Raw genomic sequence first — 287,176 nt, 5'->3', positions numbered from 1 at the left:
CAGATAGTTGTCGACGTAGAAGCTTGTTCTTACGCTGGCTTCTGCGTCTGGAAATTTCCGTTTGTTGTCTTCAGCTGATTTGCTTAAGGAAAACAAACAAGTTGACGGCGACGAAACGGCTCCAAAGACATGGACTGTCATTCTGTAGGTGAGCGGTGGCGACGTGCTGTTCGGAGACCGGTACAAAAAACGAAAGGCATCTTGATCCTCTTCTGGAACCAAAACCTGATGATACATCTTCTCTATGTCACGACTGATGGGAGTTTGGTGCTTGCGGAAGCACAAGATTATTCCAAGTAGGCTTAGGAGGTAGTTCGGACCACGAAGAAGATTTTTGTTCAGGGAAGTACCTTCACACTCTGCTGAACAGTCGAAGACCACTCGTGTCTTTGTCGTCAAACTCGTCGAACTTTGAACGCCATGATGAGGCATGTAGTTCGTTTTTGGTGTTCTCCTTTTAGCTTCTTCAGTGGACAAGAGACGAGCATGGCCAACGTCAATGTATTCTTGAATGACGTCATCATATCGTTTGGCGTAGCTAGGGTCTCTCTTGAAGCGACGTTCAATTTGGAAAAGGCGGCTGAGCGCCATACTACGGTTGTCTGGTAACTCTCGATTGTCGACCTTCTACATCAGCCAACATGATGATGGTTCCCGATGTATCTGGTGGTCCTCTCCGGAATCTCCTCTCCCCGGCGATCGTCTGCTGACATGAGTGGGGGAGGCTGTACAGCGTCCTTCGCCTTCAGCCTCCAAAAACGCTCGATAAGTTCGTAAAGGCTCCTTTCATCTTCTCTCGATGTGATGTGGGCTACATAATGGCTTGTTTGCTCCTGTTCGCTTTGCGGGCCCACTTTGCCTCCCAGGCACCATCCAAACGGCGTGTTGAAAGCCACCGGTCCAGTCGACCCATCCATTGGTTTACGCGATTCGCTGTGGTCGTGAGCATCTGCTACATCGAGACCAATTAGAGTCGTAACTTGATCGGACTGGACTTCTGAGATGAGGGAATGCCTTTGCTTGTAAGCCCGAAAAGGCTGGATTTTGAGCGATTTGTAGATTTTCTACTGCATACGCTCTTCTTGCTTTAAACGAAGTCGAACCGTCTCGCGAACTGATGAAGAAGTCCACTATGTGAGCATTTACTGGATTAACTCCCCCGTCGTAAGAAGTCACGTTGATCTTCGTTGTCGGCCCAGATAAACCTAGTTGAGTTCTGGCCACATCACTTCGGATTAAGGTGGAGTCGCTTCCGCTGTCTAAAAATACAAAAGTATCGAAGACCTTCTTTCCATGTTGTAGACTAACAGGAACAATTTTGAAAAGCACTTGACGTGGTGTGTTCAAACCAGTGCGTGATACGGCACCAAGGAAGGATTCGTCAACTTTTTTGTCGAAAGTTACTCGACGCGGTGGTGTCGATTCTGGTGTGGTCTTGTAGTCACTGGAGGTGCTTGCATTTTTTCTTGTGGAAAACTCGGAACCATGAAGCAACGTCGAGTGCCCCGGATACTTGCATCCTTCGACCGAACATCGAATCGATTTCTGTCTGCAGAGTCGGCTGGTGTGTTTTCCTGTGAGACAACGGAGACATCGCCCTGCATTGAAGACCGTCTCCGCTCCTTTTGTTTGAGACATCTTCCTAAAGGTGCTACACTCCTCGATTTTGTGTATTGGATCTCTGCAGACAAAGCACGTTGGGCTGCCTCTTGTTTGGCTAAACGAGGTTGTATTGGATGGGTTCACCCGCAGACCTCCCTCTTTTGTTTGCAGAAAGTTTCTTTCAGGCGTCGAGGTGGTGACGTGGTTGATGGTAGACATACAGTACCCGCCCTTAGTATCCGAACACCGAGGGTTTTTGGGGCTTTTTTACAGGGTGTCTTATGGCGGTAGGGTCCCTTGCACAAGCGTAAAAAAGGGCCATTAAAAATGAAGATAAAAAAATAAAATTTTGCCCTGATATTAATTAAATAATGGGCTATTTAGCACTATTTTTTTAAATTTTTTATCTATAAGACTTTTTGACTTACATGCTAGTCATGTATTATCCGAACACCGCGTTGATCTTATAGGGTGCCTAATGACACTACCTCATTTTTTAGAATTTTTTTTTTAATATAAGGAAATGTTTTCTAGATGTCGCAATTACATTAATCGATAGGATATTCATTAAACTATATCCTATTTTAGTAATATAACTTAATATCAATTATTTTAGGAACGGGAATATAACTTAATATCAATTATTTTAGGAACGGGAATTTTTTAAAGTGAAGACTGTGCTAAGTTTTTCCCGTCAAAAATAGTTTATCTTGTTTCCACTTGAGGCGCTGAACTCATTACGTAAAAGCAAACAGAAATACGTCTGCTTTTACAGTAAACTGTGTTAGCTGTCTGAAAAAGCGTAATGGTGACGACATGCATGAGGTGGCCAGTGACTCTAATTCGCTTGCGAGTCCAGATGTTGACAGAGCGGAGACAGACCCATGAAGCTTGTTGGAGAAGGTTTTCAGACTGGCGCTGTCATTTGGCTGCACGGACTGAAGTCGAAGGAGGTTGTTCAGATCTTCCTGAGCCATGATAGTGGTGTGACCATATTCTTGATCGAGTCGATGCCAAACCACTTCGTATTTGCTTGGGTCGTGCACACAATCAGCTACAGAGTTGAGAACATGCGTAGCAAGCAGCTCTCGCAGATGCGCTAGTCGAATTCCTTTGTCGCTGCACCGTTTGTGATACAGCGTCGTAAACTTAGAATTAAACATCTGGTAGTTCAACGGGTTCCCGTCGAACTTGGTGATGGTGAGAGGTGGAAATGCTGACATTTTCAAAGAGTTGACAAGTTGGCAGATGAGACTAGAATCAGATTTTGGATCGCTCTTTGACTGTTGCTGGCAACTAAACGATGGATCGTTGGAAATATCGATAGTTGCCCCTATGCTGTCTATTTGCTCGCCCGTTGTCCCGGCTCTTCTGCATTGTTCCAAAAGATTGACTGCCTGTGGCGGTGAGGATGGGGTAATGCCTTGCGGTCATCCTATAGCTTCGCGACGCTGAGCATCAACATGCCTTGTATCGACGTGTCCAGCCGACCTTGGGATGATACATTTTCACCCTCGGGGCACTGTCTAGACATTTTTGTGCACGTCTGTTGTACAAGGTATTTTAGCCTGTCAAGTTCTTTGTACTGCGACTCACTGTGTTTCTGAATAGCTTCTAGTTTCTCTTCAACTTTATTTGCATTTGACTCGTTCTCTTCCATCATTTGGCCCGTCGCAGACTTAAATCGAATGTCCATCTTCTTTTCGGCAGTTGCTAAAGATTTTTCATTAACCTCCTGGATCGATTGTAGAATTCTTCGATCGCGTGTAACGATTCACTTTGCCGTTTGGCTTGCAGAGATGACTTCTTAATGTCTTTGACGATGTCTGGCAAAAGCTCCCCATGTCTGGTTAAGACGTCTTGCGTGTGGCGAGCTTGGGTTTCGAGCTGTTGAATCTTTGTAGATACAGCCGAATTTTCTTTTACGCTTGCTTTTGTCACTGTTGAGTTGATAGTGACTGACGATGCAAGTGATGATACAGTCGACCGCGATGCTAGATGTTAATGAGGCGTACGAGTTCAATGCGCCAGATGCTCAATTGACCCTTGCTGAGACGAATGCCTTGACGATGTTGACGGATACAGTCGTGGATCCTGGTCGACAGCGTGGTGTGCTCTCTCTTCCGGAGACCTCGTGAATGAGTGAGACTGGGAATTGTTGGGTCGTAACTCGTGTTTCCACCATGGTGATCGTGCCCCGTCTCTGCGATTTTTAAGGCCATTTCAGATTCTTCCTTGGTGGGTTTTGAGATGACTCCAGTACTTCCTCCATGGTGAACCGGCGCCGACTCGGCGATTTTTAAGGCGACTGCGGATTCTTCCTTGGTAGGATCTGTGATAATTTCTTGGGTCTCACTCATCTCGCAATTGAAGTAGGGTAGCACAAATGCTTAACAGACACAGGATGTAGACAATATCAACGGATACAGTTCGACCGGTTGGTCGACCAGCGTGAGCACGGAACGTGAACAACACGAGGTCGCAACAGTACAAAATTGGACAGCTGGAAATGGAGATTTACGCTATTCGATTTCCAGAGTCCCGGGTTTCGGCACCATTTGTTGCGTATCTCGAGAGAGAGAAATAGCAATAGCTTTGAATGTCGGTCTTTCAGCCCTTAGTTCCCTGTCTTGTACTAAGTTTCCGACCCAGACAGTCGTCCCAACAAGTTGTCTTTGTTGTCTGGTTTTTTTGTGTCCCACACAGACAGTTAAGTATTGCGTCACCGTCTCAGTTCCCATTTCTAAATCAAGCATTTTCCTTTGTTTTTTTCCACACGTCTGGAAATAAAGTCTTTTTTTGTTAAATCTTCATCCTCATCTTCATTCACCCTCATCTAAAATCCTTCATCCATCTTCGTTCTGTCTCTGTTGTCAACTCTTGCACGGAGTTGGCAACAAATGGTGCCGAAACCCGGGATTTGACTATCACGTGCATTTCCCGTCCTCGTTAGTAAAACCCTCGCCTGATTTGTAAATTATCGGGTATTCTCCCTGTAAACTTTTGGCAGACATCCACGCCAGCCTGAAGGCACCCACCTGTCCACCACGCGTTTGCCACCTGACTTCGAAGATCGGTGTATCTACGTGAATCATCGACATCCGTTGACGTTTGACTTTATCAGCCTAAAATAACGTTGCTACGTCATGAGTGAAGCCGTACCCAAAGCCGAAAATATGGAAATTGGCCACATTTGGGAACACGGCCCGAACCCAATGGTAGACGCATCGAAACCTGAACGGCAGAAGAGTGAACGGCCCTTACTTCCCGAAAACGATCTCAAGAAGAAACGTGGGAAGAGAAAGGCGACCCACACGAAGTTAACGACACAACTCAGAAAGGCTGTGGAAGACCACAAGATGGGAGCCATCAGATTGAAGAAATTGCAAGTAGCAGCATGGCGTAACGAATTGATTCGTATTTACGACGAAGTCAAAGCAATTCACTACCAATATAGAGAAAGTAAATCCGACCTCACTGAGCAGCAACGTCAAGCATGTGATAAGTGGGAAATAGACTTCGAAACAGACCACGTTGAAGTTATCAAATTCGCAAGTCGCCACGCCACTTCCTCAAATCAGTCCGTCAGCTCGATCGGGACATCAGCTTCGGACATCACATGTAGTACCACGTTATCTGGAAAGAGGCGTACCAACGTTAAACCAGCCAGCCTTCTCCAACAATCAACCCAAGGGGAGTTGGAGACTGAAGCACAGATACTGAAGCTGGAATTGAAGTTGGAAACGGCAAGGGCTCAGATGGAAGCAAACACAACTTCTATCACAGAAACCCTCAACAAGGCGTTAAGGAACATGAGCGAACAACTAAGTAAGCTCATTGATTGTTCAAGAGTCACGTCCCAAGACAAAACGACCAACAACACGCTAGTCAGAGAAGCACACCACACGTTGGACGGGTTAGACCAGAAAATTGATGCAGTTAAGGTGGAATTAAATGCCAAAATCGAAGACCTTCGAACGGAAGTACACGTCATGAAAGTTCAACCACGCACGATTCAAGATCGACGACCTCCCGGGCGATCACCAGTCTTACCAACTCGTCAAGACGTTTCTACCCTGTCACCCCTCTGAACGATGGAAGATGCAGTACGACATCGCAGAAGATTGGTCGCCGCCGTTGCATCTCTACGAGACCCACGGCAAGGGGCGATGGCCACGATGACGTCCAGTTGCAACCGTACGGATCACGACGAAGATGAGCACTCAGAACGTTCTCATACCCATAGTAATCGTCCTCGCAGCAGCTGTTGCAGCCGTCTACAACCTCCAAACTTCAAGATCCAGCCGTTCGACGGTAACCTGAAAGCTACGCGCGATTCAAGGTCAAATTCCAGTCCTTGTATGAAGAGTATGAAGATTCTCGGGTACTTCTTTTCATGTTGGAGGAGCTGCTAGCCGAAGATGTACAAAACGAAATTGTTGAATGTCTTACCGATGGAACGAAGTACTCCGTGGTGTGGGAACGTTTGGATGCAGTGTACCGTCGTACGGAAATTATGGATCAGACGTACCTCGACGACCTTTTGCAGGCCCCGCCATTGAAAAGCCTAGATGCCGCCAGCCTTAAGACCTTTGCAAATCGTCTACACGGAGGTGTAGCTACGCTCTCAAAATCGAAGTACACCCATGAGCTATACAGCCGTACAACGTTGATGGCCCTCGAAGCAAAATTGTCGCCCTACCTCAAGGATAAGTAGAACGAGAAACGTAAAAAGACAGGAGTAAAACTGAACGTTCTAGACTTAGACGACTGGGTAACGTTAAAATCCATTAGCAAGCAACATGGGAAAAATGTATTCGAGTCATTACCTACGTCGACGTCCAAAGGTGTAAAGTTTGACGAAAGGAAGCCCGTCACGAGACCCAGCTTCCCACATATGTCGACCATTGGACACGTCGACGATGGAAGGTTCGAAAGTAGCGGCGTCAACATGTCGTGCCTCCAAGGAGCCGATCAACATCGGGGAAGATGCAAGCCGGGAAGACGGAACGACGGAAATGCTTTGTATGCAACGGCAGGATCATCATCTCTCAACCTGCACCGTCTTAATGTCTCTCACGCCCACGAAAAGGGCTGAGAAAGTATTCAAGTCCGGAAGATGTTTGTTTGTCTTACGGGAAAACACGATCGCAAGGAATGTCCCAGGGATGTCAGCTGCTCTATTGCTGATTGTACTGGAACACGTCACCACACCTTGCTTCATGGATCTGAATTCACCCCATTGAGGAGGCTAGCGGATCCAACTGCTCCATCAGCGCCACCTTCGACAGCATTTCTGGGTACCTTGACCCACTTGGAAACCGTAAAACGACGTGTACATTTCAAGATTGTACCGGTTCGTGTCGGGGCTGGCGACACGAAACACTTTCGGTTTCCTGGATACCGGAAGCGACACCACGCTGATTAGGAGCGACTTAGTGAGAAAGCTGGGACTCGTTGGGCCATCCAAACGCATCAACGTCGTCTCGTATGACGGAGCCACGTCTAACGTTACGGCTTCCGTAGTAAACTTCGCCTTAACATCTCGTGATGGTAAAAGCCAGTTTGACGTCAAGCACGCTTACGCCGTCGACAATTTGAAAATGACGCCGAATTCGCCGATCGACCCTCGACAGTTGGAGTCATGGAAACACCTACGTGGCATTGACGTCCCAACCGTGCAACAAGAGGACGTGACCGTGCTGATAGGAATCGACGTCGCAGAGGCCCATGATCATGTAGCTTCCATCAAGCCGCCGGCTGGAACGACTGGGCCCATCGCCTTCAAGACGCCGTTTGGCTGGTGTTTGGGTGGACAAACAGGTCCATCACAAGACGGACGCCCGTTCATCGCTCTTCTGGCCACCGTGAAACGTCCCGAAGACCTAAACGAGCTGGTGAAGAAGTTTTGGCAATTTGTGGGAAACGAAGTAGAAATAGAACTACCTGTTCTATCGGAGGATGACCTACGTGGAAAACGCATCCTCGAGTCTACAATAAAACGTATTAGTAACCAGTACCAAGTCGGCTTAATGTGGAAAGCCGACGAAGTAAATCTCCCGAAGAATCGGGCATCTGCATTGAAGAGGCTCTACGCCCTCGAGCGACATTTTCATCGAGACGCGGAGTTTGCCCAAAGGTACGATGCAGTGGTCAAGGAGTACATCAGCTTAAAACAGGTCCGACTCCTAACGACCCAAGAAGCCCAGACGGAGACAAACAAGAGGTTGTATCTACCACACCACGGGGTCGTGAGCACTTCCAGTCATCGACCAAAGTTCGTGTCGTATTCGATGAAGCTGCTGAGTTTGGTGGCACATCGATAAATCAAAACCTGCTCCGGGGCCCTAACTTACTCGTTAACCTGCTTGGGGTGCTCATCCGCTTCCGCCGTAACCTCGTACCAGTCGGAGCGGACATTGAGAAAATGTTCCACCAAGTGAAGGTCCCGGAAGAAGACCAGGCAGCATTCCGATTTCTATACCGGACGCCTGGCAGTATTTCACCTCCGTTAACGTACCAGATGACGGTGCACGTATTTGGAGCCATCTCCTCCCCAATGAGCTGTATCTTTGCCCTCAACAAGACGGCAGATGGCCACCGCAGCCAGTTTCCAGACGTAGCTGATAGCGTTCGGCGGAATTTCTACGTCGACAATTATCTCGACTCCTTCGACTCCGAAGACGAAGTCATCAAACGGTTCCGGCAAATGAAATCCCTTCTTCAGCCAGGAGGATTCAACTTGACCAAATGGACGTCGTCATCCAGAACGGTGATAGCAGCGCTACGAGAATTCGGCCTCTCATCACCAACTCTGGATTTTGACTTGGAGAAACTTCCCGTGGAAAGAACGCTGGGAGTATTGTGGGACAGCGAGAGAGATATGCTGACTTTCAAGATTCGGAAGCCGCCAAACAACGTGACACTCACGAAGCGAGCCTGCCTAAGCATCATCTCTAGCGTCTATGACCCGTTGGGACTGGTCGCACCTGTTATATTCGTAATGAAGTCACTACTCCAAGACATCTGGACCAATGAAGAACGGGTCGGTTGGGACGAAGTCGTACCAGAAACATAGAATCAACTTTTCTATTGCTGGTACGGTCTCTGTCGGTGCCGAGATGCTTCCGTTTCAAACCAGGACGTTGGACTCAACAGCATCTCCACGTCTTCAGGGATGCAAGCTCCAAAGGGTACGGAGCAGTAGCCTACTTCCACACTGTATTCGAAGACTAGTCCGTCAACGTGTCATTCGTCATGTCGAAAACGCACGCCACGCCGGTGAAAGGTCTCACGATACCACGCTTAGAGCTACAAGCGGCAGTCGAAGGTCTCAACATCGCCCTCACGATTTGCCGTGAACTATAAATCGATCTGCGCCAAGTAACCTTCCACTCAGATTCACAAATTGTGTTGCGGTGGATCCATTCCAAAACTTGCCAGTTTGAAGTCTTCGTCAACAACCGCATTGGAAAAATACTTCGAAATACAGCTCGTCGACAATGGCGTCATGTTGCCGGAGATTCAAACTTAGCGGACCTCTGCAGTAGGGGTATCGACCCAAAGGACGTCAACGAATTGGTCTACTTTCATCGCGGGCCATCGTTCCTGAACCTAGACCCAGCAGAATGGTACACCTGGGAAGAAATAACGGAGCCAGAAGTACGGGATGTAAACGTGTTCCACGTCTTAGCAGTCAAAATGGAAGATGAGAATCATATCATCGACCGATGCGTCACACGTTTTTCCAGTCTTTGAGACTTCAACGAGTGCTGGCCTGGAGCAAAAGATTTGCCAACAACGCTAGAGCAAAACTACGTGATGAAAAACCAATTGTCGGAGAGTTGACTGTAGAAGAAATGGTAACATCGCTGACGAAATGCATCGTACGCGCGCAAAAATTAGCCTTTTCTGAAGAAGTCTACGCCCTTCGCAAGAATCTGGAATTACCACTCAGATCAAAACTTCGCACTTTCCAACCCTTCTTGGATGAAGTTGGACAGATGCGAATTGGCGGACGTATACTTCAAGCGCCGATCGACTATGCAGCCAAACACCCCATACTTCTACCAGCATCTCAACTTTTAACGAAAAGAATAATTTGGGATCACCACGTTAGAAACATGCACGTCAAGACAGAAAGATTGCTGACGGACCTCCGTTCTCGCTACTGGATACTTTCTGAACGCAAGGTGGTAAAATCTGTACTCAACAACTGCTGGCCTTGCAAGCGCACGTCGGCGAAGCCCAGCCCGCCGTTGATGGCTTCCCTTCCAATTCATCGTTTAACGCCTCATCTACCCGCGTCCACGTACACAGGGATCGATTACTTTGGCCCCTTGACGGTAAGAGTTGGTGGACGGGGAAGAAGACATGAAAAACGTTGGGTCAGTCTGTTTACGTGTTTGACGACCCGAGCAGTTCACCTCGAGGTAGCTAACGGTTTCAGTATGGATGAGTTCCTATTATGCTTCTCCCGTTTTACAAGCCTACGCGGAAAAGCGAAGGTCGTCTACAGTGACAATGGGACTAACTTTGTCACCGCCGAGCAGGAGTTACGGCAAGCCTTGGAAGAACTCATCAGTAAACACGAAGAGCTCCAAACAGTAATGGCTTGTCAACAGATTGAGTGGCATTTTTCTCCACCCCATTTCGGTGGTGTTTGGGAAAGGATTCTACAATCCTGCAAACGGGCAATGAAGACCCGCATCGGAAATTGCCTAGTCACGGATCAAGTGCTACGAACTGTAATTGCTGAAGTAGCAGCTTTATTGAACGCTCAGCCGTTAACCCACCTTAGTATGGACCCAGAAGACCCGGATCCGTTAATGCCAAATCACTTTTTATACGGTGGAGCTCGGCCATACTTGCCCCTACAATTGGCCGACGTGAAAGACTTGAACGTAACCAACAAGCAGTTTCAGCAAAGTCAAGCCATCCTTCAGCACTTTTGGAACAGATGGCTACGTGAATACGTTCCCCACTTAACCGAGAGAAGAAAATGGCAAGAAAAATAGGCCTAACGTCACCGTGGGAGATCGTGCCAGCGGGCCATGCTAGAGATCGACAAAGAAATCGCCAAATACTCCGAGGATCTAGACAATGTACGCGTCCACATCCGAACTGAGCAAAAGACCTCGATGAGTAAATTCATCGGGTCTCTTTTACGTAAAGTTCGGGAGATCGAACTCGATGCTCCGCCAGCCACGCCGGTCGCCACTCCAACACGTCCTACGTTCGTGGTCCCTCTACACACGCCCATCATCCTGTGCTTTTTGAAGTCACACGTGTAGGGACCGACATCCTGCAGACAGAAGATCACGGAGTGTGAGGAGTTCATGCTCCTCACAAACCAGGATAAACTGGAACTTTTCTTTGCCCAGCGACGGTGTTTTGCTTGCTTTGTTCCAACCGCCGTCGCCGAGCACACAAAGACCGCGGACTGTACCCATCCCCGACGTTGTACATTGTGCAACACACAAGATCATCATCAGATCTTGTGTGCGCCAAAAAGGGCGTACAACAACCTGCCCACTCACTAGGGTGGCCCATCAGCTGCTGGGAGAACTTCAAATCCATTTTTTTGTTTTTTTGTTGTGTGTTGCCCCACTAAGTGTGTCTCTTTGTTGTTTTCTTTATTTCTTTTCTTAATTTGCACCTGTGGTAACGGTGGGTCCCGCTGTCACCTACAGTTCTGCCCACGCGGGCAGTGCTGTAGGGGGCACGGCCTAGACATGTATTGTGTACCCCTTTAGTTTGCCTTTTACCCCTTTCTATGGGAAGGGGTAGTATTCTTCGGTGTTTCAGCCCTTAGTTCCCTGTCTTGTACTAAGTTTCCGACCTAGACAGTCCTCCCAACAAGTTGTCTTCGTTGTCTCGTTTTTTTGTGTCCCACACAGACAGTAAAGTATTGCGTCATAGTCTCAGTTCCCCATTTCTAAATCAAGCATTCCAAGGAAATTTGCGCTATCTTCCCATCCCGCATAGTTGCCGGTGTTCCTACTTATCTACTTTTTAAATCGCAGCGGAAAATATTCAAGGTCGCTACGGTGGCAGCAGCAGCCGCTAAAGGCTCTAAAAATATTTTCCGCTCCGATTTTTTATGTAGAGGAATAGGAAAATCGGCAACTATGCGGGATGGGAAGATAGCGCAAATTTCCTAGGAATAAAAATTTGCCGTTTTTAACTCAAAATTAGAGAGTGATTCTGCATATGGCATGATAAGCAAAATCCCATATTAGATTATAGTTTAAATGATGCTTTTTTTTAAGCCCAAAAAACGCCCTCGTAGCCCCATTTATCGTCGCGTACATGAGAGCCAAAACTGCCCCATTTACTATTGGGCCTCTCGACTGTCCGGAAACTTTTGCCAGCTATTTTAAACGGCCTTTCCCGTGAAAGAAAAATTCACAAAACAAATCATGTATAAAACTAATCTTAAGGAACAACTTCATTTTCAGAATCATCTATGTCCGATGATAGTATATTTTTAAGAGTTTAAAGAAAAACCGGTTTTTCCATAAGCCGCTCTCGGCTGTCCGGAAACTTTCGGCAGGTACTGTACGTGTATTCAATGTGAATGTAGTGTTCTAGAATCAGTTTCAATATCTACATTCAAACAGCATCAAATATACGTGTATTTAATGTGAATATAGTGTCATAGAATCATTTTAATGATCTACACTCAAACAGTATCAAATATACGTGTATTAAATATGAATATAGTGTGATACATTGAGTTTCAATATCTACATTCCAACAGCATCAAATATACGTGTATTCAATGTGAATATAGTGTTATAGAATCAGTTTTATGATCTACATTCAAACAGTATCAAATATAGGTGTATTCAATGTGAATATAGTGTGATACAGTGAGTTTCAAGATCTACATTCAAACATCATCAAATATACGTGTATTCAATGTGAATATAGTTTTATTGTTGCCTCTCCACGCGGTTGTAAGGGAAAAAAGAAGGAAAAATTAAACAACCAAAACACAAGTTGAAATTAATTGAAGTTAAGACGATGTATTCGGATACCGGAGCGTTGGTTGCCTGCCAACGAACGTTACGAATACAGATACACGCGAAAGGGGGTGGGGGGTCTACACGAGAGTCACACGCAATGGGTGCCAAACCACGCGCCTAGTGTAGAAAAAGAAAGGAAGTTAGAGTCGGGCGTCGTCACGGACCACTGAGGTCGAGTGAGGTCGGAACCCCTAAGCGCCACCCTTCGTTACCGACTCTCTTCCTCCGGTTGTGGCGTTGCCAGATGGTTTTAAAGGAGACGGTTTTGGCGAGCTCTAACTTGCCAACATCGACGGCCCTGCGCTTTGCCGTGCTAAGCGCATTTTCCAGCACCAATACGGATTCAAGTAGAAATAGGGCATGAGCTGGTCGATGGCGTTTGGTCCCGTTGGTTTGTATGTTCGCAGAACGGACGACTCCGTCGTCGCCGGGAAAGGTTTGAATAATCCTTCCGATAGGCCACGTTCCCCGAGGCGTTGCAGGGTCGATGATAACGACAATATCTCCGACCTGGAGGTTAGGATGCTCTTCGTACCATTTCTCTCGTTCAGTTAGGCTTGGTAGTACCTCTTTCATCCAGCGATGCCAGAACTGATCTGCAACTGCTTGCGCGATCCGCCACCTCTGCTTGGCGGTTAAATCATCCTCGGTGAAGACGTCGGGCGGTAGATTTGTGAGTTGCGCGGCCAAGCAATAGATGGTTAGGGGTCAGACATTCTGGATCGTCCGGGTCGTCGCTTATCGGAGTAAGCTTTCGGCTGTTCAGAATGTTGTCAATTAAAGTGAGGGCAGTCAATAAGATTTCATCGGTGAGGCGCTGGTTTCCCAGAACGGCCCGTAATGCGATCTTGGCGGCCCTTACCATTCGCTCCCACACACCTCCGAAATGGGGAGCAGCTGGCGAATTAAACACCCATCTGGAGGGTTGTCGGTTTAGATGTCGTAGGATGGCGTCGTGGTTCAAGTTCTAGAGACATTCGGCCAATTCTCTTTGCGCGCCAACAAAGTTTGTCCCATTATCGATCGAGGGCCGAAATGAAGGAACTGGTATCCATAGAGTACGCTATTTCGAGGTGCACACACCTTGACGTTAGGCATGTAAGCAAGCAACCCCAACGTTTAATCGTTCGGCGGAAAATAGTAACGTTGTTAGGCCCGAAATAATCCACTCCTGTATGGGTAAACGCGGGATACCCAACTTTCAAACGGGAAGTGGGAAGAGCAGCCATGATCGGTGTAGTCCCTTTTGCGCCTCGTTTCCTGCAGAGATAGCAAAGGTTGCGAACTCGTTGATCCGTGATGAGACCTTTGGGAATCCAAAACTGACGACGCGCCTCATGATGAAGCTCGCTGACCGAAAGATGACCCGATCGCGGTGTAACTTGAAAAGGATGAGCTGCGTCATCCTTTCAGAGCGGGGAAGAATGATTGGATGGCGGCTATCGATTGGTAGGGGCGCTTTGTCGATTCGTCCACCGACGCACATGAAGCCTCGGTGGTCGAGAAATGGAGCCAATTTAATCAACTTTGAATCCTTTTCGATTGGGCGGCCGGCCCGTAAATAGTTCATCTCTTGCTGATAGGCGTTCGCTTGTATCCGCTGGAGGATGAAGGATTTTCCCATTTGGACCTCATCGGCTGAGAGTCCATCCGTTCTTCGTTGATTGTGATCCCTCTGACTCGCGTTCCAAATAAAACGAAAGAGGTAGGCGACGGTGTTAAAGATGATCTGCGGTCTTGATTTCCTTTCGATAAGGAGGCCAATCCCATCAACTTCCCGCTGAACTACCCCGATCCAAGTCGTTTCTCTTATCTCCGGGTCGGTTTCGTCAATTACTGGAAGGGATTACAAAAATCGCTCAATTACATCCCTCGAGAACGAGCTTGGACAGTGACGGCAATGTTTTGGTCCAGCGGACCCAGTGGTCGATAAGATCCTGGGATAGTTCATCGTCCCTGTGAAATTTACGGCGCTAATTGTCTTACATTAGAACCTTTGCTTGGAAAACTATAGGGGCCAGGAAGCCGAGGGGGTCGAAGATGCTGAAGATGGATTTCAACAGATCCCTTTTAGTTCTTCCTCCTGGTTATGCTTTAGCACCAAGCACGAAGACGTCACGTCGAAAGTCCAAAACTAACCCAAGGGTTCGTTCAATAGGGTACTCATCCAAATCCATGTTGACAGAGGCTCCTTCCTTTCGTTGGCCGGGAATTGCCTGCCGTACAACGACGTTTGAAGTGGCCCATTGAGTTAAGGGAAAACCACCAGCCCTCAACGCCCTAGCCAGTTGATGTGCGGTCGAAATAGCTTCGCTTGTGGAAGGAAATGACGTTAACCAATTGTCTACGTAAAAGTGTCGGGAGATTTGACGTAGCAAGGGCTTTGGGTCTTCACTGTCCTTCACTGCTTGTTGCAGGGCGTAGGCACATATGGCTGGTGATGAGACGGCACCGAATAGGTGAATTTCCATCTGGTAAACTTCCGCAGGGTTTGCGCTACCCGGTTCACGCCAAATGAAGCGGAAGGCCGGCCCATCGGGAGATCAATTACTATGGTACTCGTACCTGGTGGAACATCTTTTCGATGTCAGCAACGAGTGGGACAGCGTGTTAGTGGAAACGGAGAAGCACGCCGATCAGGTTTTTCATGAGGTCAGATCCCTTCAGAAGAGCGTCGTTCAAACATGTTCCGTTGTGTTTGGCCAATAAATCAAACACAACTGTACACTTTCCCGGCTTGTTCGGGTTGAAGACTGGGTGATGAGGACAATACCACGTTCGACCGAGGGGTCCGGCGTTGATCTCCTCTCGGGATAGCTTGCGCGCGTGTTTCAAGCTGACGTAGGTATTGATGACCGACCCATAAACCTTGCCGAGTTCCTTGTCTTTAATAAGTTTTCTTTCCAGATTAAAGAAGCGACGTTGGGCGAGGAAAAGGTTATTTGGGAGGTCCGGATTGTCCATCTTCCAGAGTAGATTGACCTAGTAGCGTGCACCGTTATGTCTTGTAGTGTTATTCATAATCTCTCACGCTCTCCTTTCTTCTCGACGAATAGGCTTAGTGTCGTTCGGTTTCTTGCCGAATGTATCAGCCTCGACGAATTGTTGTAAAAGAACGTCACATTCCCTTTCTCCGCACCTCTCACATTCCCTGACAGGTAGGCACGAGGTGCTCGTTGGTCAAAAGGATCTTTGCGGGTTTCGAAGATTTCAATTGCGGACGGGTGGTCATGACCGATTAAAATTGCGACGTCCTCCTTTTTCGGTCGACAGATTTAGTTTCATCGTTAACCGTTCTCGTAGCAACTCGTTCGACTTTGCCTCGTAGATTGATGAGAATCGCGGTTTTCCCCCTTATTACGGATATTTCGCTTCCAAGGTCTAGGGGAGCATAGAGTGGATACTCTTTGCCGTTGGCCTTCAGGATCACAGGAACAATCGGTGGTAGACTGCTGCTACCTGCTAATTTAGTTGCGACGGAACCGAAGAATTTCGCAATCGTTGATCCTGGACCCGTCCTTTGAGGGTAGAGCCGTGGAGCGCAGTGCAGAAGTGGGTGATGGATGCCATCGCAGTCGGGCTTGGAGCAACGCTCGGTACGGGTGCATGCTCTGCTAAGGTGGTCGCTGCCTAAGCAACGAAGGCACAAGTTGGTTTCCTTCACAATTTGTGCTCGTTCTCCACGGGAATGTCTCTAAATTTTCTACAGTCCCTCAGACGGCGTGGATGCTTGCTGTTGCATCCCGGACATCTCGAAGCTGCGTCGTCGTTGTTCGATTTCGGGAGGGTTACGGACGTGGTGTTGAATACTTTAGGTTTATGTGGAGTACGACGTTTCTCCTCCGATGGTTTAATGTGCTGTCTATGAGGAGTTTCGATCGAACTCGCTCGAATAGATTGTTCAGCCATTGCAACTCCGTCGAGCCATTGATCGGAGTCTTCAATGGATGCGAGAGTGAGTTGCATTGCCCAACTCTTCTCGCCCCATCGACTCTTCAATGCTGGAGGAAGTTTAGAAATCAGCTGCGAAAGCGTGGTGTGGCTGTAAAGTTCCATTCCGTATCCTCCTAATTTTTGAGTTGCTACCACGGAGTGGGGATCGGCGGAGAAAGCCCGAAGGGCACTAAAATCGTTGTCTCTAAACATCCGCAGCTTGAGAAGGGATGAAGTGCAGGCTTGGGAGACAATCTGTGGGTTTCCAATCTCCGTTGAAGTTCGTTTAGCGCATGTTTTTAAAGCCCTGGGTTGAGAAGAGCTCCTCCGATGTCCTTCCTAATGGCCGGAGTTAGCGCGTCATACAGATGAGCGATGCGTTCTGCGTCAGAACTTACGGCATCGTGGACGAAAACCTTGAACATCTGTATGAACATCGGCCAGTTGCGAGGATCTCCATCGAAGGTAGGTGCCTTAATCCGGTATGGCTTAATACCAGGTCGATTCGTGACGGCGGGCGGAGTATTGATAGTGCGAATCCAAGCGTCCAGTGTGTAAACGGTAGGCGGATGTTGCATTGTCGGCGGATGAGCGGGTGTTCCTGGTTAGCCTGGAAAGGGGGTCGACGCTGGTTGTTCGTTATTCATAGACGGGTATATAGTATATAGTAGTATATAGTGTGAATAACGGCAAGCTGTATGTAGTGGCAGCAGTGGCCGGCCCGTGTGATGAACCGGAGCCACTTGGGAGCGTAGTTACGGTGGAATTCGCGTGGACAAACCGGACCGTGTGACGGACCTAGGTTGGCCGGCCCAACGTTTGCGCTTTTCGGAAGCGCTGAACCCAAGGAACTCGGTTGGTTGGTGTTTCCCCGAGAGAAACCGGTGGTAACATTCCCAAGTGGAAGCGTGGTCGGAGGTTGAGCAGGAATCGTAGGAATGTGTGGCATAGAGCTCGAGCGTGGTAAAGAGCTGCCAGGCGTGAAGACTTTGCTAGCGAGATTGCGCATCTTTCCCAAGAAGCCCACCGTTGGTGTGGGTGGTGTTGTCGTCATCGATTGGGCAAAGAGCCTCGTCGGTGTAGGTATCCTAAACGTGGATCCTACTAACGGTGTGATCACTGTAGGGGCTTGAGTAGTGGCAATATTCGGTAGGCTTACAGCTGCAGTAGCTGAACGTGACGACGAACCGCTTACCCTGGACATGTTGCTTGTAACGGAGGAAGCTCGTGTTGGCCCAGGCTGCTAATCTGCATTAAGTTCGGCTAGTTGTCGTCGCATGATGGCACCGCTTAATCGTTGTCGGTCCATCTCGTTTCGTAGCTCTCGCAGTTTCCTTTCGCTTTCGACGCGACGCTTATATTCGTCAAGCTCTCTTATCTTTGCATCCTCCTCTTCTCTGCGCGTTGTCTCTTCCAGGTTTTGTTGAAGCATCAGTTCGGCTTCCTTCTGCCTTTGTTCGGCTTCGTGAATTTTAGCTTGTCGGGACGAAACACTGGAATGTCGTGAATATGTTCTTGGATGTGCGGAAGAGTTCGATTTTGGCTTCGTCCACGCTACGTAATCGTCACAATCGGCCAAGGTAGATTGGTGGTCATAAATAACAGCCTGTATCCACTGTTTCTCGCCCTCTAGGTCATCTGCGCTGCAATTGGGAGTGTTGTATTGGACGTATCGATCGTGGCACTTCTCTAGGCTGTCGAACTCACGAACGTAGTTAGCGCGGAGTGCTCGTACAGTGTCACGATCTACACCGACTCTTATAGATTGCGAAAGTTTCTTGACCGCTTTGGTATGGGTCATCTTTCCATTGGTTCTTAGCCTCTTGAAGCGGATAGGATCAACAATGGTTTCCACATCTGACAATGCTTCTTCTTCTTCATCGATGGAAGTGAGAATAGTAGGTACAATAGCTTGAGTCATGATGCAATGTATTTACCGGACGGAAGAACCAAAAACAGCAGATATCAAGGGGCGGAGTCGAATTGACCTCCTACAAAGGAGACGACAAACAAGATCACGGAATAAGTTAATTCAAACAAAGATGGACGATTCGGTCTTGAGGACCCGGACAGAAGAGTTGATTTAAGTCGATGTAACGCGTTTCGTTCGTCTTGGTGTTCCGTATCCGAACTAATCTAGGGGGTGGCGACGATGGTATCGGTTCCGGTGCTTCGTCCTCTGAAGAGGGTCCAACTTTGCTGATGACTTCACAATCAGAGAGGTTCGGTATAAAATCGTCCTCTTCGGATTCCGATTGTGCAGGAGGTGTAGGTGGGTCAACAACAGGTGGGACGTGCCACGGATCGTATGGATGAAAGAAGACTTGTCTAGGATTCGATGGCGGTATGAAATCAGCTAGACGTGGTCACGATTCACTAATTTGTTCTTCAGAAGCACTAGCAGCAGTAGCTGTACTAACGTTGGAGGCGGTCGCTTGCTGGACCTGTATCCGATGAAGGGCCTCCGCAATCCTTTTCTTGCTACGCAGTAACTTTTCCGCCTTCTTCCTCTTCGCGCTGTTGAACATGCGTGGAATGGTGCTGGTTGCCGGCTGGCCAGACCTTAACACTGGGCAACTGGTGATAAATATCACTTGACGGAGGACGGAAAGGTAAGAGAGACTAGACGGGCAGTAATGGAAGATCCAGCTGACGATCAGTAAGTCTGGTAAGGCTGGACGGGCAATGACGGAAGATCCGGCTGACCATCAGTGAGTCTGGTCAGACTGGACGGGCAGTGACGGAAGATCCAGCTGACGATCAGTGAGTCTGGGTAAACTGGACAGCTGGTGTAGGGTACAGCTGACAAGCCAGTAAGGCTGGACAGGCTGGACACCTAGTTGCGGAAGGTACAGCTGACGGGCATTGAGGCTGAGCAACTGGACAGCTGACGTGTAGGGTACAGCTGACGGGCCACTAAAGCTGGACAGACTGTACACCTGTTGACGAAAAAAGCGCAGCTAACACGCGGACGCTCTATCGAGAGCAGACCGACGTATTTCAAACGGAAGCAAGAGACTCGTGGACGCTATATAGATACTATACAGACGCTATACGTTTCGATATCCCGGTCGACGCACCAAAACGTTGCCTCTTCACGCAGTTGTAAGGGAAAAAGGAAGGGAAAATTAAACAACCAAAACACAAGTTCAAATTAAATGAAGTTAAGCCGATGTATTAAGATACGAGAGCGTTGGTTGCCTGCCAACGAACGTTACGAATACAGATACACGCGAAAGGGGGGGGGGGGTCTGCACGAGAGCCACACGCAATGGGTGCCAAACCACGCACCTCGTGTAGAAAAAGAAAAGAAGTTAGAGTCGGGCGTCGTCAAGGACGACTGAAACACACCGCCAGAAAGGCCACACAAAACTTTAGAGGAAGGGACGAGCATGCAATTTCGAGAACGCGACGATTTGTTCTGCAATTCGGTAAGAAACGGCGAAGAAAAACGAAACGGAACAGTTAGAGATGTTGTGCACTTGCTGGCGAGGTCGAGACTGAGGTCGAGTGAGGTCGGAACCCCAAAGCTCCGCCCTTCGTTACCGACTCTCTTCCTCCGGGTGGGGCGTTGACAGATCGCTTTTAAAGGAGACGGTTTTGGCGAGCTCTAGCTCGCCAACAGTTATAGATTCAGTTTCATGATCTACATTCAAACAGTTTCAAATATACGTGTATTCAATGTGAATATAGTGTGCTACAGTGAGTTTTAATATCTATATTCAAACAGTATAAAATATAAGTGTATTGAATGTGAATATAGTATTATAGAATCAGTTTCATGATCTACATTCAAACAGTATTCAATATACGTATATTCAATGAGAATATAGTGTAATACAGTGAGTTTCAATATCTATATTGAAACAGTATCAAATATAAGTGTATTGAATGTGAATATAGTATTATACAATCAGTTTCATGATCTACTTTCAAACAGTATTAAATATACGTATATTTAATATGAATATAGGGTAATACAGTGAGTTTCAATATCTACATACAAGTAGTATCAAATATACGTGTATTCTATTTGAATATAGTGGTATAAAATCAGTTTCATGCTCTACATTTGAACAGTATCAAATATATGTGTATTCAATGTGAATATAGTGTTATGGAATCATTTTTAATATCTACATTCAAACAGTTTCAAATATTCGTGTATTTTATGTGAATATAGTGTTATAGAATCAGTTTTATGATTTTTTTCAATATGAATATAGTGTAATACAGTGAGTTTCAATATCTACATTCAAACAGCACCAAATATACGTGGATTCAATGTGAATATACTGTTATAGAATCAGTTTCATGAACTACATTCAAACAGTATCAAATATACGTGTATTCAATGTGAATATAGTGTGATACAGTCAGTTTCAATATCTATATTCAATCAGCATCAAATATACGTGTTTTTAATCTGATTATAGTGTTATAGAATCAGTTTTATGATCTACATTCAAACAGTATCAAATATACGTGTATTCAATGTGACTATCGTATGATACAGTAGTACAGCATATACTATGAACTCGCAGTAGTTATAGTAGGAGGATACCGCCCATTATTGCCGCCTATCCTTTAGCAGTGGCCCGTATGGCTTTCACGGTCGATGGCTAACATATACAAAGCCATCGAACTCTCAGCAGTTAATTGATTCCGGAGAGAACTATCTTGAGTGGTCCTTCAGCATTCCTTTCGAGCCGCTACCTCATCCTCGCCAGCTAAAGCGTAAGTTTTGCCTCTTAATAATATTTCGGTGCTTGTCTTGAGCATATGCCCAAGTAACTTATGAGCAGCTGTAGGCTCTTTATCTTCCGATCTGTTCATTCGGTTGACTACTTGTGGTATATTAATACACGATTATTCTATCAAACACGTATCGTCTTGTGCTTACCTATACACGGCATTGTGAGTAGCAGCGCCGCATTTATTATTATTTTTCAGTATTGGAGGGCAACATGATAACGTCGTGTCCTCCTTTACACTTGCAGTTAAAGCGAATTCAGCTAAATGCCGGTTCGACGATATGGTAGAGCCTCTTATCTGCTCGTGTTCCCACTAGCTTTTCTTCGCCGTTTTTGGTTGTGCTTACGTTAATGGCAGTGAACAGGGTGTCAAAACCAATGTCTGCCGTTGCCCCGATAGAGATCAAATTTGTTCCGAGCCCAGGAATGAACAGGATATCTCTGATTATTCTCTTTTTTAAATTGATTGTTCGAACGAATTTTAATTGGTATGTACCTTACGCCAACGGCGTGCAGCGGCTGGCTGTCACAACCGTTTCCTTTGATTGACCGATTGGTTGGATTGGTTTGCTTAAAGGAAATAAAGAAACAGCGTTGGTCGTTCATGTGGGACGTGTGGCATGAGTTTGCATATCATTCAGTCTTCCTGTGATGTCAAAGAAAAGCGAAAGACATAAAACAGATATTATCATCCAAATCCGACTATCCGTGTTAGTTAGTCGATTGAGCTACATAAGGTGACGGTGTTGCTTTTCACGCTATAGTGCAGACGCGGCTGGTGCAATTTCTTCATCTCGACACCTTTTACGATAGATTTTTTTGCCATGGCCCACTTTCTTGCAATATCACAGATATGATTGACCCATTTGTCCTTCTTTGGGACTGGATTATTGAGGCGTCCTGATGTGGATTGACGAACAAAAAAGGCTTCATTTATTTCTTCCGAACCACCATGAATTTTGCTTATGGTTTTTTCTTTTAAAACTCGATCCGTGAGTATAGCAAGTGTTTGGTTTTCAATAGGAACGCTGTCCCAGATGGACAAGAAGTGGCGATAGCTCGGTGGTAAAATTTTTAGGATTTTATCAATAATTTGGTTGTCCACCGGAGCTCCCATGTCCTTCAATTAGGCGGCCACTGCCTTAATGGCTGCAATGTGTCCCATGATGCTATAATCTTTATGTATTTGCAGTTGAAAAACTGTTGCTGTGCTAGAAGATTTTCTGCTGAATTCTTGTCATGCTGCGCTAGCAGCCAAACCGACATTTCGTGAGACGTCTTACAATTTATTAGCATCTCGTTAAACGAATCTTCTACAGTCGCTAAAATGTAATTCCGAGCAACAATGTTTTTTTTATACCATGTAGCAATGTCTTCTGTGTTGGTGACACCAGCTGTTTTATTTTTGACCTCCTGTGGAATCCTAGTTTTCCCGAGGACAACGTTCCTTAATTTTTGGCTCAAGTACGAAGCTAAGGCGATACTTCCACATTGTGAAGATGCTTCCATTAAGTTTGGTAATGTAGCTGACATCTTTAAAGAAATTTTGGCATTTTTTGCGTCTTGTTATTGAAATTGACTGATGAGCGTTTACCCCTGGACCCGTTACATGCTAAAAAAACACGTCGATCACAAGAAAAATTCAGTTTACCATACCTGGAACAATTACTCGTATATCTTTTCTACGCTGTCTTTGTAAGAAAATCAACTAACAAAGGAGTATTAGCGACACAAATGTGCTTTAAAACAACAGTAACACCTAATGGAAATGAGTTGAGCCTGGCGAAATGTGGTCAACTATTAGACTACTTCAGGAAAACCTTCCACTTCATCATTAAATTTCGGTTCTGGTCCCATGCGCTCATTACATTAGATTGTATTAATGGGGATCTGTTGGAGTTTGAACATCCATACAGTGAATGGCTATTAGATGGCGTGGTCTACCACTCGTATGTTGGAGTTTAAACATTCATACAATAATGACCATTAGAAGAAGCTATCTGCCACTCCCTGGTGGCAGGCCGTTTTTTATGCTATGAGCTCTTTTACCTTGCAGTTAAGCAATATTGTTCTGTTGTCTGCTAGCATCCCCACGCTAAGTGACACTTCGTACTACTTTTCATCTCAAGATATATTAATATGTACATTTAAATTGTATGCCTGAATAGTATTGCTGAACTGTAAGAATTACTTTCAATTCAGTATTGTGTGATAATACAGAACCCTGTTATACTAAAGAAACCTGTGATAACACAGAAGCCTCTAACTAACTGTGTACCTTTGAATTCTAGCAGGATCCACAACACTGGAAACCATTCATCAGTACCCAAATCATCACCATTTCCCAACTCACCAACCACTTCCGTTGGGCACGTTGTCCTAGACTGAACAACCTTGCTGATCTAGCTTCCAAAGGAGCAACCTTAGATATTCATAACAAGTATTATGTGTTACATTAGACAAAATGGCTACAAAAGGAAAAAAGCCACCAGCCAATTAATTCCACACCTGAATTTGATATCAGCCCAGTAAGGAAGAGCTGAGCGCAGAAGAAAAGAAAATACTTATTGCGTCTATGAAATTTTGACAAACGCAATCCTTCTTGTTCTCTCGTTACAGCACATTCGCCAAAATAAAAAGAACCCGAGCTTAGATCAATGGCTTAGGCAAGCCGAGAAATTAAGCTTATAGCAACCTGTTTCCCTTACCCTCAAAAAACGACTTTTTGCCAGCCATCTGCCGTTCGGCTTTGCAGTGACATAGGTTCGTAGAGACACCAGCTAGTTAGCGTTCAGCGAAATCGTGTGAGCTGAGGTTTCAGATGCTACGTGGCCGGATACCTCCTTTTGAAGGTATACTTTTTACAGTTAGGATAAACTCACACACACAGCAGCATGTAATAGTTCAAGTTGGATAAACTTGTAGCTATTGTCTGTAAATTTTTTCATATTAACTGAGCGTTGACCTTCGGTTTTATTAGCTATTTTGAAGCAGGGGTAACAAAATAATTTTCAACAAGGGTCCAAATGTCAACCAAAAGAATCGTTGGCATTCAGCCCATTTGTGGGACCGTATTTTACACTGTATTGTTAGGTACACAAATTTTTTATTTTTAATATTCTCATTCTTTTATTTTCCAACGGGCTTGCAAACGCTGTCAGAGAAACTTATACAAGCTTCTGGCTGAACAGGGAATAAGTTTCGGGACAAGTACTCTGATGTAACTGCTGATGAGATTTTTGAAATGGTCAGTGATTACTTACAGGATAGACCTAATTTGGGAATAGATAAGTATTCTGTGTAGTTTCAATGAAACGGATGTCTATGTCGAAAGGCGTAAAATATTTGAAGTGTCGAGAATTTCTATGAGCTTGCATAATATACTTAAGAGAAGATATTCAGAGAAGAAAATACAGTGTAAGAGCTCTCCTTTCCCTTTTTGACTTAGATGGGTACTGACTAAACATTAAATGTAACTCATGTATTTTATATACCTTAGACTGTAGTCGATAACATGAATAACAGACGCTCCCTTAAACGAAAACGTTTATGCTAAAAGTAGGCCCTATACAAAATGTCCAGTCCTGAGCTACGACACTGAACTGTATAGCCAAAAAATTATACACTTATTGGTACTGAAACATAGTTATACAGGGTGTATAGGATTAGTTTTCTTAAGTTATTTGATAATTCTTTTCCTCTTCCTCATATGAATTTATGACGCTAAGCCTATTACAAGGGAAAAGCAAATACTTTGCCCGGGAAAGTGATGATACAACCCATCTATAACAACTAATCAAAAAATCGAATACTTAAAATAGCTTATCACGGGCATACTGTTAGAAATGGAGAACCATGTTTCGTGTTGTTCAATAGATGTCAACACAAGTCCTTTTTCTATTGCTCTCATCCAACTCAGTTGCTGTTTAACTCTTCCTTCTCTCTCTGGCTTTTCTACGACGAAGGTGTCAGGTTCTTAACTCTGTCCTTTCAACTACTTATCATTCCATTACAATCTAGTCGGACGAACGTGTATTGTATTCAATTCAAGTGAATTCACTCAGGTAATACCTATTCGTATCATTGCACAAAATCACTGTGTTGAATCCGCCAATACAATATACCCGCAAAGCATAAGCCTCATGTGGTTGCCATTCTTATATCTAACACATACGACGTGGAAACAGACACGATAGTGGGCGATTGAATAAGATTTAGAAAATATCAATACGAATTCAGAACAAATGAAGGACCAATATACTATTCAGCAGTTTGGAAACAGAAGTTGCGACATTTTATGGGAGTGCATCTGCTAACGTCTTTTGACCAGCATTCAACAAAATAGCCGAATTCTTAGTTGGATTTCGCCAACAAACTTCAAAGGTTCTCTTTAATATTGTAATATAATAGGCACTAGCGGCGACGTCCATATGTTCAAGAGATGTAGTAGTTATCTGTGATTAATCGCGTAACACAGATAGTTTTCCACTAACGTTTCGGAACTGTCTACACCAACTTTGACGTTGGAATGAATGTCCATGACAATCCTGAAACTATAAACTAGTGATCTGTGTTACTAATTAAAGCTGAAGGGACAATAAGCGTCCATAAACGGTACGCGTTTCCGCTAAATCAACGCTAAAAAATAGACATGTCCGCAGTTTTTTCAGAAATAAGTAGCTTATTCATCTTGATTAAAACATGATGTTTTATCTAAACCGACATTTTTTTGTAAAATATAGCGTAATGCTATTTTTTAATGTAACAAGTAATAAGGCAAGCGACACATTAAAAAATCTCAGCACAAATTCAACACAATTATTTCATACAGAGAAACTTAGTTTGAATAAAAACAGTGTCTGTGACCTGAAAGCTTTCTTGTAGCATAGCTTTACAAGTGACAATCATGAAACAAAAAGGAGGAAGATACTATTAAATTAAACTATTCGACATGAATTTGTTGGCATAAGTTACTTCACTTGTTGCACTGAGAACCTTGATTTCCATATGTCATTTGCGATTGCGTCGCTCACGCTAGCCAATTCCATTCTCGCATTCAATTCAAACTTTCAGGGACAAACACTTGTTGGACGTCATTCCTCCTCGTTTTCTTCCCACCTACGAAAATAAAATCTAATCTTCGTTCAATGAAAGTAGCAACTGCTTCTCAGTGTACACGAAAATGTACAGATTCGCATATTGCGCTTGTTGGCTTCAAAATGCTTGTTGCTATTGAAAGCCTTGGTTGTTGCCACTCCTATCATAAGCTTGGGTAATTTTTGTGCCTGGACGAGACAGTGCAGGGAGTTAACAAATATCAATAACTTGGAACTTGAATAATCACTTCCTCTGGATGCATTATTTTCACTGTTTCTTCTGCAAAGGCATCATCGATTTGTTTTTGGGATTCAGCCAAATACCGGTCTGAATTCTCTGAAATTTCTCTTTAGACCTAAGTAGGAATCACACCGTTTACGTTTGTGAATATGTGGAGGCTCTTTACGTTTTCACTGGCAATCGCCTCTAATGATTTGGGCATCGCACTTTCAAAATCTGTCTTAAGGGGGGTAATCTGTTTCGAAGCGATGTAATAAATATTTCCGATGTTAATTCAGACCGTCTCCTTGCACTATGTTCCTTAATTTTGTTTGCTACTTGAAGGAACTTTTTCAAGTTTGCTTGATTACTACAGCGATTTGGACGAAATCTTCTTCATGGAGTCAAAGTTTTTGATTAGCTTTTCCTAAAATGTTTAGATTTTTAAAACGACTTATACGAAATCCTGAACGAAATCGACTACTTGAGGAGCGAAGATTTGAGTTGGCTCGGCTGCTAGAACAATTTCACGAACTCTTTTTTAATGGAATTCAGTTCTTGATGAGCGCTTATTCCAGTTGTGCCGACTTGCATAATGAGCTCTTTGACAACGTGAATTTTCGACCGATGAGACCGAGATCAATAAAAGGCGTATTTGATAGTCAATTTTTCCCTTATTTGACGGCTAATAAGTCCTAAATACTATACCGTACCACCAATTTGTGAAATATACCCTAAATAAGCATATTTTTGTCATTTATTTTTGGTAGATATGATTTATTTTCAACTTATTATTTCAATTACTTTAATAGATTTGCCTCTGGTATGGTACTTTGTACGTGTTTCAAAAGTTTTCCACTCTACATTCACAAGCAATAACTCCCACACGCTTCCAGTCTTTGAAAAACTTTAAAAATAGGAAGTTTATATTATTTACTTCAATGAGGGATTATGTTTCAATCAAAGGAATACTTCTCACGTTTACATAGCATTTTCTTACCGGTCCAGTCTCTCTAGTAACTGATGCATCGTATTCCTAGTAATATTCTGGATACCTCTTCCGAATCCTCTTCCTTAGAACTGATATAGTTACTGTGGCACTTATATGATACAGAAAAGAGGTGGTGTGGAATATTCTCCACCGTCGGAGACTGCCGACTCAGTGTGGTAAGTATTCGGGGAAGCAGAGAGGCCTAGCCCGGTCTAGGGGCCAGCGTGTTTTTTGGACGGCGCCTCGGTTGAGAGTTGACGGGTGGTAGAGCGGACGTCGGGTCTGCCAAAGCATTACAAGCGTTGGACGTCTATTTAAAGGAAGACATCGTTGACATGGAAGTTCCATTGAATCCAATGGATCCCAACAGTCAGCTGTGCGCAACGAAGCCAATTGAATATTGGAAATTTAATCAATATCACTATCCGATCCATAGTGAAATCGGCAGAGATATTGTAAGCATTGCAGCCAGAGTTGGATTACCGCGGTAATGCGGTATTACCGCTACCGCTACCGCGATATTTTTTTCAATGGTTACCGCTACCGTTACCGCTAGTAATAAATACCAAAAATCGGTAACGTTACTTTTAGGCCATCTAGGGATGCGGCTATTAATCTTTTCCTTTTTTTAGCAGACTGCATTTCAAGAAAAAATTTCAAAACGTTTTATATTCATGTTTCCAAAGTCTCCTAGTTTCCTCAGTGTAACAGTAAAAATTGTAAGGCTAGAATTCATTATGATACCAGCATTTTTTCCAACAACATATCTTTTCCTTGTTCAGGCAAGTAATATGATCTTGTATCATGTGATTTTTAAGAAATCTAAATGTTAGTCGATTAATAAGCTTAAGAGGCAACATCACAAAACTTCAATTAAAAATAACGAAGAAAATATTGATAATTTCAATTTTCTATGCAAAGAAACTGGCTTTACCAAGTGAAACGAAGTAGTTCTTTACTGAAAACACAAGGAACTGTAGCAACATTAAAACAAACTCAAACAAAACTATCGTAAAGTGGCAACCTACGAATTTTAGGTCTTAATTACATTAAGTGACCGAAATTTAGATTTTAGACCGTGGGTTTTTCAAAACGTTTCTCCCAAGCATTTTTAGCAAATCTTCGACTCCTAGCAACAGACTGGAAAAACGGGTGACACATTGATCGATGACGTGGTATTCATCTTCCGTTTTGACCACCGGGATACGAATCACAAAACCCGTTCTTCTGGCTCTTTAATTTCTTCCCAAGTGTACCACTCTGCTGGGTCCAGATTCAGAGGAACGGAGGCCCTTTGTGATAGTTGACGAGTTGCCGATTTTCCTATTCCTCTACATAATAAATCGGAGCGGAAAATTTTTTTAGAGCCTATAGCGGCTGCTGCTGCCGCCGTAGCGTCCTTGAATATTTTCCGCTCCGTTTTAAAAAGTAGATAAGTAGGAAAATCGGCAACTATGCGGGATGGGAAGATAGCGCAAAATTCCTTGGAATAAAAATTTGCCGTTTTTAACTCAAAATTATAGTGATTCTGCATATGGCATGATATGCAAAATCCCATATTAGATTATAGTTTAAATGATGCTTTTTTTTAAAGCCCAAAAACGCCCTCGTAGCCCTATTTATCGTCGCGTACATGAGAGCCAAAGTAGCCCCATTTACTACTGGCCTTCTCGAGTGTCCGGAAACTTCTGTCAGCTATTTTAAAGGGCCTTTCCCGTGAAAGAAAAATTCCCCCAAAAAAATCATGTATGAAACTAATCTTAAGGAAAAATTTCATTTTCAGAATCATCTATGTCCGATGATTAGTATATTTTTAAGAGTTTAAATAAAAACCGGTTTTTCCATAAGCCGCTCTCGGCTGTCCGGAAACTTTCGGCAGGTACTGTATATACGCAACACGGGTGACCTAGATGAACACCTGCTAGCTAACTGACGCATCCATGTGTCATCAGCATCACGCCACTTATAAAACATCTTTGATTGGCGGCACGGGCGACGCCTATCATCGCACCATTATCACGCCATTTTAAACATCTTTGATTGGTGGCAAATACTCGCACAGCAACTCACCAATTTGCCAATATGCGAAGAGTAATCGTGAACCCAAAATATGAGAAAAATCAGACAAGAACTTGCAAGAGGTAGTCGCCTGAGTTTATTCTTGTTGCTCTTATCCTTTGGTCAGTAGTATTGCACAGTAAACTGTACTTTTACTGTGAATCTTATTTGCTTAACTTGCCTTAATTTGCATCTGTTCAAACTTAGTTATTCTTGGACAGTGCATTCGTCCTCTTCTTGACACTTGTTCAATCTCTTTGATTGTGAATTGACTTCGTGGGCGTGAGGTTATCTCGTTCGCTTCCGTGTCGATTTCTTTCCGCTACCTACTCGTGTTATCACGGTAAGACTTGGTCATAATTGTCTCTCTTTCTCTCTTTAGTTTCACTACTGTATCTTTATTTTCTTTCTATGTCTTGCTTCTTGTAGTATGCTTCACTTAGAATAATAAATCGATCATTGTGGGAAATACGCCTCCGAGCTCGTTATTAGTTCCTATTTGTCTTAATACAGTAAAGTCAGTCTTTCCACAAGGGAAGATGCTTTACATATGTCTGATTCATAATCTCCGTGCGAGCGTAAACTGCGTCCAGACGCCATGGAGTGCATTGTTCCGTCGGTCAGACATTCGCCAATCTCTTTGCGTACCTCTTCGGCTAGCAGGTACTCCAACATGAAAAGGAGTACCGGGGAGTCCTCATACTCTTCTCGCTCTCCTCTTCTCTTATCGCCACGGTTCTCGTGGAGATACATCGGCGGCGACCAATCTTTTACGATGTCGGGCTGCATCCACTATTGCCCTAAAGGGGAACAGAGTAGAAACGTTTTGGCAAATTGGTAAGGCCTGTGATTGCTCGGGAAGTTGTTGATCTTGTAGCGTTCGGAGTTGAACTTTCATCACCTCTACTTACGTGCGAAAGTTTTAGATTTTTGCGTTCAAGCCCATTTTAACTGCATTAATCTTCTGATCCAAACCGCCCAACGTTCGATGCGCTTCCCTGACTAGCGTGTTGTTGGAAGCATAATCGTTGGACGTAACTCTTGAACTGTCAATGAGTTTTCTTACTGTAGTTGTGCACGCATACTTCTTAACGCAATATTAAGGGTTTCTGTGGCGGAAGTTGTATTTGCCTCTATCTGAGCCCTTGGGGTTTCCAACTTCAATTCCAGCTTCAACATCGAAACTTGATCAGTTTCGAAACCTACTTTCCACTTGTCACATGCTTGACTTTGTTGATCAGTCAGGCCAATATACTTTCTGTATATTTGTTTTGTATTTCTTTGACTTCGTCGTATATACGAGTCAATACGTCACGCCATGCTGTTACTTGCAATTTCTTCAATCTGACGGCTTCCATCTTGTGGTCTTCCACTGCCTCTCTGAACTGTGTCACTAACTTCGTGTGGGCCGCCTTTCTCTTCCCTCGTTTCTTCTTGTGATCGTCTTCAGGGACTAGTGGCCTCCCACTCTTCTTCCGTTCAGGTTTCGATGCGTCTATCGTTGGGTTGCCGCCGTCCGGAGGTCGGAGAAAAAGGCCCAGACGAAAAAGGCCCAGACGAAAAAGGCCCGCAAAAAAGGCCCAGACGAAAAAGGCCCAGACGAAAAAGGCCCACTTTTTTCCAAATTTAAAAGTGGGCCTTTTTCTCCATTGGACTGGTCCTTTTTCTCCGTTTAATTTCCATGTTCCTACAAACTTTATATTTGTTTCCAAAATATATTTCCAACCTCCTATTCCGTGGAAAGTGGAATGTACATAGGTTGCCGTTACCTTCTATAAGGTTTGCCGAAATCAAACAATGTTAGCGTATGTACGCTAGTTAACCTTTGATTATTTATTCGTTAGCAATCTGATTTCGGATTATGTTAGTATTTATATATTGCTAATATCCCGTTTAATATAGTTCATTTTTCACAATTTTGGTTTATTGAACTACTATCGCCTTTTTAAATATAATACAAGAAATAAATGTTTTTTGCACTTAGCCTTGTTCTGTCCACCCTCCTTCATTATTCCCCCAACCCCCAGTCCATTTCCCTTATAACTTCTTTTTGTCGATACTTATGACATAGGTAAAGACCACTGATTCGTTGTTAATACCGAAACTGAATGAGTTCCGCGGGGCTTTTGTGGTTGCTGGGAAAAAAAGATATGTTAACACGAAGACCTGTTTATTATTATTAACATTTTATAAATAATCTTTATAGGAATAATGTAACAAACTTAAACTATCGTCCGAGGCAAGGACAAAAGAAAGAATATTGTAATTGAAAATTGATTCTCATACCTTTTATTTCCTTATCAGATTTTCAATTCTTTTCACAATTACAAAGAGCCAAATAAATATATTAAAATCATAACCTACTGCTATAACTATGCCAGGCAGTGACTGCCAACTGTTATCTTGGAGCGCTTTTCACCAAAGCAATAAATAGTTCGAGCAAAACTGGAATATTCAATTTGCGTAGGAACGTCTATAAGTCAAATTTAAAAAGTTAATGCGTGGCTTTTGTTAAACAGCAATCTTTTGTTAAAGAATAACCTCACCTTTAGCCCGAGAGAGCCATCTACGTCTCTGGTAAGAACTCGCGTTTTTCCAGCAATGATAAATGATTTTTTACGTTCTTCGTGTCTTGTTTTCCCCTTATGGACATTTTCAAGCGGCTTTTGGTTACCTTATTCACATCACATACTACAGTGAAATATAAGGAAGCTTTGCACTTGACGTTAACAAAGCTACTAACAATTACAAACCAATTTAGTTTATTTTCTACCATGAAGGGCTTTTTTTATGTCTTTATTAGTGGAGACACTAATAAACCTTTTACAATGAATCTACGATTTTTCTTCTTCAAAATTTCCAAGATCATGAAGCATGCCACTGTATTTTTTATAAAAATGTATTACGACATGGCTTGCACATGAAAGAACATAGGTTTAGCTCATCAATGAGTCGGTATCAGTACTTCATACGATGAATTTTCCTTTTTTTGATTTGGTTTAATCACTTTATGTTCTTTCTTTTCAGTTTTCTTTTTCTTTATGTTGGCTTTTTTCTTTTTCTGTTGTCATTCTTTTCTCTTTACCTTTTCTTCGATGCGATCAGCCCAATTGTTTTTGCTTTCTGATCTGTTTGTATCTCGTTTCTTTATTTATTTGTCAAGCAATTCCACACAGTCTTCTACCTATTGCAATACAGATAGGTTAAAAGTTTTGATGATCTTACAAATGTGTTTGTCAAATTGATAGTTTACCTGAAAACCTTCAGCTATTTGCAGATCACCATTTCATGCCTGTTTCTCTTCAATGCTTCTTGCATTCTCAACTTCAGCTTTGCCTACCAAGATTTTCACTTTTGGGTTTCAATTTTTTTTTTCATTTTAATCGTTGCCACTTATGGATCTAAATTGGTCTTTTTCAGAATGGGTGAGGGATTTAATAGTTCTCCAAAATCAAATTTGCTGAAAACTAGGCAGCCTTCACTGTTGAAAATTGGTGTTGGCATTTTGCAGTTTACTTGCTAGTCTTGGTTCAGGAATTTTTGTTTAGGCAAACTCTGAAAGACCAGAGGTTGATGACACAGATGCTGCCATGGCGGCTTGTGCAAGTTTGGCAATCAGGACCTCTTCTTCTTATTTTTCCTTTTTAATTTCTTCTTCATTCCCTCTAACTTCCGTTTAAGTTTGATTTTCGTTGTCTTATCAGACAATTCCAACTTTTTCCCTGAAAACCAATGGAATAAACTGGCCGGTCTTCCTTAAATGTAAATGTTAACACATACTTGTTAGGTGTGAGGTGTTCATTCAGTTTATGTTCTTTCTTTTCAGTTTTCTTTTTCTTAATGTTGGCTTTTCTCGTTTTCTGTTGTTATTCCTTTCTCTTTTCCTATTCATCGATGGGTTCCGCCAACTTCTTTTTACTATCTGATTTGATTTCATCTTGTTTCTTAATAGATTTAGCAAGCAATTCCACATTGTTTTTTACCTATTGCAATACAGAAAGGTTTAAATTATTTAAGATCTTACAAATATGTTTGTCAAATTGAAAGTATACCTGAAAACCTTCAGCTCTTTGCAGAGCACCATTTCATGACTGTTTCTCTTCAATACTTCTCGCATTCCAACTTCAGCTTAGCCATCCAAGATTTTCACTTTGGCTTTGAGTTTTTTTTGTTATCATTGCCACTTTTGAATCTAAAGTGGTCTTGTTCAGAATGGGTGAGGGATTAGATAGTTCTCCTAAATCAAATTTGCTGAATACTAGGCAGCCTTCACTGTTGAAAATAGGTGTTAGCGGTGTACTTATTGGTCTTGGTTCAGGAATACCTGTTTTGACAAACTCTGTGGGATCAGAGGTTGATGACACTGATGCTGCCTCGGTGGCTTGTGCAAGTTTGGCAATTCAGGACCGCTTCTTGTTATTTTTCTTTTTTAATTTCTTCTTCTTCAATTTTTCTAACTCCTTTTAAGTTTTGTTTTTATTGTCCTATCAGACAAATCCTTCCTTTTCCCTGAAAATAGATGGAATAAGCTGGCCCGCCTTCCTTAAACGTAAAGATTAATACATACCTATTAAGTGTGAGGTGTTAGCTGCTAGACATTCTTCCAGTTCAACACCAACCTTCTTGCTATTGAGATCGTCAACTGTAGATACACTTTCAGTTGGAAGTTGGTCAATAAGCTAGAAATGAAAAAGTCTTCAGGAGAGAGTTGCTTTTTAAGAGCGACGATGTCAATGGACCCTCGCGTTTTATAAGGCTCTTGATTTTATGACGCCTCCACCTGAGGGCAGTATAAGCAGATAGAAACCATGAACAATAAAAAAGTAACTAAATTTTGTTGAATTTGTAATACAAGAATTACATTCTTTTTTAAATTTCAATTGGCAATTTTAAGAGTTTATTTTACTACGTTTGTTTTTGATTGGCGGAGAAAAAGGCCCAGACGAAAAAGGCCCAGACGAAAAAGGCCCGCGAAAAAGGCCCAGACGAAAAAGGCCCATACGAAAAAGGCCCACTTTTTTCCAAATTCAAAAGTGGGCCTTTTTCTCCATTGGACTGGGCCTTTTTCTCCGCTCAATTTCCATTTTCTTACAAACTTTATGTTTGTTTCGAAAATTGTATTTCCCACCTTCTATTCCGTGGAATTTGGAATGTACAAATGTTGCTGAAACCGTGATCTTCTTTAAGGATTGCAGAGATCAAACAATGTTAGCGTATGTACGTTAGTTAATCTTTGATTATTTATTCGTTAGCAATCTGATTTCGGATTACGTTAGTATTTATATATTGCTAATATCCCGTTAAATAAAGTTCATTTTTCACAATTTTTGTTTGTTGAACTACTATCGGCTTTTTTTAATATAATACAAGAAATTAATGTTTTTCGCACTTAGCCTTGTTCTGTCCACCCTCTTTGATTATTCCCCCAACCCCCAGTCCATCTCCCTTATAACTTCCCTTTGTCGATACTTATGCCATAGGTAAAGACCACTGATTCGTTGTGAATAAGGAAACTGAATGAGTTCCGCGGGGCTTTTGTGGTTGCTGGGAACAAAAATATATGTTACCACGAAGACTAGTTTATTATTATTAACATTTGATAAATAATGTTTATAGGAATAATAGTACAAACTTGAACTATCGTCTGAAGCAAGGACCAAAACAAAGACTATTGTAATCCAATATTGATTCTAATACCATTTATTCCTTATACATTTTCAATTCTTTTAACAATTACAAAGAGCCCAATAAATATATTAAAATCATAACCTACTGCTATAAATGATTTTGTTCGTTCTTCGTGTCCTGTTTTCACCTTTTGTACATTTTCAAGCAGCTATTGATTACCTAATTACACATGAGATACTACATTGAGATATAAGGAAGCTTTACACTTTACGTTAGCAAAGCTACTAATAATGACAAATCAATTTTCTACTACGACGGATTTTTTTTTATGAGAGTCTCTTATTAGTGAAGACACTAAACCTTTTAAATTGAATCTAAGATTTTTTTTCTTCAAATTTTCCACGATCATGGAAGGCATATCAGTGTATTTTTCTAAAAAACTATCACGACATGGCTGCACATGAAAGAACACAAGTTTAGCTGATCCATCAGTCAGTATCAGTTTTTCATGCGATAAATTTGCCTTTTTTCTTTAGTTTATTCACTTTATGTTCTTTCTTTTCAGTTTTCTTTTTCTTAATGTTGGCTTTTCTCCTTTTCTGTTGTTATTCCCTTCTCTTTTCCTTTTCTTCGATTCGTTCAGCGCAATTTTTGTTACTCTCTGATTTGATTTGATCTCGTTCATTATTCGGTTTGGCAAGCAATTCCACATAGTCTTTTACCTATTGCAATACAGAAAGGTTAAAAGTTTTCAAGATCTTACAAATATTTTTGTCAAATTGAAAGTTTACCTGAAAACCTTCAGCTATTTGCAGAGCACCATTTCGTGCCTGTTTCTCTTCAATACTTCTTGCATTTTCAACTTCAGCTTGGCCTACCAAGATTTTCATTTTTGGTTTAAGTTTTATTTTCTTTCATTTTAATCGTTGCCACTTCTGGATCTAAAGTGGTCTTATTCAGAATGGGTGAGGAATTAGATAGTTCTCCAAAGTCAAATTTGCCGGAAACTAGGCAGCCTCCACTGTTAAAAATTGGTGTTGCCAGTGTACTTGCTAGTCTTGCTTCAGGAATTTCTGTTTTAACAAACTCTGAAAGACCAGAGGTTGATGACACAGATGCTGCCTTGGTGGCTCGAGCATGTTTGGCAATTCAGGACCTCTTCTTCTTACTTTTCCTTTTTAATTTCTTGTTCATTCCCTCTAACTTCCGTTTAAGTTTGATTTTCGTTGTCTTATCAGACAATTCCAGCTTTTTCCCTGAAAATCAATGGAATAAACTGGCCGGTCTTCATTAAATGTAAATGTTAACACATACCTGTTAAGTGTGAGGTGTTCATTCGGTTTATGTTCTTTATTTTCAGTTTTCTTTTTCTTAGTGTTTGCTTTTCTCGTTTTCTGTTGTTATTCCTTTCTCTTTTCCTATTCTTCGATGCGTTCAGCCAACTTCTTTTACAATTTGATTTGATTTCATCTTGTTTCTTAATAGATTTAGCAAGCAATTCCACATTGTTTTTCACCTATTGCAATACAGAAAGGTTAAATTATTTAAAATCTTAAAAATATGTTTGTCAAATTGAAAGTTTACCTAAAAACCTTCTGCTCTTTGCAGAGCACCTTTTCACGCCTGTTTCTCTTCAATACTTCTCGCATTCAACTTCAGTTTGGCCATCCAAGATTTTCACTTTGGCTTTGAGTTTTTTTTTTTATCGTTGCCACTTTTGAATCTAAAGTGGTCTTGTTCAGAATGGGTGAGGGATAAGATAGTTCTCCTAAATCAAATTTGTTGAATACTAGGCAGCCTTCACTGTTGAAAATTTGTGTTAGCAGTGTACTTGTTGGTCTTGGTTCAGGAATACCTGTTTTGACAAACTCTGTCGGATCAGAGGTTGATGACACTGATGCTGCCTCGGTGGCTTGTGCAAGTTTGGCAATTTAGGACCACTTCTTGTTATTTTTCTTTTTTAATTTCTTCTTCTGCAATTTTTCTAACTCCTTTTAAGTTTGGTTTTCATTGTCCTATCAGACAAATCCAGCCTTTTCCCTGAAAATGGATGGAATAAGCTGGTCAGTCTTCCTTGAACGTAAAGATCAACACATACCTGTTAAGTGTGAGGTGTTAGCTGCTAGACATTCTTCTTGTTCAACACCAACCTTATTGCTATTGAGATCGTCAACTGTAGATACACTTTCAGTTGGAATGTTGGTCAATTGCCTTGCCTGAAACTGCCTGAAACAAGAAGAAATCAAATCAGATAGTAAAAAGAAGTTGGCTGAACGCATCGAAGAATAGGAAAAGAGAAAGGAATAACAACAGAAAACGAGAAAAGCCAACATTAAGAAAAAGAAAACTGAGAAGAAAGAACATAAACTGAATGAACGCCTCACACTTAACAGGTATGTGTTAACATTTACATTTAAGGAAGACCGGCCAGTTTATTCCATTGATTTTCAGAGGAAAAGCTGGAATTGTCTGATAAGGCAACGAAAATCCAATTTAAACGGAAGTTAGAGGGAATGAAGAAGAAATTAAAAAGAAAAAGTAAGAAGAAGAGGTCCTGAATTGCCAAACATGCTCGAGCCACCAAGGCAGTATCTGTGTCATCAACCTCTGGTCTTTCAGAGTTTGTTAAAACAGAAATTCCTCAACCAAGACTAGCAAGTACACTGGCAACACCAATTTTTAACAGTGAAGGCTGCCTAGTTTCCAGCAAATTTGATTTTGGAGAACTATCTAATTCCTCACCCATTCTGAAAAAGACCACTTTATATCCAGAAGTGGCAACGATTAAAATGAAAGAAAATAAAACTTAAACCAAAAATGAATATCTTGGTAGGCCAAGCTGAAGCTGAGAATGCAAGAAGCATTGAATAGAAACAGGCATGAAATGGTGCTCTGCAAATAGCTGAAGGTTTTCAGGTAAACTTTCAATTTGACAAAAATATTTGTAAGATCTTCAAAACTTTTAACCTTTCTTTATTGCAATAGGTAAAAGACTATGTGGAATTGCTTGCCAAATCAATTAATGAACGAGATCAAATCAGAAAGTAACATAAATTGCGCTGAACGAATCGAAGAAAAGGAAAAGAGAAAGGAATAACAACAGAAAAAGAGAAAAGCCAACATTAAGAAAAATAAAACTGAAAAGAAAGAACATAAAGTGAATAAACTAAAGAAAAAAGGCAAATTTACCGTATGAAAGACTGATACTGACTCATGGATGAGCTAAACTCTTGTTCTTTCATGTGCAGCCATGTCGTGATAGTTTTATAGAAAAATACACTGGCATGCCTTCCATGATCGTGGAAAATTTGAAGAAAAAATATCTTAGATTCATTTAAAAAGGTTTAGTGTCTTCACTAATAACAGACTCTCATTTTAAAAAAAGTCCGTCATGGTAGAAAATTGATTTGTCATTATTAGTAGCTTTGTTAACGTAAAGTGTAAAGCTTCCTTATATCTCAATGTATTATGTGATGTGTAATTAGGTAATCAATAGCTGCTTGAAAATGTGCAAAAGGTGAAAACAGGACACGAAGAACGAACAGAATCATTTATAGCAGTAGGTTATGATTTTAATATATTTATTGGGCTCTTTGTAAGTGTTAAAAGAATTGAAAATGTATAAGGAATAAATGGTATTAGAATCAATATTGAATTACATAATCTTTGTTTTGGTCCTTGCCTCAGACGATAATTTAAGTTTGTAATATTATTCCTATAAACATTATTTATCAAATGTTAATGATAATAAACTAGTCTTCGTGGTAACATATATTTTTGTTCCCAGCAACCACAAAAGCCCCGCGGAACTCATTCAGTTTCCGTATTCCCAACGAATCAGTGGTCTTTACCTATGGCATAAGTATCGACAAAAAGAAGCTATATGGGAGATGGACTGGGGATTGGGGGAATAATGAAAGAGGGTGGACAGAACAAGGCAGGTGCGGTGCGAAAAACATTTATTTTTTGTATTATATTTAAAAAAGCGATGGTAGTTCAATAAACAAAAATTGTGAAAAATGAACTTTATTAAACGGGATATTAGCAATATATAAATACTAATATAATCCGAAATTAGATTGCAACCGAATAAATAATCAAAGATTTACTAGCGCACAAACGCTAACATTGTTTGATCTCTGCAATCCTTAAAGAAGATCACGGTTTCAGCAACTTTTGTACATTCCAAATTCCACGGAATAGAAGGTGGGAAATACAATTTTCGAAACAAACATAAAGTTTGTAAGAAAATGGAAAATTGAGCGGAGAAAAAGGCCCAGTCCAATGGAGAAAAAGGCCCACTTTTGAATTTGGAAAAAAGTGGGCCTTTTTCGTATGGGCCTTTTTCGTCTGGGCCTTTTTCGCGGGCCTTTTTCGTCTGGGCCTTTTTCGTCTGGGCCTTTTTCTCCGACCTCCTTGTTTTTTGTACTACCCTTCATACGATTTTTTGGATACTTACTCTGCTTATACTGCCCTCAAGTGGAGGCGTTCTGAAGCTACATTTGGCTTGAAAATGTCGTTCTCTAAAGAAAATAACAATATGCTAGATTCGTCGACAAAATGTTTCCGTGCAATAGATTCTACCAAAAACTCCTTTTACCCTAAAGGACGGATAGCTGCTTTAAAGAGGTAAATTGAGTAAGCTCTTCTACAGAGACTTAGGTGCAGCTTGCACTTAAATTGTTGACGTGGAACATATTATGCATTCTCATTCACATTCAATGTTTATTTTGTTTTCTAGAAAACATTAAAAATTTGTGTCAAAGATATTTTGTTATACGGGATTTTTGATTATTACTAGGATCCAAGCATAAACCAAAGCCAAACATAGGACTTGCTTAATCACTCAACAATTTTACTGTGAAAGGATGCCAAATTATGAAAGCGGTATAACATTTTACTAACCAATACATCTTAGAATATCTTTACTTTGTTTTTGCATGATACCAGAGGATCATCCAAACCATCCACCTTTCTGATTCGAGGTCTTCAATGGATGCATGTAATTGAAACAAGTTTTCAGATTGAGTCTGAAAAAGAAAGGTATGTGAAGGGTCAAAACCTAATTTTAAAAATATTCACACGTTGTGGTTTTCTCGTGTGTGAAATAACAAAAATTGTGAGCATAACTTCGTTATTGGATTCTAGGGAAGAATGGATGACTGCTATTGATTATGTTGCTGAACAGCTTCATACAGATCCTGATAGCAACGATGTGGATATACAAGCCGTTTCTGAAAAAACACCAGGAACCATGCTGCCAGTCCTGAAGAAATGGAAGACCGTCTAATAGCTAAGCTCTCACACTTCACAGGTATGTGTTGATCTTTACATTTAAGGAAGACCGGCCAGTTTATTCCATCGATTTTCAGGGAAAAAGCTGGATTTGTCTGATAAGACAACAAAAGCCAAACTAAACGGAAGTTAGATGAAATGAAGAAGAAATTAAAAAGGAAAAATAAGACGAAGAGGTCCTGAATTGCCAATCTTGCACAAGCCACAGAGGCAGCATCAGTGTCATCAACCTCTGATCTCACAGAGTTTGTCAAAACAGGTATTCCTGAACCAAGAACAACAAGTACACTGCTAACAACAATTTTCAACAGTGAAGGCTGCCTAGTTTTCAGAAAATTTGATTGAGGAGAACTACCTAATCCCTCACTCATTCTGAACAAGACCACTTTAAAGCCAGAAGCGGCAATGATTAAAGCTAAAAAAAACTCAAAGACAAAGTGAAAATCTTCTATGGCCAAGCTGAAGTTGAGAATGCAAGAAGTATTGAAGAGAAACAGGCATGAAAAGGTGCTCTGCAAAGAGCTGAAGGTTTTCAGGTAAACTTTCAATTTGACAAACATATTTGTAAGATGTTCAAAACTTTTAACCTTTCTGTATTGCAATAGGTAAAAAACAATGTGGAATTGCTTGCTAAATCAATTAAGAAACGAGATGAAATCAAATCAGAAAGTAAAAAGAAGTTGGCTGAACACATCGAAGAATAGGAAAAGAGAATGGAATAACAACAGAAAACAAGAAAAGCCAACATTAAGAAAAAGGAAACTGAAAAGAAAGAGCATAAACTGAGAAAACCAAAGATAAAAGGCAAGTTTATCGTATGAAAGACCGATACTGTCTCATGGATGAGATAGCTCCGTGTTCTTTCATGTGCAAGCCATGTCGTGATAGTTTTTTACAAAAATGCACTGGAATGCCTTCCATGATCGTGGAAAATTTGAAGAAAAAAAATCTTAGATTCATTTTAAAAGGTTTCATATCTTCATTAATCATAGACTTATAAAAAAAGACTTTCATGGTAGAAATTACAATTGATTTGTCATTATTAGTAGCTTTGTTAACGTCAAGTACAAAGCTTCCTTATATTTCAGTGCAGTATGTGATGTAATTAGGTAACCAATAGCTCCTTGAAAATGTGCGTAAGGGGAAAACTAGATACGAACAACCTAAAAAATCATTTATAAAAATGCTGGAAAAATGCAAGTTCTTGCCAGAGACGTAGATGGTTTTCTCGGAGTAAATGTGAGGTTATTCTTTAACAAACGGTTGCTCTTTAACAATAGCCATGCATTTACTTTCGAATTTTGACTCATCGATGTTCCTACGCAAATTGTATATTCCAGTTTTGCTTGAACTATTTATTGCTTTGGTGAAAAGCACTCCTAGCCTAGATAACAGTCAGCAGTCACACCGCCTGGCATAGTTATAGCAGTAGGTTATGATTTTAATATATATATTGGGCTCTTTGTAACTTTGAAAAGAATTGAAAATATGATAAGGAAATAAAAGATATAAAATCAATATTGAATTATAACAGTCTTTTTTTTGTTCCTTACTTCAGATGATACTTTAAGTTTATAATATTATTCCTATAAACATTGTTTATCAAATTTTAATAAGAACGAACTAGTCTTCATGTTAACATATCTTTGTTCCCAGCACCCACAAAAGCCCCGCAAAACTCATTCAATTTTCGTATTCAAAATGAACAAACGGTCTTTATCTATGGCATACGCATCGGCAATGGGAAGTGATAAGGGAGGTGGAAGGGGAGTTGGGGGGGAATGAGCAAAGAGGTTGGACAGAACAAGGCGAATTGCGAAAAACATAGATTTCTTATATTCTGTTCAAAGAAGCCATAGTTGTTCAATAAACAAAAATTGTAAAAAATGAACTTTATATAACGGGATATTAGCAATGGATAAATACTAACATAATCGGAAATCAGATTACTACCGAATCAATAATCAAAAATTAACTAGCGCACATACGCTAACATTGTTTGATCTCGGCAAACCTTATAGCAGGTGACGGTTTCAGCAACCTTCGTACATTCCAAATTCCACGGAATAGTAGGTGGGAAATATATTTTGAAACAAAAATGAGGTTCTTACGAACTTGGAAATTGAGCGGAGAAAAAGGCCCACTTTTGAATTTGGAAAAAAAAGTGGGCCTTTTTCGTATGGGCCTTTTTCGTCTGGGCCTTTTTTTCAGGATTTTTTCGTCTGGGCCTTTTTCGTCTGGGCCTTTTTCTCCGCCAATCCTCTTCATTTCCCCAAGTAAAAGGTTTTCTGCTAAGATCTTTATGAGTTAATCGGGTTAACGGTTTTGCAATTGATCCAAAATCTATAATAAATCTTCTGTAATACCCAGCTAATCCAAGAAATGATCTGACTTCATCTACTGGAGTGGGCGTTTGATAATTAACTATTTTCTCAATTCTACTCAGAAGAGGTTTAATACCATCAGTCGGGATGGCATGGCCTAAGTAATTTACTGAACGCTTAATGAACTGACATTTTTCAAGTTTTAATTGTAAATTGGTATTTTCACATAAATCAAAAATTTCTCTAATGTCGTTGAAGTGGTCGTCAAAAGTGTCCGAAAAGATGATTTACGTCATCCAAGTAAACTAATGCTTTACTTCCCAAAACGTCTTTCAGTAGATAATTCATTAGTCATGGAAATGTGACAGGTGCATTGCAAAAATCAAATGCCATTCGTTTAAATTCATAAAGGTTGTTCTCTATTAAAAATGTGTCTTTTCAATAACTAGCTCTACTGGAATTTGCCAGTAGCCAGAGGCAAAATGAAAAGTCGTGAAAAATTTCTTTCCGGATAATTTGTCTAATGTTTCATCTATTCTTGGCATAAGAAGGGAATCTTTTTTTGTAATACTATTCAATTTACGGTAGTCGAAGGAAAATTATACCTCTATTTATTTCCTCTACTAAAACCACGAGTGAAGCCCATGGAGAATGCAAATATAGAATGACATTATCATCTAGTATTTCCTGTACTTTATCTTCCAATATTTTCCTTTGATTATTTGTAACTCTATAAAGGCGTTGTCGAATAGGACGTTATCGACATCTGAAATTAAAACTGGCTTATATTCCATGTTAGGCTTTTCTTCTCATTTATTTAATGCAATTTTCCCCATTACGTTTTTAATTATTTTAATAACGCCAAATGTAGTATTCCCACGAATTATGACATGATTTCGTGAATGATTTTCGACCATAATTTATACTTTCCATCTGCCGAACCCTTTCCAACAAATTATTCAATAAAAATGCAGTCCGACAAATCCTCAGCTGGGGTAAAAAAATGCGGTATTAGAGGGAACATACGGAAATAAACCTTTCATTAGCGCTGCAATTACTAGCTAAGTCTGACGAAATAAAGTCGTATTTTTGACCGTCGTAACTGCTATATCCGGTACCCTAGAGATAGCTGATATTGCTCGTTCCTTGATAAATAATTACTCTTTGCTTCACCATAAAGCCGGAATCCGTGCGTTGATTGCGCCCCATACAAGGATACAGTCCTAGGAAACAACATTTGTAATAATAAACTCCTGTCTTCAAACTGACTCTTCGTAATGTACGGGCAATGTAACTCTTCCCAGCGTAACTTCTTTTCCTCTACATCATATAAAACGAAATCAAGCTGACTGCAGATCACTTGACCTCCCAGAGTAAACTTCTTGAACAATCTCTCATGAATAATACTTTTAGACGCGCCTGTATCAAATAATGCTTGTAAGGGGATCTTAAAAATTTGCAATGAAATTCTAGGAGACGTATCATTTGTTATGTTTGTTAATTTTGCGACTTGTCCGGAGTTCAACTGAGGCTCCCTATCAACTGAACCGAAGTTACAGTTCATACCCATTGGTTTCCCTGATGTTAAGGGGGATCTGGATTTTTAGGCCTATTGGGCTCCTGTACATGAGACAGTTATTCGATTTGTGTCCAATTTCACAAGAATAACAAATTGGAGGCTTTGCGTGCTACAAATTATGCCGTTAGAATTTACGGCAATCCGATTGTGTATGTCCGTGATAACCGCAGAAATTGGAAATTATTACAGTTTGAGTACGCCTATTGCTTGAATCATTTAACTGGTCTCGAAAAATAGGGTGTGAACTGTGTAGTTCTATTGGGAAATCTAGCAGATTGGTAAGAATTGCCGTTAGTATCGGGGCGATGAGAAGGGGGTTTACGATTTCTGTCTTGATTGCCGCTATTAATTTTCAACGAAACTTGTTTCCTATAGGGGGTGCCCGTTGGAGAAGGAGAACAATCATTTTTGCCCGTTTGAAGTTGTTTTACTGTCTGCGTGAATTCATGAAGAACATCACCAATTTCATCTCTTTCTGCTTTTGGGCTCTTCGCGTTTTTATATCCCTGACTTATATTAGCAACAGCATCATTGTCTCCTTTACAGCATTATTTCTTTCTGGTCAATTTTTCATTGGCTTGAGTTCTTTTAATTCCAGATTTTTTGTGTCACAAGACCCGTCGATTGTCCTAAAAAATTCATGTTTTTCCCGATCTTTCTCTAAAGCTTCCAAACGAGCAGCATAAACACGCATCGATAAAAAAGACTCGCTGAAATCGCGAAATGCCATATATCTACTTTGGCCTGCAATTTGGAATCCAATCCCTCGATAAACTTTTGCATAAAAATGCTTGTGAAGGATTTCTCCGCATAATCTACTGGGTACGCACTCTTAAATCGTTATTTTAGCCAGTAGCATCTGAATAGTCTTCTCCTCCGACCATGCATACCCGTAAATTTTACTTTAAAAGATTCAAGCCAAGCACTTTCCGAAAAAGGATGTTTTGTCATGTTTGGATTGAATATGGGAAAGTTCAACGTTCCTAAGGTGGATTCTGAGAGTCACCTGAAATGCAGTTCGTAATCACCTGAGGCTCACTAGCAGATCTCCCGGTTGGTTGAATCGCTGAGCTCGAGGAGAGTGTTGAGTGCGTGACTGACTGGAACGTCGGGTTTCTTCGGCGTGTCTGTATTGTCTTCGGAATATGTTCCAACAGCGGCGATACTTGCTGAGTTGGCGTGGTTTGCTGCTCTTCCTGGTTCCTCTGAATGGATGACAGTAATGGTTTCAATTTGCTGGTAGCCTGGGTGAAGGCTTCTGTGATATCCTTTGTTATCTGCCTGCCGCTCGGCATCAATGTTCAGCAATGTTCGGAAGTTGATGAATTTAATTCGAAGCGATCTGAATTCCGGCTGTAGTGGCACTAAACTGGTTATGGACTGCGATTTTCTTAGGTAAGGAGCAAGGTGTAGGGTGCCGTGGTACTCCCGCAAGGTGTCCTCCAAATGGGTTGAGAACTCTGAGTTCTCGGTCCACTGGCTCACACTTCCAGATTGCTACCAAGGATTTCAGGAGTGTCTTTGGTTTTGTCAAGTCCGCTGGCACTTTGGCTTGGTAGTTATCCCGCAGCCTGATTGTTTGCATCAACGGGAATAGCTTTCCCCAAATTTTCGGATCGTCCAACTGGAAATCCAACTCCCTCTCCATGAGGTAGGAGGTCTTACAGCCTTGAAACGTATGCGGGACGGACGTGGTAGGGACTGACCACTTTTCGAAACTAATTAACTTAGCGACTGTTTTGTTATTGATTTTCATTACGGGTAGGAATTATGCCAGCCTGAAATAACATTGTCCATCATTGTGCTAGAGCTCTGAATAGTGCTGCAACCATAATGTAAAGCATCTTCCCCGTAGAGAAGTGATTTTACGAATTAAGGCAATAAAACAAGAGCGAGCTCGGGGCGTATTGCCCACAATGATGAATCTATTATTCTAAATCAAGCGTAACTACAAAAGGCCAGAGAACAAAGAATGAAATAAATTACAGTAGGGAAACTCAACTTAGAAGGAGAGAGAAAATCGAAACCAAGTATTACCGTGAAAACACGAGTGAATAGGGGAAAGGAAACTGACACGGAAGCGAACGTCAAAACCTCAGGTTCACAAACGCAACAAAGCAACAAATGGATCGAATAAGTATTTAGAGAGGACAAGTGCACTGTCCAAGAATTAATTAAGTCCAAACAGATACAATTAAGTCAACTTAATCAATAAAACTTCACAATAAAATGTACAGAATACTACTAACCTAAAGCAAGCGCAACAAAGGCATCTTCAAGCGACTACTTCATTCAGATAACATAATACAGTAAGTTCTTCTCTGATCTTTCTCATTTTTTGGGTTCACCAAGGAACTTTGCATATTGGTAAATTGGCATGATCGAGAGGTGATGCAGCCAATCAGTAGATGTGCCCAACGTGGCGTGATGTTGATGACCTACCGTCTGCGTCAGTCAGCTAGCAGGAGTTCATCTGAGTCAACCATGCTGTTTCCATGGTGTTGCAATTAACATGTTTACTCTTACTAATTAATAAAGAAACGACAGAAAGGGAATATGACTTGAAGGCGTATATTTGCTTCGTTACACTATTCATTTCCAATGTTGAAACACTTCTCTTCCCATAGCTTTTTGGAAACAAAGTGGAAAACTTTTTAATTGTGGTATGAAGTCATTAAAACTTTTCTGAAATATTTCATATAAAAGATATTTTCTTTCAGAAATAACCATTCCTGTTTTTTTGCGCCCTTTCTTGCTCGAACTGTTTGCAAACTGAACATATTTTCTGATTCCGGGTTTGTCCAACCATGCATCATTTTACAAAGAATGGTGCATTCACTAAATTTTTTAATGCATTTTTGCATTAATATTCTAATTTTTTCCATAGGAAGGGGCGATTCATTTGTAGGAATTACTGCTCAAATGCCAAAATTGTGCCATAAGGTGGCTGTGAAAGACTATGTTGCATCAGGCTATTTTCCGTGAACGCCTAATTGGCTAAGTTTTTTTTGTCTGCTGACTTTTGGTTCGACGCCGAGTTTGGTTCAACTTTAGGTATCTCATACTTGGCACCTCTACGCAGAAATTTGTAGAGCATCTGTACAAGGAGGAAGGATAAACTAAATTTTGCATTAACATTAATTGCCAGTAAAAGCCCTACTTTTCCTGAAGAAGTTAGAACAAAAAATACCTCGGTATTTAATAAGTCCATAAAACCACATGATTACGCGAATCACTTAATTGACACTAAAGTGAGGCGTCTACAAAACAAAAACGTGCAGATGCTGCATTCCATTTCAACTATGCTTTCATTTGTATAGAAATCATAACCCTATCAAACGAAAACTAAATAACCAGTTCTAAGACAAGAGGACAAGAAAACAACATAACAAGTTCAAGCCTTTTTTTTATAATCAATACTAACGTGCAGTTGCGTCTTTCACACCGCCTTACTTGGTGAATTTCTGTTTATGATAGGCCTTGCCAGTGATAGTGGTTTGATGACGTCATTATTTTGTAAGATAATGAATTTAGCAGAATAAACACCACTCCAAAATAAGATCCACTCCTTTAATTCACACGTATTTTTGCATTCCAGGCTTACGTTGCTAATCGTGAAATTTTCTTTATTTAGAGCAGAAAAACTGTAGGAGGCCAATAATGCGGAAACTCAGTTTAAAGCAGCCAAAGAAGTTTCAAACCACTACAAGAAGTTGGAAATGAAAGAAAATGTTTTGTCTTCGAGTGGTCATGAAGTCATTAAATGTTCGGTTAATATGCTCGAGGGCGTAATATTTCGATATACCTTCGCATCACATTTATATTTGGCATAGCTATTTGCCAGAAAAATGAGATCGCAACGGCATAATCAGCAATTTTAATTCTGGTTCTAAATTTTCGTCAACGACGTTGTTTGTCAATACCAGCCCTTTTGGCATCATATGATCACATCAGCGCCTTTTTTTAGAAATGTTCTCTGCTGCATGGCTAGTACCATAGCTGGCCACGCGACCAAGTCAAGCAAACCGAAATGTTTATAGGCGTTTTATAGTTTGATAATAATAATTTAATGTTGTTTATTTAAATTTTGCTTAGTTCTGCATAGCTGCTTACCTTTTACCATTAGAGGGGCGGTACAGCTGGAATAATGGGAGAAAAACAAAAGTTTCTTCTACATTTCCGATGCGTTTTACGTATATTACAATAATGAGAAAAACACTTTCAATACACGATACGACCCATCGTTTCCTACCAAAGGGTTGTTGGATTAAGCCCGTACAAAAATTCGGGAATATTTGCTTACTTGAATATTAAAGTTTACCTTAGTGGGTTCTCTGGCGGTCGGCTGGTTCGGTCTCGAATCGTCTTGATCCCGTTCCTGCCTGCTGGGGCCATTCCTAGCGTTGTGCCCCGGTTTCTCGCACTGGTAACAGATGGGACGTCCGTCCGACGTCCGGCCGCTGGGGCGATTTTTTGCATAACTGATTTCTTCCCGCGAAATTGCTGTTGTATGGTGAGCTTAGCCACCTGCCCTTGAAGATCGCGGATGGCTTGTAGAAGCTAACGGTTTGCATCTTCGGCAGGAGGCAAGGCGGCAACCGGAACGCTACGATCCACCGCCCGCAAGGGGGAAGCTGCTCGATCGCTACGATAGGTGCGTACCTTGGCTTCCTCCTGCCGTCGTAAGCATTCCAAAAATTCTGCGCTGGTTCTAGGATTAAAAGGACAAATTCTTTCTACTATTATCTTTATTCAAACCGCGATACAAGTGTTCGACTTTTGCCGCTTCGGTCATATCAGGGTCTACCGTCCGGCATAACTTCAGGACGTCATAGAAGTAATCGATAGACGATTCATCGAACTGCTCGACTCGCTTCCGCAACCTGTTTTTTTTGGAAGATGTCCTGGCTGCCATTCAGGAACGCTCTTAAGAAAAGGTCCTTAACTCCGGGACGGTCTGTCCAGCATTCCCAGCCCGTGGTGCTTCGTCACGCCAGGTTGTAGGCCTTCCGTGGAGGCAAAGATACCAGTTCCTGGCTGTGTCCTCCAAGTACATCTCCAGATTGATACTTAAGTCGTCAACAGTCCAGCGGTTGATGTTTCCCGCGGCCTCATAGCGTGAAAGCCAGTCAATCACATCATCACCCTCCCTGCCCGTGAAGATGGGTGGGGCACTGAATTGTAGCTGCGGTCTTACCACCGCCATCCCGTGAGCGCGTGGGAGCAACTCCTTTGGAATGTTGGGCGCCGGCTGTCCCGATGAATGAAGAGCGCCGTCGGTCGATCTCCCAAGGTCACCGTCTTCGTCCCCTGTTCTGTCTTCCTGTCCCGGCGATCCGAAAGCCGAGACCTCCAAAGCACTATTTGTGTCACGCACTTCTCCCGCGACGTGCGAAACTTCAGCACCGAACCCGCTGTCTTGTAAGCGACCGCGCCGAAGACCCACCGGTCGATTTTCCACTTCTGTCTGTGAGTCTTCCCAATCACAGATGTCTATCGACACACCAACTACATTCTCCGCGAGTGGCGGCAGCCCTCGCAAACGCCGACTGCCTAAACGACACCGCACTGTAGTCTGCCCACCCCTTCACTGGACATCAACCCACCAAAAAAAAGTCTGAGCTCAAATGAAAAAGTCACGATCGGTACCCTTTAAAAAATTCTAAAGAGCCTGCATCTCTACCATTTGTCGCGCTATTTGACCAAATTCGAAGTGGAGGAGTGTATTCGACGACTATGTACTACAGCAATGTTCACGCGACTGACTAAAGTTGGAACCGCCAGTCTCCCACAACACAGTCCATGGGCCGAGTCCAACCGGATGGGATCTGGTCAAAATCCGTTCACACCGATTTCGTGTGACGGTGACCCATTCTGGCGGATGTGGCGTGATCGACAGGAAGAATTGGAGAGACGTCCGGTTTGATGGTCGCGACAATATGAAAACCAAAGGATTTTTTAAAACCTTAGAGAAAATTTCTTCCATTCCTTTTGTCCAATAACTAGCACAAGCAACAATCTACAACGGATAAGTTTAGCACAAGTATAGGTAATATACATTCACTGTCATGCTTACCTGTCGTGGGATAAAATTCTTTTCCTTCTGTTACCCATTTAATAGACTATTGATAAAATTACACAGTTTCTTTGCTGCTCCAGCGTGTTCTTTGAGCACAAAGTCTGTATCGTCTAAGCTAATTCTACCTTTTCCTTCTGATAGCAACAAACTGAGTTCAGGAGCTGTGGCAGCAAGCAAAGTCACTCCGTTGATTAGGTAGGGCAGAGCCACTTTCAAGAACCGTTCTGTACCATCGGTGAAGACGGTAGAGCGAAAGTTCTAAAACATAAAATCTAGATTATTATACTGTACCTAGACATTTGTGAAATACTACAAGATATTACTGGATTTTCTTCATTATGCGTCAGCAATAGTAGTGAATCAATTCTGCGTTCTCCCACGATGAGCAAATAACAATGGCCAAAGGGGAACAATCTACTGGCACTTCTCTGTACTCGCTTGGACCAAGCCTATTGTCACACGGGGCTTTGCTTTGTAAATGATTTGTATTGATTTTTAACAGAAAATACAAAGCACATCAGAAATGAAGAATAACCACGCGTTTTTCTTAACTTTAAACGTGAAGAGAATTGTGGTATAACTTGACGAGTACGGGAAAACTTAAGAACTAACTTAGGGCTAAAAATGTATGGGCTTTTATACCCTCGTGAAGGATATACGCCCCATCTCTAGGGTTACATGAATTCTAAGAATAACTAACTTTTACCAAATTATCTGCGTGTTGCAGCATCTTTTCAAGGGAAACTGTATTGTACGCAATTTAATCGTTGGTTGTCACGTCAGAAATGACAAAAATAACAGAAATTGTTTCAGAAATGACAACCACGTCACTATGTTCCCCTCGCGATAGGTCCCCCTTCTTCAAGACCGGCGACCCGACTGTACGAACAATCATTAAAAGGAAATCAAGGGCATAACAAAATATTGGGGAGAAAACCCGTGATTTTTAAAAATTCATCCAAAGCTAGTAGAGAATGAATAACTATAGTAAAGAGAAAGCATACGAGAGCGCGGGGTCGCTTTAGAGAGGTAAAGGAGCAACTATAGTAAAAGTCAAGCTTACGATAAAGCGCGGTCGCTTTAAAGAGGTAAATGCGCTTTTATCGGAAAGGCTAGCGCTACTGAAGGGATAGAAGAATAATAAAGACGGCTATAATTAGCAATTTACTTGTAGGTGTGAAAAAAGACAAACTACAACGTTATGATGTGTAAGAAATTCAACTGCTGCGTTTCAGCTTCAATTTGTTTCTTGCCCCCAAACAAAAATGTTCACTTTCGATTTGATTCTTCAAATTTTCGCCTTTTTGAGTGTGCTATCTTGTGTCTTGTTGCGGCTACCTTTACCAGTAATAGGAGCCGTTTTAGTCGCCTAACCCCATCTGACCGTGCGGAGTTTTTGGAGATCTTAACGAAAGTGTACAACACCAACGTTCATTTTGATTTTCCACTATTCTTCCGTGCTCCATGGGTTGACTACGTTTACTACAGGTAAGTAATCTCTTCATAATTTTTTTCTATTTCGTTCATGTTTCTTTCTTCTTTTCAGCACATATCCTGGTATGCGCGTCTTCTTTGGTGGTTTGAGTCCGATGAGGAAATTTACCACCCAACTCCTCGCCGCTCTGACTTCTACAGGGAATTCACCCAAGCCGAAATGCAAGCACGGGAAGATGCTCGGCTCGTTTGGCTTGATGTTTTGAATGCTGAGGCTGAAGAACACGACACTGAAAACGACGATCTTTTAGATTTTAACAATAACCGTGAAGAATAGTTGTAACTCTTTTGTTTTTTTTTCAATAAACTTTTTTCACTTTTTCACAGAGAGTTTCTTTTCTTTATCACTATCAATTTTCTTTTTAGAGATTTTCAGTCTCTACTCATCCCTCCCGCGGTCTCCGGGTGGAGCGCTTTCACACTGTTCATGAGCGATAAGACGCTTGTGTAACATGTAAATTTTAACCACTAAAAACACTATTCCACACATTAGAAGGATGTTGAAAGCCAACAACTCGTAAGGATAACGAGTAAGGTAAAAATATTTTTGTTTTTCTTTTTCCATAATTAAATTATGAATTTGCTCTCCAGTCATTTCAGATGACAACGTTGCTTGTGCGTTGCGATGAAGCAGCTGACTGATGATGTCTACAGACGACATATTTTCTCGCGGAAGCTCGACGAAAGTGTGCTTTGTGCCATTGGCTTCTTGGACACCTTGTGCAAAGATTTTCACTGTTGGTAGCACAATTGCTTGTAGCTTTGGCGCCATTATACTTCCTACCATGCTGGCGGGGAATACCCATTCTTCGGTTCGAGCGGTGCATCCCAAAGGTATTTCAAACATTCCTACGGCTGGTAATGTTGTTGTTCTTAAAGGTGGCTGCTCTCCTCCTGCTGGACACGGAAACACAATCTCGTGCGGTTTTGTTGCTGAGTAGATCCATTGACTGGATCCCATGTAAACTATTTCAGGTCCGCTCCAGTCTGTGAAGTTTTTTTTGCATTGTGTATTGATTCAGACCGAATCATTTAAAAGGACAGCTATTGTGCAGGATTTTCGGGCTGTTCTCTTGCTGATGCCGGTATGACATTTACACAGTGGTAGTCCTATCTTACTGCAATCCTTTACATCTTCTTTGGACAATTCTAGATAGGTTTCGAGGTCGGCAGACACAGCAAGGTAGTCTGGTAGATTTCCCAACAGGACACCATGTGTTCCATTATCCGAAGCTGCCGGCAAGTTAATAATTTCGAAAAGCTTGTACTGCTGGCTGTGATCGAAAATGGGAACATTTATGAAGAGGCGAAACGAGTTTTCCATGGCCGCCACAGTGACAGTTGATTCTCGGTAGGCGATCCAAAGCACATCACTGGAGACAGACCATCCTCTTGGTAATTTCTCGTTTATCATACATATAAATTTATTGAATCTTGCTGGAGAGACGATTTGTGGTGCCAAATGCCCGTTGGCCAACATACTGAAGCCGACGTCGAGACTATAGGCAAATTGTTGCAGCCACAGCAAGATCTGATTCATCGCTTCAAATGTGTCGTCCAGTTGGATGTAATACTCGAAGTGATTGAGCTCTAGTTCTTCTATGTTCACCATCCTTTCCATGAGGTTGGTTGTAACATTTCTTAGTATGGAATACTGGCCTCGCAGCTCTCCGATGAGTTTTTCGTTCGTTCTGGATTCCCAAAGTGATTCATTCACTATTGTTGCTTGTTTATCAATGATGTGAATTACTTCTTTTTGATCTCGAGCAACAAGTTTTACTTGATTGTTTAATTTTTCTAAATCTTTTTGTGGTGATAATCCAAATAGCCATTTCAGGATTGATCCTTCACCGTCAACGAGACTTCGACGATTTCTCTGGTTAGGATTTAAGGCTTTTTTGATGTTTATTAATCGATCAACTACATTCTCCATTCCTTTCAGGATTGTTTGCGTTCTACTAGCGATTCTTCTGGCTGCTATTCGTTGTGGTCGTGAACCTGTATTCTTCCACTTTTCTGCCTCTTGCTGTTGTTGGGATATTCTCTGCTTCAAGTATGCTGCTGCTGTATCGGCTACTCCCAAGTCAAGGTTTGTTACGATGGTCCACGATGATTCACTGAACGCCACGTCAGTTTGTTGTTTGAATATTGCATTTTCCCTTAGGATCAGTGAGTTGTTTGACAGCGGCCCAATCAGAAAGATGAGGAACGGCACCAATAGAGTTAAATATCGGGCTGGAGGTCTTCTGCTACAAGTGGGTCTTCTAGTTGAAGTGGGTGTCATTACTTCCGGAGTGGGCATGACAACATCGTTTTCTTCGATGTCCGGCGATGCACCGTTTTGTTTAACTAGTGTTTCTTCTGGATCAGCCTGAGATTGTGGATCATTTGAAGGAGGTATCACTTTTATTTCTTCTTCTTGCTGATTTTCATCTTCTTTCTCTGAGGCTTCTTTGGTGATGCTAGGACCTGACACAGCTTCATGGAATGACTTCATTCGCACTACGTGAACGGTATTCGTTTTATCTCGGCCGGTTGCCGATATCACTTCATAGTTAACTGGTGTGGTTTGTCGTAACACTTTGAATGGTCCTAGCCAACGATGAAGAAGTTTTTCTGATTTTCCCACTTTACGCACAGGCTTGTAGATCAACATTAAATCTCCTTCGTTGAATGACAATTACCTATGGCGTGCGTCGTAAGTTTCTTTTTGCTTTTGCTGTACACGCTCCATTCTAATTTTCACTTTTTCTCTAGCCGCAGCCAAATTAGCAATTAAACAATCTGCGTATCCTACTGCTGCTTCTTCTTCTTCCAGCAATGGGTTTGGATCTGCTTCCATCTCCAGTTCGATGGGAAGTCTTGTCTCACGTCCATAGAGGAGAAAAAATTGTGAGTATCCTGTAGACTCTTGTCTGGCTGTGTTGTATGCGAAGCACACGTACTGCAAGGTTTCAACCCAATCTCGTTGATCACTGCTGACGTACATTGACAGCATTGCAGCCAATGTATGGTTCATCCTTTCCACTGCTCCATTTGCCTGAGGGTGGTAACTAGAAGTCGTCTTGTGGCTGTTAAGTAGTTTTTTCACAACAGCTTGAGTTAGATCGGCGATAAAACACTTCCCTCGATCGGTGATTATTTGTTCTGGAGCCCTATGGCGTAGGAAAATTTGGTGAACAAAAACTTCTGTAACATCGTCTGCCTCTCTAGTGGGCATAACTTTTACTTGACCCATTTGGTTAGGTAATCAACTGCGACTATAATGATTCTGTTTCCTTTTGTGGAGAGCGGGAATGGCCCTAAGAGGTCCTTTCCTACTCTTTGAAATGGTCTTTCCACTTTGATGCATTGTAGAAGTCCTGGGGGCTTATCTGGAACTCCTTTTTCTGCTCCGACAGTGTAGGCAACTCTGCACATGACGAACTATGTCCAGTGTCATCTTCAGCCAGTAGAAGCAATCACAAATTTTTTGTAGAGTGCGACTGATTCCAAGGTGACCGGAGACGATGCCGTCATGGTATGCGTATAGGATTCTTTCACGATAGTCAACAGGTACGCATAATCTTCTGTAACTTTTTCCATTCTTTATGGTTTCTTTGTTGAGTTTTCCATTATTCATCACGGAATTTTTTACTCTTGCTTTTCCACTCTCAAGTTTCTGAATTAGCTGGTTCCAATTGCTGTACGTTTTTTGCTTGTCTGCTAGGGACTCGTTTGCTTCCTCGGAGAGTGTTAGGTCATCCGTTAGGGCCCCAATGACGATACAACGGTCGTCTTCTTGCTCTTCTGTTTTTGGTAATGGATTTCTTGAAAGACAATCTGCGTTGTCATGCGATAGCGATAAGCTCCAACGTGCTAGACGACCTGCTAGGTCTTTTTTGCTCATCAACCAACATAGAGCTTGATGATCTGTGACGACTTTCACTTTGCAGCCCCACACAAAACATCTGAACTTGGTGAAACATCATACTAGTGCAAGACACTCTTTTTCAGTTATCGAATAGTTCACTTGCGATTTAGTCAGTAAGCGGCTGGCGTATGCGATGGGACGTTCTGCTTCATCTATACGTCGGCCTAGTACACCTCCTATCTCGTATCCGCAGGCGTCAGGGAAAATTTCCATCGGCAAGTCGCAGTTGGGAGGGGCTAAAACTGAAGCTGAAGTAAGCGCTTTTTTCAGGGTATTGAAACTGTTAGCCTGATCTTCTCCCCACAGAAACGGAGTTTCTTTTTTCGTGGGTGACGTGAGTGGGCGAGCAATTGAAGCAGAACCTTGGATATGACGTCGATAGTACGAACATAGGCCCAAAAAACTTTGCACTCGTTTGACTTTGTTTGCTGTTGATTGGCCTTCGCTAGGTGGTGGGAAATTCGAGACTGCCTCGACCTTTTCAGGATCTGGTGCTACACCGTCTTTTGAAATCAGATGTCCCAACACTTTTAGAGTGTGCTCTAAGAATGAGCATCTTGACCACTTTAGTTTCAAACCAGCTTTAACAAGGCAACTCAGCACTAAGCGAAGACGTTCCAAATGTTGTTGGAAAGTTGCTGAATAGATTATGACGTCATCCAGGTATATCAGGCATGTTGTCCAGCGACGTCCAGCTAAAATAATGTCCATGGTTCTCTGAAAAGTGCCAGGGGCATTTGTTAGACCAAACGGAAGAGTGCGAAACTGGTACAATCCATTTGCAGTGATGAAGGCTGTCTTCGGTCTATCACTGCTAACCACTGGAACTTCAAGTGTGACCGCGTTGAGCTTGTGATAATCTGCACAAAAACGCCAAATGCCGTCTTTTTTCTTTACCAGAACCACGGGGGAAGACCAAGGGCTGTCAGGCGGTTCAATTACCCCTCGACGTAACATTCCTTCAACTTGATTTTGAATCGCAGCTCTTTCCTTCCAAGCACTTTTGTAAGGGAGTTGATGTATTTGGGAAGCTGTTCCAGTATTAATGTCATATTTGAATACTGCACAGTATCCCAAATCATCTTCATTTAGTGCAAAGCAATGGATAAATTGTTAGAGAATTTTTTGTGTTTCTTCTTTTTCTTCCTTTGTTAGACCCTTTCCAATTCTTCCCTCTAGGTGTTCTAACAATTGCTTTTCATCTTGTTTAAATCTTGTTCCTCAAATGAGGTGTCCATCGCTAGGACTTCTTGGCTTGTTTGTATCTCTTTTGCTTCAGGATGTTCTTCTAACGTCCCTAAGGTCACTCCTTTTTCTGGCCAGATCAATTTCGGAGACAAGTTAGCAACAGGGATTTTTTCTAAATCTTTTTGTACTAGTGCATGACCAGTCGATAGACTACTTGTCGCTAGCAATGACTCCGAGGGTGTCACAATGCAGCAACCTTCCATTTTGCTGGAAACGGTTGTTGAAATTTGCTTGGTTGAGTAGGCTGGCATCTCTTGACGATCTCTTGTAACCAGCCGGCTATCCTTGACTTCTTCTGCTTGAATAAGCGAAATTTCTGAGAGTGGTGACTTCCCTGTCGTAAACAACAATTCTTGTGATTCATAATCTACGTGAATAGCTCGAAATTGCTGTAGGAAATCATTTCCCAGTAGTAGTTCAAAACCTGCCATTGGCATGACTATCGCGTTTCCTTTGATAGTTTTGCCCTTGTGGGTAACTACAATGTCAGTTGTACTCTGTGGGGACAGATTATGGCCGTTTACAAGACGAACCTTCGGGCCATTCCGGGGATTTTCCACGAACCCTGTCTTTTTCAACAATTCAGGAGAAATCACTGTAACTGCAGTTCCTGTATCAATCAAGGCCATTGCAGTTTCTGTGCCGCACTCACTTTTTCTTTAATCATTCTAGCAGGGTTTAAATTTTGTTTTTTTTTCAGTTAGTTTAGTTAATTAGTTTTCTTTTCTCAGTTTTTTGCAAAAAACTAAACTACGAACTAAAGAACAGATTACCGGTGACGCTTGGGTTCTTCAGACGGTATCAAAGGGTTTTAAAATTGATTTCGTGTCGGAACCGATTCAACGGTGACCATTCATTACTTATGCAATATGATGAAGAGAGAACGACGCGAAAACCTAGCTTTTATTTTCTGAGTCCAACACATGGAGGAGGAATGGTATGGGGAAAGAAACAAAATGGCGCTAAAAAGGGGACAAGACATATGACGAACAAGAAGAAGCGGCTCGCGCGAGACAAGAGGAATTTGTTTCAGACACAAGGGGTTGGAGTAGAATAGGCGTTTTTCTAGCGGGAAAATAAAATCTGGGGAGCTTATGCCTTCGGTTTGTCATATGCGCGAAGGACCAAAAGGAGAGAGAAAACGAACTGAATGAAATGAGAGAATCGAAAAGCTAAAAGGGGAAAAAGGAGAAGAAGAAGGGAGAAAAAAAAACTTAGAGGGGAGTTTCAGAAAAGTCTGATTCTTATAATAAAACCTAACACAGGGAATATCTTTTCCCATGCGCCGCTATAGGGAGAGCCCTTTCCCTTTTATTTTCATTTGTTTTGTTTTTTTCTTATCACGAGATGGAACGCGCAGTAGATACTAAAAATAAGAGCGGGGCAAATATCATTGTTAGCTGGGTGTATTGTTGGGCAGGAAACGTATGAAAACACATGGAGATACTTGGGATTACAAGGGAAGACAATATTTAGAATTTTTCCGGCGGCGGGTTGGGGCGGCGGGTTTCCGGATCCAAATCAAGAATCGAAGTGAACACTTCGGTTGCTCGGTGCCATTCTTCTCGCTCGAGGAGCTGGACGAGTTCTTCTGTCCGAGCTCTTGTTAACCTGGCTATTGTCCAGCGATTTTGGAGATGGTGCTGGAGATTTCTCAAACTTGGTCCGGATGGGCGCCGGTTGTCGAGGGCTTCCCGTACGGCCCGGTCCTTTTCCTCCACTGTCGAAGAGGTGTTGGTAGTTTCCACCATTATAACGTAATTCCCAGTCTTGTTGTCACGGCGAAATCGCTTAAAAAGGGGTAATGACGGTCTCCGCGAGTTATCTTCGGCCATCTTGTGAAGTCGTTGGGTCACCGTTTACAGACGGAGTAGCGCTGACGATCGGCAGCGTTGATGAATCGAAAGTGAAGGTCCAGCGTTCAAGACGCGTTGACTTATATCGTCAAACCTCCCATTTGTAGTTCTTCGGCTTCTCTTATTGCTTTTCTTTTTAAAAAGTCTGAGCTTAACACTAAGTCTTTTGAGGCGTCACTCGATTGTTTTAACAGGTGTCACTTGCTTGACGTGGTTTTGAGGGGAATTATTTATTGCTGTGAAGGGTCGGATAGCGTTCCTCCAAGGGCTCATCACGGCTCGTTTTTCTTCCCTTCCTTTTTACAGTTAGTTTACTGCCATTTATTAATTAGGGAAAGGGAAAGAAGAAAAGTGAAGGAAGAGTGACGAAGTGTTGTGCTTCTATAAGCAAGTGTGGTTAATTATGCGTGATGAAGATATCAACTGATGAGAGATTCGGAATAAGGGCATATGCTGCACGGCGTAATGTTATAGCTTCTGACTGCGACTTGGGAGTCTTAGTTTCGAATCACGCCGTGACCTTGACTACAAATTTACTGGTAGATTCCTCGAGAACTGGCGAAGCTAATTAATTCATAATTATTCAACTGTGATTGGATTATTATTGAATATGTCAAGTTTTATTTCTGGTTTGGTTTGAAATGGCTTTGGTATTTAAGATAAATTGAACATATGTATAGACGCCATAGTAATATAGCCCTCTACCACCTCTCGGGAGTCTCGGGTTCGAGCCTCCGCTCAGCCGCCGTCTACCCAATACAAGGTATGTTTTTTTTTCTTGGTTTTTCTTTAATAGAAGATTATTGTTTTGAAACGGCGGTAAGTGCCGATCGTAATTCCTTTTATTCTCATTTATATTTCCTATATCAGCATTTATTTTCGTATTTGACGACGCTCTCCTCACTCGAATTTGAAATCCATTTTTTCATAAAGAGAACTAGCGAAATACTGCGTTCTACTCTGTTTATTCATAGCGTAAAGATAGGGAGTATAACGTGAAGGGGGGGGGGAATTCTAAGATAGCGCTCTATACCAAGGATAATAAGCATATTGCTACTTGGGGTGGGTGTAAATAAAAAGGGTTTTCGTAGTCGTCGGTGGTCCTTTTCGTTCCTTTTCTTTTATGGTGCTTTTCACTGGGGGGGTGTAAGGGCCGTCGCGCCTCTGACGTTTTCGACCTGTGTCCTACAGGTCAGGCGACCAGTTGAAAAGAGGGGGATGACGCTTCGCGGGATCCATGTCCAGAATGAGTTTGAGGGTGTTGACAGCTCCTCCCCAATCCTCGGCGTAAAGATCCGTGTTCAATTTACGGGTGAGCGAGGCCGTACGTTCTTCGACCCGGCGCTCGTAACGTTGACGTTAGATCTCCCATGATTCCATGTCGTCAGGCTCCGGGGACCATGGCGTCTCGCTAACCTCGACCTTCTTCTCCGGGAGCTGCGTCCAATCGTACACCGGGACGGTAACCATCGGTGTCATCACTTTGGCGGCCTGGTCATCGGCGCTTAGCCATTCTGGAACGGCCTGGTCTTGCGGATTGGTAGAATTGGCGCACGGGTCCATACTTGATTTTCTAGCAGAATTGAAATTCGGAGCACTGACTGTTCGGACTAAACTCAACAAGTGTTGGTTGCGTTATGAAGCCACTTTGAAATTTCATGCTGTTAAATACATGCCGGTTCGTTATGTGATCGTTGACTTTGTTTCTTAGTAAGGGCCTCTAATTTCTGTAACGTATTGGTAGTCTTCGATTTCTTTGCGGGCGTCCGGTAGCATTTTGCGATGGCAATTTTTCTGGTTGATTGATGGCAGGCGCCACCTGTCGAGCCTCGGATTCGAGATTATTGCAACTGCGTTGTTTTCGGGAAATGGTGTGGTATCATGTTGATTACTAAACGCGTCATCAGAAATTGAGCTATCACCGTCTGAATTGTGTATTTCTTGGATTTCGCTGTCGATATGCGAATGTTGTTTATTGGTTTGGTTGTCGGCCATTTGCAATACCGATGATTCCAATACCGCCGTTTCCAATTTCGCACTTTTCACATCCACATTTTCCACGGCCTCTGCTTCCGTATCCACATCTTCTGCTTCCAAGGGATCCAATTCCACGTTGTCCAATTCACTCGTGTTTGGCTCCACATCTTTCGCAATTTCCATTGTTTGGGTCGAAATCGATTCTCGAACTTCGAAGGCGTCTCGACAGGGGGGCAATGTTACTCTTTCCATAAAATTGTTTCGTACAGTGGTTTTAGACGGTTAACGTGAGTTCGTTCACAAATATACGAATTATCCGCAATATCAACTGTATTATTGGAATAAACTTTTACTACTCTATAAGGACCTTCATATTTAGAGGTAAATTTCCTACTATCGCCCTCTTTAACTACCCTAATGTAAAACATCTCCTCTGTGAGAGGGCGTACTTTACGGAATTGAGACAAATTGAAATGAATCGAACTCGGAGGCGATTTACCCACACGATGATTTATATTTATCCAAGTAGGGCCCAGCGGTACAGAAGTCAGTTTGGGATAGGACAAAAGGAGTCAGACTAAAAGAAGAGAAGTCGGAGTGTAATATGATACTGTAGTATAAGCTTACCGCGGTGGCTTGAGCGGAGCACGGGCGAGGATATAAGAGGAGACGGCGTTAACAGGAGTTCGTCGGCACGTGGGTAAACAATATGGGTGAACTGAACACTCAGGCAAGCACGTGACACAGCTCAATTCACTTGCACAGATTTATCAATGGGGGAGCACTAGCTGAACTTGAACTCCACCTGTAAGAGTCAGAGGCTCATCGACAACTGAACTTACTCAGATCTTAGTTCACCACGAAACCTCGCATATTGCACAACAATTAACAACTGCGCAATTACATGTCGCAAGTAATGAAATTTGATACATTAAGTTGATGGTGCAATACAGATCAACGCATGAGCAGCCAATCACAATTGTTGCTAAGCGGCAAGGTGCCGATGTAATATAATACTCTACTGCGCAGTTTATATGGCGTAACACATGAGTCATACATAAAGAATAAACGGGAAAGCATATCGAATAAAAACATTTATTTGCTTCTTTACACTGATATCTAATAATACTCTATCTCCTACCATATACTGTTTTACATTCGCTCTTTTATTATATTGTTCCTTTTGACGTTTTCTTGCCTTTTCACTCTCCTCATGGACGCGTTGGAAACTATAACGCAAGCGTTCAGTTAAGTTACCCACGTAATCCGATGCGGAGGTAAATGTTTCTGGGGAAGCGTTAAGGAATAAATTAATAGGTATATTGGGACCTCTACCGTGCAGGAAATAATATGGGGATTCGCAAGTCGAAGAATGGACAGAACTACGGTAAGCGAATAAAACATCATCCAGCATATCCACCCAATTTTCATGCTCTCCACCTTTTAATTCCTTTCTCAACATTGTTGTTAACGTTCGATTAAATCGTTCAGTCTCTCCGTTGCTAGCTGGATTATAAGCAGTTGTTAATTTTTGATTAATTTTCAGTTTCTTACAGAAATAGCGAAATAGCTTCGACGTGAAATTGGTTCCACGATCGGAAAGAATAGCTTTAGGCATACCATGTCTAACTATAATTGTCTTATATACACAATCTGCTGTCGTCTGCGCGGTTTGATCTTTTAACGCAACGGCTTCTACCCATCGGCTGAAATAATCGGTAATAACTAAAATATAACTATTTCCATTAGGTGAAATTGGCGTAATAGACCCAAAATGTCCATCCCGATAATATGGTAAGGAACCTTCGCTATTTCATGAGGATGCAACAAGGCTCTATACGTTGAAGAAGTTTTGGCGGTGCATACCTCACAAGCTTGACAGTACTCTTTAATTTCCTTCCTCATATTTGGCTAATAATAATGATTCTTTATTTTCAAATAGGTTTTATAAAACGCTAAGTGTCCACCCATCGGCGCGTCATGTAGTTCCTTGAACACTAGATGGCGTAGCGATGCAGGCAAGACTAGCTGGTGGTTAGTTTGGTTTCTTTTGCTATCGGCAGATGGCAGCACGTGCCAGCCGGTAAAGTGTACCGTCAATAACTTCAAAATAATCAATTTCCTTTACCCAATCTGGTTTAGATTGAAGAAAAGATTCCTCAATCTCTCCGTTACCCAAATAATTACGAATGGCTATGCAAAGGTCGTCTTCCAATTGTTTCTCGCAAATTAAGGTAATATTGCTTCCTGTTTGGATACTAGCTACTTTTAACCGTGACAGGTAATCCGCCTTTTGATGAACACGTCCCGGTCTATATTTTAATTCATAATTCGTTGCGGCCAATAGAATAGCCCATCTTCCTATTCTACCATTGATTATCCTTTTGTTCTTTAAGCCATTGAAAGGAACGATGGTCACTGATAATTTCAAAAGGTTTATCCAATAGGTAATGCCTAAAATGCTTGATGGCATCCACGACCACTAAGGCTTCCTTCTCTGCCGTACTATAATTCGATTCTGCTTTGGTTAACTGTCTACTGGAGTAGGCTATGGGATGTTCCTGGCCATGTTGAATTTGGGATAGCACTGCTCCAATGCCGTAATCGCAGGCATGCGTGAAAAGTATAAATTTTTCATTGAAATTGGGATAAGCAAGAACCGGTGGCGTTACTAGAGAATGGCGCAATTTCCCGAAAGCAACTTGTTCTTCGGGTTCCCAATTAAAAGGTTTTCTGCTAAGATCTTTATGGATTAATCTAGTTAACGGTTTGGCAATTGATCCAAAATCCTTTAATAATAATAAATTTTATCTTCTGTAGTATCCGGCTAATCCGAGAAATGATCTGACTTCATCGACTGAAGTCGGTGTTTTATAATTCACTAATCTATCGATTTTTACTCGGATCAGGTTTAATGCCATCAGTTGATATTACGTGACCTAGATAATTAACTGAGCGTTTGATAAACTGGCATTTCTTGAGTTTTACTTTTAGATTGGCATCCCGCAATAATTCAAAAATTTCACGGATATCACCTAAATGACCTTCGAAGGTATCCGGAAAGATTATAACATCATCCAAATAAACAAATGCTTTACGTCCTAAGACGTCTCTCAGTACATAATTCATTAGTCGTTGGAATGTGGCGGGTACATTGCACAACCCAAATGGCATTCGTTTAAATTCGTAGAGGCTGTTTTCCACTACAAACGCTGTTTTTTCGATAGCTGGATTTTCAATTTGAATTTGGCAATAGCCTGAAGGTAAATCGAGGGTTGTGAAAAATTTCTTTCCGTATAGCTTATCTAAAGTTTCGTCTATCCTAGGCATAGGAAATGAATCTTTTTTAGTAATACTATTTCATTTGCGATGATCGACACAAAACTTCTCCACACTTCTTTTCTACTAAAACCACGGGTGAAGCCCATGGAGAATGCGAGTATTGGATTACATTTGCATCGAGCATTTCTTGTATTTTGTCATCTAATAATTCCCTTTGGTTATTCGTTACTCTGTATGGGCGTTGTCTAATGGGGCCTCGTCCTTGTGTATCGATCGTATGTTTTATAACGTTGGTGTTTCCTAATTCTGAATCTTTGGACGCGAACAAGTCGTGAAAGTCGGTTAATAATTTTGAAAGCGGTGCTTGAAATTCAAGATCTACTTCTGCAATCAAAACTGGCTCAGCTTCTGCTTTAGGATTATCGTCCAATTTCGCTAAAGAAATTTTCCCGATAACATTATCAATTATTTCAATTACGCCTAATTTAGCGTTCCTAGGAATTAGGATTTGATGTAGTGAATGATTCTCGACCAAAATTTTATAAGTTTCATCTCCGATACATTCCCGATAAAGTCTTTGATATAAATGCCTGCTGGCAAATTTTTTGCTGGGGTAAATATAAATGCTGTATTAGGTGGGACATACGGAAATGAACCTTTCATTTGCGCTGCAACTACTATCGACGTCTGACGAAATAGCGTCGTCTTTTTGACCGTAGTAACTGCCATGTCGGGTACCCTAGAGGGCGCATTATGGCGTCTACTTTTAGTTCAACTTTTTTAGTGAACTTGTATTTTTGCGTCAACTGCCCGGTAGATGGTTCAACTAGGCGACTGTTTTAGCGACAACGCCAGTGGGAGGTTTAATTGAAACAGTTGAGCTTTTTCAACGGCGGTCCAGACCACCGTTGACCTTCAACTGAACTGCAACTCCTCCCTTTTCTCAACTTTTGCTCAACTCTTCCCTTTTGGCGTCAACCTTGACGAAAAGTTGAACTAAAAAGGTTCAACAAAAGTGTAACAAGCCCAAAGGCTAACCAAAAGGAGCCACACCTATTACATCCCTCGAGCGTTTCAGAAGTGAAAGTGAACGTATCTCCTCCCACTTTACCTTCAATATTTGTGTTCTGTAGTAATACTGTAGTAAATACTGCATATTTTGTAGCTTGTAAGGCGGAGTTGTTACGGCAACTCACTGCAAATACACGAGATTTAGGAACTTTACGATTGGAGGTCCCAACGAGACTAACACTTGTTGTCCAGTACAAAGTTTCTTACCCGTAACTTATTTCAGTAATTGTGCTCTACATTTCCCCGACGAGTCTCCAACAGCTCTACCAGACCAAGGAACACCATCAAAAGGTAAGCGAATGCCGCTTGATCATATCGTACCAGAGACTACTCGTAAAGAGAATACTTTGTACCCAAACGTTGTCGACGAATTATCCTCATCTTTGTACCCCGTACTCCCTAAATCAGACACAACCAGCCAAAATCCTAACCGTGTCCGAGAAAATTTTTTGGACCACTGGAAAACTCTTGTGGACTTAGAATTTGAACAAGAATCAGAACAAAACAAAACCTATAAGACCCTTACAACAAAAGCACATATACAACAAATAGAATCTAAGAAACAAGAAGTTAGCAAAGAGGCACACAACGCATTACAATTATATTCGTATTCATTGTTAGAACAAACGTTGCAAACACCAAGTGGTATAACAGCAGAAACTATTACAAACACCACAAAGACATTTAAAAATCACGTAGAATCCTTCGGTGGCAACACTGAAAACCTTGACAGTATATTGCAACAGATTAGCATTGTTCATGGTAAAGAAAAAGAATTCCTATTCGGTACAATCAGAGTCCTCCAAAAAGAAGTAATACTTGCGCAGATAGCTGAGAACATATATTCATCTGACTTAAACTACGAGTTAAAAAGCATACGAAAACAGCTAGATAGCAACATGAAAAGGCAAAAAGTTCCAAATACACCCTAAGTAGTTCCCTTGAGCAACTCCAAGAAAGAAACGAATCACTCAAAAACGCCCTTGAAAAGTCTGCCAATCGAATCAGCGAATTAGAAACCAGCCTTGAAACTGCCACAGCAACAGAGAACCAATTGCAAAACCTTTTACGAAAAAAGTACGAAAACAATATAGCTGTCGAGAGAGAAGTGCAAGAAATAATTAGCAAACTTGAACGTGAAAGAAAACAACTGGTTACGAGGTTAGGAGACGCTGAACAACGGATAAAAGCAGCTTTAGAAGCAAACAAACAACACCAGACAGAAACAAAAGAGACAAAAGAGATCCTTGAAAAAACCTTAGCAGAAAAAGCCGGTTTACGAAGAAGTCTGATAGATAGTACTACAAAGATTAAAAATCTCGAAATGGAATTACAAAAAACCAACATACAGGCAGGAAACCGAGAAGAAAAAATTTGGTATCTGGAGAATAGAATAAAAGAATATAGAAAGCAACAGGTAACATTCGCTGAAACCGAAGACTTAGACAACTCCAACGAACCAGAAGAAATAACGAAACTAGTGAGTGAGATAAACGAACTAACCTCAATAACAGAAGGAGACAAATCCCTTCACTTCGAGCTAGAATCAGAACAAGTCGAAAAGTTACAACAACTTAACGACGACCTAATAAACCAAATCGAGATCCAAAACTATAACCTCCTTCAACTAAAACAAAAGTATCAGACTCTCAAAGAAAAAATCAAAATGGGACTTTCACACAAAGAAACTTCGAGAATTGACCACGACACAACGGATAGCGATAGCATCGATACATCCGCAACCCAGCCGATTGTGAAAGTATTAGGAGAATTATTTTCGAGAGAAGACAAAAAGTCAATTCCAATTTTCAAAGGGCAAAGTACTGATAAATTAATAACAGAATGGCTAAAGGACACAGAACATGTAGCACGCAACAACAACTGGGGCGATAACCAAAAAATAAGATTCTTCTCCGACAGACTAAAAAGTGATGCCCTAGAGTGGCATGGAAATTTACGTAGAGGAGCAGGGTGATGAATTAAGTTATGATGAGTGGAAAACCGCCCTCATTGCAAGATTCCAGGATGCATACGACTTAGCAGCACAAAGAAAAAAGTTATCCACACTAAAACAAAAACCCGAAGAAAAATGCAAAGCCTTTATCTCAAGAATCAACAGTCTCTACGAGTCCATTGAAGGCAAGGAAGAAAAATCGGACCAAAACCAAACCATCGTCGAAGGTCGACTCATCAACACAGTCAAGAGGATGAGAGATCATACCAAAATCAAAATTTTAATGCAAGGCATACTACCAAAATTCCGAGCTGAACTCTATTTTAGAATGCCCGAAGACCCTGAAGATTTTGACCAGCTATGTAGACAACTAATCATATCCGAAGGCATCCTGTATAGCAAGGAGACTGTAGAAGACAAAGAAATAAACGCGGTAATCGCAGGCATAACGCATCACGAGAAACAACAAGACAACGAACTTTCACAACAAAAGACAGAAATTGAATTCTTAAAACAAAAAATTCGGGAACTGGAAAAAACTAATAAGAATCGTGGATTGTCACAGGGTACCGATACAACCATAGCAGCAGCAGATCGATACCAACCAAGATCCCCACGATCGAGTGATCGATACTCCAGATCACAAAATCCGCGAGTTTGATTCATCGAGAGACCGAATAGCAGAGGTCCCAGTAGTGACCGAAACTTCAATCGTAGCAGAGAGAACAGCCCATACCGCAACAACTATACTTCAACAAGAAGAGAAGGTATCTCTCCGGGGTATAGGCAACCCAATTACCCTTCCTATCAACAAACGCAGAGACCCCCGTACAGCAACGGGCAGATACATTACAATCAACCAAACTTTCAACCACACAACAATCAACAAGTGTATTATCAAAACCCGGGTTATATTCAACAATACCCACAGCAACGACAAAACCAACCAAACACCCCCAACACCTTTGGGAATCAGATTATTATCTGTTACAAGTGCAATAAAAGAGGACACATTGCACGAGAATGTTGGACAGATATGGCTCGTATCAACAATCCGAACCGCCGTCCAATGCAGTAAACAAGATATCCTTACCAAATAATTCCACAACAGATAATTTAGAATTGGCGATACCCAAACTAATACGTATACCCGTTAGTATTTTTGGAAAAGAAATTTACGCTTTAGTAGATACAGGAGCCGCAGCCAGTTTAATTTCAGACAGCATATTTTTTACCCTAAAGAAGAGGGAAGAACTTATAGAAATTAAAAACACCCCCGCCCCGCCGATACATTGTTTCGAAAAAAGGAATAACACCGAGTACGAAAAAATTAGAAGCAATCATCGAATACCCCGCTCCCAAAAACGTGAAGGAATTTAGCTCATTTTTAGGTCTGGCAAAATTCATCCAGGCTTTTGCTGATAAAGCCCACTCACTGACAGCGCTAACGAGAAAATCAGCCGAGTGGAAATGGGGAGAGGAACAAAAGAACGCTTTCGACTGCATCAAGAACTGTGTCATAACTAGACCTATCCTTGGGTATCCAGATTTCACGCGCGAATTTATCATCTACACAAATGCTTCAGGATATGGAATAGGAGCAGTCTTGGCTCAGATGCAGACTCTACCCCAATCAGCGGATTCAGCGGAGTCCGACGTACAGGAACCCCGTGAATCAGACGGCGCGGAATTCGTCATCGCGTATAGCTCTAAACATCTGAACGATCGCAAGGCCAAGTGGTCAACCACAGAGAAAGAGAGTTACGCAATCATCCACGCAATTGACGTATTTAGGACATATCTATACGGACGTAGATTTACCGTATTTACCGATCATAGACCTTTAGAATGGTTAATGAGCAAGACAGAACCCGCAGGAAGATTAGCTAGATGGGCACTCAAACTACAAGAATTTGACATCGTCATCGGATACCGGCCTGGGAAATCGCACCAAAATGCTGACACCCTAAGCCGTATTCCTATAGTGCCACTAGCAAGAGTAGAAACAAGGGCAAGAGGAAAAAGAAATTGTCATAAAAGAGCATGAAAGAGATCGAAAAGCAATTGAAAGATTAAAAATCAAACTACAAATGGAAAGCTTAAGGAAACTGGAGAGAGAAAGCGAAAGTAGTCAGACCGAAAGCGAAAGTTTCGAAAAGGAAAATCATCAAACAGAAAACGAAGGTTTTGAAAGAGAAATTGGAAGTGACAGTAAAAGGTCTTGGCGAGAAGACAAATGGCTAGAAGGGCAGCAAGCAGATCAATATTGCCAAAAACTAAGGATAAAGATACAAGAAGATCAGAAAAGTAACAGTTCTAGAAGCAGCTTTATAATCAACGAGAAAGGTTTATTAACAGATAGGCAAGGAAAGTTAGTAGTCCCAAGGGAGTCAGTCGGAAGGATCTTACGAGCAAATCATGACCACATGTTAGCAGGGCATTTAGGAATAGAAAAAACAATAGCCAGACTACGAGAGCAATACTTCTTCCCACACATGCGACAAAACGTAACAGAACACATCAAAAATTGCCTTAAATGCGCAAAACGCAAGGCTGCGGGAGGAAGTAAAGCACCATTGCAACCTATGCCCCCAGCCGAAAGGGTGTGGGAAAGACTTACGATGGATATTGTGGGTCCCGTTCAAGAAAGCACAAAGGGACATAAGTATATTTTAGTCCTATCAGATTACGCCAGTCGTTTTGCTTTTACAGTACCAATGAGAGATCAGACTGCCCAAACAATTGCTAACATCTTGGTTAAGGATATTTACACAAAATATGGATACCCCGAAGTCGTACTAACAGATCAAGGGACTAACTTCCTGTCGAGCTTAATCCAAGATATTTGCAAATTATTCAAAATCAAACAAATCAGAACAACAGCATAACACCCCCAAACAGACGGATTAGTAGAACGATTTAACAGAACCCTATGTGACATGCTAGCTTGCTACGTAACGGACGAACCAGAAAATTGGGACAAATATCTACCATTTGTCACTTTTGCTTACAACACAGCGAAGCAATCAACACTGCAGCAAAACCCATTCTTTCTATTCTTCGGGAGACAACCGGTGATCCCAAACGACATTAAAATAGATAGACGGTACGAAAAATACGAAGACACCAGTGTAATGTACTCACATCAATGGAAGAAGACTCAGCAACTAGCGAAGGAACACCTATTTCGGGCGCAGACCAAACAAAAAAGATATTACGACAAAGGAACAAAAGCAATCAAATACAACATCGGTGACTTTGTGCTACTGAAAGCCCCACCAACTGCCGGAAAATTCATCAACAGTTGGAATGGGCCATTCAAAATCATCAGAAATTTCTCAGATCTCACTTACGAGATTGAGAACACAGACAATGCAAGACTGAAATCGATAGTACACGTCAACTAACTATACCTAAAAAACTATACGTCCCCGGAAACCAAGGATCAGAAAGAATATGTTGTGCACCACACCAACCGAGGAATGAAACAGTAAGACGAAGACCAGGAAGGCCAAGAAAAAACTTATATAACAACGTAAGAAGGCCTGTCCCTAGAGCGCGTATACGTCAAACAGCAGAGACGGAGAATTGTGTTATCATCGCACCAAATATCCCCGGTCCCATACCAGATAATCCTGCACGCACTAGAATGACGAATCCACGATACAACTTACGGCAACGCCACGAAGTATCGAGATTCTAAACATACAAATTTTCTTTTCGCAGATGGAACTGATACTATTACTCATCCAATTGCTCACCATCATTCCATTCACATATCCCATCTATTCAACCGTATGCGACTGCAAGAACGTAAAGACCAGACGAATTTTAGATATAGAGGCACCATATTACTGCAACAACAAAAAATCAGATACAGCTCACTTACCCAGAATACCCACGTTGTACACTTTAAAAACGACACAGAAACCAGCAGCTTCTTGGAAAGGCTGGACCAGCAGGCAATGGATAAAAACGAAGAAAATAACTGGATCATTTTGGATCGGATCTTTCGACACAATATATTCACAAGAAACTAAACTAATGACCCCACTGGAATGCTGTAGAATGGTGGCGACAAGAAGTGTGGCGATAACAACATGCAGACCGAACCAGCAGGACTGAGTTTCACAGCCACTCCGACAGGCGAAGGGCTATGGTATGCCATAAAACAATACCATACCCTCAACTGTGTAGCAGAACGAATCACGCTACGGCAGGAAAAACCAGACGATCCAATTGAAAGCCCTTTCGGACCTTTGAACACAACACAACAAGAAGAACACTTCATCCAGAATCAGAATACAATTGTGTGGGGAGATAGAACAACAAACAATTCGTACACACAAACACTGCTTAAAGGAGATGGATACTTAGAACTTCCTAGAATGCCAGAACACGAAAACACCAGCCGTCTCTACCACACCAATCGACAGATCGAGATTACATTCCTCAACAAACCAGATCGGGACATAACACCACAAGGATACAAAGTTGTGGGTATACCGCTCACATACCTAATCTAACCAACCGAAACTACGAGAAAACTGTATGAGATGTTCAAAACAACTATAAATACATGCATGCAGAATACTCACCTGGATACATCGGTGTGCAAGGACTACAGGGAACTCCAGTTAACCAAACGGAAACGATCCATTCAACAGGAGGTTACATTCTTGCTCAACACTCCTCTCGGCGAGTCAGGCAAACGTCTTTACAGCATTTCGTACGCCTGGGGATCAATAAGAATGGGATATCAACAATATCAGAATCGGAGAGAAAGACCGGGCTGTTAATTACAACGCTACGATATACATAGTATACAAACCTGACGAAAGCAACCAGTTAACTGCTCACTTTCGTCTCAAAAACGATGATCCAGTTCCACTAGGATCAGAGTTCGAATACATCGTTGACCAAACAATACGAGTCCAGAACAGCAATATCTGTATCACGGAAGGAGAAGCAGGTCGACTGATTGCTGCCAAATGTTCGGAAGTCCCAACACGATGGATCCTAAATCAACAAAAAATATCAATTAATTTCACAAGAATCGTATCTCTGTATCACACTAGGATCATACCAAACTATCATACTAACAGAATGCAGAGATGACAAAACAAGCGTAACACAAAAATGGATCTTTGAAACTGTAAACTGAACACAAATCCTGACATCATAGAAAATTTCCCGGAAACAACGTTAGCTTAAATGCAGGAAATTCAGCAAGAACAACGAAATGCAATCACAACCACGATTAATTCGCCGATATTCGGAGAAATTTTAAAAACTAATCACGGCAGCGGAAATATAATCTGGGACATGACTGCCTGGGGATTGTTGAAAAATGGGAAAGCACCGAGTGAAAAGTGTCTGACTCATCACGGAATAAACAAACAGATGACACTAGAAGAATGCGACACGGATTGGACCAAACGTCAAGAAGAACTAAGAACACTGGTAACCAGTAACGACCCATTGGTGCGATCACAAACTACAGTTGCTAACTGCAGCAGAACAACAGAACGAGGACAAGCTTTCGAATATACCTCTGATTTCACCACCAGACGTTTCAACAAGAACAACTGTATAAAAGCCGACAAAACAATGCTCGTCCTCCAGGAATGCGCCAACACAAGCTCAATCTGGGGCACATACGAACACACAGGACAACTCATGTCAACAGAGCCTGGGGCATTGTCACAGCTCCAATAAAAAACAACACTTTAGCTTTGAATATCGCAACCCACATCAAATAAGGACACTTTCAGCGGCAGCCATTATAGCGCTACATACTCAACAGTCATTGGTCGGGAAAACACTCCCATCTATACCGCCACTAATGCAAAGGGGGATCAAAAACCAATCAGAAAAGAACAAAATTTTGACCACTCCACCTGCCACGCCAACAGAAAAATCCTCAACAACGACAAGCACTACGACGACTACAAAGCCCACAATAAAAACAACCTTGGGAACAACTACAAAAACAACGGTAAAAACCACGACAACAACTAAGCCAACTACAAGCACAGCAGCCAACAAACCGACAATAACACATAAAAGAACAGCGAAACCCAGTATAACAACAACATCAACAAAACCATCCACAACTACAAAACCAATAATCACGTCAACAAGCCCTAAACCTACCACTAATACTAGGCCTACGACAACTATTAAATATCTTCAACTTCAACAACCACTACAACCCCCAAGGTCATGGAAAGTGAAAGTCCATTAACAATCATCCGTTTACAAGTTAGGCAATTCCATAATAAAGTAGCACCTTCCAAGTAAATATCGCACTTACCAGAATTTAAAAACTTTAACAATTTAGTTGATTATCATTTTAAATCTAAAAAAAAAAAAAAAAAAAAAAAAATTCCCATCACGTACAACTATCCAATACTTCAAAAACTTTATAGTAAAACAAACAAACACACAAACTCGAATAACAATTTTGTATTTCCTCCTAACAACTAAACTACAAACAAAAACAAATAATAACACAAACAAAGGAAAATATAATCATCCGTCCGCGGAATCACGTTCGGGAAGAGGATCGCCATAGAGTAGATAATTGTAAATCTGCGCAACATGTGTTATCGCCAACCGATCTTCATGTTCTTCTTGGAGATGCTCCCGCATCAACCGAGAAGACGTTGGAGTAGGGTGAGAAATATCATCCTCAGGCTCCAGCCACCAAAGAAACTGGGCGAACCTCAAAGGATAGACATCGCGGTAACGTGCGTACCCAAGATGGTTGCTGAAAGAAATCAGATTATTACTACAACGAACAAACAAAATAAAAAAAAATAAAAAAAAAAACTTACAGATAATAATAATCATTAATCCAAGGGCGCTTATACCCGAAATCACGTGGTGGAGCATCCGGCATATCAAAGGCCATTCGAAAAATGTTGAGGAAAAAGCTCTGATCTTCCGAACGGAACCTCCGGAAAAGGCTTTCGGGAGAAGAAAAAATGGAATGATCAACACACCACACTGCTATATCAACCAGAGAGAGATACTGAAAAACATATTTATATTCGAATGGCTCCATCGAAAAAAAAAATAAAACTCAAAACCAGAGCAACAGAAATAAGCAGTAATCTCCACGAAAGAACGAAGAAAACTAACTCAAGAAGTACAATGAAATCTCTATAAGAAACGACAACGACTAAAAAAGGAATAAAGAAAGTTCAAATACAAACAGGATTGTCATTGACTCGCACTACGATAAATCCAAATGTCAACGCAACACAAGACGTATAACCAAACTTACCCAAAAAAGGGGATAAAACAGAAAAGAGAACATAATTAAATGCACGAAAACTTGTTATTAAATTAAGAACATAGAATAAAGAACTTAAGGGAAAAGAAAAAGCAACGCGACAAACTTTGAAAGGTTTGCAAATATGCGAAACTCTTCCCAGTGTTTCAACGGCATAAATTCAACAAAGTTTTACAATTCAGAGTGTGCATCACATTAACTCATCTCAAAATGGCAAACAATTTCACCACAAAAATTTACGACTGTAAAGGTACCATCATCCCCAGGAAAATGGAACTGATCACCATCGAGGACACCAAAAGTGAAGATAGCCAATCAGAATGCAGAGCAAAAGAAAGTCCGAAAAGTACGGATGAAAACAAGCAACTAGTACAATACATGGGATGGAATGGAATAGAAACGGAAAAGAACGAATTTTACGGAAATAAAGAGGTAGTAAATGACAACAGTGAATCAACTGATGATGAAAACGAAGGATTAACGGCGTATAGTGGAATAGAACCTGATATGGAAAGCCAACACAGTGTTGATTTTATATTAGGATATGACAGTGATACCTACCTTCAATGTGAGCCTCCCCAAAAAAGGAACAAGCCGGACGACCAACAGAGGGAAAAGGAATCATGCAAAAACTGTCGGATGAAAACAATGGCATCCATATCAGCGGAGCGAGCAGAAAAAATCCAACTACGAAGACAAGCCATGATAGACTTAGAAAACGGAAAACTTTCATTAACAATGATGGGAGCTCCAATGCAGGTAGTAAGAAGGTGCATCCAAAACAAATTCAAAACACAACAGGGTTGGCCAAGACAGAAGATGGCCACATTCCTCAATGAAAGATTCCAAGAGGAACAGACACTACTCCACACCAGCGTACGAAGATGTAGATACGACAACACCTATCTTCTACTATCCTTCGGAGCAGACCCGGAGATACTCTATCACGGCAAAACAATTGGCCATATCACAGCGGCCGAAAATGATCTACTGTTTCTGAGAATCCTACATAACAACTGCGTATTTACAGCTCGCAACTATAACGGATAAACCCCCTTAATGTTGGTAATCTCACACAAAAACCAAGAATGTGCAAAGTTAATATGAACACCAACTAACGTCAACATTGCAACACCTGACTGCAGAACCGTTCTGCATTATTTAGCCATGTATGGCCTAGAAGATCTGGCCACCCAAATTTACGCAAAGAGAATCATCAATATTGTAACGCACAGCAGACGTAGGGTTATGCAACCTATAGAATTTATCTCGTGGTTAACTCCCGAGAGATAGATAAACTAATGATTATTAAATGTCACAGGAAGGTTATCACCCAATTACTTAAATCCCTAGAACAAGAGAAAACGCCCAACGATGGTATAAAAGAAGACCACTCGACTGAATCGGGGGCCTTCCGTCTTAGTTACTCTTACGTATCAAAGTTGTTTAAAACCTTTGTTTCCCTTATTCCTAGTTATTCTGTAGTCAATTCTCTTTGATTTCCAAATAAACGGCTCTGACGTCGATCGTCCGTTAAATGGTGGAGATGCAAGGTAGGCCATTTTGGTAAAGCAAGGTAAGACCAAGTTATCTGTGAATCTAGCGTTAAGAAAGAGACTCGGATGCAGGTACTGTTGAGAGGTCCTTGGAAAGTGTGACCAGCTGATATAACTACCTTAAATTGCTTGGGCATAGGACCACAGATCTAACCAAGTTTCTTGTCTATTTTTGAGATTCACGAGTAAGTGGTCTTTTGCTTTTCCTTGTTAATTAGAGCCTACCGTAGGGCCCGTAAATTTTGGAAATTGTTAGGGATAGATGAATCCTAGTGAGACTAGGAAAAGTAAGCGAATTAAGGGATTAGAAGCGTCGCCCGTCAGTGAACTGAAGGGACGCAGTAAGAAAAGTGAAACAGGAGCGAGACCGAAGGAGTCAACGAAGGAAAGCGTCGAGAAGGAGAGTAGAAGGGCCAAGAGATCGGTCATTCCGTCTCAAGTTATGGAGCGGAATCTTTGAACCCGATCGGAAGGTCAAGTGCAAAATCAACACCACGGTGTGGATTTCGAAAACTTGTGCTTCAAAAGAGAACAAGGGATAGTGGTTTTGGGGAAGAGTCGATTGTCGAACAAGACGAATCGTGTGAGGAAGTGACGGTAAAAAGACGTACTTCCATCTACCCACCTGAACAAGACAGGTTCGAATCATTCGATGAAGGGATAGAAAAAGCCCCAACAGTCTCATCAAGTGAGTCATCGGTTGCAGAATCAGGAGACGAAGGTGAAAATTTTGAAGTTTCACGAGACCAGCCATGGCTCAACGACAGCTTATTCTGAAAATGAAGTATAGGGAGCCACCGATCTTCTACAGGAAGAAAAATGAAGACGCTACAGATTGGTTGGAGCGTTACGAAAGTGTTGCCGCGCACAACCGGTGGGGAGACGAAGAGAAGCGAGAAAACTTCGGAATGTCCCTAGAAGAAACTAGAAAATGGTTCCTCTCTGCTGGGGAATATACCCAATGGGAGGATACGCCAGCAGTTGACGCAGCGGCAGGAGTCCAAGCTGCTCCCGCTGTGGTAGGCTTGCGAACGAGATTCCTTCATGAATTTTAACCGCAGCACTACACCCGTTATCAAGAAGAAAAACTACGACAGCGTAAGCAAGGAATTGAAGAGCCAGGAGAAGACTATTTCTATGACATCATCGATTTGTGCCGCAAGGTAGATCCAAGAATGTCAGAAGAGGCGAAAGTAGATTACCTATTCAAAGGATTGAAACCTACTTTGTTGGAAAAAATGTGGGTCGTCAACCCGGCGACGACCCAAGAATTCTTGGCAGCGCTAAAACTTCACACCGAAGCTTTGGAAGTTGCTGCTCGATCAGATTGGGTAGTGAGCATGCTTGACCCTGATGGAAAAAGACCGCCACCCAAAGAGGAAAGAAAAGATGATTTTCGAGATCTGGTATTAGAATTGAAGGCAGAAATAGAAGAGATGAGACGAATTTCTAAGCCTAGCAAGCCTTGGGCTGGAAGGGATAAGTCTAAGCGATCACGAACGACGGATGGAAAACCGATTTGCCATCGTTGTGGAAAGGCAGGACACATCGCACGCATTTGTCGAACAGATCTAAAGCAAGAGAATAAAAAGCCAGATGTTCCTAAAGGAGACGAGAGAAGACCAGCCAAAAGGGATGAAAGAAAGGTTCCACGAAATGAAGAACAAGATGAACCAGCTTCGGGCGGAATAGTGTCGACAGATGCAGAGGAAGACAAAGAATCTACCGTACCCTTGTGTGGGTACGGTAGTATTTCCTAGTGAAAAGTATCTTGTTAAGACATAGAGCACCACGTCAATTAACAACAGATCAAGGCCGCTGTTTTACTGCTGAAGGGACACAAAAAGTAGTGCAAGCGTTGGAGACGAATCATCGCACCACGACCACTTATCGTGCGCAAGCCAACGGACTAGTGGAACGTTTAAACCATACATTGACAGACATGTTGTCCATGTACGTGAGTTTTGACCATCGTGATTGGGACGAGTCGTTACCATTCGTAACAGTCGCCTACAACACAACCCGGCACGAAACTACGGGGAAAACTCCATTCTACTTGGTCTACGGAAGAGAAGCTATACTTCCGATAGACGTAACGTTGAACGCAGACCCAAATCCGACACCACCTGAAAATCGTGATTCATCGGAATGGGCGATTCAACGTCTGCAGCAGGCTCGACTAGAAGTACAAACCAGAGCCGCCTCAGTGCAGCAAAAGCAAAAAGAAATGTACGATGAAAATCGTAGAGAAGCAACAGTGTACCTACCAAATGAAGAGGTACTGGTCTACAAACCCATTAGAAGAGTGGGCAAATCAGAGAAGCTTCTACATCGTTGGTTTGGACCCTATACAGTGGTGAGACAAACAACGCAAAGCAACTACGAGCTTCGATTAGGCAAATCGCCAAAAACGGAAATTGTGCATGTCGAACGAATGAAACCATTCATTGACATGACTAGTGTTGCGCAGTGTACCAAAAATCAAGTGCCTTCTGAAGAATTTCAGGAAAACCAAAATATGGGGCCAGAAAAAGAAGCATCTGCCAATGCTCCAGATCAAGAACAATCAGAGGAAGCAGATACAAGGCCCTTAGAGGAAAGAGGTTCGTAGCAGTTGAAGACAATTTAAGAATTTTCATTCACTTACCCGTGTTCGAGTTCCCATTTGGATTCACACTATACGAGGTAATAAGATTGCCAAGACCAACGAAAAACGCCACCCAAGGGGCACAATTTCATCCGTTACCGGCCTTCTTAGCTGTGGCAAACGATAGACAAGCGCTTACCGAATTGTCAACACACGAAGCACATCGCTGCATGATAACAACTACATCAATTTGCCCTATTAGCAGAGCAGTTAACAAAAGGCATAGGGAACCAAGCTGCGCAATGGCAATGTTTCTAAAAGTTGTAAAAAGAAGCCGCGTACAATGCTCAACAAAATTATCTCCATGGACAGGACAACAAACTGTGTACCTGGGACACCGAAAATGGGGATACACCTCAGCACAAGAAATGACAATAACAATAACTTGTCCAAATAGCAGAGGAAAAACTAACACAGTGATTAAACGTGAACCTTTCGATGTGTTTGAAGTACCAGCAACATGTACGGCGTACACAGAACATTGGATTTTTCAAGCAAGCTTCAAAAAGATCGTTAAGCATTCGTTGAACAACGTTACACTACCGCCGCTATCCGAATTCGAAAATGCAGACCTTATTCCACAAGAGTATGAAACGCGGGATATGGAAACGGCAGAGCCAGAGACAAGAAAATGGAAAATAGGCCTCAGACAATAAGCAAGGCCTCAATACAAAGCCGCGTTACCCTTATGGGGGAACATTCACGGATAATAGAAGAAGAAGAAAAAGAAAGAAAGAACGCCAAACGTACAATCAACGTCCGATATCCCTTCGAATGCAGCGATAATTTCGAAGGGATGGCCACACTGTTTCTCAGCTTGGCAATAGCACTATTCCTTAGTAGACGACAAAACAAAGTCGTTCTGTCAAACCTGAATAAACGAGTGAACGAACTCGAAAGTCAACTGAAAAAACACGAAGAGGAAGTTGAAGAGCAGCTGTAAAACGTTCTTCATACGTCATAAAATTTTTTTTTCCCTCTTCTTGATTCTTAAACTTTATTTTCCTATTTTAAATTTGAGTGTTCCTATAATATAAGCATAGAGAAATAGAAAGAAAAATATTTCTTTTGATATAGAATTAGAAATTCTACTATTAAAATGTTCTTTTTGAAAACTTTTTCACAAAAACGTATATTTAGACTAAATATTGAAAATGTTCCAAATGTTATCAATAGAAATAGGAAATTGCATAGAGTAACCCCAACATGAATGTTTCTTTCAAATAATTAGAAAATAACATAGTTATTTTGGGTTGTGCTAAAATTGTATTGCAATCGGGACGATTTGCAGTCTGAGAGGGGGGATGTAACGCACAGCAGTCGTAGGGTTATGCAACCTATAGAATTTATCTCGTGGTTAACTCCCGAAAGTTAGATAAACTAATGATTATTAAATGTCACAGGAAGGTTATCATCCAATTACTTAAATCCCTAGAACAGGAGAAAACGCCCAACTATGGCATAAAAGAAGACCACTCGGCTGAATCGGGGGCCTTCCGTCTTAGTTACTCTTACGTATAAAACCTTTGTTTCCCTTATTCCTAGTTATTCTGTAGTCAATTCTCTTTGATTTCCAAATAAACGGCTCTGACGTCGATCGTTCGTTACAATATCAACCAACAAGACGACGCAGGCGAAACCGCCTTACACATAATGTAAAGCATCTTCCCGTGTGGGAAGATGGACTTTACGGATTAAGACAATAAAATGTAAATTGAACTCGAGGCGTTTACCCACAATGATGTATGTGTTTATTATAAGCAAAGACATAAGAGTTAGAAAAGACAAAGAACAAAGAAGAAGAAGAAACATTCAAGAAACAAGTTAAAAGAAACAAATATAATTGGAGGTTACCGTGATCACACGTATAGGGAACGAGAAGAAAAACGACACGAAGCGAACGTGATACGCAACTTCCACGAGAGCGATACACAAACAATAGTTCAAAATAAATGGAACTAGACAATCGAATCGCCGCGAGTAAGTCTAAACAATTTTACTGGACTGACTCTGCGAATAAATGTTAAGTAAAAGGCACAACTTCAAGCACAATAACATTAAGAAAGTAAGAGAAATGCTTTCGTTCAACTACTTGAATCGGCTACAAGTTCCAGTCTGATCTTCCTCAGATGCTGGGTTAACCAAGAAACTTTGCATCTTGTAAAGTGGCGTGATTGGGAGGAGCTTGTAGGCTTCACGCGGTTAACCAATCAAAAGACGCGTTCAATATGGCGTGATATTGGTGACGTATCGTCTGCGTGAATTAGCTTGCAGGTGTTCATCTAGGTCAGCCGCGCTGCGTATGTTGTGGTGCAATTAATATGTTCACCCTTGATGATTAATAAAGATGTGAAGAAGAAGTATATGTTGAAGATGTCTACTTGGCTTCGTTACAATAGCAACCGGATTCAACCGAATCGACATTATCGAGATTTTACTGTTACACGGAGCAGATGCAGGGATAAAAGACTCCCATGGACACCCGGCTGGATCAGAAACATGCAGCACAAGAGCGCAAACCATATTCCAAAAATGGGAACTAAAACATAACAGTAAATCCCTGACTAAAACCAAAAGAAAGGAACACCAACAATACAGCCGTGAGGAAAATGAACAAGCCATAATCAACATAGCCGCTATACCGAGCAGAAAGAAAAGCAAGAATAAAAGAAGAAAAGAAAAAAGACAATACGCCAACAATCTTTTTAAAATCACATTCAACGCTTTTTCTTAAATTTTAGGTGAAGGAACAAGTTTTATTATTCAACCATAGCAACAACTGTAGTCGGTGACGGAAAATGCAAATTGGAGGACCAATTCTTATTATCGAAGAGGGGAAGGAATGTAACAAGCCCAAAGGCTAACCAAAAGGAGCCACACCTATTACATCCCTCGAGCGTTTCACAAGTGAAAGTGAACGTATCTCCTCCCACTTTACCTTCAATATTTGTGTTCTGTAGTAGTATAAATACTGCATATTTTGTAGCTTGTAAGGCGGAGTTGTTTCGGCAACTCACTGCAAATACACGGGATCTGGAAACTTTACAAAAGGTTGACGCTAAAATGCACCCAGAGATGGCTGATCCCTGCTCATCCCTCGCTAGGTAAATGCTCCTGGCTTCTCCGTCAAGCCGAAATCCGTGCTTCTGGATTGCATCTCATCCAAGGATACAGTCTTCAGAAACACCATTAGTAACAATAAATTCTTGCTTAAAAACTGCTTCTCCGTATCGTACGGGTAAAATAACTCTTCCCAGCGTATGTAATTTCTTCTCCCCTACATCATATAAATCGAAATCAAGCTGACTGCAGATCACCTGACCTCTAGGGGGTAACTTATTAAATAATCTCTCATGAATAATACGATTCATTCGTAATAGTGGTTAATTTGGCGACTTGTCGGGTTTTAATATGAGGCTCGTTATCAACTGACCCGAAGCTACAGTATATAGCTACTGGTTTCCCTGACGCCGAGGGGGACCTGGAATGTTAGGTGTTTGGGAGCTTTTAAATTTTGGACAATTATTAGATCTATGACCAATCTCACGACAAGAGTAGCAGATGGGAGGCTGTGGCTGTTCAAGACTCTGACGCTGAAATTGACGACAATTGGACTGCGTGTGGCCACGGTAACCGCAAAAATTACAAGTTATTACTTGCTTATCGGATCTGTTATAATTATTATTATTAGGTGGCCCCGAGTAGGAGGTTGTGGCTGGCGCAGGTCTACCTGGAAATCAAGCAGGTTGGTATTGGTAAGAACTAGAATTATTATTGGGGCGATGCTGTGGAGGCCTCCAGTTCCTATTTTGATTAGCGTCATTCGATTGGAATGAAACTTGTTTCTTATAGGGAGCGCCTGGTGGAGCAGGAGAATAATCTTTCCTAACTTGCTGGAGTTGCTTTACAGCTTGTGTGAGTTCGTGAAGAACATCCTTAATCTCGTCTTTATCCAACTTTGGATTATCCTCTTGCTAATGGCTATGGCGAATATTGGCAACGACGCTGCTTACAATTTCTTTCTGGTCAATTAACATTTGTTTAGGTTCTTTTAATTCCGAATCTTTCGTGCTAAATGACTCGTCAATTGCCCTAACAAATTCATGCTTCTCATGGTCTGTTTCCAAGGCCTCCAGCCGAACGGCATAAACGCGAGTTGCTGCTACGAGCTCGTGAAAATCTCTGAATTCCTTATATCTGACCTTAGCTTGCAATGTTGAATCTAATCCTTCAATAAATTTCTGCATGAGAATAATTGCGAAAGATTTTTCCATATAACCATCAGGATATGCCTTTTTAAAGATTTCCTGCAAACGATGAGCATAATCTACAATTTTTTCTCCAGGTTTACGTTTGGCTTTATTGAATTTCCTAATGTAAACATCAACATTTTCATCTCCGTGGAAGTGATCGAGCAAGGCTTCTTTAATGGAATTATAATTGTATGGATGTTTCCTGATTATGTGTTGTATGACTGAAAAAGCTTTATCCGTATTTTGCACCTAGTATCTGAATAATTTTTCCTTCAGACCATCCTGCCCCATCAACTATGCTCTCAAAAGATTCTAACCAAGAGTCAAAGCGAGAAATTGGACTACCGGAAAAGGGAGGAAGTAATTGCAATCGCGAAAAGGTATGCTGGTTGTTTTGCAAATCGTTTAAATCATGAACTGTAGCTGCTCTGGTAGGGAATAAGAGTAAGCCATATTGTTGGTAAAAAAAGTTATAGAGGAGTTTGGGGCTTTACGGTGCTGAGTTTGTGCGGTGCCTGGGACGCGGTTCGTAATTGGTCGGGACTCGTCAAGGTTTTGATCAGCTAGTTGTATCGATGGTTTCGGAATCGTAGTCGTCCTGTCTGGCGCTTGTTTGTCGGTTCCTGTGATGACTGATGCTCTAGAGTGGACTGCAGTTCTTCCTGGTTCTCCTGAATGGATGATAGCAATTGTTTCAAATGTTTGGCGGTCTGGGTGACGACTTCTTTGATGATGATCGATAGTTGCTTGTGGCACAGCCGTTTCAATCTTCGGAATTGGCTCAATTTGTTGCCCAGCGATATCAGTTCCGGTAACAGTGGTTCCAGGCTTGTTATGGATTGTAGCTTTCTCAGGAACGAGACTAAGTTTAGTAAGTCCGTTAGGAGTTTCAGTTGAAAGTCCAACAAAGTTTCCTCCAGATGGGTCTAAAATTCCGATATTTCCAGGATGAGAAACTCGTATTGTCCCTCCTCCTTGCTGTTGAGTGTCGCCTGCCTGGGAACGAAGTTGAATAGGTTCTTGTCCTTCGCTGGCACGAGTGTCTGCAATTCGGTTATGCTCTACGTCTGTCCCAACAGGAACGTTGTAAACTGCCTCGCGTACGTCGTAAAGGACGTCGTCAGCTCGGATGCTTGTTGATCTGCCTTCCGCGTTGTCTTCCTAATCTGCCCACCGGCTCTCACTTCCTGTATCACAGTTAAGTATTTCAGGAATATCGTTGGTGTTTCCACGTCCGTCACCAGCTGCGGTTTGTCCTGTGGTCGGCGCCTCAGCCCGAAATCGTTTAGGAGCCGGAACAGCTGGTCCCAGACTTTCGGATCGGACGACTGGAAATCTAGCTCCCTCTCCTTGAGGCACTTGAGTGCTAGTATCAGCGATGGAATTGGACTCGACGGTGTCGGAAATACTCTGGCCGGGTTGCTCTGAATTTCGTGGTATAGGTGATGGAGACTCAAGTTGAGGTGATCGTCCATTCGCTGGGCTCTTCTTCCGGAAAAAGCTCAGAAGTGTGCTCGAGAGAAAACTGGTCTTTGATTCACTTTTCACAGGTGTTTTTGCAGGAGAAAAGCGTGAAGCCAATCTAGCATAAACAGACGGTGGCTTTTGTGTGGTTGCAGCTGTAGTTTTACCACGTGCCCAAATTTTCCTAATAGCGGTCTTATCAAATGGAGCTACTTCTTCGTAAGCGGGATTCGATCTTAATTTACGTAACTGAGTATTGTCCTTCGGTATTTTATGTTTCAAAACGGGAAAAGCTGACTTCTTAATGGCCTCGGTTTCTACCTCTGACGTTTTGCAACTCTGAAACTTATCTGATGTAGGCAAGGCACGAGCTGATAATTTCTCAAAATCAATTATCTTGGAAATTGTGTCGTTGTTAATCTGTACCTCTGGCGTTAGGGAAACAAGTGGGGTGCTTACAGGAGTATGAGGAATCTTATCTCCGCCAGTAATAACATCATCCATCATTGTGATCGAGTTCGAAAAACCGCTGCCACCATAATGTAAAGCATCTTCCCGTGTGGGAAGATGGACTTTACGAATTTAAGACAATAAATTGAAATCGAACTCGAGAGGCCTTTTACCCACAATGACGTATATGTTTATTATAAGCTAAGATAATAGAATTAAAAAGACGAGAGAACAAAAGATGAGAAGAAACATTTGAGAAACAAGTTAAAGAAGAAACAATTAGAACAGGGTCTTAACGTGATTACCCGAGTATAGAAAAGAAGAATAACGATACGAAACGAACGATTCACCGTCTTCCTCACGAGCAATACGAAAAAGGGGAGCACGAAATAAGGGGAAACTAATCAAACGAGTCTCGCGGATAAAGTTAAATCGGAGCAAGTTTGACTTTACAGACTAAGTCACAAAACATTAACTACTACACAATACTACTCATAAGGGCGAGGGAAAACTGCTTTAAGGCAACTAGTCGGCACGGCTGCAACAACTTGTCTGATTTCCGTCGAAATGCTGGGTTCATCACGGAACTTTGCATATTGCAAAAAGTGGCGTGATTGGGCGAAGCTTGTGCACTCACGCGGCAGCCAATTAAAAGGTGCCGTTCGACGTGGCGTGATGTTGATGACGTATCGTCTGCTTGAGTCAGCTGCAGGTGTTTATCTGGGTCAGCTGAACTGCGCATATGGTGTTGCATTTGCCATGTCCAGACTTGTGTTTTCTACTGAAGCAAAAGCGAGAAAAGTTAAAGTAATATAGTCGGCTTATTTACACTATGATGCCATAGTAGATTTCGTTGCGGATTAGTGAATTGAATAGTGTTGTCAGTGTCTGGGTATTCGGTCCGAATGTATGTTTAATGAGTATATTATAGACATTCGTTTCTTCAGGCAGCTATTGACCAGAGAGTCGACGTGCGCTGACCATGATAGCTCCCGCTCAAAGATGACACCAAGAAATTTAGCCTCTTAATCAGTGTAATGCGACGCCCGTGTATGAATATTAGCGGGTACTGAGGTGTTTTACGAGCTAGTGAGAGTGTCAGTAAGGCTGATTTTTCAGCTTGGAACTCGAAGCCCCATTTGTAGAGCTTATCGAGGTAGCGTTGTAGCAAGTACTCTGCGTCGATGGGGTTTTTTCCTTGAATGAGTACTGCGACGTCGTTCGCTTAATGGAGGGTGTGTGCGCCTAGTGGGGGGCGGGGGAGTCATTATTACATTGAAAAGTAGCGGGCTTAGTACCGCTCCTTGTGGTACATCTCTGTAGATAGGTCGTGTGTCTGATATGTAGCTACCTATTTTGATACAGACGGATCCGCTGGTGAGGAACGATTGGACCCACTTAAGGGTTTGACTCCTCATGCCTAAGTTTGCCAGCTTATAGAGAATGCTGGCTTTATGGGAGAGATGTTTGTATGGATGTTCAACAGAAAGATCACTGCCCAGGTACGGGTCTAAGGTGACTGTGGAGTCGCTTGCTATAGGGGCCGATGCGAATGTTAGGTCAAGTGTAGATGTTCTTCCGGTAAGTTCCCAGTTGGGGTGGGGTGACGAGAGCGATATTTGGGGTTTCTAGGAGCGCACTGTATATCAACTTTCCAGATTTGTTCGTTCTTTAGTTGGAGCCCCATAGCATATGGTGGCGGTTGAGGTTTCCGCCTGTTGGGGCGTTGGACTCCCTAGAACTAATGTTAGTCACTGGGTAATGGAATTACAGTTTATTGCATGTGGCAATAAGAGTTAATGGGAAAATCGAGGCGACGACTCTTGGGGGACGTAACTAATATGTTGCCTCCAGAATCTATAAAAAAACCCCAAAGTCCAAGCCCGAAATGAGTTAGTAACTAAGATCTTCTTGAAGTGTTTGTAAGTCTAATTATTCATGTGTCAGTGAAATAAAGTCCTTCAACTACGGTCACAACATTTGGCAACGAGGTTTACTCAACAAGTGTAGTTACATGTGAAACTGGCGAGGTAAGAAATTAGTGATGGCGCTTTCAAAAGAGGATTTATCGCAGTTGTTACTAGCTCAGCAGCAACTCTTTGCTGAACAACAACAGAAGTTGTTGGAAGAAGCAAGAGTAGATTCGGCTAGGAGAGAAGAGCTTCTATTGAGAAGTCTGAGCCAGCTTCATACGACGATGGAGGATGAGACCGAAACGGCATCGGAATTGATTTTATCGGCGTTATCAAAGCGAATTCCAGAATTCACGTATGAACCCGAAAATGGTTACACATTCGATGTGTGGTACCAGCGCTTCGAAGACGTGATGTCGCAAGAGGGATCGAAACTGAAGCAGGAAGCCCAGTCTAGATTTTTTATAACAAAGCTTGATGCAGCCTGTTCCGCGATTGGTAGATAAAATCTTACCAAAAAAGCCAGCAGAATTGAATTTGAAAGAGGCAGTCGAGATCCTGGAGAAGATGTTTGGACAGAAAATGACCACGTTCAGAAAAAGGGACGACTGTTTCAAAGTAATCAAACCGCTCACGCAAGATTACGCTACATTTTCTACACTGGTGAATCGCAAGTGCGAAAGGGCCCAACTGAATCAGATGTCAGACGATGACTTTAAGTGTTTAGTCTTTGTTTCGGGTCTCCAATCTCCAGAAGACTCAGTGATGAGAACACGTCTTTTAAGGAACTGGAACAAACAGATACTGTGACACTAGATGAATTAGTGGCGGAGTGTGAACTGGTTTTGGCGTTAAAAAAAGACGCGAAGCTGATCGAACAATCAACATCGCAGGTCCAAGCCATAAAGAAAAACCAAAAACCAAAAACGTCGTTCCATGGGCATTGATCCTGATGACGTCACCATTAAATATCAGAAGACAACCGACTTTGGTCAAGTAGCCGCACTCTCACGTCTTATGGATAAGGAAAGGGCCCAGCCTGAAGATATGGTTATCGCAAAAATTGAACGGGATGTTAATGCGGTATGGGCCGAAGCACTACGAGCATTACCCGTCACGGCATGGGAAATCGCAAAAGCTTCACATAATGATCCAGTGTTACCCCAAATTATAAAGGGAGTGAACACAGGAAGTTGGCAGGAGGGTCAACCAGGATCTGCGCTAGCTGCATTCCGTAACCGAAAGGAGTAGCTTTCGGCAATAAAGAATTGTTTATTCTTTGGTCACAGAATCGTGATTCCTCAAGTTTTGCAACATCGAGTGTTGACCATGTTACACGAAGGTCATCCTGGATCCACTCGCATGAAAGTGTTAGCGCGCAGCTATGTGTACTGGCACAACATCGATCAAGACATTGTAGACTTGGTGGGAAGATGCACAAGGTGTCAGGAGTCAGCTAAAAATTCTGTTAAAAACGAGTTAAGTTCGTGGCCTAAAACTACGAGCCCCTGGCAACGAATTCATATAGATTTTGCTGGCCCATTGAAGGGGAAAATGTTCCTAGTGGTAGTTGATGCTTTTTCTAAGTGGCCAGAGATCATCGAGATGACCTCAGCAACTACAGAAGCCACGATCCTCCAACTACGCAAGATCTTCGCACAATTTGGATACCCAAATCCGCTCATTTCGGATAACGGAACCCAATTCACGGCTGCAGTGTTCCAAGAATTTTGTGAAAAACACAACATCCAACATGTCAGATCACCGCCGTTTCACTCGCAATCGAATGGACAGGCAGAGCGATTTGTCGACACATTTAAAAGAGCATTGAAGAAAATGAGAGTAGAGGGAGCTGTAGGCGAAACTTTACAGACATTCTTGTTTACCTACCGCAGGACGCCATGTCCATTCGCACCTAATCAGCTGTCCCCAGCAGAAAACTTCATTGGCCGACCTTTAAGATCGACATTAGCAAGCCTGAACACCTTTGAAGATAACACAACGGGAGAAAAAGATGTGAACATGGAAGAACAATGCAGAAAAAAGCATTGCGCGCGTGAGAAAAGTTTTGAAGTAGACCAGCTAGTTTACGCCCGTGATTATCGTCCGCAAAGACCTAGATGGATATCGGGAAAAATCATTGAAAACGGGGACGCACGATCTACGTAGTGGAAGTGATTGACGGTACATGGATTCGTCACGCAAACCAGCTTCGCCTTAGGGCACAGTCAGAGGAGGCAGGGAACGTTACGGCAGAGACAGACTTGTGGCAGATGTTCGATCTACCAAAAGATACGAACACCAAAGAGAAATCAACACCGCAACATCACGAAACTCAACCGGTCATGTCTGCCGAAGAGGAGCAGGTGACAACTCCCGTACAAGGGGACGAATACTTTGCAGTCCCAGCGGAGCGGGAGAAGAATAACAATCCTACACCCATCATCACGGAAGAGACCAGGGAGGAACAGCAATTGATTCCAGGAAATCAACCTGTAGCCTCTCCCAGTACAACGTGCCTCCGCTCCAGTAGAATTCCCAGACCAACACCAAGACTAATAATCGACCCTCGAAAGCAAACATACGTTTAAAACTTAGAAGGGAGGTGTTGGGGCGTTGGACTCCCTAGAACTAATGTTAGTCACTGGGGAAAGGAATTACAGTTTATTGCATGTGACAATAAGAGTTAATGGGAAAATCGAGGCGACGACTCTGGGGGGAGGTAACTAATAGTTGCCTTGTACTTCTTGGCGTTGATTGTGATACCTGCAGCCTCGATCTTGGGGGGTATTAATTAAGATGAGCTAGGTGAATGGAATAGATTGGTGGACTAGGATGGCTACCCAGACAGCACACTTCCGTCTTTAAGACGTCTTTTGTCCTAGTCAACGGGACTGTGCCTACCGTATTAAAAACGTCCCAGAATGGTCTGAAAGGCGACCAATTCTGGTATTTATGACCACCAAAGGTAGGTTTTTTGTATCGTGACGCGGGCCCAAAGACGTCTCTTGGTCGGGCCTAAAGACGTTTTTTATTGGGACAATAAAAGTTTTTTTCCCGCCCGTACATTAAAGGCAAAGTGAAAAAAGATTTGCATGGATGGAATCGAACACGAGTCTCCCGCACCTCTATCAGATGCTCTTTCCACTAGGCCATTTTACACATGATTAAACTAGTATTCCCGAGCAAGACAAGAGAAATGTAGGAAAATACTTAAGTTTTTTCGACAAGAGATCCCAAACAGGATTTTAAAAACATAAAGATGTAGTCGAAATTAAGGAAACCCTAGTTTCCTTAAATGTAATTAAACCAATTGTGCTAAATTTTTTTAAGACTCCAAACTTAAGTATGATTTTAAAATTTTTTAAGGAAATGAATTATTTGATATTGAAGTCCTATGATAACTAATGCTTGTTTTGAGCATTTCTTATGCTAAATTAATATATATGTTTTCCTGACTCTCTTTATTCTAGCTTACACTTATTTCAATAGCTTGATCCTCGTAAACTATTTGATAAGGCATAAATACGTCTTTTTCACAGGGTTTCGAACCGCGTAAAGTCGTGAAATGTTCCTAGTTTGAGACCGATAAAATCTTTCTTTTTCCGGTCCTATATAAGGTTTTTAGGACGGCTTTTATCCCGGAAAAAACCAGGCGTGGTTTCAGACCATGTGTATTTTGGTTAAAAAGCCTGATTTCGGCCCAGTAAAAGCCGCCTTTTTCACAGCGTTTCGAACCGCGTAAGGTCGTAGAATATGCCTAGTTTAGACCCGATAAAAAACGTATCTTTTATTGCTCTTCGGACCGTACGTTTTGGCAAAAAAGAACCAGTCTGGGCCTGATAAAAGCTGTCTTTTTCCGGTCTTACATTACGGTTTCGAAAAGACATCTCTTATCCCGGAAAAAAACCAGACGTGTTGTCTGGGTACTCCGCCAGCTGGTCTGTCGGGGCGTTTGTTAATGACGTTATATGATCTGAACTTAACATTGAATTTATTGTTTCAAAAGGTTTCACATAGGAGACAATGGAGGGTTAAGCTAAGCTTAAGTGATTGCGGAATTCGTGAGGCGGGCTTTCGTGAGGCCGCGCGCATTCCATTGGAGTATTCTAAGTTCGGTCATTTTAGTTTATTTTTTTTCTTACGATCCTTCTTCGATATTGCTTCTGTGTGCAGTGAATGTGTGGGGTTGTAGTCCATCCTTGCATAAATTTGTGAGACGGGGTTTTTGTGGCAAGAATAGGAATCGCTAGATTCGGATTCGGAGTTAGAGGAGTTATGGGCGGCCTTGTTTTGGGGTGGAAGTCGTTTGAGAAGGATCGTCAGTTTGTCAAATCTGCCATAAAATTTTTCTTCGAACGAGTCAATTCTTTTATTGGCTTTAGCGGCATCCGTGGCGGCGTGGTCAGCTTTAGTCTGTAGATTCCGGATTGTGGTGTTTTGCAGTGATTGGATGTCTTCTTTTAACTGATTGATATTTTCCTTGTGGATCTCGACTTCAGAAGAGTAGTTTCGTTGAGCGGGAAGCGTCGCAGGTCTCTATACGGCTGAGCTATAATTCGTGAGCCTTTTAGCACGTGCCTCAGGGATAGATATATTGTTATCCGTGACATATTTGATCAACGAGTGTATTTCAGTGTAGGCGGGGCATTCCTTTGAGTCGGAAGGATGGCTGAGGCTGTTGCTGTTGATGCATTTTTGTGAACAGAAGTAGGTGGCAGCATGGGTTTCTCCGCAGTTTTTGCATTTATCATCCTTACTTGAACAGTGGTTCCTGGTGTGGCCAAATCTCCAGCATTTGTTGCATTTGAAAGGACTCGGGTAGTAAGTATGCACCTGGAAGCTTAAGGCTATCAGGGTTACCCTGGAAGGAAGGGCCCGTTCGAATGTTAGGACGGTACCTGAAGGTTCTCTAAATCCGGCTACTGTTCTTGTGAATCGCTCGAGGCCAAGAAGCTCGAGTAAGCCTGCTTCTGTTTCCGATGTGGGGACCCTGTGGATTATGCCTTTACTTCCGTTTATAGAGTTGGGTAGAGCAGCGCTTATGGACCGGTTGGCCACCTGAGACAGATTTAATAGGGCCTGTTGCTGAGCGGCGTCAATGGGATAGACGAACAGATCGCCCCGTCTTGGACAGTAAGAGAGTTTCGGTTGGCCTACTTGAGCGGCAATTTCTTGGGTGATGGCTTTAAGCTCGGCCATGTCCATCTGTCTAAAATTTGCTTTTCTGTCCGTCAGTTTGAGTAGTACAGGAGGGAAAGCTTATCGCTGAACGATTGCCATTTAGGTTGTTGTTTGGCGGCCATTCTTCATCGCTGTCGAGTAGAAGGCTTCTTTTAGTGGGATGGTGGTGCATCTTTGGGCAGGAAGCGTGACCCGCACACGGTAGTTATGGGGTGTTGGCGGACCCTGCTGGGCTCTGCATAGGGTCGTTGTAGGGTTAGAGTGAGAAAAAGAAACGGAGGTAGGCGTTTTATGTATATATATTTATATATATATCCTGGTAACACTATACACCTTTCTTTGTTTCACTAGAGCGCCAGAGAGGAGAAAAGGGAACACAACCCGTCACTTGAAAAGTTCCATTGAGACTCCATATCATATTCGGGACTAGTTTTTCCCAAACAATCTAAACATTAAGTTTCTACACGGTGGCAGATCGAAAGCTCAAAACAAAGAGCAAGTAAACAACAGGAGACGAAACTATATCTGTAGCTAACAAGGGAAAGGTATAGCAAATTGGCCACCTGGTGGCCAAAAGATGAAGCTCTCCCAAACTTTTTCGTCAATACAGGACTGCTTCTCCTATATTAGGAGGACCGAAGATCTCGATATCATCCCATGGTGGCGCTGGCCGAAAACATCAAGCGGGAAGAAGCGCGATTTGAACCGACGACAGCGCAATTACAACCGACATTATAACGGGAAGTAGTAGCCGTGCTATTTAAGTAAATTGCATTGAGCCATTTAAAATAACTTCTAACGGCAATGGGGCTAGTCTCGAGACGAACCTGTGCGCTTCAGGTGAGACTGGCTGCAGTATGCCCAACTCAGGCTTTGCTTGGTCTGCAATACGTCCTTGAGTGTAAATCGCCAAAATGGTGGCCTGCTTGCTCCCGCAGGCCATCCCACCCCCTATTGACGGGGAGGCGAGTGGCGGGAGTGCCGAGCCATGGCGGACTATGAGCAATTTAAATTAAAGTCGCCGGATTGTGTACAGACTGCACGGGCAAGGGCTTATTGGCCTTTTCAAGGATGAACAGTCGCGTATGGCCTGTGCGCCATGCGGAATGCATTACCTACAATCGTCTATCCGAGTTTTTAAAGCAGCGAAGATTAATTGCTGAACTTTCTAACAAATAGCTAGGCAGACCTCTCCTACTCCCAATATTCAATACTCACATTCTAAACTATTCACAAGCTAACAAGAAAATGCCAATCTTTCAACCATATCTCGCAGTGTCGGTTGCTTTAAATCGGCTGCCAGGGATATGGATACCTATGCTGCCGTAACCAGAATCTGATAGGATGCGCCAGTTACCACCGGGAAAACTGCTTCCTGTGGAGGAAACATACAGGGACGTAAATCCTATACGCATACGGATGGCAGGGGTACAATCGCAAGAAGGGAGAAACGTGTTGGAGGCTACGCAAAAGCGGGTTCAGCAAACACTATTGGCCGAGGCTAAGGCTGAGGCTGATGCTAAGGCTGCGGCTGAGGCTGCGGCTGAGCAAAAGGTAAGTATCCATACAAATTTGGCTAACACTAAAGCTCCTATTCTTTCACAGGCGCCTGTCAGTTCTACTATGGTAGCGTCCGAACGAGTGGCTAAGGCTAAAGCTCCTAGTATTTCCTAAACACCTGCCAATCATACGGTGGTACTGGCCAAATCAGTGGCTAAGCGTAAGCGGGCAGATGATGGCCCAGCAACTCTTCCTGTCGAGAAGCGTATCAAGGATGGAAAGTCTAAATATTTGGTGCGCTAGTTACCATCTCGAGAAAAATCAAATTATCTGGCGGCCAAGCGTAAGTGGAATGCGCCAGCTACCCTTCCTGCGGAGAAACGTTTCCAGCATCTAAGTGGGAAACACTACAAAGTCCCTGATCCTCCATTTAAGAACCTGACCAACCAACCATGACCAATATCTGAACGTCCGGTTTGACCCCATCCTGCCGGTGGCTGAACGTGAGCAAGACTTCCCCCAAGGTGCCGGCGGAGCTTCTACGAGTTTAATTACCAATTTTCCTTGATAAGCCTAAGTTATTACTAGCGTGCATTCATTAAATTAGTGTGTGTGTGTGTGTGGGTGCGTGCAAATGTGTATACCTTTGGTGTAAATAATAACTTAGTCAAAATTATGTCTTGTAAGGGAGAGCAGACCCAAACTGGACACGTACCAGATTGGTAATTCGGAAAGTAGGAAATTCCATTCCATAGTTAGGGCAAAAATTTCAAAAAGATAATACAAATATTCGTGTAGTTATCTCTAAAATAGAAAATACAGCTATTTATTTTATCTTTTTGGTTTGTACATTTTTTTATACAAGTAGAAAACCACTTAATGAAAAACGGCCTTGTTAATAAAGAAAAATAACTAATCTTTCCCTATCCAATTCCCCGGTTTGTTTTAATTTTTAGGATAAGTAGTTTAAGATTTATAAGCGTTTTAAAAAATGTCTTTCTGGTGGGAGATACTGGGCATAGTTTTGCAGTGTTATGTCGAATAAGACTTTCGAATAAAATTTCGAATAGAATAACGCAAAAACTCGAATATTTTATTCGTTATTCGTCAAATAAAAAAGTCCTTATTCGTATTCGTTATTCTTATTCGTTGTAAATTCGTATTTTATGATTTCGAATACAATTTCGAATAAGTAATTTTCTTGTACGGCAGGCAGTATTGTTTTGATTGCTGTCCTGTTTTTTTTTCTGAAGGTAGGCTAAATGCCATTTTTATTCGATATTTGATTCGAAAATTTATTTGTTATTCGTTATTCGAAAATTATTCGTATTCGCGAATAAAACGCTCATTTTATTCGTTATTCGTTATTCGTATTCGTTTACTTGGCTTATTCGTATTCGTTTACAAGCGAAGCAAGTTTTTTCTTATTCGACAGAACACTGTTGTTTTGGGGGTGATATCGGACGCAAACGATATTTCTGGGGCGGGGCCTAGGCTGCTTATTTACGGAAAAGAATCATAAACAAAGGCTGAAACCTGAGAGTTCCAAAGTATTGTCTGCTATCTCCTTCTGATAATGGCAATCGATAATAAATAAATAATTAATACTTAACAAGCCCCTTCTATTTTCATTTTTTTCAAGCTATATTGTCCATTAATGCCGGTAGAGGCCTGTGTTAAAAACGTGTCACAGGCCCATTAGATTCAATGCGACCAAAGATGTTGCAGCTCTTGTCGCCTAACGGCTCGTAAGCGGCTCATGGCAGAACGTTCCCAAGCGTAAGGCCAGAAGAGTTTCACATTCGATACCTTTAGTATCCACCAGAGGTCAGGCGGCGCGGAGAGGGCTAAAGGGGTGAAGACTCTGGAAGGGGAAAAAATGTGTGTGTATGCTGAAAGCAATAGATGAGTGAACAAGCATTTTAGTGTCTCGTGTTTTATTGTCCACCATCACCCAAAATACAAGTCATCCAACATCACAAGCCCTATACATTTGGCGACGAGGATCAAACGGCGTACAATTGGGTAACAACAAATCAAAATCTTATCTGCTATATTTTAGAAATTGATCAACAAGAAGAATGAGTGAAACGGTCTCGATGGAGTCCCCTGAACTCAACACCACGTGAGGCTAACGTTGAGGCAAATCAAGCCGCAGAAGATAACTACGTGGCAGCAAAGAGAGCCTTCAACGATCATTTCAACCCGAAAATCAACGTAACATATAATCGACACATCTTCAAGTCAACAAGGCAAGCAAGTGAGAAGACACTGGACCACTTTCACACAAGATTATCGGAGCTAGCAGCAGGTTGTGATTTTTACAACAAAGACGATGAGGTGAAATCTCAGATCATCCTAACATGCAAATCCCGGAAGTTAAGAGCGGAAGCTCTAACAAATCCAACATGGGATCTGAGAACATTGCTCGAAAAAGGAACAACCTACGAGTTAACGAAAATTTAATCAAAACAAATAGAAGAAGGAGGTGGTTCGAACTCATTGTTGGTGAACAAAATCAAATTCAAAAAGTCGAAAGGAGGTAACAAGCCCCAGCAACACAGCAAATCATCGGAAAAAAATGAGTTGAAATCCTGTAATTTCTGTGGTGGCAGCAGGCACAAAAAGATTCAAGATTGCCCGGCCAAGAAAGAGGGGATGACTTGCAACAAATGTAAAAGAGCAGGCCATTTTGCTCGTGCATGTCTGAACCCCGAATCAAAAAAATTGAAAGGACAAGAAGCAATTCCGAAAGGTGAGATTTCATGACACTTCTGATGAAGACTCAAGTGAATTAGAGGAGTGTATGAACAAGACTGTAGCCAATAACAAGTTTCAACCAACAATCAAGTTGGAGGTCATGAAGCAATCGGTCAAATTTCTGGTCGATAGTGGCGCTTCTGTGACTCTTATTAATAAAACCACCTATCGGGTCACAAAAGTTGTTGCAATCTATAAAGAAGAGTTTTGCTTATCAATCATCAACACCACTGCCTTTATTTGGAAAATTCAGATCCGAAATAAAGATCAAAGGAACTACGAAAAGTTTATGTGTCACGCTTCATGTGATTGCTGGCAACAAGGAAGACTGCTTACTTAGCTTAGGCAGTTGAGTTGGGTTGCATTAAAATGTGCGCACAGGTGAAGAACATAAGAATAAAGATGGTGCAACAGAAAAAGCAAACTGAAGCTCAAGAATCGGAGCAGATTATCGGCGAATTTGACGGACTGAAAGTAAAATAGCACGTTGATCCGGAGCTTAGGCCTTGGCTTTGCAACACCGCCCCTGCATGAGGACAGTGGTACCCTCCGTCACAAGTACCTAGAGGTCTCGACAGACGTACCCCAAAAACGACAAACCTACCCCTACATATTTACCCAATAAAAAATTAAAAACGCGCCCGTCACATCTACCCCATTATAAATATACTACAATTACAGCCGTCATATGTATCCTTTGTTTTATTAAGACAGACATACCTACCAGTTCGTTTATAACTGATCTGCACATCTACCTCTTTGATTAACAAAGTCCGACATAGCTACCACTTCGATGGAAATTGAACAACACACCAACCCCTTCAATTAAAGCAGCCCGACATACTTACGTCTTCGTTGGAAACCGGACGATACACGTACCCCATCGATTAGAACAGACCGACACACCTACCCTTTCGTTTAGTTGAGTCCGACAAACCTACCCCTTCGTTTTTTTAAATCCGACTTACCCACCCATACGTTCAATTTAGCCCGACACACCTACCCATTTGTTACAGACTTTTTTATTTATGTATTTAGACTGGCTTAACTGTGCCTCTGATAAGAAGCCAAAGTCCTTAATCATCTTTTGTTCTGTAAGAAGATAAGGTAATGAAACAAAATATTATTTCCATATAAGATACCGTACTGTTTGTATTATCTGATCAGTTTTAACAATATTTTCTGATGCTACCAAGGATGTTACAAAGACAGACTGGAAAGTATTCAATGAAGAAAGTTCCTAGAAAATTCCTGTTCAGGTTAGCGTCTCCATACTGTTATTCGTTACCTTGAAATGAGGAACGTGACTACTTATGCCTTTTGGTTCGTTTGGAAATTGTGGGCAGGAGAAAAGATAGCCGACTAATGGGAGAAACGCTGGATAGGTTTTTCTGTCGCAGAACGTCAATAACTGTGTTGCCGCAACTACCCTACGTATAATACTATAAATGATAACTCACGATTCTAACTTGTACAACCCTTAGAAAAACGAGCCGAAAGACCAGCCCTGTCTTCTACACCTATACCTTCCTGCCAACAATTCTGCTGTATTGTCTTCTGTTGTTTACCAATTTGCATTAAATCCGAAACTTTTTACTTTTAATTATCATTCCATCACTTATTATCATATCATCTATGATACTTATTACAACTGTAACATTTTTTCTTATGAAATATTTATACTTTTTGGCTGTAAAATATTATTTTACCGATTGCGATATTTACAAATTCATCTAACATATTCTTTGTGAAAATTATTTTATTCGTAAGAGCCAAAATGAACGTATTTACTTATGAAACTTGTTCTTATTTCAATATTCAGCACCAAGCACATGTTGTTTTCAAATCAACTGTGAGAAGTTATTGAACGAAAATCTTTAAAATTTGTTGAATGAGCGCCCAGCACAAAAAGGGCCGACACGCTCTAAAAATGTTGCACATAGGGTGTGCCCACACGAAATTAAAGCAGTACCTATGGTGTTGATTAGGCACACACCACAAAGATTATGTGCAGCAGTGTAAGCAGCAGTGTCTTTTTGTTGTGGATTCCAAAAAAGAAAACAACTACGGGGTTTCCAGATTTGGAAGACCCGTCAGAAGACCTGCTATTCTTGACATTTAGTTTTGTGATTTCTATTTATTGTTTGTGTGTGCCACTAGGGGCGCTGTTTAACAGAGCCTTCTTGGTGGCCGATCTCTCTGAATTTCCAATTGTCGCGAGCAGACGTCTTTTTTGAAAGGTTCAGTCAATTTAAAATAAAGTGCTAGTGAAACAGTTATTGAGTGTCTTTCTCCCTAACAAACGTGTTTTCTAAGGTACTAAGTTTAAGTTAATCTAATTTAAAGCTTTCCCCTCAGATAAGAAATTGTTACACTTTTAGATGGTTTTTCTGCAAGTTGAAATGGATAGTAAAATTTTCTTTAGTAATACAAGTTAGAATTGTGGGTGACACATCTATTCTATTGTTGAATGTATAATCCAGCTTGATATTACTGGCACTCAATTTCAAACAGCATAACTGAGTATAACATTTGTTGCTATTTTAGTACGGCTTAAGCGTCAACAGATGAATCTTTGATAACTGCCATAATTACTAACTGTTATTATAGGGCTTACCATGACATGGTATTATGGATGATTGTGTCTGTTCCTTTGCCTCATGTATTTGCATGAGACAGCTTGCCTTCACATTTGGCTCGTTCTGGTCTGTGTCCTGAAGGTTAGCCAACAAGAGTAGACAAACCTTTTATCTGTTTCTTTCCTTTTAATCAATGATTAACCAAAATTAATTAACAGAATGAGAATTGTAAGGAGTTGTTGTACTATGATGCAGCGTCATGTGCATTTATAAGTTCATGTTGCTCACAGGGATTGTTCATTGTACTTTAACTCGGTATTAAGACACCTACTCATCCACACTATAATCCAACCATTGTTAACTTTAAATTAAACAGTAAATGATTAAGATATTTGAAATAAGTATACTTTTTTATTTCAGCAAGCATGATCTGTAAGGCATATATTATGTTGATTCTTGTTTTTGGCTTTAAAACTTTTTCTTTCTTATTTAAACAGTCCGTGAAAATATAGTTCTCGTCAGACTTGCCGTCCATAAGAAAATAATTTGCCATTGTTTAAATTGAAAAAATTGAAACAAGTTAACATTTCAAAAAATCGTCTGCTACAAAAGTGCAACATGGTCTCCGCGAGTTGACTCGACCGTTCGGGTCAACTCCGTAGAGTCTTTTGGACTACTTGGCAAAAGGACTCTAGGGTTTCCGACACTAGGACTTCTGTACTGCGACACTTGGACAACTGGTCCACGACGAAAGGACATCTGCCAATCGACGTTCAGACTACTGATCCCCGACGTTTGGGCGGAACAGTAAATTGTTGCTGAACCCAACGAGCGCTACACTTTCCGACAAGAGGACTCCCGTGCCAGGACTTCTGACTTTTCAAGTATTGATTTTTTTTTCTTGTCAATATTAGCAGACGAAGTTATATTTTTTTATCATTTTTATTTTTTGTTTTTCGTTTAACATTCGGTATCGTAATGGCAAACGAAGACTTACTGTAGTTCTCATACAGGTTCCTAATTCCAAATTTCGACAACAGGCAATCTGATACCAATATTAAATAATTTGCTTGATCTGAGCAAGCACGGCGAAGGGACAGTAGGTTGTTCCCGTTTGGCCATTGGTATTTGCTCATAGTGGGAGAACGCGGAAATGATGCACTACTATTGCTGTCGCATTATGAAGAAAAATCCAGTAATATCTTGTAGTATTTCATAAATGTCTACATATAATAATCTAGGTTTTCTGTTTTAGAACCTTCACTGTGCGGTCTTCACCGATGGTACAGAACGGTCCTTAAAAGTAGCTCTGCCCTACATGATCAAGGGAGTGACTTTGATTGCTGCTACAGCTCCTGCACTCAGTTTGTTGCTATCATTACTAAAAGAATTTTTGAAAGATGAATTAGCCGAAAGCAACGACGAACATTTGGTAAAGCCACACCACCAATGTGAAACAGGTGGACTTGTTTTACCAGATTGCAGTGTTGGATTTGCAAGCCGAAGCTCCAAACTAATCGAAGTGGTTCATGCTGTTGGGAATATATTAGATTCCCAACAGCAGACGACGCGGTCTGGACGCCGCCCGAGGCTGCCCAGCCATTTTAATGCTTTTGAATTGGGTGGTCCTTGATAGAGGGCCACCATTGTACATTTTTCTTGTATGTAAGCCCCGCCCTAGGCCTATTGGCCGTCTCGCAAGAGAGGGCAAGGGGCAGTCAGTCACAAAATACATCTCCTTCGGTTCACAACAAGTTTCACCAGTGCCTCCCGTGTGTTTCAATTCTTCAACTTCAATTTGTTAAAGATAAAGTCAGAGCACGGGCTGACTATTCCCTTCATGGTCCTTTGTAACCGTTTAAGTATTCTTAATCTAAGTTAAATATTTCTTACTTTAAGTATTTACTTGTTGTGTTCTGTGGGGGAGTTTTTCTGGGCTCATCCCTTTTAGTCCCTAGACACCGCGTGGGAATTTTCCTTTTTTGAACACGTGTTAGCTTAAGCGTGTGAAACCTCGCGATTAGTTAAGCTTGTGAATTTTTTTCTTCTTCGCCTTTCACCACTCGTTGAATTACCGTGTGAATTTTTTTTTCTTTTCACCACGTGTGGAGTGTGTAGGCACCTAAGAAAACCCTTTTTTCCCTTTTGCCTTTCAACTGTTAGGGCAAACACGTGGTCGGCGGCCATTAATTTGGTCGTCCCTTTTTCAAATTTTGAATTTTTTTGGAAAATTTTTTTTTTCTTTCTCCCTTTGAGAAACGTTTTGCTCTTTTTCCTTGTTCATCTCCCTTTCCATTTACTTCAAGTAGGGTTAGGGTTGAGTAGGTTGGAAAATTTTTCTTTTTTTTTTCTTTTTGCAATTTCGGTCGCGTGGTCGGCGGTCATTGATAACTCCACCTCCAATTTTTTTTCTTTTTCAATTTTCTTTTTTTTCAAATACACTGCTTCGCCTTGCTGCGTGTAGCGGCCATCTTCGTTGATTCACATTTAGGGTACCAATTTTCTCTTTTTTTACTTTTTTGGAATACCCTCTTTTTGGAGGATATTTATATCCTCCACTACTACTCTTTTCTTCTCCGCTTTAGCGGAGCACCTGTAAGGTCTCCAACACCACTTCAAGAATTCGTGACGCCGAAAAGATAAAAAGGGCCAAGAGGAGGGCCGAGGGATTGGAGAGGCCGTGGACGGGTCCACAACAGCCAAGGCAATTTAGGAACACCCCAGAAGGAAGGCGGCAAATAAGTCTCTTCAACCGTCTTGCAGCAGCCACACCTGAAGCCGATCTAACCCCTTCACCACTCAACTCTTTACTTCCGATTGCCATCCGTCACATGCCCTTAGCAGCCATCAAAGAAGCTCTCGAACCGAAATACTGCGGAGACATCAGGTACCGCCCGGTCAACTAGGTGGTGGAGAGAGAAGAGGAGGGAGCCATCGCTTTACCAACTCCAAGTGGGTTGAGTAATCCCCCAACAACAACATCGAAGCCAGAGTTTTCACGTGGGCGTGGTCAACGATTCCCAATATCTTTTGTCCAGACGGAAGTGCCCCAAATTGCAGCACGTGGTCGTAGTCAGCGATTCCCCACATTTTCTAGCCAGAGTGAGGAGCCCCAGGTCGGAGCAGGAGCGTCAGGAGGTAATCTGCAAATCTCTCCAACTGATAGCCAGTGTGAAGTGCCCCAGATTGCAGCACGGTGAGCACGCGGACGTGGTTGGCGTCTCCTCTCCACATCTACTAGCCAGAGCGAGGAGCCCCAAGTCGGAGCAATAGCCGCAAGTGGAGTTGATCGACCAATCTCTCCAGTCGCCAGTGTTCCTGAGCAGCCCAAAATCGAACTTGGTAGAGCACGCCGTCGTGGTGGACAAATTTTCACTGTTTTCAACCACCTCGAGCCATTTGATCAGCTGTTACCCACCCCAGACGCGGGGCGTAGCAACGCGTTGCTGACTAAACTTGCACCTTACGAGTCAGGGCCAGGTAGCACACGTGGACGCGGTCGGCCATTACTCAAGGAAAACCCTCTGGATGCTCCAATTCAAGACCCAACCCCGGCGTTGGCACCAACCAGAGTAGTGGAGCGCGCAGCTAGAGAAGAGGAAGAAGAAGACATCCTGCAAATTGATGCCGATCCAAGGGATCTTATTGATCTTTATAAAAAGTTATAATTCCCCATGTTACAATAAATAATTGATCACTAACCCTTTTTTCACTCACCTTAAAGCAGCAGGAAACGGTTCAACCGTGCTAAACCCAAAAGAAAAAACTTTCTTACATTTTTTGGAGTTGGGCTCAAAACCTAAACTCCCACTAATTAATTTCTCCTTTTTTTTTCTTTTTCTTCCTTTAGAAAACTAGCGCCATCTAGCGCTCAAAATTTCAAACCTTAATTCTCTATTTTTTCAAGAAACTTAGAACTGCAAGCTTACGCCATCTAGCGGTCAAATTAAGAGACTTTTCTGTTACTTTCAATTTTCTTGATTTTCGTTCAGAAACTGCCCGCTCCATCTAGCGGTCAGAAAAACCGACTTCTCTATTATTCTCATTTTTCTCGATTTTTGTTCAGAAACTGAACACAAACACCACCTGGCGGTCAAAAACCAAAGGATGGTAAAACTTTTTCTAATTTTTCTGATTTCTTCTAAAACTGAAAGCTTATGCAGCCTAACGGCCAAATAAGCAACTTTATTTTCCAACTCATCGAAAAATAGTCCTTTCCCATTCCTACCCATTGAGCATCGTGCTAGCAACTTAACAAATCTTGACATTTTTCTTATTTTTACTGACAACAAGGTCGGGTTTTTTTCGCTCGAAAGCTACCGAAAGCTAACCAAGAGCAACAAACTTAAGCTTCCACTTTTCAAAAAATTGTCTGACATAGCAAGGAGGAGAAACCTTAACCAGTGGAGTTCAAAAAATACGCCCATTGATTGGAGCACTGCGTCAGCGCTGCTCCCTTTCCATTCACTCACAATTTAGTGGAAGCACTAAAAGTAAAACTTTTTTTCCAAGTTTTCTTTTTTCTCTTTTTCACTCCTTGAAGGGAAATCCAGGAGTGAACCCCGCCGAGTATTGCAAAGAATTCTAACTTTCTAATTCCAGCAAAACAAAAAATGTCACGATCGGTTGCAGCAACACGAGCGGGCCTGAAAGTCCACCTTACTAGGACAATGGAGAAGATCAAGGGCTACAAGGATCTCACGATGACCGCGGAACTGGATAACGATATTGCAACGGATACAGAACTCCTCAAGCAACGTTACTAGAAATTTATTAAAGCAAGCGACCAAGTACGTTGGGCCTTGCAAACTACGAACGCTACCGAGGAGCAAATCGAGCAAGATTACTCCACAGTAGCAGAAGAAGAAGAAGAGCAGCATACTCGCCTTCGTTAAAAACAAACGAGACGAGTATAAAAGACAACAAGACTTGAAATTTCAAGAGCTGCAGAGAAAAGAACAGCGCCAGATTGAGGAGGACAGAAACAGATTGCTCCAAGACCTGCTTACTCAACAGCAACAACTCTTCGCAAATCAGATCCTCCAACAGCAGCAAGCCTATGCCGTACAGATACAACAACTTATGGCGCAAAACCAGGCACCTATTCAAGTAGCAGCAGCAGCAGCTCCAGTTCAACAAGCAACACGTCTTCCCCAAAGACAAATCAAACATTTTAAAGGAGATATTCTTGAGTGGACATCATTCTGGGAGAGCTTTAATGCCTCCATTCACTCGTCTTCAATGTCGGATGTTCAAAAATTCGACTACTTAAAAGAATACTTGAAAGGGGAAGCGTACTTGTGCGTGGAAAATCTGGAACTTACCGCAGCAAACTACAATGTTGCCATAGCAGAGCTGAAAAGAGTCTACGCAAAAACAAAGGCTCTTATTCAAACCCATTTATGCAAGTTTGACAACCTCGCTCCTGTTAAGACAATGGCAGATGTATCGGCGCTGAGAAAACTGCAGCTCACAGTCCAGTCGCATATTAACGCCTTAGAAACCCTCGGGGTTCGAAAAGAAACGTTTGGAGGACTCCTAGGCACAAAATTAATGAAATTGCTTCCTGCAGAATTGCAGAAAGAGTGGTCGAGCTCTGAAGAAAACGACATTACAGACATCTCATCCCTACTGAATTTCATCAGGGATGAAGTTGACGCAGCGGAGAGGTATAGCTGATGCAAATCGGAAACTACAAAAACGCCACAGCAGTCAACACCGCCAAGTCCAGCGAAACAACTACACGCTGCCACAGCATCACAGCTGGCGACTGGAGCCAGATCACAACCAGCTCCACACACCAGCAAAAATTCCAGACAATTTGTGCCCCCGTCGAACACCCCTTTTAGGAGACAGGACAATTTTATCATGCGAGAATGCACAAGACCATGCATTTTTTGCGGGGAGGTTCCCTACCCTACGGTTTGTCCAGTGAACCTAAAAGAAAAAAAAAGCCATCATTGCTAAGCAGAAAAGGTGCGTCAGATGCTTCAGTGCAAATCACGAAACTCTGAACTGCACTACTACTAACTAACTACACCTGCAAAAATTGCCAAGCTATCCACCACACGGCTCTCTGCGATAAAAAGCAGACACGCTTCGCGCACCAAACTGTTGATGCCAACAGTGCCATCACAAATGTTACGGCGTCTGCTGCAAGCGCAACCGCCCCCGGCGATCTCGTGGTGAAGACAGCTACAGTAAATGTAATAGGCCTAAATGGCAAACAAACAAGAGCCATTTTATTTATCGACGACGGCAGCCATATATCTTGGGTTACAAGATCTATCTCAAAATTGTTGGACCTCAAGGTGGTAGCAGTGGAAAATATTGGTACCAGAGTTTTCAAGCAACGAAAACCCAATCCAGTGGAGAAGACCAATTCAGTCGAGTTGACATTTAGGGGCACTTGGCATGGTGCCCCACTCGTCAAAATTACAGCACTGGAGACGGACTACATTGGAGACACTGGTCCATATGCCCACACAGCATTTGCACGAAAATTGTGGCTGAACAATGAAAAAATGGCTGACGACAGGTTCGAAACAAACAGCCAGGAAAAGGATGTCGGAATGTTGATATGATTCGACCAGATGTTTGAAATCATCCCTAATGAAGCAGCTATCCAAAGCCCGTGTGCCCTAAGGGCCTACAACACAAAGCTTGGGCGGATGATAGTTGGACCTTCAAAGGAAAAAAATTCGAAAAAAGGCAAAGCATTCATCCAGCAAATGCTGCAATGCAGTAGTTTCTCAGCCCAAACAGTAGCATCATATGCAGCCGGCTGCCTCAATTCAAACTACACCTTTACAACTCTTCCAGAAGAAAAGGAGAAAACGCCGGAAGCAAAGGAGAAAAGGGAATCTTCATCTCCCCACCCGACGTCTATGGAAGAAATTTCCATAGACCAGAGAGGTCCAGCATTAAAAAAGAAAAAACTGTAAAAGAAGAATTAAAACGGCAGACGGACTTTGACCTATCCTTGTTTTGGAAGCTGGAACACTTCGCCATTTTAGACGATTGCGATGCAGTGGAGCCAGACGACCCTCTAGGCTCCTTTGGAGACAAAATCACCCTTCAAGAAGATGGGCGATACTGCACCCCAATCCCATGGAAAACGGATAAGTGGAGGTTGGAGAAAAATTTCCTGATGGCTAAAGGAAGAATGGAGAGTCTTTTAAATAGACTCAAAAGAACGCCAGCGCTTCTATCCGCCTACCACCAGGAAATCGAGCAACTAAGAGTTCAAAACTTCGTAGAAAAGACAGAACTAAACTAAGATGGACTCCACACTTATCTGCCACATCATCCTGTCATTCGACAGGATAAAACAACCACAAAGATCCGACCGGTCTTTGACGGAGCGGCTAAGTCCAAATTTGGACCAAGTTTCAACGACGTCCTAGAAACCGGTCCAAACCTGAATCCTGACCTGCTAGCCGTTCTAATGCGATTCCGATTAAATCGGATCGCATGGATAGCAGATATTGAAAAAGCATTTTTGAATATCGCCCTGCATCCTGAAGACTTAGACGCAGTACGATTTCTGTGGGTAACGGAGCCAGAAACACCTGGCTCCCCTTTAGTTGCTTACAAATGGAAACGAGTTCCATTTGGACTCAGTTGCAACCCATTATTGCTTAGAGTTACCCTCAACAAGCATTTAGATGGAATGGAGCCACTGTATTCCACTACAGTGAAGCAATTAAAAGAACAAATTTACGTCGACGACTATCTAGGTGGCGCCGACAGCATCCCCACAGCCAAAAACAGGATTCAATAAACAAAGGCCATCTTCCAGGAGGCTTAACTCAACATGCGAAGCTGGGTGACAAACGACAAAACACTTCGCAAATTTCTCAGTGAGAAGGGGCTTATCAACCCCATTGTTAAGATCTTCACTCAGAAACTGGAAGAGGGCCAACCAATGGTCCTAGGCATTCGGTGGGACACCGAATCCGACACATTCCAATTCGACCCTGCGCCTATCATGGAAGCCGCTACAGAATTGGGGGACCTTGTCACCAAAAGAAATATCCTACGGATATCTGCAAGAGTGTTTGATCCCATGGGGTTCTTAGCACCCACTACACTCCTGCTAAAAATCATCTACCAGAAGCTTTCGGAAGCAGAAATTGACTGGGGACGTCGAAGCGCCGCCGGAAATTACACAAACATGGATAGCTGCTATGACTGGGTTGAACGAGTTCGCCAAATTGAAAATCCCTCGCTGGATAGGCCACTCGAAAAGAGTCATAAAATCAGCAGAAATTCACGTTTTCGGTGATGCATCTGAGGCGGCATACGGAGCCGTTGCTTACGCAAGGCTCCAAACCAAAAACAATGAAACCACTATCCACTTTCTCGCCAGTAAAACGAAAGTGGCACCTCTCCCAAAGAAAAAAGTCACCCTACCACGACTGGAGTTATTGAGCTCGCTATTAGCCGCACGGCTATGAGAAAAAAAGAAAAATTTTCTCCACATAGAGTCATGGCGAACCATATTTTGGGCAGACTCTTTGGTAGCACTTGGATGGATCAGAGGCGATCCTAACAGATGGAAACCATTTGTTAGGAACCAAGTGGAAGCCATCAGAAAGCTGTCTGGAGTAATTTGGTGGCGGCACTGCCCGGGCATACAAAATCCTGCGGATCTTGCCTCGCGGGGAGTGCCAGCGTCAGCGCTGGTACACTCCGAGCTATGGTGGAATGATCCACCATGGCTAAAGGACAAAACAGAATGGCCGGATCCAACACCCGATGCAGGAGAGAAGAGCATCTACGAAGAGATCGAAGCGGAAGCCAAATCAAGAACCGTCATCATGTCGGTGGCTACCGTGGAACCAGCGACACCAATGGAATGGCAGCTGGAACGAATTCCATCATGGAATCGCCTACTTCGACGAACCGCCTGGATGCTTAGGTTCATCTCCAAGAATCGCCCCACCAACAGGACGCAAATACAAACTCCAATCAAGATAGGAGAAGAAAAGGAAATACTGGTAGACCATCTGACAGTAGAGGAACTGACGAAGGCGGAGCTACTTATCTACAGGCAGCTCCAAAAAGAAGCATTTCCTAAAACGTTCCAAGACCTACAAGATGGAGGGCAACCACACCACAAGGAAAAAATAGCCAAACTCCGACCCGTGTGGGATGAAAGAGACAAGCTGATCAGAGTGACCGGAAGGGTCGAGTTGGCACTAAGAGACAGGGACATTGAACCTGCCATACTGCTGCCCACTCACCATCCAGTTGTTAAATTGCTCATCGCGGACAGGCACGTCTCACTTAAACACGCCGGAGTGAAAACTACCCTCTCCGATTTAAGAGAACGTTTTTGGATTATTAAAGGACATCAGCAGACTAAGTCAGTTTGGCGTGCTTGCGTCAAGTGCCAACGGCTAACTTCACCGCCATTCACAGAAGTAGCTGCACCTCTACCATTGAATCGCTTAAAACAAGCGAAAGCCTTGGAAATCACGGGTGTGGATTTCGCAGGGCCTTTGTATTACAAACACCGAATATCGCGTAAGAAACGCAAGCAAGCGGAATTTACGACCTTCGTGGATCCCCCACAAACGGATGATCCAAGTATGGAGACCCCAGCAGAGCCTCCAGCCATGGAACAAACGGAGGAAAAAGAAAACCTCCAACCGGACGACTCAGGCAAGAAGAAAAAGGGTACAATCAAGCAATACAAAAGTTATGCCTGCTTATTCACCTGTGCGATGACTAGGGCCGTCCACCTGGAGTTAACTAAAACCATGTCAGCACGTGACTTTCTCCTAGCTTTCCGAAGATTTTCGGCTAGGAGAGGTAACGTGTCTGTCATGTATTCGGACAACGCACAAACATTTAGGTGCGTTTCCAAACACTTAAAGGTCTTGAGATCCGATTCAGCGATCCACGACCTTCTAGCCATGCAAAAAACCGAGTGGATCTTCTCCGCCAGCCTAGCCCCATGGTGGGGAGGCTTTTGGGAACGCATGGTTAGGACAATGAAAGACCTACTACGGCGTTCCAATGGCCGTGCGTGTCTAGAATACGACGAGTTGGAAGTCAGTTTGATCGAGACAGAAAGCGTAGTGAACGCAAGGCCACTCACTTATGTGGCAGAGGGGAGTGATGATCCACTTCCCATCACTCCAAATCAATTTCTAAACAACAGAAGATCTAATTGCACTCCGCCGGAGCCAGCAATTAACCTACTGACTCCCGACCCAACCAACGCAAGACTCATCGAGATGGACCGTCTACGCGGAGACTACGTTAAGGACACTTGCGAGCGATTCGTGAATGACTACTTGCTCCAAGTAGACAATTTTCACTGCAAAGGAGGGCCTGGACGCAAGATCCGAGTAAACGAGGTTGTCATCATCCACGATGACAACACGAAACGACTTATGTGGACAGTCGGTGTAGTGAAGGAGCTGATTTCCAGCCGAGACGGGCTGATTCGATCGGTAACGGTCAAGACCCCTAACGGGAACTTGATTAACGGAGCGATTCAGTCCCTACAACCCCTGGAATTACGCGAGGACCAGCCCGACGACGTTGAAGCACTACCCGCGCCGGAGATGGAGCCGGAAGAAGACACAACTCCATCCGTGTCAGCCGCCAGCCCTGTCGAAGAGAGCGAGCCGTGGAGCACGGGCTCGGGTGGGGAGTGTGTTGGGAATATATTAGATTCCCAACAGCAGACGACGCGGTCTGGACGCCGCACGAGGCTGCCCAGCCGTTTTAATGCTTTTGAATTGGGTGGTCCTCGATAGAGGGCCACCATTGTACATTTTTCTTGTATGTAAGCCCCGCCCTAGGCCTATTGGCCGTCTCGCAAGAGAGGGCAAGGGGCAGTCAGTCACAAAATACATCTCCTATGGTTCACAACAAGTTTCACCAGTGCCTCCCGTGTGTTTCAATTCTTCAACTTCAATTTGTTAAAGGTAAAGTCAGAGCACGGGCTGACTATTCCCTTCACATGCATTTCTTCCAATGAATGAAGAAACACGAGTTGAGTTAGTGGCTAGCGATTCTCCGCACCAGGTTTGGATCTCATTTACTCTCTCTCTAATCGTATGTGATAATTTAACATGGCATTATCTACTGCATTTTTACGTCACAATCGTCAAGTTTCAGAAAACCTTGTTGTCATTGGAAGAAGATATTAAAAACAAGTGACATTACTCGGTCTTTTCTATTATCAAGTTAAAACACTAATGATGCTTTACAAAAGCATACATTTAGTTATCCAAGTGTAAAACTTTGACGTAAGAAGAAGCTCGTGTAGGAAGTTTCTGCCTCGCGGAATCATCTACAGAACGTGGATCGTGGTGTCGCTGCTGCATAAAGAAAAAGATAATTGGACATGACGTATCCGAGTTCCAAGTGTTTTTCGTGGATTACGGAGACTACACAACGGTTCCGATACACGCTTTGAAAACACTTCTAGCTAAATTCATCAGTCGTCTACCATCTCAAGCCATCGTTTGTTCATTGTATGGCGTGGGGCCGAAAAATGACAGTGGCTGATGGACCGAAGAAGATGTCGATTTTTTCTCATCACTCACCACTGGATCTGATGGGTTCATGCACGTGTGGCATGTCCAGACGAAGTTTAAAGAAACAGTTCCTGATGAAGTGACGAATGGGCCGCCCTATCATGTTACACTGATAAACCGCGAAGAGTGCGAGCCCCAAAATTTAGCTCAACAATTGATAGACCAAAATTATGCCATTTCGCTAGAAAACGATGAAGATTTTCGTGCAATCGAACGCCACTCGGCTGCAATCAAGAAGGAGACTGAAGAAAAAGAGCTAAGAGACAAAATGTGCAAAGCGCAACAACTGGACGATGCAGAAGATGACCTGAAATTTGATGTTTCGCCTGGTTGGATTGACCTCTTTCCGAAATCTCAAGAAAGTGGCGATACTAAGTCGAATGCCGATTCTCGTCGATCTGACGAGGCATCTGGCGAAAGTGTCCCATCATCAGAAGAGCAGCTGGTGGTGCAGCAAATTGTACATGGAAATCAGAATTTAGCGCTAATCGATCACACGATGCCTTTGAAGGATAGTTTGAGTCGCTTCCCTACAACGAAATGGGCACAAAGTGAACAGGTAACTTAGCGTTTTAGATTGATGTGATTATAAATTGTCATAACATAAACATTTTTTTATTTCAATAGGATGTTTGTGTAACTTTCGTTGTGGGTCACCTGAGTGACTATACTATTGAACTTTCGGAGAACCATTTGAGCTTCGTGGCCGATGTTAATGGACCGAGGTAGTAATCTTTTCCTATGTTCGATACAATGTTGAAGTGTATTACCTTAACCATTGTATCGTTTTACAACTCGACGTAGATATGAATTGAACGCGAGCACGTATGGCTACATAGTTCCTGAAAAAAGCTCCCATTGCATCGTTAGTTGTGGAGTAAAAGCCACGCTCCGGAAGCAAGAAATAGGTTCAACATGGACCCGTTTCATTCAATCCCCCTTAAAGCAACCTTGGCTGACTCGTGATTTTGACTATTGGGTGATTAACAATTCGTCAGACGATGAGGAACAATTGGAGCAAATAGTAGACCCAAGTAGGAAGTTTTTTTTACTAACAAAAATCAGGTGTATTACTGAAATATTTTGAATTCGATTTATTCAGAATACGCATTCGACGAAGAGCAACCCGAATCGTCATCAAGTGATTCGGATGAAGAATGCATCGATGAAAAGTGGCTTCGTGACGCAACTAGACCATGGACTATTTTGAACTATGTAATGAAGCAAGGAAAACTAATATTGAAGACATACCTTATCATCTTATTTCTGTCAAATCCACTTCGTGATCTCTTTACTATTCCTGTTTTATAGTCATGGGTGTAAGTATCTTTCAATTTGTGTTTTTTGTTTTCAACCGTTCTCATACCGTGCGTGGTCTATTGTTACGAATGCGGCCGGCGTTGTATCCAGAAGCGTGACAGCGAGCAGGAATAGACGGAAATATAGATGAATAATTCCAAAAGTCACACAGGATGAAGTGTATTAGTCATGGGAAACACTTAACACAATTTCACACAAGTTCGCGAAGGGAAGCCAGCGATAACGCAAAGCTCCTTCTTTCAACCACACAGTAGACGGCGAGATCACAGACAGCCATGCGTAACTGCGAGCAGACGACTCGTCGCCTACGTTCCGGTTGGCCATCTATTGAGGGGAAATGCAATTAGAAAACAAGATGGGGGTACATGACAGGATACTGTTATGGGGTATGAAACTTGTAGCACTCGGCCCTTCCTGACTCGAAGTTACACACTAACAATACAAATAAAACAGAGGGTTTTCTGGAACTTCGAAATGAACCGGGAATGGAAAAACAAAAAAAAAGAAAAACATTACCGACTACTGGAGGAGAAAAAAAAGTACGAGAGAAAAGAAAGAAAAAAAAATTCCTCCCTGAGGCTCACGGCTCTTCACACCCACCCAAATGACGGCGATTTATCAAAGCAAAAAAAAAACAATTAACAAATAACACCCGCAGCTAAAAGAAGAATGAGAAGAAGAAAGAGAAAACAAACGACGATTTATAAAAACAAAAAGAAAACAAAATATCAAATGACATCACCATCCAAAGAGAAAAAAAAAACGACAGAAAAAAAATGGAAAAAAAAACACCATAACAAAACCAATAACTCCCCCCTCCCAAAAAAAACACGATAGAGAAAGAAGAACGTGTACGTGTTATGCGTGGTAATCTTTCATCCACGCAGGCCTTTTTGTCCGTCTCCCAGCTCTAGTAGTTGTTGTTGGCCTGTCTTCCTGTGGATGCTCTTCCGACTCGGACGAAGATGCGTCGCTCGACGAAGACGAAGATGAAGACTCGTCGACTTCCACATCTTCCGATGCGTCCCACTCCACATCCGACCGACCATGGAAGCGACGAATTTGGCAGACGTGGACATTAAAACGCCTGTATGATGACTTCTTCCGTTGCGCGGGCAAGTCTTCGACTAGGTAGGTTGTTTGCGACAGCTTCCGTACTACCTGGAATGGCCCTACAAATTTAGGAAGAAATTTCTTGGTGAAATTTTTATTTCTTGGCTTCCGTCGAACTAGAACAAGGTCACCATGGAAAAACTCGGGTTCCGGCTTCCGCACTCGATCCGTTCTTTCCTTACTTTTTCTTTATTTTTCCACAATGCGCAAACGAGCTGACGACCTCCATTCCGAGACGCGTGATAAAAAAGTGACTTGTGGTTCTTCTTAGTTCTTTGGCCAAGGAAAGAGATTTTCTATGGCTAGGACTGGTGGACGACCATTCACTAGTTCAAACGGCGTTACCTCGGTTGTGGCTTGGCGGGCAGTATTGATAGCGTACGTTGCGGCTGCTAAATGTAAGTCCCAATCCGTATGTTCGGGGTTGACAAAGGCGCACAATGCAAGTGTTAGCGTACGGTTAACTCGTTCAACTAGTCCGTTGGTCCCCGGATGCTCTGCAGTGGCCAAAATGTGTTTTATATTCCAGCGAGTTACCCACTCGGCAAATGTCTGGGACGTGAAGGCTGATCCCTGGTCGCTAATAAGACGTTGTGGTGTACCATGGCGAAAAATAATGTTTGTCTCGAGGAACGACGTAACAAATTTTGTCGACGCGTCAGGAACAGCAGCAACCTCGACCCACTTCGACAAATAGTCTATCGAGACAATTATGTGACGATGGCCAGAAGCAGTGACCTTAAACGGGCCCAAGTGATCAATTCCGATAAGCTGGAACGGAGAAGACGGTGGTTCGATGGGCTGGAGGCCAACCACCTGACCAATTGCGGTTTGTGTGTATGGCAAAAAGAACAAAATTGAACAAAAATTTTTACGCTCCTACCCAGCCGTGGCCACCAAAATCGACTTTTAATTTTAAAAAGAGTTCTCTCCACACCCTGATGTCCAGATGAAGGAGAATCATGACATGCTTCCAAGATTTTTCTACGAAGGATAGAGGGAATAACGAGTAGCAACTTCCTGCCAGAATGTTTGTTCTTTCTATATAGAATTTTACTACGGATGACAAAATTTTGGGAGATTTTACAAGGGGAAAGGGTGTCTAATGCTACGAATATTTTCCGTAGCTGGCCGTCTTGTTGTTGCAAGAGGGCAAGCTCTTTTGAGGCATAACCCACTTCGGGTTCTTTTACAGCGACTAGTAGACAATAACCTGGCCGGGAATCCATGCCATCGGCAGGGTTCCTGGACAGTGTGTCCGCAACAATATTATCCGTACCTTTCACGTGCTCTATCGTGAAGGTAAACTCCTGTAAATCAAGCACCCACCTCGCAAACTTTCCCTTTAAGTCCCTTTTCCCCATCATCCACTTGACGGCTGAACTATCCGTCTTAACAAAAAAATGCCTCCCATAAACGTAGGTACGCAATTTCTTGAGTGCCCACACCACTGCCAAACATTCCAGTTCATTGGCGTGATATCTTGTTTCGGTGTCCGACAGCCTTCTGCCGATGAAAGTCACAGGTCGATGTCCTTCACCAGCATCTTGCGTCAACACTGCTCCAAGACCAGTTTGACTTGCGTCAGTCTGAATAGCAACTTCCAGAGCGTCATCGAAATGAGCCAGAACAGGAGCAGTTGTAAGACGCGCTACAATACTGCTCTTTTCGCCTTCGTGACGTTCCGTCCATCGCCAAACAGCATTCTTTTTGAGGAGAGCGTGCAAAGGGTGAGCCAATGACGCAAAATCAGGGACAAAACGCCTATAGAATGACGCAAGTCCAAGAAACCCTCGTAATGATTTTAGATTCGTAACAGGCAGGGAAGTTAAAGCGCACACTTTCTCGCCTTCCGGGTGAATGCCTTCCGCATCGATTACGTGTCCTAGGTGGGACACCTTGGTGGCGCCGAAAACGCATTTATCAATATTCAGAGTCAAATTTGCTCGCTCTAGAGCTGTTAACACCAACTCCAGGCGTGCCAAATGCTCGTCAAAAGACCGACCAAAAACCAAGAAATCATCTAAATAAACTAGGCACATATGCCACTTGAACCCAGCCAAAACTCTATCCATTAAACGTTGAAACGTCGCCGGAGCATTGCTCAACCCGAACGGCAGACGTGTGAACTGATAAAGACCGTCTGGAGTGACAAACGCTGTCTTCTCCCGATCTTCCAACGCTACAGGCACCTGCCAATATCCACTGGCCAAATCCAAACAAGAAACAAATTGCGCACCTGCTAGCCTGTTCAAAACATCGTCAATGCGAGGTAACGGATAAACATCACGTTTCGTTACCGCATTTAAACGTCTAAAATCAATACAAAAACGATAGTCACCAGATTTTGCTTTACGAACCAAAACGACGGGCGAACTCCACGGACTAAAAGATTCCTCGACCACACCGTCTTCTAACATTTCTTCAATCTTTCCCGCAATTATCTGTCGTTCGAATGCTGATACCCGGTATGGCGCAGATTTCACCGGACAAGCATCCCCCGTGTCAATACGATGCTCAACTTCAGTGGTTTGCCCAATTTCCCTTTTTGACTTCGGAAAGCATTTTCGTCGACGTTCAAGCATACCCATAAGTTTTTCACGTTGACCAGAGTCTAGTCCCTCCCCAATATTAACTTGAGTGATGAATTTGGCTTCATCACCTACTGGAAGAACGGTGGCACAAATTTCAGAATCCCCGTCTATCACAGTAGACAACACGGCGTCATCGTTCAGTTCAACAGTACAAAAGAAATGCCGTCGCCTCAGTCTCAACTCTGCTAATAATTCACAAGGGGTATCTCCGTTAGTCCTCTATTTACCGTCACGACACTGGCTGGTATCACCCACTCCTTTCCCGGCTTCGAACAACAATTAAACTTGACGAAAGCCGTACCAGAGACATCTGACGACAATCTTCCCTTCACAAAGACTAGCGAGTTTGGGGGAACCACCTGGTGTCCATCTGCCTTAACTGGCATCCATCCACGTCGTTTCGAAGGCGATTCCTCCGCAAAAGACTCGATCAGACCGTCGCTTAAGTCAAAATCTTCTTCATTACTCCCTTCTTCTTCCAAAAATATTCCCTTCCTGCTGCTTTCCTCGTTAATTATATGCACCTCTTCCGCCCATCGCACTCTCTTTTTCTCCTTCGTCAAAACCTCTACCCCCTTTCCTTCGCCGTCTTCGATTTCCCTGTTTCCCTTATTTAAATTTTCCTCAATTAACCCTATTTCCTCCCCCCTTACACCTTTCCCCGTTACGTTACTCTCTCCCCTTACTAGATCTAACTCCCTACTTTCCTTCGCCACTACACCCTTATTTTTCTCCTCAACTAACCCTTCCCCGACTAATTCAATTCTCCCTTCCCTTACTACAATGCTGGTTTTACTTTCCACTATCCAGTCAACACCCAAGATTAGCGCAAACGGAGCGGTCCTTAGCACGGTGACGGACTTGAGTTTAACAAAATTGTGCTTCCACTTAACGTTCAACGGTAGAGCTCCCTCTACTCGCACTAGCTTGTTGTCGACGCCTCTCAATTTAGTTTTCGTAGAATTCCGATGAAGGTCCATAAATTTCCGCACGACGCTTAGCCGTACCGCACTAACGCTAGCCCCCGAGTCGACGAGTGCCGTAACTTCCCCAACTTTTTCTATCCAGACCTTGATAAGCGGCAGAGCTGGACGACTTTCTGACAAAAAAAATCCTTTTAAGGGCGCCATTGTCCTCGCCGAGCTACCCCGTCGTTTTTTGTCGGACAGTCCCTAGCAATATGGCCATGTCGATTGCACGAATAGCACAACCTTTGCGCTGGGCCCCTGGGTGTAAACCCTCCACCTCCTACTCGCGGAACGTTAGGGCTGGAATTAACCGCAAGCCGAGATAACGAAGCCGAAATTTGATTCACCAACCGATCTCCCAAGTTTTGAAAAAGTGCGGTCAAATCTGGAGTCCATGGAGCAACATTCGTCGGAGGCACTGTTAAGACGGGTTCCTTCGTTAACATTGGGGCGGGTACGTTTGGTATTGCGGAAGTTAAACCAAGTTGTTCAAGGTCCCTGAGTCGCGCTAGGAAAGCCGTAAAGTCCACTGGTACCGGTGACCTTAGAACTGCGACGTAGATGGGATTTGCGAGACCTCGTAACAACAACTTGATGACATCCGCTTCAGGTAGGGCAATGGGACAACGAAGGCACAATCGTCGCGTCGTTGTCCAACGCGTATTCAAGGCAAGATTCCCCTAGTTTTTGTACCCTAGACTCTACGAGCGAACTCCACTCCAAAAACGAAAGGCTCGAGCAAAGTTTGTCACTAGTGCGACTGACCAAATAGCCCAGGTAGCGTGATGGTGTCCCGTTTGCGCGTGCCATTGGGAGGCAGTGCCCTCGAGACGTGTCACAGCAACCAAAAGTCGATTCTCCTCTGTCCAACCCTCTAACCCACCAACGCGTTCCACATGGTCAATAAACCCTTGCGCATCTTCGCCAACAGCACCTGAGAAGCGTGGGATAGAACTGACAGCAATCGTCGACGGACGGACTGCCTGGGTAGCTGGCAAAGCGGCAGCAAGTGCTTGGATAGCTTCGTTGTTCTGTTGTTGTTGCACGTTGATAATTTCGACGAGTTGGGCAACCTGATTTTGCCTCGCCGCACCGTCAGCCGCTGCTACTTCAGCAAACCTATTCAAAGCCACGATTAGCTCGTTATTGTCTGCCATGTCTGTTGATGGAGATGCTTCTGCCGCCAGTACAAACTCTAACTTCGGACAGGCTGTGTTTGACGAGCTTTCCCAACAAAAGAACCACTCAAAAGGTATTGCAATCCCGCTGATATGGTCGCTCAAAAAAGAAAAAGAGAGAGAGAGAAAAAAAAATATCTCTCTCGACCAAAAAGCGTGGGCCGTCCCAAAAAAGAAAAAAAAAAGACGTAACGCACCACACAAAGCGGCAAGAGGTATGCCGAAAAGAAAAAAAAATACACTTCCAACTACACACAGTAAAAAAAAATCATGAACTGGAATTGCTTATTTTAATAGCCCGTGGCTATAGGTAACAGGGGTTGAAATACTTACCTGTCCCGTTCCTCCACTCTTCAACAAAGACGTCGCGGCGGGATGGGATCCACTCCCCTTCGGCGCCGGTAAGGACAATCCACAATGGCGGCGACCACGTCTGCGAAAATCTCCTTCAAGCGTGGGCGGCACGCGGGTCCGTTGCAGGCAACTTTTAAAGAAAAGTTGTTCGATGGCCTAGCGGAGATGAATATCCTCGATCTTCAATCCTCCTCGATCCCTCTTCTGACACCAATTGTTACGGATGCGGCCGGCGTTGTATCCAGATGCGTGACAGCGAGCACGAATAGACGGAAATATAGATGAATAATTCCAAACGTCACACAAGACGAAGTGTATTAGTCATGGGAAACACTTAACACAATTTCACACAAGTTCGCGAAGGGAAGCCAGCGATAACGCAAAGCTCCTTCTTTCAACCACACAGTAGACGGCGAGATCACAGACAGCCATGCGTAACTGCGAGCAGACGACTCGTCGCCTACGTTCCGGTTGGCCATCTATTGAGGGGAAATGCAATCAGGAAACAAGATGGGGGTACATGACAGGATACTGTTATGGGGTATGAAACTTGTAGCAAATTTCACAACACAATTTCACACAAGTTCGCGAAGAGAAGCCAGCGATAACAGCGATTTCAAATTCCTGTATGAGGATAGAAACCCTATAATGCACGTTCTTACATACTGTTTTTTACATTTCTTTTTTGCCTTGATAGGACGTGAGAGGAGATAAATTTCTAGGGTACGAATTTTGCCAAAACGGACCAAAACGGCTAAGCTTAGTGACAGGCAACCACTCTTTCTCTCCTTCCTTTCCACGTCCACGATCACCGAAACCTCCGCGTCCACGAACACCGACAGGAGCTACATCCACCATTGCTAAAATAGTGAAATTCAAGATATCGTTGTTTACGCTGAGTCGATATCGAGAAACGTTTGGCAAAACTACAACAACGAGGGGGTTAGTCAATATTAATAGCACGATAAATACAGTACAGATTGGCATGAATGCATTCATGCCAATCTGATACTTTACATCTAAATCACGAAGTGGTATTCGTTCAGCAAATAAAGATTATCTTAGAAAAGGACCCTATGAATTACACAAATTGATTATGATACCTTTTTCACAAAAGGAGCAGATTTTCCGCGGCTAACAATTCGAGACAAATTTCAGCTGCCGAACAAATGAATTTCAGCAGGAAAGTCGCCAATAGCATCGACGGTATGGGAAACTCGACGAATATCCATTTCAACGATTCACTGTTGTTATCCAACACTAATGAGAATGCGTTCTAGAGCAAGGAGCAGTTGGTGTTTTTGAACCAGGTTCCTCGAAAAGCCTTCGTCATTGTGGGCTTAATTGTCTCAACTATAGGAATCATGGGGGTAGTGGCCTACAGACACTCCTCTTCATCTTTTCGAGGTGCTTTTTCAATTTGCAGTTGTATCTCAAAACACTTAAGTGTTCGGTACACAATGAATAATCAATGGATTCTAACTTGTTGATTTTTAATTGCAGATTCAAAAGGTTATTAAGATCTCATCCAGCAAATACGTTTATCACTAATTTATCTTTTACCGACATGGCAGCATCAGCTCTTCATTCGATGGCTTCCTATTCAAATTTTCAACAGATATATTGTCACGTGGAATCCAAGGACACACACGTGTTAATGGATTTCACGTGAAACTCTTCTCCCGTCCTGGACTGTAAGGTCAAGTAGAGTTATCTACTTGACCATCTTAACTACTCCTTCCGTATAAGCTTTCTCCTTTACCCTATAAAAGGGTTAGAACGTTCGTAGCGGTCATTTAGGTATTATCTAGATGAAACGCTTTCCCTAGATTCTTCCGGCGTCACCCGGTAACAGGGTGACCCTTGCCTTTAAATACCCCGAGCCTAAGTAGGTTCGGGGTTCAGTCTTCTCCAGAAAGTGCCTTAGATTGTTCCTTCCAAATACACTCCGTTCTCCTCTAAACACTGTCTCAAGTGATCTTACTTCCAAACCTCGGCTTCCCCCCGCAATTCCCCTTCACAATTGGTGGAGATGCAGGTCGCATTTTGTTTTCGTTCGGTTTTCTTGTTTATCGTTCTTCTTCTATTGATTTTTTCCCCAGGGGGGGAATTTCACATTTCCTTTCGCTTCCTTCATCCGGCTCGCTCGTTCTGATTCTTGTTTCGTAGATTCTTCCTTACAGTCCGTTTACTCCTTATAGCAAATTATTGTTTTACCCCGTTTAAATCGTCTTTCGTTGAGCCCCGTTCGTATTTTGTACTCAAAGCGTATTCCGTTCGACCCCTAGGACGATGGCACGGACCGGCCATCGTCCTAGCAAATGGAACTCGTGCTGTGCCATTAGGGGGGCACAGATTTCCATCACATATCGCAATAAAACGGTTTCAGGAACAGCAGTAGTGTGACCAATAAATGAGATTGAGTTTTTTAATGGGAAACGACTTTTTGCGACAATTTGGACACCTTCATGTGGATTACACTGGCGAACAGGCACACGTTATTTTGGGGGACCTGCCATTTTTTGCGTTGAATTTCCCGGAACCACCCGTTCGACACACTAAACTTTGGTCGCTGGAAGGGTGTATAATTCCGGCATTTTTAGTCGTATCGGTTCTTACGACTTTGGACACTCAGTTTCCCGGGGTTTTTTCTGTTTACCCCGTCGGAAAAGTAGCTATCAACTAAATCACTGTCAGTGGGTCATGCAGTGCTGTCTAACACAACACGATCGCTCCCAGTGACCAATCTGTCCGCCATTCCGGTCTGGTTAAACAAACATTCTACTCTAGGGACTCTCCAACCTTATACGGACGACGTGGTAGTTTGTGATCTCCCTGACTCGTTCGATGGAGCGAACCAAGTCGTTTCAAATGATACCCTACCGTTGGAAAAAAACATGTCAGAGACCAGTCTCGAAACCAACCTTAATCCTGACTTGAGCCCGCAACAAAAACTCTCTCTGATGGCTCTGCTACAAAGTTATCGGCAAACGTTTGCATTATCAGATACGGATATCGGTTACTGTTTTGTGGCAGAACATCCAATAAATCTGAAAGAAGGTACAACTCCAGTGTGTCAACGTCCATATCCTAGTGCGTGGAAAGCTCGAAAAATAGTTCAAACTTTATCCGAAGATATGTTAAAAGCAGGCATTATCGAACGATCCGATAGCCCATGGGGTGCTCCGGTGGTGCTCATTAAAAAAAAAAGATGGGTCATGGCGATTTTGTGTGGACTACCGCGGTTTAAATGAGGTCACAATTAGGGATGTTTACCCGTTACCACGCATTTCGGATATTTTAAGCAAGCTGGAAGGCGCCGAATATTTTTCAATAATGGATCTCCAGTCGCGGTACCATCAGCTTCCTTTGCGTAAAGAGGATCGAGAAAAAACAGCCTTCATTACAGCGGATGGACTATATCACTTCAAGGTACTGCCCTTTGGTCTCTCAAATGGTCCTAGTTCCTTTCAACGAGCGATGGACATTATATTGGGCGGTCTTCGATGGTCGTCATGTTTGGTATATTTGGATGATGTGGTTGTTTCCACAGAGGCGAATATTTATGGGTTATCTATCGCGAAGCCCGAGTGTCAGTTGCAGTCGTTAATAATCATTTTCGCCTGTTCATTGATATTCCTATCTATGACCATGCTCAACACTTCAATCTGTTTCAGACCATTTCTCTTCCCAAACCAACAAAAAACGGTTCACACGGAGTGCGTTTTACCAACATTCCGGATTTTTTGGCTGTTGCGCCAGATCTTGATACATTCATCGAACTTTCCAGTATAGAAATTTGAAATTGCCGTCAACTTGACAAACAACTTTGCGCTTTCCATACTGGATTCTCCAAACGGGGGGCCCGTACATCCTGTGCTGTTGCCTTATTTACGAATGACGTGTCACAAATTGGTTCTTACTGTCAAACTCAATTTGTACATTGGATTGGCCTGGAAGTGGCATATTTAGGCCAAAACCAATGGGCCTTTTCGGCCGTAAACCCTCATAGTGTGGTGTTCTCCTGCCCACCGGATTACAAACGACCTCCCCCGCAAAGATTACAGTTACCTCCTATTGGATACTTCGAGATTCCCTCGGGTTGCACGGCCAGAACCGATCACTGGATTTTTCCAGCCAGTTTGGAAGGTTCCACGGTGTCCACAGCTATCGCACTCCAAATTCCGAACTTACCAGACTTTCGTCCCAATATCACGTATAATAAAGCCGCAATCGTAATCCCATTCCCGGTTACCAACACCTCTCATTTAACTCGCATGAGTGAATTATTGTTACAACAGGCAGCTGTAGAAGGGAAAGCATCGATGACGCATGACCAAATTGTGCGTTTGCTGAAATCTTCCAGTCCAACGGCCACCCATCAATGTGCTTACCCTTATGAATGGGTGGTAGCGTTTACTCTCTTTGTGGGTTTATTATCTTTTTTTGCTGGAGCTATAAAGGAAATGATGAGCTACAATTTTTTAAAGAACTAATGTATAATTTATAAAGACCTCCACAACTTTTACTACCCTACTAAACATTATAAAGAAACTAGTCTTACTTTAAAAACTGTCGGACATCAACTGTAAGCATTCCAGCACTTCTAGATTTCTTAACCCTCGGTTTAGGTGGGCTTACTGTCTTCACGCTGCTCCTGTCCCGCCGGATGATGAATCATCTTGGCCAAAGGAACGGAGTTTACGAAATCGCCGATTATCATCCCGTGCGGCCCACTGGACCGCCGAAGCTGGAGGAAGACAACTGATTCTTTCGTGTTGAATTGGCCCATCGGGTCGATGGCCTCTTCGTGGGGGGGATCTGTCACGTGGAATCCAAGGACACACACGTGTTAATGGATTTCACGTGAAACTCTTCTCCCGTCCTGGACTGTAAGGTCAAGTAGAGTTATCTACTTGACCATCTTAACTACTCCTTTCGTATAAACTTTCTATTTTACCCTAGAAAAGGGTTAGAACGTTCGTAGCGGTCATTTAGGTGTTATCTAATGACCATCTTTCCCTAGATTCTTCCGGCGTCACCCGGTAACAGGGTGACCCTTGCCTTTAAATACCCCGAGCCTAAGTAGGTTCGGGGTTCAGTCTTCTCCAGAAAGTGCCTTAGATTGTTCCTTCCAAATACACTCCGTTCTCCTCTAAACACTGTCTCAAGTGATCTTACTTCCTAACCTCGGCTTCCCCCCGCAATTCCCCGTCACAATATTCCTAAAAAATATTCCAAAAACAGGAGAACAAAAATGGCTTTCTCTACTGAACAAAACGATAACAAAGACTGAGAACAAAGAGTGACGCTTTGCTTAAACGTTGCCTGTTCGCAAAATTCGCGTAGTTGCCATTTTTTTAATTTTTCTCCACCCCTTTTTTCGAAATATTATTAAAATAATATCACCCAAAATTTAAAAAAAGGAGCTTCAATGTTGCACGTATATCGACAGTTTCTCTTGTTAGCTACAGCTATAGTTACGTCTGCTGTTGTTTACTTGCGTGCATTGCTACTGTTGTTTTACAAGTGTTTAAATAACCATCGTTTTGATTGTTTTCGACATGTCACCGTGTAGACATTTTATGTTTTGTAAAGTTTTCTCTGTTCTACTGAAAAGGTTCATCAAGTTGAACTGAAATGGAATATGAGTCCATATTCCTTACACACAATACTTTCTTAATTCTTTTGTTTGTATTGCAATTACAGGATATTTTTTTCAAAATGGGACAGAGTAGTGGGGTGCAGGAATACTGCTTAAGATGGAACAACCATCACAGCACGCTAGTGTCTGTGATGGATGTGCTTCTTCAAAAGGGTAGCCTGGTTGATGTTACCTTGGCTGCCGAAGGGAAGTCTATTCAAGTGCATCGTTTGGTTTTATGTCCCTGTTCTAATTACTTTCAGGTACTTAATAGTTTTATTAATAGCCTGCTCATCATTTGTGATATTTCATTTGACCATACTAATAAATGTTTTCATTAACAGGAACTACTCTCATTACATTGGGATAAACAAGCTGTTGTATTCCTAAAAGATGTCAAGTTTGATCACTTACAAGCACTGGTAGACTACATGTACAGGGGAGAAGTAAATGTATCCCAGGATCAACTAACTGCATTTTTAAATACAGCAGAGGCCTTAAAGATCAAAGGGTTAGCTGATGGTGATCGGGACAGAAAGAATAAAAAGAGAATTTTGGATAAAGCCATGCATTCCTCTTCTCCATCATCATCATCAGTCACCGAGTCACCCAAACGAGTTCGCAAACAATCCAAAGAAGATACACCTCCCACAGACAAAACCTAGCTATCTCAACACCATTTGCCTTCTCTTGTTCGCATTCCACCTACAGCCGCAACTCCTGTCGCAGCGCCCAATGATCGAAATGAAGCCCCGTCCCATCTCCCACAGATAACCGCCCTGATGACGATTTGCACTCTAATTCGGCAACCGATAACCTAAACATTGAAATTGAAGACGGAGAGGAATATTCAATGGTAGAACCCAAGATTGAAACTGAGCTTGAAGCTGATTACAGTGGTGGTAGTGGTGATGAAGAGGATTGGAGCGATTCAGAATATCCATCTAGGATCGACGCATCGCGTAGCATGAAAGATTGTGTTTTTCAGTTTATCCCGTGACTTTGTTCATATTTGTTTTTATTACGTGTCGAACAGAAGAACAAGGCTGGAACGATGACGCCGATGGACATATGAGCGGAGAAGGACAAGCACATCTGGACCATGTTGACCTAAATAATTCTGCAAGAGGTAGGCAAATTTGAATTTTCATCTAGATTTTTTTCAATTTTATCCCTTAGAAAGAGAAAAGAAACCATGTATGGGGTATTTTTTCCCGTTTCTGAGTGTCTGCAGTTGGGGTTGGATTTATTTATATTTCCGTACCAGTACATTTCTCGACACATTGGTTGACCCAACCATTGCTTTCCTCGCTTTTCATTTCTCGATAATTTCCCCAACAACCTTGCCTCCGACGTGCTCTTTGGATATTGGCTCCTTTTCTTCACATTTGCCTTTACCCTTTTTCTCCATCCGTTATGATAGTAAGCTTATTGAATCGATAGAAAAATAGCTCGTTCCATTGCAACATTAGGGCACTCTTTTGCCCTATTTCTTTCTTTCAACCAGTCACAGGCAAGCGTATTGTACGAGGGTCAGTGCAAATGAGCTAGGAGTTTACATGGCTTGGGAGGGCGCCAACTGGTAGGATGAGAATGAAGCATAGAGCACGAGGAGAAAGAGGCTGACACGTTGTTGTTTTTCTCTTTCTCTCTGCGTTTTCACCTTAAAGTTCAGGTGGAAGATTCAAAGGACGAGGAATCGGAAGTGGATGTGGAGGTGGAACCCGAGGGAGAAGCTACTAAGTACCGTTGTGTCCGTTGCGCCCGCGGCTATAACCGGCGCGACAACCGCGACCGCCACACCCGACTCTAGGGCGGAAGGCCAGGGCGTTTCCGCTGCCCCATCTACCCTGGCCACATACAATGCATGGCTTTACAAATGAATCAATTCACTTCAAAGCCGACGATGTGGTTAGAACCTACAGTTTTAATATCTATCTCATCTGTCTCTCTCTCTCTCTTTGTGTCTGTCTCATTTCTTCGTCAGATGATTAACAACTTCAGTTTGATGTAGATGTGGGTTTTACTTTTCTTTTGGTGGTTTCCACTTTTATCATTGCTTTTGATCAATCCCCACCTGCTTTGATTAACATATGGTTATATGGTGTGAGATCTGTTTTAACGTCTACACGTCAAAAATAATCATTGACGCGTTTGATTACAGTTGACACCAGATTGCATCCAAATTCACCGCAACAATGACGGTCGTCTTTCGGGCGTGGCTGTCGTCAATTTCCCGAATAGAGCCGGAGCCGAGAGAGCCATAGCAGAGAAGAATCGCCAAAACATCGGTACGCGTTACATTGAACTCTTCATGACATAAAACAGCGAATCCTATCAGGTCCATCATTTAACGAGAAGTGGAAAAAGAAGTCGATAACTAGCGGGAAAAATACAATTCCGCCACCGCCAATGGATCAGCACACTCCCCCTTGCACCTCTATCCCTTCAACTAATGACTTTCAATCGACTATTATTATCATCCTCTATGGGATATTTTCTCAAAACGAAATACATCTTGAAACTATCGAAGTTCAATCCAAACATTTTTTTTTTTTACTTAAATCTTATTCAGTTTCTACCTTCAGTTTGGCAATAACCTTTATTTTTTTTTCCCATCGGGGGTTGAACGTGCAAATCTGGAGTCGCCACGTCAACTCCAACTAACCCAGCAAAATATGCCCCGCACTCCGATGTGATGTTGATAGAATTTTTTTTCGATCCCTTTTTTTTTCTGTGCATACGACAATGCGATCATTGCCCACGTCATCTTTCCTTAATTTTTCTTTCCCCATTTTTTGTTGTCTTTTTTTCGAAAAACTGTTTGCCGAAGTCGGTGAAAAAGAAAACGTCTCGAATCTTGCCACTAAGGCATTGCAAGTTATGACACACAAAGTCGATCTAAGAACGTCTTTTTATAGCGTTTATTTTCCAATCACGTTTCGTAGCTAGCGTTATTTCCAATCGCCTGCTCGTCATAGTATAGTGACAGCTCTTCTCTCCGTATTCGGTTGCGGATTGAACCATCATAATTTATGTTTTCTCCTACTCTTTATTTTTTTTTTCCCCCTTTTCAAATTTGCTGTTCAGAATGTTGATTGAACTAAAAGCAGATTGGCAATCAGACAAGAAGTGCGAAAAGCTTGAGTTTTCCCAACCAAATATGTTTTATCTCAAAGTTAAAACTTGTCAAAGACCAGAGAGTAATGTGGAATAGGATTAGTACTTTCTGAAGATGGTTACGTTGAAAAGAAAAAGATTTTTGAAAATAATATCGATTTTTTTTCCAAGTTTATTTTTCATAGTTATATATTCTCATTCCTCCAATATTATTTCACTTCCAAATGAAGAAAGGAAGAAAGAAAGAAAAAAAAACAAATACGAGTTCGTGCAATAACTCTTATTCTGCGATTGACACATTTCAGATTTGCCATAGTACTTAAGATGATTGTTTGATTTTTTTTTTGTTTCTAATGATAACCAACTGATGGACTATTTTGCTGTCTGCAAACAAGGAGAGCTGTTAGGTTGTGAGTTCGTTACCATCGTATATCATCATCGACCGCTGCCTCTATACGTTTTTGCACGTCATACGCTAGTTTACATAGATTTTGATTGATATTATCTCTCCCCTCCCTTTTCTATTAATACTTCTGCACTCCTCCCCCTCCCTCCTTTATTTTTTGCCCTACTCGAGGCTATACAGAACTAGCCAACTCTTCGTGTGTATTTGTTTTGTCACGTGTCTTTTTGCAGCAATGAATTACACATCTCTTAAACGAAACTGGTATTAATTGTTGTCTTATGTCTAGTTTGTATACTGAACGAAAAACAAAGCCGTCCGTAACGAAAGCATGCGTAAAATCCCGTCGTGAACTTTGTTACATAAACATACATCATGACGCATGAACGCAGCGTTAAGTTCATTGGCTTTATTTGATTATTTGAAGAACTATAAACCCAAAGAGAAAATAAATCTGAGTTTCGTGATTACCGCCAAATGTTGAATTGAACACAACCGGCAAAACTACTAAAAACTCGACTATATGTTGCGAAACAAACAAAAAATATGCAATTGTATGAAAAACGTGTATTTTTCGGAATTCGTTTCATTGGATTAGGCAGCGAATTTTTTTTATTTTAGGTTACGTCTATTGTCAAAGGGTAATTCGATTGAAGTGGGCCGAATGCAGATATGACGATCGATGAAAATGCCCTTGAATCTCTATCCTAACTGCGTGAAATGAAAATTTTTAAATAATTTTCCTGTCATCCTAACTTTAATAAACATTTCGATAAGGAACCATTACGAATGTTTAGCAAACCCAAATGTGTTATAACAAAAATTATGTCATTGCTAATGTAAAACTTACCTTTCTTAACGACCGTATCCTTTTCCAGCAGAGTGACTTCCATAAGCTCCCTTCATCGGTGTAGAATGACCTCCATATCCCCCACCCATTTGCGATCCGTGGCCACGGGAACCTTTGCCTGCCGAAGCTGCGTGACCTCCATATCCCGCGTTCATCGGAGCCACGTGATTTCCATATCCTCCACTGGTTGGCAATGCATGACCGCCGTATCCTGTGTTCATTTGTGCTGCGTGACCAACATGTCCTTTTTGTGCTGGCGCAGAATGGCCACCAAATCCTCCGTGCACAGGTGCACCGTGACTGTTGTTGTAGCCTCCACTCTTAGGCCGACGGACAGCTTGACTACTGCCATATACTCCGCTCGCAGGAGAAGGAAGACCTCTGTATCCTCCAGTGATTGGTGCACCATGTCCGCCATACCCACCGCTAACGGAGGCGGCATGACTACTGGCATGCCTGCCACCGATGACTGATGGATGGCCACCATACCCTCCACTTATTGGCGCGACGTGAGCCCCATACCCTCCGCCTAAGGGTGTAGTATGACTACTATGGTGTCCTCTGTGCGTCGAGGACATGCGGCCCCCATATCCTCCACTAGCGGGCGATGGATGGCCACTGTATCCCGAACTATAAGGTATAGCGTGGCCACCGTCGTAGCCTATATTTTGTTGGCCGCCTAAAGGTTTTAATAATTTATAACATAACCAATAAATCATATGCTTCGTAAAAATTAAAGTTGATAACGTCTAGGACGTGCAACGAACAACACTTACCATAGCCACTGTAACCGCCTCCGCTCTCGCCGCCTCCTCTTCCTACAAATCAAAATCAGTAAATAGGTTATCAAATTTAATCTTAAAAAGATTACTGAAACCACTAGAACTTTAATGGAGTTTAAAAACCTTTTTTATGCGCGTCGGATGATGAGAAAACCAAAGCTGCTACCAGCAACGAGATCCACTGTAAAAAGGACAAATTTAAGTTAAAAACCAAGATCGCTTAAACAAGAGAATCAAACAAACCATAATGTAGGAGAAGAGACACATTCTGATAAAGATTTCTTTGGAGGTTGGTATTTGCAACTTCACGGTTTGCAACTGAAGAGCAATAGATTTGCAACAGCCTTTTTATATCGGGCAAAAATGGAAAGACGTTTGCCTTAATAGGAAGTGAGAAGAGATAAATTTCTTCTAGGGTACTAATTTTGCCATCACGGACCAAACGGCCAAGCTTAGTGACAGGCAACCACTCTTTCTCTCCTTCCTTTCCACGTCCGCGACCTCCACGTCCACGAACACTGGCAGGAGCTGCATCCGCCATTGCTAAAGAGTGAAATTCAAGATATCGTTGTTTACGCTGAGTCGAAATCGAGAAACATTTGACAAAACTACATCAACGAGGGTTTTAGTCAATATTAATAGCACGATAAATGCAGTACAGATTGGCATCAATGCATTCATGCCAATCTGATACTTTACATCTAAATCACGAAGTGGTATTCGTTCAGCAAATAAAGATTATCTTAGAAAAGAACCCTATGAATTACACAAATTGATTATGATACCTTTTTTCACAGAAGGAGCAGATTTTCCGCGGCTAACAATTCGAGACAAATTTCAGCTGCCGAACAAATGAATTTCAGCAGGAAAGTCGCCAATAGCATCGACGGTATGGGAAACTCGACGAATATCCATTTCAACGATTCACTGTTGCTATCCAACACTAATGAGAATGCGTTCTAGATCAAGGAGCAGTTGGTGTTTTTGAATCAGGTTCCTCGAAAAGCCTTCGTCATTATGGGCTTAATTGTCTCAACTATAGCAATCGTGGGGGTAGTGGCCAACATACAGTCCTTTTTATCTTTTCGAGGTGCTTTTTCAATTTCCAGTTGTGTCTCAAAACACTTAAGTGTTCGGTAGACAATGAATAATCAATGGATTCTAAGTTGTTGATTTTTAATTGCAGATTCAAAAGGCTATTAAGATCTCATCCAGCAAGTACGTTCATTATTAATTTGTCTTTAACCGACATGGCAGCATCAGCTCTTCATTCGATGGCTTCTTATTCAAATTTTCAACAGATATTACTAAAAATATTTCCCGAAAACAGGAGCACAAAAATGGCGTTCTCTACTCAACTAAACGACAAGGAAGACTGAAGTTGCTAATAGCTTTGCATGACGCTACAAAAATCGCGCCTTCACCCACACTTTCAACAGATTAATAACAATTAAATCTAAGTTTTGCTAACATAGATTACGAACTAACTTTTACACAGTTAAGATACACCCGAAGTTACTGCATCAAATTAAAGCATAACGTAACTACTAATGAGGCATTAACTTACCCAACAGCCTTAGCGTCTGAACGTGGTGACCGAGTAAGTGTACAATAGAATATAACTAGTTAGGTAAACAACGCTTATGAACTGAATTTAAACTAGTATTTCATTCAACTGCATCAAATTGAGAATATTTATGCAGAGCTATGCGCATATTGTTCCATTCTTTGAGACAAGTAACGTAAATACAGTGTTATCACTGCCACTTGATCGAAAAAGTTGACATTTGTACCGATATACAAAGTTAGCTTACACCAACTTTGAAACTCTTAACTCCATTTTGAAAAGAATTTGTGGAACTATTGGATATTATTTAAACCACTTGAATTTTGTAATGTTTACCAAGTTCTAATGTTGGAACCTATCACGTTAGTCAAAATACTTGTCCAATTTGAGGCGTGGAGCAATGTTCATCGCTTGAAGTTCTTGAAAGAGAAGCTTGCAAGCGTAGGGAATACGGATGGAAGAAACAGAAGCACTTGATTTGCAATAGTGACACCAACCAAAATATCCCATGAGACCACACTGATTGCAAACATCAACATCAAACGCATCACTCGAGATCATCAATCGCTCCAAGATTAGCATGCTGCAAGAAAAATACGATCAGTAAAATTTGAAAAATATCCATGGTCAGTAACGATTTATGCAAACCTAGATCCGTACGCGATGAGGCAATCACGTTCCATTTCACCAAGGCGAAGGCCCCCATCGCGGGCACGACCTTCGGTAGGCTGCCGTGTCAGGACAGCTCGTGGTCCACGCGAACGCGCATGCATCTTATCCATCACCATGTGCTTCAACTTTTGGTAGTATACCTAATAATTATTAAGTAAATTAAATCCGTACACAATTATAATACGATCGCGGTTTGCTTATGTACAGGTCCAAAATAAATATAAGCTGTAAGCTGCTCCCCTGTTGTTCCAGAAGTCAAACACTCTTTACCCTGATAATTGTATCCATGCTTGATCAGTTCTTCACTAACGTCTTGGACCTATTGTAAAACAATGACATGACAAAATTCCAAATGATTGTTAAAATTCGCACCTTAGATCCGCCAAAAGCGGTACCGTAGTGAAATTTGCCTTCCATAAGCCCCGCTTTTCCAGCCAAAAGCTCGATAAGTTTACCAACCGTCATTCGAGATGGAAAACCATGGGGATTCATGATCACATCAGGACAAATGCCAAGCTCTGTGAAGGGTAGGTCTTCCTGTTCTGCAATAAGCGCTGTAATAGATAATCGGGCTTTAATAAGAGGCCAAGAGAATCAACACAACAGAAGGCATTAACCGGTAACTCCTTTTTGACCATGTCGACTGCTGAATTTGTCGCCAATTTCAGGTCGCCGGGTCTGTCGTAATTGGATTTTAATTATGTTTGCCTCTTCGGCATTGGAAGAAAACATAACCTTTTCAACATATGAAGGAATCGGTCCTTTATATCTAAATAAAGAATAAAACAAGAAATTCTAAAAACTAAGCCTATAAAACTGTACAAATTTACGTGATGGGAACGTCACGATATTCTGGCATTGGAGCCGCAGCGGGCGCACCCGGTGCTCCTGGTGCAACAGTAGCCACGGGAACGGTCGGCATAATTTTATTAATTAGCACCTTTTTACCATAAAAATAGAAAATAATTGTGGGGCCAACATCAACTTTGATCGAATTATATACCTGTTTAGGTTGAACAGGTTGCCCGACACAAGCAAAGCCATCCATATCGATAATTTCATGTTTCCATATTGGTTTCTTAGTTGTTGGATCAACCATAGGACCATTAACACGATCTGAGCTTTGATTGCTATACCGCTTCAACACGCATTTTGCATTCTTGTAAACCAAACAACGCCCATAACCTAACAAGAAAACAAATTTTCGACCGTGATATTAAAAGAAAATGCAAAAATCTCGTGTTGCTATTTACCTCGATCCAGAGAGGCTTTGTTTAAAACAGTAGCATCTTCGATATCGAATCCAGAATAGCTCATCACGGCGACCATAGCATTTTGGCCAGCTGGAATATTTTCGAAATTGACGAGCTCAATAGTGCGTGTCTTAACCATTGGTTTGTGTGGGTAAACCAAGTTGTAGAGGAGAGAATCAATTCGGTTTCGTTGGTTGCACGCGATGGTACCCATCGCCTGTTTGCCCATGGCGCACTGGTAAGTATTTCGCGGACTTTGGTTGTGATGAGGATACGGAATTAATCCTGCACAGACGCCAAGCAAAGTAAATGGCTCAATTTCAAGATGAGTCGTCTCTACGGTGATATCCGACTCGTACACAGCAATGTTGCTATCATTCTCTTCATTCACATCCAAGAATTCTATCAGCCCGTCATGAGTGAAGTCTTCAAATGTCCGAAAGCCATCTGCCAGTTCTTGCATATGTCTTTCTATTACAGCTGGTTTTCCTTTTCGGACGATTATATATGGCCTACGGTTAGAGAAATCAAACAATACAAAATTGGTAACTTCATAACCTAGACTGTTGTACCGGCATAGACGACCACCATCGCAGCTGATGTAAACGGCTCTTGTTAAAAAATGGGGATAAATGGAAACAAAGGTGTTGATGTAGCCGTGGCGGCGAGCCAGTTTGAAATATCGGATTAAGCGTTCGTAATCTTTCACGAGTCCTAGAATATTTCCTAAAATACGAATAGATAATGCAGTGAAAACAATCGTAATTAATGAGACATCTATAAAAAGTAAGAGAACCGTTGAGGAAAACAGTGTATATATTCGGGTCGCTGATCTCTTCCCCACTGAATAGATTAATATCTTCAACTCCCATGTTCTGTGCAATCCGGATGATGGGTTCTTCCTCTGCCTCCGTCGTAATATGAGTCATCAGTGCCAGATTTTTTACTAGCCCGCATCCCTAAATGATATCACCATAAAGGCCATATTAAATTGTTTTAAGTTTCGGGGGGAAAACAATCACATTTGTTTTAAAGCTAATTAGTTTTACCTCTCCTTCAGGTGTATCTGACGGACACAACATACCTATCAAAAGAATTTTTAAAAATTGAAATTAAATAAAACTACGACATTTGGTAACAAAGAGAAAGTATTGTCACCCCACTGAGAAGGTTGGAGAGAACGGGGACCAGATACTTTGCGTGTCTTTTCGAATTGAGAATTAACCCGAGTCATCATCCCAAGTCCAGAGATGTAAGACAAGCGGCAAAGCATTTGTGTGACGCCTTGCCTATCCATTCGGAAGCGTTTAATCGTCCAATTTCCCTAAGAAAAACAATAAAGTTACGGATTTTGAAGAGCGAACCAAGGGAAAATAGAGTATTACAGTAGCAATGGCATTTTCTAACCCCAAAGTTATATGATCGGTCCTTATATGTTTAATTGCATCAAACTGGGCCGCCTTAACCTTGGGAATGTTTTTGTCCGCGATTGCCTTTAATTCGAAATTCATCCGCTTGAACAAATCTTCGAACAACAGGGAAAGTAGTGAACCCGCTAACTCCATGCGCTTGTTGCCATAATAATCACGGTCGTCAACTGACGTTGGATCATTTTCGGCTTGAATGACCCGGCGAATCATCAAAGCTAAATACATCGCTTTAGCTTTAAAGTTGAAATTTTCCACCTATGCAAATATGATAATTATGACATTGCACATCCATGAAAACGTAAAACCTTACCGGAACGTGGGCTAACACGGCGGTGGCAAGCATCTCTCTAGCCTCTTCCACAGGCGTTTTCTTTGGACCCCCAAAAAAACGCTTTTGGCGCAGTTTGTTGCCCAAATACCTACAGTAGGCAATCCAAAAAGATTATTATGTGCATAAATATACAGTATTTTGAAGATGTATTGGATACTTCAGTGCTTGCTGTTGAGTAAAGATCGATGCGCGCACACATTCTTCTAAAGAAGGTGCAACTGCCGTCATTACACGATCATCAGTGCCAATCATTTGGACTATTTCTTGATCAGCCAAAATCCCCATAGCTTTAAAAACTATGAAGACAGGGACATCCTTGAAGTGTTTGAAAGAAAACAAGTCAGTCTATGCTTACAGAATAGCGCATCACAACATTACATCCTGAAAACTATTTTGCTTCAAATAGTATTTTCCTTTATTCATGATCACATTGGTGCGCGTTTTCGTTCCGTGCGTGCTGCTGGTTACTTGACATGACATGTTTCCTTTTCTATCTTGCTCAACAATCATCCGATTTTTCGACATTTGTTCTTGAATTAAGATCACCTAAAATTGACTGATGTGAAAAGCTCGACTAAACAACATTTTACCAAAATTGTTTTTACCTTTTCATTTCCCCGAACAATGAAATAACCACCACAATCATATGGACATTCATTCTTTTTTGCCATTTCTGCAGGTGAAATACCAGCCAATGTGCAGTTTGAGCTCCTTAACATGATTGGCATTCTTCCAATAGAAATACCATTGCGTATAACTCTTTGCTGTCCCCTGGTGTACTCGATATCAACAGTAACTGGAGCTGAATAAGTCATGTCTCTTAACCTACACTCATGAGGAGTGGTCAGCCGAGACTATTGAATTCAAACAGCATATTGAATAAAGGCTGATACTTTAAAGGATTTTTTTTTTTAATTATTACATGGTGCATGTCTTCTATGGAATCTGGTTTTCCAACATGAATGTCCAAGTACTTTAGGTAGAATGTTTGATCAGCATGGCTCACTACCTTTTCATTTGCTTTAACAATTTTCTTGATGTCCACATTGATGAAGTAATTGTACGAATCAATATGCTGTTTAACCAACCCTTTGTTCTTGAGAAAAGCCGGAACCAACTTCCATTTTTCCTGTTAATTTGACAAAAAGATTAGCTACCTCAGTCACTAAGAGAATATTAGAATTACCTCAACAGTTTTAATTGGTTCTAATAATTTTTCAAGATCTCCATAAACATCCCTGTGTGATTCTCCCATCTTCTTAGTTTCACAGTTTTTGTCACAATTATCTGCCTTATTATGTCTCACAGTTCTGCCAATAAATCTAATTGTAAAATGTCCGGTGTCATCTAATTCAATTGTTTCACAACTTACATCGTCTCACGATCTTGTTCTTTCTCAAAATGTTCAGCGGAACCTTTAAGCCCACGCTTCTAGCACGTGGAAGAAATTCGTCCCCAATCCCAATCACAAACACGCTTGTATCAAGAACACTAATCAAAGCGAAAATGCCGATAGGGTTAAGAGTGAGAACAGAGTGACGGTTTTCTCAAAAGTTCGCGAAATTCGCGTAGTTGCCAATTTTTAAAATTTGTCTCCACCCTTTTTTTCGAAATATTTTTTTAAAAATAATATCACCAGAGTCATAGAAACCTGGTTGCTCTACGGTGTGTGTAAATGCTACAAGGGTTTGCGGGGACTTGTGGTCGAATTCTGGCAGTTAAATAGCGAACCTAGCGGTTTTGGTGGAGTACTACATGGCCCCCAACCAATGAGCTATGTCCTGCCATAATTTCGACAGCCAATCATAGCAGACCCGCCAAACGAGGGGGAAGTACTTAGTACTTAACTCCAGCGGTTTGTACTTAGAGTAGTCGGATGGCCAAGTCAAGCGTGTCTTTTTCAAGCATGGCCTACTATAATAACGGCCTGTCAGCGCGCAATACTTCTTGCGCAAACAAGTTAATTGTCAGAGAGGCTTAATAGATATAATACTAATATAAAATTACGTAACATAAAATTTTAATACAGAATTGAAATGAGTGGAAAAACAGTGGAAAGTGGAACCTAGCGCAGCGTGTGGTCAGCATACGTTAGGAAATGGAAGAAATGGAAAAGAAAGATAATGCAGCAACTGGATTCGATCTCAGGCCTCCCGCATTGCAATCGAGGGTGCTAACCACTATACCCAACAACTGATATTATATGTCGTACCCCTTATGATTCTATTGCACGATGTCAAGATATCTCTAATTCTAGTCAACAGATGGCTCTCTGACGCTGCCAGCTCCGCCCACAAAAGGGCGAAAATTTCGACCACAAGTCCCCGCAAATCCTTGTGGCATTTACACACACCGTGGAGCAACCAGGTTTCTATGACTCTGCCACAGCTATAGTTACGTCTGCTGTTGTTTACTTTCGTGCATTGCTACTGTTGTTGTACAAGTGGTGCGGTCCTGGCACAGTGGCTATCGCCATACCTTCGTAGATAGTTACCTCGTGTTCGATTCCCACCACCATCAACAATCCTTCCCTTCCATAAAAATATCAACTCAAAAAACAACAAAAACAATAATCACTCATGCGTAAGGGATTGCTAGGCAAACCCGTGAATCGGACACCAGTCGCACTTAAAGCTAAAGTGCATGTTGTACAAGTGTTTAAATAACCATCGTTTTGATTGTTTTCGACATGTCACCGTGTAGACATTTTATGTTTTGTAAAGTTTTCTCTGTTCTACTGAAAAAGTTCATCAAGTTGAACTGAAATGGAATATGTGTCCATATTCCTTACACACAATAGTTGCCTTATTCTTTTGTTTGTATTGCAGTTACAGGATATTTTTTTCAAAATGGGACAGAGTAGTGGGGTGCAGGAATGCTGCTTAAGATGGAACAACCATCACAGCACGCTAGTGTCTGTGATGGATGCTCTTCTTCAAAAGGGTAGCCTGGTTGATGTTACCTTTGCTGCCGAAGGGAAGTCTATTCAAGTGCATCGTTTGGTTTTATATCCCTGTTCTAATTACTTTCAGGTACTTAATAGTTTTATTAATAGCCTGCTCATCATTTGTGATATTTCATTTGACCATACTAATAAATGTTTTCATTAACAGGAATTACTTTCATTACATTGGGACAAACAAGCTGGTTTATTTCTAAAAGATGTCAAGTTCGATCACCTGCAAGCACTTGTTGACTGCATGTACAGAGGAGAAGTGAATGTATCACAGGATCAACTAACTGCATTTTTAAATACAGCAGAGGCCTTAAAGATCAAAGGGTTAGCTGATGGTGACCCAACCATTGCTTTCCTCGCTTTTCATTTCTTCGATAATTTCCCCAACAACCTTGCCTCCGACGTGCTCTTTGGATATTGGCTCCTTTTCTTCACATTTGCCTTTACCCTTTTTCTCCATCCGTTATGATAGTAAGCTTATTGAATCGATAGAAAAATAGCTCGTTCCATTGCAACATTAGGGCACTCTTTTGCCCTATTTCTTTCTTTCAAACCAGTCACAGGCAAGCGTATTGTACGAGGGTCAGTGCAAATGAGCTAGGAGTTTACATGGCTTGGGAGGGCGCCAACTGGTAGGATGAGAATGAAGCATAGAGCACGAGGAGAAAGAGGCTGACACGTTGTTGTTTTTCTCTTTCTCTCTGCGTTTTCACCTTAAAGTTCAGGTGGAAGATTCAAAGGACGAGGAATCGGAAGTGGATGTGGAGGTGGAACCCGAGGGAGAAGCTACTAAGTACCGTTATGTCCGTTGCGCCCGCGGCTATAACCGGCACGACAACCGCGACCGCCACACCCGACTCGAGTGCGGAAGGCCAGGGCGTTTCCGCTGTCCCATCTGCCCACTGTCTTTTACGCGCAAGAACAACGGGACTCGCCACATGGCGAGGATACACTCGAGGCCCTCTTCCGAGTTCTTATCTTCCTCTTTTTAACACTCTATCAATCGGGTTTTCCCTCCTCGGCTTCACTTTGCCTCTCGTCTACTATGGCTTCCGCCATCCTCCACTCCTCCCTTTATTTATAGCCCACAACTCATCGCTCATTCTATACGTCTCGACTTTTGTGCTACTCTGTTAGTGAATGAGTGTCTATATGTGTGATATTTTGTTTGTGATGCAGAAAGAAAACAAATGGGAACTACCTCTCTTCCTATCGCTTTCCTACTACTGTATATACCAATTGTTCTCTTGAAGGTACCCATTATCTACCAAATTAGTATTTCCCTGCCATATATTTACGCATTAACTAGTCGTTCCATACAAATGTGGTTTTATAAATGGAATCTCAAATACAGCTATAATGCCATCAATCATTCATCATTAATTTGTCTTTAACCGACATGGCAGCATCAGCTCTTCTTTCGATGGCTTCCTATTCAAATTTTCAACAGTGATATTCCTAAAAAATATCCCAAAAACAGGAGAACAAAAATTGCATTCACTACTCAACGAAACGACAAGGTAGACTGAGAACAAAGAGTGTAGTGTTGGCGACTATCTAAACCTCAAAACGATATATCGATATTTTTAAATAGTTTTTAGATAGTCGACTTTTTTAGATAATCGCTGTATCGATACATTCCAAATAGATCTCCCATTTAACAATAGATGGCGTCTAGTGCAAATGAGAAAAAACTATATATAATAATTCAATATTTTTCACCTCTGCCCAGATTTGAACTCCGACGCTTCGTGTTACGAGCGATGACTTAACAGACACCACTAAATCAGTAAAAAAAAATCGACACGGCACAAGTATGGTTTTCGTTGGCGAGTATCGATACAAATATCATGAAATACAATATTTTATCGTCTGCTTTACTTTACAAGTCTTAACAGATGATTTTAGTTATACATATCAGGGTTGCCTTACGTAATAGAATAGATTTTTGTAGAAATTTTTATTACATGAATATAAAATGTAGAAAAAAATAATAACTTACCATTGTGCAAATGTATTTATCGTCAGCATCTAAAAATATATTGTCACGTGCACTGTTTTACGTAACTTGATTCGGGGAAGTGGGTGAGATTCGCCCACTCATTCCTCTAAAGATTTGATGTTGAATTGAGCTAAACCTAGACGTCCGTTAGTCGTAGTGTGTGAAAGTATAAAAGAGCGAAGAAATCCTTTGTTGAGAGTTAGTTAGTTTTTAGTGCGTTAGTATAGTAGCTAGTGTGTTTCAGTTGTTTCCCCAAGTTGTTTACTGTGTTGTTTTGTGGGTGTAGTGTGGTGGTGGGCACTATCAGCGAAGTGAAATTTAGTGTAGCCGCTGATAGTGGAAGTGAATCGGTACGCTGAACTGTCGGGATGTGACCAGCCAGTGTACTGATCAGCCTCCACATCGTGACCAGAGCGACGTGAACCTACCCCGTGTTTTACCCGTGACAATATATTTTAAATTTTTTTTAATTGTCTCGCAGACGGATTCGAACTTCTTTACTTCGTGTTACGAGCCCTGAAGTGATACAGAACGCTAACTCGTCACAATTTATGTGTGTCAGGCAATGAATCCAACGTGTGGTGCCGACTATCGATACAAATTTCAGAAGCAACTGTTATTTACCGTCATCTGCTTTATCCACTATGCTAAATAGAATACTATTTTGCTATGAAAATCTGTTTATAAATTAAGAGGCGCTGCAATGCAGCTATTTTCCGTTAATGTTTGAAATTGGTGGGGGAGTTTTAAAAACTGGCTTTCTTTTTCTTAATTTAATCTTCTTAACTTAATTCTTAATAAACAGTACAAAGAATGAATAAAACTTTGTCTGCTCTTATTGATAGCCATTATGTTTTTTAAAAAGCCCCCAATTTGAAACATTGACGACAAAAACCTGCATTGCAGCGCCTCTGGTGACCAAGTGTGAACTACACTTTCCGTCCAAAATCTGAGAAGGGAGTTAACTTCAAGGGATAGGGAGGGATATTGAGAAAAATTATTTTTCAAAAAATAACATTAAATCTGTATTAAGTAAGGAATGCTATATCTTTTGGGAAAAAAGAATTTTTTTAACTCAACTATATTTATTTTATTTAAAATTTTGAAAAACCTAGTCTTAGCGTTACGCTTATGGGGAAAAACCGGATGTGCCTATTTGGTGAACGAGGACCTACAGCCTTAGCGGTAAGTTCTACAAATAAACTAAGTATTAGTGAATTGTAGATCACGACCTAATCTGATCAGCAAAAATAAAAAAAAAAATCTAGCTGTATCCATTAAATAGCAATGGGAGTTTAAAAAACACCGTAGCGCCATAAGAATACACGTAAATGGAGGAGGTGTTCCTAATAATTTGGTGGGTACTGTATTCGAACTAAAGAAATTATTTAATTCTAGAAAAAAGATTTGTAAATTTGAAAAAATATTTCTTTCGAAATCAGCTTCAAAATTTCTTTGATTTCTGTGATTTCAAAGCAATTTTTTTTTTAATTTTCAACAACCCTAGCTAAGAAACTAAGGAAAGATTATAAAGCGCCAATTCACATTAATGTTACACCGGATGCCGAGTTGTAGCATCTTGAAGCCTAGACAACAGGTCACAGACTTTACGCGGGAGGGGTAGTGTAAGGAACGGCCAACCGTACTCTTTACATTCCTCTCTCGTTCCCACGCTTGCAACCCTCCTCCCCCCCTCTTCCGCCAACAGGTCATCTGCCGATGGCTCTGGCCTTCAAACTTGTCAATTCTTCACATAGGTGTTAGATTTACACGCAGAATATTTATTCCCGTTGGGACACCTAATACTAAACGACCTTGCTTTTTCGTATAAATGTTGCCCTTTTTCCAGATTGTCAGTCAGTCTACTTCTAGCTTCCATCAGTCTCCTTTTAGCAATTCTTCAAGCAGTCCAGCTTAGGTCGTCAAAACGGTCAGTCTACCTCTAGCTTCCATCAGTCTCCTTTCAGCAATTCTTCAGTCAGTCCAGCTTCGGTTGTCATAACAGGCAGTCTCCTTTCAGTTGTCATCTCTGTCAGTCTGTCTCAGTAAGTCTCCTTTCGGCAAGTATTAATTTGTTCTTTGTAAAATACTCGAACAGCCGTGCAACAATACAGTAAATCATCACTATTCCCCATTCTCCAATAATTAAAAGCAAGGAACACGATCTCTCGAACCTTTCAGTAGCATGGAAAGTGGGGAAATTAGGAAATATATTGACTTGCCACTTATTTTTTTAAAACCTTTTGCTGGATCCTAAAGGTTGTTCTACGCTTTGTTTCTATATTTTATAGGAATTCCCAATGGTTAATTAGTAAACAATATTGAAAATCTAACGCTAATAGCTAAATCAGTTAGCTGTTCGGGTTTTGCTGATCAACTTTCTTATTATCTACGTTACTGGCATAGTTATGCCACATTTCGCTGATTACAGGCAGAACAGCTCACCGGTTGTTCTACCAGTGAGAGATTTTAGGTATGTTTTATTCAATTATCAGAAAGAATTGACACTAGAAAAAAAACTTAAAATTATAAAGCGTGGAACATACTTCAATAGTCAGCAAATAGTTAATAAAATTATTTTACTAATCTCGCGGTAGCCGGTGAAATAGGACTGGAGAAATAGGACTAAAAAATTCCAGTCCTATTTCTAGGGCTCGGCCCCGCGACGATCGGGCACGATTTTGGCCGACCCGCGCGGTTTTTTTTTTTTAAAGGACAAACCGGTGCGGTTCGGTTTGCCGTTTTTTTCAAACAGATTGCACCGCGGTTTGACGGTTTGTACCCGCGGTGTAAACTGCGGTTCACACCGCGGTTTAACTCGGTTTGCAACGCGGTTTTACGGTTTGCACCGCCGATTTACGGTTTGCATTGAAAAAAAATCAGTAACAGATTTTGTCGCTAGATGGCGGGAAGATCGACCAATTTTCGATCGTGATGCCTTCAAGTGTGATCGGAACCTACCTATTTCTACCGGAGAAATAGGACTGGGAGAAATAGGAGTGACTTTTAAAAACTTTTAGGACAGTCCTATTTCTCCATGGCATCAGTCCTATTTCATTTACCTTGTTCCAAGGGGAACGACGAGCCTCCAATCCGATAGGCAATGTATTACGTAAGAGCGGCAGCTTATATCCATTTCCCTTTTTAAAAAACCGATGGTGTTAACTCATTAGATAAATGGTTCACAAAACTTTTTTTTCTTATCCTATTTTAATTTAAATTACAGGTAAATGAAATAGAACTAATTCTAAGGAGAAATAGGACTGATGCCTTGGAGAAGTAGGACTGTCCTAAAAGTTTTTAAAAGTCAGTCCTATTTCAGTCCTATTTCTCCAGTCCTATTTCACCGCCAATCAATCTCGCGTTTGCCCTATCTTTTTCTCTTAGCCAAAAATCTAAATGTCGGAGGCTGCTGACTCGGGTTTCTGTTGTGTGTTCGGATTCGTGTCTTGTGTTTGTTTGTTTGGTTTTTTTTTATTAGTATTAAAAGTTTTTTTTCCACTGAATCTTTGGCCAGACTAAGATTGAATTGTGTATTAACAAGTGAATAACAATAATTACGTATGCAGAATAAGGAATTCTAGTATTTCCTCTGCATCTGATGATGTAATCAGTCCATTTGTCGCAAATCTTTTAACCAGCTGTTTATTTACTTTTTCGGCAGGAAGAATTTTGATTGATCTGTTCTTACGAGTTTCAGCTACTGTGGACCTTGTGTTTCGGCTGAAATTTTGGTGTGATGATTTCTGCACTTGGTTTTTCTGGTTATGGATGTTGAACTGGAATCACCGGAATAGGAGGCGGAACAAGAGTTGGCGTAACGGTGGGTTCTGGCTGCCATATTAACCGGGATCCTTCTAGTGCTTCGTCTCTTCTTTGCTATTCAACTTTATCTTGGCTTAGCCTACTAGTCTCCAGCAAATATTTAGCCTGGCCCTCGCCTCTTCTCGCAGCTTTCTGGGCGGCAGTGATTACGGTTGACAAGATTCCTTTACACTGTGCAATTCGGCTAGTTCAGCTTTCTCATGGTCGGTCAAGAACTGAGCAAATATATCCAGTGATCATGAATTAACTGTTTGGTTACATCAAATTGTAAAATAAGAATACGTAACGACAATATTCAATTTATGTAGTATTCTGAGTAGATAAGCCAATAAAGTTACCATATGTATTGAATACCAGCCCGAATATAAAATGTGGTGTAATCCAATAGCTTGTCCTACGACACAATTGTTGGTTAAGCTCATTCAGAAACTCCATAATATTTAAGAAAAAAGTTTCACCTTAAATACGCCATTGCCAGTAGCCTTAGAATTTTGATAAAGAAAGAAATGTTTAGGGTGTCATAGCTTAACTGCTTTCAGAATCGGGTTTTCTTCCTCGATCGAGCGATATAATGCCGTTACATTACCGGCTCCGAATCCTCGTGCCCTATTCCTCTGCATTACTTCCATGAAAAATGTTTCCTCGTTGAACAACGATGTTGTAAAAATTTGCAAATAGATACCTGTTCGACACACACGCCATGATCCCTGCACGGCCATGCGAAGAACATAATATAAAATTACCTTTCACGAATAGGTATGTTGTAAAAATTTGCAAATAGATACCTGTTCGACACACACGCCATGATCCCTGCACGGCCATGCGAAGAACATAATATAAAATTACCTTTCACGAATAGGTATGGGCCGCGCGTATGGACTAGGTCTGGATCGTTTTTCTGGGCGTATCAATCGTTGATCTGGAAATGAGTAAGGCTGCATTAACCTTCGGAACACACCCTTCCAGATGGAGAGTATTAGTTTTTCCAGAGTACGACTGAGCAAGCTTTCGTGTCAATTGCTAGCTTTCGTGTCCAGCAGCGTCTGGAATTTGCTGTAGACGGCCCTTTGGTGGATTGACATGATACATAACCTTTTTGAGTGATTTTCCGACACTGTAAGGTACAAATTGTAAGGTTGTTTAAGCTTTTTTGTTTTTATTTTTCCTTTTTTTTGTCCGGCTAGGAATTATATATATTTTGTAGTCTATTTCCGGTTCGAATGACCAACTTCAGATTCTCTCGTCTGAGAATATGAAATTCGGAGGCTGCCATAAGTAAATGTATGGGTGTTTGGCCTAACACTTCGACAAATTTCAGCGTAGCAAGTGTATGTAGGCCCAAACTTAAAAAGTTACCGTAGAAGATGGACAAGTTCTTTGCTGTTGGAAGGCTCTTACTTTTAGTTTTATAAGGTAACAGCTTTCGCTCAAATAAAGTAAAAAAAGCAACGCAATTAAAATTAAAATTGATAAAGCGTACTTGTTTTGAAAATAAGATATAAAAGTTCATCGTTCGAGTTTCCAACGAATTGTACAGAAATTACGGTTATCGCCGCGGACACGCAGACGAACAAGAACAAACAGGTAAAAAAAGATATCAGTAAAACACTTACGATAGGCGACTGTATGTCGTTCGGAAGCAACTAAATGGTGAACGGCTGATGGATAGCTGAGCAGAAGAAGTAAGGCGGAGACAGGCAACTGATAGATGACCGTGCGTATGGACAGGCAGGACAGCAGACGTGCCGTAGCCGGAAAACCGACAGGCAAAATTACGAGCTGGAAAAAAGGTAATTTACTGGAATAGTGAAGCAATCAGTAGCAAGGAAATTTGGTGAAAATGTGCGTTTATTACTTAGGCCTAAAACAGGCTTTTATATACTATTTACAAAAACACCGTTTACAAATAATAAATTCAAACTGAACTATAATTTATACGACAGCGCAGGTGTTGCTTCCGAATGGTCTTTCCTTAATTCACGGTAGAGGTTGATGACTCGAATTTAATTGATTTTCTGTTTATCTGATTACCCAGAGTTCCTGTTCAGGTTGATTGGTGTGATATAAATTTATAATTTTATTATTGTTGTTTAATTTTATGATTTTGGATCTTGAGATCCGGGTTTCTACTACCCGGTTCGGCTTCTCAGCGCTAGATCTCATCATATATACAGTACCCTCCAAAAGTGTCGGAACACTAGGGGTTTTTGGGGCCATTTAACATGGCGTCTTATGGCGGAAGGAGACTTGCGCAAATGCAAAAAAGGGACAGAAAAAAGGAAGATAAAAAAATTAAAAAACGCCCAGGTGTTAATTAAATAATCCCCTATCTAGCGCAATTTTTTTCAATTTTTTTATCTATAAGATTGATTGACTAGCATGTTAGTCATGTATTAACCGAACACCGCGTTTAACGTACGGGATACCTAATGGCACTACCCCGTTTTTTAGAAATTTTTTTTTCATACAAGGAAATGTTTCCCAGACTTCGTAATTACATCAATCAATAGCATATTCATTAAACTATATCCCCCTTTAATAATATCACTAAATTTTAATTATTTTAGGAAAGGGAATTTTTTTAAGCGAAGACGGTACTAAGTTTTTCCCGTCAAAAATAGTTTGTCTTATTCCTACCTGAGGCGCTGAACTCACTACGTAAAAGCAGCCAGAAATGCGTCTGCTTTTACAGCAAACTATTAGCTGTCACAGGAAAAAAACATTGTGAGTTCAGCGCCTCAGGTGGGAATAAGATAAACTATTTTTTGGGAATAAGATAAACTATTATGTACTAAATAGTACATAATTATGGCAAGTTTTTAGTGCCATTATGATCACCCGCAACTTATAAGCCAGCACCTCAGCCTAGCATGCTATCCAGCACCCGCCCCTCAACCTGGCATGCTATCCCTCCCCCCGCTATACCAATTGGCTATCAGAAAAGCTATCCCGCAAGGCTATTTCAAAAGCTATCCGTCAAAACTATGCTGCCACCTGGCGGGGAATGGGAGAAGCGGTGCAATGGAGCTATGAGATGGGAAATTTGATAGTCCGCATAGGGCACTAGCGCCACCTGGCCTCTGGCTACCAAAAAAATTGTCATCACCAGAGTACGCTTTGAAAGATATGCGGAACGTTTTTATGCAGTACGTTTTATTGCACATCATCTGCTAGGTACAATAGTCTTTTCGATTCGAATTCCCAGTACGTAGCTCCTAAAACATTTAACGTTTTAATGAAGGTGGGATTGGCGTAATGTCACTGGACGTGTTATTTGAGGTTTGTCTTACTTGTGGATGTACCGTGGAAATTTCTCTACTAGAAGTTCACACTGCAACATGGTATGTACAGCCTTTAATTTCATTCAGAATTCCACCTAAACGTACACATGTTGCAATTCTATGTCCTAATTAGTGTGAAAGCAGTGGAACGTTCTACTTCAACTACTGCTCGGAGACCAAAGCTTGCTGCTGACATTGATTTACTGAAAGGGTACTTAGGTAAGTGACATTCATGAAGTAACATATCACAACGTGGATCTGATTTTTGTGTTTACGTTCAGACCAGAGAGTCCCTGTTGCAAAGATTGCTGAATTGCTGAAGATCAGCAGAAGAACTTTGTTCCGAGTTTTAAAGGAGACACATCTTACAGCTAGACCGTATTGTCACACTGGACTTTACTTAATGAATTGTATTGAATTAAAAGGGGAAAATACAATGCATAACAGAAAGGAGGAATAACTACACTTTACTTGACTGAAATACAGGAACGTGAAGAGAACTTACTTGAGAACTTGAGTAGGACTTAAGATCTATCAGGAACTAACAAGAACTAACTTAGGGTAAAAAATGTATGGGCTTTTATACCCTCGTGAAGGATATACGCCCCATCCCTAGGGTTGAACGAATTCTAGGGAATGCCACATTTTACTAATTATTGGCGTGTTGTAGCGCCTCTTTTCAAGGAAAACTGTGCTGCAAACAATTGAATGTTGGCTGACGCCCCTTTCCAGAAATGGCAATCACAATGCTATCTTCCCCTCGCGACAGGTCCCCCTTCTTCAAGACAGGCGACCCGACTGTACTAACAATCATTAAAAAGTTAAACACGGGCATGAACAAAATATTAGGAAAAGATACCCGTAATTTTCAAAATAACCCCAAGGCTAATAGAGAGTGAGTAACTATAGTAATAAAAAGGCATACGATAGAGCGAGGTCGCTTTAGTACGGTGAAGGGACAACTATAGTAAAGGTCAATCGTACAAAAGCGCGCGGTCGCATTATAGAGGTGAAGGGACAACTATAGTAGAAGACAGGCATACGGTAAAGCGTGGTCGCTTTGGAGAGGTAGAAGAACGACTACAATAGAAGTCAAGCATACAATGAAATGTGCTTTTATCGAAAAGGAATTTTCTAGCACTACAAACGTAATAAGGACGACTATAATTAGCATTTCACACCTAAAGGTGTGAAAAAAGGTAAACTACGACGTTATGATGCATAAGAAATTCAACTGCTGCCTTCCGTCTTTAGTTCGTTTCTTGCTTTTGACAAAAAAATGTTTACTCTTCAGTTTGTTCTTGAAAATCTGCGTTTTGTGGAATGTGCGCTTGTGTCTTTTGCGAGTGCGTTTTCCCATTTTAGGAGCCCTTTCGGTCGCTTAAATCCGCATGACTATCGTGCGGAGTTTTTGGTGATTTTAACAAAAATGACCAATGACAACGTTTTTGGGTTCTCCCTTGGTCGTTAATGCTCCGTGGATAAACGATTATTACTACAGGTAAGTACTTCTTCTTTGATTGGTTTTTTAGTTCCACACTGACGTTTCTCTCCTCTTTTTTAGCACGTATCCTGGGTATGCCAAATACCGGGATCACTTTTGTCATTTTCACGCCCGTCTCCTTTGGTGGTTTGAGTCAGATCAGGACGTCTACCATCCCACTCCTCGCCGCTCCGACTTCTACAGGGAAGTCACTCAAGCCGAGATGCAAGCCAGAGTAGATGCTCGGCTTGTTTGGCTTGAAGTTTTGAATGCTGAAGCTGAAGATCACGAAGCTGAAACCAACAATTTTTTAAATTATTCTTAAACCGAGGAGCATAATTGTACATTTTTTTTTTGTTCTTTGACAATAAACTTTTTCACTTTTTAACACAGCAGTTATTTTTCTTCTTTATCACTAACGATTTCCTTTTTAGAGATTTTCAGTCTCCATTTCGTCCCTCCCGGGGTCTCCGGGTGGAGCGTCTTCACACTGTTCATGAGCGATAAGACGCTTGTGTAACATGTAGAATTGACGCACTAAGAACACTATTCCACACGTTAGGAAAATATTGAAAGCCACTAACTCGTAAGGGTAACGAGTAAGGTAAAATTCTTTTTGTTTTTCTTTTTCCAAAATTAAATTTTGAATTTGCTCTCCCGTCATTTCAGACGACAACGTTGCTTGAGCGTTGCGATGGAGCAGCTGACTGATTATGTCTACCGACGTATTGTTTTCTCGTGGAAGCTCAACGAAATTGTGCTTTTTTCCTTCGGTTTCTTGGACATCTTGTGCAAAGATTTTCACTGTTGGAAGCACAATTGCTTGTAGTTTTGGCGCTGTTACACTTCCTTCCATGCTGGCTGGGAATACCCATTCTTCTGTTCGAGCGGTGCATCCCAAAGGTACTTCAAACATTCCTACAGCTGGTAACGTTGTTGTTCTCAAAGGTGGCTGCTCCCCTCCCGCTGGACACGAAAACACAATCTCGTGCGGCTTTGTTGCGGAATAGACCCATTGATTGGATCCCATGTAAACCACTTCAGGTCCACGCCAGTCTGTGAATTTCTTTTTACACTGTGTGTTGATTCGGGCCGAATCGTTTAAGAAGACAGCCATTGCACACGACTTTCGGGTTGTTCTCTTGCTAATTCCGGTATGAAATTTACACAACGGTCTTCCTATTTTGCTGCAATCTTTAACATCTTCTTTGGATAGTTCCAGATACGTTTCGAGGTCGGCGGACACAGCAAGGTACTCTGGTAGATTTCCGAGCGAGACGCCATGTGTTCCGTTGTCTGTAGCTGCCGGAAGGTTGATTATTTCGAAAAGCTTGAACTGCTGGCTGTGATCGAAGATGGGAACATTTATGAAGAGGCGAAACGAGTTTTCCATGGCCGCCACCGTGACGGTTGATTCTCTGTAGGCGACCCAAAGCTCCTCGCTGGAGATAGACCATCCTCTTGGTAATTTCTCGTTTATTATTTTAATGACTTTGTTGAATCTTGCTGGCGAAACAATTTGTGGTGCCAAATGTCCGTTGGCCAACAGACTGAAGCCGACGTCGAGACTATCGGCCAAATGTTGTAGCCACTGCAAGATCTGATTCATCGCTTCAAATGTTTCGTCCAGTTGGATGTAATATTCGAAGTGATTTAGTTCTAACTCTTCCATCTTCACCACTCTGTCCATGAGGTTTGTTGTCACATTGCTTAGCATGGAATACTGGCCTCGCAGTTCTCTGATGAGTTTTGCGTTTGTTCTGGATTCCCAAAGCGATTCATTTACAATTGTTGCTTGCTTATCGATGATGTGAATTACTTCTCTCTGATCTCGAGCAACAAGTTGTACTTGATTATTTAATTCTTCTAAATCTTTCTGTGTTGAAACTCCAAACAGCCATTTCAGGATTGACCCTCCACCGTCGACAAGGCTTCGAGGACTTCTTTGGTTAGTATTCAATGCTTTTCTGATGTTTGTCAATCGGTCTGCTACATTTTCCATTCCTCTTAGGATTGTTTCTGTTCTGCTAGCGATTCTTCTGGCTGCTATTTGTTGTGGCCGTGACCCTGTATTCTTCCACTTCTGTGCTACTTCCTGCTGCTGGGTTATCTTCTGCTTCAAGTATGCTGTTGCTGTATCAGCTACTCCCAAGTCAAGGTCTGTTACGATGGTCCATGATGATTCACTGAACGCCACATCAGTTTGTTGTTTGAAAATTGCATTTTCTCTCAGGATCAGCGAGTTGGTTGACAGCGGCCCAATCAGGAAAATGAGGAACGGCACCAATAGAGTTAAATATCTGGCCGGAGGTCTTCTGCTACGAGTGGGTCTTCTCGTTGAAGCTGGCGTGATTGGTTCTGGAGCGGGCGTGACCACGTCGTTTTCCTCGGTGCTTGATGATGGATTACTCTGCTCAATTGGTGCTTCTTCTGAGTCGGCCTGAGCTTGTGGATCAGTTGAAGCAGGTGTTTCTTGTGTTTCTGCTTCTAGATGATTCTCATCTTCTTTTTCTGCCGCTTCTTCGGTGATGCTAGGACCTGACACAGCTTCATGGAATGATTTCATCCGAACCACGTGAACGATATCCGTTTTACCTCGGCCGGTTGCCGATATCACTTCATAGTTCACTGGAGTGGTTTGTCTTAACACTTTGAATGGTCCAAGCCAACGATGAAGAAGTTTTTCTGATTTTCCCACTTTACGCACAGGCTTGTAAATCAACACTAAATCTCCTTCTTTGAATGTCAGTTCTCTATGACGTGCATCGTAAGTTTCTTTTTGCTTTTGCCGCACACTCTCCATTCTAATTTTCACTTTCTCTCTAGCTGCTGCTAAGTCGGCAATTAAACGATCTGCATATCCCACTGCCGCTTCTTCTTCTTCCAACAACGGGTTTGGGTCTGCTTCCAACTCCAAGTCAATAGGAAGTCTTGGTTCACGTCCGTAGAGGAGGAAGAATGGTGAGTACCCCGTAGACTCTTGTCTAGCCGTGTTGTATGCGAAGCACACGTACTGCAAGGTTTCATCCCAATCCCGTTGATCACTGCTGACGTACATTGACAGCATTGCAGCCAATGTATGGTTCATTCTTTCCACTGCTCCATTTGCCTGGGGGTGGTAACTGGAAGTCGTCTTGTGGTTGGTGAGTAGTTTCTTGACGACAGCTTGAGTTAGGTCGGCGATGAAGCACTTTCCCCGATCCGTGATGATTTGTTCTGGAGCCCCATGGCGTAGAAAGATTTGTTGAACGAAGAACTCTGCCACGTCATCTGCCTTTCCAGTGGGCATAGCTTTCAACTCTACCCATTTGGTCAGGTAATCTACTGCCACTATAATCATTCTGTTTCCTTTTGTGGAGAGCGGGAATGGCCCTAGAAGGTCCATTCCTACTTTTTGAAACGGTCTTTCCACTTTAATGCATTGTAGAAGTCCTGGAGGTTTGTCTGGGACTCCTTTTCTGCTCTGACAGTGTACGCAGCTCTGCACATGACGTACTATGTCTAGTGTCATCTTCGGCCAGTAGTAACGATCACTAATTTTTTGCAGAGTGCGACTGATTCCAAGGTGACCGGAAACGATGTCGTCATGGTAGGCGTATAGGATTCTTTCACGATACTCTACAGGTACGCACAATCTTCTATAACTTTTTCCATTCTTTATAGTTTCTTTGTAGAGTTTGCCATCGTTGATCACGAAATTTTTCACTCTTGCTTTTCCACTTTGGATTTTTTGTATTAGCTGATTCCAATTACTGCAGGCTTTTTGTTTGTCTGCCAGGGACTCGTTTTCTTCTTCAGCGAGTGTTAGGTCATCAGTTAGTGCCCCTATGACGACACAGCGGTCGTCTTCTTGCTCCTCTGTCTTTGGTAGTGGATTTCTTGAAAGACAATCTGCGTTGTCGTGCGTTTTTCCACTGCGGTATACGATCGTGATATCGTATTCTTGTAGCGACAAGCTCCAACGTGCTAAACGACCTGCTAGGTCTTTTTTGCTCATCAACCAACACAGTGCTTGATGATCTGTGACGACTTTCACTTTGCAGCCCCACACAAAACATCTAAACTTGGAGAGACACCACACTAATGCAAGACACTCTTTTTCAGTTATCGAATAGTTCACTTCCGATTTAGTCAGTAAACGGCTTGCGTATGCGATAGGACGTTCTGCCTCATCAATACGCTGGGCTAGCACACCTCCAATCCCGTATCCGCAGGCGTCAGGAAAAATTTCCATTGGCAAGTCGTAGTTGGGATGGGCTAACACTGGAGCTGAAGTAAGCGCTTTTTTCAGGGCAACGAAACTGTTTACCTGATCTTCTCCCCACACAAACGAAATTTCTTTCTTCGTGAGTGACGTGAGTGGGCGAGCGATTGAAGCAAAACCTTGAATATGACGTCGATAGTACGAACATAGGCCCAAAAAACTTTGCACTCGTTTAACTTTGTTTGCTGTAGAATAGCCTTCACTAGGTGATGGGAAGTTCGAGACTGCCTCGAGCTTTTCAGGATCTGGTGCTACACCATCTTTTGAAATCACATGTCCCAACACTTTTAGAGTGTGCTCCAAGAATGAGCATTTTGACCACTTTAGTTTCAAACCAGCTTTCACAAGGCAACTCAGCACTAAGCGAAGACGTTCCAAGTGTTGTTGGAAAGTTGCTGAGTAAATTATGACGTCATCTAGGTAGATCAGGCATGTTGTCCAGCGAAGTCCAGCCAAAATAATGTCCATGGCTCTCTGAAAAGTGCCAGGGGCATTAGTTAGACCAAACGGAAGAGTGCGAAACTGGTACAATCCATCTGCAGTGATGAAAGCTGTCTTCGGTCTGTCACTGCTAACTACTGGAACCTGGTGGTATCCTGCTTGCAAATCCATGCTTGAAAAGAACGTCGCCCCTTCTAGGCGACTCAGTGTATCCGCTATGCGCGGTAAAGGATAGGAATCTTTAACTGTTACCGCATTGAGCTTGCGATAGTCCACACAAAAACGCCAAGTTCCGTCTTTCTTCTTCACCAGAACCACTGGAGAAGACCAAGGGCTGTCAGACGGTTCAATTACTCCTCGACGTAGCATTCCTTCCACTTGATTTTGGATCACTGCTCTTTCTTTCCAAGCACTCTTGTAAGGGAGTTGATGTATTGGGGCAGTAGTTCCCGTGTTAATGTCGTGTTTGACTACTGCACAATATCCCAAATCATCTTCATTTAGTGCAAAACAATGAATAAATTGCTTGAGGACTTTTAATGTTTCCTCTTTTTCTTCTTTTGTTAGATCCTTTGCAATTCTTTCTTCTAGGTGCTCTAACAATTGGCTCTCATCTTGATTCAAATCTTGTTCCTCGACTGAGGTGTCGATTGCTAGGACTTCTTGGCTCGCTTCTGTCTCTTTTGCCTCAGGGTGTTCTTCTAACGTCCCTAAGGTCACTCCTTTTTCTAGCCAAACCGTTCTCGGAGACAAGTTAGCAACAGGAATTTTTTCTAAATCTTTTTGGACTAGTGCATGACCGGTCGATAGGCTATTGGTCGCTAACAATGACTCCGAGGGTGTCACAATGCAGGAACCTTCCATCTTACTGGAAGCTGTTGTTGAAATCTGCTTAATTGAGTATGCTGGTATCTCTTGACGATCTCTTGTAACCAGCTTGTTGTCCTTGACCTCTTCTGTTTGAATAGCCGAAATTTCCGGAAGTGGTGACTTCCCTGTCGTAAACGACAGTTCCTGAGATTCATAGTCAATGTGAATGGCTTGAAACTGTTGTAGGAAATCATTTCCCAATAGTAGTTCAAAACCTGACATTGGCATGACTATCGCGTTTCCTTTGATAGTCTTGCCTTTGTGGGTTACTACAATATCAGCTGTACTCTGTGGGGACAGAGTATGGCCGTTTACAAGACGTATTTTCGGTCCACTCCGGGGTTTTTCCACGAACCCCGTTTTTTTCAACAATTCAGGAGAAATCACTGTGACTGCGGCTCCTGTATCAATTAAAGCTGTTGCAGTTTCTTTACCGCACTTCACTTTTTCTTTAATCAATCTCGCAGGGCTCAAATTCAAAATGTAGTCTTCTGAACCACCTTTGCTTTCTTCTGGCATCACCAGTTCTTGAACCACCGAGTTTACGGATGGGTTTTCTTTTGAGCTTGTTCCTGCCCCAGCGTCCTTTGCCGGGCCTTTGTAATTCTCTGATTCAGGATTTCTGAAACAGCTTCGGGCAATGTGCCCTGCTTTTTTGCAGTAAAAACACTGTGGTTTACCGCTTGTTGTGCGTCCCTTGGGTCTGAACGGCCCTTTAGGTTTCGCTTGCTCTTGACTGCTTTGCTTAAACAATTTTTCACAAGTTTCTTGAATGACTTCACGCATCGTCTTTAAAAGATCAGCTTGTTGCTCCGGGTAGACGACTGAAAGGTTCGGAACTTGTTCAGATGACTTTTGTGATTCTGCCATGGGGTCCTTCCATCCTCTGGCTTCTGACATCATCGATGTCTCCGTATAAACTTTTGCCAGTTCTAGGAATTCTTCACACGTTTGTGGCTTCTGAGGATAGATTTTTCTAAAAAGTGCTGGTCGAAGACCTCTAAAAAGATGCTCTAGTCGGTGGACTTCCGACATGTTCGGGTCGACCAGTCTGCAAAGATTAAGAATTTCGTAGTAGTACCTGGTGGTTGGTTCATCCACTCCCTGGGTTCTACTTCTTAGTCTAGTTTCTTGAAAAAGACCATAGGAATTAGGCTGAAATTCTTTCAAAAATACCGAACGTAGACCAGGCACTGCAGGTCTTGCTTGATTTTCTCCGGCAGCCGGCTGTGCTGCCACATCTTGCCAGTCGTTTGGCACTCTTGCACACAAGAACCAATTTCTTGCGGCATCATCCAAGTACATGCAAAAGTTATTTCTTTTGTCCGCATCGCCCCAACCGTTGTGGGTAGAGATAGTCTCGTAGCGCTCTAACCATTGACGAGCGTCTTCCGTTGGGCTACCTCGAAAAATAGGTGGACTTATAAACTTTCTCACAGCCGCCATGACTGTTTCTTGCAATTGTCTTGGAGGTCCAACAATGTGTTGTCCTATCGGAAGAACAACCGGGTGGGTGGGTTCTATTAAATCTTCTTCAGAGTCAGAACTTGATTCTGACTGTCTTGCAGGATTTTCAAACCCTCTCTGGCGATTCGTCTCTGAACCTGAGGTCGCCAAATCTTCTCTTGACGTAGAAATTTCTGAGTCTTGTGCCTCGTTAGTTGCTGTGGTCTCGTTACCAGACAGCGCGGTGGGCAAGTCACGAAGCGGGTGCAATCGTCTACTTGGATCCCGGGGGCAACTAGGTAAACGTGAGCTATTCTTCTTCTGCATCGACTATCTTTAAAGCAGCACTAATTCGTTAACAACGGGTAACGAGCTGCATCTCCACCAATTGTCACACTGGACTTTACTTAATGAATTGTATTGAATTAAAAGGGGAAAATACAATGCATAACAGAAAGGAGGAATAACTACACTTTACTTGACTGAAATACAGGAACGTGAAGAGAACTTACTTGAGAACTTGAGTAGGACTTAAGATCTATCAGGAACTAACAAGAACTAACTTAGGGTAAAAAATGTATGGGCTTTTATACCCTCGTGAAGGATATACGCCCTATCTCTAGGGTTGAACGAATTCTAGGGAATGCCATATTTTACTAATTATTGGCGTGTCGTAGCGCCTCTTTTCAAGGGAAACTGTGCTGCAAACAATTAAATGTTGGCTGACGCCCCTTTCCAGAAATGGCAATCCCAATGCTATCTTTCCCTCGCGACAATATGTTACGATGCAACCCAAAGTTTGGTATTGTTACTTCCTGTATTTGATTTAAAGTGTCAAACAGACTCAACAAAACTTCAGCACCCTGAAAATTTGTGCCAAATTGCATGTCACTTTATAATGCATTGTTCGACAACAGGTTTGCAGATGTTCAAAGGCTGCACCATTTCAAAAAATGTTGTTCTCAAGCAAAAACAACTGCGCGCAAGTTATGGGAGTCAGGCAAATGGAAAATGCACCTATGATTCAACGGATAAAGCGTCGGGTTTACAAAGTAAGAGCTCCACTGTCATTGTGGCATATTGACGGCCACCACAAAATGGATCGGTAATTTACTTATTTATTCTTTTATTTGGCTAATCGTTCACAGTATCCTTTAATTTTAGCTATGGGTTCATTATACACGGAGCCATTGATGGTTATTCGCGCTTGATCGCCTATATTTCCTTGAAAAATAACAATTTTTCTGAAACTATGATCGGCTTATTCGAGAAGGCAGTCAACGAGTGGGGCTGTCCCGCAAGCGTAAGGTAAGCATATTTTGGGAATTATTGGAAAATTCCCTGATGAAATACCAACTAATTTTTCTTATACAATCTAGGTCCGATCATGGCGGTGAAAACGTTCTAGTTGCTGATTTTATGATAAATGCAAGAGGGGTTAATCGAAAGAGTTTTCGCACGGGATCATCTGTTCACAATCAGCGTGTTGAACGTCTCTGGAGAGATGCCATTGAGAGATGCACCACTACTTTTATGAATATATTTGAGTAACCTCCATCGAGTGGCAAATTTAGTGCTTCTACTAATTTCTTGTCTTACATTATTCTAGGCAGATGGAAACAGATGATATTCTTAACGTAGACTCGGATGTAGACCTTTTTTGCCTCCACATAGTTGGCTATGATTTGATTCAACGCTCGTTACAGACTTTTCGGGAAGCATGGAACTGCCATCCTATTCGAACCGAAAAGCACCAGTCTCCTATGGAGCTATATATTAAAGGATTAGAGATGTTGAAGGAGGAACACGAAGCCGGAGTTCTTGATGATGAACCAATGAAACTCATTCAGGTAATTCTACTGCAATAATTTTCTGGAAGGCGTTTTTAGCAGTACTTTAAATGTGCCATGTAATGCTGGTTGTAGGGGAAAAAACTGAAGCCGCTTTCTGAATGGTCCGGTTACGCTGATGCATTTCATAGATGTGTGGTTGACAAGTTCCCAATCAATATTTCGAAAGACCAAGTTTCCTGCTTGGAAGCCGTTATTAATCCGAAATCAGTTGAAATTTGGAATCTTCGAAACAAGTTTATTCAACTTAAGGCATGTGTCGTAAGATATCTAAATTTGTGAGTTTGCCTGTTTCACTTAAATACAGAGAAGATCATTTTCAGTGATAAAGCCTTTTGTGTTTTTTTTAATGGGAACTCATCTGATCCTCATTATGAATGGAAAAAAACTTATGTATAAATTTACAGTACTAAATTTCAGTCAGCAGTATTTTAAATCTAGGATGTCAATTGAAGTTTGGTGTTAAATGACTATGTGTCTAGTTTGCGTTCGTGGGTCGACCCATTGTGATGAGCGAAATGCTGGGTTTTGACAACGGAAACCTTATGATATTTTATGATATTATGCGTGAATGTGAACCTGTGGCTTTATACTTACGTTTTATATGGATCAGGCAGGTTCGTCGATATTATTTTTCATGGCAAATTTTAATTGTTGGGTGATAGGTTAAAGTTAAAGCTGTACAATACGTAAAGTTAGTGTTATTCGAATGTTCTGGACATTTACATGGAACGAATGGAGACTACCAAGACTAATTCAATTTTGTTTGCATCCCGAATCTACTCCTGTCCCCCCCTTAGTCAACTGTCTTAATTTTAACTGGAATGAAATCCAATTAATTAGCATAGACATACCTGCTCAACGGCATCATTTAGTTTAACAAATTTTGTTATTTACCCGTTTTCGTGTCTAGAAAAAATATTCCCACGCCTAAATGATTGTTTTTTTTTTAACCCCGACGGCAGTATATTTAACACACGTGTAAGAATATTGTTAAGGGGTGCGAGAGGTTGGGTGATAAGCGTAAAATCTGAATCTTTTTGGGATACCACGTATTAGGTTTAGGAAAGACGTGAGGGAGTCGAGGACATATTTAAGGAAAGCAGATGTTCTGAAAAAACAACCAATGGTATTGAAAAAAAAAATTTGCGTTGGTTGCTTGGCGAGTTGATTGGCTAACTGTTTTCGTGGGAAAAAAGGATAGGGTAGTAGATGCGGATCTTCAAAACACTTGCGCGAAACGTGAGCAAATTTTCCAGTTGCCTTTTTATTTTTCAGTTATCAAGTGGATCTTACTACTGTTACAACAACTTTGGTTTTTAAAGTGGATTTTTAACTGTGATCCAACGACATATAGTGCACGCACGGATTTAAACGGCAATATGGATCGAAAAAAATTGGGGGAAATGTTCAAGAAGTTTTTTAAAGAATTAGAGGAGTCGAGCGATATAGACGAAGAGAAAGAAAAAAAGGACCAGGATTATGGTAAAAGTTCTACAATTAATTATTAATTGGGCAGTTTTGGTATTATTTTATTCTTCCATCGTGTTCATTTTTTGCAACTGCTTTCGTAAAAATGTAATTATTTAAAAGCTTTAACAAAATCATTCAACTAGATCCAGGCCCTTCAACATCGGGTTGTAGCTCCAGCTCAACAAAAAGTAACAAGCTTAAACGGCTTCAAAAGAATCCTCGTAGGGAATCAAAAGTTGAAGACGAAAGACGCCAAGAACGACGCAAGCTGTTTGATAAAAAAAAAATAGTTTGATTTAGCAAATTGTTGTGTTTTGGTGATTCTTAAACTTATATTTACATTTTTAGACAAACAGGAATTTGAAAAAAAATTTCGATGTTTGGACAGAAAATGCCCTTTAATGCCGGTTCCTCAACCGACTAATATAGCAGCATTAGAAAATTCTGGACTATGGGGAAGAACTGTGAAGTTTTTGGACACAGACGACAAGCAAACCGTTAAAACTAAAATTGAAACGTAATGTATTAAAACAGTATACAGACGAGCGAATTGCAATAATAATCTTCTTATTTTTAGCATTTTCCCCGAGCTTGTTGGCGGATTTTAAATGTTAAAATCACAAAAGAATGGAAAAACGTTGTACCTTATCGGCCAAGGTCCGGTTGTGGATGGAAAAGAGTTGAAGGTGGTTTTTGCGAAAAACATTTATCTATGTCCACTCCAGAAAGACATAGCTATTGCAGAAGATTCCTATTCCCAAAGCGAATCGGAAGAAGATGACTGCACGGAAATATGCGTGTATTGCGGTGAAGTTATGCCTATCGAAGTACTGGAAGCGCACACCAATATTTGCGACAAAGAAATTCGTCAAATGTCCGACGATGAAGCCACCGTCTTGCTGTTTGACGAAGAAGCAGCTGTACTCGATCCCGCTGGTATGTATGAACATTCGGTAGTAATCAGCATCATTTCTTGTCTTTCAGGTTTTATCTATTTCCAGGAATGAAAAAAATTCATCTGCACCAAAGTCAGTTTATGGCATATTCAGACGATGCGGCCTATGCTTCTAGGGAACTATGCGGGAACGCCATAGATGTAAACAGGATGAGCTACATAGAAGACGCCATCAAGCTTTCAAAAGATCCCTTCTTTCTGTAAGTTGCAAGTTTTAAAGCATACATAAGTTACATTATTTCCATTAACTCTGCTAACTGTGCCTCTTTTTAGTTCCAGGATCAAAAGGCCTTTGGTTGTTTCCTTCATTGGTGAGGCCGGAGTAGACGGAGGCGGACTTCGTAGGGAATTCTTGTCTATGATAGTAGACTACGGCAATTCTGTATTTTCTCATAAGGAAACAGATGTTGGTTTAGAGTTAGTCGACATAGATGAAATCTATTACATGTTGGGGATTTTCCTTGGTAAAGTTTAATTGCTCTTCCGATTAAGTACATAATTTTTACTAATTTAGTTTTCTTCAATGCTTAGGTCTCGCTGTAGTTCAAGTCGGTCTGTGCCCAAAATTTGTGATAGCGGCTTGGAAGGATTTCAACGGGCGTATCAATCGGTACCATCCGTTTATCAGAGGCTTAACGGCCTTACAACTAAATGAGGTAACAAACCAATAAAACAACTATATTTTACACTCAGCAATAATTTGTTGTATTTCAATATAGTTACTTTGCGACAAACAAGTACAGTCGATCTTTATGAACATCCCAGTTACCGTTGCTCTAATAGTGGAGTCATTAGACACCAATCCAGACCCTCTGCTCTTCTGTAGCCAAGAAACGAAGATGTGCCAGGCAATTTCGTACAATTTCTTTATTGAATTCCTAAACAACGTAGCAGATGGAAAAATTAGTTCTCCGAACTATGGAAAAATCACCTTGGATGACGTTTATCTTTTTTACACCGGATCAAAGATTGTTCCCATTTCTTGGGACAGTTTCCGATTCAAGCTGAATTTCAAGATGAACGATGATTGTCACCGGTTCCGGCCTACAGCAAACACCTGTGTTGGATGTGCCCAATTGACAATACCAATCGTTGAAACGTATAAGGATATGGAAGCTGGATGGATCGATGCAATTTTAAGTATCTCCTTTGGGTTTAGTCGAATGTAATTTTTTTGCTTGTTCACCTGTTTGTGGTGTCGTATTTCATGGTTTTTATTCAGAATTCAATCATTTTGTTTCTTTTGAATGCTTTATCAATAAAGACACTGGTGTGGCAGTCGTAAAGACGACTGTTTTAACGTCAGACGAACAATTTGATTGATTAAGGTTTTTTGTTCCAACTTCTCCATCCACTTCTTGCGTTTAGTATACAAACTGAAACTAGGACGTTTTCACGGCTACGATCGGACCTTAATTGTATTTTAAAAATGATTGATATTTCATGAAATCTGCACAAGCCATTCCAGAAATAGTTTCAATTTACGCTGGTCGAATAGCTCCACTCGCTGACTGCTTTCTTAAGTAAAGCAATTACAGTTTCGAAAAAATTTTTATTTTCGAAGGAAATGGAGGCGATCAAGCGCGAATAACCATCAATGACTCCGTGAGTAGTGAATCTATAACTGACATTATAGCTAACAGTAAAGAAAACTCACGAAAGTAATGAAAACATGATGATAAGTGAATAAATTACCGATTCATTTATGGTGGCCATCAATATGTCACAATGACAGTGGAGCTTTAACTTTCTACACCCGATGCTTTATCCATTCAATCATGGTTGAATTTTACATTTGCCTGTTCTCCCATAACTTGCACGCAGTTATTTTTGCTACAAGAACATTTGTTGTAATGGTGCAGCCTTTGAACATCTGCAAACCAGTGTTCGAACAATGCAGATGCTTTGTTGAGAGCTTGTTTGATACTTAATGTAAATACAAGAGTTAACGTTACCAATTTGGATTGCATCTTAACCTATCTGTGGGATATGTGTCTATTTCTGCATTAGATACCTTTGGTCTAGCTGTAGGATGTGCCCCCTTTAAGACTCGAAACACAGTTCCTCTGCTGATCTTCAGCAAATCAGCAATCTTTGCAACAGGGACTCTCTGGTCTAAACGTGAACAAAAAATCAGATTCACATTGCGATTTGTAACTTCATGAATGTCACTTACCTAAGTACCTTTTCAGTAAATCCATGTCAACAGCAAGCTTTGGTCTGCGAGCAGTAGTTGAAGTAGAACGTTCCACTGCTGGTGCAGTGTGAACTTCTAGTAGAGAAATTTCCACGGTACATCCACAAGTAAGGCAAACCTCAAATAAGACGTCCAGTGACATCACGCAAATCCCACCTTCATTAAAACGTTAAATGTTTTAGGAGCTACGTACTGGGAATTCGAATCGAAAAGACTATTGATGAGATGTGCAGCAAGCAAGCAGCCTAGCAGATGATGTGCAATAAAACGTACTGCATGAAAACGTTCCGCATATCTTTCAAAGCGTACTCTGGTGATGACAATTTTTTTGGTAGCCAGAGGCCAGGTGGCGCTAGTGCCCTATGCGCACTATCAAATTTCCCATCTCATAGCTCCATTGCACCGCTTCTCCCATTCCCCGCCAGGTGGCAGCATAGTTTTGACGGATAGCTTTTGAAATAGCCTTGCGGGATAGCTTTTCTGATAGCCAATTGGTATAGCGGGGGGAGGGATAGCATGCCAGGTTGAGGGGCGGGTGCTGGATAGCATGCTAGGTTGAGGTGCTGGCTTATAAGTTGCGGGTGATCATAATGGCACTAAAAACTTGCCATAAATAATCGCGCCTACAGTTTTCTATATGGAGAAAGTGTGTGTTGTCGCCACTAGAGCTATGATTTGGTTGCTTTAGTGGTGAAACCGCTAAAGTTAAACCAGTTAAACAATAATGCGTGTAGCGCATGTCTTTTAAATTTTTTTGAAGCGAATAATATGAACTCGGTTGATGTAAATTTTTCCAGTGAGGTAATATGTATAACATAAATACTAATATATATGTTAGAATTATATATAGATATTTATATATATTACTATTATATATATACGATACTATTATATATATACAATACTGTAATATATATTATATATATATTGTAGGCTACTTATATAATGAATATGTACAATTGGTGTGATAATTGAAATAAAACAATATAAGAGAAACAATTTTTTAATTATTTGTCAGCTAAATTAATTACAATAATTAGTTGATTAAATACAGTAAATAGCCCTTGGTAAGGGCTATCTATTTCTGGGTAATTGTTATCAACATTTTCAATGGGAAAAAAATCGCTCAAGAAATAATCGGACGGCAAGTCTGAGCGCATATCTTAATTTTTTCAAAGCGAATAATATGAGTTTTATATAAACTTATATTTACAATATTATGATAATGTACATAAATACTACAATATAATAAATACACATATATACAGTATATTACAATTATATATAAATATTTATACATACGTACAATTATATTTATATATTATACATACATACAATTACAATATATATATTACTATTAGATATATGTACAATAGTTATGGTAATTGAAATAAACGAATATAAGAGAAACTATTTTTTAATTATTTGTCAGCAAAATTAATTATGATATTCGCTGATTTAATATATAAATAATATAAATATAACATAAATCGATAGCCCTTGGTAAGGGCTATCCATTTTTCGGTAATTGTAATCAATATTTTCAAATCGAAAAACGCAAAATGTGTTTTTGTTGTTTTTCGATCTAAGGTTCTAATGGACGCAACCGATAAAAACAAAAAAATTAATGTTACACTTAAACTTTTTCCTTTTCTGAAAATTTAACATAAGTTTTATAGAATTAGATAGCTCTTGATAAGAGCTATCGATTGATGCAAAATTTGTCAATTTTAACTGTTTATTTTCTTCATAAATAACTATTAAAGGATTTCATGATTTTAAAAAGGGGAGAGGGTGTGTGAAAAAGACGAAACTTTGCATTGATTGTTTGATGCTTAATCTTCGTCAAAACAGGAAACCATTATAATATTTTTGTTCCTGGTGATTCGAGGAACAAGTTATTCTAAACGTTTACTTTTAAGATGCTATATTAACCCCAAAAATTACGTATGAAAAAGTGGTTTTCGATAAACCATTATGGCGGCCATTTTTTTACCGCGCCAAGTTCAAATTTTAAAAAGTGTAAATAAGTTTAAAAATTTTAATTATAAGTACATATTTACATTTTTTTGTGTCTAGAAAATTCCAGCATTCCGTCTTGTATTAAAAATTAACTAAGATAATTTAAATAAATTTATTTCATGGGTTCTCATTTAATTTACAATTTTAGGTGTCTTTTTCCACATTCTGCATGGAAAACCACGTTTTATCTCGACTTCCGCGTGGAAAAGCTCCAAGCAGACAATATTAAAAAAAAAAAAAGATTGACTAACGCCCTGCGCGTTTATCATTTACCCCATAAGAAAAAGTGCATCTGCAACTATGTACTACTTAGTACATATGTAGTGAGACCATGTTGGATTTTGTTCAGGCTGGTCGCGAAGCAATATGTACTACTTAGTACATAATCGCATCTACAGTTTTCTATATGGAGAAAGTGTGCGTTGTCGCCACTAGGGCCTTGATTTGGTTGCTTTAGTGGTTAAACCACTAAAGTTAAACCAGTTAAACAATAATGCGTGTAGCGCATATCTTTTAAATTTTTTCGAAGCGAATAAAATGAATTCGGTTGATGTAATTTTTTCCAATGAGTTAATATGTACAATATAAATACTAATATATATGTTACAATTATATATAGATATTTATATATATTACTATTATATATGTACGATACTATTATATATATCCAATACTATAATATATACAATAATATATACTATACATTATACATATATTCTGCTTATATAATGAATATGTATACAATTGGTGTAAAAGAACATACAATTGAAATAAAAGAATATAAAAGAAACAATTTTTTAATTATTTGTCAGTTAAATTAATTACAATAAATAGTTTATTAATTGCAGTAAATAGCCCTTGGTAAGGGCTATCTATTTTTGTGTAATTGTTGTCAACATTTTCAAAGGGAAAAAATCTTAAAGGCAAAATGTGTTTTTGTTGTTTTTCGATCCAAGATTCTAATGGACGTAACTGATAAAAACAAAAAAATATATGTTACACTTAAACTTTTTCCTTTTCTGAAAATTTAACATAAATTTCATAAAATTAGATAGCTCTTGATAAGAGCTATCGATTGATGCAAAATTTGTCAATTTTGACTGCTTATTTTTTTCATAAATAATTATTAAAGGATTTCATGATTTTAGAAAGGGGGGGGGATGTGTGAAAAAGACGAAACTTTGCATTGATTGTTTGACGCTTAATCTTCGTCAAAACAGGAAACCATTATAATACTTTTGTTCTTGGTGATTCCAGGAACAAGTTGTTCTAAACGTTTACTTTTAAGATGCTATATTTAACCCCAAAAATTACGTTTGAAAAAGTGGCTTTTGATAAACCATTATGGCGGCCATTTTTTTACCGTGCCAAGTTCAAATTTTAAAAAGTGTAAATTATTGTAAAAAATTTTAATTATAAGTACATATTTACATTTTGTTTGTGTCTAGAGAATTTCAATATTCCTTCTTAGATAGAAAATCTTAAAAATTAACTAAGGTAATTTAAACAAATTCATTTCATGGGTTCTCAATTAATTTACAATTTTAGGTGTGTTTTTCCACATATCCGCGTGGAAAACCACGTTTTATCGCGACTTCCGCGTGGAAAAACTCCAAGCAGACAATATTTTAAAAAAACAATTGACTAACGCCCTGCGCGTTTATCATTTACTCCATAAGAAAAAGTGCATCTGCAACTATGTACTACCAGAGTCATAGAAACCTGGTTGCTCCACGGTGTGTGTAAATGCTACAAGGGTTTGCGGGGACTTGTGGTCGAATTCTGGCAGTTTTATAGCGAACCTAGCGGTTTTGGTTGAGTACTACGCGGTCCCAACCAAATGGAATCAGTAGCCGTAGAACACCCCTCCAGCGTTTTGTACTTAGAGTAGTCGGATGGCCAAGTCAAGCGTGTCTTTCAAGCATGGCCTACTATAATAACGTCCTGTCAGCGCGCAATACTTCTTGCGCAAAAAAGTTAATTGACAGAGCCGTAATAGATATGATACTAAATACTACGGTTTCGGAACCTGGCTAGCACTAAATTTTCCCCCGATTACTCCGAGGTTTTCCGCGAAATTCAGCCATGCGCTTTCGATTCGAATTGAGTCGTTAACCAGGAAACAAACTTTTCTGCTACGTTCTTTTTTAAAAAACCTAGTGCCAATCAAGCCGCCATTTTTCAAGATGGTGATGGGTATATCAGGTTGCCAAAAAACTGATGGCTCAACAGGCTACCCGGGTCGCCCAAATGAACCCTTTTTGACAACGATCCATGGGTAACTCGGGTTTTCATGTTGGTTTCACCAGCACCCAACAGATCGTTCATAAAGCTACCCAATTGACGCGGGGCCAGGCTCTAGCATTTTTTTTTTATTGGGTTGCTGTTAACAAAAATAGTTGCGACCTTGATGATGGAAGTATACAGAATGTTTAATAACAGTAACAAGTACTAATCAAGTTTTTTCGAGTATTTTCGACGGTGTTCTGAGTGATTCACAAGTTTCTTATATTTGCGCACATCGCTGAGGAACAAAGCGTAGGTCGTTCTTATCATGGTTGACAGTAGACTATCGCTCAAACGTAAGTTCCATTATGCTAAATGACACACTTCATGATATTCTTAAACCTTAAATGTTATAACTGGTTCTTCCTTTCACGTTAGAGTTTGTTAAGGTTTTATCTGATAGCAACTGTATCCAAGTAAAATATGTTGTTTAAAACTTAAATATCTTCAGATTGTTCAATTGTTTGCTGCAATTGAAGACGAAAAGAAGAAGATGTAAAAAGTACACAATTAACATTCCCCTTTTGATATTCACAGTGGGCAGGTAGTTACAAAAAATCATGTTGATTCTTTAAGGGTAAATTTAGTTTACATCTAACAAGTTGAATTTGACTTCAGCAATAAAAATGTAGAAGTTTTTAATTCAAATATACATTGCTAGTATTTTTTAATTCTTTCTTATCGTAGAAAGTTGGATCTGCAACATCATCCAGTGATATTCATTATGCAGGAAATGTGCTACCCTAGCAGTGGGGAATGCTGATTGCAGGTGATATCAGCATCATTATGCAATACAGAGTGGTCACATTTACCATAGCAGCACAAAAAGTGGGAGTCAATTATCAAATGCAAAAAAGGGCAACAGTAATCCAAAAGTGCACCAACAGTGTTTCAAATTCATCAAAACGATAATGAAACTATTCGAGTAGCTAGCGATTGTATTTTTCTCATTTTTTCTATTTATTTTTTTATTATTATTTATTTGTTTACTGTTATATCGCAACCGCAGTCGTCCAGCTAAATTGCGAGCCCTCAAGTTTGGTTTCAGAGGCCGCTGTTCTCTGTATTAGTGCGTCATGAAAGAAGACTTTGATGTAGCTCTTCTTGAGGAAGAAAGCTCGTTTGACGATGCAAGAAGAAACAACCATATAAAAAGCTACGTTTTCACCAACTTCGACCTATTGTACAAGTGCCTAATGCGTCAGACATCAAGATTAGGTCGAAGTTGCATGTGTTTGGGCCGCTTGGCCCTTGTGCGTCGATGTGTGGTTTTCCTGTTCTTCCTGTGCCTCGTTTTCCTATTATATTCAGCTTATCATCTCTCTTCAGTTCGATTCAATATGTAAGTAGACATATTCAAAACCGTAAAGTAACCTCTGTAATAATAACAGTAAACTAAAGAATAAGATGAACACAATTTAATCCGGTTCTGTATTGGTTGCTATTTTGACCATCTGATTAGGATTATAATCCAAAAATACCATTGACTATCCCTTATGAACTAGGTTGGCTTCATGAAAAATCCAACACATTCATGGAAAACTGCTGATGTAATGGCGGAAATTTCCGTCATGGAATTTTTATTTATTTAGATTTTAAATGGTTCAAGTTTGTTTTCAAGTAATAGACTTCGTTATCCGTGTCTTTAGTTGACACCACCCATTTTGTAACTTGTAACAAGCCATTAGAGTCCGTAAAATTTCAAAAGAATACTTTTGGCCTTGTTAGTATAATTTATTGCTATGTCCAACTTGGTGTGTATTATTTGGGTGTTTGTTAAATGTGACCAAAATACTATGCAGTTACTAATAACATTGTCGTGCAACTTTATCCGCACCTTGTCTTTATGCCTTTGTCTTACTATCGTCCATCTAATAGTATCCTACGTGGACCCCGACTGGATCCATCAATCCATTGTTCGTCGACGAGGGAAAATGGTCTCCGCCTTGGTAGCGTAATGGGAAGTAGAAGCCATGCTTCTCCAGGTCGCCTTAGAATTGATGCCAAAGTTCTGCTTTTTGCGGAAACACAGTACTCACATCTCGGACGAGATATCGCTGAACTTTTGGTCCACAACCGCCTAAAGTAATCCAGATTTCATTTATTTGGTTAGATAGAATCTATCGTGTCTTTTATTCGTTTCCAAGCCGATTCTGTTGGCTTCAAAGAAATCTAAAAAAAAATTTTACGTGTCAAAAAAAAATACTTACGTTAAGGTTTTGTTGCCAACTGTATTTTCCTGCGTCAATTGTTTTAGGTACAAATTAGAAGTCGTAGGGAAATCGCTTCCAATCTTGACTAACGTTGATAAAGGAAAATATGGAGTGATCGTCTTTGAAAATATGGATCGTTATCTGACGATGGATAAATGGAACAGAGAGTTACTCGATAAATATTGTCGCCAGTATCAGGTAATTATTTTTAAGTGCACATATCTAATGAAATAAAATGCATTTTCCGAATTTTTCTATTTTAGGTTGGAATTATAGGATTTATGTCTCCCCGTGAAGAAAGTTTAATCGGGGCTCAACTTCGAGGCTTCCCTTTACACATCCATACAAATTTTAAGTTGAAGGTATAAGCTATTTCCGCCACTACTGTTACTTAAAATTTTCATATTTGCTTTGGTCTACAGGATGCCGAATTGAAAGCAGATTCTCCTGTGCTTCGGATAACCAGAGGTGGTGACGTTCTTTGGGGACCCTTGCCTGGGAATGATTGGACTGTGTTTTCCCCTAACCACTCTACATATGAACCATTGGAAATGGGCTCTATTCAAGCCCCAGAAGATAGTCCTGCTTACGGAGGGTTGTCCTCAAACGCCATCACAGTTATTCGGGTATAAAGCATTCGTACCAATCGCCAGTCATCGCCTTGAAACTACCAAAATCACTGAAGAAAATTCAAGCTTTTTGTCCTTCTAAATTTACGAGCAAAGAAATGCCAATTAGTTTTCTCTCCTTGATCTACGATATTTTATACAGCATTTGAACGTAAATTGCAGGACTGCGGAGAGTTTGATGGAATTCAACGCATCTTATTCGGATCGGGCTTAGACTTCTGGCTCCATCGTCTTCTCTTCCTAGATGCCATGTCCTTTTTATCGCATGGGCGATTGTCAACAAGCTTGCAACGCTATATTCAAGTTGACATAGACGATATCTTTGTCGGCCAAAAAGGCACACGTCTTACTCCTCGCGACGTCGAGGTAAGTCCACATTTCTTCCACCAACTAAAACGCAGCCATTTAAGGATTGCTGCGTAGTGTACGCAAGTCGACGCTTTACCTTTATCGCCTATGTTACGTTGATGACAGAGCATCATCGATACCCAGAATCGCATTCGAACGATTGTTCCTGGCTTTAGATTTAATATGGGATATTCCGGCAAGTTTTTTAACCATGGAACAGAAGAAGAAAACAAAGGAGATGAATATCTTTTACGTGAGTTTATTCAGTTGTTTGTTTGTCCAGGTAGCAGATAAAAAAAAAATTTTATTGTATTTTTTTTTATTATTATTTCAATCAGAACGCGCCAACGAGTTTACGTGGTTTGGGCATATGTGGAGCCACCAGCAACCACACTTATATGAAAACATTTCCTTATTGGAAGCAGATATGCTTCTTAATAAAAAATTTGCAATTGTAATCTGCTTTCTGCACTTAAAAATAAGTTCAGGTTGAAAAATTTTCAAACGTTTTCTTAGGAACATGGCATTCCAACAGACTCTGGTTATTCCGTATCTCCACATCATTTAGGTGTCTACCCTGTCCACGAAGCGCTATATGACATGTGGAAAAAACTTTGGAACATTCATGTCACGTAAATAACCATCTTTTTCAGATATTTATTTATCTGGTAACAAAATAGCTCCTTTGCATATTCAATTCAGGTCTACAGAGGAGTATCCGCACTTAAGACCCGCTCGGCTGCGCCGTGGATTTATCCATAGGGGGATCATGGTAACGATAAAATTCTCGACATTATTCTGTTTTAATTATTATTTGCCACCTTTTATCAAACGGAAAATGGTTCTCAATTAAATTAGGTGCTTCCAAGACAAACATGTGGACTCTATACCCACACCATTTTTATCGACAAGTATCCCGGTGGTCGCTCGACATTAGACAACAGCATTAAAGGAGGGGAGCTTTTCCAAACGATCGTCTTTAATAGGGTATAATGATGATATAGGAAACCACTTAGCGTCTAATCAATTTGTCCATGATTTTGGCTTCGTTTTAAAAATTTATAGATGCTTTGCATATGCTCCCAATATTTTGATATGGAACATAATATTTGTAATCATACTTTCCCTTTGACGTTATTAATTTACTTTAAAATTAATTACATATTGCAGATAAATATCTTTATGACTCACATGTCGAACTATGGGAATGACCGCCTAGCTTTATACACCTTTGAGGCAGCCACAAAATTTTTACAATGCTGGACCAACTTGCAGTTTCAAAGTATTTCTGCCCTTCAACTAGCTGAAAAATACTTTCGTATGTACCCTGAGGAATCTGAACCTGTGTGGGGGGTAATTAGAATCTCTGAAACATTTTCTTTGTTTTCCAAAAACGTATTCATTCGCATGTTTCTAACAGAACCCTTGCGACGATCAGCGCCACATGAAAATCTGGTCTCAAAACAAAACATGTGATCAGTTGCCCAGGTTTCTTGTGTTAGGTCCTCAAAAAACTGGCACGACAGCTCTGTATACCTTCCTTTCTATGCATCCTGCCATTGTCAGCAATTATCCCAGTCCTGAAACTTTTGAGGAAATCCAATTTTTTAATGGGAAAAACTATTATAAAGGTATCAATTGATTTTGATGTCTTAAGCTTTCTATTGTACTTATATACATGATTTTATCGATTTTTTTTTTGTCAATGATGCCCCGCGTAGGACTGGATTGGTACATGAACTTCTTTCCTGTACCCAAAAATTCAACATCAAAATTTCTTTTTGAGAAGAGTGCAACATATTTCGATGGCGAGTTGGTCCCGCGACGGGTACACGCTCTCTTACCGAAAGCAAAGCTGGTAAGAGTAAAATTTCATTTTCAATTAAAGAAAGATCACAGCGTTTTCCGTCTTGTAGGTCATCATCATAATATCACCTGCCAAAAGAGCTTATAGTTGGTATCAGCATATGAGATCTCATGGTGATCCAACAGCGCTTAACCATACTTTCTATCAAGTGCTCACTGCTGGGGATGCACAACCCAAAGCTTTACGAGATCTTCGATTTAGGTACTAATATCATAGCATTTGACTTTGTGTTAGGCCAACGTTAGCTAATGCAAAATTTCCCGTGTGTTAAGTTTATTTGAAATGAATTGTTTTTATATCCTAGGTGTCTCAGTCCAGGAATGTATGCGCACCATTTGGATCGTTGGTTGCTCTATTTTCCTCCACAACAGATTTCTGTTATCGATGGTGAGCAAGTTCGGTTAGATCCTGTCACTTCAATGAGCAAATTACAGCATTTTCTAAAAATCCGGCCAATCTTCGACTACTCATTACATCTTAGGTACGGAGATTCAACAATAAAGCAAAACATAACGCTTTCATGATTTTAATATGGGATGAAATAATTACTATTTAGATATGATGCGCGCAAAGGCTTCTTTTGTCAAGTAGTGAATGGTGACCACACCAAGTGTTTAGGTCGGAGTAAAGGACGTCACTATCCTACAATGGATTCACAATCTGCCAAATATCTTCAGGTATTTTAAGTCAAGTTACGTCGCTATATCGCAGTAATGGAATCTATAATGAAACACCTTTTATATTTGATGTTTTACAGTCCTTTTACATGACACACAACATAGCGTTGGAAAAATTGCTCAAACGTCTTGGTTATCCAATTCCACTCTGGTTGGAAGAGGATTTGAGTGATCGTCCCGTTAATAACCAAGCCGTCGAGATGTCAAATTCTCTCTGAGAAATGATGAGCCCAGCATTTCTTTATGCGTGCATGAAGTTCAAAAGTGACGTTTTCTTACCGAAATTCCTCATGTTGAATTTGTGTTCATGCGGTTATCGTAAAGGAAAGAGATTCAAAGGGTCAAATTCACATAGCTTAATCGACCAATTCGACGTCAAGGGCTTTATTTCAATAATTGTTATTCAAAAAGTGCAAATTTCAAACGAGACGTCGATATCCAGTAGCCAGAATGGTCTTTTCGTTTCGTTTGTTCGCTCCAGTTTGTTAAAATCTACGTTGTCTCTGCGATCGAATCAATAGTTTGCTGTATTTATTGAATTTATGGTCTTTCCATCGTCATTTCAACAGACGGGACAAAATTGTCATGCAGTACCGTATTTTAAATAAAAACAGCAAACGCATCGGTGCATGTGTTTCAATCCTCTATTCCGTGCTTGTCTTTATGTGCTCACGCGTCTCTTTCGATTGCTTTCTTTTTAATCCGATTTTGCATAACCACATAGCAGTTAAACATGTCGCAGCTATAAACAATTTCAATTGAGGAATTATAATGATTTCAATTGTTGTGACAAATCTGTTTCCTGTACAGTTTTCTAGAAAACATGACAAATGTTCCCAACCCATGAAACTGACTCTTTTTTTCTGAAGTTGCGATATAAACATATCCTGTGCTGCCGAAAAAAGCTTCTTTTTGGATGATGGAAGAAAATTCCTGCAATCCGCTACTCAGAAATTTTATTGCTAAAATTCCCGTTTTGTGTTAACACGTATGTTTAACAAAATTTTAAAAACGGAGGGAGTGGGGGAGATGAAAGAAAACTTACTACCAAGTGCAACGTGCAACGTATAACGGATAAGGTTCACCTATGTTTGACAATAAATTTTGTTTAACACCGTACACTTTTCCCTGAAGACATTTTAAAGTTTCGCAATGTTCTAGTAATCCTCCGCTATGTGTTTAGTAGACCTTTCGAGTAAAACACGTGCGGTTGAAGAATTGTTCTGCATGAAGTAAACACTATGGAGTAACGCGAGGAAGCACAAGCATGGACGAAGGCCATGGCAGTCCATTCACATCCTCTACCATACGTAATTGTAGAATGTAATTACAGATGGGCATTTTCAAGGACATTTGAATTCTCAATCCACACTGATTATCTTCTACTTGGTCTACCATTTTTAATGGAAAACTTTTTTTAATTATTATTATTCTTTAAGTTATTCGCTTGACAAGGCCATTTCGGATAAGTTCATCGTAGTGGAACGTGGTATTCTTCAAATTTAGATAGAACTCCCTAAATTAGGTGCTGTGAAGGATACTTGTTCCATCGCGACTGTGGTTAGCGACAGTAGTGGTTCACCGATGCAATAGACTCGAGTGGAAAACACCCATTACGTCCTTGAAAATGCATAATTTCGTATTGATTGAATGATAAGGACATCAGCTTGATATCTTCGAATCCAAACAAACCATCAGAGAAACTTAAGTTTCAATCACTAAGACATTCGTGTTATCGTCACGCCAGAGTATTTTTCACTATTCTGCAACAAGTTCGGCTTAACCGGTTTCGCACTGCATACTGAACGTACTCTGTTCAATATAGGATAATCCCGTCTAATTTCAATAATCCAAGGGTCACGCGAAGTATGCGAGAAATAAGCAAGCCGTGCTAACCAAAAGTGTAACATAAACCGTTTCGGCCATAATGCGTGTGTATTGTTCACTTTTTACTGTTGGTGTCGATGGATACGCGAGGTACATGCAGCCTGGGGTTTGTTGTAACTTGTACGAGACCTAATTGGAGTAAGCCTACGAGTTACTTCATAGTGCCGTTTAGCTGCTAGTTTCATAGGCGAAAAATTCGATAACTGCTGTGTTACATCTTTTTCCTAGCTTTACAGCCAACCGTTAGAAGGCTTGGTTACAGTTATATACCCATGTTTACATTAAGGCAAAAACGGAGAGAAAAATAGTAAAATAGTTATTTTCTCGATTATAACCCACTAGCATTTGTTAGCTTTTGTCAGTTATTCGTACAAAACACGTTGACTAGTGCACGTTAAAATTCATGACGGCATACTCTTTATTCGTCGATTTGTGTTCCAATTTGCATTTTTATTAAATGCCTTTAGTTATCTAAAAATTATTTTATTACTATTTTTTACTTTGATATATTTATAAAATTGATTCTGTAATCAGATTTTATCCGAATTCAAGAAAGATTTGTCGATTTAGGAGCGGTAGTGCCATTGAAAAAAACTGGTGAAAGGGAAGGCGAGATGGTTCACAACTAACGTCGCACCATTGTTCTACGTGTTTCAGATAGCATGATTTTTTTTTTACGAAATCGGGCAAAGTAATTCGTCTCATTTTATTTTCTTCAACTTCGATTTCGTAAATTCTTTTTAAAGTAGAAACTCCTTTTTCCGTAACCAGTTCTCCGCAAGCTAAGCAGTTCTAATTTGATACACGAAGAAACCAGATTTAAAAACAGGAATTGTAGAAAACCTGACAGTGGGCATCATTTGGTAGTACTGAGGTGCGCAATATTTAGGTCTTTTTTTTTTGTTTGTTTTTATCGCCACTTTTGTTTTCCAATTCTTCTTATGGTACAAAGCGTTTTGGTTATACATGTGCACATAACGATAAAAGTAAACAATTCCCGTGGCATCGACAGTGTCTTCAATTGGTATTGTCAAATTCAAATCGATGTTCGGCCAACAGAATTCGAATACCTGTTTTCCTTGACGTGGATGAAAGAAAAAGAAACACATCAGTAGTTGAAGAATTTTAGAACCAAGGGTACATAAAAATTTTAAGAAAGAATTGCAATCCAAAGCAAATCATCTAAAATAGATCTGTTTAATCGATGTCCAGCAAGCACAGCCAAAAAAGGTAGTGGAACGAATTGCACAATGGTTCGTCAAACTACTTTTTCGCGGCTTCGAACTGTGTGTATTAATAACGTCATGAGCACCGCAGACTCAATTTAGTGTTCCAGAAACTTACTTACGGTTTGCGGAAAATGGGGCTAGTAGGCCCGAGTATTTAGGTAAAGTTTTAGCTGTAACAGATGTGAGCTAGACTGAAACGTTAACTTAACCAGCGTTATTGAACACTACCTGTATGTTATCTGATATGACTGACGTTATTGACGGACTGCGTTAATCACAGTATAGATAGCTATCCGAATGGTAATAATTTTGTTTTTCTTACGTTATTATTGGTATAGAAACTACACGGAAGCTGAGGTTTTCCATTCAATTTTGTTTGATTCGCCAGCAATATGATTGAAGGTTTCCTCGTATTCCACTTGAGGGCATTTAATCAAGGCACGTGTCCTCCTGCTATGGAGAATTTCAGAAATCTGTTGGTTGCAGACTTTGGACTACTTGCTTCTAGTCTGTAGCTACTGCATTATTTTTGAAAAAAGCCAGCTAGGCAATGTCACGCACCACAAATACCAAATAGTTTATCGCAATGCCACCCAAATTACAACTGAATACTCAGTAGAAAATGTGCGTATGCTGAATATAAACTTTCAGACACGAGCCCCAACGCGGAAGTTCAATGTGCAAGATTATACTGTTCCATATTTTAAAAAACTTTTTCCGTCACAAAAACAGTTTATAAAAGAGGCCACAGATATTGCAGTTTGTGATATCTAAGGCGTTGGTGATTAAAACCGCCAAACTCAAGTTCTTTTTAATCCGACTTAAACTAACCCTAGAGCCCCACAACCTTTAAAATCGGGGCGACGTGATAGTGTTTGGTACGCTGCACACGTTTGGTTCCACCAGCAGTTTCGCAACATCGAAGGAAAAAGTGATTGAACAGCCATTTAGAGTCCGCACGCTACAGCAACTTTTCCTTTGCAAAACAGGAAATGTATCTGTCATACCTTTGCTGGGTAATCAATCAAGGAAAGTTATCGCACAGCACATTTGGTAGCTAATAGAAAGATCGGCTCCACTATGCACACCCTCTAGTTCACCTTTGGAAAAGGATGTTGTTTTATTCTGATGTTGCTATAGGGCACTCCTTTCCTTCGATGTCCGTTTACATAAACACCAAAAAGAGGTCAAACCGGTGAAACGGGCACCTACTACAGGACAAGCTTTCTCTTGCCCTGCGTCCTTTTTGGATCACATTTCAAAACGTTCGCGATCTTTAGACCATGAATTCTTTTTGAATTCACTCATGTCGCCTGTGGCTACTTTTCTGTCTTCGCCAAAAAGGACATGAAATACTTTTATATGTCCAAGACGGAATTTACTAGGTCGAAAGCGAAAGGGAATAATATTATGGAGAAATTGACATGAAATTAATTGTATTTTCTTGTGTTCACAGATTCACTTTTTATCCAGTGTGCGTCACCCTGACAAATGAGCACGAGGATTCAATTATATAGAGTTTGGTGATGGACAAGAAGTAAGATGAAAGGAATTGTAGGGTAAACACAAATAGAACTTGGATTTTACGCGAGTCTTTATTCCGAAAAATTGCAAAAAAAAAAAAAAGCTTTGAATAAGGTTTGCGATCTATTTGGAAATAAAACCTGTGACATACAAACAGTTGAGTTTTTTTTTTCTCTTCTTCTAGAGCAAATTACAAGTAAAAGTTACGTTCCAATCGATGGAAAATTTGTATCTTTTTTGTTTAGACCTTTGAGCAGTGCAGCTTTAGTATCCGTGAAGGTAAAGATTCAATATTTCTAAACAAACTTTGGAGAGCTAGTCGAAACAGACCCTAATTCTCCATCGTTCCAAAAATAGGCATAAAGCACCTACTAAGAACCAACAAGTGAGCGCCAAGTGATGAGGAAAAGAAAAAAAAAAACCAATTTCCCGCTAATTTTTCGTGTCTTCGGGAATAATTTCACAAAACGCTTGCTCTTCTTTAATATCATCCTCTGTAAATTGGCTATCTTCTAAAGCATAGGGATGAGAACCATCTCCTGTGCGATGAACACGACTGCGAACAATCCTTTCTGGCACACTTTTGAGGTCATAAGCCAGACCAAGCCAAGCAAAGAAATCAATTGCAGCTGTAGTCATGTTCATGCTGTAATTTCCCAGTTCCGCTGCTTTGTAGTCCCATGGGAAGACGTGATGATAGTTGTGCCAACCTTCACCTGAGGTGAGGAAGGCCACTACTCGATTTTCGGCAGGATTGATTCCTCTATGTAATAAAGGAAAGCCAACATTAATGGTGCACAGTAGTAGTAATCTTTTTGGCGAGTAGACTCACTTGTCGTACGGATGATTACCCCAAATGTGGGCTGCACTGTTTACCAGCCTAGATGTAAGATTTGAATTAGAGTTACAAGAAGTTTAAATGATTTCTTATCAATTGACGTACCAGGTGACGTTGAGCGTGAACACATAACGAAAGATCGAGGCGACGAAAAAGGCCGTTTTGAACGACTCGCCCCAATAGTACCAGGGCACAAGTGCTGGCATGGTGAAACAGAGGGTCAAGACCAATGGAATGTAATACCTTTGCGATAAAAAAAAAATTGTCACGATCATTTAACAACCGCCATTAAGTAATTCAGGCCAGGCCAAGACAAGTACTTACTTTCGCTGGAAAACGACGACGGGATCTTGCAAGAGGTCGCTCACGTCGACAGTTTTTCCACGTCGAATGACTTCGGGATGTTTTTTGCACAAAAGCCAGCCGACATGAGCAAAAAAGAAACCACGGCGAGCGTTATGTGGGTCAGCATCAGTTTCGCTAAATTTATGATGAACACGATGGTCTCTGCTCCACTCGTAAATATCATTCTTTAGCGTCAACCATAAACGCAAATACATACACAGGAGGAGAAGAAAAAAAAAAAACATGTTAACACTTGGGAGGTTTTCTTTCGTTTCCTTCATCCTTACCTGAACAGCAATTGTTTGAGCAATAGCAGCAAAGATACGCAGCGGCAGTTTTGCTTTGTAACAACGGTGAGCCCAAAGTCTGTGAGCTCCACCCGTAATGCCAAAACCACCAAACAAAAACAAGAAGAACGCTACATCGCCAAACACGATACATTAACTAGTTAACGTAATTTCTAAATGATGTTATTATTCAACACTTACACCAAGCAAGAGTTGACGGTTTGGCTGCCGTGAAACAGAGATAGAATCCGTACAAGGCAGCAGCATGAAGATAGATAAAAATCAATACATTTCGCCAAACGATTTGCATAGGGGGATCCTTGGCAACCGAATCTTCTTGACTTTTGGAATGCGAGCCGTTCCTAGTTTCAGGCGTGACCATACGGCTGGAATTGGTTTTGCGGAGAGTCGACCGCTGTTGCTTGAAGTCATTGTCCTCCTCTTCGACGCCAAGAATCGAGCCAACTAAGTCTGCACTAGGAGAAGGTCCCATACCGTGCAAAATCCTAAAACATAGGACGGAATTCGCACTTAATATTGCGTACGTTTCTTCTTCATTTCACTCAACCCAATAAGGATGTAACTGAAAAATGCAACGTAACAAATGAACTGTACTTTGCAAGCGACGTTCATCTGAAAAGTGCAACAAGCAACAACGGAAGACCAATTCAAGTAAAGGCGAATGGGTACGTGATATTGTTATCGAAGCCCAGCAAAGTTAAACGCTCCTTTGGTGGCCTGTGTTCACCTTTTGACCTTACTGATACAAGAGAATGGATGCTAGTTTTATTACCCCGTTTACATTGCCATCCCTATGTCTACGGTGAAACATGCCCGAGTTCAATAATGTACTGTGGGGCATCCCGTTCAATGCCTTCCAGGGACACTAAAATTCACCAACTTGTGTGCTAAAGTGTCTTAATGTGTTTGTGAGCCGTTGCAAAGCAAACACCCGACAGGCCTTTGAGAGAGGCTAGAAAAGAGGTCATCGTAAATGTGATATCTTTTGCATGGCAGTAAGCCCGACGTGCAAGGAAGGACAGACATTTGAAAAGGCAACTGCTGGCATTGAAGTCTCTGTAAAGAGAATTTCAAAGTGTGCTGAATTTTTTATGATTACACGTCCTCTTGTGGCCGTTTTGCTTAATTCGTCATGACATCTCGGTTTAGCACCTCGTTTTTCTTCCACCAACAGTCGGTTCGAGTTGAATCAACTTGGTTACATCTGAAAAAAATTTCTCAACGATTGACTTTAATACTTTCTTTAACGCTTTCCATTGACCACCCGCCATCTGGAAACAAAAAGGAAAATCGCCAGAAGCAGTCTCGTATTGAGTCCAGTGGGACACCTGAATATGTTCGTCTCGTCTGTTGCCTCCTTCGTCTCTTTTCGTTTCGTCCCCCTTCTTCCAGGTATGCCCTAACGGTAAATTCGGCTGTACGCGGCGCGCCCTCTGGACACGAGAAACGCAGAGAAGAGAAATAGAGAAAACCGACCCCCTTTTTCCTCCCACTAAACCACAAAACTTGGATCCCAAAAGAGTGAGGTCAATCAACTCTATTCTTAGTTCTGTTCTTTAGCCAGTAAACTTGAATTAATACGGAAATAAAATACTTCTACTGTCAACGAACGTTGGCCTACAAAACCATTTCTGACAATGCACATGTTTGACAAGATGGCACAAACAAAAAGCCTGTACTTACATGTCAGTCATTGTAGAGTAGTTACTGGTTGTCCTTGACTTGATCAGTTCAGTTTGTTTAGCTTAAACAAGTGATAGTTGCTGGTGATGACTAGTGTCACCAGCCAACAGTAGTTGTCTTAATCCTTGAAAAGTTTACAGCTGCCTGTGAACAGACTACCGTCAGCCGCGATGGAGTGAGGAAGACTGAGCAGGGAAAAGCAAGTCCAGAGGTGCCTAGAACACCAAACCAAGGCACGGGCATTTGCAAGTCCCAGCTGGAGATGTGGGAACTTCTAGTAACCGGTTCTCTGCAGACGAAACTGGGCCTCAAGCGTATACGTGCCACAAACGAACTTCTCTGATTGGTTCCCAGTCGCAGTCCCGGTTCCTCTACGCCCGTGTAAGAGGGCAATATATCCCTTTGGTTTTTCTTTTCTTCTTTTCCAGTATGACGCAGGGAGAGTAATATAAGTAACAGAACTAGTGGATCGTGCAGTACGTGAAACAAGTTATATAAAACAAAATACGTACACATTACCGGACAGCTGTTCATATATTGATATACAGCAACCGCTAATACAACAACTTAAATGTCTTGATTTGTCCAATCTTCAGAAGACAGGAAATTTCAAATCAAGATTGAAGCCAAAATACAACTAAAATTAAATCAAGCAATAGAAAGTGAAGACACATTTGTATGTCCGTATATCAGGTAAACTTGCCACTACCATACAAACGATACCGGTTATCATCGAGTAAACTCGCTCCAATGGTATTTGTACACGTGGCTGACTGAAAACGTGTAACGATTCACGTTGCGCCACCTTTATAAAAAAAGAAAATCGTGTCACTACGAGGCCACCTGCATGCAGTTCTACATTTGCCTTCTATGCAGACGTATTTCCAGAAAAAAGAATGCTGAGCAAAACTATGAAGTTGTTCTACGTTGTTCAACGTTGGAGGAAGCGAAGGAAATCGTAGTCATACAACTAGTCAAATCAAAACTTGCAAGTGACTCAAGTTTTAAGCTGTTATTAGGGTGTTCCCGCCGCTTACTTTGGGAATATTGATAGCAAGACAAAGGGAAAGCTAATGAAAACAACCATACCCGTTAGACCATGCAACCGATGCCGAGAAAGTTCCTTTGGCTTTCCACTTCTTCAGCTTTCAACTACTTCATTTGGATCCAACATTCTTTCTTTTTTTTTTATAGATTTCTTATTTTTCATTCTCTTCAGCCAGAATTTGAAATAGTTGGAATTTTTGCCGTAAGAAAGCAGCACTAGACGATTTCATTTAAAAGCAGCAATACTCGGCCAAGTCTACTGTAAAAAAGTAAATTTTAGGCGATGTTTAAAATATAAGACAAGCTTTTCCTTCTTAAGTTTTACCGATATTTTAAGAAAGTAAGTAAAAAAATTAATGGAACTTGGCCAAAACGTATAAAATAATATTTATAATGCATACGAATGTAAACCTTTGCATTGCATTGAAACAAGCACATTCACTGAACAACGAAATTTATAGAGGAGCTTTTGTGGCGATTTATCTAGAAATCAAGTACGACTTGCGAAAAGGCAATGACACGACTACACAAAGGCAGGCCTTTTTGAGTCTTTATTCAGCTATCGTGGAAATTCTAGTGAGGTAAAACATGCTTAATGTAGTGTTTTCCCTGGGGATTTCCTCTAAGTGAAGCTTAAGTTAGACTTTTAGTTAGGGAAAAAGGAAACAGGAGGCTATTTCCACAGGCCGGTAGGTATGGCCGTAAGCTACATGAAATTCCTGAAAATATCATTCACCCTTTAGACGATTCGCATTGTTAAACTTATGTTTGATAAACAGGATGAAAGAAGTATAGAACAATAAGTTTCATACATCTTTCCTCGCGTAAATTTTGTTTCCTTCTTTCCATTTGAATTTTTTTGCCTTTCAGGCTAACGGCTTATATTCAGGCCAAGCTTACAGATTCAGGGAAATGTCAGTCACTTATTGGTTAGTTGTCATTGACCTTCAAGGGAATAGTCTTCGTCGGATTCCATGGCAAACAGGGAAAATGTCAAAAAGATACTACCCTTTTCAATGTTTTGCTACCAGTTACGGGAAAAAGGTAAATTATTTGGAAATTGGTCATGGAAAACTTCATAGAGAAGTATGACGTGTGTCAGATTTGCGAAAAAAGAAAACAACAATGAATTAGAAGATTCCTGGTAACGTTCTCATTGGATCACCCTCGCAGGATACACTGCATCAAATCGTGGAGTGATTATGACAGACAGGGTGCACAATCGATAATTATTCACAAATTGAGGCATATATAGTTCTTTCTAAGAAATTAATACTATTGAACTACAATCAACATAGATTTCTAAGAGCGTTATGTTCCCCGTTGAAGAAACATCCTAAACTTTTTGACCTTCCGTGAAGAATTCAATTAAAATTTTTTTCTACAATAAACCTCGAGTTGGATTCCCCCTCCCTCTTTTGTTGCAAGTTCTTTACCTAAGATAACGGAATACGTTGCTCATGTCTGGCCTCCGTATTGTCCATATTTGAGGATTGGCCCATAAAATCCCTCGAAGCTATAACGTGAACGACAATTGAAAAAACAAAACGAAAAACTTTGTATAACCGATAGCCTGACAGAAATAGGAAATCAAGGTGCAGTGCCTAATAATTTTATTTAACATGTTTAATAAACACGGTGCTGCAATTGTTATTAGATGAATAGAAAAGATTTCGTTTCTAAAATATAACTGTCCGCAGCCTCTACTATGAAATGGAGCTGAAAATGATGACCATTAGCTATACTGCAGGGAGTGCAGGCCAACAAAGGTATGGAGATTTAGTTTTCGTTTACTGTAACGATACGCAAGTCGAATTTGCCCGGGCTTTGCCACGATTATACCTGTTAAGTGTGTCGCTGTAGTCAGCTCAGCAGCAGTCATGCTGTAGTCATAGAAACAGCTGAAACGTCAACAATATCTTCGCTTCTTATTAGAAATCCGTCGATGTACTAAGACCGTGAGACGGGAACAGGTAAATATTTTATTTTATTTTATTGGCTTTTATTTTATTGGAGCTCTCGACCCATTACATGAGTTTGTATTGCAATATTAGACAAGTTTTATAACGTTATCCCATTTAGGCCAAGAATTCAGTCTGGAAAAAGTGAGCAGTTTGAGATATGAAACTAGCTTGATTACTATGTATTTAATTCCTAATAAATAGATACATTAATTCCCACACATGCTTTAGAAGGCCATAACCGTACAAGCTTCTTATAACTTTATTTAGCTGTTGTTTGTCTCCAGGGAGAAATGAGCACTGTTCACGATTCAGTTGGACCCCATGCAAATGTAGGATTATCTACCAATAGTGATGATGGTGATACATTAGGTGCTACTTCAGTATCAGACAAAAAACAAGAATCATCTTCAGAACCTCAATTTGCCAGCAACATCACACCTGAAGATGTTTTAAAATTGAAAAGGATAACTGATGGTAAAGCAGAATAATTACATTTTCCTTCTCTCATCTGGGTATCATCCTTATTAAATTCTTTCTCATCTTCTGTACATGCAGGTTACCTTTGCCAACCTGATGCCAATGTGTATGATATCGATTTCACCAGATTTTGCATCCGAGACTTAGAGAGTGGAACTGTTCTGTTTGAAATTGCAAAACCACTGCCTCCTGGTATGTATCACTGTTTTGTTTTCTTTAACACATGGCTAACATACACATATGCAATATGCTGTTTCAGGCCAACATTGCTTTGTCTTATTTTAAACTTTTCGTTGTGACATTTAGTTATTATGAGCATTTGGGCCATTCTTCATCTTACAATGCTTTTTGTTTGAATACTGGAAATCCAAGGATGCAAATAGTTTTTTTTTTGTGTGTGTGTGTCGAAATGTGATAGAGATAACAAAAAATATGGCCTGAGATTATCAATATGCTGTGTAATGAGATAATGTATTTAACATTTTTTCGGCTACAAAGAACTATGCGACAGTCCGCCAGGGGATACAAATGAATTGGATCCGAACGCCGGTCGGTTTGTGCGATATCAATTTACCCCACATTTTTTGAAGCTTCGCACTGTGGGGGCAACGTAAGTTCATTTTTTTGCTATCGAGAACGCCAAATCAAGTATTAATTTATATCTTCGTGCAGGGTTGAATTCGTGGTTGGTGAAAAACCTGTAAATAACTTCAGAATGATTGAGCGTCATTTTTTTCGAGACCGTCTTTTAAAAACTTTCGATTTCGAATTTGGATTTTGCATTCCTCACAGTAAAAATACGTGCGAACATATTTATGATTTTCCGGCGTTATCATCGGAAGCAAGTAAGTCTCGAACATTATTTTTGCATTTAAATATTCACTGATTTGTCCCCCTTTAACTACGCTGCCTTATTTAGTGGAAGAGATGATCAATCATCCGTTTGAGACTCGATCGGATTCATTTTATTTCGTCGAGAATCGGCTGATCATGCACAATAAAGCTGACTACGCCTACAATGGGGGAACAATTCAAAGTAACACGCATAACGATGATTCCAAATGAAATTAACGAATTATTATTAATTAATGAAAAATATAAGTATACGTTCGTCATTCCCCTAAAAGGTCTTGCTGAAATGGCAAATTTATTTTACGGTGTGAATCTTTCGCTGTCATACGATCAATACAGATGTTCACTCGTTGGACCTCAAAATTAATTTGTGTTGTTATTGGTAATTCTTTGAGCGCACATGCATTGCAAGTCAACCTCAGATGACCAAGAAATCTAGCATTCTAAAGGTCTGTGTAGTTGTGCTACGATAAGATCGATTACCTTGTTACGTTGTGCTATAGTTTTACGTAAATTTTCATTTTCAAATAAAGCATAACGAATGTACGTGTAGCGTTTCGTTTTTTCAGTGTGCCACAGGTGCTGTTGCTGTTATATATAGCGTATTACATATTAACCTTCGGCAGACGAGGAGGAAATCATTCGTTATGTGTGCAGAACGAGATAACTACGCTGTAGAGAAGGTTGGAGTAAAATGTGTCAGGTATGGCAAATTGGCAAACAAAGCATAGGGAAAACAGCCACACTTTTCTGCAGTGCACTGTAACTACATACTGTATCAGTACAATAAATAAAATGACAAGACACATTAACGCCTTGTTAAGTATCCTTAAAGGTAGGCTTCTATTGTCGTTGTGATTGTAATTAAATTAGGCTCTCTGTCGTCTACGTTTTCGAATTAAGATATCACTCAGTACGGTAGGTGGAGTTTTATTGAAATTTGGTTGTTTTATCATTTTAACATATGTTATTCTTGAAGCTCTACAGTAACATGCAGTAGGCCCTATTAAACCCGTTTGTTTTGCCAGACCTTCAACAAAGTATCTGTTTGGATCAGGCATTTTTTGCGGATCCATTCTGACAGGTAAGGCTCAATTATTTTAATAGAATATACGGGTAGTGTGGCAAACGTCCTAAGTTGCTCCTCTAACAGGCCAATGAATAATCCTAATACATTTCCTGACCTAATTCCTAACCTAACATTCGACAAGAGTCATAGAGTTTTCAAATCCATGACTCTGTCACTCTTATAATCAGATTCGGCTTTCGACAGAAGCATCCTTTCCGGAAAATCTGGCTTCACAGCTTCCATGCCTCCCAGGCTCCGCCTACTCTGAAACATAAATAAATATAGCTAGAATCCCTGTCGAACGTATATAGGTGGTGTAGATTGTGTTTGTTTCAAAGAAACGGTAGATCGTCGTCTTGCAGAGAGATTTTCCAAAATTCTAATAAAAACCATTAAAGTTGTATAAAATCCGACTCAGACTTGGATTAATTGTTAAACCAGTCTTTCAAAATGGGGCTGGCTCAAAGTGCATGCACCTACGTTTTGGATAATACGAGGAATTACCGGAGGAAGCGAAGGCGTCATTCAGGTGGATGGCAATTGAGTTATACCGAAGAAGATGATAGTGACAGTGATTCCAAAGTGTATGCAAGCAAAAGGTATAATGCTCTGTGTACATAAATTCTGTTATTGTCAGTTAAAGTTAAGTATTTCGATATAGGATGCGCCTGATGACCACATCTCAGGTATAGTATATTGTTGTCCATAGCTATTAGAAAAAGTGTCCTATGGTAATCTGAAATGATCACTTTTTTATTTGCAATCTTAATCATTTACACAATGTTTGACTTAATATATTTATAACATAATACTTTGTATGATTGTCTGTGTTTGCCAGTACATCTACAAAGCACTTTTTCAAGAAGGTAAAAACCATGATGTTACTCTTGTTATATTTGAAAAAGAATGGAATCTCCATAAGATCTATCTCTGCCAGGTATGGTTGTGTGTTTCAAATTATTCGTGAACAAGTCTTAAATTTGAAATGTTGTATAAATCCTTAGCTCAACCAATATTTTGATCTTTATTTACAGAGCCCATATTTTGGTATGTAGATGATACAATTTTTATCAGCAATGCTTTACATGCTAATAAAATATCAAATTGCATCATCTGGTAGCCAGCATGTTTTCAGGATCTTGGAAGGAATCAGACCAGAGTGTCATTCAAATTGAAATACTAGATTCCAATATAAACTTTGACTGTGAGTATGTTGTTATTGGAAGTCAGTATGAAACAGCACAGTAACTCTCTAAAACCCTGTTTTAGCATTGAATACTGTATTGGGTTCTCTTTATCAAGACGAGCTCATAATTCAGCCCTCTGAAGTAGTTTCAATATTGGCTACAGCGGCACTTTTGCAGCTTGATGCAATTATTTCAAAATGCTGTGAAGTAATGACTCAAACGGTGAATATAAAGGTATTACAAATATAGGTTTTCGAATGTTTATTCTGAAAAAAAAAATATTTTGGAAAAAATAATTGTTGTTATATTGACCAGTAACTATAAATGCCTTGGCAAGAGCTTGAAAAATTCCCCTTAATGTAATTGTAGTTTTATTGCATAGCTGCGTATGAAATCTTTTTCGTAGTGTTTTTCGCAATGTAAAAGTAAAGTTCCCAGACAAAATAAGATTGAATTGTCTTTACAACAAATTTAGCGCCAACGTTTCCTGTTCCTGTTTCAATCGTTCAAAAACTTTCTGTAAAGTACTTGTTCACATCCAAACATCGTGTTGAGCTACGTAGAGGTTGGCCATTATTATGGTAGAAAACAAGTTTTCTACCATAGAAAATTTTTACACTGGAAACTGTATGAGAGTGGCGAAATACTGTGGTAATTGACTGGAACCCTGCTTACCATTAACTACCTGCAGAATTAAGTTGCGTTACTAACTTACGTTGTGATTCTTTGTAAATCAAATAAGTTGCGTTACTAACTTACGTTGTAATTCTCTGTAAATCAAAATGACCATCTTACCAAACTGCTGTAAAAGGAAAATGATTTCTCCATATGCTATTAAGCTTTTAATTTTGTTAGACTGTTATTAGATACTATGAATCTTCGAAAAGTTATGGCGTTTCCGCTGTTGAAAAGGCATGCCTTGAATGGTTTTTGGTGAACCTGCTATGCTATGTTCCTGAAACACCAGATCGCTTACGCGAAATCAGGTAAATTCTATAAAAATGTATATACTACCAATGACGTAACCAATTGAAATGATGGAAATAGTATTGATCTAATGGAGTTGTTGGTGACATCCCAGAATCTCTGTGTAGTCCAGACAGAATTTTCTCTCTATGTGTTACTTAAGTTCTGGCTATATCTTAAATTCCACCCTAATTGGGAAGGATCTGCCCAAGACGGAATTTCATGTGCCCATAACTATTTCAAGGAGCAAGGTTGTATGTATATTTTTCTTAATATTTTTAAACACTTATACGTGTATTATTATTATTACTCTAAACCGGTATTTAAGAAGCCAAAGGAAGATGACGAAATTTTTATTTGCTTTGTAGCCGAATCAGATTTAGAGTTCCTTTTAAGGGACGTTGGAAGCCCTTACTTGAAAGCCTTCCGTGGACTTCGGCTTGCGTCTTTGATTGGGCATCCACAAGACGTTGACATGATACTGGGCGATCGCATTATACCAGCATCCCTCCTTCTCCCCGTCTTTCGCATGCAGTGGTATCGTATGCTGCAAACGGACCAAGGATACGATAAAGGGTACATGAACTTAAAATTTCCGTTTTCGTGTTGCCACTCTTAAATTACTGCTAAATTTTCCTGCACGAATTTTTTTTTTTGCTCTTCAGGCCTTGTAATCTCACTGAGATTGAATTTAATCAACATAGTCTAAGATGCGGACGAGTACTTGGTGCCAGTAGACACCAAATGTGGCGATGGACTGGATTTCACTTTGGTAATTGTTATAACAATCAACATTTGTTATCTACGAAATTCGTATTCTATTGCTATCCTTTTTGTTCAAATTTGTTTTGCGTTTGACGGTAGGATTGGATTTGGTTTTGACGTATGAACGTGGTTCTTTAAAACTGCGTAGAAATCATCGGACGGAAAATGAAATGGCGCTTAGTCAACAAACACGTCGAAATTTAATGTTTAGGTTTCTACAAGCGATGGAAAGGAAAATGAGTTTAATTTACACTTTAATCTTATTTTGTTTTTGAGGTAGATTGACGATTTACGGGCTGGACGAACAAAGAATGGTTCGGTATACTCAAAGCACTGGTATACAATCGACGACTTTGGGGAAAAACGAAGAAGTGAATAAGAAATTTTAATCAGGATTTATGTTGTCACATACTCTTATGTTTTGTATCGCAGATATGCCTTATAACATTGGAAAAGGAAGAACTTCCGCTTTTCTTATCGGCTAATTTTCTGGTAGCAACACCTTTAACGCCAGGCGCTTCAGAAACCGAAGATAAACTTGGCCTCACTGTATAATGAAAAAAAATTTGAAACGTGATTTATTTTTAAACGACTTTTCATACAATGTTTAAAAAAGCGACATTGTATTTCTATTTCTTTTTTTTTTGAGTTCTCTTAACAATACGAAGGGTGAAATACGAGCGAATCGATGACAATTTTAAGATGAAATTAAATGAAGTGGTCCATTGTAGGAGAAGCAAAATGCAGTCTGAAAAAAGGTCTGGGATGGCCTGTTGAGATACGACAAACAGGGAAGAGAAACCAAAACAAAGAAAATTGTAGTCGCGTCAATACAAAGAGCACATTCTTATTTTTTTCCGATGAGGTCACGGGCGAAACTTGCTTTCATTCAATGCCGATAATCAGGATGATCAATCATCATTACAGCTAACTTTATGGTTTTGGATTTCCTGGGGTAGGCCCCCCTTTCTTACCAATAAGGGACTTGTGAATGTGAGGAATGACACCTAAAACAAAAAAAAACAATCAAGTTTTGCAATTTTAACCAATTTTCTATGCCATCTTATACCTCCTCCTGCAATGGTTGCTTTGATTAAACTGTCCAACTCTTCGTCACCACGAATTGCTAGCTGAAGATGGCGAGGAGTGATACGTTTAACTTTAAGGTCTTTCGATGCGTTTCCCGCCAACTCCAACACCTAAATATCAAACACTTTTAAAATCTATTAACTACTAATATCCCCTGCTAAGCAAGGAATAATAATAATAACTAATTTTCTTTAACTTAGCAATAACTTTGTTATTCTTAGCAACTACCAAGTAATTTCCGTTAGAAAAATAAAAATTCAAATACTATGGAGGAGGGCAAAAGTGGGCGGAGTCTACAACACTTTTGTGTTTAGACGACATACTATAAAATGGCGGGAAAGCCTACACAAGGAGACGCCGAACTGTGCCGTTTTCGAAATACAGCAATTACATTACACCAAATAAAATGACATTAAATTTGAGAGTGCTTACCTCAGCTGTCAAGTATTCCAAAATTGCGGCACTGTAAACAGCAGCCGTTGCACCGACTCGACCATGGCTTGTTGTCCTGTTCTTAAGATGCCGGTGAATACGACCAACAGGAAACTTGATAACAACAAAAAATAAAATACATAAATGGCATTTAATAACCAATACTAGGAATAAACAGCAAATGAAAAACATGAAATTCAAATATCAAGTTTGAAATTGCAAACCTGAAGTCCAGCCCTAGCCGACCTAGAGACAGCTTTAGCTTTGGCTTTCCCCGAATCCTTACCAGCTTTACCTCCAGCCTAAAAACGCGAAAAAAACCGATAAACTGAGTGAATTTCGCATTCAAACTTTGGCAGACGGCTCAACACACAATAAAGAATACAAATATGCATGAAATAGATGTCGATGACAATTAATCGAAATGAAAACTTTGGATACAATACCATAATGTTTTAGGTCACTATCTAGAATCTTTCGAGAATCGGCTGACTCAAGCTCAAGTCTCTAACAGACGCTACAACAAATGCTACCCTGTTCCTATAAATATATAAATAATGGTACTGAGAAAGCCTCTTAGATACTAGCAAGCCTGCACAACTTCTAGCTGTCTGTTCTGGCCACCAGGAGTAGTACTTGTCACCTAGCGCCACAGTTATCATAATGCCGAAACAAAATTATTTTTCAATTTGAATATTCTTATCTAAAATTTTTTTTTAGATGTTTTATATTTTTTTCTGTTGCTGAAATAATTTATAATAGGATGAAAAACGATTACCATTGTAATTTCCGATAGAAAATAGAATTTCTTCTATTCAAGTTTTGACTAGGCAACAGCGCAAACTGGTCGCATAGCATCTTCTTTTTCAGAATCGCGTCACATCCGCTGCGTCTCTTGTAATTTTAGGGAGTTAAGTCGTTGCTTCGTTTCTGTCTTTGGAAACCTAAATCGACGTGTTAACAGAAAATGGCTGCTAATCAAGATTACACAGAGGATATGGCACAAGGAGACTTCAGCAACGAAGGTTATGGTGATTTTCAAGAACCGGAATCGCAGCAGCAAGTTCAGGAAAATGCCGAATTAAATGGTAACGAGGCAATGGAAGAAACTACTAATGGCGATGGACATGAGGATTCCTCCTCCCAAGACCCGTTGGGGAAAGATGAAGATCGGTAAATAAGTACTTTTCTTTTCTTTTAAATTATTTTACACTTTTCCGTGTGGGTCCCTTTTGTTCATGGAACGTAGTTTGCATTGAAGTTTTGCTCTAACTTGAAAAAACTACGGTCGTAATTAATTTTGACTGTCAAATATTTATGCCTCTGACATAACGGTTCAGTAAATCCGCAGATATCGGTTTCATCTTTGCTTGTGTACTGTACAAATTGTGTTTCGACTTTGTCATTTGATGTTCATTATTTGATTATCGTAAAAGTTCCACAACTTTCAGCACCCTGCTAAAGTAGCCAATGGACTAAGGCTTTCAATTTGTTTGGGAAGTGTCATAAAATGTTTGTAATTGATAAGTGATCACGATGAGAGGAGCAAAGATTTTTTTTTGATAAACATCAAAAACCAGACCCCAAATCCTCCCAACAGTGTTCTTGCAGAGCACAAGGTGACCTCAGCAAGTTCTTGAAGCTACCGTTCCAGTTGGACTCGAGATGCACCTAGATGGACGTCATTGGATTTCTTAAAGTGACTATTCAAAGGGTATATACTGGCCATTTTCATAAGCTTCCCTTGCCAAAACAACTTCGCATTGCATTGGCCTTGAGAATGTCAGTGCCCAGTTGATTCTTTATAGACTTTGCAAACAATGTTCATCAAGAAGTTTTGTGCTAAAGTTTTAAATTCGTCCTTGGATCTTCCAGTTCTTCAAAATCAAACAAGTAATTTGAGAAACATCCTGAAGTTTAAAGCTGTCAATGTAAACCATCTTTAAAAGAAATGTCAAGACTTTTGAATAATTTTCAAATGGATTTCAGATTGGAAGATTAAACAGATTGGTGTTAAGTGCCCTTTTAAATACATGAATATAATTGTGTAAAGTTTGATTTCAATCTTGAAAATGGTCTACTGAAAACAGTGCAGTTGGCCCTCCCCCCTACTCCTTTTATATTTTTATACAATGTGCTTTCTTTGTTGCGATTTTTGTAGTCGGAAATGTTGACGTAAATTCCAGAATTTTTTTTACATTTTGTCAATTTTTAATAAATGTTACCAGTCGTGGCTTACACCGTTCTTTTAGTGAACGGAATTGTTCAGTTTTTCCTTTCACTATTTGTATTTCTTTGCCAAATTCTAATGCTCTTGTTTCTTTTAGGAAACTCTTCGTTGGCGGTCTCAGCTGGGCTACAACAGACAGTAATAATTTTCCAGTTTCATTGTGTTTTTACGCTACTTAACTTTCTTATATTTTTACCTCACAGAGGAATTGCGGGAGCATTTTGGCAAGTACGGTGAGATTGAGAGCATAACGGTTAAAATGGATCCTCAGACAGGAAGGTCTAGGGGTTTTGCATTTTTAGTTTTTAAGTCTGCCGAAAATTTAGACAAGGTAAAGAAATATATAAATGATTCATTTGGTTTAATAAGTAAAAATTTTCATTTAAGGTTATGAGTGCCGGAGAACACATAATTAATGGCAAACGAGTGGACCCAAAGAAAGCCAAAGCACGCTCTGGGAAGATATTTGTTGGAGGTTTACCACAAGATACCACTGAAGAAACTATTCGTTCATTTTTCGGAACTTTTGGAAATGTAAAACATTTTTTATATCTTCATAAATTTTCAAAGCTTGTATGTTATTATAACCTTTTTCTTAAATTCAATTTTACTAGATTGTTGAAATCGAAATGCCGTTTGATCGTGTTAAGAACCAACGGAAAAATTTCTGCTTTATAACATATGACAATGAAAATGTTGTGTTTGATTTACTGAAGACACCCAAGCAAGTTATCAATGGTAAAGAAGTGGATGTTAAAAAAGCAACGCCCAAACCAGATTCCTTTGGACCACCAGCAATGAGAGGTGGAAGAGGCGGCCCTGGTGGAATGCGCGGTGCTCCACGTGGACGAGGTGGTAAGTAACAAACAACTTTGCTGTCAACAGCGAATTAAACTAAATATATCTATATAAATAAATTTTTTAAAGGATGGGGTGGATGGGGCGGTCAAGGCGGCTACGCAGCTGGAGGATATGGAGCTGGATACGCAGGAGGATACGGAGGCGGCTATGGGGGGGGCTACGGATACGGAGAAGGTAAATTCAGCACAACCTTGTTAGTTTTTTATGTTCATGCAGATGTGTTTTCTTAAATGTTTATTATTTGTAGGATACGGATACGACTACTACGGAGGCGGATATGATTCGTACGGAGCTTACGGTGACTACAGTTACGGCGGATATGGTTAAGATTGATTTTTAAATGTGCCATGAATGTCAACTAGTATGACAGATGATGACGCTTGAATTGTTCGTTTTTTTTCCTAATACAGGCGGTCAAGGTCAGCAGTACAGCGGAGGTAAACAGCGCGGCGCTGGACGCCAGGCGCCGAGGCACCAACCTTATTGAGAATGTTAATCAATCGATCCGGTCCTGCAATAGAAATGTCATGTCTTTTTTTTTTTTTTTTCAAGTTGTTCTTTTTTTTTCTCCGCCAATTGACAGGACACTGTACAAACAGTTTTCTTTTATTGTCTGCACTTCTTTCTCAATTTGGTATAAACCTGTCTCATTTTATTTGCCACTCGAAACAATCGATCAACTTGATTACATTCTGAATCAGTGGAAAATACTCGGATTACATTTTTGTAAAATGTTTGGCGTTTAGTTGCCATTTTTATATAAAAATTTTACACTTGGGCAATTTATAAGCTTTAAACTTAGCATTCGCATAAGAAAGCAAAGTCGAAATAGTGCATGTTATGTGTTAAGTTAAATGGGATGCATACCAGAGACAGCGAAAGCTTACGGTGCCGAAGTAAATAAAAAATCTCACCTGATTCGTTTTGAAATCAATCGTAAAAAATTACACAAAGCCACCAACGGTCTGCTGCCATAATATCAAGTTAGTACGGCCTGTGGATAGAGGAATATTGAGTTCATTTGTTTGCTGAACCATTAAAAATCTGAAGAAAAAGGGCGTTCGAAGTTACCGGAAGCTGAAAGACGTCACATTACTATCTCAAACAGTCGTTGGTCTACGTGTCCATTTTGTAGCTTTTGGGTTAAAGAACGGCAGAGTTTTCTTTCTTTCTTTTTTTTTTATAACAGCTCAAGTTAGTGTTCCACATGCTACACTCTTGGCTTCTTGGACTGCAAATTGAAAAGAACAGATAATCGATGAGATAAACACGTGATTTCTGCGAAAAAAGAACGAAGCCGCTAGCAGTTGAAACCATGTAAAAAATAATTTCAAATACCGGACGATCGAAGCAATCGATTGGCAACAAACATTCAAGGATTTGCGCTTGGAGCCAAAAAATTGGCAATGATACGAAAACATGATCTTAGGATTCGTGCTTATAACAAGGGTGAAAGGATGTGTTCTGTAATCTACCCATCTTGTTGTAGGAATTGCTGTGAGTGGGGCCACTTACACAGCATGCTGTGGCTATCTTTTAAAAATTCGAGCAGCTTGACCCTCGTTGTGCTTGTTATCCGTCACGGATGGAAGTGTGGACGCCAGATGGTGGAGCTCGGTAAGGTGAGCAGAGCACGTGCCGACATATGACACCTTGCAAACAGCTTCGACTGTTCAAAAGCAGAATGGAAGGGGGAGGGATGCCCAACTTCTGTTTGCTCGGAAGTTCAAGTTAAAATGGTTTACAGAACTCTATAGTGGAGCGACGTAGGCTATAGGATACTCTAATAAGAAAAGTGAAGCAAATAGTTAAAGGTCGTCTTAACACAAAAATGTTCAGTTTTTGTGTTTCGTAAAAATCGATACAGCTGGTACAGACATCTGAAAGACGTGAAATAATTTCAAAATACCTTAACGGAGAAATCAAGTATGTTGTATGGATTTTCGCAATATCTACTACCTCTTGGTGAATAGCTCGATTTGCTATTTGTTTAAATTTTAATGCACAACCCTCTTCGACAATCATGTTGCCATGGCGATCGCGGATACATTGAATATTGTAAATAATGAATCGAGGGCAGTCCACAGTGCTACACAATCAAATATTATTAATTCATTCAAACAACTCAATCCGAGACCAAAACTAGAATTTTAATGGGGACGTATCCTTGTTATTTGGCCATAATTCTTTAAAAAAACAAAAGGGAGGGTGAATGAGGAAAGATAATCGTTATGCGGTTGCAACGATTGTATAAAAACCTTGAGTTAAGCCCTGTAATGATATTGCTCAATAACGATTGTCAGTAAGGTTGACTTTTTATGTTTTTCAATTATTATAACCAGCCTTAGTTCTTTGAATATGATTCAGACACTTTTGTCTTTACAGATAAAGAGTAAAATATGCTAAAAGCTTGCTTGTTTTGTTTCTTTAAATTTTACTTGATGCGTATAGTTAACCGATAACTGTGGCGTTGAGTGTCACGCGTCATGTCTAAAATGACCAGGCTTGACGACACCGACAGAAAAAGAAACAAAAAAGAACAAAGAATCGGGGCTGATTGCCCCACACATGAATCGTTTTATGATGGATATAAATCTCTTGATTATATTAGTTATTGTTGGTAAAGGTTCCCTATAAGGAAATAAAGCCGCCGCAAGTCGTGTTTACAATATAAGGTCGATTCATTTTTATTGATAGCGCAAGGGAAATGATAAAAGAGCATCGAATAACCCTTGTTGATTAGCTCTGGTATAAAACAATTCTCCTGCGATGCCCGCCGACAGCTGGACTGACGACGTGGCGTTTTTATGAGGCGGATTTCTTTGGTTCGCCACGATGCAAGGGATAAATTTACCGCCGCATTGGCATGTGGCAGCCACTGCTGTTGCTTCCATACAGACCCCTCTGCTCGAGCACTCGTTGCTCGATTAGTCGAGGGTTAAATCCTACTAGGTGGAAAAGGGAAAAAAAATGACTCAAACTGTAACAACATGAGGCTCGTATCAAAAACATTTGTAAACACGAGAACTAGACCACCTGCTTGGCTTTCCAACTTACCTAAAAGCTTGTAAATTAAAAAAAAAATCAAACATGTTATTTTAGAAAGTTATGTCCTTTGGCACCTATGTTTAGTAAACATATTTTCCTTTGTCCGATTGAAATAGCTAAAAAATTTCATTTTTTTTTGTGAAGAACTTGTATTAGTGCGTTTTTCCTATAAAAAACGAAAGTAATGGTTAAAGGGTGACATTGGTTAATAGAAAAAAAACTAATAAGCAGATTTTTGGGGTAACCAAATGCTTTTTCGGTTTTGTTCTTTAGAAAAACCTGGTTCCCTGAAGTGCATAACGCCATGTGTACGAGGATTCTCCGTTTTTAGCATCTTTGGCATGGAGGACTTTCTACATTTCCCTCCCCCCCCCCCCCCCTACATTCAAATATAAAGAATCCTATGTATTTTTTCTTTAGGGTTTACGAAAATTAAATAACATTTTCCCTACTTTGCGATGAGGAATTCAGGCTCTTTGGCGTTCATCATGCCTGCTTTTGGTAGACGGCAAATGACACACCGTAGTTAAGTAATTCCTTAAGTTTTCGATAAGATGATTTTTCAAAAAAAAAACAGACATTTGTTTGTTTTTATTATTAAATTAATTATCTATTATTATTATTGAATCGGACTATTACGTATTTTCTCGCGACTCGTAATATCTACACATATTGTTTCTAAAACGAAACAGAATCAGGCTCACCTATATCAAGTTACCCATCAAAATGAGTTAACCTATTAAACAAAAACGCTTAGCATTTGGTTAGATTCAGTTTTTTTTGTTAATAGGAAAACGCCGTCGATGGTGAGTCATTCAATCAATGACATTGTGCTATACTTCAATTAATTTTTTTTTTTTCAACGTTTGCATAGTTTATTCATTCTTTGCGTTTGTCATGCCAGCGCATTTCTTTTGATGTGGATAAAGCCAGCATGAAAAAGGAAATGAGAGCGCCAAGCAAAAAGCGAAGTAAAAAGGAAAAGTTGTGTGGGTCTCCATGGGTGATCTGCCTCTCAAAGAAGGGACCCGACGTTCTTGACGAACCCACACGGATCGTGTTTTTTCGTGTCCAGTTTTTACCACGGTGACTTAGTCGTGACACTTTTTGAAATTTCAACTAAGCTAGACATGTACGAGTTGCATGACCACATTGGAGTTTCCCACCTTTTTCCGTCTTTTTTCAACATGCCACTTAAGAATCCTCCACCCCCCTAACAAAAAAAAAGGTTTTTGGGCAACCGAACAAAAGTGCAGATTAGTTATGCAAAAATGTTAATGCATCCCAAATTTTTTCGAAGAAAACGACAAGTTTAAGTTAACGTACCAACATCTATTTGGTTCAGAGTTCAACAGTTGGGTTTGGAAATATCTTAATTTTTGGAATCGTATAGTCAAGGAGATATCTATGAAAGAATAAAAGATAAGGCGACGTTATATGCATCCAATTGTTGTGTAAATCCGTCATCAATACAAAATGAATTGATAGGGAATCATGTTTCGCTTGCAGGTCGTGAGATAAACAATACGACAGAAAGATTGAGAGATAAAAGTGAATACAGAAGAGTTTGCACCATATCAGATTACGTAATACACGTCACCAGACAATACCGGCTTTCACTTTTGTTCCCCATGAATATTTGAAAAGATCCTCGCTTAACCTTTATTATGTCATCAATGGGGTTGTGAGAGCTATTTTTATTTAGCAGGCCTGTCGGCTATTTATGGCGGCCTTTTCAGCTACATCCCATTATAGCCATTTTCGTTCATAGATACATAACTTCATTTTAAGCACTTTTCTGTTACTGCGATTATGAAAAGAAAACATGCCAACCAGAATTTCATGCTGGACCTCCGATTATGAAATCGACACAAATGATCGAATTCGGAAGAAAAACAAAACCTGATTGCCAACATATGGCTAATAGAATAGCTAAAGTGCTGGTAAGCTGTGAAGCTGGCAATAAAAAGAAATGGAAGTGAACGTCAAGTAAGAAACAAAAGCCCTTCGAGTAGATGTTAGGGAACGGGGAGGGGGGGGGGGATTGATAGGCGGTGTAATTAGAGTGGCCTTACAAAGCAATAAGTGACCTACGGCAGTGCTTATAACTAGACTCAAAGGGCACCGAGTGGGGTCGACCAGAACTGTTTTTTTTTCTTTCTCCATCTGCTCTTAAACTACGGCACGTGTCCATTAAAACTGTAACGAATTCTTCATTTCGTAAAGCCCGCGGGGTTCGCATAGATTTTCGTCTCTCTCAATCGTCGACGATGGTGGCATCATCGCTGTTGTTTTCCGCTGCGTCTATTAACAGGAAGCGCAATGCAATTAGATTCTTCCACGCTTATATATCAATGGTGTAGGGAAACGATCGCACACACCTGCCTTTGTCCACATCAATTGCCGCTGTGATAGAAAATAATCCATAGTTCAGAAATGGGTCAACTATTTTCTTGAATAACACATGCACAAAGATAACAATTGTCGTTTTATGGCTGCGCATTTTGTTGATTGGAGCCATTGTTGTCGTTCATAAGAGTATTCGACCAATGCGAAGAATTCCTTTCCTTATTTGTTGTCTATTTCATCGGATTGATTCATATGCACGGAACGCGATGAAAAGAAATCCACGGACCTTTTCTCTTTTTTTCTTTTCATTTTGTCATTCCGTTAGGCCATTAACTGATCAATACAGGGAAGTACGAAGCTGAGCGGCAACTTGCAAACACAGACAAATGTGTTGGCAGCCAATGGCGGTTAAGGTCTTATAATGTGGAAGATGGCAGATAATTGTTTGTCAGTGCGAGCCTGCATATATGTCGAGCAGCTCAAAATGTCTAGTTCCAACAGATCAGGATAATTAGCATATATTTTAAGGGGGGAAAGTTCCAATATGTCTAATGGAAGTAGTAGGAAATATAATCCGTGACGGTCGAAGAAAAATGAGTAGGAAGGTTTAACAGCGGGTGGTAGCTAAGATTAGGGGAGGATGGCTATACACACAGTCTTTCATAGGGGAACGAACCTTAGAAGGAGTGGTCGAGTTTTTTTTTTCTTTTCAGATGAGGGTACATACAATACGTTTATGGGCTTTAGGCAGCCTTAACCAGTTGTTCTCTAAAGCCTCTACGAGCGCCGTTAAAATTCCCAGGTTTTCTTTTTTTTTACGAGCAAAAAGTGCTCTAATTGAAACAGACCAAATGCATGTGATTTTTTAAATATTCTCCTTGTAGGTTCTCGAAAAGATCAACGTGATCTGCAACAAGGGGTGATATTATGCAAAAGACACTGATTAAAACTGCGGCAAAAGGGCATCAACAACAGCTGTGGGTGGCGAGCATTTTTTTTTTTCAGGACCGGCTGCACAAATAAAGTAGGCGTTTTCTGCAGCTCAACGAATACAAGGAAAATATTATTCCTTCGTCATGGCACAATGGTGCAATATTAACTGCGTCTTTTTCCGCCAAGACACTTGATTAATGTCAGGTGCCACACTCCACTAATGGTTGCTCCGCAATTCAGGAAATATAGGAATCATGTTTTTCTATCTATACTGTATGTGGGAGTAGTGCTAGAAGGAAGTCTGAAACAGAGTCTCAATTATGAGCAGTACAGTATCAGTAGATGAAAACGTCAACAAAAACTCGTGACATCATAATCTGTTGCATAAATACCTCAATTCATTTTCAGGTGCCACATAGCGTTCTAGAAACAAAGAATTTTCGGCTTCCTCAACGTAGACAGCCCATATTTAATATGAACACGGTTCGTTTTAAAGCCGTTCATGTTTACACCTATTATTATTTGAACCATTTGAAGTAAACATTTAGAAAAAAAAAACGATAGAAGAATCTCTCGATTGAGCTCGTTTTTGGTATTTTTTCCCCAGGTTTTGCCATGAACTTGCTTTTATTTCAATGTACCACACAGCGAAAACTAGTGCTACATAGCAAACATGATTTCTCATAAAAACCTTTAGCCGATCATGGAAAATACAGAAAGGGCAAAAAGAATTTGAGAAATCCGTCCCGAAAAAAAAAGGCGAAGAAGAAATATTTAGAAACTGGGAGTTTCGCCAAAACCCAGGGTGGTATCACATACTATTACCCTTTAAGAAAAAAAAATAATAATAAAAGAGGAAAAAGAACAAGAAAGAAGCTTATCGGACTTGTGGGGTAAAAAGGGGTGTACCTGCCGTCTGCCGATCTATCGAAATGTCGATTTACAGACGATAGCAGAGCGGCAGTTTTTCAAACTCAAAAAGGAGATTTTCGAAAAACTGGTAGAAGAAAGCCGGGCTCAGGCAGTTGCTGAAATGAAAGAAATGAAAGAGGCCAGTAAGAATGAACCTGGCATTCTGTTGAGCTCAAAGGTGGAGAGCCCGAATACCTTTTCCAAACATCGCGGCTGGTCCACGGACTCGTCGCCCTCGTTCCGTCCATCTTCCGCCAACCTAAAATGACACACACCAGACCAACTGTCCTCTGTTGTGCATCAATAAAGAAGCAAGCGAAAAAAGACCCTACATACAAAAATTAAATAAAAGTAGTGGGTGGTTAAGAGATCCATCCATACCCTCGTCGACACCTTTCTCGTGTTGAAAGAGCACCTGGTTTTAGACCTGGTTGGCATACTTCCCTCAAGGGTCATCTCTACGCCGTTCATGCATCGGTTCACAAATAATGCGTTTGCAAGAGGCTTATCCTTCGGCCTTTATTTTCTTTTTCCTTTACTTTTTTTTTGTTTTTTTTTTTTTTTTTTTGCTTGTGCTGCCGCAATGAAAATATTAGACAACCATCAATAAACTTACGAAAAACGTCTCGTAGATAAGCCATTGGCTGTATGGTCATTCATGCCATACTGGAATTTTCTTCTAATGCCAGAGATTTTCATAAACCAAAAGCCTTATTACATGTAGAAAAAAAAGAAACTGATTGAATTATTTATTTCTTTTTTTATTATTATTGTGACCAGGTGGTTGGGTACTTGTTACGGAAAACGTGGAGTTCCAAAACAAGGGTAGCTGCATTCCAATTTTCCCAGGAAAAAAAAACCCTCACTACTTTCAATAAGCCAATTTTAATAACGTGATCAGTCGTAAGCACACGATAGAAGAAACACAAATTTGTGGTAAGATTGCATTAATACTGTCACCAGGGACTGCTTTTAAAAACATTTAAAATAATTATTTCATGCTGCAGGCAGGAAATGATGTGAAAAATAGCAGCCCAACAAAAACCTTGGCTGCTTGCAGACAACTTGAGGCTTGTTTGGACTTGGTTGTACCCTGGGTCAGCTGTGTACAGTTTTGCACATGTTAAACGTCAAACACTTGACAATGATGAAAGACAATAAATGAGAAGCTACCGCTGCTGGTCGAGTCGGTGTCCTGAAGAGGACAAGAAAATAATGAAGAGATCTGACATTAGGGTCATTTACTCATTTCATGGTTAATTGGCCCACCACTACGTGGAGACGGGGTGGGGAATATGTGAAGTTGAGTCGTATCTGGAAATACAGCTATACAACCTATACAAAAGTAGAAGAGATCAAGAACGAAAAAGGGATATAGGTAAAAATGTACAGAAGGGGATAGCATCAGTAGGCTTTCGTAGAAAATGTGTCTATTAAGAATATGCAGCATGTAGAGAGGTCACAGCATGAGCCAAAGCAAAAGAAGTGTCGGCGAATGCTTGTGTGTGGGCCCCTTAGTCGGCCAGTCTGTTGGGGGCACATAACATGTCATTAGTCTGAAGGGAGGTTTCAGGTTTTTATACTGAGCAACCCTTGCCCGCCTCCTTTTCTTTTCTTCACTGTGCAAATTGGAATGCCGTATACACACCATTGACCTGAAACTATATCCTACCATCTTCTATCCACTTTTCTACCCCTCTGTTAGATTAGGCTGCGGAAAATGGGGACAAAATTGTCCCACCATGATAATGGTCCTTCTCCCAGACCGACCCCAACTCTGCCTCCCGCTCAGCTTCACGCTGAGCACCAGGCTACCATTTACTTTTTTCTTCTTTATTTTCTTCTCCCCCCCCCCCTTTTTTTTTGCTCTCATACAAAACGAACCTTGTGACATATGCCGCCACGTATAGATTACCCAGGTATTTGCGCACCAATTCTACCATCAATCTTTCACCAGCAGGCCAGAGGTAAATCAGAACGAAGACCAGGAGTGAAAGCCATGTACAATGCCAAGCAAAACACAAGGAATCAAACACGAAATGAGCAAACAATTCAGAAAATTCGTGGGCAGCTGGATATGGCACTACGCGTCTAGCAAATCTTATCCTTTATACGCCTATAAAATCTTAAACATCGATACAACATGAGATGAAATTGGCCATAAAATATGCTGTCTTTTTGTTTTAAACAACTGCTCTAGACTTGAGCACATAATTCGGGTTTACCTGGAAAAGTTAAACTCTTTAAAGCGTGCAGCATAAGATTGCAATGGTGTATTGTACACTCGCTAAAGAATCTTTGCCAATTTCAAGCCAAATGCGTCAAACGACGTTAGTACGAAGACGTTTCTCGCTGACGGCAGATTCGCACTTGCTGAACACCAGGTGGCAATGACAGATTCAATGATAGAACCAATTATCGTCTGCTCAGAAACTGCTTTTAGATAATTTCAATACCATTAAAACAAATCCCAATGTAATAAGACATATATATATAGAACCAATATAATCACTCTTCTATTACACATTTTTTAAACTTCTCTCTGTCACACATTGGTGTCGAATTATTCAGAGCACCTGGCAAGCTCGTAAGTTATCAAAAACGAATGCCACAAAGCTGTGTTTCACCAATTCACCATCATGTAGTTTACCAATAGTTGCCTGGGTGTAAACAAAAACTGCTGTGAAGCTTCCATACGTATCTTTTTAATAGTTTACGCGTAGCCGACGAGCAGAGCATACTTTTAACATAGTATAATTACTAGAATAGCACATAGTTTCAAATGAGTAGATTCTTCTTTTCTTAGCCTAATTACATAGCAAAAATTAAATTACCAACAAAATACCTTTAGTTTCATTAAACATGGCTAACCATAAGCAGTTTTGGAATTTCTCTACGAACTTTTTATTGCCATTAATTTCGAATCGCAGCTGAAATCTTAAAAGAAAATTGTTGATCCAGCGTCTGCTAGGTATACCCAGAATTACCAACCTACCGATTAAATGATCGAAATGTGTGTCTACATGAAAGCACATTATTCTTCGCGATTGGTAATAGGAATTGAACAACTTTGCTTTTTAAAAGGAAAGCAAAAATGGTATGGGGTGAAATCAGAAAGAAGAATAGCCAAGCTGTACATAGCAAAGCTTCACATTAGCGCTTTTGAAATTAGGCAGTGACGACAAACACTGCTGGATGTATACAAGCCGCCCATCAGGTAGTGATATTTTCTTCTGAATTTGGAATTCTTTCCCACGTTCTTTTTTCTTATTTGGGTGAAAACTTCTATTGTCGTACTGAATAAAAAAGCTATTTATAGTTGGCTAGAGCGCAAGGAGGCAATATCGTCATGAGAGCAGCAAGAAAGAGCAGCTAAATTCGTGCTAGGTGGTTGACATTTAGAAGAAGTCTTTTTGGGAAATCAATAATCCATCGTCCACCGACTTTTCAATAACTGCGACATTCTCAGCCATATATTCTTAACATTCCTCTACACATACAGTGATGGACGACCACTTTGCTTTGTTCATTTTGTTGCTTAGCTGTTCTCACCTCATCGTGTCCTATCATTTTTTGTTAAGGCGGTCAAATGAGCCAAAGAGAGAGTTTCGAAAAGAGGGAGAAAAAAAAAACGACAGAAATTTAAGGTTAAAGGTACGTGTATTGTGTATGCAGCAGACATCCCTCCCTTCGGCCATAGTTAAGAGTCCAAAGATCTGCTGGGCTCAATGCTGATGCTATAGAGTAGCAGTGTATAGGTCTCTAGGTCTCTCATGTCAGCCGGTCTAAATACTTCAGAGAGTGTGACCATTTGTTAGTGGATTACTGCCACGGTAAGCTTGAAAACCAATGGTCATCGGCAAATCCATGAATCGACCGACACCCTCCCTTTTCAAACGCATTTTTTTCTCCCTTCTATTTCATTTCTGTCTGTAGCAAGCAGCGGCAGCAGCAGCAGCACATTCATCCTGAAAAAGTGTTTTATAACCTACAAGACCCTGGACGAAAGAAAAGCTTGAGAGGAATGTCTCCCTTTCCATTGGCTCCACCAGAAATCTACCCTTCTACATATTCACATTTATTCTAGGCCGTTATGCTCATTGATGTACTTTGTACACGTTTCACCCGATTCTCCCATCTGTGCTATACACGACGACCGGTCATAAATTGCTGTCGTCCTCTTGATTATCTTAACAGGTGCCTAGGGTTTTAGTCGTCGGCAATCATTGGTTCTGTACGTATACATATAGTATATACATTCCCAATGTCGATTGTTTGCCTATTGAAAACAGGATGAGGGCCACACACGAGCTGAACCTTGGTTAGCCATTTGAGCACCGAGTTATGCACAATCGAATAGTTCGACTATTTCTCTTTGAAAGCCAGAGGAGCAAGAAAAATGTAGGTCCTCGTCCACCGACTTTCCGTCTTTATTTCTATTGCCTGACGTGTTTCTTGTCGCAATGGCACCTAAATTACAGCCAGCACCACGTATACCATAGTTTGGTGTATCGACTGAAAAACACGACCGACTCGAGGAATGCGTAACATCCAAAAGAAAAGAAGGTGAGACAGAGCCAAATGTCAACTTGTACAGTACGCCATAACACGATACACAAGTTTTCGTCTTCAAATTACAATTCCTAACTTTGATGCTCTCCCTTTTCAATACGTTCGCTATGCCGCCGTGTATGTAATTCATCGATTTTTGGCAAGCACACACCGAACTCTCAGTTCACTGCTACTGTAATATTCATTTCAAAAGAATCTGACCAATGAAACTAGCTGACGTTGATTAATGCTGGAATCGCATATCGTTCCCTAATAGGATAACAAACATCCCTAATAGGGAACATCAACTATTACCCACATATTTGGGTTGTTTTTGTGAAGAAACAAAACCGAGGAAATTTGATTTTCAAAACAATACCGACAAGGTTAAATTTTATTATTGTTTTTTGTACATCAAGGGCAAATGAAATCTCTCCGTTGAAGTCAAACTATGCAAACAATTTTTGTTCGCTTATTTATTAATTTCTATTGTTGTGTCGTTTGCAACAGCGATGCTGCTTCATCATCATTTTGTTCGAATCACAAGCGTGGTATGACAGTGAACACAAAACGGCTTCCAGCGAACGCAATAACAATAAAACAAGCAACGGCATTCAACTCTCGATGAACAGTTTCTTGTATAAATTGAATGTGTTTTTTGTTGCGATTTCAGCGGAATGCCAAAACATCCCGAGAAGGACTAGTGGCGCACCTGGTGAGTCGGTGGAAATTTCGTCCATCATTTTATTTTATTTATTTATCTGTTTTTGATGGGGGGCGCTGTCCGACGCGTCGAACCCCGGAAACGTCGGTATGTCCTAGCGCCTTTTTCTTTTTCTCTCTTTTTTTCTCCGTGTCTCTCTCTTTTTTTCTTTTTTTTTTTTTTTTTTAAATACAACCATCGATGCTACTGAGCTGTGGTTTGCTTTTCCTCCACTTGGCTAACGAAGCGCTTCGGGTTTTGAGCTGCAGGCCTGCAGCTGGCGTTTTTCGAACAGAAGCAGTATAGCAGTATACTAGTAACAACATTATGGAGGGACGGGTGGTTCTCCCCTCTTTCGCTATTCCCTTCCTTCCGACGCTGCTGTTTTGTAACAGCATACAGCGGCGAGTGGAACGTTGAGTGGATGTGTGTGGCCAGCCCTCCCCTTCTTCCTTCTTCTCTCTCTCTCTCTCTCTCTCTCTCTCTCCTCCTGCGTGTGTCTGGACACACACACACACACACACACACACACACACACATACAAAAAGGGAAAAAAAACGGGCCTCGAATAAAGTCGAACCCAAGTTCACTCGCTTGGGCTAGTTGCGTGCCTGAGGGCATATCCAGTTCTGCTTTCCTATTGGCTTTTAGGAGAACAGCCACCAGAGAACGCGCCAGGCCACCCTCCTGTCCTGGGGCTAGACAGCAGTCGACTACGTAGACCAGTCACTATTCCATCCATGAATTCAGATGGTATACGGTCGTCGTGCAAAGAGGACGTCGTGATCTACACCGCCCACCGTCTTGATCGTGACTCTCATTTCTACTCGTTTTCCTCCTCGTTTTCCCCCTCGCAGTTTTTTTTTACAAGTTTCTTCGCCCATTAAGCCCCACTTCACTCAACACTTGAATTATTATTTGTGCCTTTTATTTATCTTCGTGGGTTCGACATCAGACACAAAACCGCCAGCTCTGAAACGAACAAGTCAAACATTTTCCAACTGTGAACTCTGGGTACCTGTGTTGATTCGTGGAAACGAGAAAAAAAAAAACGAAGAAGAAAACAACACAAGTGTGTGAATATTGTTGACCTATCTGTGTGGATTCTGGCAATTTATTCTAGCCGAGGAAACCCTCCTAAAAAAAAGGAACATTGCAATTTATTGGGTGAGTTTGACTTATTTTTGTTTCGTTTGTTGGTTCGTTTTTTTCGTTCGACACCGAGTTGCATCGAGGATGGACGTACATATTTTTGTGTGAATGGTTGAGCTGGTGAAAGTTGAGTGAAAATTGTGGTAGGTGACACGAGAGACAGACCAGTAGTAGCTTTGGATGTTTCGTTTTCCCTTACAACTGACGAAGTCTGTTCGTTGTGTTCCACGCAAATTACGGATCAATTTTACACCGGCACTATGGCTGGTTGACTAGGGCACGCCGCCACCCGCCATTCCGTAATTCTTTTCTTTTTTTCTTTCTTTCTTTCCCTCCCTCCCTCCCTCTGCCACGTATCCCAACTTGTTTGGAACTCTTTTTTTTTTTGTGTTGTTGTTTGTTGTTTCGATTGCATTTTCCAAATGACATGTATCTGTAGCAGTGAGCATTAAGTTTTGACCCACTATACAAGCTTTAAAGGTAAACCAACAAAAAGGCAACAAGCGAAGCTATTTGGCCGAGGCAATATATTTGATAACTAGCAGTAGAAAGTTTTATATAACGAGTGTTTCTTTTTTCTTCTTCAAATCGTGTGGGCGCCGTGTGCCTGAGAAATAGTTTACGTTTGTGTGTTGAATGTCAATGTTGTTAAAAGAGAGGGCAAAAAAAAAAAAAAAAGGTGGAGGGTCCAAAATATTCGGTGGAATGCCAAACACAATGATAAGAGTACGACGGATGGGTCGAGAAAAAGATGGACACTAGAATAAGAGAAGGGGGCAGCGAAGGGGGGTGGGGGGGGGGTTTAGACATCTATCTCTCTGAGCCGCCTCTTTAGTCTATTCAATTGTTAAGTTGGAGCGCTGTGAGGCAAAACATTTTCAGCTCCAACTGGTAGGAAGAGCTACCTGTAAAAACACATTCCGAAACCTTGAGAAAGACGACGACGCCTCGTGGAGCAGGTAGACATTACAGATAGAAAAAAAAAAAAAGCAAAAAAAAAAAAAAAAAAACCGGACAACAACACTGGAAAAAAATAATTTTTTTTTTTTTTTGCTTTTTAAACCAAATCTTTTCTAGAAGAGATGGCTGTTCAACATAATAAGACGTGAAGCATTATTGAGAGTGAGACGATCTAAATTGTTACCTACACATTCAATGGGGTTCGGCGTCCTGCGTACGTTTTCTTTCCGAACAGACCCCGTATTGGTAATCCGTTCAAATACCTAGCCCGGCACGTCCAGACTTGGGTTGTTGTTTTCTCCTTTTTTTTTTTCTTTCTTATGATTATTATTTATTTTTTTATTATCGCGCTAAGGCTTCTTCCTGTGTATTTCGTTTACTTACACAGCTCCTGTCACCCGAAATTCTAGTTGTCCACATCATTTGTTCCAAATCCTTTGAAAACGGACGTTATTCAGTCTGGTGCGTCCCTATGGTACAATGACTCGCCAGTTACGTTCCCAGACGTTTTTCTTTTCTTTTTTCTCTCTCTCGATTTGAATGTGTCACTGATACAAGTAAAAAAGAAAGAAAGAAAGAAAAAAAACTTTCGACCGACAAATGTTATTAGTTGACGTGTCCGATAAGACTTCTCGGAATATTCGGCGAATGTGTTTGGTTAAAAGTTTGGGGCGGAGAAGATTCCTTGCCTTTTTTGTTATTATGATTTTTTTTTTCTAAAAATGGCGAAATGTGTGCGTGTCTTTTTCTATCCAAAAACGAAATGATTCCTCTGTTTTCTCGTTTGCCTCTCGAGTGCTTCGTAATCTGTTCGAGATAAGGCCCACCAGGACGAGCAATGGCTGTTGTCATCGGCTCAAGCTTTTTCTTTCTTTCTTTTTCCTCATATTGTACAACTGTCTAGACCGGAAACGGGATTGAGTCAAGTCATTGATATTTTCATGTTGTCTTTCACGCCTACGCTTATTTTGACTTCGTGTTAGAAAATTTAAAAAAATTTCTCTCGTGATAGCCCTAACGTTTGAAATCGCAATTAACGTGCCATTCTCTTTCTCTATGCCAATGCAGCCGTTTATAAACATCGCCACATCGAAGCCGTTTGCCAACGGTATGTGACATCTTGTTTGCACGCACACTGAATCGATCTTACCAAACAAACAAGGGATTCTTTCGTCATCGAATCATCATGCAGTTGCTGGAATATCTCGCACCACAACAGCCACTTTAGAAGAACGTGTGGTGAACAGGCCGCTGCGAACACACGCAGGAATCTGCTGCATCGTTTTTTTTTTTTTTCAATAACCACCTGGACCGTTTTGATAGCACTCGAGGAAATAAGAAAATCGAAGAAGAAGCAGTGTTGCTTTCGTAGTGACAAATCGCTCGGCGTTCAAACGGTTTTCTGAAAAGAAAAAAGGAAGAAGACTTTGGTCGTGTTGTTTTCCATTGTTGTGGTGGCCACTGCTTAGCATATCGGAAACGAAAGAAGAAGAAGAAAAAAAACGACAAACAAAACAGTGGTGGTGTTGTTGTTGTTTTCTCTGCTCGTCTGCGAACAATGTCACTCTCTCCCGAAGAAATGTTTTATCTAGCTACTGGATTGCTGGATCTCGACTCGTGGGCGGGCCATGCCAAAAGTAGAGCCGAACAATCCGGAGCCCGCTGCGTGAATGACAACGAACGCACGAGGACCAATTATGCCGGTAGGAATTGTTATTGCTTTTTCATTTTTCATTCCGTTTTGTGCAGTCGTATTCGTTCTGTGTCTCCCACATCGACGTTAGAGAACGGCCGTTTTTGTCAGTTGAACCGCATCCAGTTGAGGTGTGGCATATTTGAAGGCAAACATGCGAGTGATTTGATAAGGCATTCACACGATTCCCAACTGTCATTCACTATAGGTTGACACCTGGCTGGAAGTACGCCAATGCCATAGTCGTTAGGAACGAAAGAATGTGTCGATGCATTCTTTGATCATGTTGCATCATCGCATCAAATTATTTCTCCCATTTACTGGTGAATGTTGAAAGGGTTTGTTGATCTGTCCTGTCGGACTGGAAGCGATAGAAGGACAGAAGAAGAAAAAAAAAACGAATCAAAATAAGAAAAGAAAAGAAAGAAGGTAAGGAGGGTAGAAAGCCGACTCGAGTGGCAGGTGGATTGGATTCGAAAAGTGGGAAGGAAGGACATGGCTAAGAGGAGTTGAGAGATTAGCTGTTTTGGACGCACATGGCTACCTTTTCCACTCGTGCTGCGCACCTGATAAAAAGAAAATCTACCGGAGGCGAGTTTTGGTGGTAATCAACCAAGCGTCGCTAGCAACGTCACGGATGCAGAACCAAAAGTCTCTTTTCTCTTTTTCTCGTTTTTTTTTTTTTCTTTTTCTTTTTTTTTTTATTTCTCTTCTTTTCTCTCTCTCTCTCTCATTTTTTTTTCTCTTCTTTCGTCCTCTCTCCCCTTTTTTATTCTTTGTCCCTCCTCTCCCTTTTTTTTTTCCTTCTCTTTCTCCCTACCTTCCGCCCTCTTTCTCTAGTCGCCCTTGTAAAAGCAAAGGGTTGCATAGTTGAAACGAGACTTAAACTGATGGATAACTATCGATCTTTGTAAGCTGATGACGAACTATTTGTGGCGACAACGAGAATCCTCGGGAAGGAAGAAAAAAAAAAGAAAAAGAGAGGACCCCGAAACATAACTAAGTAGGCAAATCGACGGGTAGAGAAGGGGAGAGGGAGTTTAAAAATGGAAACGTGTTGGGTGGAACGAAACAAGAAGAAAAAGAAGAAGAAAAAAAAAAAAATAACTGGCAGAGTGTGGGCATGAATGGCTTACGATGGCCTGAAGAAATGAAAAAAATAAAATGCATAGGAAAAGGAAAGAGGAAGAAAGAGAGAGAGAGAGAAAAAAAAGAAGTACGACTTTGTTCTTTGCAATAGTTTGGCCACCTGTTGGCCTGCACCAACCGTGTCGCTGCAGTGTTGTGGTACACGTTCCTAATACAACGACATGGAACAATTGGCACTCTATTTTCGTCTTGTTGAAAGACTCATTCTGAATTTATCAAGAGGTCGTTACGTTTTGCAATCGTCCACCATTATCGCCGCCGTTCTCGCACACGGACCAAGTTCACAGTGAGTACGGACGTCGATTTTCAGACGACAATGAACGGTGCATTCCAGTTTTGCAGCATCGTCTGTCCCTATCAAACAACACCCCAAAAAATGTCCAAACAAAATAGCATACATTTTAGTAGAAGCAAAAAATTGAGACTTAGAAATCGAACGTTAATTGTTATCAGGACTGACAACCAAGATTTAGATACGTAGACAGACGGGATTCTTTTGCCATCGAATAACCTGCGTACACGTACCCGTGCAAGACGCACTAAACACCCGAAATAGCTTTACCGACTACCAATGGGGGGCCAGTTTGCCATATGATACCCAATGACACAGTCATTTTTGAAAGTTTACCTTCGGTGGACACTCTGATACAACATTGGTCTGCGAGACAATTAAAATCCAATGAAATAATCGGAAAAAGAAACATTTAAACTTTGCGTAAAAATGGATGAAACATTGTTAAACAATTCCTTGATTAAAATGTAATAACTTGATCTCTTTTTAAAAAATATTTAGGTGTCATCAAGCCGCTTAGCGATCGACCAAAGGTACTGCTAGGATTGTGCGTGCCTCAATCGATGCGTCCGATCCCGACCGCATTCAAATGCCCACCGTCTGCGCGAAAGAATGGCTGCTCATCCCCGTCTAGTCTTTCATCTCATTCTGGAAGGTGTTCTTCAACGCCCAATCGTCTGGGTCTCGTTTCCAACTGTTTGAACAAAATGTCATCCCCTTCGTCATCACCGGGTCGATCCAGTTGGCGGAATATCTCTTTCACTGTGCTCCTCGTCTTTTTGGCCTTTTCATTGCAAACTGCAGGTAAGAATTCCTATCTGTTTCATTTTTTCGGGGGGTTTGAAATCGGCTTTTGTGTTGGCGATGATTCGCTAAAATGAAAAAAAAAAGTGAAAAACGGCGTCTGTGACTAGACGTACGTCCTCTTCCAATGGCCGTTCTCTTGAAATGTCCGTCACAAACTTGGTCGACTATTCGAGTCGTTTAGTGTCACCCGAGCCGTCGCACGTGGCACGCAGACGTTGGTGTCGTCTACCAGTAGACGGCGCTTCCCGTCTCGTGCTCAACCGATTTCCTTTTTCTACCCGCAGAGTACCACACGTTTAATTATTTTAGTTTTTTCTCTCTCTCTCTCTCTCTCTCTCTCTCTCTTTGGTGTATGCTCAATGGCTTCTAGCGGCTGACAGAAGGGTGGGTGTCTGGGAGGTTTGGTATAGGAAAACTGTTAGAATAAAATTGAAATGGGGAAGATGCTATGCCGTTATTCTAGTTTGAAGCTTTGGCTAATTTTCCGTTATGGCTTTCCTGCAGTATGCACTCATCTGAAATTCATCAGGTGAATTTCGCAGTTTGGGTGCTCGTCTTCCCCGTTGCACAAAAGAGGCGGTTGGCGACCCGCTACACTTGGCAATGCGAAAATTCAATCCAATCGACGTTTAGTTGTTTTTAGCTGTCATGTTCTGCCTCGCCCTTTTTTCTGGTTCCCCATTTCGTTTTGTCTACTCGGATAAATGGCCACTGAACGCAAAAGTACGGAGCAAAGAGAGTATTCGTTGAAACAAAAAGGAAAAGAAAAAAAAAAGAAGCGAAACATTGATAGTGGATAATTTAATAGTGAGGGACGGCGGTGAGTGCCTAGCTGGCCTAGATGCGTGTCAGAAGGCATCGCTGACCAGAACAACAGCTGCTTGAAATCGCCCGAGGACTCAGACCGCAGAGTCATGAATGTGCAGCTGCTCTCCCCTCGCGCGCTCGCTCGCCCGCCACGCACCGCAAATGATATATACATAACTGGACGCAGCTTGCTCAGTAATTCGCTTTCCACTCTAGGCAGATGCAACCTTCACCAAGCCTTTTTCTTTCCTTCTTTTTTTCTCCCTTTTTTTTTATTTCTTTTTTCTTTTTCATGATTGTGCCATTTAATATCATAATTACTTGGCCTTCTACTCGTTTCACCCTTTTTTCTTTACTTTTTTTTTTTCAAATCTTGTGCCACGAGCTCGTCACATGACAAAAAGTGTTTGGACAGCAAAAGACTCCCCAAATGATGTTTTCAACCCCCTCTCTGCCCATTCCTTTTTTTGTTACGGCAAAAAAAAAAAAAAAAAAAGAGAAAAAAAAAATCCCATAGATGAAATCGATGACAGGTCACCGGATACAAGCGTCGGCAGGTGGCGCGCCTCTCCCTCGGCATGTGCTACACTCCGGAATCATCACCACTACCACCATCAGAAGGCTTACTTATGTCTGTGTGTGCTCCATATGGTCACACATGGGCAGGCAGGAACCAGATGTGACATGCGTTCCTTTCCCTTTTCCCCCTCCCTCATTCCCTTTTGCTTCCTCCTTCTGCTTCCTCACATTTTCCCCCTTACCCCTCGTTGTTCATTTTTTAAAAAAATTTTTCCCTCTCCTTTCCGAAAAACGTGTGGTGTCCTGTGACAGGGCACAGAATGGAATAAGGGAAATTTTCTAGTTGCATTTTTCGAAACGTTGCACGTTTTTTTCTAAAAAAAAAAAAAAAGATTTCTGTCTGCGTTTCTTTTTCAGGTAGGTCGTTTTCCCCCCAAAAGTATTACGTTACACATGCCAGATCAATTATATAAGCAACATCTTTGTTTAGAGATCGACGGACGTTGCTCGTCGTACATTGCAAAAACACCTTTTTTTTGCATAACTATTCCTCGTGCTGTTTTAATTTTATTCTCCATTGAAACCCGAAAAAAAAAGAGATACAATTGCCGAGTCGTACATGACCGAAATAGAGTGGTATAGGATTGTTATGGTTTGTGTTGCAGGAGAAAGGAATTGAAAGTGGTTCGAGTTGTTTCTTCGAACTTGCATTTGCCTCGTATTACGGCAATGGCAATAGTATTTAGGGGAATAGGTAGGATCCATCCGCTTACCATCTGACGGCTAAGAACCCGCCTGACCTCGTTGACCCGTCTTGTATTTTCTTTTCGCGTTTCCTCTTCAATCTAACAGAAGGGTGTAAGACATAAGCTTTGCAGTCGTGCCTTACTTGTGAAAGGGAGCGATGCTCGCCCTCCCCTCCGTCAGCGGTGTACAAGAGTCTACGACGGTGTCGTATTTCCTATCGAGCCTGCTAAGGTTGACAAGAGCTTCCTGAAACAGTTGCAGAAGAACCGAGTGTTTTGGGGTTCTTATATTTTCTTTTTTTCTCTTCTTTACTTTCTTCAATCTCATAAACGTTTTGCATTCCACTTTGAAATTTTCGCCCTAAAGCTTTGCATAACTTTCCTTTGTCAGACTGATTTTTTAAGGTCTGAAATGAAGACAAAAGAAACCCCTTTGAATTGGTCTTGACCAAAAACGCGATAGTGCAACTCTTACTCTATTGCTTTTGTGGATGACGAGCCACACAACCGGAACTTAAAAACTTCATAATATAACGGCAAATGATAAAATAGTTCCGGTCGGGCTTGTTCCGGATGTGATCCTCTTTCACACAACATGTTTACCATGTTGCGGCCAGTTTTTGTTTATCTATTCGTTTTTTTGGCTGGCGATGTTGTTACGTTGCAAATTACCACTTGGGTTTTGAACCTTGCCCACTCGCCCAAGTGTCCACTGCAAAATGTGATTGTTCGAAAAACTGCCAACGAACCAAAGGCGTTGGTAGTCAACTGAAAGGGTCCTATTAGTGACGCGGCTGGCCAATAGAGGACAGCATTAGACCTAAATAGCACTTAATGAGAATGTGGAACATTTTTCGTTTGCTTATGCCATGCTTGTGCCATGCTTGTGCCATCCTTGCGAGGCACGTTGATAAAGCGATGAATGGAGAATTGTGCGCGTTTGGTTGGATAAGTCAGGCACGCATGTTCTCGCTATGTTTAGTCTATTGAAATCAGCTAAAAGCCTTTTGTCTAGAAAGTTGGTTGTGAGGTGGCAAGAAAGGTCAACAATACCTGTCTTGATGTTAAACAATGATTTTTTTATTTCATTTTTTTTTCAGAGGGTTGCTCGAGTCGGTCGACACCCAAGCCACGTCCTCCGCCCCCTCTACCCAGCCCGACGCCTGCCGTCCGACCCAACATCACGTTCCAGACGTATGCATGTCCGCCAGCTTATGCCACGTATTACTGCCTCAATGGCGCCACGTGTTTCACAATCAAAATTGGAGAGTCCATTCTCTACAATTGCGAGTAAGTTCACGTTCGCTTTACTCGTCTGCCCTTCTACTTTGTCGCCGTGGGTGGGTGTCTCGCAGATCACCATGTTTGCTTACGTCATTTCCATTCAATCTATCCGTAGTACGTACGTCACCTCTCGGGTCTTTGTTACGTCTTCATTTGTCCGCGTACACACGCAGAATGCAAGATTGGGAAGGATGTTTGTTTCCTCTTCGTATCAGTCACTTTTATCGTTTGCACCTGGACAATGTAACGATACCGGAAATTTTGATTTCACGATAAAGACGAAGGGAAAAAAAAAAAGAAAAAAAAAAAATATGAAAACATTATTGGTATTTGTCTCCTTCCATGTAGTGGGAATGATCTAACTACACCAACTCAGACGCAGCATTCCACTTACTGGTTGCCTGATTGATTCAACGCACGTAGCTTGCGTTAACTAAATTGTTTAGGTGGGAGGAAGCGTTAAGGGACTAGGCATTCCTTTCCTCGTATGGCATTTCCTCTTCCACTTTCCTTTCCCCTTGGAAAGGGGAGGGGGGTTGGAAAAACGGATATCATTACGTGCATCACTTGCTACATTGTCTGGATAGACAGGGCACACTAACCTTTATGTCTTTTTTCTTTGCAGGTGTGCTGAAGGTTTTATGGGTCAGCGTTGCGAATACAAAGATTTGGACGGATCATATCTGCGTAAGTGTCGTTTAAGATTTCGTTTGAATATGAATTCAATTGATTTCTGATTTCCAATTACTAGAAAATGTTTTTCTAATTTTGTCGTTATTTTTATTTCGTTTCTCTTAACTCTTTGTAGCGCTGAGAGAGAAGATCATGCTTGAACGAGCAAGTATCGCAGGTGGGGCCACCGTTGCCGTCGTTTTGGTTGTTATCATATCCATCATATTTTATACGTACGTCCGTCAACAAAGGAAGGAACAACGACTCGCGAGGTATGTCCATTTGAACCTCTTGCCCTGATTCACCTACAGGTTCGAGTGGAAATGATATTTTGATTTGATTTCGCATAGTTTTGAGCAAGTGACAATGGACAGAATTCAAATAAGAAACCGAGGTTGCAGTTCGTGTAGCAGCATTGGGGCGTGCCGTTTTGGTATCGCTTGTGCGAAGAAGAGCTCCATCCCCCCTCACCAACACTGCCTTCACCAGTTTCACTTGGCTTCTGGCGAGAAAAAAATGAACAATCCAAATCTGATGAATATCGATGGCCATCACGCGCAGGCTTTTCGCCTGACTGGCTTAGCCTTTAATCCACTCGGCAATAGGAATACGTCGATCACCATATTGGTAAACATAGTTCCCCTGTGAAATTTGCCAAATTTTTTTTGGGCTCAAAGGATTTTGTTTAATCTAATATGTTGCCTTGTTTTTCCCCAATTTTCTAGGCGAATGCCCTTTTGGCAAATGTGGCGACAGAAGGTGAAGCATCTAAAAGTTGTCACACGATATTGTCATTACCGAACGGAGACTGGGACCGCAAAGCAAAAGTGGTCACACCAATGTGAATATTTTAAATGCTCACCCTCTTTCTTCATTCATGTACGCCTGAAGCAAAAAAAAACAAACAACAATTTAATCGTCGGTCATTTGGGACATCGCTACCACCCTATTAGTCTAACCGTGCACCTTGCAACTAGCAGAGGGAAACCTAGTTGAATATAAAGAATGGGACCCATATTCAGCAAAAGTGGTATTTCTCCTTCGTACAAATACATTCCATGCTACCGTTATTAATGATCCTTAAAAAACGATTTTGCAAGAGGAAAAAAAATTAACAAAAAAAAAAAAAGAAAAAAGAAAAAAGATATCGCAACGCAGAGTAGCTTTTTTTGTATTTTTTTATTACGTGATTAATATTCACCGTAATCCATCATAAACTCTTGCAGGCAAATTTAACGGATCATCAATAGTGTCTGGCTCAGGTCCCAAATAGTCGGAATGTTCCAAGTATAACTAAAAGCGAGTTGGATGTTAGACCGTGAGATGAAGTAAAAGAGCTGCCACATAGTGCTTGCTTCATGGCAGACCGTTTAGATCGCACAACAAAATGTTATGCATTGTACAACAGTTTCCAATCTTGATGCCCATGTGCATCGCGTCTGTAAATGATATAGTCAAGGAATGCATCAAATGGGAATTCCCGTGGCCGATGCGTTTTTGAATTATTATTATTATTATTCTTTTTTTAATATTATTATTATTCCCCTGTCACCCTCCCCCCCTACCCTTTTTGCTAATAAGAAAATTTAGTTTGAACCTTTTTCTTTGCTGAAAATCTCCTCCGACTCTATAGATATAAACTGTGTGTAAATGCCGTGCTAGGGTGAACATTATCGGTGAGTAATTAAAGTTGTCGAATGTCGGACCATGTATGTATCAAAGATGCAAAAGTAATTCAGACATGTTTGTTTTTGTCTACGTTCTCCCTTCATCTTAAACTTATCTATTCATATTTTCTTTTCCTAGAACTGTATGAATTATTATTTACTATGTACAGTTGAAAAGTGTGTTTGTAACATTCGAGTGGGGGCCGATCTATATTTAGTTTTCTTTACGGCGGTTGTTGTAATATTGATTGCTGGCGCATCTTGCATTTACATGTACATACAAATGAAATGTGTACTCTATCCTCTCTCTTCGGGTGAACCACGTCTTTGATCAGACTGTTGATTACACAGTTCACATATCATACGTGTACAAATGCTAACTGCTGTCTTTCAATTATTGACACTGACAGTCCTCGTCTTTAGTGGCATCTGTCGACACTTCGGTACCTTAAAGTCGCCGCTCTCTGCGCTTACTTAATTGCCGATAATCCTTTTGATTCCAAACTACATGTGAAGTAGATAAAAAAAAGTAGTAGTAAACCAAATGAACTGATATCTAGCAAACAATTCGAAATGCTCAATCGCATGTCGCATTCCAACTATATCGCGATCATTTACCACACATTTTGCATACGTATTATTGCTCGTAAGTAACTGAAGATTTTAGTACTAGACCATTATCATGTTTGGCTACTTTCTTCTCGTATAAGCACATCAAAGCGGTCCAGATCCGAGGTACGGATGAGCTTTCATTTTGACATGACAGGAAAGTACGACATGTTATTGAACAAGGGGAAATGCAAAGTTGACGCAATGCGTTAGTTGGCGCACACCACACACATAGAAAATAGAAACTGCGTTGCGATAGGCCACTGAACATTGTCAAACTTGGTGCTACAAAACGAGGAGGTTTATATTATGCAATGCACGATCTGATGTTTGATTACATTAATCGAAGCAGACGAACCATTAGCGGCTATCCCCACTTGATGGGCTTTGACCCATATAAAGCACGGCTAAAAGACGGGAAGGTAGTTGACATGTTTTTCCATACCACCTCTCTTCCCCTGCAATTTTACGAACAAGCCCTGCCATCGAGCTGTTGGTATTGTTGTCAAACGAAAGCCGTTGCTAAGTGCCCCACTCGTCTTGTCTCTTTACCTAGTAGACGTGTAAACTTACTGGTAAAGCTTGGCATGATGTTTAGTTTTGCAGAATAGGCAAGATATTAGCATTTTGTTTCTCAGTATTTGAAAACTCCCTCTTCTATTACAGAAGAAGGGAGAAATATCGTTGAAAGAATTAAATGAACATCTCAAGCTACGATGGACATGAACGCCACATCCAATTCAACGATTCATCCACACTAGATTTCCTTCTTCGCCGTGCAGTATGAGTTGCCAAGTATTTCAGCTATGCATTACTTTTAGTATTGATGTTTTTTGTTTTGTTTTGTTTTGTTCCTTCTAAGGTGGGTTTAACGAGATAAATGTGGGAACACCCATGAATAAAAAAAGCCAACTGTCACTCGTTAGATGGCGTTGCAGTTATTGCGCTGATGCGCATTGTGGTTGAACGCAACGTTGTAAGGTTTCAGCACTCTGGTTTCGGCAGCGAGAAAGCAAAGAGATTTCAATTAGGCAAGATACCTTTGGCAACGCTGTTCTTCCCTATCCTCCATATTGGAAAAAGAGTTCCTGTTGGTGGTGACAAGGACTAGTCTTTCGGCAAAACTTGTATAGCGTACATATATCATAAAGATGGCATTGAAAAGAATCAATAAGGTATGTGTAATCATTTAAAGCCTGCTTCCAATAAAATTAGACCTTCATTTTATTTTAATCCTTGATGTTCATTTGGGAGGGAATCACGTTAACGTAAAACGCGATAAAGGAGTCGCCATGTTAAGTGGCTTGTTCGGCGAAAGTCTGCATGTGACTAAATGTATTTTTACATGCAATACGGGTAACCAAAGTGGTAGCTATCAGACTTTCTGTCGCCGTCAGATTTCATCCTATTCTTTAAAATTATTGTTTTCGATTATATGAGGAAACAAACGTGTTAGGCTACATGACATTTAGAACCCTACAACTAATAATTACCCTTTACTTTTGTTTTAGTTTATAGACAAATTTATTTATGTGATATTATTCCAGTGTGTGATGTTATAGCTTTTCATTTTAGAAAAAAAAATTTTCCTTTGTTTCTCTAGGAACTTCAAGATCTTGGACGGGACCCTCCTGCACAATGCTCAGCAGGCCCTGTCGGAGATGACTGTAAGCAGAATGGTTTACATAAGATCGAGCAAAGGATAACTAGTTGTTTCTTGCGATTTGGGAAAAAAAATGATGATTTCAATCTTATTGTGTTCAGTAGACAGATAATTTTAAGAAAACATTTAGGTTAAGTAGGTTGAGTGGAGACAATCACAATTCATTATAACATTATTTCCAACAGTATTCCATTGGCAGGCCACAATCATGGGGCCAGTAAGTACTATCTTTTCTTATGTAATTGATATGAATTTTCTAAGACTATTGGGATGTTTTTAGCCTGACAGTCCCTACCAAGGTGGAGTATTCTTTCTCACCATTCACTTTCCAACAGATTATCCATTCAAACCACCCAAGGTATGAAGTGATGTTGCAATTCCTGTTTGTTTTTTTCAATATCCGTTTCTTTCACTTTAGGTGGCATTCACCACACGCATCTATCATCCAAATATAAACAGCAATGGTAGCATTTGCTTGGATATATTGAGGTCCCAGTGGTCCCCTGCACTCACCATCTCTAAAGGTAGTTACTTGCACATAAGATTTTTAAAAAGGTGGTGTGAACTTAGGACTTTGGTTTGAAACTTAAATGAGAAAATATTGATTTGTTAAGCTTTTGTATGGTATGTGGAAGAAAAATTTTAAATTTCGTTACTTCGAATTTACAGTGCTGCTGTCAATCTGTTCTCTGCTATGCGATCCAAACCCGGATGATCCTCTGGTTCCCGAGATTGCCAGGATATACAAGACTGATAGGGAACGATACAATGAACTTGCACGTGAATGGACTCGTAAATACGCCATGTGATGACATTATGTCATTTGTTTGGCCCAGCTCTTTTTTCAAATCCCCTCACACCCCAACTTCCCCGCCCATCTACTCCTTGCGATCGAAATGAATCAAGATGTCGATGGAACTTAATTAATTCTAAATAAAAATCCTTGTGCCGTCAAATTGTTCAGCTAGTCTTTTATTCGTCTTGGTATTGAAATTGATTAGGTAGGAATAGATCGAGTAAACATCGAGCACTTATAATATACAGTGAATGATTACACTTTCCTCTTAAATAAACAAAATAAGGTGATTGTTATAGTTTTAAATTGTTTAAAAGTTTTTAATTGCAAGGAATGGTGAGCACAACAATAACGTATATTTTAATGCGAAACATGTGCAGAACATAAGGATGACTAGGAATTTGCTCTAAATTTTATGTACAACGTAATTATGATAAAAAGAGCAAATATGGAAATTAAACCAACAAGTATAAGCCTATTATGAATAATTCTCACGAGCATGTGATTAAGCAAACGTCCGCTTCTACCAAGTTCTTCATCTGTCTCTGTCAACTAAATTATACAGACATGTTAATATGTTAATGCTAAGCATCAGCTACACTTACAAGAACTTACTCTGTTTCTGGTTCTCTGTATGGTTTCTCGTTGGTGATTGAGGTCAGCAAGAATGTTATTGCCTATCTGTTCTGTCTCGACTACTACCTGGTAGCCAGCCTCTAAACGACTTTTTCCTCTTTCTAGTTTTTCACTGTTTATTAAGAACTGGTTATGGTCACATGCGTCTTCCACTTCTGCATCTCCAAACAGTTCTTCTCTATCTCCACATTTTGCAAGTCTTTTATTATTGAATTCTTTTTCAAGTCGCGAAAGTTCAACGCGATAGCTTTCAATGCGTGTAAAATATTTGTTTTTTGATGTTGCATCAAGTTCTCGAACTTCCAACCCCATCTGCTCCAACTAGGAAAAGTTTCTCTTATGAATGAATTAGGTGTGTTCAACAAATTTGAGTTCAATTCTTACAATATCTTTTGTTTCTTCTAGTTCTCTCACAATCTGTTGAACAACAGACTTTTTGTCTTCAGCTATCACATCAAACTTGTTATTCAGTGTAATCTTTAAACTTTCATTATGATTCTACCTGTTATAGTCCCATTCAGTGTTGCTGTTTTTGCCGTGATGCTCGCGGTTGTGACACTAAAATACGTGAAATACATAAATTACTTGAATGAGATTTGTTTTCTTCACCTACATACCTGAATTGCTGCTCATAACTTTTTAACAAAGACTCCATTTTATGTATTAATCAATTACCGTGTGCAAAGAAAACAATAACATTCAAACAACATAATTAGTTGATAGTATCTGACCATGTATGACTAGCTGCAGCACACCACTGGTTCTTCACTATTCACCCTATGAGCCTAAGCTCATTTTATGGCTGCCAGGCCAGGCCAGTACTCGGTAATGAGGGAACCAAATTAGTTTTTTTTACTTAATTCAAAGATGTTTTAATGTATGTTAGATTTTAAGATCCTTCTGGCTTAGTTGCGTTTTGATAACTAGACTTTAATTTTCAAGATTTTTGTAATTTTTTCATTTTGCGGCTCTATGGCCCCTAGCCCTCTATAATGTACAACCTACACTACTCTACGCATAAATAATAAAGACAAAAATTTATTCTTTCTGGCAACGTCGAATTCGCCACCGAAACAAGTGACGGTCGACAATCACAGGCGAGCAGTTCTCTTTAGCTTTTTTACTGTTTCGTCCCTTCTTTCCTGTTTGAGCCTCCTATATCTAAAGGTATGAGGAAGTTGTATCGGTGTGCATCCATCTAAAATAGACATATTTCCTACTGCCAGATACAAAAGTGTTATACTCCTTACGTTTGGTTCTTACTAAATTTAAATTTATTTGGTATTGGCAGGCAAAATGGCTCAACGTCTCACTTATCGGAGGCGCCTCTCATACAACACTGCAAGCAACCAACGTCGCATGTAAGTTTTCGTAGTTGTTTTTAGCTCAGTACAATTTTCTTAAACTGATTTCGCAATCCAACTTGCGAATGTTATTCTGTAACAATTATCACCTTAGTCTGAGTTCGTGGTAGTGTAAACAAATTTGATATGTTATTCGAATCGTGAAGAATTTCGACGTAATGTTGCTTGCTGATTTTGTCTTTAGTGTAAGAACTCCTGGTGGGCGCCTGGTTTACCAATACAAGAAGAAGCAAAGGAAGATTCCCAAATGTGGTATGTGTAAGACTACTTTGAGAGGAATCAGACCTGCCAGAGCTCATGAGCGTAAGCGCATGTCACTTAGACAAAAGAAAGTCTACCGTGCTTATGGTGGATGCCTCTGTCACAGCTGTGTTCGAGAAAAGTAAGTCTTTTTATGATGTGTATGAAAACTAATATTATACATCAAATAATTATAGGATTGTCAGAGCATTCTTGATTGAGGAGCAGAAAATAGTAGCCAAAGTGCTGAAGGCCCAGCAGGCTGCTGTGAAATCTTCTAAAGGCAAAGTTTGATACCTTTTCCAATGATGTGTGGGTGTAGATTAATACACCTTGTGTCATGTGGTACAATTGTTTTGTGAAATTTAATTCAAATTATTTATCCCAATATCTTAGGGCTATTCAGTTAAGTTCTTTTTTCAAAACATTTCAAAGTGATAGCGAATTCAACTAAGTAACCAACAAAAGTGCGGTTATATTGACTTCATCAGGAAATGTTGCCCTTTTTACCACAAAGTAATTACGTACGAAAGTTTGTTTAAATCCTAGTCTTGGATACATACGCTTCGTTCCATAGTTAATCGTGAAGTTCCGCAACAGTGTTGGCATAAATACCACGAATATGCTGTAAAATCGTCCTGCACGTATCAGATTGCCAACGTTTCAGTATTCTATTTTGCCATGGCATTTGCGTTCTGTGCACGAAGTGGCTGAAAAGTGTCTGATAATGTTGTTAAAAACTTTGCAATTGCATGTGAGAAGTGAAGAAAGTAGTGTAAGAGGACAGAATTGTAGTTTTCTTTTCAAGAACATTCAATTAATAAAATCTGGAATTAGATGGACAAGACAATACTAGGACTACTTTCACAATCTTAGCATTTGAAGTAATGACCGACTAGGGCTGGGTTGAGTGTCTAATGGGTAGGTATTTGGGCTGTACGGGTAGCTCTTCTCGTCTTAAGAATGGATTTACTTGGCATAGATGAAGACCACTGGTTCGTTATCTCCATAAGAAAAATAACATGGGCTGCTGGCGCTACCCTTCTACGATTTTTTGGATCCTTACTCTGCTTGTAGGGCCATCAAGCGGAGGTTTTTATCACTAATGAAGGTGTAAATAGCTTTCCAGCAACCGCCATTGTTTGTGGCAGTTTGAGGCGTCCTGAAGCTAGATTTTGCTTGAAAATGCCGTTCCCTAAAGAAAATAAGAACAGGGTAGGTTTGTATACTTTGATCTATAGAGTGATCTATTATAATGTTAAGAGACTAAAGTAAATAATGATTGAATTTAAAGGTTATGATATGACAGGCAGCTTTGGTAAATGGAAAAACGGAAAACAAGAACTTGAAAGTTCCGTTTGAAGAAAATTGAGCCAAAAATCAAGAGCCTGATAAACAACAAGAACCCATTGACATCGTCGCTCTTAAAAAGCAACTCTCTTCTGAAGATCTTTTCATTTCTAGCTTATGTACCAATTTTCCAACTCGGGGTGTTTCTACAGTTCAAGATCTCAATAGTAACAAGATTGGTGTTGACCACAATAGTTCTATCCAAAAAATTTACATCAGGAACCATGCTTCCAATCCTGAAAGAACTGCAAGATCATCTAGCAGCTAAGCTCTCACAATTCACAGGTGTGTGTTAGTCTTTATGTTTAAGGAAGGCCAGCCAGCCAGCTTATATCATCTATTTTCAGGGAGAAAATGAAACCCTAGCTTGAACAGGAGTTAGGCAAATTGAAGATGAAGAAACAAAAATGGAAAAATAACAAGATGACGTCCAAAATAGCAAAACTTGCACAAACCACTCAGGCAGCATTTGCGTCATCTAGCTCTGATCATACAGAGTTTGTGAAAAACAGAAATTTCTGAGCCAAGAATAACAAGTACACTGGGGAAGCCAATTTGCAACAGTGAAGGCCACCTGGTTCTCAGAATATTTGATTTTGGAGAACTAATTACGCCTTTACCCATTCTGAAAAAGACCACTTAAGATCCAAAAGGAGCAATGATAAAAAAAAAATATCAAAGAAAACGTGAAAATCTTGGAAGGCAAAGGTGAAGTTGAGAAGGCAAGAAGCATTGAAGAGAAACAGGCATGGGAAGATTCTCTGCAAAGAGCTGAAAGTGTTACGGTAAACATTCAATTTGACAAAAAAAATTTTAAGATCTTCGAAAAAGTTTACCTTTCTGTATTGCAATAGGTAAAAGACGATGTGGAATTGCTTGACAAATCAATGAAGAAACGAGATAAAATCAAATGAGAAATTAAAAAGAAGTGGACAAACGCATCGAAGAACACAAAGAGAGAAAAGCCAACGTTAAGAAATAGAAAAATTAAAAGAAAGAACCTAAACCAATGAAAAAAGACCAATTTATCGTAGGAATGGCCGATACTGACTCTTGGATGAGCTAACTCGTGTTCTATTATTTGCAAAACATGTGAAAGTTTTGTATAAAAATAAACTGGCATGCCTTCCATGATCGTAGATAATTTGAATAAAAATATCTCAGATGCATTAATCACAGACTCATAAAAAAAAGTTCTTTCATGTTCGAAAATAAGAAAAATTGATTTTTCATTACTAAACTTGTTAGCGTTAAGTGCAAAGCTTGTTTAAATTTCAGTGTAGTATGCGACGTATAATTTGGTTATCAATAGCTCCTTGGAAATGTGCATAAGGGGAAAACAAAACACAAAGGACGTCAAAAATCATTTATAAATGCTATTCCTAAAAACATGATTTATTAAATGTTAATAATAAACAAGTCTTCATGTTGATGTAACCATATCTTCGTTCCCAGCACCCACCAAACGCCCCGCGGAACTCATTCAATTTTCGTCCTTACCATGTAGTTCTTGCCTTTGTACGCGAGAGGCACTACAATCAGAGTAAGGATTTTGCTTTTTCTGCGCCAGTAGGAATAGGGCTAAAAGCATAGCCCACAACGAACCAGTGGTCTTTATCTATGCACTTGGTATCGTAGCGGTTTTGCTGGTTTTGTGCACATGACTTACACGGATTGTTAAATAAGTGCTGAAACAGGGTCCATTGCCCGTTTCTACTAGGATTGCATCAGATTTTCCCAATAATTGGTCATATGCCAAAAAAGTTAACCTTTTTTTCTTTTTCAGCTTTCGCCATCTATAGACCAGATTCCTATTTAATTCTCTAAATACAACTTAACCCATTCTATCCATAAAAATGTAAAATTTTTTTAATTAATAAGCTTATTTGATTAAAATATAACTATACAGTAATTAATTTGTCATATTCTACTTGCTTAACTTGATTATATTACTATTAACTATTAACTTTCCATTTTGTACTGCAGCAACTATAATGAATGTAATTTTAATAATAATGAAAATAATTGCTTGTCTTAGGTATAAATAATATGTTGGAGTAATATAAAGTCGTTATTATGTAGTATTTTCACACCACAACAACCAATAACGACTTTATATGGCTATAGCTATAAAATAGAAAAAAAGTTAGATTTTTTTATTTTACTGCTTTCGCCATCTACTGGTCAGATTCCTATTTAATTCTTTTATTTTACATAATTTACATATTCTAGCCATATAAAAATACATATGTAAATACATTCTAGCCATATAAATATTTTGTTCGATTCTATTTATTATTTGGATTTTATTGTATGGAATATTATATGGAAGTATTATAGAGCATGGCACATAGTGACATGCTTCGAGACTTCTCAAAAATAGCTAAAATAGAAATAGAAGGTTCAATTGTGTTTTAACTAAGCATAATTATCAGTTTAAAACCATCTATTTTCGAAAACTCGGAAAGTGTATCACCATAGTGATATGGAAGGCTATATGGGAATACTTACTAATCTGTATTAAAATTTATGAACGGAAAGAAAAAAAATACACCACAACAACCAGTAATTAGTTTTTATTATTCAAGCATATTATTTATACCGTAAACGCGCAACTATTCTCGTTGACGTTAGAAATTAATTGCTGCAGTACAAAATGGACTTTTTGAAGTTAATTACAATTTTTTCTACCTACTTCTATCCACCACTACACCTATTTCCACTTTTAACAATTTAAGCTTGGCGTGGTAAGAATAAGGACACCATCATGGATTGTCAAAAACCACTTTTTCAAACGTATTTTTTGGAGTTAAATGTAACAATTTAAAGTTGTTCGGTTATAACAACGTGTTCCTGACGCGACGTGAATGACCAACCAATAGGAGTATGGTTACGCGACGCAGAAGCAATAGCAACAATTCATGAATGGCCCAGGGAATCCATCAAGAAACTTTTAGCCACTGGCCTAAAAGGATCAGCATTGCAATGGTACATAGAATGGTTAAGAGAAGCCACGAGAGAGACGTACAGCGATTAGAGAACCGCATTAAAAGAACATTTTAAGCACCCAGCAGATAGAGCTAAACAGAAAGCGAAATTATTTTCCGTAAAACAATCTCAAAATCAACCAGTAGGACATTTTCTATGCAAAATCACGCAGGCGTACAATGAAATTTATAAGGAAGAAGGAAAAGAAGAACGCGACCAAAGCAGTGAACTAACAGCCGTCAAAGATGATGTTCTACTAAAAATTTTGTTGAACGGATTACTTCCACCAATCAAAATAATATTTTTTTCACAGCAAATATCCTTCTACACTAAATTGGCAAAATTTCACAAAAGGAGCACTAGAAGCAGAAGATATAGCGTACAACACACAGGCATTAGAACCAAACCCATGTTTAAACTGGATGCACAAAAACCGGTTAGAGACATAGAAGCTGAATTAGAAAACACACAAGTAGAATTGGAAGAATTAAAAACAAGCCTAATGAAAATGAATCTATCAGGTACAAAACCGAAATGGCGACAAGAACCGTCGTTAAACATTGCCGTCACATACTGGCTAGGTAGGAATCCATCCAGACACAATAGCGTTAAATGTGAAGTCGGACAGCCATCTAGTGATAGCTCGTACAATAGGAATCGGCAAGATCGATCATACAAGCAAGATCGATATAGATACTATAATAGGAACACTTCCGAGTTACGAGGCAGATCCACTAGTCGCGGAAAATTCCGTGATATCCAGTACAGACAAGGAGAAAGAAGTGATTCCAAAACAAGATCACACAACGGGAGACCAAGATCTAAGAGTCCACACCCATCCCGTGAGTTCTAAAAAACGAAGATCAGATAGTGGTAGTTTGGACGATCCTATAACCTGTCATAGATGCCTCAACATAGGACATATCGCAAGAAAATGCCGGACCAAATATTCGAAAAGATTACAGGCGAAAACAGAATAGAAAAGAAAAAACAAATATGTAAACTAATTAGAATCACAGTAGAATTTAGTACTCAGAAAACCCAAGCCTTGGTAGATACTGAAGCAGCAGCCATCATCCAACCAACATCATCCGACAAATTTGGACTATTACTTCATAAGACCATCTTGTTCGAGTTAGAATTCCATAAGCACCAAACATTTATATCAGCATCAGGGAACATAATGTACCCGTTCGCCTACGTTAATGGAAAGTTAAGAATTTGATCACCAACGACATATGTGACACCGCTAACAACGCAAGCCTGCGACTGTGAACTCAGTAGCCGAATGCTGTGGAACTACAATGTAGTAGATTGGCATTTCGCGTTAAAAGATAATCCGTTCTGCCTAACACCATTCTATGAGGATAAAACGGTAAGAGCACTACCGTGTTACTCCTCGCAGAAAATTGAACTAACTTTAAAAAAAAATTATTAAATTTAACTAACAGAAAACTTAAACGATAAAACATGGATTAATGGATACATGGATTAATGATGAATAGAAATTACGGGAGCCACCCATCCATATCCTAAAATTAAACCTAATAAAAGCCTTTGAGGAATTAGCTCTGAAGACGTACGACTATTTGCCGCAATATCATTCGATGTATGAAGCAAGTACCGTCGAACAATTAAGCATGCTAACTGAACTGATTGGTCGCATTAAACAATCCAATACCAACTCACTCTCTGGATCGGTGTTGGACGATAAAGCCCAAAATAACTTTTCGGATATGACCAGCTGGATGTCCATATTCAAGTATGGCACGTTAGCTGTAGGTATCATAGCACTTACCATAATTGCTGGATATGCTTGTATTGTGTGCATTCCATTTAGCACAACACAAGAATAAATTTTTGTAAAAAAGTAGAAAAACAAGAAATCCCTATGGTTCCATCAAGAACATGCACCAATGTCCATAACGACACATCCATCATTCCCTTAGAGGACTACTGCTGGAATGATGGGTGTTTGGTTGCATCAAAAAAATGAAAAAAATAAAATAATAAGTTTGCTTTAACAAGTAAATTTTCCGTTACATTAGGTGACGGTAATAATTCCTTCACATAAAATGTTAAGCACACCTTGTCGTAAACTTAGAATACTGTACACAACAACAAAAAAAGTTTTTTGGTAAACAAGGTAATTTTCCTTACATTTGGTGACAGAAATATTCACATCACATGAAAGTGTCAAACATATAAGAAAGGGGGAGGGAAGTAGAATCAGACTTGCCGCGCCGATCAATTTTTCGATTGGCGGAGAAAAAGGCCCAGACGAAAAAGGCCCAGACGAAAAAGGCCCGCGAAAAAGGCCCAGACGAAAAAGGCCCATACGAAAAAGGCCCACTTTTTTCCAAATTCAAAAGTGGGCCTTTTTCTCCATTGGACTGGGCCTTTTTCTCCGTTTAATTTCCATGTTCCCACAAACTTTATATTTATTTTCAAAATATATTTCCAACCTCCTATTCCGTGGAAAGTGGAATGTACATAGGTTGCTGAAACCGTTACCTTCTATAAGGTTTGCCGAGATCAAACAATGTTAGCGTATGTACGTTAGTTAATCTTTGATTATTTATTCGTTAGCAATCTGATTTCGGATTACGTTAGTATTTATATATTGCTAATATCCCGTTAAATAAAGTTCATTTTTCACAATTTTTGTTTATTGAACTACTATCGGCTTTTTTAAATATAATACAAGAAATTAATGTTTTTCGCACTTAGCCTTGTTCTGTCCACCCTCTTTGATTATTCCCCCAACCCCCAGTCCATCTCCCTTATAACTTCCCTTTGTCGATACTTATGCCATAGGTAAAGACCACTGATTCGTTGTGAATAAGGAAACTGAATGAGTTCCGCGGGGCTTTTGTGGTTGCTGGGAACAAAAATATATGTTACCACGAAGACTAGTTTATTATTATTAACATTTGATAAATAATGTTTATAGGAATAATAGTACAAACTTGAACTATCGTCTGAAGCAAGGACCAAAACAAAGACTATTGTAATCCAATATTGATTCTAATACCATTTATTCTTTATACATTTTCAATTCTTTTAACAATTACAAAGAGCCCAATAAATATATTAAAATCATAACCTACTGCTATAAATGATTTTGTTCGTTCTTCGTGTCCTGTTTTCACCTTTTGTACATTTTCAAGCAGCTATTGATTACCTAATTACACATGACATACTACATTGAGATATAAGGAAGCTTTACACTTTACGTTAGCAAAGCTACTAATAATGACAAATCAATTTTCTACTACGACGGATTTTTTTTTATGAGTCTCTTATTAGTGAAGACACTAAACCTTTTAAATTGAATCTAAGATTTTTTTCTTCAAATTTTCCACGATCATGGAAGGCATATCAGTGTATTTTTCTAAAAAACTATCACGACATGGCTGCACATGAAAGAACACAAGTTTAGCTGATCCATCAGTCAGTATCAGTTTTTCATGCGATAAATTTGCCTTTTTTCTTTAGTTTATTCACTTTATGTTCTTTCTTTTCAGTTTTCTTTTTCTTAATGTTGGCTTTTCTCCTTTTCTGTTGTTATTCCCTTCTCTTTTCCTTTTCTTCGATTCGTTCAGCGCAATTTTTGTTACTCTCTGATTTGATTTGATCTCGTTCATTATTCGGTTTGGCAAGCAATTCCACATAGTCTTTTACCTATTGCAATACAGAAAGGTTAAAAGTTTTCAAGATCTTACAAATATTTTTGTCAAATTGAAAGTTTACCTGAAAACCTTCAGCTATTTGCAGAGCACCATTTCGTGCCTGTTTCTCTTCAATACTTCTTGCATTTTCAACTTCAGCTTGGCCTACCAAGATTTTCATTTTTGGTTTAAGTTTTATTTTCTTTCATTTTAATCGTTGCCACTTCTGGATCTAAAGTGGTCTTATTCAGAATGGGTGAGGAATTAGATAGTTCTCCAAAGTCAAATTTGCCGGAAACTAGGCAGCCTCCACTGTTAAAAATTGGTGTTGCCAGTGTACTTGCTAGTCTTGCTTCAGGAATTTCTGTTTTAACAAACTCTGAAAGACCAGAGGTTGATGACACAGATGCTACCTTGGTGGCTCGAGCATGTTTGGCAATTCAGGACCTCTTCTTCTTACTTTTCCTTTTTAATTTCTTGTTCATTCCCTCTAACTTCCGTTTAAGTTTGATTTTCGTTGTCTTATCAGACAATTCCAGCTTTTCCCTGAAAATCAATGGAATAAACTGGCCGGTCTTCCTTAAATGTAAATGTTAACACATACCTGTTAAGTGTGAGGTGTTCATTCGGTTTATGTTCTTTATTTTCAGTTTTCTTTTTCTTAGTGTTTGCTTTTCTCGTTTTCTGTTGTTATTCCTTTCTCTTGTCCTATTCTTCGATGCGTTCAGCCAACTTCTTTTACAATTTGATTTGATTTCATCTTGTTTCTTAATAGATTTAGCAAGCAATTCCACATTGTTTTTCACCTATTGCAATACAGAAAGGTTAAATTATTTAAAATCTTAAAAATATGTTTGTCAAATTGAAAGTTTACTTGAAAACCTTCTGCTCTTTGCAGACCACCTTTTGACGCCTGTTTCTCTTCAATACTTCTCGCATTCAACTTCAGTGTGGCCATCCAAGATTTTCACTTTGGCTTTGAGTTTTTTTTTTTATCGTTGCCACTTTTGAATCTAAAGTGGTCTTGTTCAGAATGGGTGAGGGATAAGATAGTTCTCCTAAATCAAATTTGTTGAATACTAGGCAGCCTTCACTGTTGAAAATTTGTGTTAGCAGTGTACTTGTTGGTCTTGGTTCAGGAATACCTGTTTTGACAAACTCTGTCGGATCAGAGGTTGATGACACTGATGCTGCCTCGGTGGCTTGTGCAAGTTTGGCAATTCAGGACCACTTCTTGTTATTTTTCTTTTTTAATTTCTTCTTCTTCAATTTTTCTAACTCCTTTTAAGTTTGGTTTTCATTGTTCTATCAGACAAATCCAGCCTTTTCCTTGAAAATGGATGGAATAAGCTGGTCAGTCTTCCTTGAACGTAAAGATCAACACATACCTGTTAAGTGTGAGGTGTTAGCTGCTAGACATTCTTCTTGTTCAACACCAACCTTATTGCTATTGAGATCGTCAACTGTAGATACACTTTCAGTTGGAATGTTGGTCAATAAGCTAGCAATGAAAAACTCTTCAGGAGAGAGTTGCTTTTTAAGAGCGACGATGTCAATGGACCCTCGCGTTTTATAAGGCTCTTGATTTTTAGGGTCCTCATTTCCTACAAATTTTGTTTAGACGTCACTTTCAAGTTCTTGTTTTCTCTTTTTCTATTTACAAAAACTGCCTCTCATATTATAACCTTTAAACTTTATTATTATTTACCTTGATCTCTCAACATTATCACTGATCACTCCATAGATCAAACTATACGAAACAATAAGTCTATTGTTATTTTCTTTAGGGAACGGCATTTTGAAGCCAAATCTAGCGTCAGGACGCCACAAACAATGGCGGACGGTGGAAAGCTGTTATTAAAACTTTTAGCTAAAGCTTTATTAAATTCAACAAAATTTAGTTCCTTTGTTATTGTTCTATTATTATAATTCATTATTATTGTTATACAAAGGAACTAAATTTTGTTGAATTTGTAATAAAAGAATTAAAAATTTTAAAAATTTTATGTTAAAAACCGTCCGCCATTGTTTGTGGCGTCCTGACGCTAGATTTGACTTGAAAATGCCGTTCCCTGAAGAAAATAACAATAGACTTGTTTCGTATAGTTTGATCTATGGAGTGATCAGTGATAATGTTGAGAAATCAAGGTATATAATAATAAAGTTTAAAGGTTATAATATGAGAGGCAGTTTTTGTAAATGGAAAAAGAGAAAACAAGAACTTGAAAGTGTCGTCTAAACAAAATTAATAGGAAATGAGAACCCAAAAAATCATGATTTCTAGCTTATTGACCAACATTCCAATTGAAAGTGTATCTACAGTTGACGATCTCAATAGCAATAAGGTTGGTGTTGAACAGGAAGAATGTCTAGCAGCTAACACCTCACACTTAACAGGTATGTGTTAATGTTTACGTTTAAGGAAGACGGGCCAGCTTATTCCATCTATTTTCAGGGAAAAGGCTGGATTTGTCTGATAGAACAATGAAAACCAAACTTAAAAGGAGTTAGAAAAATTGAAGAAGAAGAAATTAAAAAAGAAAAATAACAAGAAGTGGTCCTGAATTGCCCAACTTGCACAAGCCACCGAGGCAGCATCAGTGTCATCAACCTCTGATCCCACAGAGTTTGTCAAAACAGGTATTCCTGAACCAAGACCAACAAGTACACCGCTAACACCAATTTTCAACAGCGAAGGCTGCCTAGTATTCAGCAAATTTGATTTAGGAGAACTATCTAATCCCTCACCCATTCTGAACAAGAACACTTTAGATTGAAAAGTAGCAACGATAAAAAAAAACTCAAAGCCAAAGTGAAAATCTTGGATGGCCAAGCTGAAGTTGGAATGTGAGAAGTATTGAAGAGAAACAGGCATGAAAAGATGCTTTGCAAACAGCTGAAGGTTTTCAGGTAAACTTTCAATTTGACAAACATATTTGTAAGACCTTAAATAATTTTAACCTTTCTGTATTGCAATAGGTAAAAAACAATGTGGAATGGCTTGCTAAATCTATTATGAAACAAGATGAAATCAAATCAGATAGTAAAAAGAAGTTGGCTGAACGCATCGAAGAATAGGAAAAGAGAAAGGAATAACAACAGAAAACGAGAAAAGCCAACATTAAGAAAAAGAAAACTGAGAAGAAAGAACATAAACTGAATGAACGCCTCACACTTAACAGGTATGTGTTAACATTTACATTTAAGGAAGACCGGCCAGTTTATTCCATTGATTTTCAGGGGAAAAGCTGGAATTGTCTGATAAGACAACGAAAATCCAATTTAAACGGAAGTTAGAGGGAATGAAGAAGAAATTAAAAAGAAAAAGTAAGAAGAAGAGGTCCTGAATTGCCAAACATGCTCGAGCCACCAAGGCAGTATCTGTGTCATCAACCTCTGGTCTTTCAGAGTTTGTTAAAACAGAAATTCCTCAACCAAGACTAGCAAGTACACTGGCAACACCAATTTTTAACAGTGAAGGCTGCCTAGTTTCCAGCAAATGTGATTTTGGAGAACTATCTAATTCCTCACCCATTCTGAAAAAGACCACTTTATATCCAGAAGTGGCAACGATTAAAATGAAAGAAAATAAAACTTAAACCAAAAATGAATATCTTGGTAGGCCAAGCTGAAGCTGAGAATGCAAGAAGCATTGAAGAAAAACAGGCATGAAATGGTGCTCTGCAAATAGCTGAAGGTTTTCAGGTAAACTTTCAATTTGACAAAAATATTTGTAAGATCTTCAAAACTTTTAACCTTTCTGTATTGCAATAGGTAAAAGACTATGTGGAATTGCTTGCCAAATCAATTAATGAACGAGATCAAATCAGAAAGTAACATAAATTGCGCTGAACGAATCGAAGAAAAGGAAAAGAGAAAGGAATAACAACAGAAAAAGAGAAAAGCCAACATTAAGAAAAATAAAACTGAAAAGAAAGAACATAAAGTGAATAAACTAAAGAAAAAAGGCAAATTTACCGTATGAAAGACTGATACTGACTCATGGATGAGCTAAACTCTTGTTCTTTCATGTGCAGCCATGTCGTGATAGTTTTATAGAAAAATACACTGGCATGCCTTCCATGATCGTGGAAAATTTGAAAAAAAAATCTTAGATTCATTTAAAAAGGTTTAGTGTCTTCACTAATAACAGACTCTCATAAAAAAAAAGTCCGTCATGGTAGAAAATTGATTTGTCATTATTAGTAGCTTTGTTAACGTAAAGTGTAAAGCTTCCTTATATCTCAATGTATTATGTGATGTGTAATTAGGTAATCAATAGCTGCTTGAAAATGTGCAAAAGGTGAAAACAGGACACGAAGAACGAACAGAATTACTTATAGCAATAGGTTATGATTTTAATATATTTATTGGGCTCTTTGTAATTGTTAAAAGAATTGAAAATGTATAAGGAATAAATGGTATTAGAATCAATATTGAATTACATAATCTTTGTTTTGGTCCTTGCCTCAGACGATAATTTAAGTTTGTAATATTATTCCTATAAACATTATTTATCAAATGTTAATGATAATAAACTAGTCTTCGTGGTAACATATATTTTTGTTCCCAGCAACCACAAAAGCCCCGCGGAACTCATTCAGTTTCCGTATTCCCAACGAATCAGTGGTCTTTACCTATGGCATAAGTATCGACAAAAAGAAGCTATATGGGAGATGGACTGGGGGTTGGGGGAATAATGAAAGAGGGTGGACAGAACAAGGCTAAGTGCGAAAAACATTTATTTTTTGTATTATATTTAAAAAAGCGATGGTAGTTCAATAAACAAAAATTGTGAAAAATGAACTTTATTAAACGGGATATTAGCAACATATAAATACTAATATAATTCGAAATTAGATTGCAACCGAATAAATAATCAAAGATTAACTAGCGTACAAACGCTAACATTGTTTGATCTCTGCAAACCTTAAAGAAAATCACGGTTTCAGCAACCTTTGTACATTCCAAATTCCACGGAATAGGAGGTGGGAAATACAATTTTCGAAACAAACATAAAGTTTGTAAGAAAATGGAAATTGAGCGGAGAAAAAGGCCCAGTCCAATGGAGAAAAAGGCCCACTTTTGAATTTGGAAAAAAGTGGGCCTTTTTCGTATGGGCCTTTTTCGTCTGGGCCTTTTTCGCGGGCCTTTTTCGTCTGGGCCTTTTTCGTCTGGGCCTTTTTCTCCGACCTCCAATTTTTCCGATCATTTTTACCGATCATTTTTGTGCGACATCTAACGCTGAAATTTACACTATTTAACGAATTTAGTATTGGCTGTCACAGCGACAGTCACTGACGGCCATTGAGGGTGAACACTAAACAGTTTCCCTCAATTGGCATTCGCAAAAATAGTAGTGAAAGAGATCCATGCGACTGCAAAAACGACAGCTAGATGGTGAAACGTTTGATCGCTCAAAAAGATCGGATCGCGATTAATTTTTTGGGATCGCCGATCCGATCTTCGATCTTTCTCAAAAGATCGGATCGGCGATCATTTTTTGAGCGAAGATCGGATCGGCGATCAATTTTTGATCGCGATCGCGGCAAGTCTGAGTAGAATCATGTAATGAAAGAAATAAATCAGACATAATTACTAACACACTTGCCCTTTTCCCTTCATTCATCCATTCATTCATAAAAAAGAGACGGTTTTCCAACAGTTTACAAAATAAAAGTACTGTATTTCATCAAAGAAGAAAGAAGGCATCTAAACATCAAATCATCCTCTGCCGAATGGTTCTAGCCGACATTCAGGATCACCTGTAAGAAGGAAGCAAGGCTAATGAGAAAGTTCCCGCAACGCCATGAGACCATCGAATTCTTCATGAAGCTGCTCCCGAAGTAACGCTGAGGAAGTGGGATGATAAATACCCTCATCCGACTCCAACCACCAAAGGATCCGAGCGATGCGGATTGAGTATATATCGTGGTAGCGAGCATAATCAGGATGATTACTATTTGAAACAAACAAGAAATACCAAACCGAGAAAGGAAAAGAAACTACAATGCTTACTTATAATAATGATTTTCAGCCCACGAGCGTTGGAAGCCAAAGTTTCGCGGCGGAGAGTCTGCAAGAGCTAGAGCCGGATGAAACAAATAAAAAACGAGGTCCCGATCAGCTGGTTGGAGCCCCCGATAAAGACGATCCGGATGATGGAAAATTACAGCCACCATCACCCACAGGGCAGTATCGACTGGATACGGATACCGCATCACGACTTCAAAATTAAACGTCGTTTAAAAAAAGAACCAAGCGCAAAGGAAGATTGAACGTGATCAACCCCACAAGTGAACTAAGTCTAAAAGAAAAACACCCAAACAACCTGTCTTGCTAACACACTTTTGAACATTCAGAAATATTTGTCAAAATAGGTCAAACTCTCTGGTTAAAAGTAAAAAGGGCATGCACAACATTTTCCATCCTATCTATCACCATGTACCTCCCACTTTTCACAAAATATTCCTCCATTTGTTAACTTGCAAGCAAATTCTTTAAATCAAGGAGGAATGTGATTAGGCTAACTCCTCAACCATCGACGCTAGCTGTCAATCACCAGCACCCCACCCCGCACGTCAACTAGACATGACAGCTCCAATCCCATGCCACCCAAAGGCACCTCAGCATCACGCTACCATCACGTGATGCACTAGAGAAAGTCTACAACCACATCAACACCCACGTCCACAATCCACGTCACCATCCACATCCACAAGCAGAGCTGTTTCACCTATATAAAACGTGAGCTACTTGTGCCTAGTAAGAAGCTTACACCGTGACTATGTGCAATGTTGCAACATCTTAACGTGTACTGTCAATACAACCAAGTTGATTTTCACATGTGTATTTAGTTACTTAAACAATCAACGATATACACATTCACCACAGTGGGCTAAGGTACTGTTATGCGCCTACTATCCCCGCCATAACTAAATTTATACCTCGTCAGCTTTATTAAAGTAGTGCCAAATGGAGTAGTCCTCATCCCTAAACCCCTTCCTCCCTTCCCTGTGGGAAAGGTGAGACATCGTCGCGTGGGAGTGGAGACTGGTGGTTGACTAAGAAAGTCGTCCTTTTTACGACCTACGGACTCAGTGACCGATAAGTGCTGGATATACGTGTGTGTGTATGTGTGTGTGTGTGTGTGTCCAAGATCTTTTTTGGAGAATTTAAGAGGGACCTCTAAGGAGTATCTGGCTACCCCTCGCGGTAATACACCTGCAATTTAGTCTATAACGCTGCCCTTTCCTTTCTTCAGTAAAACACACGGCTTACCGTAACAGTACTAAAAGCACGTAAAATTTGCTGAAACGCCCATTTATTAAAATGACTATTAGGTATTATTTACCGACGAAAGCAAATTTTGCCTTTTCGGTTGCAACAGCCGAGTTTTTTCGACTGATGGCGAGAGAGCGATGTAGCAAGCACTGCCGATACCAGATTAGTGTGGCCAAGGTTTATGTACTTTCCTTATACAGGACATGTAATAATTCCAGCTTGAGGGAAACCACATGGAATCAACAACTTAATATAAGAAATAGTTACCGAACAAATACAAGTGGAGAAGGTATGATTGGCGGATCACAAAATGTATGTAAGTAATACGGAGAGAAGACAAGATACTTAATAGTTGTCAAAAGACGTCGTTTCGGCGTGACTGAATGAGATGCAAAGAGAGGATGTTTCTAAGCAGCCACCAAGAAATATTGTGGAAATAGCCCTCTGAGTTTCTTTTACCAGCCCCGCCTGGAAACCTTTATATTTTATAATATGTTGAAATTTTCAACAAGCACTGTATTGTGCATACCATCAAACACGGTTGTGACTCTATTATGGTTTGGGGGAAATATGCGAAAATGGCGTATGAATATTAAAAAGAATTGATAAATTTATGGATAAAAAGGCCTATAATAATATCCTTATCCATCCGGCTGTCCCAGCACGACTTTCCTTAACCAGAAAGAGTTTTGTTTTCCAGAAGGACAACGATCCAAAACATTCTTCAAAACTATACAGGGGATGTTTACCGGAAAAAAGGATAAAGGTATACAACTACACGGTTGTTGTTACTTAAGGTAATAAGGTTCCACTTTTGTAACTACAAAATTTATGCTTAAACGATGATGGAATAACGTAGATAAAGTAGTTATTAATTTTAGCTTAACCTACACTATTTTCATTCAGGTATCCTACAGCCTATGGTTTGGTCACCGCGAAGTCAAGATCTTAATCCAACCGAGCAGGTCTGGTAACTGCTAGAATTCACGATTTAAAAAATTCCCAGAACATCGGCGGCAAATTTGCTCTGTGTGTTTAGTAATGCGTGGCATTCAATTGCACCTGAGACACTATCCAAATACATATACAGTATTCGAAGAAGGTGCCAGGCCGCGATTGATGCCAAAAGAGGTCACATGCATTATTAAAGGGGGAAATGGTACTGTAAGCAATGTTATATTTTGTGAAAAACTGGCCTATTACCTGTAAAACAGGGATATAGCCTGCCAAACCTACGGTTTTGTTTTCAAATAAAAACAATCAAACAATGTTATTTTAGCGTTTCGTAGCCGTAGACACGTTTAGCGAAACCAGACCATCACGTTCTCTAGAGACCTGTTTCCGCTTTATGCCCGTTTGATTTTTGCCGTATGGCGCAAAAAGAGGTAGAGTTTGAAAAGTATATATACTTACTAAAAAGACAAAAATGCAATTTTGTCTTCTTTGACACGCCTAACGCATCTTCCCATTTCTATCTCTCGCGTCAAACCAAAATGCTTTTTGAAAAAGACGAGTATCCTATTATCGAACCAGTTAAAGGGGTGAAATATAATGGAGCTTGTTACAATTCCAAAAAAGGCTTTGTTTACCATTTGCAGAAGAGGATGCAGGACGAATTTTATTTGAAATAATGAACCAATTAAAAAATCAAATATATTTCATTTCTATCTTTCTTTGCAGAGGGTATGCCATCATTTACCACTGCAAAAACCACAAAAAACGCCAACGGTGGTTGCCACGCCGGGATTAAATTTGACATGGAATCTGGACGGTTTTTCAGGCAGGGAGACAAGCACCACAATCATCCCCCAGAAGCAGAAGAACAGCAATTGCTTGCCGTAGTCAACGCGTGCGTTGATCCAATCGGACTTGATCGTAAACGACCTAAAGTGCTTTTCGATGCCGTTCGTCTTGAGTAAGTATCTAGCCACTGTACGTTAAAAATTCCTAAGATATTTAAAGGTTTGCTATTTTAGGCATCAAGCCGTTCATATCGGATACGGCGAAGCAATGCAACGTAGGATGCAGCGGGCCAAGCGCAGACGACAATCACCAACCCCCGAGACGGTTCAGGAAGTTGCTGATTTAATACAATAATATCCTGAATACTGGTAATGCATTTATAATGTATTTTGTTTTAAGCGGATGCTACATTTTACTTTTATTATTTCTTAATGATGCATTTGAAGCGTGCCAGTTATATCGAGGTCTATGAGGCAGCAATCGGGGGGTCTCTAACTGCAGCCTTTCATGGAAGCTATCGGCGGTTTCTTCCACTATTCGCAGGTATTGATTTACTAGTTGCTTTTTATGTGTTTAATTACCTACTTTGAATTCTTAGGCTGTATAGAGAAGGGTGCAGAAATATGGCCTTCAAAATGCGTACTCCAACCATCCAACAATCAGGAAATACGTAAGGGAAATCATCGCTCTCGCTCTTTTACCAGCAAATAGGAACTTGGCAGAATACGAAGTAAGTTCCTGTTATTTCTATTCAAACCCAAAACAAGTAAAGAGTGAAACTTTTTCTAGGATATTCAAGAGCACTATGAAAATGACCTCCGGCGGGAAACTAAAGCAATCTAGGAAGAAATTACGAAACTGAACGCCTACTTCCTCTAGTACTGGATCGGCGAGGTCTCTCCGAAAGTCTTCAGCGTTTTCGGGTTGTCACATTGGACCAATAATTTGGTCGACGCATGGCACTCATGGTTAACCAAACGCATGGAAGGTTCGCATCTCAACGTTTGGGATTTCTTTGTGTTGTGTTCTTCTCTTTCTGTGTAAGTAAAGAATAATCACCTAACCTTACAATTTAATAATACTTTACCTTATTATTTATTAGCTTTCCTCAAAAAAGCCGCAAATGCGAAATTTCGGGACTATGAGGCCGAATTAGCAGACAGGCGCTCCACTAGGCCAAAACTATTGCGGCAGCGGAAAAGGGACGAAATGGTTGAAAAAAATGGACACTGATGTCATTGAAGGGAACATAAGCCTACGGGAATTTCTGAAATTATCTAGGAATCTCACGGAGCCTAACGTAAATATAGAACAATATATTATTATTCTAACACAAGAAATAATACCGGTTTATTTTCCCAGCAAGATGCTGATAGGCGTGTCTCTAACTCTTCTCCCGTTGGGAAAAGACCCACGGTGTATCCAAGACGACTTCTTTTGGCTGGGTCTTATGTAAACCCTACTCCCATGCCTGTTGTCACGGCCAGTTCAACAAAGGAAACGTCCTTTTCAGCCGCACGTCGCCACTCACCTCGCGTTGGAAGACTGCTTCATCACCTTTCCGATGATGGCGATTCACCAATAACTAGACATAGCCGCCGAACTCGCCGAAATCCGCAACTTCCACTATCTTTTACATCCCCCTGATTCTCTGTTTTTCTTTAAACACAATTGTAAAACAAACATTATCTTAATTTGTATTGAAAATTAAAGGCCGATATATTTCTCAATTTCCAATACTTACTTGATAGGGGCTATGGTTCACAGAGGAGAGGAGGCATTTGTTGTTGTTAGGAAGCAACAGTTAGGGAGGGGGGCAACTGTTATGGCGTGCGGGGGGGGGGGCAATCGTCCACCTTCCTTGGGGGCATTTGCCGAAGGGGGCAAACGTCCACACGCCAGTAATATTACTAAAAGGGGATTTGATTTAACGAATACCCTATTTAATAGAGTAATCGTGGGGTCTGGGAAATATCTCCTCGCATGAATAAAATATGAATTTTTATTGTCCTGTATTTCCATTTGCGCTAGGCACCTACCGCCATAAGACCTATTCATAATAGTCTCCAAAACCCTTAGTGTTCGCACACTAAGGGCGAGTGCTGCATATGTTTGGTGTACTTGAATGACGCCGTGGTGCTTGGTAGGTCGTTCGAAGAACGCTTGGTACGTTTATAGCTAGCTTTGACAGCCATTGAGAGCGCTAATTTGACACTGAATACCGGAGAAATCTGTTTTTGGGGCAACCATGGTGTCTCGTTAGGGACATGTGATTGACGCAGAAAGTATCCGCCCAGAGGTTCACGCATTGACTATAATGCTTGTGACAAATTTTACATCGTTGCAAGGATTTCTCGGTCTTGCATCTTACTACCGTCGTTTTATCGGTGATTTCGCTCAACTGGCTCAACGTATGTTATTTAGATTTTAGAAAACACCCGTTTTAGCATGGCGCTTATGGTAGGAAAGGGGATATACCTAATCAAGTGATGAAGATAACGAATGAGTGTGTAACTTCTACAATTTTTTGAAGGGCGCCATTTCTCCTGACATTTGGGGAACTCAGGGAAAGGCGTTGAAGTTTTGCAGCTTCATTTTATACTGTTTTATGAGTTCCTCGCCTTATCAACTACGCATGACAGTACCTTTCAAAGTGCATTTCTCCTCGTGATTGGTTTTCCACGGCCATAGTGCTGTCAAAGGAGCGGGGGACTCATCTCGTGCAGGGATAACGACTCTACCTTTTTTACCCCCAGCTATGTTACGCATTTTGCGTGTTTCAACTACCAGTTCATCACTACCTGAATGATAATTAGGAGCTTAAACTGCGTACTTATTGGAAATATTGCAATAATCTATCCTGTCACGTCTGACGCGTCTGGTTTAATTGCTTACGTTGGAATATCAACAGAATTTAATGCACACAGAATAGGTGATGAATATTTTGATCTGTCGGTTTTTCGTGGCACACAAAGGGGTTTTTGTTAGAATCCGTCAGCCAGTTACGTCGGCTACCCGAATATGAAAAGAACTCCGAGGGAGGGAGCAAAGGTAATATTGAATGGTACGTACATCGGAGATAGGTTGCTCGTGGTGGCTGGATCGTCCACGGTATAGGTGAGGGCATTTGACGGGAGGTGGCACCTTATGATGGGTTGTCTCTTGCTGAAGATGCTCGATGGACGTGGATACAGAGATATGACTGAAAATCACAATGTTTGGCGAACAATTTATTTAAAGGCCGGTGCAAGATTACACAATTATTCGAATGAGGGAAGAACGTTAATGAGACACAACTATTCAAGCTTAATGGTTCATTACGATTGGCGGAGAAAAAGGCCCAGACGAATAAGGCCCAGACGAAAAAGGCCCATAAGAAAAAGGCCCACACGAAAAAGGCCCACTTTTTTCCAAATTGAAAAGTGGGCCTTTTTCTCCTTCGATTGGGCCTTTTTCTCCGCTTAATTTCTATGTTCCTACAAACTTTAATTTGTTTCCAAAACGTATTTCCCACCTCCTATTCCGTGAAAGCTGAAATGTACAAAGGTTGCCGAAACCGTGACCTTCTATAAGGTTTGCCGATATGAAACAAAGTTAGCGTATGTACGCTAGTTAATCTTTGATTATTTATTCGGTAGCAATCTTATTTCGGATTATCTTAGTATTTATCTATTGCTCATATCCCGTTAAATAAAGTTCACTTTTCACAATTTTTGTTTATTGAACTACTTTAGCTTCTTTAAATGTAATATGAGAAATATATGTTTTTCGCTTTGCTTGTTTTAATCCCTTAACACTGTCCGTTATGGCTCCCACGATCCATGGCTAATATATAAGAAGCCATAGGCATCTTCCAAGAGGCAGTCGATCACTCAGAGCTCATCTTGTGTAGCTGGACACTCTCTGTTAAGTTGCGTGTTCCATATTCGTGTGCTGTTCTGTTCTGTGTAGACCTCTTCAGCATCCCCCTTCGAGCCGCCACCTCATTCTCGCCAGTTAAAGAGTAAATTTTCCTTCTTTGTAATATTTCAACACCTGTCTGAGTTGCCTCTTATTATCGTATGCCCAAGTAGTGATGAGAAGTTTGTAGGCTCTTTTACCATCCAAACTATTTTGTTCGGCTAGGTACTTGTGATGTCTTAATACACGATTTTTCTATTAAATACGAATTGTCTTGTGTTCACCTGGGTGAGTTACAACGCCTCATTTAGTTCTATTTTTCCGTATTGGAGGCAAAATGACAACGCCGTACACTCCTTTACAGTTGGTAATGTGGTTACCGTAGTACTTGCAGTTGTAGTAAGTTTTGGGGCTGTGGACGTGGGTGTGGCTAGTTTTTCTAGTGTTTAACTTTAAACAGGTTCTCGGTTTCTCTCTCCTAGTATTAGCGGCTCCTTGTATAAGACGGGAATGTTTTCCCGTGTAAAGACTGGCGTGGTGTGATATGTTATGGGGGCTGCTTGATAGTGTCGGTATTTGGCGGGGGTTTTGATACTCGAATCTGTATGTTGGTTTCGACTTGAGTCGTGGCAATGCTCCAGCCTCAGACGTCCTATTTTCAGTGTGAGTTACTTCCTGTATGATACCACCGAATAGAGGCCAGTCCTGTGTGTTGCCATGATATTTCCGAGGTACTCGAAAGTGCCCCAAATTGGGCTTGTACTAGCATATTCCTAAACGACTAGCATTGTTGTGTTGGATGTTATGCAAAACGTAGTGTTGGTTGCTGTTATGTTGAAATCCGACGTATATTCAAACGCCTGGCTCTGTTGTTCTGTTGCCATTTGCTACGTGGTTTGGGATGTATCAGGGGTTCGTGGCTTTCTACAAGTGTTTTTAAAATTTGCTGTTATCTTATCCAATTAGCGCCGAAATTTTTAGAATTGTTCCCTTAATGCGTGTTGTGCTAGAAATTTTTCATGTGGTGGTTCCCAATTTTATTCCCCATACAATACTCCCAGATAATCTTTCCGTTGACGTAATTAATTTTAAGAACAGCCCTTAATGATGGTAAATTAATTATAGTTGTAACTGGTGTTTGTTGTTCTTGATCAAATTCTTGGATTTCGGTCAGCGTCGTGTTGGGAAAGTTTTCTGTCATTTCTTGGTTAATATATATGTCTTCATAGATCCACTGCCTGATCTTATTGGTGTTCTTATTTTTCCTGCGTTCCCCAGTTCCATTTCCATTAACAGTCTCGTAACCTGATACAAAGGTGGGCTTCCTGGGAAATGAGTAGGTTCATTTCCTGATTCGAGTTCCACTGTGATGAATATCCCCAAAAGGTAACTGCGATTGAACAATCTGCCTCTTCATCACTGATGCAAATTTACTATGTTGGGGGTGTTTTGTTTGACGGCCTATGTATTCGACCTCGGATCTGTGTAGAAGTGGGTCATCATTTTTGAATCAATTGAGGGGGTATACTGGTTTATGGTTCTCTGGATGTAGGCTATGTAGCCCGTTACTTTCTTTATCATTATTTTTCAACCTTCTTCAACTGCTATCGGTTGTCTATTGTACATTTTTATTGTCCCCAGGCGAATGAGATGCTATAAATTTGTTTGCCTGATTTCAGGTCTTCTAATAGCTTACTTGGGAGTTCCAGCACCAAATTCGAATTAGAGAAAAACCTTCATGCTCCAGATAGCAGCTGGCATTCACGCCAGTCCCTCCCGCCCCCCCCCCCCCCCCACCCTGAGCCATTTGACAACACATGCGACGGAGGCAAAGCATGAGGAGACGGAAGGGTCAGCAAATTGAGCTCGGCGGAATTTCGACCACTTTTTCGATCACTTGTGTTACCGATGTTGTAGACAAACGTTTCGACCTGTGGGTCTCCACCTCTCTCGTTTATCGCCTCGTGACAATCTTTTCTTGATTATAGTTTTGTCGACATCGCAACCACCGTTTTAGGGTCCTGCGATATACGCCGCCATCGACCACGTAAAGTTTTTGTTTTTCACGAGCCTCGTGGACTTAATTGTTTGTGGTCAATTGTTGTTTTTTTCTGCTCCCGAAATTCCTACTGATAGACGGGCAGCGAACCCGTTTATGGTTTTTTGTTTCCTTATTGTTAGTGAGTGCACGGGCAATCCAATCGCTAGTTAACACAACGTGTTAAACCCATTTTCGTTCGTTTCTATCCGCCGGCATGTCATTTTGCAACATGTCTCAGCAATCCCTGAACTTCTTTTGGAATCGACCGTTTTGGCTTGATACCGATTTCATTTCAGTTGGGCAATTGTTATCGTAAAGGCGGCTCGTGTTTTATTTTTGACTTTTATATTTTTGCTGTCGTGTTTTTTTTCCGTTTTATAATAAATAATTTACGTTTTACAGATTTTTAAAGTTTTGAAAAATTTGAGGGAGGAGCTATGTTTGGGTGAATTGGGACACCAGGGTGGGTGATGTGGGACACCCTAAGTTTATACTCATAAAATACATTTAAAAAATTGTAATAAATCAGTAGGATACTAGTTTAATAAAAAATCACTACTAAATATACTCTTTTTTTTAAAGAAGTTTGCTCCCAACCACCCACTACTGTTCAATTTCAGGCACATTTGCTGTCCCAACCAGCCCCAAAAAAAGTCTTTTGTTAACTTAATGCTTCGGTGTTCGTTGAATAAAATTCTATGTTGCTTCCTCATTTCTGTAAAATTAGAAATTGGAGTAATTTGTGGTTCTTTCTCCTCGTATAATATTTCCTTAATTTATGACAAATGGGCTATCTTGCATGGTAGTTTTTAGGAATTTGAAATACTTCTATTGCGTTGCTGGCTGATCCTGTCGTAGCGTGATTTGTTCTGTTAAGAAGTTGAGGGGTTGGCATTTCTTATAGCGTACCTCTTACAGCCCGTTGGGCCAGCCTGCATGTTGCTGTCACCATATAAGTTAACAGGTATTCTTGAAAAGTGTTATATTTTTTACACAGAGAGCCGAGAACGTGGGGAATGAAGATGGAAGCGTTTTCATTATATGCTTCTGTCTTTTTCCTAATCGGTTTCTCGTGGTTTGCTTTCTATTTTTGGTATGATATGATTTCCTTAGCCTTATTGGTCCTCGCCATCGCAATACAGTATTCTCCGTTTGACTTGACGGTGTATGTGTTTTCTTATTTTCTTCTGGTTGTCTTTATGTTCTTGCTGTGTTTTAGGTGATCAGTTTACACAAAGTATTTAGATTTTTTTTGTGGTTATTAGGAAATCGTAGGTGAATGAATTCGTTTGATTTAAAATACAGTGCCGGTTCGCTTATAGAACCGCTTAGCTATAGAACCGGCTCGGTTATCGAACCGATTTTTCCTTGCCGTGCTTCAACGCCGCCATTGGCTGGATTTTGAACTAAATCCATATTTTTTGATCGGAATGAACGGATTACGTACTTTAAAACGTACAAGCACATGTTATTGAAATTGGTTTTAGCAATTTTAGACAATAGTACAAATTGGTTTCGGACTTTACGTAAAATAATAGCCTTCCAAACGAATTCAGGCGGAAAACAATAGAACAAAATGACTTATTGTGCTACTTTTCTCTTTGCCTTTTAATGTTATCCGAATTTTTAAATAACCTTATTACAAAACGACACCTTTCGTGTCGTTTTGCTCGTCGTGTCGTTTTGTTTTTTTCCATTTATTAATTATGGGCGCTGAAACACGGCAAAGAAAAATCGGTTCGGTAACCAAGCCGGTTCCATAGCAAAGGGTTTCTAGAAGTGGACCGGCACTGTATCTAATATAATGACGAATCGTTGATGGGGCATCCTCTTTGTGGTCGAACCCTATTGTTGGTAAAATAATGCAGAAATGGTTGAGGCATTAAATTCTAATATGAGAACCCCCTTCCCCCTATTCTGGGTAGTTGCATAGAGATCAACACTACCCCTGTGCTATTTGCTTTTACATTCACATACTGTCAAAATCTGTGTGATGAAAGAATTGACGATAGGTGGCTCTGAGATCGGCTGCTCGGTTATAGAACCATTCAGTTCTAGAACCGCGCACAGGCCGGTTCTATAACTAGACCGGCACTTTATCCTATTCCATATGTTTAGGAATTTTTCAGACCTATTTGTAATTGGTTGGTTTGTTTCTTCGTAATAGTATCTCTTTTGCCTCGTCTATGCTATGAATAGCAATATATTACGCCGGTCTTCTTATAGATTTCATATCGTCAGTTTATTCTGATGACGTTTCAGGGTACGGGTTGTTGCCATTAATATATATAGTTAGATTGATGGTTCTATGTTAGTTAGATTAGTAGTTAGATTCCTTGTTCGTATAGGTCGTTCTACTGATCCCATTTGTAGATTTCACTGAATCCTTTTGAATTTTGAATCAATTTTGACTGAACCTTCCTACTTTTTCGCCTCTCTCTTGCGATATGTAGACGAAAAAGTTAATAAAAATCAGTTAGACCCAAGCACAGGTTCTTCGTATCAGCAGAAAAACCGTAAAATGCGGAAACGAAAAAAAATATGTCCAATTTACCGTCATTATAATCCTTATGATGATTTACTTCAGAATAACGTAAGGGGTTTTAGCAAATATACTAGTCAAAGATTTTTCCGCCTTACAAAATGTCCAATGTGTCGACGACGGGTTTCATTATATTCGTTGTATTTTTTCATGTACTGCTTCACACTTGATGTAAATATTGGAATTTTTAATACCTCCGCTAATTTCCTTACACATGTAGCCTTCTTGCACATTATTTTCACATTACAAATTATTCCTAAATACTAACTCTTCCAGTTATTCATTTTTTTTACAATAAACAATGTCTAGGGGGCCAGCGGATAGTGATTGGAACTATAAGATTGCTTATAGCATAGCATTTGGAACATGATTTCGACATTTACGCTGAGGTCGGTAATTAACATCCGCATCGACGATGAACTGATAGAGCGATTTGTATGCTGCCTCTGTATGTTATTAATTGCTGATGTGCGTTTATCGTGGATATCACCGATTTCTATGTAAACTATTTTTTCATCGTTTTCCATATCGAAAATTGTACGTTATCATAGACACCAAAAAGGTTAGTTGAGGCACTTAACAAGATGAAAACTAAATCTTGTTTTTATGAATTGGTAAAAAGGTATAAGGTGCAATAGGGTGTTCTTATTCCGAAAATCGAATTCGCCGATGTACTTTTTGTTTTTTCGTTTCATATATATTATTTATTATTTATACATCATTCATATTAATAACTTATTATTTTTATTCTTTATTTTTCTTGCATTGCCAGATTTTATAAAATAACCGGCAATCTTATTGTTAAACATTAAAATTAATTGTAGTTTGTAATGAGTCAATATACACTTTCATGTACACTTGGCGGTAGCCTAGCTATCCTTGACGTAGGTGCGACGCGTAGTGTATACACTACGTCACCACCTATTGAATAGGAGCCGCTCTGAGTATGTTTAGCGCAGTGCCTCTATGGCACGGAGCTGGGTATGGCGCGTGGCATACAGCCATCGAAGAAAAAACTAATGAAGTTAAAACAGAAACCAGAAGAAAATTGCAGAGCTTTCGTATCCAGATTAAACAGACTATACGACACCATAGAGGGAAAGGAGGAAAAACTCGACCACGACAAAACCATAATAGAAGATCAACTATTTAATAAAGTGAAGAAGATGAGAGATACGACAAAGATAAAAATATTACTTCAAGGGATTCTACCCAAAGTAAAAACGGAGCTATACCTCAGAATGCCAGAAAAATCCGACGACTTCGATTCGCTTTGAAAACAACTGTTCATATCAGAACAGATATTGCACGAAAAGGAAAATAATGAAGACAAAGAAATAACGGCAGTAATTGCAGGAATTATAGACCGCGAGAAAGAATAAGTTCACGAATTGTCTAAACAAAAAACTGAACTAGAACAACTTAGCCAGAGATTATTAGAGTAAGAATGTTTTAATAAAGATCGTGAACCATCACAGGAAAGCAGTGTACAGATAGCAGCCACCGACCGTTACAGCAGCCACGGACGGCAGTCGAACATACGACAAGGTAGACCAGGTTATCCCAGAGCACAGTACTCAGGCAGAGTCCGTTTCCGAGACACCTTAGACCGCAGCAGAGAGTCAAGTTATTCACGCAGTAGAGACCGGAGTTTTTCAAAAAACAGAGAAGCGAGCCCATTTAGGAGAAACGGATTGCCGGACAAATAGGACCTGGAGAAATAGGACCCGGAGATTTAGGACCCCAAAATAGGACCTGGAGAAATAGGACCCGGAGAATTAGGACCCAATCATCAATCATATTTTGAAGGGTCCTATTTCTCCCTCATAAAGGTCCTATTTCTCCATAGTAATGGTCCTATTTCTCCTTGGGAAATAGCCCTAAAGCCCGCTGTTATAAAGGAAGAACCGGACGGCTTATGTAGTTTTCCGCACTCCAAACCACGTTATCAATTGCTCGTGTAATCAGTCCATCATAACTTTTTTGTTTGAATTCATATTTGTATTTTTTTTGCACGATTACACGCATTATCTATTGCTTTACACAGCTCATGTATGAAAGTTATGTTAATTTTTACACAGTGTTTGATTTTTTGCCCTTGACCTTTCGTTAGTGGCGTTTCCAGTCCTAGTATCGCCCTCCCCCCTGGCTGATATCCTTATTCCATGCGAATTCCCGGAGACGAGGGGCATGCTTTCCCCTAAGTACTCCTTAATACACTGATAAATAATAAAAAAATTATATATATATTATTTAAGACAAGCACATTTTTTAATAAAAAAATATATGCCGCAAAACCATAAATAGAGACCTACGTGGCAAGAACGAAAATAATGAGTTCCGCTCGGATCATGGAAGGCATGCCAGTGTATTGTTATACAAAACTATCATGGCACGGCTTGTAAATAATGGAACACGAGGCAGCTCATCCATGTCAATATCGGCAATTCATACGATAAGTTTGTTTTTTTTTCGCTAGTTTATTCAGTTTATGCTTTCCTTTCATTTTTCGTTTTCTTAATGTTGATTTATCCCTTTTCTGTTGTTGTTCCTTTCTCTTTTCTTGTTCTTCGATGCGTTCAACCAACTTCTTTCTCGTTTGTGATGTTGATTTTATTCTCTTTCCTAATTGGTTTATCAAGCTCGCAATCAATTCCACATTTTTTTTAACCTATTGCGCTTAGTATTCTTTTATCTGTTAAAATACAGAAAAGTAAAATTAGTTGAAGGTCTATTTTTTTTTGTCGAAATCAAAGTTTACCTTGGCATCTGTTATTTTTCCTTTGTTTGTTTAGTTTCTTCTTCTCCCACTTATCTAACTTCCGTTTAAGTTGAGTTTTCATTTTATCAGAGTCCTGCTTTTCCCCTGAAATTGGATGGCATATGCTGGCTTGCCTTCCTTAAACAAAAAGATTATAGCACATACATACCCTACTAGCCTTTGTCCGTCCCAGGGACATCCCATCTACGTCCTGGCTGGCCGATCGGGACGTCCTATTCTGACGGCAGATGTACGTCACCAGGATGTCCTAATGTCCGGTTTTAGGGACGTCCACTGGAGGACGTCCTACGGACGTAATTAATTGGAAGTCCTGGTAACGTCCTTATTTGGGAGTACTACGGACGTCCTTAGTTGGACGTCTGCAGGATGGCAAATCCGTACGTTCAGTGAACGTACGTATTGGAACATCCGCGGAATGTCCGGATCGCGGCAGCCAAAGGACGCAAGAAAATTTGTTTAAATTAAAATAAAACCATAAATTTTTGGTAATTGATTTACATTTATTTTTACAAAATACAAACAATTAAACAAAAATTTAGCAGGTAACATCAAAAGCCTAAAAGGTCCCGCTTCTTCTTCACTGTCGGTGTAAATGAACTTGCCAGCTCTATCACTAGTTTTCGAACTGGCTTTTTTGGAACCAAGCTGTGTAATGGCTACATCGAAATCGCTGTCGACCGAGGTAATTGATGTTTGCGAAGGTGTTCTCACCTGGACGGAAAGAATAAAAAATGGGAAATTGTGATCGGCGTAGAAACTCGAACAGGAAGATGATTTGAAATACCGGTCTCTTCCATCTACTGTTTGTTTCAGTATCAGAGGCAGCCGATTCGGCACTGATGGAAGATAGCGAGCGGAATCAACGACTTTCGCCCCCATTCATGTACGTGCGTTTGTATGGGTTGTCTTCCTTTAAATGATTGGGACGACCAACGATTCCATTTTTATCCTGCAACCAAATAAATTCAACGCACACAGATTGAGAACTGTTTCCTTGTCATCGATAATTACGGAAAAGCCAAACCTTTTTCATTGCGGGGATGTTCGACTGTACGCCTGCTATGAGTTGAATGACTTGTTCAAAGCCTTCTTTTTGGATCGTTTCCCCACGTAAATATACAAGGTCATAGACATTGGAGCCATGATTGGCGTCAGTTCTGCTGGGGTGATAGTTTTTTGTAGATCAGACAGAGACAAAATCGCTGTTGCTTGTGGAAGGTTTGTTCTCGCAATCGAAAATACGATCGTGATAATTTCTCTCTTCGGCTGACCATGTAACACAAATTTCGAACCTACAGCGAAGAACAGTTTTTACTGACAACTCTGCATTTAACGAGATAAAATAATAAAGTTAATGAGAAGTATGTTCATACCCTCTCTAGGTCTTGTCGTAGCTGTACAAACAATTTCATACGTTCCATATCTTGCTGTTGTTGCTGACTTAATCTTTCCGTTTCAGTGGTTTTGGGCGGTAGCAATGGTCTGTCTCGGTTGGACTGGAAATTTTAAAAAAGAAAATTGATTGCTTGTAGTAGAGTCACATGAATTTGGGAGCACACACCTTTCGTTTAAGAACCCAAAAGTTGAAAATTTGATCAACGACAACGACATCGAGATCAAGATCTAGCGTCCGCGCCGTTTCATTAATGCTGGCATGCTTATAAAAGTCCGATTCGATGAGTTGTAGCCTTTTCACACACAAGTAACTCTAAATAATTAAACGCAAAACGTAAAAATGTTTATGTATCCTATACTTTTGGGCACGGATTAAGTGCCTTTCTTCGACGGTCATTTCTTTTTTCAGCTTTCTAACGGATTGGGTGTTCTCCTCCCCCTCGCCTTCAACATGAGATCCCGTGATCCATATCCAATATTGATATCATGGAAATCAATAATAAGGAATAGTGTTACGTGCTCCTGGACATTTTCTTGGGCACTGCTCAGCGATGGTACCGATTTCGGTTTGCTACCTAAGACGATAATAAATTAATGTAGTTACTAGTTGAAAATGCATCTAAGTGAAATGATAATTAAAGAATGGCTCTCAGATACTATCTAGCAGGAAGATTAGAACGAAAAGCCTTTAAACCATAAAAATAAAATTAATTTAGATTCAATTACACATATGTGTCCATTCATAGCTGGGTGTGTAGTTGGTTTTCTCCTCAACAACAGAATTGGATGTCTTGCTTCTGTAAATTGAAATCCGTTAAAGCTCAGTACTTGCATCTTGAGATTAATGTCTTGACGTAACTAACAGCTGTAATGCTGTTATTTCATCTGAACGATAAGAAAAATGATTACATAAATTTCACGAACAAAAAATCTGTGAAAATCTAGATTACCAGAAGGATGATAGCTATAAGGCAGCTAACAAGTTGGTTCCCAAATGGTTCATGGTAAATCATGCTCTAGTTTCATGATTCTCCTTGAAAGTAACCACCTAAGAAACATTTCGGATTAGTAATGTGTGTCAAATTTCCAACTGCAACTAATAAAATTATGTCTACACTTTAAATACCTTTCCTTCCAAGTAAATTTTTTTCTTCTGTGGTGCTAATGCCAACATGAATTTGAAATGTACCAAAACTGCCAAACCTAGGTAATAGAAAATTTTTAATTTTACTGAAACTAGCCACTTACCTGTCAAACAAACACCGCTTACAATAAGCAACTTCAACGATTCATAGAATTGTAGGATGTTGACACTTCGAGCTTGAAACAGTCGTCTGCTTGTAGTAACCGTTGCCATATATATCGTAAAAAACAATATTTTGCGCAAGGGCAAACAGTGTTTTATTATGAAATTAACGTTTCTTACATTATTTTTATATAATAATTTTCTTAGTTATCTGTGTATTAAGAGGTACTTATGTGCCCTCCCAAGAATCCTCATTGAGGCACGAAGAAAAAAAAAGTGAATAGCGACACTAGTAAAGGGCGGGTGATGGTAGGCCTGAAAACACCAGTGAAATGCGAAAATCCAAATACTGTATAAACAAAATTACTTTTCTATTAAATGAGCTCTAAAAAGCAATAGAAAAAGCATATAATCCTGCAAAAATATTATGAATGTAAATTTTTTTAAAAAAGTTATAATGCAGTGAAAAGGCGTCATATTGATAACGGTGTTTGAAGTGCAGAAACCAATATAAGCCGTTCGGTTTCTTTTTCAACATATCGGAAAATTAAGCCCATTACACATTTAATTTTTTTAAGATGGAGAAATAGGACCTCAAGGCTGGAGAAATAGGACCCTCAATAGGGAGAAATAGGACCCTTCAAAAAATGTTTGAAGATTGGGTCCTATTTCTCCAGGTCCTATTTCTCCAGGTCCTATTTGTAGGTCCTAAATCTCCGGGTCCTATTTCTCCAGGTCCTATTTCTCCGGCTACCGGAGAAACGACCATATACAACGTTGGAGGCATAACGCGCCAATAAGGGATCGTGAGCCAACATATACAACAGACTTCCGACATCAACGAAACCACCCATATACGCATCAACCGGGAAGATATCAACAACCCCTCAGGACTAACGACCACGCGGATATCAAGTACCCGCAACAAAACGATAGCAATCGCCAATATCGCAGTACAGGAGTCCGTACCCCAGTAAACAGAGATATAATTTGTCATAAGTGTAACAAAAAGGGACACATAGCAAGAGAATGTTGGACCACTATGGCACTTATGAATTATACGAATCGCCAACAAATAGAATAGATAAGGCACTAACCCGCAGTAGCATAAAATCAAATAAATTAGATTCTAACATACCCCAACTAATACGCATACCCATTAGAATTTATGGAATAGTAATTAGAGCTTTAATAGACACTGGAGCAGCAGCCAGTCTAGTTTCCGCAGATACCTTACTCAGCATAAATGAAAAAGAACTAAAACTAATAAAAAATAAAAATACACCCACGTTTAGGACCGTATCCGGTCAGACACTAAAATCAATAGGGCAATATGAACTAACAATTACCATAAATAATAACCATTTAATCAATCATTACTTCTATGCCATAGAAAAACTGAACGAAGATTGCATTTTAGGCTTAGATTTTCTATCTAACAATAATGTAAAAATCAATACTAGAAATAGGGAAATATGCTATGACCATTTAGGCGTAGAACATAGCTATGGGCAGATTATACCATTATATAACCTAACATTCGGGAATGCTGGAATTAACATACCAATAATACCAGTACTTACTAACAACCAAGAAGGAAAATTAGCAGCACAAGATCGCCGTAACTTAGAACCTTTCAGCCAGTGTGATATCTCGAAACAAGAGAAGACGAAAGCGCTAGATAGCCAACCACCACAATTCAATATCCCAGAATTTGAAACTGAAGTCTTAACAAAAGTAAAAAACTTACTTAACAAGCATGAGCAATTATTTGCGGACAAGGAATAAGACCTTGGTCTCGTATCACGAGTAAAACATTTTATAAATACCGGACGTGACATCCCGATTAATCAACGACTCCGTAGAACACCCGAAGCACTGAAAGAAACCGTAAAATCTAAAATTGAAGTAATGCTAAAAAATAAGATAATAAGGGAGAGTCACAGCCCGTTCGCCGCAGCCATCGTAATGGTACCCAAAAAGGATGGAGAGATGCGTATGTGCATCGACTATAGGCCACTAAATAAAATAACAATTAAAGATAAATACCCATTACCAAGAATTGACGATACTGTGGATGCATTGTGCGGGTCTATGTATTTTTCATCATTGGATCTTTTGAGCGGATACTGGCAAATCGAGATTGAAGAAAAGGATAAATATAAAACAGCTTTCATTTGTGAATTTGGACAGTACGAATTTAACAGAATGCAATTTGGGTTAACAAACGCACCAAGTACGTTCCAAAGAGCAATGAATGGCATTCTAAAAGACGTGCTGTACAAATTCGCCCTAGTATACTTAGACGATATAATTATATTTAGTAAATCGATTGAGGAACATCTATCGCACCTAGATAAAGTTTTCGAGCTTCTGGAAATTGCGGGACTTAAACTAAAAAGAAAGAAGTGTGAATTTTTTAAAGAAGAATTGGACTATCTCGGATACATCGTTTCTAGAAAAGGGATAACACCAAATTTGAAAAAATTAAAAGCAATTATAGATTACCCCGCTCCCAAAAATACAAAAGAATTGAGTTCATTCTTAGGTTTGGCTAGTTACTACAGGAAATTTATCAGAGCTTTTGCTGATAAAGCTCATCCATTGACTCCACTTACGAAAAAGACAGCAGAATGGAAATGGGGAGAGTCAGAAGGGGACGCCTTTAATTGTATAAAGAACTGTCTCATCACTAGACCTATCCTGAGTTATCCGGATTTTTCGCGTGACTTTATCATCTATACGGATGCGTCAGGGTATGGAAAAGGAGCAGTCTTGGCACAAATACAATCTCTACCTCAATCAGCGGATTCAGGTGAGACTAAAGAACCAGTTCTCAGTGAATCAGACGACACAGAAGTCGTCATTGCATACAGCTCCAAACATCTGAATGACCGCGAAGCCAAGTGGTCCACCACAGAGAAGGAAGCTTATGCGATCGTTCATGCAATCAACGTATTTCGAACCTACCTATACGGACGTAAATTTACAGTATACACCGACCACCGACCATTAGAATGGTTAATGAGTAAAGCTGAACCAGCAGGACGACTAGCTAGATGGGCACTCAAAATCCAAGAATATGACATCGTAATTGGATATCGACTAGGTAAATCGCACCAAAATGCGGATACCCTTAGTCGTACCCCAGTAGCAACTATAGCTAGTGTAGACGCAAGAGCGATTAAAAGCGAAATTAAAGAGGAAGAAAGCGAATGGGTTCGACTACAGCATAACGATATAAATTGCAGAAGAATTATAGGTAATTTAATGAAAAAAAAGAAACAGGAAACCAGAAAGGCAGAGAATATAAATGGATATAAGATAAACGAAAAAGGTGAACTAGTAGACAAATATGGAAGACTAGTGGTACCAGGAAATACAATAAGAGAAATAATGTAAGAAAATCATGATCACATGTTAGCAGGACATTTAGGAATTGCGAAAACTTTAGCGAGACTACAAAGACAATATTTTTGGCCAAACATGAGAACAGATGTTACGACATACGTTAACAGTTGCTTAAGATGTGCAAGGCGTAAAGCCTTCGGCGCAACGATAGCACCATTGCAACCTCTGCCACCAGTTGACAGAGTATGGTAACGCATTGCAATGGATATAGTAGGACCAATTCAAGAAAGTGTTAAGGGATATAAATATGTTCTGGTTCTGTCTGATTATGCCAGTCGTTTCGTTTTTGCATTTCCAATGAAAAATCAGACCGCCCAAACAATCGCATCCATTATGGTAAATAAAGTGATAACGAAATATGGAGCACCCGAAATTGTGCTAACCGACCAAGGAACGAATTTCCTTTCGAGTCTTGTTCAAGAAATGTGTAAACTCTTTAAAATCAAGCAGATAAGAACTACCGCCTACCATCCGCAAACCGACGGACTAGTAGAAAGATTCAACAGGACACTGTGTGATATGCTAGCTTGCTACGTAGTAGATGAACCAGAAGAGTGGGACAAATACCTACCATTTGTCACCTTGGCGTACAACACATCACAACAAGCTACGCTAAAGGACACCCCATTTTACCTTTTCTTCGGAAGAGAACCAATTCTACCTAACGACATAAAAATAAATCGGAACTTCGAGCACGACGAAGGCAGTAGTGGATTATACTACCAAAAATGGAGAAACGCTCAAGACCTGGCAAGAAGTCACCTCTTCAAAGCACAAACTAAACAGAAAGGATACTACGATGAAAGAGCAAAAGGAATTACGTATAAAATTGGTGACTTAGTAATGCTAAAAGCACCACCATCAGCAGGTAAATTCATCAACAGGTGGAACGGACCGTTCCGAATAATACGAAACTTCTCAGACTTAACTTACGAAGTCGAAAACATTGATAAAAAAAAACAAAAAGCAACAGTTCACTCTAATCGCCTGAAACTCTATACCCCTCGAGAAAGTGTACCAAACACCACAGAAGCACTAAATCCAAACGTGAAAATCGAAAGTAAAACCAAACGAGGTCCTGGAAGACCACGTAAAAATATAACAACAGAGATTAGCCCCATAAATTGGAAAAAAGAAAAGAACCCCACGAATCCTTTACCCCTGATCACAAAACAAAGAATGTCCTATGCCGAACCAAACACCCCAACCAATTCGAGAAATGCCCGCTATAATCTTAGGAAAAGAACTAATTAAGCAAAACTAAAAAAGAAAAAAAAACAAAAAAACCCTGTAGTAATAAAAAGTTACTTTTTATATAACAGATGGAGATATCCCTACTAGTAATTTGCGTGTTAGCTACCCTTGAAACTTCCAAAACACTTTACGTGTCCGTATGCGATTGTAAGAATGTGAAAACAAGAGGCATACTGGATATAAATTCACCCTATTATTGCGATAAAGAAAATGTCGAAACCAGGCTACATTTCCCACGTTTCCCCACTAGTTATACCCTAATGACAAAACAAAAACCCATTAAAACATGGAAGGGATGGACTTGTAAACAATGGATAAAAACAAAAAAAAAACAGGATCCTTTTGGGTTGGATCATTCGACACGGTTTTCTCCCAAGAAACAAAACTGATTTCACCGTTAGAATGTTGGGAAATGGTTAACGATAAGAAATGCGGAGGCAATATTATGCAGGCCACCCCAACCTCATTAAGTTTCACAGCAACCCCAACGGGAGAGGGTGCGTGGTATGCCATTAAAGAATATCGCGTCCTAAATTGCCTTGCAGAAGAGATAACATTAAGACAGGAAACCCCTGAAAGCCCAATTGAAAGCCCTTTTGGATATTTAAATGCTACCCAACAAGACGGCCAAATCATTCAAAATCATAATACAATAGTATGGGGAGATAAATCTAGTAATGTTTCCAATTCCCAAATAATCCTTAAAGGTATAGGATATCTAGAATTGACCCAAACCACAGAAATCGTAAATACCAGTAGACTCTTAGATACCAGTAGACAAATTGAAATATCATTCTTTAACACCCCTGATAATAATAATAAAGAACTAGCTCAACCCAGCTTTAAAGTAGTCAGCATCCCCCTAACCTTTTTGATATTCCCCGCCGACACAACAGGAAAGTTATACAAAATACATAAAAACACCCTACCCTCCTGTAAAAATCAAACCAATATCGACTCATGGGCATGCAATGAGTTTGCAGAACCGAGGAAAAGCAAAACGAAAAGATCCATAAAGCAAGAAGTCGAATTCCTTTTAAACGATCCACTCGAAGAAGCAGAATTGGGAAAACGACTATACAGCATTTCTTATGCTTGGGGATGGATTCGTTTAGGCCATCCAAAAATAACAAAGATAGAAGAAAACGGCGTAATACGCAAACAAGATTCAATCGTTTACATCAAGATAATGTACACCCCAAAACAAGTGACCATCCATAACCAATTCGACAGAGACGAAAAATTACCTTACGGAACAGACTTCGAGTACCTAATGGACCACACCTTACGAATCAGAAGAACCACCACGTGTATAACGACATCGGAGATAAACACCATCATTACGGGACAGTGCGGTGAACGGACGTCGCGCTGGATATTCGATACAAAAAACCACCAGCTAATATCAATTGAAAAACACCTATGCATCACACTACGAGACGAGGACGAAGGAACCAAACGCTCTTTAATCCTGCAAAAATGCAGCAGACCTGACGATATAGACGACAACCAGCAATGGGTATTTGAAACACTGAATTCAAACCCAGAAGTATTAGAGAACTTCCCAGAAACATCCATCGACGAGCTGGAAGAAATAAGACTAGAACAGAGAAGAGCAGTAACGACAACCATTAATTCGCCGATTTTTGGAAACTTAATTAAATTCAACCACGGACATGGAAACATCATATGGGATATGATCAGCTGGGGACTACTTAAAAGCGGAAGACCACCAAATGAAAAATGTGTAACATACAACGGAACCAACACAATGATGACGCTGGAAGAATGCGACCGAGACTGGATCAAATGCCAAAGAAGCCTACAAAAATTGCTAACTAGCAATGACGCACTAGTACAAACTCAAACGACAGTCGCAAACTGCAGTAGGACATTGGAACGAGGTCAAGCGTTCGAATATTCAGCGGATTTCACAATCAGACCTTTCAATACCAACAACTGTATCAAGGCTAATACAACGATGTTAGTCTTACAGGAATGTTCAAGTACTAGCTCAGTATGGGGAACATTCGAACACACGGGACAATTTATGGCAATGGATAGAAGGGGATCACACTCACCTGCCTCAGACAGAAAATGTCTGACACTGAAAATAGGAAAGTTAAGCCTAGGACATTGCCACGAAAGGAGCAAGAAACAACACTTCAGCTTCGAGTATAAAAATCCTCACCAAATAAGAACCTTGCCAGCATCAGCTATCATAGCTTTATATACGCAACAATCGTTCGACGGGAAAACTGTACCAAAAATCCCACCGTTAAACAAACATGAAAATATCAACTCAGTTTTTAGAAGTGAAACGGAAGAACCCCCTACAACAACAGCAAAATCAGTTGGCACATCAACCGCCAAACCAACTACGACGACAACGCATCGTCCTATTACAACGAAAACTACAACGACTTGTAAACCAGTGCCTACAACGACGACAAAACCAACAACAACGACAAAACCATCCACAACGACAAGGCTAACAACAACGACATCAAGGCCCACATCCACCACGACAAAACCAACTGCAAAGACAACCTTACCGACGGCAAAACCTACATCACCTTCAATAACCACACGAATGGTTACCGCAGCGACATTCAGCATCACTACAGCAAAAAATACTACTCCACGACAAGTAGAGGAAATCCCAGAAACAATTCCCACCTCAACGATTCCCACCCCCAAAATCACAAATACACCGACTACAGAAAACACAAAACACAGCCCCAACACCACCGAATTGGAATACACGACACCAAGTGAAAGCGACACGACGACAACCCAAAAGCCAAGAAGCGGAATAACAAAAAGAGAAAAGGAAATGACAAACGATTCATCATCACCACGCCCTAAGGAAGATACCAAAACGGAATTATTGGTGTCCACGAATGTGAGCAATATAAAATAAACATAGAGACGGAACAAAAAAAAAATTGGCCAAAGAAATTAGAGACGTACAGTACCCACCAATTATTAGTGTCCACGAATGACCTAAACGATCGGCTGAAGTACGAAATAAGTAAAATGCCCGAGCAATATAAAATAAACATAGAGACGGAACACGAAAATAAATTGGCCAAAGAAATTAGAGACGTATACTGCCAATTAACAAAGATGAAAAGAACACAAGCAATTATATTGGCCCAAACGAATGGCCTGCTAGCAGCAGCTGCCATAGGCCTACCTACATGTTCAAGACTTTATGGTTTTGGACAAGCCATGACGCTACAACAATGTGAGCAAAAACGAATTCTACTATCGGCGAAAGAAACGAAATGCGGATTCCAACCGTTCTTCAAGTATGGAAAAATGAATTGCACAGTTGGAACGGATGGGTGGTCTATTCACCCATATTCTGATTGTTTCTGGAAAACGCAACTAGTGAACATCAATGGATACCCGCATTCATGGGAACATAACGACACCAATGGTGATTGGGTAAAACAAGACGCAACAATCCACACACCAAATCTTGATCTAATCGCGGAATTTGACGAACTTCATCTAAACAATTTCGATTATACACTTAAAAGTCACCCAGCCCATAACGCAATGGAGATGGAACAATTAAACATACTGAACGACTTAATCGGAAAACTGCAAGAAGGAGAAGCACGATCACTATCGGACATTGTAGTATCGGAAGCGCAAGAAAACAAAATTGGAAACATGTTCTCTTGGTTCGACACGTTAAAAATCCTAGGCCTAACATCAATTCGGTTTATACTATTCATAATATGCCTGCGAGCATTTATCCCATGCAACCCATGCCCAAGATTACTAAAAAAAATCAATTCAAGAAAAGTAACCGCGGAAAAAATGACAACACAGCTAAACGCACCATCATCACCATCCGCACCAGAAAAAGAAAATATTTACTCAGCCGAGGAATCTAGTTGGGAAAAAGGCAGACAAAAAACCTGCACAGGTAACCATACGACATGCTCATATGTCGTTGGGCATGGTATGGTGTGGGAAGACTTGTGCAAATGCACAGGGAGCTTGGACACAGGGATTAAAAAAAAAAAAAAAAAGATATATATATATATACATATAAAAAAAAAAAAAAGAAAACAAATTGCAAAAAAAAAATAATAATAATACAAAATGAAAAAAAAAAATAATAATAAGTGAAAAACACAAGGCATTAAAAGAAAGTAGTATATTACATATATCAAAGTAAAAATACAAACACAGCAAGTCAAACAGTAATAGACAAAAACAATAAATAAAGCTTATACAGTGCCGGTCCAGTTATAGAACCGGCCTGTGCGCGGTTCTATAACTGAATGGTTCTATAACCGAGCAGCCGATCTCAGAGCCACCTATCGTCGATTCTTTCATCACACAGATTTTGACAGTATGTGAATGTAAAAGCGAATAGCACAGGGGTAGTGCTGATCTCTATGCAACTACCCAGAATAGGGGGAAGGGGGTTCTCATATTAGAATTTAATACCTCAACCATTCCTGCATTATTTTACCAACAATAAGGTTCTACCACAAAGAGGATGCCCCATCAACGATTGGTCATTATATTAGATACAGTGCCGGTCCACTTCTAGAAACCCTTAGCTATGGAACCGGCTCGGTTATCGAACCGATTTTTATTTCCCGTTTTTCAGCGCCCTTAATTAATAAATGGAAAAAAACAAAACGACAAGAAAAGTGTCATTTTGTAATACAGTTATTTAAAAATTCTGATAACATTAAAAGGCAAAGAGAAAAGCAGCACGATAAGTCATTTGTTTTATTGTTTTCCGCCTGAATTCGTTTGGAAGGCTATTATTTTACGTAAAGTCATTAAGCCAATTTGTACTATTGTCTAAAATTGCTAAAACCAATTTCAATAACATGTGCTTGTACGTTTTAAAATGCGTAATCCGTACGTTCGAACCCAAAAATATGGATTTAGTTCAAAATACAGCCAATGGCGGCGCTGAAACACGGCAAGGAAAAATCGGTTCGATAACCGAGCTGGTTCTATAGCTAAGCGGTTCTATAAGTGGACCGGCACTGTAGTAGGATAGTTCTGCTCTAATAGACACCTAATATGATACCCCATTTAAAAGATAACCCAAATAAAAGGCCGAGCTAATGATGAAAAGCCGACAAACCAAATGGGTACTATAAAAGATGATGTACACTAACACTAACTTCAGTTTGGAAACAAATCTTAGCAAAAGTCAACAGACACTTCAAACAACTCCTGACTTTCTTCAATTCCTAACCTACTATCCCTAAAACCAAGATGTCGTCTACAATCAACAACGAACGGAATCCAATCAAACAGGAACGCCCGTGCTGGGTTGAAGATCTAGTAAACGACTGGATAGGAACCGATGAAACTCAACAAGCCATAAAAATCGAGAAAAGACCGACGTCTGACATAGGGCCTGAATTGTGCACTGAAGTAGAAATCGCGAAACACGAAATAGAGGAAAGTGGTGACGATGACCCAAATTGGCTAAAAAAATGATTGAGCAGATCAAGAAGGACGGAGATATCGCGGACAGCGACGCAACGACAGTAGAACTGCCAGACATGCACCGCAATCGGGACGAGAAACAGTCAAATTGCAATCACAGTAAAGGTGAACCGCCCCAAGAAAACACAAGTGAAGGTGAAGAATCCATTAGTAGCGAATACGACGATGGACACTACACCACGTCAATGGAAGACAGTAGCAGCGACAACGACGACGTGTATCATACGACCGGAAGCTTTGAAAGTACTTCAAAAGCTGGGCCGTACGAATATGACGACGAAGAAAGTGTGTTTCACAGTGACGACGATCGGAGTAAGATGGGACACAGAGGTGATTACTACGACACACCCGCAAGCAACGAAGAAGGAGGACTAAACCACGCCCAAAAAGAGCACATCACTCGCAGTTGCCGTAACTGCATGCTAAAGACCTTCCCTCCTTTAGCGGCCGGCGATGCAGCCAATCAACGCATCGAGAGGCTAGCCACCATAGCAGCCGAACGAGGACAGTTCGTCTTCGAGATAATCAACGCCCCTCGAAAAACGCTTAGAAAATTTCTGAAAGGAAAAGAAGAGGAGGGAAGAGCAACAGGGAGGAGCGTGGGAAGCTTGTTGGATACAAAATTCCCAAACGGAAGAACCATGCTCCACGAAATTGTAAATAAGAAAAGATACGACGTCACGGAACTATTATTATTACTGTCATTCCACAGGTGTCAGTTTAGCGAATGGAACTGTCTAGGGGAAACTCCCCTAATGGTGGCCATCGCATTAAAAAACGAAGAAAGCATCGGTTTTTTGTGGATAACTCCACTGATAAAACAGTTAAGTCGCGATGGAGAAACGATCCTACACTATGCAGCGAGATTCAACAGCAAGAAAAAATATGTAAACAGTGCATGCATGCACGGTGTAAACATCAACCAAAAATCTCTGACGTGCCATGAAACGGCCCTTATTGTAGCCGTACGATATGGTAACCCCGAGATAATTGAAGTGCTGTTAAGGAACGGCGCGAGATATGACGAACCAGACTATCTTGGAAATTATGCCACGGATTACATCGGCGAAAGAGAAGAAATAGCTAAAGTATTCCTTAACAGAAATATAACACCGAGGAGAAAAGGCCATAAAACGCTGATAATTCACTATGACCGAGAAAGAAGCTGCAAGAGAAGGAGAGGAGCCGGTTCAGCGTCGGAAGAAGATTAACTACAAGAATCGCCGCACCCACCAAGTAGAACTCAGAGTACAATATTAAAATAAATAAATGCTAGATATCTTGAAAACTTTCGGGGCCCTAGATTTAGTTAAAAAAAAAAATGTAACTCAAAAAAGCTCATTCGTATAAACAACGTTGAAGTGTTTAGTCCCCATTTGTATACGCCTAGGGCATAAGAAATATCTAGTGTGTAGTATGGAGTTGGAGGACCAACTCTTATCGATAAAGGGGGAAGGAATGTAATGAGTCAATATACACTTTCATGTACACTTGGCGGTAGCCTATGCTATCCTTGGCGTAGTGTATACACTACGTCACCACCTATTGAATAGGAGCCGCTCTGAGTATGTTTAGCGCAGCGCCTCTATGGCACGGAACTGGGTATGGCGCGTGGCATACAGCCATCGCGCCATGACCTTGTCACGCCCCCGCCGTCTAAGCGTGATGCTAATTATCACCATGACGTGCGCTGCTGTAGCCCCTTACTGGTATATAAACCCGTGTTTCTTAATCATTAATCGGAGTTGCCTTTGCTCTGTCACTGTGTGCACTTGTACTGGGGTATAATAAACGGTTATGAGAACCTTACAAGTTCAATTATTTAAGTTAAAATTATGTACTTTGGAAAGATAATAGCTTATTATACGATAAACAGATTTTGGCATAGCTCACTGAAACGCAATCGCGCTGTGAGCTTTAACGTTACACACTTAGTGCCTTAAAATTAGCGGATTTTCACTCTCGCTCGCGAAAAATAAATATGGGCGCGATTACACTCAATTTCATTCTCGCACTTTTAATAAAAAAAGTTCCAAATGAAAAACATTTGTTTTAGATGTTAACTACTATTGAAAGCGATCTTGTAGGGCTTACTATTAGGTATTGCCTAATTAAGTTGTTTTCTAGCCAGCTTTCGACGGGCAAGGCTGCCATTTCCTGGATGATATGCAATTCTGTTCATAAAACAATTTTTTCGCAAACAACTTACGCAGTTCCACAGTAAGAATCACGAGAATGAGAAAAAACCATCACGTTTATTTGTTCTTCTTTTCAGCAGTTCTTTAAGGAATTTTTTTTATTTTTGGTTAATAAATAGCGCACAGTTAAATTGACGCTTTCGCTCGTCGGTCAGTGTATTCAGCGAGCGAGCTCTTTTTTCGCTCTCGTAGAGAGCGCGCTCCGCCCAATTCTAGTAAAACACTAGTCTAAATTTGTACCTCATCGTAAAAGTTTTAGGGTTGCTAGTAATGCACAGAACCCTAGTCGGTATTATAAAAGACGAAAAAACGAAACAGTTTTGCAAAATTTAAATTAGATTATTTGAAAAACCCATGAACAACAGACTGACGCTGTTTTTCAATATCCTGGAAAAGATATTTACGTTGGTTTTCATTTGTTGTAAAATCTTTAAAATCCGCAACCAGATCATCGCCTCTATCAGCGTAATCATTTGGGACTTCGAATTATTTTACGAAATTCTTCACCGTCTGGTAATAATTCATCAGTCCCGAGTATTCAGCCGGAGGCTGCAAGAACAAATAACAGTGCCCACCTCCCCAATAACTTTAGAACAAGTATTACAATAAAATTTGGATTTCCTCTTTTCGATAAGTCTTTTCTTCTCCGCAACTAAGAAACGAAGAATTGCCGTTATTAATAAATTATTAATTTTAAATTACAAATTATTAATATGAAAACATTTACCTAAGCTAGTTACTCCTAACCATGCATCCTCGTCGAAATACATCTTGAATCTACCCAAATCTCCTATTTCTTCCTCTAGGATTGCGGTTGACAATTCCTGTGGAAATGTCAAAACCATCTCTTCGGTGAAAAGAGATGATTCCTTTAGTACTTTGTTGGCCGCATCGTTTCCACCTGCCATCAACTTTGTCAGCACAACTAAAAGAAAAAATAATCTGTTAGAGCTAATTGTAACTGCATTGGTAATGTGTAACTTACATCTAGCTTGGTCGACTGGTTTCTTTTTTGTGAATGGATTTGTTGACCATTTAAAGAAATCAAGGGCAATTGCAGGCAAACTGAAATTGGTTGGGACGAGTCTGATCCTTCGGGCGGGATTGGGGCTTTCCATTCTGCTTGCAAACGATGGTAGCATGCTTTAATTTCCACTTTTCGTCCAAAGTTGCACCTTTTAACTGCGAAAAAAATTCATGTTATTATTAATTGAAAGTTGATGATATCAGTATTTAAAACTTACCACTTTATTGTAAGCAGTGATAGTTTTCTTGTCCTTAAATCGTAGCGGGTAGTAATTAACAGCCCACATAGCACCGGGTTGCCTGAAAGATATGCCAAGGATGTCCCATAGTCCGAAAGACATCCCTGACTAAAACAGGCCGTCTCAAAGATATCCGGTCAGGCCTACTTTGGTACAAAGACAGCTCTGTCCAAAAAAGGACGTCTAAAAAGGAAGACTAAAAAGTGACGTCTTAAAGACGTCAAGACAGGCTTAATTAAGGACAAGACGATTCGAAAACTAATGTCCCCGGAAAGACTAACTCGGGACCTAGGACTAAGATTAAAATAAGATATTCTTAAGACGTCCAAGATCAGACTATCTCAGGACAATTGTTGAAGAGAAAAACGGGATCAGCAGAAGGTGTCGTTAAGACGTCTAGATAGGGCGAATTTCCTACAGCTTTATCAGTGAAGTTAAAGGCAAAATGCAGGTGTTTTCTAGACGTCTTAAAATATCTTAAAGAAGTCTTTTAAATGTGCTCTACACGTCTGTTGGGTGTTTTTGAGATGCCTTGTAGACGCCTATACCCGAAAATTTAAGTCGCCTCTATCAGTCTATTTTTAAGGGGTATACACAGCGTAAAAACATATCATCAGTTATTGCGCGAAAATGAACGTAAAACAATCAAAATTCATTATTTCTTTATTGTCGGACTTCTTTGAAAACGAAAGAAGACTTCCAACATTTCGAAGAAGAATTGTTGAAACCTGACGTGCGAAACGTGCAAAGTACAGCAAACAAATCGTGATGCTTTTTTACATGTCCCTATTTATTTACTTGATCCTGTATTGGTCGTATGGCCCCGCAATGTGTTGATGTACACTGCTAATTCAAGAATATATTACTTGTCATGTGGACTCTTGTTACCATTTTAGGCCTCATATTTTCGTAAAGTTTTTGACGTCATATTCCATTTTTTATGACGTCTGTTAGATGTCTTTAACCATACTTTAGACGTAATTTTCTATGCATTTGGTCGTCATTTTCCATTCTCTGGGACGTCGTGATCCATACCCTAGTAGCACGCGGTGCCGTTTCGGTACCCGAAAGGTGCCGTACACACCGGAAAGGCATCCGCACCGATTTGCAGGCATTGACAACCGATCGCATTGACACCGAACACCGATCGCACCGATTGACAGCCCGTACGAAACGGTAAGCTTGCGTTTTGGCGAAGCCCAAATCCTAGCTTCATCATGCTTACCCGTCGCTAGCTTGCAGATTTCAAGCTAGGGATACGTTTAGGTTAGCTTAAGTTTTGGGGAGTGGCTTCAGCGCCTTAAAATTAAACTTGCGCAAGCTGTGAATTCACCAGCTTGCCCTTTAGCTTACAAAAATTAAGCTACTGAAATAAGTTTAAGCTAGAAAAATGGTAGTTAGGAAAATATATATTATTTAGCATAAGAAATGCTTAAAACAAGCATTAGTTATGATAGGACTTTAATCTTAAATAATTAATTTCCTTCAAAAAAATTAACAAACCATATTTAAGTTTCAAAATAAAAAACATTTAGATTGGAGATGATTGGTTTAATAATTTTCGAGCGAACAGAAGTATAACCTAATTTCGACTTCATCTTTTGGTTTTTATTATTCTGTTTGTGACCTGTTGTCGAAAAAAAACAGAGAAAAGTATTTATCTAGGTTTCTATTGTATTGTTCAAAAATAGTAGTAATAATATATGTAGAATGCTACAGTGGATAGAACATCCCACTGGGGTGCGGGAGACCCGAGTTCGATCCCAGCCACAGCCTTCTATTTTTCGCTTTGCCTAATCTAAGCTAGCGGCGCGCGGGCCTAGTTAGCTTGAATTTCCAAGCTTAAATCGTAAAAAATTTAAACTTGAAATCGTTAGCTTGGAGGGGCCTGGAGCAGTAGCAGCGCAAGCTAAACCAAGTTTGAGCTAGCTTAACGTTTCGTACGGGAGGCACCAAAACGGCACCAAAATGGTACCCGTTTGCAGGATACTAAGGCATCCTCAAGGCGGGTATGAAAAGGGTACCATTTCGGCACCCGAAACCTTCCGCAGATGACGGAGAGAGCCGACACACGTTTAAGGCACGAAATCGGCATCAAAGCGGCATCATTTAAATGTTGTGCTCATTAAAAATGGGATACGTTTATTAGGTTAGCTTGAGTTTTGGGGGGTGGTTTCAGCGCCTTATAATTAAACTTGCGCTTTAAAAAAAAAGCTAGAAAAGTGGGAGTTAGGAAAATATATATTATTTAGCATAAGAAATGCTTAAAACTAGCATTAGTTATGATAGGACTTTAATCTTAAATAATTCATTTCCTTAAAAAAATTAACAAATCATACTTAAGTTTGAAAATAAGAAACATTTAGCATAATTGGTTTAATTGCTTTTGAGGGAACGAAAGTTTAACTTAATTTTGACTTCATCTTTAGATTCTGTTTTTGACCTGTTGTCGAAAAAAACTTAAGTATTTTTCTAGATTTCTATTTATATTGTTCGGAAATATCAGTCTTTATATGAATAGAATGGTCCAGTGGAAAGAACATCTGACTGTGGTTGGGGAGACCCGAGTTCGATCCCAGCCACAGCCATTTTAGCAACGGTGCCGATGGGCTACTAGGGTAACTACGGAAGTCTTAAAGGCAACTATAAGATATATTTGGGAATTCGCCTATGAAAAACAACATCGTCATGAACGTCTTTCATGCATCAAAATGAAAACTTAAATTTGTCCGCAGATTGTCTTGAAAGTTATCTTAAAGATACTACTAGTCCCGGACATTTGGACGAAAGGAAGGGGTCTTAAATATTACCTAAAGAGCTCCTCGGGATCTCCTCACTCGGGACGATCGGACATCCTCGGGATGTTTTAACGACAGCCCGGTGCTATGTGGGAGTCTCCAATTCCTGCAAAAAAGTCTAAAACTCCTCCCAATTAGCGAAAGCCTTACCTGGTTTAAGTGTAGCAAGAGCCATTGTAGAAAAAAAAATAAGTAAACTTGATGTAAGATAAAATTTAAAAAACCGTATAATAACGCGTGTCAAAATTTAAAGGATCGTAAATAACGCGTGTCGAACTAGAAAAAAATGAAATACACAATTAATTAAAAAATAGTAGTTAAGAGTAAAAAAGATTTGTCAAAAATGAGTAGTCAATTTGCAAGTAAGTCAAACATGTGAAAAATCGGAAGCGGAGGATGCGCGTGTGGTCAGTACAAGAGCCGGATATCGAATTACAGATTTTGGATAAATATCGGGTATATAATACTTTACACCTCTACCTCTTTTTTAATTCATAAGGCAACAGCACTTTTAGTTTTTTTAATCCGTAATACTCATATAATTATAGAACAACCTCTCTTCATCAGGCCGCTTCCGTACTCAATAATCTCTCGTCCAGGGATAATATTTTAAGCCTTAAAAACATATAATACTTGAACAACTTCTCTTCATCAGGCCGCTTCCGTAAAACATAATCTCTAATCTATGGATAATCGTAGAAGAATAATCCATAAGTCACCATCAATTTCGTGCTACCATTAAACATAAGACACCATAAAATGTCCTTGTACAATACCTTTATAAATGCCGGGCAAATAGAAACATTAAAAAAAAAATTAACGCTTAATATTGTTGTCGGTTGGTAGCCACAAGCGTAATATATGTATTGTAGATATGTATTTATTTAAAAAAAGATATATAAAAAAACTGTTGTTGGTCGGTATTGAAAATGTATTAAACATTTCGTTACAATGGGGAAAAACAACAGTGAAAAACAAAAAAAACTTTCGGTAGACATACTATATATACCTATGTTTGATAAGTAATCTTTCGGCAAAATAGGGAAAAAGTTATTTTATTGCAACTAAATCTTTCGGTGGTAAGTTTTAGAAGCGTTCAAATCTCTCAATTTTGTTCTGAGGAAAGGCGATAAACCATTGGATACCGTATCATAAATAATGGAAACAATTTGAATCATGGACACATAACGAAAGAAGTCATTTCTGCCAACCTGTGAAAGAAAAATAAACGATTGCGTCGATAGCCAACAACTTTAATGTCAATCTTTGGTTTTGGGAAATTCCTTGCGATAAATTTTGAAAAAACTTTGAAGGAGAGGATGGCTGAAGGTTGGCGGTCACGAAATGTGAGGACTTAGAATCTTTGTTAGGAAATTATGATTAGAAAATTATTAAAAAATTTTCATTTCTCGCAGTTAGGATAGAGATTCAAGGGCATTTTCATCGATCGTCATATCTGCATTCGGCCCACTTCAATCGAATTACCCTTTGACAATAGACGTAACCTAAAATTAAAAAAATTCGCTGCCTAATCCAATGAAACGAATTCCGAAAAATACACGTTTTTCATACAATTGCATATTTTTTGTTTGTTTCGCAACATATAGTCGAGTTTTTAGTAGTTTTGCCGGTTGTGTTCGATTCAACATTTGGCGGTAATCATGAAACTCAGATTTATTTTCTCTTTGGGTTTATAGTTCTTCAAATAATCAAATAAAGCCAATGAACTTAACGCTGCGTCCATGCGTCATGATGTATGTTTATGTAACAAAGTTCACGGCGGGATTTTACGCATGCTTTCGTTACGGACGGCTATGTTTTTCGTTCAGTATACAAACTAGACATAAGACAACAATTAATACCAGTTTCGTTTAAGAGATGTGTAATTCATTGCTGCAAAAAGACACGTGACAAAACAAATACACACGAAGAGTTGGCTAGTTCTGTATAGCCTCGAGTAGGGCAAAAAATAAAGGAGGGAGGGGGAGGAGTGCAGAAGTATTAAAAGAAAACGAAGGGAGAAGATAATATCAATGAAAATCTATATAAACTAGCATTTGACATGCAACAACGTACAAGGGCAGCGGTCGATGATATACGATGGTAACTCGCAACCTAACAGCTCTTCTTTTTGCAACAGCAAAACAATCCATCGGTTGGTTATCAATATCAATAAGATTTTTTTTTTAATTTTCATCTTAAGTACTATGGCAAATCTGAAATGTGTCAATCGCAGAATAAGAGTTATTGCACGAACTCGTAATTGTTTTTTTTTCTTTCTTTCTTCCTTTCTTCATTTGGAAGTGAAATAATATTGGAGGAATGAGAATATATAACTATGAAAAATAAGCTTTGGAAAAAAAATCGATATTATTTTCAAAAATCTTTTTCTTTTCAACGTAACTATCTTCAAGAAAGAACTCCTATTCCATATTACTGTCTTTGACAAGTTTTAACTTTGAGATAAAACATATTTGGTTGGGAAAACTCAAGCTTTTCGCACTTCTTGTCTGATTGCCAATCTGCTTTTAGTTCAATCAACATTCTGAACAGCAAATTTGAAAAGGGGGGAAAAAATAAAGAGTAGGAGAAAACATAAATTATGATGGTTCAATCCGCAAACGAATACGGAGAGAAGAGCTGTCACTATACTATGACGAGCAGGCGATTGGAAATAACGCTAGCTACGAAACGTGATTGGAAAATAAACGCTATAAAAAGACGTTCTTAGATCGACTTTGTGTGTCATAACTTGCAATGCCTTAGTGGCAAGATTCGAGACGTTTTCTTTTTCACCGACTTCGGCAAACAGTTTTTCGAAAAAAAGACAACAAAAAATGGGGAAAGAAAAATTAAGGAAAGATGACGTGGGCAATGATCTCATTGTCGTATGCACAGAAAAAAAAGGGATCGAAAAAAAATTCTATCAACATCACATCGGAGTGCGGGGCATATTTTGCTGGGTTAGTTGGAGTTGACGTGGCGACTCCAGATTTGCACGTTCAACCCCCAATGGGAAAAAAAAATAAAGGTTATTGCCAAACTGAAGGTAGAAACTGAATAAGATTTAAGTAAAAAAAAAAATGTTTGGATTGAACTTCGATAGTTTCAAGATGTATTTCGTTTTGAGAAAATATCCCATAGAGGATGATAATAATAGTCGATTGAAAGTCATTAGTTGAAGGGATAGAGGTGCAAGGGGGAGTGTGCTGATCCATTGGCGGTGGCGGAATTGTTTTTTCCCGCTAGTTATCGACTTCTTTTTCCACTTCTCGTTAAATGATGGACCTGGTAGGATTCGCTGTTTTAGGTCATGAAGAGTTCGATGTATCGCGTACCAATATTTTGGCGGTTCTTTTCGGCTATGGCTCTCTCAGCTTCCGCTCTATTCTGGAAGTTGACGACTGCTTCTCCGGATGGACGGCCGTCATTGTTGCGGTGAATTTGGATGCAATCTGGTGTCAACTGTAATCAAACGCGTCAATGATTATTTTTGACGTGTAGACGTTAAAACAGATCTCACACCGTATAACCATATGTTAATCAAAGCAGGTGGGGATTGATCAAAAGCAACGATAAAAGTGGAAACCACCAAAAGAAAAGTAAAACCCACATCTACATCAAACTGAAGTTGTTAATCATCGGACGAAGAAATGAGACAGACACAAAGAGAGAGAGAGAGACAGATGAGATAGATATTAAAACTGTAGGTTCTAACCACATCGTCGGCTTTGAAGTGAATTGATTCATTTGTAAAGCCATGCATCGTATGTGGCCAGGGCAGATGGGGCAGCGGAAACGCCCTGGCCTTCCGCACTCGAGTCGGGTGTGGCGGTCGCGGTTGTCGCGCCGGTTATAGCCGCGGGCGCAACGGACACAACGGTACTTAGTAGCTTCTCCCTCGGGTTCCACCTCCATCCACTTCCGATTCCTCGTCCTTTGAATCTTCCACCTGAACTTTAAGGTGAAAACGCAGAGAGAAAGAGAAAAACAACAACGTGTCAGCCTCTTTCTCCTCGTGCTCTATGCTTCATTCTCATCCTACCAGTTGGCGCCCCCAAGCCATGTAAACTCCTAGCTCATTTGCACTGACCCTCGTACAATACGCTTGCCTGTGACTGGTTGAAAGAAAGAAATAGGGCAAAAGAGTGCCCTAATGTTGCAATGGAACGAGCTATTTTTCTATCGATTCAATAAGCTTACTATCATAACGGATGGAGAAAAAGGGTAAAGGCAAATGTGAAGAAAAGGAGCCAATATCCAAAGAGCACGTCGGAGGCAAGGTTGTTGGGGAAATTATCGAAGAAATGAAAAGCGAGGAAAGCAATGGTTGGGTCACCATCAGCTAACCCTTTGATCTTTAAGGCCTCTGCTGTATTTAAAAATGCAGTTAGTTGATCCTGTGATACATTCACTTCTCCTTGTACATGCAGTCAACAAGTGCTTGCAGGTGATCGAACTTGACATCTTTTAGAAATACCCCAGCTTGTTTGTCCCAATGTAATGAAAGTAATTCCTGTTAACGAAAACATTTATTAGTATGGTCAAATGAAATATCACAAATGATGAGCAGGCTATTAATAAAACTATTAATTAAGTACCTGAAAGTAATTAGAACAGGGACATAAAACCAAACAATGCACTTGAATAGACTTCCCTTCGGCAGCCAAGGTAACATCAACCAGGCTACCCTTTTGAAGAAGCGCATCCGTTGTTCCATCTTAAGCAGTATTCCTGCACCCCACTACTCTGTCCCATTTTGAAAAAAATATCCTGTAACTGCAATACAAACAAAAGAATAAGGCAACTATTGTGTGTAAGGAATATGGACACATATTCCATTTCAGTTCAACTTGATGAACTTTTTCAGTAGAACAGAGAAAACTTTACAAAACATAAAATGTCTACACGGTGACATGTCGAAAACAATCAAAACGATGGTTATTTAAACACTTGTACAACATGGACTTTAGCTTTAAGTGCGACTGGTGTATCTGCACCAGATTCACGGGTTTGCCTAGCAATCCCTTACGCACGAGTGATTATTGTTTTTGTTGTTTTTTGAGTTGATATTTTTAAGGAAGGGAAGTATTGTTGGTGGTGGTGGGAATCGAACACGAGGTAACTATCTACGAAGGTATGGCGATAGCCACTGTGCCAGGACCGCACCACTTGTACAACAACAGTAGCAATGCACGAAAGTAAACAACAGCAGACGTAACTATAGCTGTAGCTAAGAAGAGAAACTGTCGATATACGTGCAACATTGAAGCTCCTTTTTTTTTTAATTTGGTGATATTATTTTAAAAAAATATTTCGAAAAAAAGGGTGGAGACAAATTTTAAAAATTGGCAACTACGCGAATTTCGCGAACTGGCAACGTTTAAGAAAACCGTCACTCTGTTCTCATTCTTAACCCTATCGGCATGTCTACACGGTGTCTACACGGTGACAAGTCGAAAACAATCAAAACGATGGTTATTTAAACACTTGTACAACAACAATAACAATGCACGAAAGTAAACAACAGCAGACGTAACTATAGCTGTAGCTAACAAGAAAAACTGTCGATATACGTGCAACATTGAAGCTCCTTTTTTTAAATTTTGGTGACTAGTAACTTTGGGCCCGTCCAGGGCCGGGTTATAGTTGGCGCTAGCGTTATTAACGCCATTATTGGGAAAATCGACCACGCCTATTTTTCGCCTGTCTAATTTTAATTCTTATTACAAATTAGGAGTTCCCCTTTCTTGCCCGCCCACCCCCTTCCTGTTTCTGCCCGTCCATCACCTGACTTTTCTGCCGGCCAAAAACCCAGCTGAAGTTACCCGTCGACCCCTCTCTGCCCGTTAAACCACTCTTTGCCCGTCAAACCACTCTTTGCCCGTTTGCCCCCTCTCGGCCCGTCAACGCACACTCTGCCCGTCAACTCACATTGTGCCCGCAAAAATGCCTGCTAGGGGACATCTTCCTCTTTTTTTTTGCATTTGCCCACCTTTTCCTCACAGTCTCGGCCCGTCAAAACCCCTGCTATAGTTGTCCGACCACTCAGTTTTTGCCTCTGCCCGCTAAGAAGCCCGCTGTTATTGCCCGTCGACCCTCTCACTGCCCGTAGGCCCCCTAACTGCCCGTCGACCCACTCGCTAACGGTCGACTCACTCGCTGCCCGTCGACCCACTCGCTGCCCGTCGACCCCCTCTTTGCCCGTCGACCCTCTCACTGCCCGTCGACCCACGTGCTGACCGTTGGCCCATTCGCTGTCCGTCGACCCACTCATCTGCCCGTCGGCCCACGCGTTTACCGTCGACCCACTCGCTGCCCATCAAACCACTCGCTGCCCCTCAGCCCACTCGCTGCCCGTCGATCCCCTCTCTGCCCGTCACCCCACTCGCTGCCCGCCAAAACGACTGCTATAGTGGCCCATTGACTTTTTCATTTGCTTTTGCCCACTTTTCCCTCGCAGTCCCAGCCCAGAAAACGCCCGTTGTAGTTACCGTCCAAGCACTTTTTCCCTCTGCTCGTCTTTTCTCGAATAGTCCATGCCCGTCAACCCCCTTTGCCCACCAAAAAAACCTGCTGTAGTTGCCCGTCGACTTACGTACTGTAGCGCCCAATCGATTTAAGCCCGTAGAATAAAAAATTGCATTTATCCGACCTATTGTACAGTCTCTGCCCCTCAAACGGCCCGTTTAGTTGCCTGTCAACTCACTTTTTGCCTCTGCCCGTGAACCCACTTTACTCGCCAAGAACTCGCCGTTGTTGCCCAACGACCCTCCTCTCTGCCCGCCAAAACGCCTGCCGTAGTGGGCTAGTGGCCAATAAAAATAATAAATAAAACTAATAAAATAAAATAAAATAAATTAAAAATTAATTAGAATAATAATAATAAAATGCCCTGCCCGTCAGCTTACGTGCCGTTGCCCACCCGTTTTAAGCCAAGCCCGTAGACCGGAAAATTATCTAATTCCGCAATTCCACCCGCAGTTTAGTCTTCCAAATGCCCATCCCACCAATTCACTATAGCAGACGGCGGATTTGACGCCAGCCAATCACAACAAAAGAGCAATGTGACGGACACAGGCTCCTCCTCTTTTCCTTGTTTTTTTTATATAGTATAGACTAGTAACGTTGGGCCCGTCCAGGGCCGGGGTATAGGTGGCGCTAGCGTATCCTTACGCTATTTCTAAGAAAATGATTCCACTCCATTTTTTCGCCCGTCTACTTTTAATTTTTTTCGCAATCAAGGGTTCCCCTGTCTTACCCGCCAACCCACTCATTGATTCTGCCCGTCTACACCCTCACTTTCTCTGCCCGTCAAGATACCAGCTGAAGTTGCCCGTCGACCTCCTCTCTGTCCGTCAAACCACCCTCTGCCCGTCAACCCATTCTCTGCCCGTTAACCCACTCTCTGCCCGTCAGCCCACTATCTGCCCGCCAAAACGCCTGCTTTAGAGGCGCATCTACATTTTTTCCATTTGCCCGTCCTTTTGTCCAGTCGCCGTCCGTCAAACGTCCGCTATAATTGCCCGTTCACCCACTTGTTGCCTCTGCCCGTCTTTCCTCGTAAAGTCTCTGCCCGTCACCCCACTTCGCCCACCAAGAAATTCGCTGTTGTTGCCTGTCGGCCCACTCTCTGCCCGTCGTCCCACTCTCGGCCAGTCGACCCACTCTCGGCCCGTCGGCCTCCTCACTGCCCGTCAGCCCCCATTCTGCCCGTCGACCCACTCGCTGCCCGTCGGCCCCCTCACTGCCCATCATCCCCCTCACTGCCCGTTGGCCCCCTCTCTTCCAATCGCCCACTCGCGTGGGCCCCTTCTCTGCCCGTCGACTCACTCGCTGCCCGTTGGCCCACTCACTGCCCGCCAAAACGACTGCTATAGTTGCCCATTTACCTTTTCATTTGCTTTTGCCCGTCTTTCCCTCACAGTCTCAGCCAGGAAAACGCCCGCTGTAGTTGCCCGTCCACCCATTTTTTCCCTCTGCCCATCTTTTCTTGAATAGCCTCTGCCCGTCAACCCCCTTTGCCCACCAAAAAACCCGCTGTAGCTGCTTGTCTTCCACCGTACAGTCTCTGCCCGTCGGCTTACCTATTGTAGCGCCCACCGGTTTTAAGCCAATACTAAAAAATTGCATTTATCCGTCCTATTGTTCCAGGCTCAGCCCGTAAAAAAGCCCGCTTTAGTTGCCCGTCAACCCACTTTGATCGCCAAGAACTCGCCGTTGTTGCCCATCGGCCCCCTCTCTGCCCGCCAAAACGCCTGCCGTAGTGGCCAATAAAAATAATAATAGAAACTAATGAACTAAATAAAATAAATTAAAAATTAATTAGAATAATAATAATAAAATGCCCTGCCCGTCAACTTACGTGCCGTTGCCCACCCGTTTTAAGCCAAGTCCGTAGACCGGAAAATTGTCTAATTCCGCAATTCCACCCGCAGTTTAGTCTTCCAAATGCCCATCCCACCAATTCACTATAGCAGACGGTGGATTTGACGCCAGCCAATCACAACAAAAGCACAATGTGACAGGCTCCTCCCCCAATTTCCTTGTTTTTTTATAAAGTATAGACTAGTAACGTTGGGCCCGTCCAGGGCCGGGGTATAGGTGGCGCTAGCGTAATTAACTCTATTATTAGGAAAATCGACCACGCCTATTTTTCACCTGTCTAATTTTAATTCTTATTACAAATTAGGAGTTCCCCTTTCTTGCCCGCCGACCCACTCCCTGTTTCTGCCCGTCCATCACCTGACTTTTCTGCCGGCCAAAAACCCAGCTGAAGTTACCCGTCGACCCCCTCTCTGCCCGTTAAACCACTCTTTGCCCGTCAAACCACTCTTTGCCCGTTGGCCCCCTCTTGGCCCGTCAGCCCACACTCTGCCCGTCAACTCACATTGTGCCCGCAAAAATGCCTGCTAGGGGACATCTTCCTTTTTTTTGCATTTGCCCACCTTTTCCTCACAGTCTAGGCCCGTCAAAACCCCTGCTATAGTTGTCCGACCACTCAGTTTTTGCCTCTGCCCGCTAAGAAGCCCGCTGTTATTGCCCGTCGACCCTCTCACTGCCCGTAGGCCCCCTAACTGCCCGTCGACCCACTCGCTGCCGGTCGACTCACTCGCTGCCCGTCGACCCACTCGCTGCCCGTCGACCCCCTCTTTGCCCGTCGACTCACCTGCTGCCCGTTGGAACATTCGCTGCCCGTCGACCCACTCATTTGCCCGTCGGCCCACGAACTTTCCGTCGACCCACTCGTTGCCCATCGAACCACTCGATACCCCTCAGCCCACTCGCTACCCGTCGATCCCCTCTCTGCCCGTCACCCCACTTGCTGCCCGCCAAAACGACTGCTATAGTGGCCCATTGACTTTTTCATTTGCTTTTGCCCGTCTTTCCCTCGCATTCCCAGCCCAGAAAACGCCCGCTGTAGTTGCAGTCCAAGCACTTTTTCCCTCTGCCCGTCTTTTGTCGAATAGTCGATGCCCGTCAACCCCCTTTGCCCACCAAAAAAACCTGCTGTAGTTGCCCGTCGCCTTACCTACTGTAGCGCCCACTCGTTTTAAGCCAAGTCCGTAGACTAAAAAATTGCATTTATCCAACCTATTGTACAGTCTCTGCCCCTCAAAAGGCCCGTTTAGTTGCCTGTCCACTCACTTTTTGCCTCTGCCCGTCAACCCACTTTGCTCGCCAACCACTCGCCGTTGTTCCCCTCCAACCCCTCTCTGCCCGCCAAAACGCTTGCCGTAGTGGCCAATAAAAATAATAAGTAAAACTAATAAAATAAAATTAATTAAAATTTAATTAGAATAATAATCATCAAATGCCTTGTCCGTCAGCTTACGTGCCGTTGCCCATCCGTTTTAAGCCAAGCCCGTAAACCAGTTTAGTCTTCCAAATGCCCATCCCACCAATTCACTCTAGCAGACGGCGGATTTGACGCCAGCCAATCAAAACAAATGCACAGCGTGACGGACACAGGCTCCTCCTCTTTTCCTTGTTTTTTTATATAGTATAGATATTATTTTAAAAATATTTCGAAAAAAAAAGGTGGAGACAAATTTTAAAAATTGGCAACTACGCGAATTTCGCGAACTGGCAACGTTTAAGCAAAGCGTCACTCTTTGTTCTCAGTCTTCCTTGTCGTTTTGTTGAGTAGAGAACGCCATTTTTTGTTCTCCTGTTTTTGGGATATTTTTAAGGAATATCTCTGTTGAAAATTTGAATAGGAAGCCACCGAATGAAGAGCTGATGCTGCCATGTCGGTTAAAGACAAATTAATGATGAACGTATTTGCTGGATGAGATCTTAATAGCCTTTTGAATCAGGAATTAAAAATCAACAAGTTAGTGTTTTGAGACACAACTGCAAATTGAAACAGTACCTCGAAAAGATGAAAAGGACTGTCTGTTGGCCACTACCCCCGCGATTTCTATAGTTGAGACAATTAAGCCCATAATGACGAAGGCTTTTCGAGGAACCTGATTCAAAAACACCAACTGCTCCTTGTTCTAGAACGCATTCTCATTAGTGTTGGATAACAACAGTGAATCGTTGAAATGGATATTCGTCGAGTTTCCCATACCGTCGATGCTATCCTGCTGAAATTCATTTGTTCGGCAGCCGAAATTTGTCTCGAATTGTAAGCCGCTGAAAATCTGCTCCTTCTGTGAAAAAGGTATCATAATCAATTTGTGTAATTCATAGGGTCCTTTTCTAAGATAATCTTTATTTGCTGAACGAATACCACTTTGTGATTTAGATGTAAAGTATCAGATTGGCATGAATGCATTCATGCCAGCTTCTTATTTTCATGCAAGCTTCTTATTTTCGAGCCCGAATTGGTCAATCTCATTTCCCCTAATTTCGTTCATCACACCTCGCCTTTTTTTAGAATACCGCTCATCATTACATCGCCTTTGATTTTTATTCGTTTTCACATTTGGGGCTAGTAGAAAGGTAAGTTTATAGGCCATAGCCATCAAAGTGAGAGCTTCTTTTGATTTTTGCAGGGTTTCTTATTTTTTTTTATTTCTTAATTTTTTAATCTTATTTTTCCTTATTTTATTTTTATTATTTGCATTTTATAATATTATCTTCCACCTCTTCTTCTTCTTCGTCCTCTTCGTCTTAAGCACCCATAAGTTTTAATCTGCTAAAGCCGATGATCTTTTACTTCTGCAAATCTCTTCTTTAATGGTAATCTTACTTGTAGTAGAAACTACTCTACATTGGTAGTTTATCAAGCCAGCACTCGGATTTTTCAGTTTTCGGACAAGATTTTTTAGTTTTTCTTGCTCGGATGCCGATGCACTCCACGGACACGTTATTTTAACCGGATTAATCCAGAATGTAGGAACAACTGGGAATATTTTACAATTTCGAAAATTGGCGTGTTTGATTCCCACCACACTGAATTTCGAAGGTAAGAAAGCCATTTAAAATGGAACTACGTTCACCACGGAAAAATAATATCAACTGAGATGAATATAACAATGCGGCATTCGAATGGGGTGTAAACGATGAGCTCATCTGGCCAATGCCGCGGGGGAGTGGCTTAACGGTTTGTATAAGAATTTTTGAAATGTTACCCCCGGCCAGTCAGCGCTGCAGAGGGATAGCTTTTTGTTGTTTCTAGGAAAAATTAAGGAGGAAATTGGCTCAAAGTTAGCGCCAGGAATATACGAAAAAGACATTTTATCAGCAAGTCTACAGACAGATACTAGAAGAGTTCATGTGAACTAGCATTACTTTATAGTTTCTAAACGTCCATATCCAAGGCACGCATTACAGTGAACATTTGTTAGCTATACCGAAACTTTGTGTGAAGTGCTAATTGTTGTTACAGTTTCATACCTCATAACAGTGTCCTGCCATATACCCCCATCTACTGCCCTGATTCCATCCCCCCTCAATAGATGGCCAACCGGTAAGTAGGCGACGGGTCGTCTGCTCGCAGTCACGCAGGGCAGTCTGTGATCTCGCCGTCTACTGTGTGGTTGAAAGAAGGAGCTTTGCGTTATCGCTGGCTTCCCTTCGCGAACTTGTGTGAAATTGTGTTAAGTGTTTCCCCTGACTAATACATTTCGTCTAGTGTGACTTTTGGAATTATTCATCTATATTTCCGTCTATTCGTGCTCGCTGTCACGCTTCTGGGTACAATGCCGGCGGCATCTGTAACAATTGGTGTCTGAAGAGGGATCTTAGTAGGCCATCGAACGACTTTTACAAAGTCGCCCACATCGGACCTGCGTGCCGCCCACGCTTGAAGGAAATTTTCGCATTCGTGGTCGTCGCCATTGTGGATTGTCCTTACCGGCGCCGAAGGGGAGTGGATCCCATCCCGCCGCGACGTCTTTGTTGAAGATTGGAGGAACGGTACAGGTAAGTATTTCAACCCCTGTTACCTATAGCCACGGGCTATTAAAATAAACAATTCCAGTGCATGATTTATTTTTTTTTTGACTGTGTGTAGTTGGAAGTGTATTTTTTTTCGGCATACCTCTTGCCCGACCCGCTTTATGTGGTGCGTTCCGTCTTTTTTTTTTCTTTTTGGGACGGCCCACACGTTTTGGTCGAGAGAGATATTTTTATTTTTATTTTTTTTTCTCTCTCTCTCTCTTTTTCTTTTTTTTTTTATTGAGCGACCATATCAGCGGGATTGCAATACCTTTTGAGTGGTTCTTTTGTTGCTCGTTCTCTTTTTTTTTGAAGGCGAGAAAAGAACCTTGATACAAAGCCGTGCCGTGAAGTTTTTTTTTTGTGCTTACGGGCTGTTGCTCGTTCTGGACGGTATCATTTTTGTGTGTGTGTCCCTCTTGTGTACAGAGGGTACTTTTGTTTTGACCTTTTCTTTTTTTTTTTTGGTTCTGCTGAGTGTTGATCGCAATCTTTTGCGCTCAACATCTCTTCTTTTTTGGACGATCCTGTTGGTCTTGAAGTGAGACCCGTTGGATAAGTGCCTTTTTGTTCGCACTTGTTTTTTTTTCTTCATCCTGGGAGTTTAAAGTGTGCATCTGATTTATTTATTTATTAAATTTTTTTTCTCTCTCTCTTTTTCCCATTGTCATTTTTGTGGCGTTCAGTCCATTTCTTTTCGGTTTTTTGGGGAATTTGAGTGCGGCGTTTCTGCATGTCGGAGTTGGATACCGACATTACAGACCCCTTTTACGGTTTCGAACCCGAATACTATCTTCGGACCCCGAGAGAATCTGCTCGTAGTTCGTCCGCAAGGGCTCGTATCGTCCGCCCAGTGCAGCGTCCGCCTACAACGAAAACGAGGTGTCAGAAAATATGAATTTGTTCTCACGGGAACCGAGCCAACACCGATAAACATGACAGACAATGCAGAATTAATTGTGGCTCTTAATCGGTTTGCGGAAGTCGCAGCGGCTGATGGTGCGGCGAGGCACGATCAAGTTGCCCAACTCGTCGGCGTCATCCAAGCGCAACAACAACAAAACAACGCGGCTATCCAAGCCCTTGCTGCCGCGTTACCAGCTGCGCCAAATGCTCGCCCGTCGACAATTGCTGTCGGTTCGATACCGCGCTTTTCGGGTGCTGTAGGTGAGGAAGTGCAGGGCTTCATCGACCATGTCGAGAGGATAGCCGGTTTAGAAGGCTGGACCGCGGAGAACCGTCTCCTAGTGGCTGTGACCCGCCTTGAGGGTACCGCCTCCCAATGGCACGTACAGACGGGCCATCTTTATGCTACCTGGGCGCTTTGGTCGGTCGCGTTGGTGACCAATTTCACCCGTACACTCTCGTTTTTAGAGTGGAGCTCGCTTGTGGAAGCAAGAACGCAAAAATCGGGGGAGTCGTGTATCGAGTACGCCTTGGACAGGCGTCGGCTTTGCCTTCGTTGTCACGTTGCCCTACCTGAAGCGGATGTCATCAAGTTGTTGTTACGAGGTCTCGCAAACCCCATCTACGTCGCAGCTCTAACATCACCGGTACCAGTGGACTTTACGGCTTTCCTAGCGCGACTCAGGGACCTTGAACAACTTGGTTTAACTTCCGCAATACCAAACGTACCCGCCCAATCTAACGACGGAACCCGTCCGATGAAGCCAAATTCACCACTCAGGTTAATATTGGGGAGGGACTAGATTCTGATCAACGAGGAAAACTTCTGTGTGTGCTTGAACGTCGACGAAAGTGCTTCCCGACGTCAAAAAGGGAAATTGGGCAAACCACCGAAGTGGAGCATCATATTGACACGGGGGATGCTTGTCCGGTGAAATCTGCGCCATACCGGGTATCAGCATTCGAACGACAGATCATTGCGGGAAAGATTGAAGAAATGTTAGAAGACGGTGTGGTCGAGGAATCTTTTAGTCCATGGAGTTCGCCCGTCGTTTTGGTTCGTAAAGCAAAATCTGGTGACTATCGTTTTTGTATTGATTTTAGACGTTTAAATGCGGTAACGAAACGTGATGTTTATCCGTTACCTCGCATTGACGATGTTTTGGACAGGCTAGCAGGTGCGCAATTTTTTTCTTGTTTGGATTTGGCCAGTGGATATTGGCAGGTGCCTGTAGCGTTGGAAGATCGGGAGAAGACAGCGTTTGTCACTCCAGACGGTCTTTATCAGTTCACACGTCTGCCGTTCGGGTTGAGCAATGCTCCGGCGACGTTTCAACGTTTAATGGATAGGGTCTTGGCTGGTTTGAAATGGCATATGTGTCTAGTTTACTTAGACGACATCTTGGTTTTTGGTCGTTCTTTTGACGAGCACTTGGCACGCCAAGAGTTGGTGTTAACAGCTCTAGAGCGAGCAAATTTGACTCTGAACATTGAAAAATGCGTTTTCGGCGCCACCAAGGTGCCCCACCTAGGACACGTAATCGATGCGGAAGGCATTCACCCGGAAGGCGAGAAAGTGAGCGCTTTAACTTCCATGCCTGTTACGAATCTAAAATCATTACGAGGGTTTCTTGGACTTGCGTCATACTATAGGCGTTTTGTCCCATTTGTCCCATCCCACCCACCCCCCAGGGTGGGCCGGATTTTGCGTCATTGGCCCACCCTCTGCACGCTCTCCTCAAAAAGAATGCTGTTTGGCGGTGGACGGAACGTCACGAAGGCGCAAAGAGCAGTATTGTTGAGCGTCTTACGACTGCTCCTGTTCTGGCTCATGTCGATGACGCTCTGGAAGTCACCATTCAGACCGACGCAAGTCAAACTGGTCTTGGAGCAGTGTTGACGCAAGATGCTGGTGAAGGCCATCGACCTGTGACTTTCATCAGCAGAAGGCTGTCTGACACCGAAACAAGATATCACGTCAATGAACTGGAATGTTTGGCGGTGGTGTGGGCACTCAAGAAATTGCGTACCTACGTTTATGGGAGACATTTATTTGTTAAGACGGATAGTTCAGCCGTCAAGTGGATGATGGGGAAAAGGGACTTAAAGGGAAAGTTTGCGAGGTGGGTGCTTGATTTGCAGGAGCTTACCTTCACGATAGAGCACGTAAAAGGTATAGATAATATTGTTGCGGACACACTGTCCAGGAACCCTACCGGTTGCATGGATTCCCGGACAGTTGATTGTCTAGTAGTCGCTGTAAAAGAACCCGAAGTGGGTTATGCCTCAAAAGAGCTTGCCCTCTTGCAACAACAAGACGGCCAGCTACGGAAAATATTCGTAGCATTAGACACCCTTTCCCCTTGTAAAATCTCCCAAAATTTTGTCATCCGTAGTAAAATTCTATATAGAAAGAACAAACATTCTGGCAGGAAGTTGCTACTCGTTATTCCCTCTATCCTTCGTAGAAAAATCTTGGAAGCATGTCATGATTCTCCTTCATGTGGAGAGAACTCTTTTTAAAATTAAAAGTTGATTTTGATGGCCACGCCCGGGTAGGAGCGTAAAAATTTTGGTTCAATCTTGTTCTTTTTGCCAAACACACAAACACGCAATTGGTCAGGTGGTTGGCCGGCTCCAGCCCATCGAACCACCGTCTTCTCCGTTCCAGCTTATCGGAATTGATCACTTGGGCCCGTTTAAGGTCACTGCTTCTGGCCATCGTCACGTAATTGTCTCGATAGTCGAGGTTGCTACTGTTCCTGACACGTCGACGAAATTTGTTACGTCGTTCCTCGAGACAAACATTATTTTTCGCCATGGTACACCACAACGTATTATTAGCGACCAGGGATCAGCCTTCACGTCCCAGACGTTTGCCGAGTGGGTAACTCGCTGGAATATAAAACACATTTTGGCCACTGCAGAGCATCCGGAGACCAACGGACTAGTTGAACGAGTTAATCGTACATTAACCCTTGCACTGTGCGCCTTCGTCAATGCCGAACATACGGACTGGGACTTACATCTAGCAGCCGCAACGTACGCTATTAATACCGCCCGCCAAGCCACACCGAGGTAACGCCGTTTGAATTAGTGAATGGACGTCCACCAGTCCTGGCCATAGAAAATCTCTTTCCTTGGCAAAGGGACGAACAAGAACCACATGCCACCTTTTTGTCACGCGTTTCGGAGTTGAGGTTGTCAGCTCGTTTGCGTATTATGGAAAGGCAACGAAAAAGCAAGGAAAGAACAGATAGAGTTCGGAAACCAGAGCCCGAGATTCTCCATGGTGACCTTGTTCTCGTGCGACGGAAGCCTAGAAAGAAGAATTCTACCAAAAAATTTCTTCCTAAATTTGTGGGACCGTTCCAGGTGGTGCGGAAGCTGTCGCAAACAACCTACCTAGTCGAAGATCTGCCCGCGCAACGGAAGAAGTCATCGTACAGGCGTTTTAACGTCCACGTCTGCCAGATTCGTCGCTTCCATGGTCGGTCGGATGTGGAGTGGGACGCTTCGGAAGATGTGGCAGTAGACGAGTCTTCATCTTCGTCTTCTTCGAGCGACTCATCTTTGTCCGAGGGGGAAGAGCCTCCACAAGAAGACAGGCCAACAACAACTACCAGAGCTGGGAGACGGACAAAAAGACCTGCATGGATGAACGACTACGAAACATAACACGTACACGCTCTTCTTTCTCTATCGTGGTTTTTTGGGGGGAGTTATTGATTATGTTACGGTGTTTTTTTTTGTTTTTTTTTCTTTCTTTTTTTTGGGGGGGTGATGATGTCATTGGATGTTTTGTTTTCTTTTGTTTTGGTAAATCATTGTTTGTTTTTCTCTTTCTTCTTCTCTTTCTTCTTTTCGCAGGGGATGTTATCTGTTAATTGTTTTTTTTTTGCTTTGATAAATCGCCGTCATTTGAGTGGGTGTAAAGAGCCGTGAGCCTCAGGGAAGAATTTTTTTTTATTTTTCTCGCACTTTTTTTGATGTTTTTTTTCTCTTTTCCACTAGTCGGTGGTGTTTTCCCTCTTTTGTTTCTGTTCGTCGTTTATCTTCTTTTCTTTGAGGGCCATTTCGAAGTTCCAGAAAACCCTCTGTGTTTTATTTGTATTGTTCGTGTGTAACTTCGAGTCAGGAAGGGCCGAATGGGACAGTTTCATACCTCATAACAGTGTCCTGCCATATACCCCCATCTACTGCCCTGATTCCATCCCCCCTCAATAGATGGCCAACCGGTAAATAGGCGACGGGTCGTCTGCTCGCAGTCACGCAGGGCAGTCTGTGATCTCGCCGTCTACTGTGTGGTTGAAAGAAGGAGCTTTGCGTTATCGCTGGCTTCCCTTCGCGAACTTGTGTGAAATTGTGTTAAGTGTTTCCCCTGACTAACACACTTCGTCTTGTGTGACTTTTGGATTTATTCATCTATATTTCCGTCTATTCGTGCTCGCTGTCACGCTTCTGGGTACAACGCCGGCCGCATCCGTAGCATTGTGGAGAGCGAGACCGACACATAGTTAGTTGAATTTTATTTTTGTTACGGACATCCTAGCTGATATTCAATTGTGCTTAGAATTGATGTTGTAGAATTAAAGATCATTATGGTCAATGGATTTATTGCATATTGCTACCGGTTTTTAGTGTCCAATCATTAATTATTTCTAAATGTAAAAGGTAAACAAGTCTCTGACAAAACAAAACTCTGAAAGCTGAATTGAAATGACTTCGGGGTGGACTGCGCGTCGCAAGGCATTGAAAGCAGCAAAGGAGCTCTATGCATCTATTTTGCAGCCCTATTCACGTGGTGCACCGGAGGATTCTTGAACTGCCGCAACAGAGAATGAAAATATGTCAGCACCTACAAGTAGTAAGAGAGCGAAACCTATGCTCTTCAACGTCAGGAAGTGACTTCATAGAACCCGCCAGCGAAAATGTAAATAATAGATCCAAATCTTATGACAAGTCCACGTCTTGCAATGCTGTTGACAAT

The 287,176-nt window shown here is 40.8% G+C and overlaps 16 protein-coding genes, 7 long non-coding RNA genes and 1 pseudogene across 38 annotated transcripts; 15 read left to right on the top strand and 9 right to left on the bottom strand.

The window, feature by feature from the left end:
* Positions 1-9,461: 9,461 nt before the first annotated feature.
* On the top strand, positions 9,462-10,619 carry LOC130692638 (uncharacterized). The gene has a single exon (XM_057515770.1). The coding sequence runs from the start codon at positions 9,462-9,464 to the stop codon at positions 10,617-10,619; it is 1,158 nt and encodes a 385-aa protein (XP_057371753.1).
* Positions 10,620-35,717: 25,098 nt separating this feature from the next.
* On the bottom strand, positions 35,718-36,838 carry LOC130692658 (uncharacterized). The gene is made up of 3 exons (XR_009001501.2): positions 36,627-36,838; positions 36,104-36,568; positions 35,718-36,034 (listed from the first exon to the last, which is right to left on the bottom strand). It is a non-coding gene; the product is annotated as an uncharacterized LOC130692658 (long non-coding RNA).
* Positions 36,839-37,556: 718 nt separating this feature from the next.
* Positions 37,557-38,671, top strand: LOC130692660 (uncharacterized). The gene is made up of 3 exons (XR_009001507.2): positions 37,557-37,705; positions 37,764-38,228; positions 38,298-38,671. It is a non-coding gene; the product is annotated as an uncharacterized LOC130692660 (long non-coding RNA).
* A 22,136-nt stretch (positions 38,672-60,807) lies between these two features.
* Positions 60,808-61,260, bottom strand: LOC130692637 (uncharacterized). Its single transcript, XM_057515769.1, has one exon. It carries the CDS (start codon positions 61,258-61,260, stop codon positions 60,808-60,810), a length of 453 nt encoding a protein of 150 aa, XP_057371752.1.
* A 26,643-nt stretch (positions 61,261-87,903) lies between these two features.
* LOC130692636 (uncharacterized protein K02A2.6-like) lies at positions 87,904-89,558 on the top strand. Its single transcript, XM_059495639.1, has 3 exons — positions 87,904-88,050; positions 88,234-89,023; positions 89,137-89,558. Exons 1-3 carry the CDS (start codon positions 87,904-87,906, stop codon positions 89,556-89,558), a joined length of 1,359 nt encoding a protein of 452 aa, XP_059351622.1.
* Positions 89,559-110,243: 20,685 nt separating this feature from the next.
* Positions 110,244-111,874, top strand: LOC130692635 (uncharacterized). Its single transcript, XM_057515766.1, has 5 exons — positions 110,244-111,110; positions 111,179-111,276; positions 111,356-111,585; positions 111,654-111,766; positions 111,863-111,874. The coding sequence occupies exons 1-5, from the start codon at positions 110,580-110,582 to the stop codon at positions 111,872-111,874; spliced, it is 984 nt and encodes a 327-aa protein (XP_057371749.1). The 5' UTR covers positions 110,244-110,579.
* Positions 111,875-112,889: 1,015 nt separating this feature from the next.
* LOC130692649 (protein unc-119 homolog) lies at positions 112,890-183,736 on the top strand. 3 transcript variants are annotated; one of them, XM_057515790.1, is made up of 6 exons: positions 112,890-112,894; positions 182,325-182,514; positions 182,596-182,709; positions 183,016-183,127; positions 183,190-183,362; positions 183,437-183,736. In XM_057515790.1, exons 2-6 carry the CDS (start codon positions 182,331-182,333, stop codon positions 183,580-183,582), a joined length of 729 nt encoding a protein of 242 aa, XP_057371773.1. In that variant the 5' UTR covers positions 112,890-112,894; positions 182,325-182,330; the 3' UTR covers positions 183,583-183,736. The 3 variants fall into 3 exon arrangements, with proteins under 3 accessions (XP_057371773.1, XP_057371771.1, XP_057371772.1); XM_057515788.2 differs by lacking the exon at positions 112,890-112,894 and adding an exon at positions 181,893-182,049; XM_057515789.2 differs by lacking the exon at positions 112,890-112,894 and adding an exon at positions 181,922-182,049 and having other exon boundaries at positions 182,308-182,514.
* On the top strand, positions 123,784-124,737 carry LOC130692634 (longitudinals lacking protein, isoforms H/M/V-like). The gene is given in 3 exon segments (XM_059495973.1): positions 123,784-123,985; positions 124,067-124,466; positions 124,469-124,737. Coding segments are annotated over 3 exon segments (837 nt in total). The 5' UTR covers positions 123,784-123,802; the 3' UTR covers positions 124,723-124,737.
* On the bottom strand, positions 128,669-129,193 carry LOC132088098 (uncharacterized). Its single transcript, XR_009421322.1, has 4 exons — positions 129,121-129,193; positions 129,001-129,058; positions 128,872-128,913; positions 128,669-128,774 (listed from the first exon to the last, which is right to left on the bottom strand). It is a non-coding gene; the product is annotated as an uncharacterized LOC132088098 (long non-coding RNA).
* LOC130692644 (DNA-directed RNA polymerase III subunit RPC2-like) lies at positions 130,746-135,623 on the bottom strand. Its single transcript, XM_057515773.1, has 20 exons — positions 135,503-135,623; positions 135,317-135,440; positions 135,053-135,259; positions 134,736-134,984; positions 134,509-134,676; positions 134,288-134,445; positions 134,110-134,218; positions 133,755-134,054; positions 133,528-133,693; positions 133,419-133,453; positions 133,166-133,328; positions 132,942-133,095; positions 132,370-132,881; positions 132,120-132,301; positions 131,947-132,056; positions 131,734-131,885; positions 131,489-131,670; positions 131,322-131,435; positions 131,093-131,256; positions 130,746-131,027 (listed from the first exon to the last, which is right to left on the bottom strand). Exons 2-20 carry the CDS (start codon positions 135,383-135,385, stop codon positions 130,808-130,810), a joined length of 3,414 nt encoding a protein of 1,137 aa, XP_057371756.1. The 5' UTR covers positions 135,386-135,440; positions 135,503-135,623; the 3' UTR covers positions 130,746-130,807.
* LOC130692655 (bifunctional heparan sulfate N-deacetylase/N-sulfotransferase-like) lies at positions 165,628-172,220 on the top strand. 2 transcript variants are annotated; one of them, XM_057515795.2, is made up of 19 exons: positions 165,628-165,777; positions 166,169-166,823; positions 167,360-167,566; positions 167,739-167,892; positions 167,958-168,056; positions 168,117-168,320; positions 168,486-168,689; positions 168,798-168,924; positions 169,010-169,125; positions 169,188-169,303; positions 169,374-169,443; positions 169,530-169,658; positions 169,842-170,024; positions 170,092-170,302; positions 170,393-170,529; positions 170,588-170,739; positions 170,843-171,019; positions 171,095-171,215; positions 171,296-172,220. In XM_057515795.2, exons 2-19 carry the CDS (start codon positions 166,558-166,560, stop codon positions 171,431-171,433), a joined length of 2,811 nt encoding a protein of 936 aa, XP_057371778.1. In that variant the 5' UTR covers positions 165,628-165,777; positions 166,169-166,557; the 3' UTR covers positions 171,434-172,220. The 2 variants fall into 2 exon arrangements, with proteins under 2 accessions (XP_057371778.1, XP_059351703.1); XM_059495720.1 differs by having other exon boundaries at positions 165,642-165,777; positions 166,212-166,823.
* LOC130692647 (acyl-CoA Delta-9 desaturase-like) lies at positions 175,751-179,242 on the bottom strand. Its single transcript, XM_057515782.2, has 7 exons — positions 179,030-179,242; positions 177,527-177,831; positions 177,326-177,456; positions 177,018-177,223; positions 176,799-176,936; positions 176,688-176,735; positions 175,751-176,618 (listed from the first exon to the last, which is right to left on the bottom strand). The coding sequence occupies exons 1-7, from the start codon at positions 179,038-179,040 to the stop codon at positions 176,288-176,290; spliced, it is 1,170 nt and encodes a 389-aa protein (XP_057371765.1). The 5' UTR covers positions 179,041-179,242; the 3' UTR covers positions 175,751-176,287.
* A 986-nt stretch (positions 183,737-184,722) lies between the features above and the next one.
* Positions 184,723-187,965, top strand: LOC130692645 (protein germ cell-less-like). 4 transcript variants are annotated; one of them, XM_057515775.2, is made up of 13 exons: positions 184,723-185,037; positions 185,100-185,124; positions 185,277-185,375; positions 185,473-185,485; positions 185,559-185,642; positions 185,708-185,859; positions 186,481-186,611; positions 186,673-186,842; positions 186,960-187,167; positions 187,257-187,363; positions 187,456-187,567; positions 187,637-187,727; positions 187,789-187,965. In XM_057515775.2, the coding sequence occupies exons 1-13, from the start codon at positions 184,889-184,891 to the stop codon at positions 187,909-187,911; spliced, it is 1,464 nt and encodes a 487-aa protein (XP_057371758.1). In that variant the 5' UTR covers positions 184,723-184,888; the 3' UTR covers positions 187,912-187,965. The 4 variants fall into 4 exon arrangements, with proteins under 4 accessions (XP_057371758.1, XP_057371757.1, XP_057371761.1 ...); XM_057515774.2 differs by having other exon boundaries at positions 184,724-185,037; positions 186,673-186,845; XM_057515778.2 differs by lacking the exons at positions 184,723-185,037; positions 185,100-185,124 and having other exon boundaries at positions 185,184-185,375; positions 186,673-186,845; positions 187,789-187,964.
* LOC130692652 (histone H2A.V) lies at positions 187,963-189,478 on the bottom strand. Its single transcript, XM_057515793.2, has 5 exons — positions 189,324-189,478; positions 189,102-189,179; positions 188,878-188,991; positions 188,426-188,555; positions 187,963-188,363 (listed from the first exon to the last, which is right to left on the bottom strand). Exons 1-5 carry the CDS (start codon positions 189,324-189,326, stop codon positions 188,290-188,292), a joined length of 399 nt encoding a protein of 132 aa, XP_057371776.1. The 5' UTR covers positions 189,327-189,478; the 3' UTR covers positions 187,963-188,289.
* Positions 189,479-189,730: 252 nt separating this feature from the next.
* On the top strand, positions 189,731-192,704 carry LOC130692648 (RNA-binding protein squid-like). 5 transcript variants are annotated; one of them, XM_059495721.1, is made up of 8 exons: positions 189,731-190,050; positions 191,205-191,245; positions 191,311-191,438; positions 191,495-191,641; positions 191,722-191,962; positions 192,059-192,142; positions 192,216-192,290; positions 192,379-192,704. In XM_059495721.1, the coding sequence occupies exons 1-8, from the start codon at positions 189,845-189,847 to the stop codon at positions 192,453-192,455; spliced, it is 999 nt and encodes a 332-aa protein (XP_059351704.1). In that variant the 5' UTR covers positions 189,731-189,844; the 3' UTR covers positions 192,456-192,704. The 5 variants fall into 5 exon arrangements, with proteins under 5 accessions (XP_059351704.1, XP_057371768.1, XP_057371767.1 ...); XM_057515785.2 differs by having other exon boundaries at positions 192,035-192,142; positions 192,216-192,266; XM_057515784.2 differs by having other exon boundaries at positions 192,035-192,142; positions 192,216-192,275.
* Positions 192,705-205,197: 12,493 nt separating this feature from the next.
* Positions 205,198-216,171, top strand: LOC130692646 (uncharacterized). Its single transcript, XM_057515780.2, has 8 exons — positions 205,198-205,631; positions 207,645-208,279; positions 210,212-210,514; positions 213,690-213,879; positions 214,499-214,560; positions 214,682-214,817; positions 214,896-215,172; positions 215,271-216,171. The coding sequence occupies exons 2-8, from the start codon at positions 208,135-208,137 to the stop codon at positions 215,388-215,390; spliced, it is 1,233 nt and encodes a 410-aa protein (XP_057371763.1). The 5' UTR covers positions 205,198-205,631; positions 207,645-208,134; the 3' UTR covers positions 215,391-216,171.
* A 1,664-nt stretch (positions 216,172-217,835) lies between these two features.
* On the top strand, positions 217,836-219,440 carry LOC130692651 (ubiquitin-conjugating enzyme E2-17 kDa). The gene is made up of 6 exons (XM_057515792.2): positions 217,836-217,996; positions 218,425-218,488; positions 218,670-218,701; positions 218,765-218,842; positions 218,903-219,008; positions 219,154-219,440. The coding sequence occupies exons 1-6, from the start codon at positions 217,973-217,975 to the stop codon at positions 219,291-219,293; spliced, it is 444 nt and encodes a 147-aa protein (XP_057371775.1). The 5' UTR covers positions 217,836-217,972; the 3' UTR covers positions 219,294-219,440.
* A 172-nt stretch (positions 219,441-219,612) lies between these two features.
* On the bottom strand, positions 219,613-220,647 carry LOC130692650 (vesicle transport through interaction with t-SNAREs homolog 1A-like). Its single transcript, XM_057515791.2, has 5 exons — positions 220,534-220,647; positions 220,419-220,474; positions 220,301-220,362; positions 219,896-220,237; positions 219,613-219,832 (listed from the first exon to the last, which is right to left on the bottom strand). The coding sequence occupies exons 1-5, from the start codon at positions 220,569-220,571 to the stop codon at positions 219,674-219,676; spliced, it is 657 nt and encodes a 218-aa protein (XP_057371774.1). The 5' UTR covers positions 220,572-220,647; the 3' UTR covers positions 219,613-219,673.
* Positions 220,648-220,947: 300 nt separating this feature from the next.
* LOC130692653 (large ribosomal subunit protein eL34-like) lies at positions 220,948-221,871 on the top strand. Its single transcript, XM_057515794.2, has 4 exons — positions 220,948-221,083; positions 221,208-221,277; positions 221,465-221,662; positions 221,718-221,871. Exons 2-4 carry the CDS (start codon positions 221,213-221,215, stop codon positions 221,812-221,814), a joined length of 360 nt encoding a protein of 119 aa, XP_057371777.1. The 5' UTR covers positions 220,948-221,083; positions 221,208-221,212; the 3' UTR covers positions 221,815-221,871.
* A 749-nt stretch (positions 221,872-222,620) lies between these two features.
* On the top strand, positions 222,621-224,044 carry LOC130692661 (uncharacterized). The gene is made up of 4 exons (XR_009001508.1): positions 222,621-222,735; positions 222,815-223,155; positions 223,218-223,655; positions 223,725-224,044. It is a non-coding gene; the product is annotated as an uncharacterized LOC130692661 (long non-coding RNA).
* Positions 224,045-229,225: 5,181 nt separating this feature from the next.
* Positions 229,226-230,064, bottom strand: LOC132088046 (uncharacterized). Its single transcript, XR_009421162.1, has 2 exons — positions 229,612-230,064; positions 229,226-229,542 (listed from the first exon to the last, which is right to left on the bottom strand). It is a non-coding gene; the product is annotated as an uncharacterized LOC132088046 (long non-coding RNA).
* A 1,393-nt stretch (positions 230,065-231,457) lies between these two features.
* LOC130692656 (uncharacterized) lies at positions 231,458-233,647 on the top strand. 4 transcript variants are annotated; one of them, XR_009001496.2, is made up of 6 exons: positions 231,458-231,677; positions 231,782-231,926; positions 231,985-232,439; positions 232,509-232,711; positions 232,770-233,234; positions 233,304-233,647. It is a non-coding gene; the product is annotated as an uncharacterized LOC130692656 (long non-coding RNA). The 4 variants fall into 4 exon arrangements; XR_009001497.2 differs by having other exon boundaries at positions 231,459-231,926; positions 231,985-232,169; positions 232,227-232,439; XR_009001495.2 differs by having other exon boundaries at positions 231,460-231,926; positions 231,985-232,169; positions 232,222-232,439; positions 233,304-233,646.
* A 4,659-nt stretch (positions 233,648-238,306) lies between these two features.
* On the top strand, positions 238,307-239,230 carry LOC130692632 (uncharacterized; annotated as a pseudogene).
* Positions 239,231-250,300: 11,070 nt separating this feature from the next.
* LOC130692657 (uncharacterized) lies at positions 250,301-252,526 on the bottom strand. 3 transcript variants are annotated; one of them, XR_009001499.2, is made up of 10 exons: positions 252,487-252,505; positions 252,343-252,419; positions 252,167-252,264; positions 251,943-252,101; positions 251,576-251,791; positions 251,383-251,509; positions 251,195-251,317; positions 250,846-251,113; positions 250,606-250,770; positions 250,301-250,532 (listed from the first exon to the last, which is right to left on the bottom strand). It is a non-coding gene; the product is annotated as an uncharacterized LOC130692657 (long non-coding RNA). The 3 variants fall into 3 exon arrangements; XR_009001500.1 differs by having other exon boundaries at positions 251,576-251,787; positions 252,343-252,526; XR_009001498.1 differs by having other exon boundaries at positions 252,343-252,524.
* Between the last annotated feature and the right edge of the window lie 34,650 nt (positions 252,527-287,176).

Source organism: Daphnia carinata, chromosome 6 (genome assembly GCF_022539665.2).
Source record: "Daphnia carinata strain CSIRO-1 chromosome 6, CSIRO_AGI_Dcar_HiC_V3, whole genome shotgun sequence".
Classification (NCBI taxonomy): Eukaryota; Metazoa; Arthropoda; class Branchiopoda; order Diplostraca; family Daphniidae; genus Daphnia; species Daphnia carinata.
The sequence above is the reverse complement of the archived record's forward strand: the minus strand, read 5'-3'. Positions and strand labels throughout refer to the sequence as shown.

Coding starts and splice junctions, on each gene's coding strand:
- LOC130692649 (XM_057515790.1), top strand. CDS start 182,331: ATGAGCACTGTTCACGATTCAGTTGGACCCCATGCAAATGTAGGATTA. Junction 182,710..183,015: donor TGCAAAACCACTGCCTCCTG/GTATGTATCACT, acceptor TCGGCTACAAAG/AACTATGCGACAGTCCGCCA. Junction 183,128..183,189: donor CTTCGCACTGTGGGGGCAAC/GTAAGTTCATTT, acceptor ATCTTCGTGCAG/GGTTGAATTCGTGGTTGGTG.
- LOC130692651 (XM_057515792.2), top strand. CDS start 217,973: ATGGCATTGAAAAGAATCAATAAG. Junction 218,702..218,764: donor AGGCCACAATCATGGGGCCA/GTAAGTACTATC, acceptor GGATGTTTTTAG/CCTGACAGTCCCTACCAAGG. Junction 219,009..219,153: donor TGCACTCACCATCTCTAAAG/GTAGTTACTTGC, acceptor TCGAATTTACAG/TGCTGCTGTCAATCTGTTCT.
- LOC130692644 (XM_057515773.1), bottom strand. CDS start 135,385: ATGGGAGAATCACACAGGGATGTTTATGGAGATCTTGAAAAATTATTA. Junction 134,219..134,287: donor ACTCAACAGCAAGCACTGAA/GTATCCAATACA, acceptor TGCCTACTGTAG/GTATTTGGGCAACAAACTGC. Junction 134,055..134,109: donor CCGTGTTAGCCCACGTTCCG/GTAAGGTTTTAC, acceptor ATATTTGCATAG/GTGGAAAATTTCAACTTTAA.
- LOC130692638 (XM_057515770.1), top strand. CDS start 9,462: ATGGTAACATCGCTGACGAAATGCATCGTACGCGCGCAAAAATTAGCC.
- LOC130692646 (XM_057515780.2), top strand. CDS start 208,135: ATGTCACTCTCTCCCGAAGAAATGTTTTATCTAGCTACTGGATTGCTG. Junction 210,515..213,689: donor CTTTTCATTGCAAACTGCAG/GTAAGAATTCCT, acceptor TTTTTTTTTCAG/AGGGTTGCTCGAGTCGGTCG. Junction 214,561..214,681: donor TTTGGACGGATCATATCTGC/GTAAGTGTCGTT, acceptor AACTCTTTGTAG/CGCTGAGAGAGAAGATCATG.
- LOC130692653 (XM_057515794.2), top strand. CDS start 221,213: ATGGCTCAACGTCTCACTTATCGGAGGCGCCTCTCATACAACACTGCA. Junction 221,278..221,464: donor GCAAGCAACCAACGTCGCAT/GTAAGTTTTCGT, acceptor TTTTGTCTTTAG/TGTAAGAACTCCTGGTGGGC. Junction 221,663..221,717: donor CACAGCTGTGTTCGAGAAAA/GTAAGTCTTTTT, acceptor AAATAATTATAG/GATTGTCAGAGCATTCTTGA.
- LOC130692636 (XM_059495639.1), top strand. CDS start 87,904: ATGGGCATTGATCCTGATGACGTCACCATTAAATATCAGAAGACAACC. Junction 88,051..88,233: donor TTGAACGGGATGTTAATGCG/GTATGGGCCGAA, acceptor TCGGCAATAAAG/AATTGTTTATTCTTTGGTCA. Junction 89,024..89,136: donor CAGAAAAAAGCATTGCGCGC/GTGAGAAAAGTT, acceptor CGATCTACGTAG/TGGAAGTGATTGACGGTACA.
- LOC130692645 (XM_057515774.2), top strand. CDS start 184,889: ATGGGGCTGGCTCAAAGTGCATGCACCTACGTTTTGGATAATACGAGG. Junction 186,612..186,672: donor GATCGCTTACGCGAAATCAG/GTAAATTCTATA, acceptor TGATGGAAATAG/TATTGATCTAATGGAGTTGT. Junction 186,846..186,959: donor CTATTTCAAGGAGCAAGGTT/GTATGTATATTT, acceptor TTTGCTTTGTAG/CCGAATCAGATTTAGAGTTC.
- LOC130692655 (XM_057515795.2), top strand. CDS start 166,558: ATGAAAGAAGACTTTGATGTAGCTCTTCTTGAGGAAGAAAGCTCGTTT. Junction 168,321..168,485: donor ACGCCATCACAGTTATTCGG/GTATAAAGCATT, acceptor CGTAAATTGCAG/GACTGCGGAGAGTTTGATGG. Junction 169,304..169,373: donor CTTTGGAACATTCATGTCAC/GTAAATAACCAT, acceptor TATTCAATTCAG/GTCTACAGAGGAGTATCCGC.
- LOC130692635 (XM_057515766.1), top strand. CDS start 110,580: ATGCACGTGTGGCATGTCCAGACGAAGTTTAAAGAAACAGTTCCTGAT. Junction 111,111..111,178: donor AATGGGCACAAAGTGAACAG/GTAACTTAGCGT, acceptor TTATTTCAATAG/GATGTTTGTGTAACTTTCGT. Junction 111,277..111,355: donor GCCGATGTTAATGGACCGAG/GTAGTAATCTTT, acceptor AACTCGACGTAG/ATATGAATTGAACGCGAGCA.
- LOC130692637 (XM_057515769.1), bottom strand. CDS start 61,260: ATGGAAATTGCGAAAGATGTGGAGCCAAACACGAGTGAATTGGACAAC.
- LOC130692652 (XM_057515793.2), bottom strand. Junction 188,556..188,877: donor TGGAATACTTGACAGCTGAG/GTAAGCACTCTC, acceptor TTTGATATTTAG/GTGTTGGAGTTGGCGGGAAA. Junction 188,364..188,425: donor AGCAACCATTGCAGGAGGAG/GTATAAGATGGC, acceptor TTTTTGTTTTAG/GTGTCATTCCTCACATTCAC.
- LOC130692647 (XM_057515782.2), bottom strand. Junction 177,457..177,526: donor ACCGTCAACTCTTGCTTGGT/GTAAGTGTTGAA, acceptor TTGGCGATGTAG/CGTTCTTCTTGTTTTTGTTT. Junction 176,937..177,017: donor GTCGTCGTTTTCCAGCGAAA/GTAAGTACTTGT, acceptor TTTATCGCAAAG/GTATTACATTCCATTGGTCT.
- LOC130692648 (XM_057515783.2), top strand. CDS start 189,845: ATGGCTGCTAATCAAGATTACACAGAGGATATGGCACAAGGAGACTTC. Junction 190,051..191,204: donor TTGGGGAAAGATGAAGATCG/GTAAATAAGTAC, acceptor TGTTTCTTTTAG/GAAACTCTTCGTTGGCGGTC. Junction 192,143..192,215: donor GGGCTACGGATACGGAGAAG/GTAAATTCAGCA, acceptor TATTATTTGTAG/GATACGGATACGACTACTAC.
- LOC130692650 (XM_057515791.2), bottom strand. CDS start 220,571: ATGGAGTCTTTGTTAAAAAGTTATGAGCAGCAATTCAG. Junction 220,475..220,533: donor AGTTATGAGCAGCAATTCAG/GTATGTAGGTGA, acceptor CACGTATTTTAG/TGTCACAACCGCGAGCATCA. Junction 220,363..220,418: donor ACTGAATGGGACTATAACAG/GTAGAATCATAA, acceptor TTGATGTGATAG/CTGAAGACAAAAAGTCTGTT.